This window comes from Vidua chalybeata, chromosome 6, assembly GCF_026979565.1.
Source record: "Vidua chalybeata isolate OUT-0048 chromosome 6, bVidCha1 merged haplotype, whole genome shotgun sequence".
Lineage (NCBI taxonomy): Eukaryota > Metazoa > Chordata > Aves > Passeriformes > Viduidae > Vidua > Vidua chalybeata.
Genome location: NC_071535.1, coordinates 31,248,275 through 31,471,464, shown reverse-complemented (window position 1 = coordinate 31,471,464; position 223,190 = coordinate 31,248,275). Strand labels below are relative to the sequence as shown.

General features: G+C 36.2%; 2 protein-coding genes across 5 annotated transcripts; one reads left to right on the top strand and one right to left on the bottom strand.

Annotated features, from left to right (window-relative positions):
- Positions 1-7,270: 7,270 nt before the first annotated feature.
- Positions 7,271-177,779, top strand: FMN1 (formin 1). Of its 4 annotated transcripts, none has more exons than XM_053945798.1 (19): positions 7,271-7,430; positions 19,442-21,452; positions 47,895-48,070; positions 59,539-59,656; positions 78,078-78,139; positions 93,716-94,479; positions 97,478-97,628; positions 107,031-107,118; positions 115,904-115,965; positions 118,125-118,213; positions 122,860-122,989; positions 124,435-124,581; positions 127,619-127,678; positions 129,584-129,704; positions 142,918-143,010; positions 164,985-165,036; positions 168,159-168,308; positions 170,482-170,509; positions 176,447-176,531. In XM_053945798.1, the coding sequence occupies exons 2-18, from the start codon at positions 19,541-19,543 to the stop codon at positions 170,489-170,491; spliced, it is 4,185 nt and encodes a 1,394-aa protein (XP_053801773.1). In that variant the 5' UTR covers positions 7,271-7,430; positions 19,442-19,540; the 3' UTR covers positions 170,492-170,509; positions 176,447-176,531. The 4 variants fall into 4 exon arrangements, with proteins under 4 accessions (XP_053801773.1, XP_053801772.1, XP_053801771.1 ...); XM_053945796.1 differs by lacking the exon at positions 170,482-170,509 and adding an exon at positions 177,585-177,779 and having other exon boundaries at positions 7,273-7,430; positions 47,898-48,070; XM_053945795.1 differs by lacking the exon at positions 170,482-170,509 and adding an exon at positions 177,585-177,779 and having other exon boundaries at positions 7,273-7,430.
- Positions 177,780-197,257: 19,478 nt separating this feature from the next.
- GREM1 (gremlin 1, DAN family BMP antagonist) lies at positions 197,258-207,429 on the bottom strand. The gene is made up of 2 exons (XM_053945624.1): positions 207,332-207,429; positions 197,258-200,712 (listed from the first exon to the last, which is right to left on the bottom strand). The coding sequence occupies exon 2, from the start codon at positions 200,709-200,711 to the stop codon at positions 200,157-200,159; it is 555 nt and encodes a 184-aa protein (XP_053801599.1). The 5' UTR covers position 200,712; positions 207,332-207,429; the 3' UTR covers positions 197,258-200,156.
- Between the last annotated feature and the right edge of the window lie 15,761 nt (positions 207,430-223,190).

Here is a 223,190-nt window from a genome sequence, read left to right as displayed (position 1 = left end):
GTCCCAGGGAAAACTTTTAGAATTTTCTAGCATATCGAATTGCAGCTATGCAATTAATGTATGAAATTATTCTGAAAAATGCATGAAAAAGAGAAGAAAAATACATTTCAATACCTTATTGTAGCCTTCTAAAAGCTTCTTGCACATTTAGGCAGCAGGGGGGCATATTTCAATTTTTTTGTTAATCTAGGAAGACCCTTGCATTTCTTGTCAAGTAGACTTTAGGGAAAACAAGTTACTATGTGGCAGTTTTTAATAACGGAAGATGTGTTTTGTATCTCTGTAACTACAATAGGATCTGTCTTCCAGTGATTTTATGACATATATACTTTTGATGTGTTTATGCTTTATGCTGGAAAGTGCCTTTGGATAAAAAAGGTTAGATTGCTGTTATTATATATACTGGTTTTAAATCCTATGTGCAGGTGACAAGTTGGATATTGGGACTATTAAGTTGAATGTCTTTGCCCAAAATTTTGCTATAATAATATTTTTACATTATTAAACTACTGCTGAGTACATATACCTAATGGCCAGTCCCTCACTGTCATCTGTTTTTCAATACATAAATATTACACCACGAACTTTGAGGAAATAACTGGCTTGTACCAGTAGAATAGGTTATATTTCCCCTTTCAGTATATGCCTTTTATCAATGTTATCTTTTTAAATCCTTAACAAAGAGCAGCTATCAGGAATGTTTCTGAACAAGAGACCATTTGCCCATGACAACTAATTTCAAGAAATTGCAGTTTATTCTTTCATTTTACTTGCTCGTAAACTATGTATACTGTTACCAGCCATATACAGACAGCTTACCTCAAAGCTCAATGATTCAGAGGCTGAATTCTATGCTGTCTTTGCCCAGTCATCAAAGCAAGGCTTCTTAGTTTGTTTTTTTTCCCCTGTGCAAATATGATGTAAATAAACCTTTCAGCTTCTTAACATTTTTTAAATCTATTGGTCACTGAGCCTATTTCAAGATATGGCAGTATCTTATTTTATATTGTATGTTGAAGTATATAGATGTAATAGTGCTTAAAAGACTATATTTTTAATGTAAAAAATGCAGAAGCTTTTTTCAAAATAAGAATTTTACTTAAATCACTGGAACTATACACTTTCATACCTCCTACATCCAATGATTAATATTACTTCAGAAGGATACAAAATTTATCCAAGTGTATAGCTGGGGAAATGGGGAATTCCATGGCATTCAAGGCCATGGAAATATCATGCAAAAGCTAAACTAAAATTTTTAACGCAGTCAGACTGATGACTGTCAGCTGATTATCCTATTTAACATTGTAATCACTGCATTCAAATCTGTTGGACTTGCAAAGCTTCCAACTACTTGGACTCTGAAGGTAAATTAAGCAGCATTTGAAAGACTAGCACACTCCTACATGAGTCCTCTTCCTGGAATAATTGGGAGTATAAATTGTGTTGCTCTCTGCTGCCTTAGACTTGGCATGCACACTGTCTACAAAAAAGCAGAGCATGCCAAGTCTGGTCAGCATCAGACAGTTATAAAAAGTTCAAATTAGAGACACAATTTCAAGAGATGCCGTCATTAAAAGTCTGAAGCCTTTTAACTTTGGGATTTATTTTGGTGGGATTACATAATGATGGTAGTAAATAAAATATTTCTTGCTTTCATCCAGAAAAAAACTACTTCTGTTCTAAGCTAGACATTCTTATGAGAAATGTCTAACTCACATCATCAATTTATGAAGTAGCTCATGTGATTAAACCATGCAAGGTTATCTGTTTTTCTCCTTCCAAATATGAGTTGTGCTGGCAGAGCAGTTGAATGTGTGATTTTCTTTTTCTTTAGAATAAATTGAGGAAAAAAAAAAAACTCACAGACATAGAGAAAATTGTTTGAAATAAATGTTTTTTCATAAAGACTGTATCTAAGGTTAGTAGCTAATTGTGATCTGACAGTATTATATCATGGTCTACTCCTGTCACTGTTTGGAATAACAGATATTTTTCTGCATTATATAGGAAGAAGTAATAGTCCATCTTTGCAAAATATGCAGGGAAATGGGTTTTTTCATGTCAGTTCCTTATTTGTTGTGACTTTAGGCATTTCCTTAGAATGTTCTTTGACTTAAAGTGTGAAACTGAGATTCTCAGAAGGTAATAGCATAATTAAATTTTTCAAAACACCTTCACATTTCCAAAAACAGTTGGAGTAAGTTCAGAGAGGTTGTAAGAGCCATTGTATGGTTCTGAACTTATTTTGCAAATATTTTCAGAAAATGATGCTGCACATTCACATCTTAGAGAAGGTGTGAGTTTTTAAACAGATTGCTTTTTTTCTCCTCCACCTTTTCCTTCAGTCTACTAGGCCTGAGGAATTATAATTTTGCATCTAATTAATTCTGCTGTTGCTTGACTGCATCTGGTTGAAATGTGTATAAAACCTCTGAGAGATATATATATATAAGAGCATTGTTTTCCTATGTTTCTATTTATTGTTCAGAACTGCCAGATATTTTATATTAAAAACATTGGATCATTGAGTGTTGCTGTGTTTTTTTTTTATTAAGCTGGAATTTAAGATATGTTGTATCTGTTAAGTAAGCTTTTGTTATTATTTTGGCCTTTTTGTTTCTCTCCTGAGTTTTTAAATATTAAACTGTAGCATATATATAATGTATAAAAATGTTAAAGTGAATACTGGAGACAGAAGTCTGAATTGCTGTTATCAGCATATAGATTAGTGTGCTGGGACAGACATGGAGACCAAGAGGGTCTCCACTTGTGCTCTGCAGTTTTCCATGAATCCTGCATTATGAATGTAACCTTTCAGCATACTGAAACTGGGATCTTAGTTACAGCTTTTAACACCTCTGCATCATCTTCAGTTAACAAACTGAATCCATTCTGTTTAGGGAAATGTACCTGTATTGTTATGTTTGAGTCTAGGCTTTCTAATGACTGTAAAATAGAAGATGTACCAGAGAGAGAAAGAGAGAGGAGTGATAATGATTTTCTGCTGTTCCAAGATTCTTTTATTCTTAAGACCATTTCTGAGGGCAGTTTGTCTCCACAATCTTTCAACCAGTACAACTGATATATATATATCTGGTCATTATACACTACCTTCTTTTTCTTTTCCTATTTTTTTTTTTTTTGGACACAGAATTTCATTAGTGACCTAAATAAATGGATGTATCTACAGCTGTTGATCTTTCCCAGAAGGTATTTAATACCACACATATGCACACATTTTTTTCATAATCTTAGTGTTTAGTTTGCATGAGAAGTCATGCCAATTTTATTGATTTTTATAAGGATTTGATGGTGTAATAGCTTAATGTAAATCTGTTACTATGCAGTATATGCCAAACAGTCAATGCCTCCTCTTTCAAATAACAGGCAAGTAGTTGGTGTTTATAATCTTTGGAGAATGTTTGATATTTCCATGTATTTGTTTACAGAATACAAAATGCAAACAAAGAGAGCTTTTTCTTGGTATAATTTAATTTTGAAATTGTCACCAGTTCCGTTAATTTTCTTCTTGCTTGTAAGACTGGCAGAGAACACCTCAGTTTCAATGTACTGATGAAATTGATCCTGCCACTTCACCTTTAGCAGTGTTTTAGCCACTTAAATGTGTACTCATTTCCAGAGATATCTTCCACATTGTTTTCTGAAACACTGTCTGCTTTCTGTAACAATCCTGATTATGGTTCTTTCCCCATAAAAATAAGCCATTCTTCACCCTGCCTTCAAAATTTTGCATACTCATACTTGTATTTGTTTTAAGATTGGCTTCCTCCCTGTCCAAAATCAGGTCATTTAATAACAAGAGTTGGCAGAACTTCAAAGTCACACATCCAGGATTTTAAAAATTACAAAGATTGTCTACTGCTGTCTTTTGAAGTTCCATTTTATTAATCAGAGAAAAAGCCATTTTGGCCAAAGTTACTTAATACTTTGGGTGATTTGGTATAATTTGAAACAGCCAAATCTGTATTTCTCATTAGGATAAAATCTTTTATATTGATGTATGTAATGGATTACTAATGTAAACTATAATATTTCTGTATGAGACAGTTTTGGGCCAAGAATTTGTGAATAAACCAAATTAACACAATGCAGTATATGTTGCAGAGACAAAAAAGCACTGCTCAAAACCCCTCCATCCAATCAGTTTTAAACATGCATTTCAATATATTTCCATTTGTTGTTCATGAAAAATTGTTATTGCTTTTTTTCCTATATGAAGATGCAAACTAATCAAGGTCCTACAATTCCAATTATCTTTATTTTAATAAATTTTAAGAAAACAAATGGTTTCTTACACTGAACTAGATGGAGTGTTTTGTGGTTTTTTTTTTCTATGTCAGACAATAATACTAGAATTGTAATAGGTCCTGCTAATGATTCTATAAAATTTCAGTTTGTTCTCATTATTATTAAGCAGAGTCTCTTCTGAGTTTTAGATATAAGAATAAAACTGGTAGCTGGGAGAGAGGGGATAAGAATCTGAAGTAGTAGTTAGTACATGGTATTCCTGGAATGACTACTTATGTTGCTGTTCCAAGGCATAGGATGTTTTGGTTTGAAGAATATGGGATGATGACACGTGGGAGATTTGAGAGGGTGCAGGAGGAGGAAATGAAGACTAAAGAGTTCTGGGTGTATTTGCTATGACATAAATATATTCAATTCATGTGTCTAAACAAGTCAGGAATAGATTTGAATCTTTTTGGTGCAAAAGTGGCCATGTAAATTTAAGTAGACAAAGAATTGTTGCATTATGGAGCTGCATTTATTGGGAATTCAAAGCATTAATTTTTAGGTTAAAATATGAAATCTTATATCCCTTGTTATATGGAAGCATCAGGTCTGATGTACAATTTTAAGACAAAAAACCAAACATGTTAACAGACCGAAATAGCTCTTCAGGAATGAGAATTTGCTGCAGGTATTGTGAAAAAAGGGGAAAATAAAGTTGTCTTATGCATGATAGCTCTTTGCTTTTTAGAACTTCAAGTGCAAATTTACTGGTAACAATTGTTTTGGCAGCAAACTGATATATTTCCTACTCCCTTTTTTGCATTATGCAGTTCATGTTTTCTTCATGTACCTGTAGATTACCCATACGTCTTCATGTTTAGATTACCATAGATCTACATGAACATGTTTCTGACAATAATATAGAAGAATATTCATCCTTTGAGAGAAGAGCACAAAGAATTATAAATATGAACTTGGCCAGCCTGTATCCTCATTATTAGTCCTTAGAACTTGGTTTAGAATTAGGCTGTCAGACATCAAAGCCAATCAGACATCACGTCTGAGAACACTGTTGGTAAAGTGATTGTTAGGTATGATTTCTGCTGATTTTCCAGCCTTCCCAAATAAAGAAGCAGCCTGAACAGGAGGCTGTTACTCCTTATTTCTTTGCTTCATGAAGGTCTTCACTTGTATGAGCCTTCCACACCCAGATGAACTGAGACTGTGATAATAACACTAGTTCCACTCAACAAGTTGGGTTGTTCACTGCAATTCAGCAGTTTGTAAAAGCTCCTGAAACAACAGCCATTGCTTATTACCATACACAAAGTCACAGATTCAGAAATGAAGTGGTAGCTGAAAGTAAAGGTTGTTTCATCTAAAGCAGGGTCAGTTTGCATACTAGATCTAGTGAATAGTTTTCAGTTCTAATTAGTGTATTAACTTAGCAAATAGATGACTGCCAACCTTTAATTTCCTTAAAAAATGGAATGGTTTCGAGTTCCTTTCAGAATACATTTCCACACAAGCTCTTACCAGTTGCTTCATACAAATCTATACGAGTGTTCTATATGGGGTAAATGAAGCAGAAGGCAGGTTGCATTTATCCTATGACAAGATGAAAAGCTGATTACGCAGATGAGTGCAGATGAAGTGGAAGCCTCTCAGAGATTAGGTTTTGCTCTCACTGTGCCCTACATTGCAGCCCAGCCTGACATAATCATTTCATGTTGGTTGCTTTCTGTGAACTCTTGTTTCCACATAAATCGTGTGTTTGCAAAATGAAGTTACTAAGAAAGTAATTGTTAATCTTTGTTTTAAAGTACTAGACATTAGAAGACTAAGACTTACTTTCAGCCAGGGTTTTTTTCCATTCCCCAGTCTGCAGACATGTCTCAATGGGCAGAGTATGAGCTATATGTATATAGTTGACCAGCTGATGGTCAAAAAATTTCAGGTAAAAAGTAGGAAAACTAATGTTAATTTTTCAAAAGGAAAGGAAGATGTGAGTAGTCTAAAGTGATAAGAATCTGATAATCTCTAGTGTTTCAAATAGAGGTGGATGTTTTCTGTTTAAGTTCAGTAAGATCATAATTATTTATGAAAGATCTGCACAATGAGATAACAAAGAATTAAAAAACTAATTCATGAAGCAAAGTGAAATGTGACATTTTCAGGAAGCTACAAGTTACAGTGAGAAAAAGCATCTTGTTTCAATATTTGACTACACAGGCAAGGGTCTTCAATGCCTATGGAAATTACAAGATTATTTCTTCTAGTTGTGTCTGTTATTAAAATATTTTAACCCTAACTCTGTTACTTCTGAATTGTCACTGTTATTTTTAACTAAATCAGTTATTCCAAAAGCCTTTTTCTTTCTTTATGGTGCCTTTCAGAATGGAGAACTTCTAGGGAAGAGCAGCAGGGAGATTACTCGTAGAAAAGTGAGATTCAGACTAGGTCCTTGCTCTGCCTAAAATTCTGTCCCTTGAAATAGAAAGGTATTTCATTAGGTGGTTTAGGACTGCAGCTTGTATTCTGATTTTCCTCTTCTAGCAGTGTTAGGAGTGGAGGAGAGGATTTCTTGTCCTCTAATGTTGCAGTTCAGAGTTAAGTCTGGCTCGCTTGAGGGCTGTATTGCAATTACTGTGGTGAGCGGTAGCGGCATGATTGGCAGCGATGCTCATCCGGGAGGAGAACAGATTTGACGGATTATGCAACGGCAGTTAACGACGAAAGCAAGCAGGCTGCCGCCGCGCTGCGTTAGCTCCCCTCAGCCCCGCGCTTTACCGGAGACTGTTTCTGGCGCTTCCAGGGGCAGGGATCCCGGCCCCGGGAGCGGCGCGGCCCCGCGCGCGCGGGAGGGACCCGCGGCCGCCGCCGGACCGCGCGCGGAGCCGGCGCGCGCCAGCCGCGCGGCCCGCCGATTGGTCAGTGCCCGGCCGCGCGGCCCGCCCATTGGCCAGCCGCGCCGTCAGTCCCGCCCCGCGGCGGGGAGCGGTGCGGCGCGCGCCCCGCCACGGGAGCGCCCCGGGAGGCGGCGGCGGCCCCGGGGGAGGAGGCGGGGGCGGCCCGGAATAGAGCGGGGCCCCGGCAGCCCGGCACCCCGCGTCCTTCCCCGCACCCGACACTGCAGCCGGAGCATCGCCTCCCGGCGCGCTGCTTCTCGCAAGGTAATGTCCTTTCGTTCACTTGCCCACCGATCTGCCCATCTGCTCGGGTCCCCGCAGTGGCTCTGTCGCAATCGAGTGGATTACAAAATAAAACCACTAACTCGGGGCTGCAGGGAAGGGATCTGTTTGGTCGTCATTAGCATCTCGTCTTCTCTCTGGCTGCTTATTTATACATAGCTTCTAGGGGATCACGAGAGCTGGGATCTCTTAGTTTCTCTTGCGGTCCGAAGAAAGTCCGTAGATTTCCTCCCTCCCCCTTTCTTGACAGCGCTATTAAAGTCAATTTAACTGGATTACTTCCCCCCGCCCCAAAATGACTCTTGAAATTATCCTCGATTTCTTCTAGTCTGGTGTGCGAGATAAGCGCAGTGAAGCGGGGAATGCGGATTGTTGTAATTTTGTAGCATTTGATGTGTGCAAATACCGTCGGGCACTCGGGAGGGCAGATGAGTGGGAAACACGTGATAAATATTTACAGCGTTCAGACAATCTGTTCTTCTGGGTTGTGAAGCTTATCGGGGTCACCATTGCAGATGAGGGTGATGAACTCTTACCCTGAGTTAGAATGCATTTGTACGCTGACACTTGCTAATGTCTTTTGCATGTAGGAAAAAGACACATACTGGCATTCTGGAGAAACCCTTCTCTTGCTGCTTTTGCACAGTCTCCTTTCTTCAGCTGCAATACTAAATTGCATCATGATACTACAGACAGAGAGTTGGTCTGAGAACTGAATATATTTAGTCCTTCTGGCTGTCCTACAGTCTTGTCTTGTGATACTTGTTTTCTCAAGTGTGTAGCAGGAATCATAATGAGTTCTTTTCTTGTAGCTTCACAGAAAATCAACCAATTTAAAAAAAATGCTGAGAAACTACAGAGGAAGGAATTTTGAATATGTTCCTAATTTTAGTTATTTTTTACACCCATCCTTTGAATCATTCATGATGGCTTTAATGATCACTTTACTTGTAGAAATATCTTGTGTAGGCATTGTCATTAAACTAATATGTACACATTTAAAGATATTTCTACAAGTATATTAGTAGTATTCCTGTGAAGTTTAGGTAAATGTTTCAGGTAGCGTGGACTGTGCTTGCAGGTGGATAGGCTTGTTTTTGTAAGTTTCAGCAGAAGCAGTTCAGCAACGTTGGGTTAAATGGAGAGTGAAAGAAAGAACTGTTTTTTTGTGTTACTATAAAAAAAGAAACTGTCAATGCATAACATCAACATAATTTGAAGGACTGTAGACAAAAAGTTGCAGTTTGGTATGAAATCAAACATGTGAGCAATGGAAATAAGTTTTTACTTGAGTTGAACATATCTCTCTAAAAGTCAAGTGGCATGGACATGCATGTTCCTGCATGGTTTTTTAATGGGTGTATGTGTAGGGAGTACAGCTCCCTACACTATTGGCATAGGTGACTTAATCATGTAGTGAGTAGTAAATAACAGGACAATGTTTCTCTAATATTTTGCATCTTGTGAAGGTGAGATTGAAATAGAGACATGGCTAAAAGATTATTTATTATCTCTGTAAAGATTTTCTTGCATAGGCAGGTATTTCTAAGAAATAGGAGCTTTTCCTTTCAGTTTCTGTTTTCAGATTTTTGTATCTATAAAGTGAAAGCTGTAGGCAAATACGAAGTAGAAAAAGGGGAAATGGCTGGGTTTCAAAATAAACGCCAAGGTAATGAATGTCAACTTTATACTGACATTTCTCAGGATATAAAAAGGTGGTGAAGAGACAATGCTGCCTGATATGAAGGACCACTTGGCAGGGGGTGGAGATTGGGGGGTTTGTGTTTTTGGTCTTTTGCTGGGGGCTTTGGGTTTGGTTTTCTTTTTGTTGTGTTTGTTTGTTTAGTGTTTTATGTTTACCCAGGACAAGGCCTAAGGCCTTCACACTATCATTTAACAAGGTCATCCTTTCTGAGTCTTTGATCCTGCTTTAACTTGCACACATAAAATGTTTGAAAATGGAGCCAAAAGTCAAAAGCAGCCTTTACAATTAAATCCAAATAATACTTCTCAGACAGTGGTCAAGAGTATGAAAAAAAGCAAGAACAATCACAGAGGTCTTCATTAAGGCTCGAGGGTTGGATGGCTTTTTGCTCCTCGAGTATAGTATTTAAGAACTGAATGAGTTCTGGTCTTAAAAAAACCCAACTTTTCTATGTGCCTTTATGATGCTGTTTCCAAAACTTAGTTTGCGTTCCTTTCTCCACCCAATCTTCCTGGAATCTAAGTCTGTCAGCTTTTAATTTTTCTTTAGCTATTTTGGCATGAAATTACTTCCTCTTTTAGCTTGGATCTCATATGACTTAAAAATATATATAACCTGAATATATATTCCATTAGGGTTTAGGTATCAGGAGGAGTACCAAAATGCAGGAAACTGGCCATTATGGAGTAATCAAAGAGATATAACTCAATGGAATCTGAGCCTTAACAAAGTGTAAATTGTTTCTACTATTTCAGCATGTTTTAAATATTTATACATTATTGCTTGATGACAACCCCTCATTTTTTAGTTCATAATCATGTCACTGCTATAGTTGCTAGTTGTGACCATTAATGTTTTTTCCCCATAGTTAGAGACAGTAGGAGCAAAGACTGCAGTAATATATTAATGACAAAGCTCAAGTTGGTTCTTGATTTTTTTAAAAAAAATCTGGTTTTATGTCTAATGGCCAGAGTAGTTCAAACCTCCTCTGAGACAGTGGAGCCTATAGAGCTTAGATCTGCCTGTAACGAGAAACCCAAGGGAAGGGTTCTTTTTGCCATGATCATTTAGTCTTATGCAATTTCATTACATGTTTCTAGATTAATATTTGTCACTTTTCCTTCCTGTAAGTGTTGCCAGACTGGAGATACATTCTGTATAGCTAAATATGCAGTATGTATATCAGCACTTCTGGCTGAGAAGTTGGAAAGAAAGCACGCGAAATGTGATGCGCGAGTTCTTATCCAAGTCACTGTCTCCTAGCCAGGCAGGTACTACAATTTCTTCTCTTTCTGTGGAAGATTGAACCTCCAGTCATTACTTTGGATGTTCAGTTTGACTTTAAACACAGTTCTATGGGGTGATAATTGAGAGCTGATTATCTCCACAAGACCCTATACATTTTGTTGAGTTGGGCCCTTAGAAAATTACAATAGACCTTTAAATTCTTTATATTGAATTGCTACTGTCCTCCATTTAAAGAGTCATCAAGTCTTGTAGTTTAATTTAAATGGCACTACTCGAAGTAAAATGGGCATTTCTTATGTCAAGATTTAAGTTGACATTTTTCTTGGTCATTTTCTTGATCCTGTGGTATTTTAAGCTTATTATATTGAAATACTGTGTTCTTCATATTTTAATCTTATTGCTTCTTTTCCCAGTGAGAGTTGTATTGTTCATAAGTTAGAACTTCCATGAGGGATTTATGTAACCTGTTTAATCTTAAACTAATTTGGGGTTTATAATTATTTTAAAATATTTTTATTGGTAAAAATGCATTTGCTGTTGACAGACTTGCTGAACTTAATACAATTCTGTGTTCAATCTTCCATGATAGGGAGCAGACCAAGAAAATGACAATGACATATAAGCAATTAACCATTTTCAAGACTTTTGAAAATATTAATGATATGCACTTGGGACTGATAGAATAAATATTTATCTAAAAACCATTGCTTATTTCTTTACCAGGCCTTTTGAAAACCTATTATCTCTCCTAGTAATTTGGTTTATAATTTTTTGTTAGTTGTAGTCATATTTTGAAACCATTTAGCTGTGTATGAAATGCCACTAGGAAAAAGTTGGAATGAAGAAAGCAAAGGCGACCATAGTTCTATGATCTAATACTTTCTGCTTTGAAGTGTTAATATTATCATCCCAAGTCATTACATCCCATTTTATCTTGTACAGCCAAGGTTTTCAAAACTTGAATTATTGTTAGGATTTTTGAAACAACCCAACATTCCTTAAGGCTAAATTAATTTCAAGACCACTAAAATTTTGAAGGGAGAAAAGTTAAAAGTACTACTGAGTTTATTCTCAACCATTGCATAATTTTTGAAAAAATATGCATACTTAAAAATAGGTTTGCTAACATGTCAAATACATGATTTTAGAAAATTGTTCTTGATTCTTAAGAGCTTAATGTGGGACAGAGTCTTTGGCCTTTAACTACAGAAATATATAATCAAAACCTGCTGTATTTTGTGAAGGAGTCCTTCTGTAGGTATAAAATGTTGTTATGGGAGAGGTTTTAATTGCTGTTATTATTCTTCATATTCAATTTCTCTCTTGTTTTCACCACTGAAGTGTCCTTATGATTTGCACCTCCTTTTGTGATTAGTCCAAACTTTTTGCAGCTGTATTTTCTTCCCTCGCTGATGAAATAGCTCAAACATTTACTGCAGTGTAGCCTTTTTGTTACTTTCTTTGCTTTCCCTGAATACTGTATTGGGTTTAAAGGTCAGAATATATGGCCAGATAAGTCTCTGAAGTGATGTTTGGTGAAAGTCTTCTGATCTAAAAGGCAGTAAAGTAAATGCCTCATTTAAATAGCACCATGAAAGGAACAAGCATGGGCATTCAATAATTAAATTAAAATGTACTTTCTTGGTTTGGGGAAATTAAAGGTGTTATTTATACAATACAGAACAAGATGCAGCTCTTGCTGAAGAGTTGGCTACTTGAACGAGCAAGATTAAAGCTTTTGGACAAAGATTAACAAGAAGATAATCCTTTTTTTAGAAAACACTTATTTAAGTTAATGTTATTTTCCTGTAGAAATATCCTATAGTTGCTGCCAGAAGTGGAAACAAGTTACTGTGTATCCTGTAAAACTTACCCATTGATAAAGTATTGAGAAAAAATGTTTTCTTGCAAAAGGGGTATTATCTATCTGGGTTAAAACTGGAAAAAGTCATGTGTGCGGTTTATGACCCAAGTCGGGTATGTACAAATATGATATTGCAAGTTTGCTTCTTTTTGTTCACTGTAAATGTAATTTTAAATCTTACTTTTCCTGATAATACATTTTATCAGGATATTTATTTATCAACAATATTTTTGTGCTGAAATATGTAAAAATTATGTTTTTGACAATGTGAATAGTTTGTCTGTAGTAGCTGTTCTGGTCTAGTATGGCTTTTTGTTTGTTTCTTTGTTGTTTGAAAATCAGCTGACAGTGAGTGCAGCTTTTCATTAGGACATCTGTAACCTGAGGCAAAAGATATTTTCCTCTTGCCTCTGATTACTTTTTACATTACTATGTGGGTTCAGCTGAATATTAGCCACTATCCCCTGTACACATATCAAGGAGTAGTTTTCTATTATAAGTTATAAGGTTTCATTGTGAGTGTTCAAATGAGGTACAAAGGATATAGGGAAGGTGTTAGGGATGTAGGGATGTTGTAGGGGGAAGAGTTATTTGTCTGAATGAGATATATATATATTGATGTAAAATTAGTAAAGCAGAGTATACCATGTGATTGTTGTTGAGGAATGAACCCTGTCTTTATTTTAAAATAGATAAAATAATTTTAATATTTATTTTAATTTCCAGATTTGGCAAAATATTCTTTTAACAGACATTTCTGAACTATAAGAGACCCACAATGATGGCTGAGTCCAACTCTTAAGTGAATGGCACATATAGGGGTAGAACTCACAATTTGGTCATTATTAGCACCATGCTCTAACCAACTGAGCTAATTACAGGTTTTCTTACCATCAAAGAGAGTTTGGGGCAATGTTTGTTTGCTTGTTCATAAGCATCTTTTGCATCCCTTTGAATCATAAGTTTGAGTTTCTACATATGGTGAGACTATGAGGAATGTTTTAGTGGTACTTACTTTTCAGTTTGCCTCTTCGGCAGTCCGAAAACTCTGTTCTAGTAAAAAAAACAACAACCTAGAAGCAAGATGATTGACTCATCTGCTCTCTTGGTTCATGGCAAATGTCTAAGAGCAAGGTGGAGAGTGTAAAAACCTGACTGAAGTGCAGAAGGAACTTGTTTGTTTAAATGCTGTACTTCTTGAAATAGTCTATTTCAAACAGGCTGTTACTGTGTTATTTCTTTGGGATATGTGTACAGATTGCCTTTGCTTGTTCTCTGCTTTAATGTCTGCTGGTTTGCTTCTTTATGTGCTTCCTACATTAAAGACTTTTCATATTTGTAATATCCATTGCAGACTTTTTTATAAGCAACCTATTAAACAGTCAGATGGGTGAGTTTGTGATGGAAATCTCATTTGGTAACTAATTCTTGCAAATTAGTCACCTTTGACAAACAGATTTTGGACATTTTTGTGGTATGGTTGACTCCAAAAACAGTTTCATGAGGACATGTGTGACAACTTTTATTTTTTTAACTTGCTGATGCAGTTGTGCCAGAAAAAGATAGCTATTGCTTTGCTAAACTGAAGTAGGCTACAGAGGGATGGGAACTTTCTTGTTAGACTCCTTCTGGGAACATTTTTTTGAGACCTGGTGGTGCAAATAATACATGTATTATTTTATATTTGACTAGTCAAACCTAATATACATTTTTTTGTGTAAATGGTGAATATTAGTTCCAAACCTCAAATTTCATCATTAACTTTACATGCCTTGTGTAAATTATCTTTTTGTTAAATTATGGTTCTTGGTTTCAAGAACTTTACATTTCCTCATCTTCGGATCACAAGGATGATGTATTCAGAGATATGGGTTTCAGATTTTTTTGTTTCATGGACTCTGTCCTGGATTTCCTAGTTCTTGGTGTTGGATTAGGTTGAACAGAATGACACAGCCAAAGGCTGTATTTATGGTTAGAAGTTGGTTTTGGTATACAAAGCTCTGCACTGTGGATTAACTTAATGACTTTCCACCCTATATTTTGGATTATTTCTGTTTCATCTGAATTTGTATGCAGGACTCTAATATGCTGCAATACTTCCCTTGTGCCATTGGATGAGATCTGAAATTTAATAAAGCAGCTTCCTGTCTGGCATAGACTCTGTTTTATATTCCTTAATGCTCTCTTTGCTGATGTAATTCAGTACTTGTGAAGTTGAAAAGATTTTAAATGATTATTGCTAACAATATCACTATCATTCAAATGATTATACAAATAATTAAATACTCTAAATTTGGTTGGTATTTTTGTGTGCGGTGTTTGGTTTTGTTTTTTTTTTTTTGTTGTTGGTTTTGCCACAATCCAGTAAACACAGTGTAGACTTAGAGTTCGAAAGTTCTTTATGGAATTTTTATTTATGTGAAAGCTGCTGGATGAAGCTGTAATATTTTGTCTTCACTAAGATATTATAACCTTTATCTTTCTAAAGACAATATTTTTAAGTATAATGAAAATTTGAAAGAACTGCAGAGAAACTTGAAATTTTAGGCAAGAGAAGAAAATGGTGTTTGTCTCTATCAAACCAGTTGTGCTCAGTAAACAAATATTACGGTAATTTCATTTCGTTGTCTTCAAGCTTGTGATGTGAAGCCTTGATCTGTTCACATTTTTACTACCTTTCCTCTACTGTGCTTTTGCTGTTGTGATGTGTTAATTAGCTACATAGCTCAGAAAGTTAGTCATAGTGTGCTCAGAAACAGGTTGTCACCTAGTAACAATCAGATATTAGGAAGAGCTGGGAAAGTAAGGAATTTCAATTCTGGCTTACTTAAGTATCAGAGAAAGGAGGAAGACCATCTGTCATGCTGAGAAGTGAATGATGTGTCCTGCTAGAGAAAAAGAGCTGTAGGAATGGGGTCCTGGGTTTTTAAGACCACGTTTTGAACAGCATAATGAATGGATGTGTTGGCATTAGACTTTGAAGATCGCTGTGACATATTTTGTTGTTGTTAAACTGAAAGAAAATCCATCAGCAGAGCAGGTTTGCTTCTCAGCTGCCTGTTTAACAATTTCAGCTGTCCTTTCCAGTTACAAGCTTTCTCTAAGTAGATGGTTTTTTCCTTGAAGCAGTATTCCTCACAACCTGAATCCCACTGCTCTGCTATTATGCATTGAAAAGCTGTGTAGAGAAACTTAGCAATGGTGCTGAAGGTTGTTTTCACCACTCCATGTTATATATTTTGTAGCTAAAATTTTAAGTTTTCTTGGAATAATGGGCCTTTACTTGACATAATTCTGATAGTTTCTTATAATGCTTCTGTTCATAGAGCAGGGAGTTCACTTCTTTTTTTGTTTTCTGATGGAAGATTATAAAAAAGGTAGAATAAGATGCTGAAGGCAATGAGGTTAAAATGTTTTCTTGGTCATAAACATATCTACTAGTAGAAATAAGCGTCAAAATACCAGTAAATAGTGCTGTGCATGGTATTACATTATCTTTTAAATCCATGGAAGTTTTGATGCAGAATATGACATTGGCCTAATAGTAACAAGTGTCCTTTCTGTTACTGCTGTTGTTACTATTGTTTTTTTTTTTCTAATAACTGAATTTTAATACTTAATTTCAAAGCCTGTGTAAATTTTTTCCTTACAAGGAGTTATGTTCTACTCACAGTGATTCTACATTTTAATGTGTCAATGTGTTTGTACCAAACCCATTGTTTTATTTGGTGTAACTAAGAAGATAACTAATAGGATGTAGCCTTTATACTGGGTTCAAACTGGCATAAGTTTGTTATTCAAAGACAATACCATAAAAAGAAAGCTCAATAGATTTGTCTATTTCTAAGTAAAAAAGAGCTTTTAATTTTAATATCTTTTGCAATATGATTCAAGGAGAGCTGTAGGTCTTGTTTCAGTAATGTAATGATTCAGAACTCAGATTACAGGAGCTGCTTGGTTTTTAGGAGGGGTATAGCAAATCTGTGCAGCTGAGACAAGGGCTAGCTAGCTCTCTTATTTGCACATATCATCTTTTGCCACAGAAAGAACCCCAAACCAAAACCATGCATGTTACCAAAAGTAATGTGCTCTACAGAATAGGGCTGACTTGAACCTGGCGGTATCATAGATGGCATTTAAGGGTAGTAAATTTGATCATAATGTCTGTGTCTATAGCTACTGGATCTATAGTTTCCATGATGCTGTTTCCTAAGGGGTGTTCACTACTGCTTGACTGAAGAATGAGTAGGGCTAAGAGAACTCCTAATGTTTCTGTATGCAGAACCACTCTTGACTGCATCAGCTGGTGGCACACATACCCTGTGAGGCACACCCAGCCCCTGTGACTGCATGGTCACTATGCTAGAGAGCAGCAGGCGTGCACAGCTGGAGACAAGGAAGACTAGTGAGGCAAGAGGTGAGGCTGCTCTTTTAGCTGGTCCTCAGCCTTGCCTGCGTCTCGAACTCCAGACTTGCACAAAGAGTTAAAACAGGAATAAAAGAGGAAACAGAGCAGCATATTTTTCTCAGAAGCTCTTACGAGTCTATGAAACAACGAGCCAGTCTTCAACAAAAGTACTGACTAAAGGTTTTCACCTTTCCTACCATTCCTATACTTGAACAGTATTCTGAATTGTGCCACTCAACTGTTAACTACTGGTGAACAGAATTAAGAAGCTCATGTGTCTCTAATGGAACATTGTTCTTACTGTAGTCTCTCTCCTTAGGATATCTCCTCTGAATTTAAGGATATTGTGTACATTTTAAGGATTTTCCTGGCACGAAGAATGATATTACTCAAAGTAAATGGAAAGTCTGAAACTGTTTAAAGAACATTATAAACAGATGCAATTAAATTACTACAATAAATGACTGCTTGTTGGTAAAATGTTTTGAGTAAATGCTGCTTGATTCTTACAGTTGGACTTCACTAATTACTTATAATAATTTATGGACATCATTATAAATTATGTCCATAAATTAATTATATATAAATGACATATAAATGATATCTAAGTCTGCATAATAAAAACTGATATAAAACTTGTAAGTTTTTGGACCTCAGCAAAGCTTTCAATACTGTGTCTTACAATATCCTTCTGGACAAAATGTCCAGCACACAGCTGGATAAAGACATTATAGGATGGGTGAGCAGCTGGCTCACAGGTCAGGTGCAAGGGGTTATAGTGAATCAGATGACATCAGACTGGTGGCTTGTCATTAGTGGTGTTTCACAGAGCTTCATCCTCGTCTCTGTGCTCTTCAACATCTTCATTAATGGCTTGGATGCAGAACTTGAAGGAATACTAAATGAGCTTGCTGATGACACTAAATTGGGAGGAGCTGTTGACTCCCTCAAAGGCAGGGAGGCCCTGCAGAAAAATCTTGACGTGTCAGAGGGCTGTGCAATCACCAACCACATGAACTGAAACAAGGGAAATGCTGGATTCTACACCTGGGATGGGCAGTCCTGGATGTATGGACAGACTGGGAATGAGAGGCTGGGAAGCAGTGCCACAGAAAGGAACCTGGGGGTCCTGGTTGGTGGAAAGTTGAACATGAGTCAGCAGTGCCCTGGCAGCCAGGAGGGCCACCTGTGTCCTGGGGTGCATCAGGCACAGCATCACAGCCGGGCAAGGGAGGGGATTGACCTGCTCTGCTCTGGGGCAGCCTCACCTCCAGTGCTGGGGATTCTCACCTCCAGTTCTGAGATCCACAGTGTAAGAAAGATATTAAGCTCTTGGAGAGTATTTGAAGGAAGGCTATGAGGATGATGAAGGTTCTGGAGGGGAAGCCTTAAGAACAGCTGAGGTCACTCATTTTGTTCCACTTGGAGGAGACACCTTCTTGCAGTCTTCATCATCCTCCTGAGGGGAAGCAGAGGGGCAGGTACTGATCTCTTCACTCTCCTGAACAGTGTCAGGACTTGAAGAAATGACATGAATCTGAGTCAGGGGAGATCTAGGTTGTATATCAGGACAAGGTTTTTCATCCTTTTCATCCTTGGGCACTGGAACAGGCTCCATGGGGCAGTGATCACAGCACCAGCCTGACAGAGTGCAAGAAGCTTTTGGACAATGCTCTCAAGCACATGGTGTGACCCTTGGGTTGTCCTGTGCAGGGCCAGGCTTTGATCTTGATGAGTCCCTTCCAAATCTGCTTTTTCTATGATACTATGAAATATGTTACATAGTAATATGACAGCTTCCTTTTAAATACTGTTGCCTAAGTTTGACTCTTAGCATAAATACAACGTAACTTTTCATAATTTTTTTCAGTTGAAAACTGAAATTCTTGCATTTTTCAGTGTAGGAGCAGGTGTTCTCCAGCTTTTTGTGCTCCTTGGCTTTAGGTCTTTTCCTGATGCTTATGCATTTCCTAATGACTTCAGACTTCTTCACTTTAATTGTGGTAGCGTAGTTCCTTCTGGATAAAAACAACTTAGTTCTCAAAAGGACCAAACAAACTTCCATTATGTATCTAAAGAATGTAAATATATCCAATCTGTAGGGACAAAATATATGATGAAAAGAATAGGAAATAAAAAAGTTCAATAAATCTGCCTATAAAAGTACTATTACACTATTTCATGTTGATCCAAAATAGATTTTAGTACTGCATGTTATCCAAGTAAACAGAATCTATATTTTTTTGTTATTCCAAGTTTTCTTGATGTCTTGGCAGTTGCACAAAAAGTACCAGAAGAAAATATTCAACCTTTTTTATTTTCTAAATGTTTTCTTGATAAATAAGGCAGCGAGACCTAATTACATTGTGATGTTATGCTGGTGGTTGTGCTGAGTGAAAAGGTAACAGGCATGCTTGAATGGTTTTTTTACTAAATGTTCAACAGCAAGTTTGACAGAGAGAGGGCAAGACATTCCACCATTCAAAAGTAAAGTCTCTTTGAAATGGGTGTTTTAGTGACCATCTTGTGACCTGATGGCACAGCATTGACTGAGAACCCTGGAGACGGAGGAGCGATGTATGAGAGAGAAAGATGATGACTCCAACTATGAGTGTTAGCAATGTCATTGTTTTTGTGTCAGATTTTCAAGGTAAAAGATTTGTATCAGAAAATACTGAGAGCAGATTGTGTTTCTGGAGGCTTGTTATTTGTCATATTAAATTTGCCATAATCAAGTTTGACAGGCTTCTCTTTATTTTTTCCAACAGACGATATTATTGAAGATTAGTCAGATGCCTTCCGTCCATTCCCTGCCTCACATGCTATGTCATGCAAGCTTTGGAACACTTAGAACACAATTTAAATGAATGACTAATTTGGCAAGCATAATGGAAGGCACGCATACCATCCTCCTGTTGCACAAACCCATTACGGAGCTTTGTTACATCAGCTTCTATCATCCAGATGGGAAAGTCTCAGGATTTACTTACATGGGCTCTGGAACTCTGGATAGAACCAGTAAGAATTTCTGTGGCTGCTGTCAAGTGAGGGAGAGGTTAGACATAGCCCTGAGAGAACGGCCTTATAAAGACCATGGAGTTATTATTTTCAAGCAAGCTACCACAAAAGATCTTCTCAATGAAATGTACAAACTAACTGCTGAAAAGGAAAAACTGTTATCCAGTGTTTTGAGATCCCATCATATTCCAGACCTTAAGGCAGGACATGAGGAGGAAAAGCGACAGGATGTTTCCGGAGTCCCGAAACTTAAAGGTGATAATTACTCCATTCTTATACATCAGCAGGAGTTATTGCTGGATTCTACAAAGAGAGACAATTTGAATCACAAAAAAATGGGGAAATACAGAAGGAAAGAGAGCTTTGAGGAGATCAGACATCGGAAAGAGGGAAAAAAGATACATGAACATCTCTTTTTACTGAGTACACAAGACATGCAACAGAAAAATAAGAAGATGGTCTCCACAAGACTTTCTACCAGCAGTTATCCCAGTTCCTTTTCTCCCTCCAGCTGGCTAACAGTAAAAGGTAAGGATAATTTACCAGTAGACAGCAGAATACAACCAGAAAAGTGGATAGAAGAGGAGTATTTTCTTAAAAGCAACAAAGCTGTGAAATTGGATGCTGACTTACCAAGTTCTAGCTCAAAAGACATCAATGATGTTGTTGCAGTTGAACGAGTGGAAAATGGAGAATGCATCCCTGAAATTACCAAGGTACAACAGAGGACTCCTTCGGTGAATTCATCTCACTACAGTCTGTTTAACAAACTCGAGACATTAAGTAAATCTGCAGCTGCTAAAATTTTGAAAAGTAGCAAGTATGCTGAGCCAGTATGCAAGGAGAAACCAGGAATTACAGTTCTTGCTGAAGTCCAGGATTTCGACACTTGCATTAAAAAAGTTACCACCCCCCCTGCAGAGTCTTTATCTGATTCTCACAGAGATAATGAAACCATTTCTCCTGTTCTCATAAGAGCACATAATGAGTTTATATCAAGAAGTGATGTATGCTCTGTAGATGAAACTGCTGGAGACTCTAATAACAGTGTGCTTCAGGAAAAGGAGGAAGATGGCTCTGGTTTGCAGTACAAAGCAGAGAGAGTGCACATTACTGATGAGTCATGCAACCTTGTGGGAGCAGTTAATAAAGCTCTTCTGAAAGTTATCCGGAGCGACAGTTTAGATGAAGCTGCAGAATGGAAGAGACTGCAACAAATTACAAGAGTAGAGAGAAACCTGCCAGGCTCACTGTATGAGAAAAGGACCACGGTATCCCGGGGAAACGGCAAGCATTTATTTTTGAACCTGCCTGTAAATGAAAGTCCTGATATTCCTCAGACAAGTAATAATCTTAAGCTGGAAGAGAAAAGGCTGCATTCACCCCCATTAGCAGCAGTGAGTAATGTTTTTAGTAATTCATATCCGTTATCTAATACACACAAACAAATGTCACCTATTCCTTCTCCGTTATCTTCGAGACTGCCCAGCCCGCAGCTGCATCACCGGATCCTCCCGTTACCAACACAGAACACCGAGGACGGATCCATGTTCAGTGACTATGGCCATGGAAGGCACGGTGCTATAAACTTCTCTTTCAGTGACTTGGAGCCACAGTTTTTTCGGAAGCTTTCTGATTCTGGAGAATTGGGATTTGCCAGCAGACAATGGGGCCTACATCAGAATGCAACTTCAGGACATTTTGAAAAGTGTGCTGTGCAAGAAAAATTAAGTACTCGGACACAACAGAATCTCTGTCCAGGTCAGTTCTATTTTATACATTTTTAAACTAAAAGAATCAATTGAGCATGCAAGTCTTGAAGCTCTTTCTGGGTTTGTTTGGTTTGGGTTTTTTTAACACCAGCTATCAATAATAAATATTATGTTAAATAAAAAAATATTTTTCACTACTTACAGATTGGGTGAAAAGTTGAAGTTTTTAAACAAAAGTTACAGCTATAAAAGGTTTCAAGGTACATTTTTGTCAGCTTATTTTCAGTCCTGTTTTTACTAAATGGCCCCTTAGCCAAATTAAGGAAAAATCTTTCTGTACAAAATGAAAAAAGCTCACATGCTTATTTTCCTGTGCTGTGTTCTAGTCTTTCAAAATGTTATGGTAGCATTTATTCTCTAAAGTATTATTGTTGCTTGTTTGGCTTAACTGATAGAATATTTTCTGAACAAGGTTATTTACTTTGTCCTTAAGTATATGACTAATGCTTTGCCTATTTAGCTACAAGAGGTACATGTGAATTCTGTAAGAAAAAGCTTGTTTTCAAAATGAATGCATGCAGGAGTCATGTTACAATGTATTTGACTACAGTGCATGGGTATATTTATAAAGATATACTATGTAAAAATGCACAATTATATGACATCTTGAATAGCTATTTTTGTTAGCTAGAACATCAACATCAATACCCTTCATTTTTAACTTAAGAAATGGGAAGGCTGAAGGACCTAATTCTGCAGTGGTCTAGGTGTGGCTCAGACTGGTCCCTCTGCTTATGGGGGGCTGGCAGTGACATGAAAGGGAGATTCCAAAAGGGGAGGTGTGTAGGGATGTGAAACCATTACCTTAGGCAGAGGGTGTTGAATACTGTCTATGAGGTTTGCATTTATGCCTGCTACTTCTAGAAGTTGTGCTAGTTCTACTGAAGACTAAATCAAATTTAAGGTGTTGTTTGGTGAGTTGACAAGGCTGAAAATAAGGGTGGTATGCTCTTCTTTCATTCCTTTCTTGGTTCCTGCTGTGCTGTCCCTACCCCTCTCATCTTGTACCCATCATACCTTTTGGTGAGCTGGTTTAGCTGACAAAACCAGCAATTTCACCCCTTTTAAAGAATAAAGTAGGACAGCAAATCTTTTTCTTTCTGTTTTACATTAGTATTTTTTAACTTAATGTATAATTTAGAATTGTTGGATGTGGGACTGTACCTATTGTGCTGTACTCTTGTACTGTCTTTGCCTGGGATAGGGTTAATTTTCTTTACAGTGGGGCAGTGTTTTGGATTTGTGATGAAAGTGGTCTCAACACCGGGATGTTCTGGCTTGTGCTGAGCAGTGTTTGCACAGCATCAATCCCTTCTGTTTCTCACTCTGCATACCCCCAGTGAATAGACATGGGGCTGCACAATAGGCTGGGAGGGGACACAACCAGACAGATGACCCAGACTAACTAAAGAGAAATTCTCTGCCACATAACGTCATGCTCAGGAATAAAAGCGCAAAGAGGGGGCTTTAGAGGGGTTAGCCATCTTTTCCTTGGGACCCAGCAGGGCGTCAGTCTACCCATGGGAGGCGGTGAGATCACTTGTTTCATTTTTTCTTCCCTCTTTTTCCACTTATGTTTCACTTACTAAACAAATTTTTTGTTTGTTATCTTGACCCCCAGTTGTTGGGGTTTTCTGTGCCTCTTCCTCCCATGTCACTTGGGGGAAGGAAGGAGGAAGGGAATGAGTCTTTGTGTGGTGCTTATTTTCCCACTGGGCTTAACCCACAATGGTTTTACAAGAAACAAAACAACACACATACATACTAATGGCATCTGCTGGCTGAAAATAATGGCTATTAAGCAGAAATGTCTTTGTGAAGAGAAGAAAAGCAGACAAGCCCAATTCTAGTTCTTGTTTGCATTTACCTGGCAACATTAATACAGACAGAAAATATCACAAGGTTTTTTTGGTGGGTTTATTTGGTTATTTTTTTTCATTTTCAAGTATGATTGCATGCCAGCATTATTACTGGTGTGTCAGAAAATCTGTGACTTTAAGGAAAGTCACAGTATATTTGCTGGTATATATAATACTCTAGATATGTCTCTGGATCTGGGATGACGACTTCCATTTCCATCTGAGCCAGGGGTGGAATCATTCATCTTGACAGAGCATTTGGATGGAATACCACTCTTCTGTAAATATATATGAATAATAACTAACTGACTATAGTTCAGAGACAAATTATGTACCTCCAATTTTAGTTAATGTAAATGATATTAAGATTTACAGTTATAAACCTGCACTCCTTTGATTCTTATCAGATTCCTCCCATGTGTGAAGAGCAGAGTTCAAGACTATTTTTCAGATTTGTCTTCAATGGGGTGTTATTGTGAAATATTTTCTTTCAATTCCAGTCAGTTATTAAATTATATAAGTATCTACAGTGACTCTAAGAATTATTGAGAATTTTGGTCAACTTTTTATCAGTCATGTTAATTGAAGGATTTGCTTCATGGCAAAAATGATGGCCTTCTGAATATCTTTTCAAAGTTTTGTTGATGTCACAGTATGCACTATTTCTTCCTGAAAAACTTTTGGAGCCTTTTGTTTCCCATGTAATTTTGTATTTAGAAAATTTCAGTAATTAACTAAATATTCTAATGTATTAGTTTCAATTACAAATTGGACTCATCATACAGCTCTACACATAATTTTAATTCTCTTTTCCTGTCATTTGTAATCATGATTCTACACAAACTTTCTCAATAATTGGAGAATATTCCTTTAGTCAAAACTGAAACAACTAAGGCAGAGTGCCTGACTTATGTATTTTCACTTTTTCTCAAATTCAGTTTCTTTATAGCTATATAGATACATATATGGCACATATATCATAGTGTCATTGCACAAAGTTCTATTAGTAGTTAATTTGAAAGTACAGTTTACTGGATCTTCTTGTTGAAGTGCAACTCTTGGCCATGGGAATAGGCCTCAGCTTTCATCTTAGTAAGTTAATAGTTAACTGGGAATAATTTATAGTCCAACAATAATTATTTGGCAATTTTCTCTGTAGGAGGGATGGGGAATCAAAATTCCTGTATTAGCATGCAATAGTTCTATTGCTTAGAATTATCAAAATTCTAAGAAAAAGCTTTAGAATAACTTAGGGCTTTCAAATTATAAACTGCTCAGTTACAAGCAGCAAAAGCACAAACACTAAAATTTCTCATAGAATGACATTTATTAAATCCTCAGAAACATACTTCCTGCATTTCTGTATGAAATTCTTTCTACTCTAATATGAAGTACATCATGCTTTTGTAGTCTTGGAGAAGCCTTTGAAAAGATCTTCAATGCATCTGAATATCAGATGCATGGGCTCAGGGAAAGATTTTCTGAGACCTTTTAGTTCCTGTCACTGCTTCTCTCTCAATTTTCTACAGCAGTAGAAAAAACTAGAGAGAAAATCTTTAGAGCTATTATATCAATTTAGTACTGAATGACATCAATATACTATTTTACTAAGTATTGCCTGTAAGAGAAAGAAGATATGGGGAATTTTAGCAGTTATGGAAATGAATTTGATTCAGAGCAGGAAATTTAAAAATAAAAATCACTAGTTATGACATAGCTTCCAGGACAGTGACTGGTAACTCTGCTTTGAGTCAGGATGAGACTGGCAAGGGTTATTCACCACACTTACTGATAAATATATTACTCCTAGTGTGGAAAAAAGAATAAAAGTCTCCCAAAGGGAATGGTGAAAGCAAGAAAGGGAACAAATGAGAAGGATGATGTTACCCTATTCCCAGCCAATGAATAATGCTCCTTTCTTGGTATCTAGTAGTTGTGAAGGAAGAAGATACCCAGAAAACACAGAAATCCAGAGTTAGTAGGACTGTAGAGAAACTAAACCAAACTTGGACTAGAACTGAATGATTAAGGTTTGTGTTAGGTAAAATGGCTGAGACTTATGGGACTGAAAAGACAGGCCCATTCTTTTCTTACTCTCTTCCTTCTTCCATTGAAGGCCTCCTCTCTTCACTTTTCCTCCCCTTCTGTGCAACAACTTGGGTGTTTTTTCTTGCTTTTTGGTAATTTGAATCAAATCACTAAGCAAGCTGAAAACTGAGCCAGCAAGGTGAGAGGTGAGTAGCTTTGGCTGATTGAGTGAACAGTTCACAGCTGGCTGACAAAAACTGCAGCTAGGATGAGGGAGGACATGCAAGTGTGGCAGAAAGGACAAGTGAGCAAGACTACTCCTCCTGCAGGGAATCCTTTGATCCCCAAAAATCTCAGTTGCAGCGAAAAATTGGAAGCCAGAAGGCTGGCTGGGACTGGCTAAAACAAAAGTTGTTAGGAGTGGTAAATGATATTAAACAAGTTGGATGAAGATATGGAGGGACTGTGATATTTTGAGTGGGTGCTTATTAATGCTGGAGGATAAATGAGAAAGGGGAACTCCAAGATTGAGTAGAGAGTGTTACCTTGGCTATGATAGAGAGCGTTTATGGAGTATCACAAAACAAGTAGAACATGGCTGATTAGAGACGAGATATTTTTTTATTTTTGTTTAGTTGGGAAAGTTTGCAAAAGGAACTTTAACCATTAGAATGTACATTATGGGTATAAACCTATCTGGCTTGCTGATGATTCATGAAGTCAGTGTGCAGTATCATGAAACTTTGGAGATGAAGAGAAGGGAGGAATAAAAAGAAAAGTGATGTAGAGTTCTGGTTTTAAGGTCTTCAAAATTATAATGTCATTATGTTGTAGGGAAGGCATTTTAACTGCTTGAAAAGGTTGGTGAATATAAGTTTTAAGGTTTTTTTAAAAATAATTTTCTTTAATTGACTAATTAAAGATGTTTACCCAAGAGTTCTTTGCAATATATTCTGGATGTAATTGTAGATGCATCTAACCCTATCCCTGCTGATTATTAGATGGAGAATGCTGTGTTTGCTTTTTCTGCCAATGAGAATTTTATGGCAGCAGTTCACTTTCCATTAGAAAGAATTGAAAACAAACATTCTGGTAGTTTTGCATGGTTGTCAAAAATTATGCAGCCATTTGGAATGCCAATTGCTAATGGCTATCCCTGGCAGATCAACTTTGCAGTCTTAAAATATAAAAGTACTTTAACCTCTAAAGAGCTGTTTACTATATAGATAAATACTTGAATAAGTATTATTATTAAATTGATATAAGATTGTATTTTAATCCTCAAAGATCTTGAAGGGAGTGAAAAGCAAAAATTATATTTTCAGTTTGATAGTTTACTCCTTGGTGGCTGGAGAAACAGTGTTCATGTCTGTTCTCTAAGAGCTGCCCTACTCCTTAGGTCTTTCAACTGCCTCCTAAAACTGGGTTATCCCAGTTTTCCTGCATTCATTTCTGTTTGCAGTGTAAACATAGCTTACTTCTATGTGAAGAACTCGGATTCTACAAATATGGCAGTTCTATAGTCTATAGTGCTACACATCTATTTAAATTTCCAGCATTTAAGTAGCAGGATGTGAGAAGCTTTGGTTGGATATATTATAATGAACTACATGATAATGAATCTATTGCAGTGCCAATGCCAGAAGACTTGTAATTGCGTGTATGCCATTTTTCAACATTTCCCCTCAGATATGTACTGAAAGTAGCAAAAAATAATTAATATCAAGGTACTATTTGAATATTATTTTGTCTTTTCCTAACTTAACTCACTCTTTAAGCTGAAAAGGGACAAATAGTCAGTTTAGAGAAATTCAATAACTAGACCTTATGATGTGTTCCTGAACCATGGTTTTGGAAAATGAAGTTTCATATAAACAAAACTCTGTTTGAAGGCTCTTATAACAGGAGACAGGTTATATTATAGTGTTTTTGATGTTCCTTTTATAGGGAAGGGAAAGGTTTATAAATATCTTCTCTATTTGAAGTGGTTCAGAAAATTGCTAATTAGCATTTTAAAAGCACTATAGCATTCTGTCCACAGAAAGTATGCACTTCATGAAGTTTGCATATGGATCACATGGAAAGATGATGCATAGTTTCTCACAGGTAATTCACATAAAAGTAATATACATGAGTGTGTTTCTTCACAAAACCCATCTTATCCACAACAAATGCTCTTTGAAGATGGTATAGAGGAGTTAAGAATTAAGAGACTGGTGTAAGAAAAGAATTAAAATACAAAAGAAGAGAGAATTAATCATAGAATCTCAGAATCATTTAGGCTGAAAGGACCTCTTGAAATCATCTAGTCCAACCCTCTGCTCAGGCAGGGTCACCAAGAGCAAATTGCATGGGCCTGTGTGCAGATTTTTTAATTTCTCCAAGCATGATGACTGAACAACCTGTCTATGCAACCTGTGTTAGTGTTTAGTCACTCTCACAGTCCAAGTGTGTATTCTTTAGTTCAGGTGGCATTATGTAAATTTTCAATTTACATCTCAGTGTTACAGACACCATTAGCTTCTACTCTAAACTTGCTTCTTTTAGCCCAGTGTGTCTCTAATATTCTATAGGAATTGTGTTACCTACAGGGTCAGTGTGGCTAAAACAGAGTTAATTATTTCTGAAGATCTTTCCAGCTATTGGCTTTCTGAGTCATAGTGGGTAGCACCACTATCCTGACTCTCACTTAGGTCTTTAAGATAGATATCCTCTTTGATAAGGATTTCTCTTGCTTCTTCTGGATACAGTTGCAAGCGTCTGGATACAGCTTCTTGAAATTTTTCCTGTTAAGTTTACATATTCTTTCCAAATATGTAATCTTGGAAAACTTCCTAATTGTATGTCCAAGTAAAATTACAGCCACTGCATGGCTGTTTAATGGATCTTTGTTTTCCTGTTATATTCAGTGCAGTTACTCATTGTACACTATATTGTGATTGCCTTTGAGAACATCATCCTGTATTCTCTATTGAGGCTTATTGCACATGGTAATGATAAAAGATCCTTCATAGTTCATCCCAGTGAAGCCAATATCTTTTTGTACCAGTATAAACAAACTAAGGCAATGCTGCATTGAAAGGCAGGCTTATGGCAGTTTGGAATGAATGTAGGCAGGACTGTAAGTCCAAGACATGGTCTCCGAGTTAAAAAGACCCTCTGAAGACTGGCTTTGATAGATTCTGTGAACAAATAACTCCTGTTTTACTTGAATGACTTCTCAGCATGACACATTTAAGCAACAGTTATATTTTCTTCTCTCTTTGAAACATGTGACTCTTCAGTCAAAGGCAATCAGTGGGGGGAAACCAAATGAATTAAATTGGAATGGAAAACCAGAGACAGCTTAATGTTTTATGCAGGTCATAGATTAACAATTTTCTGTTTCACGGAGGGAGGAAAGGACAAAACATTCCTTCTGGCTTACAGTTTGTGCACTCAGTTTAAGAAACTTACTGTAATGAAATGGACTTCTTTTCTCATCAGTATAAAAAGAATTTCTTGAAGTAAAGTACTGGGATAACGTGATAGTTGTCATTTCTTAAATCTGTTGACCACTATAAACAAGTTGATAGAAATGGCTGAGCTGAAATTTTCTTGATGGATCAGGATGATATATAAACTGAGATCAGTTTCAGGTATTTATTTCTGTAAGTATGATTTAATAATGTATTTAAGAATTTTTAAAATCTCTATTAGCTACCCTTTGGTATTTTGTCTGAAAAAGTGACATAGCACCAAAATCCAACCTTATAAAAGTGGTGAAAAATTCTGCATACTCCCTGCTAAAAATATTCTTTAAAATACTGAAAATTAATAAAGATGCAATTTGTGTTTGTGGTGTCCCATACCAGTAAATAATTTTTAATAATTTTGCATTATTTAGATGTGACATAAATCTATAATAATACATTTAAATAATACCTGTAAGTAGTGAATATTATTTATGAGTCATAGCATTAAAATAGTGCACCTAGTGGTTTAATGATTTATTTGTGTGTTAGAGTAATTTTCTTCAGGCTTAAATTACGAATACCCTTGCATTTAGATTATGGTGTCTTCTCAATTGCACTGTTTATGATTTTCTGGACCATATTCAAAGATCTCTTCAGGCTTGTCTGTTTTGTTGCTGGGATCTGCAATGTAAAAATAGGACAGAGAAAATAGAGATAAGATACTGAGAATTGTTGGATATGTTTTACATGAGGAATTTTAAAGGCTATGGGAAATGCATCTTTACCAGAACAAAAGGTGAGGAAAGAAGGAAATAGAAGTAATTCATCGTCCCTCACCTGAGTGACAGTTTCTATATACTGCTACTTGTAATGTCCTGTCTGATAAAGATTTCAATACTTTGTAATTTTCTGCATTTTTTTGGTCACATTTACATTTTGGAAGTGTCAAAATGGAAAGTGCTATATTTTTCTCTTATAATGTTTGCTTTTACAGTGAAGAGGCCTATGGGACATTTTTGCATTTTGGGTACAAAGAGCCTCTCTGAAATTGTCCTAAGCAGTCACTTAACATTTCTTTGCTATCAATATACATTTCAATGATTTTTTTACTTGGATAGTTCAAAACTACCAAAAGTAAGGGTATAACTGATGAATGGTTTTGCTAACCTGTTACCATGTTTGCTCTCACTTTCCTTGAATATGTTGTTATTAAGAGGGAAAACGTGTTCTAGAAAAATCTGACTTTATGGGAGAAGGTATTCTGAGTTTCTACTCCATAACATTTTCAGTCATTTCAGTATTTGTTTGCCTGTCTCATGAGTAGAACAGTTTATTGATTGTTAGCCCTGCAAATCTGAACCTGTTAAGTCACCAAAACCACCAAATATTTATGAATAGAAAATAATTCTTATTATGTGTACAAAATGAAGCAAATAGATTCTTGTTCTCTAAGCATCAGTGTTTCTATTACAGAAACATAAGTAAAACTAACAAAACTGTATTACAGGGGAGTTTGGCGAACAAAAAGTTATTACTTCTATGAGTGCATGAACTTATTTTTGAGTCATAAATTTCGAAAGGCTAAAACTGGTTGTTTCCATCCTTTTGCCCCCTAACACATCACATTTTTCAACAGCTAGGCTAGTAGCCCTGGGAGCTGCCAGGGCTGGAGGTCACACCCTCAGTTCCCAATCTGCTCCCAGCAGGTTTAATTGTTACTATTTGCAAAATACCAGGTGCTCTCTGTGACCTAAGATGTTAATCACGCTTACCTCACATACATAATTTGTGTATGGGATCTGATTCATATTGTCTGTGCACTTAGAACAAGTAGCTTGATTTCCATGCCCAGAGAAACTGAACACTACAGCTGCTAAGGCAGGCATATTTAAAAGCTGCAGAATTTTCTTAAGCATATTGTGGTAAATTTGGAGCATTAGTCAGCAGTAGTCATTCCAAGATCTTTGGAACAATTACTCAAAAAATGGCTTATTTTAATTTGTGCAGCACTGAAGTCAGTGGTTTTGTAGTCCCTCAACTAACATTTTTTAACATATACTTGAGTCTGATAGCTACTGTTGCATAAGTGAAATCTAAATATTTGTAAGGTTTGTTGGAGAAAGTAAAATTTTGGGGGTATTTTTAAGTAAATGCATATTACAATATAATTACAATTATACATAAGACCATGTTATATAATTTATATACAGTTACTTGTACATTTTCCAATAGGCATTACAGTTTAAACTTGAGCATGTATTTGACAGTTATACAAAGTCATGCCACTCAGATTTTTTCATCTTTTAGGAAAATGCCAGCTTTCATAGAAATAAAATTTTAAACAAAGAAAATCCCAAACAAACAATTTTTTCCAGAAGTAGCAGGCTTCTGAAAATTATTTTCCAGGTGAACAATAAACTCCAACAGCCAAGAACAGAAGATGGCAATACATCTTATTTCATAGGCCAAAAGAACAATCTTCTACAAAATCCAAGTACTTATCATGCTTTTCAAACCTAATTTCTTTTCATATGGTTCTTTCATGGGACCTAATAATTTTTTTACTAGTTTACTACAACAGATTATTCTTTAAATCTGGCACATAGTGAAACCATTGTTTTAAGTGTTATAAGATAAATAGCGCTGTATAAATTCCCAGGAATTGTTTACATGTTTTTTTCTTGTGATTAATTTGTATTCCACATTTATTTTTATTTATGCAAGTTATACTTAGGCAAAAAATGAAGGATGTTTTTCATCCAAAGATAAGAATAAAAATATTAGGACATACTTTTTCAGGTTTTAACTTTTTTCAAAAATCTCTTACCTTTTAGCCTTCAGGTTTCTATCTTGTCATCTTATGTTTAGTATGAATGGCAGTGTTCCATTTGAATGTTTTTGTAATATTATGGGGAAAAAAAAAATCCTAATTTTGTTGCTTGGTTTGTCAATCTTAATCCACATTGAGAGTTTTTCTCCAATCTATGGATTAGTAAAAGAGGCTGTACCTAATTAGTCCAAAGAGCCTATTTGTCATCTCATCAGGCTTTGAATATTTGTCAAGTCCTTTTCATCAAAGTGATTGGATAACATTTAAACTATTTCACCCTGTGACCAAAACAAAAGGTTTGTTTCCATTTTATTCAGATTTTGGTTTCCTGTAAGAGTTTTGAATTTAAAGGCTTTATTCAAAGGCTAGGAGAAAATGAGCTGTAGTTAGAAGCTATTTCAGATTTCCACGGTGACACTTTGGTAGAGATCTCTTTTCTGTTGAAGAGATACCTTTGGGATAGCTAAGTACAGTGAGAAGACTTTCTTTTCTAACTCCTCTAAAGTGAAATGTTTTTTAGTGAAAACAGGCAGAAGTTTGGGGTTTTTTTAAGCAAATTAAATAAGTGAGACTTTTTCCCCCATCATCCATGGTATTTCTAACCATACAAATTGACTTTCTAGTCCTATTTTTTCCCCCCTCTGTGTAATTGCAATTATTACCTACATTAATGGAAGTAATGTATTATCTAGATTACTTATAGTAATGTAGATGCTTTGTGTGAGAGGAGTCGCATAGAGTGTGCTTGCATGCCATGTCTAGCCCACACTAGCCATCCGCTGCTTTTCCAGTTTGGTCTATGAGGCTCACTGGGTGGATACTCAGGCAGTTCAAAGAGAAGCCTGAGCCTGAAGAATTCTTGCAGAGTTGCTGTTGCTAAGATATGTCTGCACAGACTTCATACATTTGTCAGAACCCCTGTGGCATGGCTGGTGGTACACAGCTTCTCTCACACCAGTGAATTGCAGTCATTCCACTCTTGTGGCACAGGGCAAGGATCTGAAGCTTTCCTTGTGTGGGTTAGGTGTGACTGTAGGCTCAAAGGGGATTCCAGGCTACCGGCAAGGCTGTGACATAGCCTGGGCTTGAGGCATTAATAATGTGGATGGCCAGTGAGACTGAGCATAAAAGCAGGTTCAATTAACTTTGTAAAGTAAGTTGCAGCTCTGTCATCAGAGGTACATCTCTTATATGTAATTCATTGAAATGGATGCTAAATGTGCAAATGGAGATGACAGCTGGATGTTCCAGTGGAACAAATTAAAGGTTTCTTGGAATTCAGGTCTGCTTTAGCAGCTTTGGCTGCTAAAAACAACATCTAATGATACTAATATTTAAATAGTCATGACTTTGAATAGTCATGGAAGTACTTCTACCCATCCTCTTGTATAGTAGCATGCTGCTTTGCTTTCTTACTCAGCAGTCATCCTTAAAACACTCCCACAACCCCTTCATCATGTCTCCTTCATTTCCATTACTTTTCTCCTTCATCTGACTTATGCTCTGCTATCTGCACCTTTTGAAACAAGCTCATACTTTGCTTGTTGACACGAAATGATCTCTGCCACCCTTTTCAATATGCTGGGCAATTACCTGTAAGATAATTTCACAAATGAAAGGAAGGAATGCTGAATGTTACCACCTTATTGCACAAGATCTTTGGAATGGATGCAAAATTGTGCAGAATGGAAAAAGCACAGTTTTAGGTGGCCTAGGGGTGTCTGAGGCACAGACACAGAGCTGGCAAATCTGACCTGGAATGATCCACACCTTTGTGGACTGGGTAAATTAATTTTGGTATCTAACATTCATTTAGGCAACCGAGTCCAAATAATTGTATTGGAAATGACATTTCAGCTTTTTATTGCAGTAATGTTGTTAGCTTCAACTAGCCAAACTATTAAAAAATGGCTTTATTCTGTCAGAAAAAGATATTTTTTTAAAAATGTTTTTGAATTTGGGTCTAGACTCTCATACATTTTGGTGCTTTATAGTCTATGTTCATTGTTCTAAAAATTGAACTCTAATTAACTCTGTGTTCTTTCTCCTGGGAACTACCTCTATTTCTGTATTACATTTCTACTTAAATATAATTCAGTCATTGTCTCTGTGTCAGTGCAGTAAGGCACTTCATTTGACTTTTAACCATAAAACTTAACAGACTATGTTGGGATTTTCTGGAAAATGATTTTTTGGTCCTCAGTCCACAGATACAACATCTCCTTTTTTTTTTAATCCTAGCAGGAAAATTGATGAAGTGAAACTAATTGTACTTCTTGGTGACACTAGTATAGGGTTCAGGAGGACAAACCTTAGAGGTCTTCAGCCAGTGTGCCGAATTTGCATAACAGGTTTACTGTTACAACAGAACTATGAGCACAGAAATAAAAGGAAGTTATGCTTTTCACTTTGTTCCTTTGGCATCTACATGTCAAAGATGAAAGAATTTTAAAATAGCAAGTATATTTTTCGTATGAATCAGAAATATGACCAATAGCATTTTGCTGTCACATTCCTATAGCGTGTTCTTCAGAATGGTGTATGTTATCAGTGTGCCTTGAAAGAGAGAACCACCCTTTTCAAGAACAGCACTGAATGCAGACTTAACTCAAAGCATGACAGAAAGAATATGCTTATGATTGATTTAAATAGGAATGCTTTCCAAAACAGAATTATATGCTAGGTGGCCCACACTTGCAAAGATGTAATTTTATATTTAAAGTAAATGTAATAATACTGGCAGCCTTGAGGTTGTTGGATTGCAGTAGTGACTGGTATTTATATCTGGTTCATTAGCAACCCAATGAAAAATTTCATGTGACAAAAATCCATTTGGCTAATGAGCCACCTTTTAATTAGGCTCTGAACTTTCAAAAGAATACAGCTTATTTTTTTTCCTCAGTAGTGCAATATAACTGCATAAAACACTTGCAAAAGTGAATTGAATGACAGAAATATGTTCTAGTGGATTAAGCAGACCACTTGTTGGGTTCTTAGACATCTAAGGCTTTGTTTTGCCTGACCAAACTGAGGCCAATCTAAAGGTCTAGGTTACATAATGAAGAGTGTTTTCTTTTGTTTTGTAATAGAACACTTTGAGTTCAAGAAAGCCTTGATAAAGCTGAGATGCTTGTGGCTTCTTTTGATTGTTTATACAGTTAGTTTGCCACAAAGTGTTATTGAACATGCACGTAGTATCTTGCCGACATTATGCAAACAGCATACACTGAAAACATACAGCATACACTTTCCCAAAAAAGTACTTTAAAGAAAATAAGACGCTGTCTCCAAATTTGACTAGTTTTAACATGTAGATGTGTCAGAGTTGAGACTGTGAAATGTTGCTTGTCATTTTTGGCAGATACTTGTTAAAATATGAATAAATACAGACTGTATTGAAAAGAAATGTAGGTGGTAACTAGTAAAGTTCTAGTTTTTTTTTTTTTTTTTTTTTTGCGTCATTTCTGCTCTGAAATTTTAAGATTGCTATAATTAGCCAGTCCTATACCAAATCACACTGTAAAATAAAGGAAATGAGCGATGTTGAGAGGTAGCTGTTCTAAAGTAGCACATATCCTCTTGACTTCTGAAACCTCCTCCACTGTGCTGTTTTCCTTTCATTCCCCTCTTTATCCCAAGAGTTAACCAAGTCCTGGTCAGTCTTCATCCACTAGCTGTAAAATCAATGTTTCTTTGCCTGGGGATGCATACCCTAAAATCCAGCCTGACCTCTCTGAGGGTCAGGCATACTGCTCTAGTCAATGACTATCATATCATGATATTTGGGGAGAAGTGCTGTGAAGACATGTAGAAAGCATTTACTGAGTAGAAAAAGGCACGTGAACTTAAAGGAAATAAATAGGAAGCCATGCACAAAAACTACCGACAATTTCACTTCAGATATAAAATGAAGCTGGCCATTTTCTTCCACCAATAAGAGCTTTGAATCTTGACAGATAGTCCCATGTAAATGTTTGTTGAAAACTCAACTTTCAAAAGAAGCAAATTAGGAATTTTTAGAGAAGAAGTAACCCCCAAAAATATTATTCCACTTCATGAGATCTGGTACTCTCACACTTCAAATATCTTGCAGTTCTTATTCTCTGTCTCAAAAAGTATTGGTAAAACTGGGTTTTGTTCAGGAAAGGACAACAGGATATTTTAAAGTACAAAAAAATTGTCTTTAGCCTGGGAGAAAAACACTAAAGATAACTGACAAGATGTATGATAGAGATTGTAAAACTGAGTGGGTGAAAAGATTGGATAGGGCTGGATTCTTTTCTCTCTTGTTCCTGTATACTAACTGAAGTGCACCAAAATGTTGACGGTGGAATGAAAATGCTAAATGTACACCATCTTCTTTGAATGCAGAATTTTCAGTTGGCAACAGTTTTTAACAGTTGAAGAGAAGTCATTCATGGATGCCAGTGTAATTTAATCTTGAGCTCACATGCTATTCATGTAGAATACATCTCAATACATGTTTACAAAAAAACCCAAGATGCCAGGAAAAGCATAAATGTAAAAGAGAAATATTTTAAACCTTTAATTTATTCAAAGAAAGTTTAAAATACTTTTGCAATCTATTACCACTTCCACACCCCCGTGTTTTCACAAGTAACAGTATCTATATAGGTGGCATACTTTATTTTCAGAAGTACTGTTCACCTCTCAATTCTTGTGAAATCTGTGGAAGGAAGGAATATTCAACAGCTTTGTAAATGGGAAAAACTGTCCAGTGGCTATGGACTAAATCTGACTTAAGATTTCCCAACTACCGAGGAAAAGGAATAAAGAATTTTTTTAAATTAAGAAAAAAAACTGATGGATTGTTTTTTGTTTTGACAAATTTCTTGTCCAATGTCTAATACTGTGAGCTTGTGATTAGCTGAGGCAAGTGAAGCTTTGGAATGTCATAAATAAAATAAAAGAGTGGATAATATTAAGGAAAAAAAAAGTAGGCCATTCAGTATTGCCAATTTAAGTTTAGAGGTAAGAAGAATACAAGGCAATGTCAGTGACACAGCTCAAATTCTTATATAAGTACTGACTGGAAATGTGAAAAAGACATCTCAGTGCCCCATGAATATGGTTATACTGCTTTCCTCAGGTTTTGGATGAATTGATGCCCATTTGTGGGTCATGGTATGCTAGAGCAAAGATAAAACCTATTTAATTGAGAGTTCGCTGTGAACATATACAAAAACTGTATCCTATCCAGAATCTTTTTCCTTGGCAATAGGACTTACTTTTGTGAAAACTCAGAAAATTTGCTGGATGCGTGATCAATTCCCTTTGCTCAGGCATCCAATTTTCCTAAGACTTTAAAAGTCAGTATATGTCTGCCTATGCTTATAAGATTACTTGATAGTGTTTAAATAGGAATGATAAATAATCACAAGGGTAGTATTTCATTAACAGAAGCATATCAGGGCTTTAGAGTTTCTGTAATCTCATGATGCACTAAAAGGCATTTAGAAATACTTGCAGTAGAAAAAGGTCAGCTGAATCTTTTGAAAATGCATGTGATGTTGACTGATTTAGGTTCAACGTGACCCTGTTAATAGTGATATGGGGTGTACTGATGCCAGACTTAGCAAGAGTGTGAACTAAGGTAATCTTTTTCTGTTTGCTACTGTCCTCATGCTGAGATGTTACCACTCAGAATCTGACCATTGCAGAAAGCTCTTCACTGCTTGTTTTCTTTTCCTATCTTAGTAAAGCAGGAAAAGTAGGTATCAGTTGCCACAGCACATGTAAAATAACATAGCTGTAGATCTTTGGAACATGAATTATCAAATAATTTTAGGTGTCAGACAGACTTGTTTATTTCTTTAATGATTGGATGTAAATATTAATGTGGATGCTTTTACAGAAGAGGATGGTGATTCCTTAATGACTCAGAACTGTGTGATCCTACAGTTGCAAAAATGCCTTTTACTTGTCCTGGATGCAATTTTTCACTTACTAATTTAGAATCACAGAATCAGTTAGGTTGAAAAAAACCACTAAGGTCATTGAGTCCGGCCATTAACCCAGCACTGCCAAGTCCACCACTAAACCATGTCTGTAAGTGCTACATCTACACATTTTTTAAACCCTCCAGGAATGATACTCAACCACTTTCTTGGGCAGCCTGTTCCACTGCTTAACAACCTTTTCAGTGAAGAATCTTTTCCTAATAACCAATCTAAATCTTCCCTGGTACAGCTTGTAGTAATTTCCTCTTGTCCTATTGCTTGTTATCTGTGAGAAGAGAACAAGCCCCACCCTGCTAGTACCACCTTTCAGGGAGAGGTGGAGAGGTCTCCCCTGAGCCTCCTTTTTCTCCAGGCTAAACAACCCCTCAGCCATGCAATTCTCTCAGCCACTCCTGCCAGGACTTGTATTCTAGACCCTTCATCAGCTCTGTTGCCCTTCTCTGGACTCCCTCCAGAGCCTCAATGTCCTTCTTGTAGCGAGGGGCCCAATTCTGAACACAGGACTTGAGGTGTGGCATCAATAATGTGGAGTACAGGGGGACAATCCCTGCCCTGCTGGCCACACTATTGCTGATACAGGCCAGGATGCCCTTGGCCTTCTTGGCCACCTGGGCACAGGCTGCATCATGTTCAGCTGGCTGTCAACCAGTAGGCCAAAATCCTTTTCTGCTGGGCAGCTTTCCAGGCTCTCTTCCCCCAGCATATAGAGCTGCCTGGGGTTGCTGTGACCCAAGTACAGGACCTGGCACTTGGCCGTGTTGAACCATTGGTCTCAGCCCATCGCTCCAGCCTGTCCAGATCCCTCTGCAGAGCCCTATTAGCCTTCAGCTGATCAACACTCCTGCCCTATTGCGGCCTGGGGTCCCAGGGGTCTGTCCGGCCCCCCGGGCAGCTGCCGCTGTAGGTATCCCCGATAGCGCTGTGCTGATGAGGCGCAGCCTGTCTGGGCCCTCGGGCTAGCTCCCACCCCAGGCAGCTTTAGCGAGCAATTCTGGAGTGATTCCAGCTCTGCTGAGTTCAGCTCTCAGTGATATCAGTTCTGTGCTCACGAAGTGCCTCGGCAGACGCAGGGATGGAGAGAGGAGAAGCCTGTATGGAATTCTGCAGCGGTGTCCTGCAGAGGGTTCCAGTGACAGCTCTTCTGCCAAACTGGACAGAGGTGAGGGTTTAAGTAGGCTACTGGGGGATTGGAAATTGTCCAATGGCCAGGGTTGAGGAGAATACGACCTATAGCCTTACAAAGAGATAACATGGGTCTGAGGGCGGAAAAGGGGAGCTCTGGTCCACTCATCATGACTCTGCATTTCTTATCTTAGGCGAGTGACCGCCATGGAGGCCTTTCAGGGTCTCTGCCTGCTACGCTGCCCAGCTTGGTGTTGCCTGTCATCTGAGAGTGCACTTTATGCCCTCATCCAGATTGTATTTAACAGGACTGGTCCCAGTACCGAGCCCTGAAGAATACCACTTGTCACTGGCCACCAGCTGGATGTACCTTCCTTCACGAAGGCCGCTCTAGGCCTGATCACACATCCTGTTATTCACCCAGTGAGTGCACCTGTCCAAGCCATGGGCTGCCAGCTTTTCCAGGAGAATGCTGTGGAATACAGTGCCAAAGGCTTTAGTATAGTCCAGGTTGATTCTGCACATTCATAGTATGTTATCATTCTCACTCAAGATAATGCATATGTTAAAGCAGTCTGAACAGCATTAGGAATGAGGTTAGAGAGAAAAGGAGATACTAGCTGTCAAATCCTGACTACATTTCTTAGGTTCTGCTAGACTGGTCATAAAACAGGTGATTCTTTTGCTGCAAATTCTTGTGTATTTTGTTTTTAATGAATGTTAAGCAAGGTTGCTGCCCGTTTTCCTGGTTTCCTGTTTTTCAGTACCTTTTGGGCTGTTGTGTGTCTTCCTGTTGGATAAAAGGCAGAAGACTGTCCCAGACAGTGCAATGTTATTCCAACAGGAGGAGAAGGAGGAGTGCAGGCTGTGTGCATTCTCCTATTATTGCAGTGCAGTCTTTCACTGATGAATCATAGTCTAGTTATAAATAACATGCTCAGTGTTAATTAATTTTGTTGCTGTCAATAATGTCCCTGGTTATACAGGCTGTTCTTTGATTATTGCTTCTGGCGCTTTTGCATATTTCTGTCCATACTTCATTCTAGCAAATCTTAATATTTCCACTAAAATATTTATATAATGGCGTTAATGCACTGTAGAGGTGGCTGGCCTAAGTGACCTCTACAAATTGATGCATTGATGTTAAAGCTTATTTTAGGCAACTTTCAAAATTTTGAAGTGTAAGGGAAAAGATGTAGATTATTTTAAATCAATCCTACTGTCATTAATTTTTTACTTACCTAATGCCTAAATCAAATCTTTTTGGTGGTGACTTTGCCTTTGTTATGGTTAAGAGTGAGAACCAGTATATAAGGAGAAATATTGTAAAAAGGGCATGAGAAAAAATGTGTTTCTATATAGTTCTTCATTTTCCTTATTGCACTAGCTACACATTTCTAATCTTTTCAAAAACTGTTGCTTGCAAGGTCAAATCTTGCTAAACAAAATAAGGAATAAAAAATTTAAACATCAGTCTTCTCCTCCACATTGTTTTAGCTAACTGGCTAATACCACAGATGAGAGAACTGGTTGTAAAAAGTCACAGTGAAACACTCCCCATAACAGCAATTTCAGGATTAGGAGTGCTACCATTTTTGGTAGTTGCTTTGAGTGTAATTTATGATAAATATGGTATGTGCTCTGATTGCATAGAAATTACTTCAGGTAATGAAGTTGTAAACAGTTGTAAGCTGGTTTTGGAAAATTATCATTATCTGTTTTATAGCCCCACAAGACACTTAGTATATGGTTACTAAGAAAAGCATATGTGAATTGTCAGATATTTTAAAGTTTTCTGTAGAATTTAATATTTGTATGTCCATAAAAGGCTCACTTGGGAAATGTTGCATAATTAATACATGCTGATTAGATATTTAACTAGATTTAACTGGATACTTTGGGTATTACCCCCATCTGGAAGTTACTGTGAGCACTGAAGATCTTTGGAATTAAAAATGAACCTTTCACTAAGAGTTCCTGGCATTGCAGCTTAGAGGCTTGGCCTGAGCATTGGTTGTGGCATTTGACTGTGGACATGTGAAGTTTGTTTGGGAATAGTAAAAGATGAAGAATGTGCTCTGAGGTGCCAATTGCTTCCTGTGTTATAACCTCTGGGGGTTTTTAGTATCTTTGGCTCTTTGTTTATTGTGCCAGTTGTGAACACTTGGAGGCCTCTTGCTTGCATCTGAAAGCAAGAGTGGGCTGGCAAGTGACAAGGCAGGTCTGGCTCCTTGTTTGCGCAGTGTAACTGAACTCGTTAAATTTCAGTATGTGCTAAAGCGGTAGGCTTGTATGGGGCCAAACTGGCTCAGCACCTTTCAGGTCCGTATCCTAATTCAGAAAATACATTCTGTACTTGTTACTAGAGTTTCTGTTCCTTGGGTTTCTCAAGTACATGTTGGATGATACAGCATTGAATCTTGAATAAGGTTCTCTCATCTTTCTGCTGACGATCTTGCCTTTTTCTTTATTTTTTTTACTTTTGTTTGTTGGGTTGTTTTTCCCTAATCTAAATTGTACTAGTTCTTTTACACTAAGTTAGTGATAAGTATTCTTATTTTTTTTATTAGCGTTTGCTCTCTTATGGATTGGAGATTTTTGTCTAGAATAAATAGATTGAGGTGAAGGAAAAAAAGTAGTATAAAGTATATAAATTACTGTAAATGTAAACCCTTAATAAATAAAAAAAAATATAAATCACATTCTGTGCCAACAGACTAAATTGAAAGTTACTTTAATACCGACCATTTAAATTTAGATAAGGTATTTATGGGATTTGATAGATATTGCTAATTTTATTAGATTTCTAATAATTCTGAAGTATTTTTGAAAAGCTTTAAGTTGTATCACGTGCTTTTGCAGTTGATATACTCTGCATTGAGAAGTTGCACAAATGTTTTTTACCAAAAAATAAGCATTTTGGATTTCCTTCATATCTCTATGTTTCATGGTTGCTCAGTCAAACTTTCTAGGCCAGAGAGCTTTATTTTCACTGTTTTTTGCTGTCCTTTTCTTTTAACAATAAACATTCATGTCAAGCTATGTACAGCTTTTCACCTCCTGCAGGAAAATATCCTTCTTCAAGTTCACACTTCAGAATAACATACTGATTTTTATTTGCTAGCAAAGGAGGGAGGTCTTAATTTTACTTGGCAATAAATTTTTCTGTTAGTAATTGTATGGATTTGAAGCCGCTTACACGTTTTTTCTTCATTATTAGTTGTACTTACAAGGAGAAAGAGGACCCAGACAAAAGACATTAAATGGTTGATTGTTTTGGATATTGGTACTTTAGGAGCTTCTAGCTTTCTGAGCATTACAAGGACCTTAAGTGCCACTGCAAGGTGTTGCTGCTCCAGGGCTTTGTTCCCACACTCACCACTTCAAGAGATTTGATTTGAGGACTGTGCCATTCAGGTTTCTTTGTTAGAGCAATATACCAAGTAGCGGGCTTAACATTTGCTTTTTAAAATCCACAATTTGTCATCATGCAAAAAGAATTTCTAAATGTACTGTGGAAATAGGCAACCTTCGTCAAGGATTTTGCTGAACTGCTTATAGTGTGAATTGCCCATGCTACAATACAGATTAAATAAAAACTGTATAAATTAGGGGGAAAGATGACATACGTCTTCATTCCCAGAGACAGCATTTAGTATAATTTTCAAGTTTCTCTAGCCTTGCACTATGAGTTTTCTTCATGTAAAAAAGATTTATTCATCTACCTAGTGCACAGTGTTCCCTTTTCTGCACAGACAGCTACATACTTCTTACTTTCTATCCAATAAAACAGAAAGATTGGTGCTCAGATTTCAGTCTTCTCTTGGGGTTCTACCAGAGCAAAGAGGTTTCTTCTATTTGCTTCTTTCCCATTAAAGAAATATGTAAAATTAAAAGGGAGGATGGAAGGCTTTCTCTAGGTTTTTAAATCCCCTTTCTACTTTCTTATTTTTCCCTACTTATTCATATTTCTTCAACTTCATAGTAGACTTTAACTCCAGAAAATCAAATCCTATTTTCCTCGGTGTCAGCTACATACAGAGAAACGCCAAATGCATAACTTACATGTTTATACAGAATTAATGTCTTTATATACTAACAGATATGAGATACCACAGATGGCATGTGGATGGAACTGTGCAATATCATCTAACCACAGAATCTGAAAGTGCTGAGACTACTTCCAATGCTGTTTTAATTTGAGATTTAATACATTTATGTATCTAATAAAAATAAAAGAGACGTTTTAAAGAGGAAAAATCAGAAAGCTATTACTGCTTAGAAAGGAAAAAGTCAGATCAGAGGAATGGATTGTGAAATTTGAAGTTCCCACTGCAAAACAGAAAAAATGGTCGTATCTGAATATTTTGTATTTTCATAATTTTAAAAAATATGTTGACTCAGTTTATCTTCAGGTTCCACCAATGCTTTCAATAACAATGGTCAAGTCTCATCTATTTGAATAAGGAAGTGTATCAAAGACTCTGTAACATGCTGTGATTTGCTAACTTAAGATCTTGTAAGAGCTAAATCCCTGCAGTAATAACATTCTCTTAAGTCAGTAATACTGTAAACCCTCTAAATGCAGCTCTGCTTCTTAGAGTGTTCATTTCTACTGTCAAAATGGTGCCTTTAAATAGGCAGCTTCTGAGCTAGACAGTTTCAGTTTTGTGATTCACTAGCTGAAAAACCTATTTGGTTATTTATTTTGTTTGTTAGGGTTTTCTTTTCCTAAAATGTAAAAAACACCCAAAACTTTAAGGTTCCACAAAACCTGGCATTCTGAGACTCATTCCCAAATGATGTACAAAGATTTGAATTTTATTTACCTTCTTTGCACTTCTTCCAAGAGACAAGCAGTGAATACATATAATTAGCACAATTTCTTTATTCATGCATATAAAAGTGCTTATAACATTCAATCAACTAGGCAACAGAATTACATTACAGAGGAATCAACATACAAAAGAGTAGGCATTTTATTTTTATCCTATGTGGTAAAGCAATCTAGAAAGAATGGAGTGTGATTGAAATATTAATATATAGTGGTCAGGAAACATAGCTAAAAGCAATCAGTGTAAACATTGGCCTGAGAGTTAAGTGAGTTGTGGTTAAGCAAACCATGTACTGAAGGAAATGGATATCATGGCATCCTAATTCCTTGAACTAGCCAAAATAAAAAAGAAAAAAAAGTTTAAGAAGCTGATATTTTTGCCCAAGTTCTTTTCCCCAGACAGCTGAGAAAGCACAAACAGGTTTCCTATGGAGAGAGTCTGCCCACAGAAACTGTTCCATGGAGTTGTGTATTCCACAATGGCGAACTAACAGAAGTGTACTACATGGTATCTAATGTGCCTGTTTGCTAATGTAACAATTTGTTTTTAAAAGACTTTGTATGACAAGAACGGCAATTTGTACAAAAAAAGTCAGATGCAATTACCTTATAATTATGTACATTCAGCATAGGAGTAGAGGGCTTAGGAAATCCTGGATGTACCATTTATTGTCAGAGTCTGATGATGAGACCCTGTCTGTACCCCTCAGGTTTGAGTGCCACATCTGTCTTACCTGTGACAACATAAAAAAGTTGTTTCCTTACACTCACAAAGTCTGCATGGTTAAAAGCCAAAAAAGCATTAAGTATTCAGTCTTCCCTTATTTACATTGCTCTGTCTTCCATTCCTTTGGGACAATAGATGGCAGCAGATCTGTATTTGGGCAGTCTTCTTTGTACATACAGTGCACATAGAAGGCACTCCTAAGTGGTATAAACTTTAAAACCTGAAAGACAGTTTCAATAGCAATTGAACTTTCTCGAAAGCCTTATTTTTTTTCAGTAGGAAAAAATGATGTCATTTAAGTTGGCTAGAGGATAAACATATGCATTTTAAAACTGCCTAAATTTAGCCCATGATTCAATGATATATACATGTGTTTGCAAATGCATGCATAAAGTATATATGACTTTTTTTTTTTTTAATGCACAATCAGATTGCAGTAAGTTGCTAGTTAAAAAAAAAAAGTTTCCTGGATAAGTGTAAGTAGCAGTAAAATCCATCTGTCAGAGCTGACAGAATGGTGAACTTCAGCGCAAAATATGGCCAAACATTTAAGAATTTGCTTAAAATAGAGTACTTAGAGACATGGCTCAAGTTCTTTCATATTCCACTGTCTGCTGGGTTGGATGGGTCCCTTTCCATAGAAGTGGTTGTATGCTAATGGTGTCCAGGTGAGGACTGGATCAGGGAGGAAAGCGATCATCAGCTACTGGCATAAGTGCATAGAGAACAGAACATTAAGTAATAATTACAAAGAGAGTGGAGAATAGAGGCTTGGTAACAGACTTGGGAGGAGTCTGCCAACAGCAAAAAATACCATAAATTAATATAATGGTGCATAAAATTACATCTGGACAAAAACTGAATCTCTGCAGCTGAGGGAGGTATTCGTTTTTCTAGAGGCCCAGAAAGCATTTGCCAGGCTGACTGTTCTTAGCTGGGCCATGGTTAATTATGGGAAATACCTGCTGCTGCGAGAAGAAATTCTGATTGTGGCCTCTTGCTACAGCTCTGTATCACTTAATGAATCAATGGAAATGATCAGAGTAAGCATATTTTGGGTAAAAATCACTGCTATAAAGGAATTTGCTCTTTAGCAGTAGCTGACACAGAACAGACACCTTGAACAACACAGCCAAAAATAATTGTTCCAAAATTACTGCAAACTGAAGTATTGGGGGGGATGGTGAGCAGGGTGGGCAACCAGTGAATTGGTAATTACAAAGATAAAATAAATTTCCAAAGAGCACTGACTAAAAATGGAAATATTTACTGGTTTTTACTATGTATATTTGCATTTTAATGCTGTTTTGATTTATTTTATGAAAGCTTATATGGTTTTTATAGGTTATATGACAGGATTCTGATTTTTTTTGTGATGAAAAGTTAGTAGATACCCACAAAAACTGTAGCACTGATCTGTGACAGAAATCAGGAGAAGCACCAAAACCTATCATCATAGGTTTGTTAACATGATACAAATCATGTCCAATTACCTTAAAAATGGTGATTTTCACTTTCTCCTCTCCACTCACCTGGAACTTCCTTTGTATTTTCCATGTCATAACCATGTAAAAGGGGATGGCTAGAGATAACTGGGCTGATTGTATGGTGCAACAGAAACAAGGTCAAAATTCAACCAATACATTTTATTCAGCTGATTATAGGTGAATATTGAATATTTTAATATTCAGTATTAAAATAATAATATTTGTATTTCTGATCTTAAAGCTTTCTAAATATCAAAATGACTTAATGAGTAGGTTGTAGCTGGGGTAAACTTAATTTTCTTGACAGTGACTGGTACAGCCAATGGCTGTGTTTTGGATACATGATTGCTGCATGGTATTTGGTTGCTGGCTGAGGTTAAACCATAACACTTACATAATGGCATAAGGGCCAAGAAAAGAAATATTTTATCAAGCGTGTAAAAATATACAGAAAACCAATGACTCAAAGTCAGAAAGCAATTCTCTCTTTAGATCCCTAATCTAAAAGATAGCACATCTGGACCAGAAAATGTCTTAAAATGTGCTGTCCTGTGTTTGACTATTTTGATACAGTTTAATATTATATGCAGTGCATAATTTCAAAATGTGTAAAGGTATATGTAATACTTTTTCTCTTCTGCAGAAATGCTGTATTTTGATAGGATCTCCCTCTGAGATTTCATCTGAATAAGATGAAAGATGAGATTATTCACACAATAATGACTGACATATTTTGGGTTACTGGCCATTTTATCAAGTATTATACTTTACTATGCTTATTGATACAGTGTGGCACCTAAATTATTTGGAACTGTAAGCTATCAGAAAGTTTGAAAATCAGCCTATATTTAAGCAAACATACTTACATATTCTGATCCTAGTGCCTCTTTTTTAATGTCTTTATGGTTAGGGAAAAAGAAAATAAAACTTTTAAAAATTACAAAATTGTAAATGCCATTATTAGAATCAGAGAAGGGCCTGGATTGAACAGGACCATAAAGATCATCTAGTTCCAGCCCCATGTTATGGACAGGGATATCTTTCAACAGGTTCTCAGAGCTCCATCAAATCTGGCCTTAAAGTCTTCCAGGGCTGCTTTTATAATGCTTCCTTTTATAATGCTATGTTACGATATTCAGCAGCCAGGAATTGTGCTAATATCTGAAGCTTCCAGTAAAATGTTCCAAGAAAGATGTGTCTGTGTATATGAAAGAGTATATATATATATATATATATATATATATAAAAGAGGATCTATATATATATCCTATCGAATATAAAAAGAGGTGTTATGTATGTCATGTCAGATACTACACTTGAGAGAATACACTAACTTCATGGAATTCATTGGTTTTCTCATTGCTGAAGTGGAGTTTATCATGCAGAAACAGACATTTCTGAGGGATCTAATAAACCAGCAATGCTGTGAACAGGAGGGACAGTGCTGAGTAGTTGCACAGCATGGCATACAGGAGTACAGCAATGGCTGACAGGTTTTGTTCTTACCTCTCCCAGTAAATCTGGCTGTTTGTACCTAAACCATTCCTAAATCAGGCTGACACTATGTTTTAAGCTTACTAGAGAAAGGTAAAATCTTATGTATCATTTCTGATTGAGAGACACTGCTTTTTATGCGCTTGGTGTAAGGCACTAAGGTGGATTGGCACCATCCCCACTAAGGCTGTGTTCAGCCAATGTCAAAAAGTTCATCAAATCAGTTTCATATCCACCTCTGAAATATGTGTGTGTAATGAGCACACGTAGGATGACCAGTAAGAGTGCCTTGGCAGAGGTAAAAACGCAAGCATCTTACACACAGTCTGTGTCTGTATATGGGCAAAAGACAAGTGGCCCATTTTTTTATGCTATCCACAAAATTTAAGGACAAAAAGATTTTTTTTCTAAGCCAAAACAGAGTTGGTACCCCCTTTATACCATTCTGTAGTGCTTTAAACAAACAGGAGAACTGAAATTGCACACATTGTGGTAGTGTATACCAGAGTTTCAAAAAGATACAGAACTTTCTGTATGCAGGGATTTTATGTAGATGCATAGAAAAATTTAATTTAATTTAATTTAATTTAATTTAATTTAATTTGGTCTCCCAGCAGAGTCTGCTTTAAAGGATGACTTCACTGATCGGCTGACTAGTTTGGATGTGGCAAACAGAGATGAAGATACATGGGTCCTGGATTGCAGACTGGGGCAATCAAACTCATGTCCTCAATCGAGTGAGAAGGAGAAGATCAATAGAAGTGTGTTGCATCTGAGCCTGGAAGTGAATGTGAGTCGGATGGTATTCATGCTATACTGGATTTCAACAAGCATTTATTATATACAGTTACATTTTTGGTATGCATTGATTTCGGGTCAGTCTAAAAGCATGTTCCAAAATATCTGACAAACAGCAAAGTTTTGGATGGGATACAGTTTTCCAGATGGTCTGTGAGCCCATATGTCTTTGTGCAGCTGAGAGCAATTTTTGGAGGAAAATTTTTGAAATTATATAAATAGATTAAGCTACATGATGTGCCATTTCTAAAATCTTGATGGGTGTTTAGTTTAAATTACTGGATTCCTGGAAAAGCATTGCAGGAGCAAGATGTGTGTGTGCACCTGTGCACAAGTGCATGTGTATGTGCTCATGTGCGTGTGTGCTCACATGCATGTGCACAGCCCAAGCACTGGGAGCCAGGCTGCTGCTTCTCCAAGTTTTGGAGAAGCTAAACTGGCACCGGAGCCAGACTGGCCATGATCTTGACAGGAAAAGTTTTGAAACTTCCTGGGGTATGAAACAATGAAGCTTCAGAGGGCAACCTGAGTTCATCATAAGGTCAGGCCAGCTTAATGTAACTGGAAATACTTACATGCTCCCAGGGTGAGCAGTGAGCAGCCTACAGAGACATGTTTTGGCAGAAGGAAAGGGAACAGAATGTAGAAGAAGAGGAAAGAATCATGGGATGGATTGAATGGTTGAAAGAAATTGCTTTAAAGACTAGATTGCGTAATACAGTTTGTGCAAAGAAAAACACTAAGAAAAATTTGTGTAAGAGTGACATCTATTGGTGGAAACACAAGAATTTACTTAGAAGTACATTTAAAATGCTTTTTAATGCTTACAATCACCGTTGGTATTCTCTTGAGCTTGTTATAAAATTGATTTTTTTTGTCCTTTCTTTTCTTAAAATAATTACTTACAATAGTCTTGTGTCAGTGTGAAGGTACAGGTTTATCCTTGTGATAAATTGTTGAGATGAAAACAAAGAACTGAACTGAGAGGAACAGTGACACAGCTGTTATCACTGCTAGAAATATATGTTACAACAGGAAGTATATAGTCCTTGAGGATTCTCTGACTGCATTTAAAAGTCCTTGTACAGAACAGGAGGAGTTCTTAAATGAAGGCCATTTAAGAACATTTTGAGTAAAATAAGAGATATCTGAGATTAGTAAACAGTTTGTTTCCATCTTTCTCACTATTTTTAAAGAAATATTTTACGTCTAAAAATCTAATTAATTGCATTATAAAAAATGGAATCGTTTTAGTTTCTTGTAGTTAAAAAGGAAGAATATTTAATCCATTATTTTTAAAATACTCAGAACAAAAGTCTTAATTTCTATTAAAAAAAGGGTGCTCAGCATGGGCTGATGGACTACTAGGGACCCACCAAGACACTTTATCCCTGTGACTCTCTTTCAGGACAGAATTCTGAGTTGAATTGTATCTCCAAGACTATTTTTCTTCTTCAGGATGAGTCCATGGGATTGAAGGAGGAGTAGCTAAAAGAACAATAATGAGAAGGCTGCTGCAGCAGCTGCTGCCATCAGAATCTGTCTGGACTGCAGCCCTGCTAGAAGTAGCCTGTAAGAAAGATAGTGGCCAAAACCAGGCTGCATGAGTTGCTCTGCTGACAGCAACCCTTGGGTGTTCCCTTCCTCTTCAGGGTGGGACGTTGCACCCAGATATTGTCTTCCCTGTGCAGTCATCAGACTGGACAGCAAGACAATTGTGGTAAATAAGGAACCAGTGTCTGGAGAGCAATTCTGAAGCTAAAATCATGTTCCCAGGAAATGGCATCTAAAATGGGCCAATTTATTTATTCACAGTCGCACTATACCCAGTCATGTTATTTATGGCCCTTTTCTGCTTTTAGAAGAAAACCTTTAGCCTGACTTATCAAACGTTTGTCACTATTGTTTTTAAATGCACTTTATATTCATAATAATAACAATCTGAAAAAGCTATTTATTGAAAAGCTGTGCTTGCTTTGGATGAGGAGCACCCTAACATTAATGTATCATATAATTGTGTATGTGCATATATAGATACACTAGTGTTTGCTTATGGAATTATAGAAGCATAGAATGGTTTGGCTTGGAACAGACATTATAAATCATCTAATTACAACTTCCCTGCCATGGGCAGGGACACCTGTCACTAGAACAGGTCGCACAGGGCCCCATCCAACTTCACCTTGAACACTTCCAGGGATGGGGCATCCAGATCTTCTCTGAGCAGCCTGTTCCAGTGCCTCACCACCATCATAAGCAAAGAATTTCTTCCTACATCTAATCTAAACCTACTCTCTTTGTTTGAAACCATTATCCCTTGTCCTAGAAATACAGGCCCTTGTAAAAGTCTCTCTCCAGCTTTCTTGTAGCTCCCTTCAGGTACTGAAAGGTGCTGTAACGTCTCCCCAGACCATTCTCTTCTCCAGGCTGAACAACTCCAACTCTCTCAGCCTGTCATCACAGGAGAGGTTCTCCATCCCTCTGATCATCTTCCTGGCCCTCATCTTGACTTACTCCAACAGGTCCATGTCCTTCCTGTGCTGACACCCCAGAGCTGATGCAGCACTGCAGGTGGGCTCTCACCAGAGCAGAGGGGCAGAATCCCCTCCCTGGCCCTGCTGCCCACGCTGCTTTGGATGCAGCCCAGGACATGTTTGGCTCTCTGGGCTGGGAGTGCCCATGGCTGGGTCATGTCCAGCCTCTCACCCACCAGCACCCCCACGTCCTTCTGCGCAGGGCTGCTCCTGACCTGTTCATCCCCAGCCTGTGGTGATAACAGGAATTGCCCTGAGCCAGGTGCAGCACCTTCTACTTGGTCATGTTTAACCCCTTAATGTCCCCATTGGCCCACTTCTCCAGGTTGTCCATTACGTTATTGAAAAGATGTTTCTATGTGTCTGTAAGTTGGAAGGCGATAGATAATGTAGATGAGAGAGAGTGAATGAATTCTACTCTGACAGGACTTTTAAATGCAGTCTACACCAGAAGCATGGAAAAAGATCTTGCATTTGATTTTAAAACTTAGGTGGGGAGAAGATACAGAGATATGGAAGGTAATGCAACTCCACCCTATTTTTTATACAGCATTTCATTTCAGATTAAAAAAAGCACATAAGTGAGATGCGAAAATGCAGTTAAAATTGCAATTAACAGTTAGTAATTACATAACAAATTATGGTAAATTAATGTAACTATGTGGATTTTATTTTATAAAGCTTTTTATTTAAGCTTTAAATACTATATCATATTGTAGATGGGGAGCAAAAGGCCTGCTGAAATGAAAAGAAGATGAAAAGAGAGTAACCTAGAAAAGGAAAAGGATTAAAAATTCATTTCCATTCTTTGTAACACTAAGTGCCAGCCTTTGTGCCTTAATGTACAAAGATCTCACTTAGCTTACTTACACAGTTTATAGCGATCTTCTGTTCCCTTTGTTACTTGTATGTCTGCTCATATTAACCAGATCTGTCAATACATCTTCCTAGAATTTCTGTCTCAGATCTACCACTTCTTTTTCATATAATAGGTTTTACAGGTTAATATTCCATACATGTATTGATACGGTGTGCACTCCTGCAAAATAGCAAACTGAGTTTCTTAATGTGCCTTCTGATTTTATAACTGTATAGCTATTACAGTGCTTTTTCAAATTCTCTAAAGTAGTTCATATCTCAATGTCAATCAGAATTTAGATGAAAATGTTAAAAAACACTTTGCATTTATACAGATGGATTTATACAGACCCCTACACCAAATGTGTCGGGTATTCACACATTCTGTTAACATCATGTATTGCTGAATTCTGATAAGAATTATCATGTCTATGTTTCTGTTGCTACATCTAAAATTAATTGCTTACATTTATAGCAGTTATGTTGGTGATACCCAATTCCGTCAAAACTCAGGAATGCTGCTCACATAATGGTCTAAGCGGGGTAACAAGGCCAGTAATAATGATGAAAATCAAGGCCTTATAATTTTTCTTCTGTCTTCCCTGCCTCTCCTCTTTTAGAGCATTTAATGGGTTAAAATTCTAAGTTTAAAATGAGGTAATCAGCAGGAGAGACAAACAGGAGAGCAGGGGAATGTTAAGACCATTATCAACCTGCACAGTAAAGGTTAGGCTGAGGACAGGGCAGAAGGCAGACTGTGGCAGTTGAACTTCAGATCAGTTCAGGCCTCCTGAGCTACAGAGCCTGCTGCTTCTTGGGCTCTTTGAAGCCTGACACAATTGGTCCATATTTGATTCCATTATTATTTTCAAGACCTTATGCAAATTTTTCTAGATATGGGGTTCTTTATTTTGAAACAACAATAGAATATTTGTTTTCCGTTTAGCAATCTTGCTGTTTTGTAGAATGTCTTTCTGTCCTGTTCATGTTTATCTAGTTTGTTATTACAGAGATCTGAAAAGGCAATCTGAATAGATATGGGGTCAGGAAGTGTTGAGCCCTGCCATATGATAGTGGTAGAAATTAGATGACCTTATTATGGCTTAATGTGTGTTTCCTTCAAAGCCAGTTTTAAAAACCTATTTCAGGTGAGCTTTTAAACACCTCAAGAACAGAACTAGAGTGGGTTGTGGGTGTGACTTCTGTCTGTGATGAAATGTAGGTCAAAAAGGGTGTGGATTGTTAAATGTGCTTTAAACTGTAAGGAATGGTTGTCCTTTTGTATAATTAGTGCATTGACTGCCTTGAAAGTCGCTATGACGGGTTTTAAGGGCTTTTCTGAGGCACCAGAGTTGTTAGTTTTATTAAGAGGCTTGTAACATAATCGTAACCGATTTTTTCTAAAGATTTTGAAGTTGTTCCTTTAGATGCAGTGTTACAGCCTGTTCAGAGAGACTTTCCTTATGAGATAGATCCACCCAGTATTAAAACACTCTGCCAACAAACTGACTCCATCTCATTTTACATTGCAACGATGACCTCTTTATTATATCAAAATATTAAGGGCACATACTGATGTATGTATTTTTCCCCAAAACACTCTTTTGAGTAAGTAACCAATATATATTTCATTATCAGCTATTCAGTCCCTCAAAGGACTCTCCACTGGGCTGATCATCAGAATGCGGGAAGCAGGTCTCTACAAAAGCCATATTTTAGGCTGGCAGTTTATGGACTGTGTGGTGAATTTCAGACACTGTCTGACTCATTCATCACAATGACTTTCAGTTGTTGAGTATTTCCCCAGGCATATATGTAGAGATGAGTGTCCCTGTTAATCCTAGAGCTCAAAAAGCTTGAAAGTTTCTCCACAGTTCCTAGAGTTTACTACAAAAAGAGGTACACATAAAGCAGAATTTTCTGCAGGCTTGTGAGATTACCTCTGGTTATATAGGGTGTATTTCTGCTTCTGGAATTTTAATTATTCACTGTTCAACTCTGGGATTTCTATCACATCAGTATATTGTATAACTTTAGCTTTACACTAAAAGCACCATCCTTTCCACTTCTAATTTGATCCTGGTCTGCTATATTTTGTTGGGATGTTGTTTAGACATAGAGTATGAGATTCTTGTTTTAAGTCCACTTTTAAATGAAACTTTTCCTAAGCCCATTAAAACCTAAAATAGTTAAATAGTGGCTGTAATCATTAACCTTCTATTAATAGGATTGTTACAGCTTGGTGACCCTTTTTTATTACAGGGAAGTTTTATTCTAAGTATGGGTTATTATTAATATAAACAGATGAATAAATATTTTGGCGTAATCTGAATTAGTATCTTTAGTTTAAAAAGCAGCATGAAGTTGTTCATAGAGGTATATATTTGTTAGTGACTAACAAAACTATTATTGAAAATATGATTTCATGTTTATCCATCAGAAGTGAATAAAATCCCAAATAAGTAGACATATAAATAAATAAGCAAGACATAACCATACAATTTATCAGAACAATGAATTATTAATCATGTAATTGAACATAAAGACAGACGTAAATGTGGAAAACTTTGGTTCAATATTGTCCCTTTGCCCCATTTATTTTGCCATAAAATGGAATTTAGAATTGCTTTAGATTTGCCTTCAAGAAATTATGTCTTGTGGGAGGTCCCCAGTGTTGTGGTAGCTTCCTTCCACCTATTTATAAGTCCTGGCATTTTAAGTATAATTTGGCATAGGGGATGGTAAGGACTCTGTGTCTCTTTCTTTACATAGAGCTTCCTTTTGTGATATTAAGCCGAGAAACCAGGGTAGCCATGACCCGTCAGTTGTTTCTGACCTTGGCACCTGATAATTAAGCATAGCGGAGAAGCAAGTCCAGAGCTTGCTATGGAAATGCCAGGCAGCAGGGCAGAAGACATTGCTCCTTGTGAAATCACAGATAAAGATGGGAACGATTCCAATGCCCTTTGTCTATAGGTTTGCACGCAACCCTGTAATTGAAAAGGTGTCTGTAAGCTTCATCTAAGCCCTTAGTATTACAATCTGATTTTCAGGAAACTTTGTTCCTGCAGGAGGTACTAATGGCTTTTGCTTTTGCTGTTGACAAATGGTTTTTGTACAGTCTATATTTTTAAACATTAAACCAAAAGCTAAATGTGTTGGGATCCTTTGTTGTTGCTTGTTGGCTGTAGTACTCAGCTTTTTAGTAAATGTTTTTCGGTATTCACATACAACAGTGTGATCTGCAGCCGATTTCCCTGTGAAAGACAGCTTTCTCCATGTTGCTTGCTTAAGAATACTTATCACAGCTAAATGGATGACTGTAGAATGACCCTTTAACTTGGATAAATAAAAAAAAAAGTAGTGAAAGTTGAGACTTATGATGGAAACCTGCTCCAAATGTTACTGACTTTCTGAATATCAATAGTGCTTAAGAGTATTTTGTACTTTCGCCATCTGTATTGATAAAAAGTACATAGTATCCTTGGTAGTTTCTGTTAACGTTGAGTTAGACAGTTTTGTAAGTTTCAAGCGTTCTTGTTAGTTTCAACTAAACAAATCTCACACATACAGCAGAAAAGTCTGTGAAAATCATCACAGAATATGTCAGCAGAGCTTGTTCTGGTTCGGAACCATCCAAGGCTGGTGCCGTGGATGGACAAGGCTGTCCGAATCCTAAACAGTTAATTTTGCCCTCCTGGGCGCTGGCCGCTCTCCCGCCGCCCAGCGCTCCCGGTCCCGGGGCGCGGCCGCAGTCTCTGATAAGTACCTGTGTGCACCTCTCAGCAGGAGCCGTGCAGGGCAAGGACAGTGGTAATATGAAACCAGTCTCGTTGGTTTTTGTTCATGGCCCTGGAGGCTGAAATCTGCATTCCAGATGAAACCTCCAGCAAATCGGAAGAGAGTCTCTTTTTCTCCTACTTTCCTTTGCTTCAAGGGCGCTCACCCGACTTGGCTCTGCCCGGACGGGCACTGGGGGCTCTCCAAAGGCTTCAGGAGGGGACACAGGAAGCTTCAGAATCGTTAGCTCGGGTTTCCATTTGACATTTTTTTGTGATTATGGATTTACAAAAGGAGTTCTTTATCCTAGTGGAGAGACTATGCAAAGGAATCCGTCAGGAATTTTCTGCTGAAAACCACCCAGCGCTGGCGCACCGGGACAAGGAAGTAGGGAGCAGCCGCGGCGCGCTCGGCCCGGCGGGACGGCTGCTGTAGCTGCCGGGCGCTGCGGGCTCGGCGCGCCGGGAGCCGGGGGCGCGCAGCCCGTCGGGGTGCGGAGCCCCGGGGGGACCATTGGCCGAGGCTTCAGCCGAGGTTAGTGCTGTGACAAACAAGTTCCAGACGCTGCCGAGAACTGCTTTTTACGGTGGGTCGTTTTGCTGCTCCCTCGGCGGAGCGGGAGCCCCGACGGCCGGGGCGGAAGGAGCGGCGGGGCGGCCCGGCCGGGAGCGCGGGAGGCCGGCGGCCTGCGCGGGCCGGGCCGGGCCGCCTGTTGCAGCGCCGGCAGCCGGCCCCGCCGGCAGCCTGAATGCGCGCAGTAAGTGTTGGCTCAGCAGTCAGCAGCACTACTGCGAGCGAACCTATTCTCTACTTCACGCAACATGGAAGAACATAATGGGATGCCTGACTGTAGTCAGCTTTTAGACCTGAAGAGCACAGCAGAAAGCGACCCTGACCCACTCACTACATTTTCTGTGAAATCACTGTTGGGATTTACAACTAAGTTTGAATCTACAGCTCCCAAAGAAGAAACAGTGCTTAAAGCATTTCAACCTTTGCCCAGCAATATAAACACTCACGCTAACACCTGGCATGAGAAGAATGATAATGGATGTAATGAGGACTCACAAAATCAGCACAGCGTGGATAGTACCAGTGGCCAAGCTGACCCAATGTCTGGCAGGCAAGCAGGCCTGGAGCTGGAGTTAGCTGACCAAAATGAATTACTTCTTCAGCATTTGAGGTTTGTTCAGACTTTGTCTGAATCTGACAATGATGACAAGGATGCCATTCTTGTGCAAGGTACTTTGGTTCATACAACAAGTGACACAGAATCGGACACGGAGAATAAGGACCTAGACACTGATGAGAACAATGCAAGCAAATCTGGGATAAAAGATGCTGCTTTGTCTGCTGAGGCCTTGGACAATAGCAATCAAAATAAGGAAGAGTCAGAATCAGAAGGGCACAGCAACAGTGATGACACTGTGGATACAGATGACATTGAGTTACACCCACCATTCTCTAAGCAGCTCCCAAAAGAGCTGGATGGTATTCTACAGTATGACTCCAGTGGAAAAGACAAAATGTTAATGGATGAGCAATTCACTCATTTGCTTGCTACAGGGGAATGCCCTCAAGAACTTTCAGGTGAAGAACAAAGACCTTCCGTTGATAATGTATCACTCCAAAAAACAGCACTGGCTGAAAAGACTTTCCAGCTGCCTGCTTTCTTCAGTGGACTACGTGTCAGGAAAAAGGGACAAACCACAGAAGATGGGGAAACTGTTACAGAAATTAAACCAAGGGAGAATGATTTAGCTCTGCTTAAATTACGACAGTCTGTTAAGAAATCTAGTATTGCATCAGGTTTGACCATTAAAAAAAAATCACCTGAACCTAAAGCAAATCCCACTTTCCTAGAACAACTCTCACACTTGTTAAACATAGACGTCTCTAAGAATGAAGATAGAACTGAGGACTCAGGTGAGGGATCCGGGGAGACTGAGGACAGTGATGAAGCTCAAGAGAACAAAGCCTCCAGCAAAAGAGAACCACGATTTCCCTCTGAGGAGATAAAATCAAGCCCTGCTGAATCTGCACTGGATGCCTTTAAAGCCTTATTTACACGACCTCCCAAGAAAGAAACAACTGCAGATACTTCAGAGCTGGAAGCCCTAAAACGCAAAATGAGAAATGAAAAAGAGTCCTTGAAAGCTGTATTTGAAAGGTCAAAATCAAAACCTGGGGATGGACCACCAGACAAATCTGTAGGTTGAATTACTTTTTCTTCATAAGATCTGGAAGTAGAAGGACTAAAAAATTAATTTCTTGTTTAAATATTATTGGTGGGGACTTATGATCAAAGTGTCAGAATTGCTCCTCTTCTGGCAATCTCAAATTTTGGATTCCCAGCTGAGGAAATCTTGGGGGTAATTTGTCAGAATTTTTGATCATCTGCAGTTGAAGCAGATTTCAGCCCCAACTGATGGTGACAGTAAAAGCCTCTCAATTAGAAGTGAGGACTTAACAAAATTATCAGTTTCTGGTATTAAAAGATCTCTCCATAACAGTTCTCTGTATGTTAATTATGGCTTTAAGTCTGTTTGATGCTGCAGATATTTACTGTAATATTATTTAACAGTTTCTCAATCTTGTTCTGTTTTCTTTCACTGAGTATTTTATTTTTAAAAGTAGTATTTCATTTTACCTGTAAGAGTAATTTTATTATAAGAGTTGTTACAAGAGGTTGTGGGTGATTTTCAGCTTAGTTTGTTCCAGACATAGAACAGGAAGTATTTTTTTTCTTGTTTACATGCAAATATCTGGCTTTTCAAATATTGATAAGCATTTAACCTTGTCCAGGTGAATCTTAGTGATTTCAATTAGACCACTCAAATTTTTGATTAATATAAGTGTTTGCAAGGTTAATGCTCTTAGGCATATGGAGATGTAATTAGTATATTAAAAAAAGACCAACAATGCAAAGTTTTCATACAATCATAAATGACTTTGAATGTGATTTGGGCTCTTTAATTAAATGAGTAACCTTTGGGTTGGCATTCCCCCAACCCAAAATTCTTACAGCCACATCTTTGGCAGATGTAATCCGCCCAGGAGACTATTGTTGGCTGAAGGGGGAATTACCTGAAGGATTCCATTTTCAGAAGCTACTTAAGTTAATTTTCTGTGTTGGTTATACTCTCTTTAAAATTTTTATTCTTATATAATATTAAAAAAAACCATATGAAAAATCCTGGTCAACACTTGGGTAGACTGATAATACCAGTTTGTAGTAAATTACCTATGGGGAGGAGAAAACAGGTATTCATTGGCTGTGGAATGTACAGCAAGTGCAGTCTGTGTGTGCCCTTCCCATCCTGGCTTGCTCCTTCCTGCTTACACCAGTCGCTGTGCTAGCGTCAGCGTTCCTGTGGCTTTCAGCAAACCTATTTGGGAAGCTGTCATCACACACAGTGAGGGAGGAGGCACAGGAATCATCAGGAGTGACTTTTATAAATGTCTGCTTAATGTCTGCTCTAGTGCAAGTCTGTATTTTCTCAGGGCAAAGCCAGAGCCTAAGGATCTAGCCTTTCCTTTCCCTTGCTGCTGTGGGCCAGTTATGGGGCCATTTTCGTACGGGGTTTCACTGTTGTTGTAGTTGTGTCTATGCAATTACTTGTAGTAACATCTTGAAAATCAGATTACAGAAATACTGAAGTTATAAAAAAACCACCAAAAAAATCCCTCTAAAAGAATGCTTGTTTAGTGGGTCATTCCCCCTCCACCCCTTCCCCATTTAAAGAGTAATTTTAGCATTCTGGTTGACAGTGCAGTCCCATTAACAGCTGCAGCATTACTTTGATGTGGCAGTATTACCTGGTATGTGGACTGAGCAATCTGCAGGGGGTGGGGCAGGAATTTCATAAACTGGCTCTGCTTCCAGAAAATTATATTGTCAAATGATGTCTTAGGTGAATTGCTCTAATGTTTACTTGTAAGAGGAGCTCACTATGGAATATTTCACTCTGGAAGAAAGATACAGGAAAAAACCCTATCATCCGTGACCACCTCTGTGGTTCAGCAAAGGATAGACAGCTCTCCACAGTGATGTGAACAGTTTCAACAAATCAGTGCATGTCACATGCAATATACTACTTTCCTCCTCAAAAATACTTTTCTACACTGATTTATTTGTGTCCCTTCCAACCAACTGAGCACTGCTTCAATCAGTAGAATGAGACAGATAATCTTTCTGGAGCACATGTGTAGACCTGAGCATGGCAGTTGCTGTTTGGAATCAATTGATACTGCAGACTTTTAATTTTTTCTTGTGTAATTTTAACAGCCTGACCTGAGTCCCTCAGAGCAAGATGACAAGACTCCAGGGAGACTCCAGACTGTCTGGCCGCCACCAAAAGCCAATCATGAAGAAGTAAAAGTAGGATTAAAGTACACAGAAGCAGGTAAAACAAAGAGGTGAAGCATTTGCAGAAATTAGTTTCCGACATTTTTAATTTTGTTTGATACAGAGATAGTGATAAGTCACAGTATTTTCTTATCTGAAAAAACAGACCCTATGTTTCGTATGTGTGGTTTACTGCTACTTGTTAATTCTGCATCTGATTTTTAAATGTGAATGGCTAAATATTATGCAAAATTGCCTGTACAAATTTGTGAGGAAAGAAATGGTATTTCTTGATAAATTAGGTTATCCATTTCCAGTAGGATTTTGTTCAAACGAGTGACAGATTGGTGATAGTAGAGTGACTGCCTTTTCTGATGCCTGGGTGCAGGGGGCAGCCCCCTGCTGAACTCTGGTGCGGCTGCAGATTTTCTTCAGGTACTGTCCAGAGTGAAAACACCATTATTGCAACATGTGTATGAACAGAGGAGAGCTCATAACCAGTCAGGCCACTTCTATAGCTTGCCACATATATTGCCCTATGCAAGTGTATGAAATGGTATGTCCAAGGTTCAATGCTAATTATCAGATAAGCTTTGCACAAAAAATATTTATTGGATTTTTTCATTATTTAGATATGTATATAACATACTTAAAAGGGAGAAAGTGATTACTTTAGCCACCACAACTCTGGTTTAAATTTATATTCTTGAATGTAAAACAGGAAGTCCTTGATATTCAGAAATTAACCATGAACTGAAGAATACTCTGAAATATTAAAGTGAAAGACAATAGGCCATCTCTTCTTCACGTACCTGGAGATTTTAGAAAATACCACTTAGAAAGTATTAAGTGGAACTAAAAAAAAAAAAAAAAGCTTTTATACTACTTTGCTGTGAGAAATTGTTCAGGGGAGTGCTGTGTGGTTCTTTCTAATTCCAGTAGATATTCATCTGACCTTTTATTTGAGAAACAGTATTCCTATTTGTTCTATCTACTGCTTTTATTGTTTAGTTGTTCTCCTTATTTTTTCAGTTTTCTCTGCACCAATCATTCTTTTTTTGTAACATGGGAATAATACTGAAAGTGTAAAAGTTGTTGGAAGATTGAGAAAACTTGGCTTGATGGAAACAACATGGTTCTAATATATAGAATTGAATTTAATATGCTGAATTGAATTTATGGTTCATCAGATTGGTCTGAATTTGAGAGTCTATTACTTAGATGACCAGGACAGGTATTCAGCTGTTGGCAAGTTGATGTTACTCTTAGATTTTTATTATAGGCTATATGCTTGCTATATTTAATTTTACCCAAACAAATATTTTTCCTTCTAATGACTGTAATCATCTGTGGCAAAACATATGCTTAAAGAAAGAAAGAAAGAAAACTGAATTAACAAAAGCTCCAGATTCTACTACTTGTAGAGAAATTGGGTCATGCTTTCTTGAAATTTGAATAGGAAAGACAGACTGGCTTAGGGCCCATGTAAATTGTTACTCTTGTTGCTGTGATATTTTGGGTGGCAGTGTCATCAACATGTTGATGGTTTGTTTGCTAAGTCAAATTTTTCTAGACCAGATTCTGCAGTTCATTAGTTCCTCCAGCGTCTGGCAGAGGGATTTGAATGAAAACAAACCGCTGGTGATTCAGCTGGGATGAGACGTAAGCAGTGCTTTTAAAGGAAATAGGCAAAGGCTGTGTTTGCATGTTAAGGCTATGTTAAGACTGCAGTAAAGTTATAGGTGTGCTGCAGAGATTGGCAGGTTGGTTTCTTCCAGCTACTCAGGGATGCCCAGAAAGCAGTTGTAAGTTGCACATGATGGATCACTTAGATTGGCTGTTCTGAGGACTTGTGCCACTGTTCTAAAGCATTATGCACAGAAATGAAATTATAGTCTCCTACAAGTGAAGCAAGGTGCTGTTCATGAGTCATACAGTTAGAGGAATAGAGTTCTTTTCAATGTTGGTCTTATTGCTGGGGTTTGTGGGGTTTTTGATGAATATGAACGTGGCAATACAGCAGAACTTCTAAATTCACAATCTTCTCTCTGACAGTAGTAGGTACCTTCAAAGTGCATGTGTATACGGGCATTTCCCCTCATGCCCCGTTGCATCCAAAATTCCCTTCCAGCCACCAATTCTTTAGAAGTTTCTTGAGCCCCTTTTAAGAAGTGGGCTTCTTAAAAATAAGCTGTAATGCAGGTTAATCATCTGCATTGTTTAAATTAACTCTTCTAAACCAAAAAACCCATTTCTTACCTCAGTGTCTTGTCCTGACTACTAAGATCAAATGAAAATTCTTTATCTCAGAATAGAGTTCAAAAATTGTGTGTGGCAGGGATGTTTGTGATTCCAGTCTTCCTCTACTGATATTCCTGTATCCATATAATAAAAAATGCTGACGTGGTTTGTTTTATTAGCTTTCAGTCAATAATTTATGTTAGTGTTTTAATTTATGTGATTAAGGGTTTAATCTACCAAAACAATAGGCATGTATATAAAAACTATAATAAGAGGTTGAATTATTAGGTAAGTATTCATTTAGTACAGCTTTATTTTAGGCTTAGACAAAATATATGTTCATATCCAAAGATAAATTTGTCAACATTCATCTTTGTACTTCTAAAAGGGTACACAGATATATACATATATTATGAGGGAGCATGTTTGTCTTTTACATTTGTCATGATAAAATAGAATTTAAGTAAGACTGAAAACTTGAAAGTTGGAATACAGTAATCTTTTTTGCAATTCTACACTGTGTCTTTGATTTACTTTCTTCATCACCATGCACTATGACAACTATGACAGGAAGGTAGGGATGTTGAGGGAGAGTATTCCTGTCTTTTTGATCTTTTCTCACCTCTTTGTCATGTTTTTCCGTATGGTTCTTGTTGCCTAGTGGAAGCAAGAAATTCAGGCTTAATTTGGCCTATGCAGCAGACATCACAATGACTCATAGCAGCTTGGAGGAGTAGCTAACTCCCTCCTGAGGCTCATAGTCTGTCTTGATGTGTGGGAAACAAACTGAAAAGCAAATGGACATAACAAGGAACACGTGTGTGAGGCTGACTAGGTCTGTTAGGAATATTAGAAGTGAAAGAAGTTGGGGATACAACTGAGCACCAGGTTTTTTTCATGCATTTGATAAGTGGTTGTGCAGTCAGAATAGTCTCCTGCAGTATCTGAATCTTGAGTTGTTAATTTTGAATTGAATGGATGATGTTGTAATATTTTGGTTTAATTTATGTTTTCTTAATTCTTTAATGTATGTGTTTCCATAGAGCAAGTGACTGTGTTGTCAACTGGCTCTCTGTAATTAGCACATGCTGCTTGCATGATTCTCTAGAGAAAACTGGAACTTCTTTGAAGTGTGTCTAAAATAGCTGAAATCCAGAAAGTCTGTAGTACATTTATGTCCTGGAAGACTAGAAAAAGGGTACTTTAGTTTATAATTATTCCATGGAAATAATTTCCATGGAACCAAAGACATTTCTGTGCATATATTTTTGGTCCTAAATTTCTGTTCCTCTGCTTTCATTTTAAGTTTTTTGGTTTGTTTTTTTTTTTTTTTTGTTTTTCCTCCATAATTCTTGGAGAGACATACCACATTTTTAAGCATTAACTCTGACAGAAGGGTAGATATGTCAGCCATTATGTGTGGTGAAAATATCTAGCCAGATAGAGAAGACAAATTCATGTCTGTACTGAAGAAGTTCATCTGTGATACTACATCACATTGAATCCACATATAATGAATATCTCAACTACTGTATATGACTAGGTCAGCACTTGCAAACACATGTCCCAGAAAAGGAGTTCAGACATGGGTTCTGCAGCTCCTGAAAATAATGTTTGAAGAACAGTCTCCACATTAAGGTGGTATAGATGTACAGATTCTGTTATTCCTATTAACAATACCATTTTAGCCTTCAGGATGAAACTAATTCTCTTATATACAACAGAGGGAGTTTAATCTTTTGCTTAGCAAAACAGAAATGTAAAAAGTAATTAGAGAGAAGAATTTGACATTCCTGCGGGAGAAATGTTAAAAAAGCCACTTGGAAAATTCATTCAGTTAGTGAGGTTTTTTTCATTTTTTCATTCAGTGTTTTCTTTCAAATTCAAATTTAAAACATTTAAAAAACCTAATTTCCTCACAGTTTGTCTGTTAACCATCTTTAAATCTGCAGTGAGGTAATGCTGTCTCTATGGTGCTGCAATTTCTAGAACAGTCTGTGGGGATGTAAGCACAATTTCAGGGCAAATTAGAAAATCAGGAGGTGTCTGATAAAGGTCTTATTAGACAAAAAATACCTGGGTAAATGGTGAATGAAATACAAAATAGTGGCAGAGGTTTATTCCTAAGTCTGAAATAAATCAAATCCTTGATCCCCTATACTCTTAGTTCCCAGCAAGAAAATCACTTTATGGCCATGATGTAGGGCCATATGCCCCAAATGCAAGGAATAAACAGCTTACATGAGAGAAAGAGAGGCATAATGGTTGGAACAAAAGGATGAGAGATGAGAGCATGATTTCTTATCTTTCTTTAACATAAGCTTCCTTTGTGGCCTTGAATAGTTTGTCTTTAAAAGAAAGACAATGTCTGTTGTTAAGTGTCTTGAAGAAAGTTGTTGTAACAGTGGCTACCAGCAGTTTGTTTCATCCTAAGTAAAAAAAAAAAAAAAAAAAAAAATTTAGTAATTTTGGTTTATTTCATTTCAGTGTGGTGTTTGGGGTTTAGTTCTGGGATTCTGTTATAAATTTTACTGTAGGGAATTAAATCAAGCAGCAGTATACCAAACAGGATATTTTGCATTGCTTCAAGGTAGTGCTTTTGTGATTGAATCACTGATCAATTTGATGTGATAAAGTTTTTGTAAATTATTTTACTACATTTTACTGCATTTATTGTGGAGCGTGACAGGTGCATGTAATTCGGTGTTTCGTAGTCAGATTCACTAGTGTGCTTTTGAGAAGCTGAGGGTTTTATTACAAGCCAGATTTTGGTAACCATACTGTATTCTAGAGTATCAATGACATTTTCCTCCCTTACTTAGGATAGCTAAAGCTATGATTTGATGGATTCAGAAGGTATTGGGCTAAGATATACTTTGAAAATACTAACAAAAACCATGCTCCAAAACAATCAAGCAACAAAAATACCCTTTGCTTTTCCCTCCCCACCTCAGCTGACAGTCATTCATACTGTGCCTCTTGAGACAGGAACAAAAAGATAGGCACCTGTAGATGATTAATATTTGTTGTTAAGATGTTTGTGTTCAATTTTCAGTCCTTTTGCTACTTTCTAGAATGGCTTCAGTAAAGTTTTGGGAACCTTTCCAAGTTTCAGTTTATCCATCCGTAAAATTAGAATAAGAATTCTGACCTATTTTTCAAGCCAAATTAAATTCCTTTTCTGTTTATAGGCTCTTAGCATTAGATAGAGATGCAGAATAGGAAAGAATACTGATTTTTTTAAACTTAAGTATTAAAAAACAAAACCCAGACCAGCCTCATAGTTCCAGAATGGTAACTGGACCTAAGGCCATGGGATAAAATGTCCATGCCTTCCCATACACTGAGGATCATATTTTTACATGGTGAGAGGGAAGAAGAGTTATGCTCCAGTTTTTCAATAAAAATCATTGCTTTATTTTTGTTCTGCATACTCTCTATAGAAATGTAGTAATTTTAGGAGACCTATTGTTTTTGAGTCTGGGTGCATGTTTTGCAGCAGGTGCCTAACAAGAACAGGTTTTACAGTACCCAAAGCCATGTCTGGATACATACATATGTGTAGCCATAGATACCAGCATGCTTAAGATTCACATACAGAACAGCTTTAGTCCACTTGAAGTGGACTAAAAAGTGGAAAGCTGATTTCCAAGTTTAATAGTTTCCTAGTGAGAAGATTAATCTGTTGCCTGGATATAATAAAGGCAAATTGTGTGAAGTATTTCTTTTACTGTAGTTTTAATTTTGAAATATAGACTGCACTGTGCACCTGAGCAATCCAATTTCGCAAAGACCCAAAACAGTCACAGGGTTTTACGAGATGATTCTTGTTATATAATTGAAACACAGTGAAAGAGCCATTGTTTACACAAGAAGAATGACTTTGTATTTTATTTCCATGGTTCTTTTTGAAATATATGAAGCCCTTTGTGAACAGAAATGCCTCTGAGTTTTGCTGAATTCCCTTTCCTGTTCTTCAGTCTCACTGTTCACTTGTTGTGATGCTTTCTGAAAATTTGGACCTGCATTTAGAACTGCTTTTTGGATTTCTTTTTAGATAAATTCAATATCAACCCTGCCAAGTTTGCTCCCTCTGCTATGGCACAGACATGTACTCTGTCATAAATCTGTTCCTCATGTGTGCTGTTAAAAGAGTTACTTGTTTACTATATTGCATTGGTGAATGTGATCCTGTGATAGGTTGGTTTTGTAAATACAAAGTAGGACGTTTATTGAGAAAGAATTAGTGGTGAATGTCCCCAGCAGCAGTTCCTCTAGTGTTGCCTTTCTGGCAAGGTGAAATGGCAAGTGAAACTATTCATCTCTGCTATCAGGTAAATGAGCTGTAACTGTAACCCCTCACAGCTGAGGAATGGTCAGGCAGATAAGTTACTCAGGTGACTGCTTTTGAATAGTGCTTTATACTGCTTTGCAATCAGAAAGAGGAGTAACTATTTTACTCATTTCCATCAAAGACTGTCAAGGGGGTGCTGGTTTTTCCATAGGAAGCTGTTTTTTTGTGGCTACAGTTCTATTATTCTTGGGGAATTCAGTGGCTATTGTTAAGATACTTCATGTCCTGTTGTAGGTTTACTCTGATGTCCTCCGTGTTATTTAAATATCTGGACAGTGCTTGGATACTAGACTATTGGCATGTTTTGTGCTGTTTATTTTCCACAAGCCCCTCTTCATTTGTCTCCTTTTCTCACGTCTGCCGTATTTTCACCATACCTGAATCTTTAAGGTACTGAGAATTTTTGAAATTTTGGGTTTAGAGGGTTCTTCCTTGTCTTAGAAATGAAACAAAAAAAACCCCAAAACCGAAACAAAAGTTAAGCTCAAGTGAAGAATGTCTGCTCATTTCCCAGTCTGTGGATTCGGCATCCTTACATGTAAGGAATTTATGGGTCTGTAAAGAGTTGAAGTTCAGTGGGAAGTAAAGGAGAGAGGACAGGTAAGAGAAGATGGAATGGGGTTGAGGGAAGGAGGATTAGAATCATGTTTTCAAACAACATGCAGTATTATTTTATCCAATCCTCTATCCCTAAAAAATAGGTAATTTTGTGAATTTCTTTGAGCATGAATAATTTTTAATTTTCTAGTTATAGAAGGATGCTTAAATGCAGTTATGCTTTATAAAAACCAGTCCAAGACTGAACAATTTGGATTTTGAAAGTTGCTCATGTGTATTTTTATTGAAAGAAAAGCCTGAAAATTTGCTGTTGTTTTATGACTGTAGCCTGAGAAAGCCTGGAAGGTCACATCAATACATCTGTAAAAATAAATAAAAAGTAATTGAAAAGGTGTAGCTGTGGTGAGTACATTCCCTTCTGACACCCGGTGGTTAAAGATGAGAACTACATGGGGAAATAGAGGAGGAAACAAATGCTGTAGTAAAGGGGAATATTGAACATGGGACCAAGGGTTACCACGCAGGGAGAAAGCATTAAGAAACCCTCACCATTCTGAAATTTAATGAATCAGTACAATTATAAATTAATTATTTTCTTTATACTACAGGGTGTGGTACATCTCAAGAAAGGTAGATTGCACTCAAGTTTTCTATCTTTTGTGCTTTAATTACCTTTAAATTGTGTTAACATTATTTTGCATGTTTCCACACCAAGATTAATATGTATGGCTTTTTACAAAAATGAGTGTACTGACCAGAAGTGGCTATATAGGCCGATTACTTCAAAGCTTTTGCTTTCTACATGTTTCTGAAGTTTTGAGATTATGGCAGAGAAGTTTCCTAAATTGCTGTGTAAAGTTTGAGGAGTAACCCATCTACTTAAAATGTGAGTTATGGAGATTTCTGTGGGAAAGGTTTTCATGTAAGATTTTTTTTAAAGTTATTTAAGTAAGTTGTTTTATTACCAAAGAAGAAAAGGTGATTCTTGCATAGCACAGTTGTGAACACAATAGAATAATACTGAATAATTGAATCTGTGTATTTGCTTTTTGCAACAGTTTTAAAGAATGTAAATTTCTCTTCAAAACATTGTGACCCACCCTATCCAGTATTTCTGGGGTTGTAGGTTGAATTTTCAGGTCACCAGATTGACCAGTGAATGCTTGCATCTTTTCTTTTAGAAATGTTGGTGAAGAGTGCAGCATGCTCAGTATTACGAGATTTTCATGAGCATGTATTGGGTATATTTGTAAACATTGTTGTTGCTTTGTGTTCAGAAAAGTTCTGTGTGATGATAAAACTGAACATACATTAGACATTTTGATTATGTAGGTTGTCCAAAACATCCAAATTTTTTTTCATGTTCAGTTTTCTCTGCATTAGGAAAAGCACACATGCTTCAGTGTGTATTTTCTTTGCAAAACAGTGAAGCATGCCTCATACTTTACTAATCATGAGGCATATTTTTTGGTTTTGTGTTTTATTTCTGCCACCTGGTGGTGTATTTTGTCTGTCACATATGTCAGCAATATCAGTCACTGCTAATGCACAGTCTAAAACTTTCTTTTTTAAATGCATGTTTTGGAAATGAAAAGCAAAGTGAGGAATTCTTTAGTGTTCCCAACCCAAACTTCTGTCTTCTAATAAGATTGTATGGAATTGATCTCTCAGAAATGTCTAAGCTTTCTGATCTGCTTCGGTCTCCTTCCCTTTCCACACAACATGAAAATCCAATAATGAGTGAGCATGATTGTTATTTCTGATTGTAAGTCTTGAGGAGTGAATAAAATCAGCATGTGATATTCTGTGCATATATCAAGCTGGGAGCTTTATAGAAATATTTCTAAGTGTATTTGGTTTGTGTGGCCTGTTTTTGGTAGTGGAGGGTACTACAGAGGTGGCTTTGTTTTCGTAGTGTGTTTTCATAGCATGTGGCCCGTGGTTAACCAAGGAACATCCATGGGATATTTTTACATGGTAGAAATTTATTTAAGTACTTGCTATTTGATTTTGGTTTTATTTGATAGGCAGTGCTAGTGTTTAGCAACATTTCAGAAATTCGGCAGTTAACAAGCAATTCATAATTTTTTACAAGACTAAATAATATAAGGGAGAGCTGAAAATACTGACTCAGTTATATATTTTTAGTAATGAATGAAAAGCAGGGGGTGTGCAAGACTCCCTGCTAGAATACGTAGCTAATGAATGTAAAATACAAGTTCTCTGAGTGAAGCGTAAATACAATCTTACTTATGCTTTTGTCTCTAGCTCACCTAAATCTTTACATGGAGGGACCACCAGGTGGGTGGAACGGTGTAATGTTGTCTGTCTGTGTCTAGTCTTTGGTCTCTTTTGTTACCATAAAGGTAGTATTCAACTTTCCTTGATGGAATAGAAGCGGTTAAGGCTGAATCTGCTGTATCTACCACTGTTAATAACTAAAACTTTGGTAATACTACAGAAGTTCTCTAATAGATCAGGAACTGTTTTCAGAATTCTATCTTGTGGTACTTCAGTTTCATTGGTTGCCATCCCACTAAAATGAGTGGAATTTAGTTTAATTTCTTCTTAATATCACATTAGACATGTTTTAATTTGGCAGTGGATTTTTTGCTAAAGTCTTTGGAACACAGACAATAGTGAAAATTAACATGATCATAGATCTTAACATTAGAGTTATGGAAAACTGTTTGGACATACAGTGATCCTTATTCAGAGCAAGAGCACATGTAAGGCTGACAAAGATATACGGTAAAATCCCATTGACAACCGTGTAAGGGCTAATTAAATACTAACTGATAATGTCATTAGTAATCATAGAATCACAGAATATTAAGGGATTGGAATGGACCTTAAAGATCATCTAGTACCAACACCCCTGCCATGGGGTGTTGTCTGTTTTCTTGCTCAGTTTTATACCCACCAAGAGCAGGACACGCAGAGCGTTGGCTGTTTTTGGATTTTAAGTGAAGCTTAAGAAAGACATTTTGAACAAATGCTCGTGACTCAGAAGCTCCTTTTAAGCAGCGCTTTTGAATTATCAAGTTATAGAATCATAGAATAGTTTGGATTTGAAGGGGTCTTAAAGGTCATCTAGTTCCAGCTCCCCTGTCATGGCCAGGGACACTTCTCACCAAACCAGGTAGTTCAATGTCTCATTCAAACTGGCCTTGAACACTGCCAGTGATGGATGGGCAGTTACTGTCAAAATGGGTAATAACTAAATGAAACTGAGTTGGAACTAATTTTAAAAGAAGAGTTTCTGATAGTATTCCTCTTTTTTCTACAATAACTTACCACTTCTGCAATTGTTTGCTGAAGTAACTGACAATACTGAATAAGGCATGTTTCAAAGTATTTATGTGTATGTTTATTCATTAGTTAATTTCCTGTTGTCATGCTTTTCATAGAATTACAAAATAGCAATCTGCTGACTTAAAACTTTGTAAGGATTAAGATTTGTTTGGGGTTTTTTTTTCTTGATCCTTTTTTGTAATTGAGTTAGGAATACTAGATGTTGGTGAGGATTCAGTGTGATTATCTTATAAGATTTAAAAACAAAGCTTATGACCAGGATAAAGTCTTCTTACATTATGTCAGTGAAGAACTACTCCTTAATTCTACCATGAAACACCATTTAGATGATGATGTGAGTAGACATCGTATTAGAAGAAATAAATCCAAAGTACTTTGAAGTCCTCCTGATCCCTTTGAAGTTCCATAATGACGGTCCAATCATGTTTGTCCCAGCTGCATGGATACTTCATAGGAAATAAGACAGTGTTAAGACAATTTTGCATTAATTAAAGCAGCTTGTATTGGAACTTGTTAGAATTTCCCTGCACATGGCATTAGTGATCTTAGGTTAGGAAAGTTATGTTGTCTGTATAGACTGCCATTAAGTGGACTTCTGGGCAGTCTGGTCTGAGACACTTTTCTCCCTCACAATTCAATTGCAAGCATTTACTGTTTCCCTCATGTCCTAGTTTCACCCAGGATCCTAATGTTATTTGGTACCACCTTACATCATTGTTAGGGGCGGGGAGAAAGGGACTCTGGCTTCTGGTCAAAAAAGCATGGCAGGAGAAGGGAAACCATGCTCCATTGTTCGTTGTCTCAGGTCCAGGGTGAACATTTTTGCATGTGAATCACCCTCTGTCTTGTATACTTTGTTATTAATATTGTTGCCATTACTGTTCATTTTCTTATCTTATTGCTGTTTCCAGTAAACTGTTCATACCTCAGCCTGTAATCTTCATTTTTGACATCTCCAGTTCTCAACTCCATCCTGCTTCAGCGGGAAGTGAGAGGGAAAGGAGGAAGAAGAGAGCAGTGTGTCATTTGGAGGAGTCTTGGTGAGGGGCACCAAACTGGGGAGTACCATTCCTAGATCTCACTCAAAGTGGGCTCTTCCTCACAGGACTGTGGTGGTGGTGCAGAGTTTTGTAGCAACTGTTAGGTACTTAAAATTAGAGGCCACTTGTGTTATTTCCTGCCTGCTGGGAAACCAGGCAAGTGGGCAAATTGTATTTGCCTGTCCCATAAAAATCTCATGTTTTTCCTTTCATCCTAATGAAACAAATAAGTAAACAACATCTTATTCTTGTTTGTGGAACAGAAAAAGAAAATCCTACCACTCATCCCTTCCTATGTAACTTCTTGAACACAGTTAACAATGCTGATCATACAGATCATACAGATCCGTGGTTCACATTTTGAAGATCATCTGAATTTGTAACTAAAAGGATTAGAGGTGTACTTTTTGGGAATTTATTGTGTTTTAAAGAAATCAGCTGAAACTAAGCCATCCATTCAGTATCCTTAGCATTTCAGTATTGTAACTCATCTTTCCCTGTAGAAACCATAGTCCTAAATGACTTCACAGAAATTATGAGTATGTTGACTGGAGACTATGTTTATCCTAAAAGGTCAGGAAAAATATTAAAGCTGAGCAGTTGGGGCAATAAGTGTTGATGGACTTGTTCATATTCAGATATTAAAAGCCTATGAATAATAGAATATTTTGCTGGTTTAGATACTTGGTTTATATGGTTGTTAAGGGTAGATTCAAGCAGTCCTGTGTTATACATTTTATTTGCAAGATTAGCTTTCAGGGCCAAAATTTTAGAAAATGTACTGCTTTAAGAATTAGCCCAATATATTGAAAATATCTTCTTTTGTTTCAAGTTATTTTGTATTTAAATTTAAAACCCATGAAGAACAATAACTATTAAAGAGATTGTGTGCTTTGTATAATTTAATCGGGATAAGCAGCTTTTCTGTATTGCATTATTTTTTTCCCTATATGTAAGTTTTGGTATCTGTCAACTTCCTGGGTTCCAGGTCTTTTTAATTTAAAAATTTTTATACAAGAGAGCATGAATAAAACTTTGTGGTGTCATACCTATATACCCCTAAATGTTCTTTGTGTATTTGTACAGTTTTCACTCTAGTAGATGTTGATGTCTAAAAGGGTAAAGGCATTTGTCCACTGTTTCACAATGTGTGATACTCTGTTGTTTCACACAGTAGACATTTGTGATTCTATAACAAATTCCATGTCTGATTCTGTACACCACTTTAAGCTCTTTGTTCACATCGTGTCCATCTTCCTTATTCAACCATTTTGAACTGTTTGGAGTTGCTGCTTCAGTTTTTCCATTGTGCTTCAACAAAAATTCTTTTATCTGTTCGCATACTACGTTTGATGAAATTACAGGACACAGAGTTACTTCTGCCTTGCTCTTGATCGTTAGTTAAAACACAATTTTATTTCCTTCTTGCAGCCCATTACTTGGTTAATTCCAGGCTTTAACTGGACTATTTGAAATGTTGTAGTACCTAATGATAAAGAAAATAATGTATTTTCCTGATGGAGTGATACCATTTTAGTCAATGTTATCTTTATATGATCCATATTTATAAGATACTTTAAAATCATGAAGCAGACCGATAGCAAACATGACAGTTGGAGAAGGAAGGTTATCCTGTTTGTACTGGTTCTGTCTTTGCAATGTTCAATGCTAAAGTAATTTTTTTTTTAAATTAGATAAAATACTAATTAGCATTACTTCTTCCTGCAGTTGCACGTAGGCAGAACCAAATATAGCATGACTGGAAGTTATGATACCTTCTAATATTGACTGTGTCAATGGGTGGCAGAACAGGATCATGACAATTATGTAGTTCATCACTTCAAAAACTGTGGTGTTTTTTTTTCCCAAGCACCTTATAAGAACATACAGTTGAATAAGGAAATGTGAAATATATGTTACTATCAAAAACCATTTAGCAAGCTAAATTTTCATTAGGAAAAGAGTAAGGCAAAAAACTGTATTAAAATAAAAGTTTATGTTAAAAACTAATAAGATAACAAGTTCATACCTAGAATAAAACAATAGCATTGAACTGGAAAAGTAAGACTTAAGAATTTGCAGCTGATACAAAGTTAGTAGAAGTAGGGAAGACCTGAACACAAATTTAGCATTCTCTCATCAGAATGTTATCTGCTCTCTATGAAAAACATGAGTATAAATGGAAATATAAGTTTCACAGTAAGTAGATTTTTTTTTTTTGCAAAGAATAATTAATTTTTTTTCCAACAATGACATAGAAAAAGGAAATTTTGCACATTCATGTCATTGTATATCTAGTCTTCACTGAGGTCTCTATACAGATTCCTGGGTACTTTGCCAACTTTCAGATTACTTTCAAAAAATGTTGTAGTGAAGCATTTTACAATGACATTGGTAATATGTTGCTCGCTATCAGCAAATGTAACAAGTATTTGTTTATTTATTATAAGGCTTCTTAATCAATTTCTGCTCTATATCACTATCTTAGAAAAAATGTAAAAAAGTTTGTTTTAGCTTCAGTGGGTTATAATTATGGATTGCAGGTAGCATCAGGTTGCAAAAGTAAAGAATATGTCCAAGTGGGCAACAGCTTACATGATCTGTTACATTTTTCTTGGGATGGCATACTCTCAAAACAAAGGAAAAAGTAGTAAATGAGAAGGAGTAAATGAAAATTGAGACTCCAAGCTGTTTGGAGTGGAATCTGTGCAATGTGATTGTTTACTTTTTTGCTTGAATGCCCACTCCTGTAAAGGAGTGACTTTTAAAATTATTTTTTCAGTAACAAAATCCTAATTTGCATGTGGTAATTTTTTAGGATAGGTGCACTTAGCACTTGCAATCTGATTTTTATCTGCTTTGTCTCAAAAGTCCTTAAGAGTAATATCTGCTTAAGGAGAAGCTAAATTTATGCCCTACAGCCACTGTCTTCTTGCAGGCAGATTGGAGACTAGGCAAGGACAACAGGATATTTGTACAATCAGCCTTCTGTTATGTGTCATAATAAAAGAATTTAAAGCTTCAGCAAATTGACATTGAGGTGTTTGAGCGTGTCCAGGGCAGCAAAGCTGATGAGGGATCTGGAATGTAAGTCCTATGAGAAGCAGCCAGTGGAACTGGGGTTGTTTAGTCTGGGGAAAAGAAAGCTCAGGGGAGACGTTATTGCTCATTACCTGAAAGAAGGAAGTGGTCAGGGGTTGGTTTCTTCTCCCAGTCAACTAGCAATAGAATAAGGTGAAACGGCCTCAAGTTGCACCAGGGAAGGTTCAGTTTGGGTATAGGAAAGAGTGGTTGAGCACTGAAACAGGCCACCATCCCTGGAAATATTAAAAAAATAAGAATATGTGGCACTTCTTGATATGGTTTAATGGTCATGGAGATACTTGCTCAAAGGTTGGACTTGATTTTGGAGGTCTTTTCCAACCTTAATGATTCTTTGATTTTATGAAAATGCAACTCCCCTGACATTGCACAAACTAGGTAAAGAGTCACCTTATGACACAAGGATCAGCTTGGACTTAAAATGTATGGTGTAAAAATGAGAGAGCCAGGTGGTGCATGGTATCAGGATCAGTGTGAGCACACACTGAAACACAGAAAGGTCTGGCTAAACATGAGGAAATGATTTCTCACTGTGGAGGTGACTGAGAAACTAGCACAGATTGCCTAGAGAGGATGAGAAGGATGAAGATTCATGGAAGAATTCAAAAGCTGTTTGGACGTGGTCCTGGGCAACCAGCTCTGGGAGAGGTGGAGTTGCAGAGGCCTCCAGAGGTCCCTTCCAACCTCAGCCATTCTGTGGTTTGTGATTAGAACGTTTTCTTCCTGTCGCAGCTGCAGCCTTGTATCCTGGCTGGCTCTGAGACCTGCCCTCAGGTGTTCATGTGACTTTACTGACAGGGCTGAAGGAGTTACAGTGGTAATGTGAGAACCAGGCTGGCTACAGAGCCGTATCAGATTTCTTCAACTCTGGCGTGATTAATTTTTAACCTAGACAAATCACTCAGTGATGCATTGGTATTTCTGGATTTTTTGTGTAGGCTATGTGAATTATTTTTAGAGATAAATGGAATTTAGGAATTCAATAGTTTATAAAGCCTGGCTTATATTTTGTTCCCCGTATAGTTCCTTCTGTTAAAATGTCATGACTGTTTACTTTGCTGTTTTGATTTTTACCACTCTAAGTAGCATCCCAACACCACTACATAATTAAAGTTTATTATTCTGTTGCCAGTATGTTAAGGAACTGATTTTTGGAATTACATGAATGAAATTATTTTTTTCTAGTCAAATTCTTCAGCATTTTAATGATTCTGATTGCCATCTCAGGCATATACAGGTTATTTTCTTAAAATGTTAACTATCTGTGTACAACTGTACTAAATTTTGGTGACCTCACAAAACATAGAAAAGGAATGGATATGAGTTACTTTATATTGTGCAAGACAATATAATTGCGAGTGATTTTCATTATAATATCTTGTACAGAAAAATAAACATTTGCTTGAGAACTAAAGGACTTTGCTGGGTGTCAGCTTCTGTCCAATAGATAGTTTCTTCTAGTTAAAAATAATAAAATTAGAAGCTTATGCTGTTGCATGTCAGTTTATATTATACTGGATAATCTGTTAAATCTGTTACAGTATATCAGTTTATGATGCAGTGGCAGTGTTTTAAGAAATTAGTTTTCATTATTAATTCTTATAGCTTAGTACTTTCTAAGTGTATTTTTAAGGAATACATAAATGGTAAACTAATTGCTACTCTCTGTCTTACTTCTTCTTTAGAACAAAGCTTAAAAAAACAATCTCTAGAACTTGTTTCAGAGCTTTCAGCTAGAAGCAATGAAAAACACGTGCCAACAATGACATATTCTTAATTGTTAAATTTTTTTTTAAATTCTTGTGCTGTGTTAGATGTCATTCATAGGGGTTCTTCCATCATTCTCTAATTGCACAAACATTTGTGCCAAGATAAAAAAATAGGCGACAGAGGGTTGGGAATGGATAGACGTGGTGAAAAACCTGCTTCTGGTGCAGGTCTATGTCATCATAGGTGAATTATGACTCTCTTACCCAAATCTCAAAGAATTTTAATCATTGGGCAATCCCGCATAGAAAGTAGATCATTTGTTAAGATAGATCTGTATCCTTCTATTAGCCAAACTGAGAACTGATTGTTAGAAGCATTTTCAAAGCCTGTTATTTGCTTCAGTTGTCATGTGACCTTAAAGAGCTAACCTTCAAGTTAGGACATTCATAATGTTCATGCCCTGCAAACTGAGTGCTTAAGGCAGCTGAGGTGCCAGAAGGTCACAACTTTTTCTGGGGACCTGAGGCAACTGTTTTAAGTCGTGTTTAAGTGAATGGATATGCAGAGCCTGTATCCAGAGGGAATATCAACTAGTCAAAGGAATTAAAAGCAGAAAATATAAAAGTTTGTAGATCTAACTACTTAAGATTCTAGCAGGGCAGTCAGGCAATTTTCTTATGCCTGCAAGCTCTAAATAGAGACCTGTTAGAGGGCAAGGAGAAGTTTAGATAGATACTATAGCTAGCTGGAACCAAGGTTTTTATTTTATTTTATCGCTTTTCCTTTTGATTTTATGTATCAATTCAGCTGCTTGATTATAACTTCACCTGTATTTGGAAAAAATAGCTTTACATTAAAGGCTTCCATGTCATGTAGAATTCAGGGTGATGATAAAGTTACCTTTTCTTTCCTCTTTCCTTCATGTGCTCTGAAGAGAAAAAGGAAAAAAAAAAAATAAAGAGCAGCTAAGCACTGGAATATTTTATTGATATGGTACTTTGGTCCATACTTTGATACTTTAATGCTATTTTGTTAGTTCTTCTGTTGAATGGATCATGGAGACTCCTTAGTCTTAGAGACCATTGACCAGTAAAATTTAAATTCTTTGGGCTATTTTCAAACCTTGTTTAAATTAGGATTTAGTTGAGGAGGCAGAAGCCAAGCCAGGAAACTGGAAACACACTTTTGGATAAATTTTGATTTGAAAGCAGATGGAAGTGGGACTTTGATCATTTAACAACAAACTCCAGTTGCTTGTTTAGGAGGGCTGTAGCTTCTGGGCCAGTGTCTTACAAAAGACTCTCTTAAGGTCTCTTAAAGCCTTACACCAGTGTTTTGAAGGGGTTTCTGTTTCTTCATCTGGCCAAATGCAGTCATGGTACAGACTGCAGGGGAGCAGTAGTATTCGTGGTCCTAGAGGTATATTTGGTACTTCTATGCCATCACTAACTCTGTGTGATCAATGCCTGGCCTCGTCATTTTTTCACTGCTGAAATTTCTCTGGCTTTCAGTTTCATGCTTCCAGCCTTTGGATTTTGCTATATTCTTGCTAAATGGCAGAGCTATCCTCTATCTCATTCACAGTATTCTGTACTTAAACTCTGTAATCAGTCTTTGTATGATAGAATTAAAAGAAAGAATTCTTTGTATCTTGCTGTTTGGTACTTTCTGAGGTCTTAATTTGTATTTGTAATTGCTATTTTATCCAGTTTGACTGTATGTAGTGATTGTATGTTTGTCCATTTAAATCACTGTATTTGATGCATGTTGTTTTAGAATTCAGGTGAGGGTGTGTGTATGCATGCATGTCATAATATCCTATCAGTTCCACATTTACCTGTAAAATTAAGCAAAACTGTAGTTTCCTTTTGTTATTTCAGTCTGTCATATCTTTTCCCCCATTTTCCCTTCTCAGCATGGAAGACCTCTGCTTTATCCTCTTCTCTCAGAAACACCATAGAAAATCTGGTCATGTGTTCTTTGAAGAAAATGCTAATTACTGTGATGAGATTTTCTTTTCCATCACCACTGCAAAAGGTCATTTATTTGAGAGCCTACACCTGCATTCTGGACCCAGTGGTGTTGTATGAAATATTCTATGCTGAAGATGGCACATTGTTTTCTGACTCTAAGGGAATGTACTTTTTTTATTTCTACAGAGTACCAAGCTGCCATTCTGCATTTAAAGAGGGAACACAAAGAAGAAATTGAAACATTAAAGGTATAGTTTTGTAATTATTTATTTCCCTGTCTAGTGCATTTTACAGATTTAAGTGGTGCAAGCATACACTTTCTATCAAATGTTAAGAATTTAATTCTTTCTTTCTAGAAGTTGTTTTCAGTTGACTGCCAGCTCAGCTAAAATTAATTTGGTTAAAATTTATACCTGCACTCATAAATGGTGTCCAAAAGCAGTTTTATTTGTTTCCTCTTTGTAGTTCTCCTTATTGTTGTTCCGTTAAATTCTTCCCGCTAACACAGCAGTGCAGTATTTTTGCATTGGCACTGGTGTTTACTTACTTGCTCTTTCTCAGTGAAAGCAGTTTTCTCAGAAGCTTTCTCAGAAGCAGTTTTCTGTAATTTTAACAGGAAAATAAGCTGTGTGAGACTTTCTGAAGTTTAGTATTGAGCACTCTGTATTGATGTCTCCTCTTTTAAAGTGTAAACTTGACCAACTAGTTATCAAAATAAGAAATAACACAGTTTAGTATTAGAATTCACTTTTCCTTGGCCGTGGTAAGTAAAGTGAAATATTACAATAAAGTGTTTTTATCATAAAAGCAGAAACTTAAATGGCAGTATAACTGAATTTGGTTATCACCTCTGGTTAAAATTAACAGCATCTTCCTTTTCTCACCAGTTATGATATATTCTTAAGTATAGCTGTTCTGTGTTCTAATACAGGTTCATATGCTAGACCGTTAGTACACAGGTCGTCAATTACAAAACATTCAGAATTTCCTTTGTCATCATTAAAGCAAATAGAATGGAAAATAAACAGATTTACTAACTCAGGAATTCTGATTATGTAATAACATTGATAACTGTGTCATTAGGCAGATCACATTGTGATAAATTAATTTTTACAAAATACTGAATAATACAGTTTAAAGACATGGAGCGATTTCTGTTCTGTACTGTTAAGTGCTTTGCTTTCCCTGCTGTTGCCACTAGATGTCATCTGAGTCTTTCAGAAAAAGTTCCCAAAAACGTGTGCACATTTCATACTTCCTTCTAAACTGAGTGTGGTGCCATCCTGCCCACTGTTTGTGTATCTGTTTTAGTTTTAGGTCAGAAATTATCTTGCACATCATGAAATTAAAATTGAAGTTGCTCAATCAATAAGTCATAGCTGTCAACACCTTCATAGTGTTTGTCCAGCAGAACCAAATCTTGAGAATCTCATAACCAACTAAGTAGATAACAACAACATAAATCAAAATAATGTAAATGGACTCCTGACTTCTGAAAGAAAGTAATTTACTTGTAAGCAATATTCTGTCTGCAGTGCTTAATATTTAACCCAACACATAGCTGCACAAGGGTGCGCTGTACTTTTTTTCCCTTAAGTTAAATTGATAAAATTAGCAAAAACTTTAGAACAAAGCTACCGAATATCCCTTCATCTTTAGTTACATGGGAGTTTAAGGCTGCTTGTTGAAGATGGAAGTCCTTAGCTGTCCTGTAACCCTGTACCCTATGCATGGGTGTTTTTCTCTGACACAGGTTGTTAGGCTTCCACCAGCTCGCTAGATCTTTTTTATATTTCCAAACTGAGAATATTAGTATCTTCAGGTATTTATATTACATAATAGTATTACATAATGCATGTCATATAGTGTAAGAAATATTAATAGGTATTTGATAAAAAATTAACTATAGGTAGCTTATAAATTATTCAGTAAATATCATATAATAAAATTATGTTTTTACATCTCTTAAAATATCTCATGGCAAATTTTAGAAAGAAATACCTGTATAGTTGCATCTATCACATTTATGAACATGTTACTGAAAGTTAAGAAATAGTGAATGGTAATGCAGTTGGTATAAAGCTGCCTCTGACATTACGAAAGAGCAAGCTGGCCTCATTTAGGGAAGAATGTATCATGAGGTGTTCATAGTGACCTTTCTGGCCTCCATGGTAATGTTTGCGTTTTTGCTTTTTTTGTGAAGGTTCCAGGAGCTGAAATGTAGAAGTGGGTAGAAAGTAATTTCCTTTTCACAGAACAACTTCCTTAACTTTGAAAACTTATTTCATATCATAAATTGAGGTTAAAGACCAGTGCCTCAAAGTGCCCCAGAAAACACTGAAAAATGTGGAAGCGAAAGGAAAAATCATAGCACCAGTCAAAATTATCTGATAATTTAAAGATAATTTATTTTTATTTTGTAGTGAGACCACAAAGTCATAAAAGCATTTAAGGTTTTATTAAGTAATAAAGCTCTAGCTCTATTATGACCATTTCATTCTTTTGTAAATCTGTTTTTTCATGTCTAATACTTCCTAAGTCCTTTCTTGTTTCTTTGTCTTTTCACCTTCCATTTGTTTTCCCTCATGGTCAGTATGCTTCCATTTTTGAATGCTTCCATTGCTCTTCAGTTTTAACATGAGTATAACAAAAGGTGCTGCTTCTCTCTGCAACATTTTAGAATTTTTAATTCTGCTGTGGAAGGCAATGGTGAATAGTGTTGAAAGCTCTTGTACGCCAGAATGAGTATCAAAATACCTTTTTATAGAAGTGGGTGATTTCAGTTTTATTTTGGCAAATTAAAATGTCTTTTAGTTAGATGTAAAAGTAAAATTTAATTTCAGCTTCAGAGCGTACATCACAAATTGGATGTTTTAAGACCAAATCAAAACATTTTACACTATTTTAATTTGCCTAAATCTTCTTTTTCTATAGGTAGACTATTACAACAAACTGGAATACTTTTGAGCAGATTAAATTGAAAGAAATCTGACCTGGATGCTCTTAAGGATTTTTATTATTCCTTCTGGAAAATAAGTTTTTTTCTCCTCAGTTTTGTTTGTGCATATGTGAATTCTTGCACAGGATAGGGATACCATGATTTTTCAAAAGTCACTATGTTTTGAAAACTGCTATTACGAAATGGGGTCCAATGATGAATAGTGTTGGAAGCTTTGATATGCCACAGTACTTATAAAACCCAAAACTTTTTAATATATGTGGATATATGCTGACTTTTGGTAACAAGATTTTGCTTCAGGATGCTGAGATTGTTGTTTTAACTTCTACAAGATGAAATGCATCCATAAGGTGGCTGGCTGCTTTGAGTGTTCTCTGTTGTATTTTTGTATTCCAGCATACACATACAGAAGAAAATCTGTATCATGTATGCTGCTCTCTCTGGTGGAGCTGCAGCTCAAAGGAGCAGCCAAGGTCAGCAAGGGTTTATTAGTCAGTCTTTCCTAATGAGCTGTTCAGGCTTTTCAGCATTTCCATGTGGTGAACTGATGAAGGTCTCCCAGCTTGTGGTTAATTATTGATACTAATCTTGCCTAACTTGAAATGCTTCAGTCTTTCAGCTGCTAAATGTATGGTTACACCACTGTGTGTATACTGTGTGCCTTTATGAATCTTCTTGGTTACTTTGTCCTCTTGGAGGAATTCTCCCTGTTTACTGCAGAGCCTCTGCAATGCAAGAAAGCAAAAAACGTAAAGACTGAAAAAAGCATAAAACTGAACTACTATGAAATTGTATTAAAATACCAATTTCAGAGCCTTAGGAGGCAGACAATGGCAGCAACATTATCTTTAAAGTTTGCATTTCCTAAAATAGTAAAATCCCAGCAGGAAAAAAGAATCTTCCTGTACTGAAAAATTTGCATAGCCAGTGCTAGAGAAGGTAAAGGAGCAGACTAGGGAACAAAGGACGGGAGCAATAAGACAGTAACTTTCTACAGCAAACAGCACTTAATTTCTTTGGAACCACTTGACAATTTCATCTTCATTCAGAAATGAAGCTTGGAATGATTCTTCATGTTGTGTGAAGATATTCCCCTTAGTTATATTTTAAAAATTTGCACATTACAATTTCTATATTCAAATCATACTCTATAATAAAATTCTTGATGATATTTTAAGCATCCCTGCTATGCGCTGATACTTACAGTAAACAAAATTTTCCCATTCTTCTCCTCCATTGACTTCCTATTTGTCATATTTTTTTATGCCATCTATGCTTTTTATCCTTATTTTCCTTTAACAGTATGTTTACATTGTTAATATTTTCTTATCAGATAGTTTGCATATCCCAGAAGATTCTTCTTTCATTGTGTTGTGGGTTTCTTTCAATATGGCCACTTGCCATATTGCCATTCTGTTATTTTCAGTGCAATTTCACTGTGAGACTTGGATTGTTTAAACTTCATGTCAGTTGCAGAATGCTGTTAATTCCACATGTTGATCCAAGGATTCTCCTGTTTATTTAAGAAGTTACCACAGACCATATTCCCTATATTGAAAACAGTGAAAATCTCTTTAACTCTATTTCAGCACATGGGCATGGTAGTACATAGTTAAAATGTGCATAGAGCAGGATATAGCATTCAAACTTCAGCAAGACTGAGTTCCTTCTCAAATTTAGAGACATTACAAAAAATTCTGCTCAGTTAGGGTGAAAACAAAACTCTTAAGTTCCTTATAGCCTGCTGCATTTTTCATAGTTTATGAAAGTTAATTTATCCCATCACCTTGCCTTGAATAAACATGTTATGTACTCAGGAAAATAAAGTAGAGCACACACTTTGAACAAAAGGACATTTTATTTTCACAGATACTGAAGATCTCTATAACATAGGAAACAATTGTATATAAGAGAAATTAATTGAAGTGTCATCATGGAATTATAAAAGCCACTAAAAATTAAGTAGTATCAAAGATACAATTTTAATTTTGTAAACATGTACCCCATGCTTTCTTGACAAAATTGTCTGCACTTTGAAATTTACTACACCAGATATTTGTTTAAATCTAGTAGTTGTAAGGCATTTTTTCTGAATTAAATGTGTAGTATTCTGTTGTTGAAAAATTCTGACTCTAATATTCCTAATTTTAACAGGAACAGGGACAAATTTGTCAAGGATGAGCATTTTGCCGATACGGGAAAATCTGTCTGAAATTGGAGGTTAAAATTGTTAAAATAAAACTATTTTTTCTCATGTTCAGTAAAGACTTGATTTTAGCAGCTTTTGACTTTGCAAATCTAATGATCACTGATTACATGTTGAGCAAACTTTCAATTGTCATTTCCACAAAGCCACCAAAGTTGCTATAAAGCAACGCTGTGTCAAAACTAAGTTCCACTGATGAATGGTTGACACAAGTAACTCTTAATTATGTGGGGATCACCCTTCAGAGGACGCTTTCCAAATGAAAGTCTGTCTCCTGACCCCCTTATTGATGGTTAGGCAATGAAAGAAGATCCACTGGAAAGCAAAGCAGACAACAAGAGTGGGACATGTGAATGGAGATGGGAAAGGTACAATTTCAGGAAAAAATTGTGAGCAGAGATACTAGGACTGTCCTTATAGCATACACTATACTTGAGACACTACATTGGCAAGATGAAGGGCAAAAGAGGTAGCCTGGAAATTAGGACAGAAAATGGTAGGAGATAGATTGTAAAGACTTGGGTCTGGACATCACAATACAAGTTTTACTTATATGTGGGCAATATTCTCCAGAATATGTGTCCTGGAATGAATACAGTCCATTCAGTATTTGATTTTATTTTTGTTGGTCAATGAGCAATACTCTCCCTTGCTTTATTAGTCAAGATTTGATCTGAATATATGTCGTTTCATTACAGTTTTTTCTACTGTCATAAGTTTTAACTGAAGGATGTTTAAGTATAAACTGGACTTTACATTATGTGTTAGGATAGGCATGTGATGATATTATTCATAGACCTAAGGTTTAACAGATTTATTGGGATGCTTGCATATGCATAAATGTTCAGTCACAGTTCATTTATAACTTACTTTGCAACTATACATTGAGTCCCAGAATCTCAAGACAATTTTTTGTAAAAGAAGGTGTATCATTGGTGACTACTTGAGGAAAAGTGACTAAAATTACCTGTGACTCATCTTGCAGGAATTTTGCAGTTTAAGCAAGTGTAGAATCTGTTTTTCCAGGTCAGCATTATCATGCCTTTACTATACTGTGCTGTGTCTCTTTCTGAGGGTCCACACTTTGTTCTTATGTACCTTTCAACTTCAGCACACACAATGCAGAAGTCTTAAAAGCTTGCTGCTTTTTCATTATTGAATTTTTAACTTCTGTCTGGAATATCTCCCAACATGTTCACTGAATGAGGTGCTAGTTCTGTCAAAGTTTCTGCATAGCTGCACAACATGGAAGCATTGATGGGAAGGGATAAAATTAAGATTGTTCTGATTGCTCCCTTTTGAGTATTGCAGTATTTTCTTCAAATTCTATAATGGGAATGACTAGAGTAGTGTGGTGATGCATAATTATTGTGCAGTATATGTTTGTTTAAAGTAGACATGTCTTTTCCGCAGAGTCGTTTCCATAATTGATGTTATACTTCTCTTTATCCATGTAGAATCTCTTTTTGTTGTGTTGATTGCACATGAGAACACTATTTTGGTGGAGAGGCTAATCATCTCTAAAAATTCTCAAAACTTTTAGGCAAAAGTTATGCTCATTATTAAGAATGAAAATTGTTAGTTTGTAAAACTGTAGAGGTTTTTTTTTTTTTTCATTCTCATGGCAGTATTTGGCTGAATAATTCCTGTTGAGAAGTATTCATTGCTGCTCATTTTCTTTCTATAGATACATAGCTTTATCTTTGATTGCTGTTTTTCCATGTGCTTTACTAATAATGCTTTTTGCTTCAGCTTTTACTTAATTCAAATAATTGGTTGCAATTTAGCAACATATATCTTTGCTTTCCTATATAGTTACAAAGCTTTGTTAAAATGGCTCGTTTTGTAGCCTGGTTGCCAAAGAAATTAGTTCTTTATATGGTGAAGCGATGTTGACAGTAAACTCTCCTTTCCATCCCCTCCCCGAAAGAAAAGGAAGAAAAGTGAAGAAAAACAAGGTTGCATTACAATTCTGGCAACATCAGCCACACTAATAAAATCAAATTCAATGTTGGTTTACGACTTTGAATTTATGTGACTGCACAGGATCAAAGGATTTGTATCCCACTGGACTGCAAGGTCTATAGTTCATGGCAAAAAACCTCATCAAAAAGAGCATTTTAGTAGTAGGGCTTTTCATTTTAATCAGCCGCAGTAATAAAAAAGCTGTTAGGTGTCCAAAAACATTCTCCCAAGATCAGAGACAACTTGCTCTCTACTACAATCAGTTTTCTTATTGGATCCATACTGCCTCTGTAGTTTTTGTCACTGAAACTTCATCTTCAACTTGTTTTCAGCCATTTTTTGCATTGTTTTCACATTTTACATGCCAGATGTAAAATATGCCACATCATCATGTAATTTCCCTGGCAATTGAGAAATACTGTAACCTATCTCAAGTAAATTATAATCAAAACAAATAATTTATATAGAATTTTGATTATCAGTCTATATTTCTACATATAGTATTTTAAAGTATTTTATTAGCAATGTTCAGAGTATTTTTTTTCCTTGTTGCATGTTATCTTCTGAACACTAGCACAGAGAATAGGTATTAGTATTTTTGTGAGCATAATAACTGAGGCTGTCCTAAGACTATGGTAAAAGCTGCAAGTGAGAAGCAGAGTAAGATAGTAACTACAAAATTTGTGATAGGAAAGGAATGTTTGGATTTTGCATGTTAACTGGTCATGGTCCTAGTTCAACAAAAGTTTGAAATTAATTTTTAGGTTATGGTGTGGTTTCATACTTTGATTAGCTTCGCCTCAGAGAAATTGCATGCAATATATCATTTACATTTATTGGTGTGTTGCATGCTGAGTCACCTAATTCCATTCTGCAGAATTTAAATGTTTAGCAGATTTTAACAATATTTCGAGATTTTGCCAATTGAATTGTCCACAAAATTAAGTTTTCCTAGAAATTCATAGGTTGGTCTCAATTTAACTGGGTACCCATTTTTTACATATTATGTAGGATTTATTTTTCCTAGCATAAGCTATCTTCTATTTAGGAAGAATCAACACATAGTCACTTTCTGTAAGGATTGTTAGCTTTTGAATGGCATGACAGGTAGCTGCTACTTTTGGCAAATTCTAGTGGGTGTGGTATTCCATTGTCTGGGAATTCACTGCTGCCTGAGATACGTGCAGGCTTAAAGTGGTTTTTGTCAGTTGAATATTTTCATGGGTTTATTATTTTTAAAAACATTCATTCAAATGAGAAACTTTAGTGTTGGTGGGAATTTTATAGATTAGCTAGTGAACATTTAAAATCTATCTAAAATGTTAAATTATCTATTATTAATATTTATTTATTAATAAACTGAAATTTACCCCTTTAAGCATATGTTGTTAACAATTGGCTGTATTAAGTATTATTTCATCTAGTTTTTTAGAGTTTTTTATCATTTGCCTCCAGGAATTGCATTGTTTAGTAAATGTGCCTGTGGTAAGAAGTTAGTAAATCCAAGGCATTAACAATTTTGTGTTTGATAGAGATCAAGAAGAATTTAGATTCCAGTGAGGTTTCTCTGTAGGCACCAGAGATTCCACAGTAGAGTACATCACCTACTGGGTGGTGAAGTGGACATAATAGGAGCCTTAAATGTGGAGTGTGCTGTGGAATACAATGAATGTCATTAGAGATATTTTTCCATATATTTGGATTCATAATGTTTGCAGGATCTTGAAAGATTACCAAGAAATTTCAGGGGCACATCAAGGGCTCTATCTGATTATTTCATTAGAAGTTATGGAGAAGTTATTTACCCTTTTTAAGTGGATTGACCTGAGTAAAGTGATATGTATGTAAGACCGCTGTAGAAAAAGAACTGGAGATGAGCTGTTGTGAGCTATGTATTGTATAACAAAGTTCTCCAAGTGATTTAATTTGTGTAATCTTAAATGGTTAGATGGTAGTTCTTAATCATGAAGGGACTGAAGGAAGGATGTGTATATGTGCAGAAAGCAATACCTAGATTAATGTTATTTGACAGAAACATTTACAGAGCAGACACAAGGTAATAAGGATGAGGAACACAAACTTCATGGCAACCTGGAGATCACTCTGTGAAGACCATGGAAAAGAGCACAAAACATTAAGAGATAATGGAAGGTCCACAATGAGCAGCAAGAGAAGATGCTGGAGCTTAACAGAATATAGGACTTTCTGCAGATCATAATGAAGGGGGCAGTTTGTATCTTGTACAGAATGGTCTCTTAAAATACATAGTCCTGATCAGAAAGCATCTTGAGTGTCCTGTCTCATAGATCTGCTTTGCATGGCTGTTCATGCTCTTTGGAGAGGATAAAAATGGAAGTGTGTTTGTTACCTTATACTTAGGAGGTCACTGGAAACTTATCACTAGTGAGAAAGAATCAGAATCCCTGAGTCATAGAATATGCTGAGTTGTAGAGACCCATGAGGGTCATCAGATCCAACTCCTGGCCCTGCCTAGGACACCCAAGGATCACTCCATGTGCCTCATTCAATTCCTGTTCCCACTGTATTCTACCAGTTTATTTGTACATATTGAGTCTAGTGGATCTACAAGGACAATGAATAGGAAATAGCCAGGGGATTTGTTTGTTTGTTGTCCCAAGTATTTTTGCTACATTTCCTCTATAAAGCTATGTATTTATTATTTTTAAATTCTAGAGAAAATTGGACTCTGTATGCATTGGCTACATTAATATTTAGAGATCTGAGATTGTTTGAGAGTGTTCAGTCATTACTTTTTTATTGTGAGGTGTAGGAACAATTCTTACTGTGTGCCCTTGACAGTGGTGATATACCATATGTAACTGTTATGTTTATTGAGGTATTTGTTAGAGAGGAATTTTGATTTTTATGTAAACTGGCATGGGTTTAACTTTTTTTTCCCTGTGGAGAAATCCTTTGCTAAATCTCTGATTGTTGTTAAAATTTGAAACAAATGTATGTTTTTTCAAGGACAGAGATTCAACAAAAAAGAGCTTCTTTTCTTTTGTAAACACAATAGAAGAATAAAAAAGTGTGAACTCTTCCAAAAACTGAAGATTAAATTACTTAGAATGAACAAAACCAAGCTAGAGGCTCTCTGAAAAATTTGCTTTTCCTCTCTTTTCTGTGCACACTACTTTGATGGCCAAAATACTATTAAGAAAAAAAGGCTGTAAAGTATATTAAAAAAACTTTTACTTGGCAACTCAGTAATTCTTGTTTTTTTGGTTTTTTTTTTTGGTTTTTTTTCTTTTTCCTTTTTTTAATATCTTCCTCTCTAGAACATATCCACATCTCCTAACTGTATCCCTGGATACATTGTGTCTTCTTTGTTCCCTCTTTTTTTTTTATTTTCATGGCTTGGCATACGTAACTAATTAGATGTAACAATCACTGTATAAAAGTCAGAGAAGAGAATAAAATTGAGCTCACTTTCTCCCTAATATGTTATTTTTTCACTCTAATTAGAGTAAAAACTTGTAAATGTGTGTGTTTCTCAGTTAAAGAAGAAGTCTGTCTCTGATATACCTAGAACAGCTTTGTTCAATAAATATGTGTCATTTTTACACAGTCACTTTTCAGAGTAGAATTACATTATAAACACTAGTGAAAAAGTATTAAGCTTTGACAGTGGAGCATGAACTTATTAGTTTCAAAGCAAAAGTTCTGCATATTGCTTGCTCTGAACAGTGTTTTAGAGAACCTTTTTTTATATTTTACTGTTAAAATTCTCATGATTTTTAGACATTTATGGTGCAAATAAGTCTTGTCTAATTAGTTAGCTACTGTTTTTTTGAATATAGATTGCTGTAGAAGTTTATACTTTCCTTGTGTTCAAACATACAAATTGTTCTACAGCTTCTCATATCAGAGCAGTTCTGTGTCATGGTTAAAAGTCTTTGTTCACATAAAATCACATTATATAAAGCAGTGAAACAACAACAAATATACTTCAGTTGATTGCATTTAATTGACTGTAACTTAGTATATTGACTGTATTAAATGAGACTGTAATTTGTCTCTCACGGAGAAAAGCTGTCACAATGGTATTGAGATTTTTCCATGTTAATCCACATTATCATTTCAAAGACATTTAGACAACCTATTGGTTACATGAATGAGAGGATTTAGTCTTTTTTTTTATTAATTTCTGATTTATCATCTGCTACTGTAATGGTTAATGACAGTATTGTACACTGATTCAATATTTGGAATTTTTATTCCTTGAGGATATGCCTCATCATTTCCTGGGTCCCATGGGACCAAGGATGAGTTGCTGGCATTGTCAGAAAATATAATCTGCCTTTTTTCTCTGTGTTGCATCAAGTCACTTAGCAGGTGCCAAAAGGAGGTCACTGGAGACATACACCAGAAGGATGGGTGTCAAGGGAGAAAACAGGAAGAAACTAGAAAGCCAATCCAAGCACTCCTGTTGTTTTCCAGGTTACAGTGTATTAGTATTTTTGGATATTTACATAATCCTCTTATACCATGTATTTTAGTAAAGAGGGGTCTTTTTTTTTTTTAGGGATGGCTTTTTTTTTACCCATTAACAGAAGTAAGATTTTAGGAAGCGGATAACACAGGCCTTCTAAGCTTAAATATAAATGTCTGTGTTCAAGGGATCTGAGAGTCAGCTGGGATCACTTGTTTGGTGAATTGGTTTTACCCAAAGAAAATGGATCCTGTCCATTTCATGGCAGATACCAGACAAATCTTGACAAATTAAAGAAACTGATTTGTAAGTACAACCGCACTAGTGAGGCTTGAAAAGCAAAATAGGCAAGAATCTTCTTTAGTCAGAATCAGAGGTGGAAAAATGCAGCTATGCGTTACAAAAAAGCCTGCATTCCAAGCAAGAGCAGATTTGGAAGCAAAAGACATTTTATCAAGAAGGATAGACAGAACTGCCTGTTTATTCAACCTCTTCAATATGGGTATTGGGTGGAAGCAGAGAGCTGTGGAAGAAAGGAAGAGGTACATTAGCCAGGAAAGCTAGTTTTAGAATTCAGAATAGAAAAGGGCATTTGACAATACTCAAGCTGAATCACATCTTGCAAAGGAAATTTAAGGGTTCACTGAAAGTATTTTTTAGCAATGGAAACAGAAAGAAACTAGGGAAACAAGGGGAGCATTATCCGGTAAGGGAGAGGTGGAGACAAAAGGCATTGTTGATTTAACCTAGAAAATTAAGACCAAATGAGCTGCCCCGAATTTCAATAGCAGTGGTCATGAACACAGGGACAGAATTTCTCTTAAACTGAAAAAATCCACAGCTTTTAGTACTGAATAAAGCACAAAGATTACTTTTTTTGCATATGACAATTCTTTTTATCCTAATACAGGGTTCACTTGATCAGTCTGTGATGTGATCAGTCCCTTCTGTGGCTATGTACACTGCAGCCCTCTTTCTTGAATTGCAGCATGTATTTTCAGACTGTTTCCTTGTCTGATAAAATTATTGTGAATTCTGAATTTTAATAGTGTACTTCAGCTTAATAGCATAGTATTGTTTGCCTATTTAATATTGACAATTAATGCAAGAAAGATTGTGCCAAAGGAAGGCAACTTTTTTCAGTAGCACATTGCTGTGTGGGTTAGGCTTAAAATACTCAAGAGGTACTTTCAAACTGATGATCAAAATCTGATTTCAGCACATTAGGGCTTTTTCTTCTAAGCTAGCAGTGTGAAGAAATAATAGTAATAAGGCTTTAATGAAACATTCATGCTTCAAATGTGGTATTTATAGAAGTAACATGAAAAAATATATATCTACTGTCATGGAAATTTAGGCAGCTGTATCAATTCTGTGTGTGTATATGTACAGGAGAGGGAGTAATATGTCAATGGCTGACTGGCAAGAGTCACTGATACAATGGAAAGCCAGAGAACCTTAACAGACTGAGGCTTGAGGGCTTAATTTGATACTCTCTGAAAAAGCAGATTATTGCTGCAAGAAAATGAAATGGTCAGGGGAATAGAAATATGTTCCTTGCAATAGTTTATTTGGTATTGAATGTAGCTATACAATCCAGATTTCTTAAATGAGTGTTGCTGGGAACCAAGCAACCAGGCTTCTATACCAGTCAGCAAAGTGGCAAATACAGTTTTCAAATGAAAAAAAATATATCTAAAGCTTGCTGATGAACATCTCCCACGTTGTTCTTTGTAGTGTCTTACTTTCATTTTATACAGTAATTTTTACAGAAATTTTCTTTAATAGGTTTCAAAATCCTCTACCCTTCTTCAGAAATAAATCGTGTTCATTCATGTGTATGATGGCTTTCTAAGCTTTAGTTTCAGCTGACTTCTAATACCTTCTGCTCCTCCAGCCTTCCTCCCATACCTTCCCTCCATCAAATATCTTGTTTCCTGCTGAAATATTTTTCCATTTTATCTTGTCTCAAATAGTTGTGACCAAACTATTAAATTTTGATGATGTTTGCTCTTCATTTGATTTATCATATGACTTTAGAGCATTTTATCTCATTTTAAGAAATATTTTCCAGGGAGCAGACCTTTATTAAGAATATGTATGTATTGTTTATGCATATATATAAAAAATAATACATATTAATATTCATATTCTTGACACTTTTGTTGAAGGTATTAGCGGAGGTATAAAAGGTAATCTTACTTTGGTGAATAAAACTTTATTTGAGATGAAATGTAATTAAAATAAAATTGGTTTACTACTTATTACTAAATAGAAGAATTACTCTTTTTTTGTAATTACTAATGCTTGGTAATTTTAGCTTTAATTCTTGTTTATAGCATTCTTTCAAGTTACAGAAAATAATTCTGAAAACGTGCAAGTTTTATGCTTTTTCTTCTTTTCATTCTTTCACCTCAAATATAATTTTGACTTTACCAATTTTGTATTGTAAATTAAAACTGGAGATGTGTATTTGGAAAGGCTTATAACACTAACACAGTTGCTTTTATGCCCATTTAAAGGTAATAAATAGTTTTGTTAGATACTGTGCTTCTTTTACAGTGTGTTTTTAAGGTGGCTTCAGATTTACTGCTGGGAAAATCTTTAATGTTCAAAGTAAATTGTTCTGTGAGGGAGTTTTTGATGTCCAATAGGAGCAAAGTACTATGATAAAAAAAACTCAGTTAAATTCCTCAAGGCAAACTTACTTCATTACCTCATTTATGGATCAGTATGCCAAGTTAAAAAGAAAGGCAGTTTCTTTGGAGCAGAAAAGCTTGTGATAGTTGAATTGAACTAATAATAAAAATGAGTGCCAATAGACTAATAGTAGGAAAAGGAAAAAAGCTAAGAAATGTATTGTTATACATATATGTTCTGAGTTGTCTATAAAATTAACAGAAATTGGGTTGTTTCCAATGCAAATCTGTTTGATTCTTTCTGTAAGACTTCAAACTTGATTTCCCATCTTTACACATGCCAGTGTAAAGGAGGATTTAGAATCCAAGCTGATCATACCCCTATGAGTATCTTGTTTACATATCTAGTCAGTCATCATTTTACAATATAAAACCACAACTATTACATTATATTTGCCATGTTGAGCTACACATATATGACTTGGATGCATATTAATTAATTCTTTAAAGTTGTAGCTCTGTCCTAATACTCAAGTTGGAATGGTAAGTAGGGAGTGCTGTGTTGCCACTTCTGACAAGCACTGCATGGGCATTTTAACTGTAAATTTCTATGCCTTTAGGAATTTGGGAAAATCACAGCTCATTAGCTGTTTCTGTTAAAAGGTTGGCTTCCCTATTGTAGAGGGATCCTGAAAGAACTATGAAAAACTCTTCCAGGAGTCATTGCCTTGCAAAGAATCGTGGTAATATCAGCCAGCTGCCTGATAGTATCATGGCATAACAGAAAATAACTTATAGGGACCTAATAACCTGGAATAGCAGTATTGGATTGTATTAGATTTTTTAAAGGACATATTTCTGTGCCAAATGTTTTGTATCTTTCTGACATATTGTAAGAAAAATGGTTTTTTTTTGGTTACTTACTTAGTTATCCAGTGAAATTCTCTTGATTCTCTTGGTTCTGTTTATTTTCCTGAATTGTAGATTAAAATATATATGGAAGAAATGAAATTTTAATCTAATAGCAGAGATAAACTTGAAGAATTTATGTGTACCTCTTTGAATTTTATTGATGATAACACTGAATAGATTGAGATACTTCTTTATTTAATGTTTTATCTTGAATGAATTTCAACCTCCATTATGTTTAATCTATTTTTTACTTCCTAATATGTTATCTCTCTATATAAGTATATATGACATATATATGAAATGAAATAAGCAATACTCATGCCATTAAATAGAAAAACATTTGAAAAAGGTACCTTTTTTCCATAATATACCATTAATTACTGCATCCAATTTAAAACTGGTAAATCTGCTTAAAGATAATGTATAGCTTAAAATTTGCCGAAATTGATGTTTTGGATTTTTACTTACAAAATATATTTTGTTGAAACACACCCTGCTTACATGTCTTTAAAGATTAGTAATTGTCCAATTATATAATAGCTTCCAATAAAACCATACAGAACTGGGAAAGAGAAGTGTTTTCCACTTTGATTAAGAATGTGGTTTAAATGTGAAGATTTTTAACAGACTACAAAATAAACACTTCAAAAAACATTTGCACTAAGGGTTTTTTTTCTTGTTGCTCTGCAGTCTCAGTTTGAACTCAGGGTATTCCATATTCGTGGAGAACATGCTGTCTCAACTGCTCAGCTTGAGGAAACCATTGCACATCTGAAGAATGAACTTGATAATAAATTAAACAGAAGAAATGAAAAAGCAAAGGATATTGGTGTTTCTACTGAAGATGATAACCCACCAAAGGCATACCGAAATGTATGTATACAGACTGACAGAGAAACTTTCATAAAGCCTAGTGAAGAAGAAAACAGAGCTGTGAAAAATAACCAAATAGTACCCAAAAAGCTTAATATTTCTTCTTTGACACATAGTATATCTGTCCAAAGTGAAAATAAGGACAATTACAATGTACAGTCATCAGAAAGTGTCTTGTCTTGTCAACCAAAACAAACGCTGACTCCTCCACCACCACCTCCTCCCCTTCCTGATTCTTCACTGTCCGCTGTAGTTCCTCCACCACCACCTTTGCCAATGGGTCCAGCTTCACTGACATCTCAGTTTGGATCTGGTCCACCACTGCCACCCCCACTTTCTGAAGGCTGTAGGAATTTTCAAGCACCACCGCCGCCACCACCACCACCGCTTCCAGGGCTGGGACCTCCTGTTCCTCCTCCACTGCCTGGATCTGGGTTACCTCCACCCCCTCCACCTCCTGGACCTGGGTTCTTTTTTAATAGCACTTTATCCTCAAACCAAGGTCCTCGAAAACCTGCCATTGAACCTGGCCGTCCCATGAAGCCTTTGTACTGGACACGAATACAATTGCAAGATAACAGGTAAAAGTATATTTACTTGGACTTAGAGTTGCTACAGGTCAGTGTAGAGACGTGAAATTTATGTAATTCTAGAAAAAAAAAACTGAATCAGTTCTAGAAGTCTGAAAAAATAAGTTGTTTTAAAATATCATATTTAAATTAAAATTATATGTATTATAAATGAAAACTTTTTGCATTATAGCAAAAACATGTTTTATTTGGGCATTGTTCCCCAATAATTCAAGCACTGCTTGGATAACCATGGTGACAGGGTGCTTCCCAGATTTAGCACTAAAATGTAAAAGGGTAGCCAAGAGATTAGAAATATTTTTTTTCTTAAAATTAAGTCTGCATTAGAATTAGAATTGAAATGTTAAAGTTTGGTCAGGTAAGAATTTAATTTCATTTTTGCTTTCCAGTCACTTCATGTGATCCTTTCTCCAGAGAACTATGTTGTGTCATCCTCTATGATTCCAGTTCTAGAAACTGTTTTATCAATTAGTTTGTAAGTGTTCATTTGGCAAACAGGCATAAATAAAAAATTTTTGGCCAGGTTTTTTTGAAATGATCCTACAGTCTTTGTTTATGCTACCTGTTTATTTAGCTAATGGGAGAAAAGCAGTTTTCCCAGTCACACTTTCTGGACCAGCATTAATACCTTACTGCCACAGTTACTCAGCTGCTCTTTTAGATTTGACCGATTCTGACTTTCCTTCTTGTATTTATTACTGTAATATAGAGCTCATTAGGAGGGATGGATCAAAAAGGATTTTTGGGTGATGCTTAAGTGACACAGACTATTTTATTTTAATGAAGAGTTGTTCCTTAATTCAGGTCTTGTATTAATGCAAGTAATGAAATTACATTATTATTTGGATCTTAAAGTACAAACCATTATTATCTGTGTTTAAAATTATGTTAGACTAGCAGCAATTACCAAGATGCTAAATTTAAACATTTTAATAAGCTAAATTATATTACTGTATATGGCTCACAGCCATAATGCATCATAGTATTATATATGCTATACAATATATGCATACAGTATATTACTTACTATTATATTATAATATACAGTTAATTTTTAGAAATTATTTTAGTTTATTTATCCTGTAATAATGATTTTTATAAATTATGTATTTATTTAAATTATTTAATATTATAATAATATTTTATTTTCAGCTTTCTCTATTATATTTAAACCTGTTTGAAGTAAATATCTACAATTAAGTGGATTTAAATATGAGTTTTATTTTACTTTATAGCTCTGAATTTATTTTTATGAGAAAGTACCATTATTCTGATGTAATAAAACATTGTAAGGTGTTAATATTTTATATAAAATATTGGGCCAGAACAAAGAAATTACTAAAATGTCCATTGTATATTCTTAGTTTTTCAGAATTAAAAAGAACTAAAATTTTCTGAAAATTGAAATTTTTCAGAATTGAAATATTTTGGAGCAGGAGGCTTGAACATTTTGGTTTTACTTTCCCAGTATTTCTTTAGCATAATTGTTTCATAGTGTTGGTCCATAGATAAACTTTATTGAAATTCTTCCCATTGAATCAATTAAGCAAAAGTTTTCTTTCTGAGACAGTGCTGGTTCACCAAGCTTTTGCAAGGTGAAGGATAATTCATTGCATTCTGATGAACTGCTGGTCACCAGGTGTAATGGTGCAGCATTTTCATGGTCTGTGTTAGAACTGGAAATTTCTTCAAGGATTTGCTGCTCAGATGAGAAGCTGTCCAGGACTTATTGTTGCAGAGCCAGAAAGAATCCTTCATTCTTCAGTATTGCTAACACAACTGTCCTGATTCAGGGACAGCAACTAATATCAGGAAGAGCGAAGCTGTGGAACTCTAAGCATGTGCTGTGACACGGAATATGCTGCATCAGCAGATGCTAATAGAAAAAAAATGAAAAGTTCCTTAAACATTCATGATAGTAGACAGTTAAGTAGAAAAAAAAATCCTAAATTTGAAAAAAAAAAAAAATTGGTTCCTTTTGAATTGGTAGGTATTCCGTTTTGTTTCATATTAGATCTATGTTTAGTGACATCAGCCATTCGTATTTTATAGTGATTTTCATCACTTTTTTTGTAATTGCAAATAATTTCACTGCCTTTTAGTGACATCTGCTGGAAGACGTGGTCCCACCTTCTACTGATAAACAGACAAGAACACTCAGAAGTTTTGTCCCACATATTTTCCTGAAACATTGAAATTTTTGAAATAAAGCCCTTTTAGAATTGATGTACAATGTTTGTAGCACTACATATTATTTTTCCCCTAATCTAGATAAAACTAGAGGACTGTGTAAACAAGCTCCCAACTGATCCAAAACTAAATCTGGTCTTGGAAGGCAAAAAAAGAAGGAAAGATAATCCGCATTTAAAATTTGCAGTTGGTTGAATGGAGAAGAATACTGGCTAATCTCCCAAAATATAAGCCACATAATTACTCTAGTTTCTCAGAACTACAGCAAGGATAAATATGAGGATACAACATCTGTGGATAACATGAAGTAATTAAGGTCCTATACAAATTTCCCCAAACACTCTTAAAATATGCTTGAATAAAGTTTGTTCACTATTTGTTGATATTGTTTATTTTTATAGGTCTAAATAGATTACTGGGAATTTCTCAAAAAAGCTGACATTGGAGTACTTCTAATCGTATTTGAAGTGGCAGAAATCTCTTGACGTATATTTGCACAAGCTGCCGTTGTTGCGCAAAGAACAGTACAATACGAATGATGCATAGTCTAGCAGGCATGGACTAAATAGCTGAAATTAGTAACTTAAACTAATAGAAAAACTTTTGACTCCTTACAAGAGCAAGATATAGGAAAGGAATGCTCTTTGTGTTGCTTTGAGTTTAAATATATCATGGATTTTCATTTATTCTGGTTAGATCTACTACGGTTTTAATAATAATATTAATATATATATTGATATATATAATTATATATATTTAATAATATTTAAAAATTTTATTATTACCTTTCCCTTTATAGGAAAACTGCTATGCCAACATTATGGGAATCACTGGAAGAACCTGATATACTTGACACTACTGAGTTTGAATATTTATTCTCCAAAGACACCACTCAGGAAAAAAGAAAACCATTATCAGAGACTTACGAAAAGAAAACCAAGGCCAAAAAGGTATTTATTGTTTCTTTGTTTGTCTTTTTTTTTTGTGTGTGTGTGTGATACTGTTCAGTCTTTCATTTTGAGAAAACTCCCTTTTAATTTTTGGATTTTTTGTGAATGAGCAAGAAAGAAAACTATGGATTGCTGATTCAGTTTTCTTGCTTGAGAATGCAGTGCCATTATTTACCTTGGAATTTTTTTGCCTTTGATAATGAAAGTTCCGCATCCCAGTGAGGTAGAAAAAATGCTGTATAGGAGAATAGAATTAAAGTTCTAATTAATATATGATAGTGCCAGTATTTCAGGACATTATTTGCCCTAGAGCTGATGTATAATTAATGCCTGTCATTCGTTACTCTAGCAAACGTCTCTTCCACTGAGATTAATTTTATTGGAAAAATAAAATTAAAAGCAACATTTTGAATAAAGAATGCCAGTTTTTTTTTCCAGTGTAGCTAAGGAGTTGTGTCAGGAAAGAGCAGGACAATCATGTCTTTAAAGGCCAAAGCTACGTGCAGTAGCTGTGTCATTGCCGTAGCGCAGATACAGTCGGCTTTAGATATGATCCATTACAGAGGCAGCTAGCACTTGCTAATTGCGATGTGCAGATAGGAAAAACAAATGCCATTAGTAGTATTTGCTGCCAGAAAAATTCTTGATTGAATAATAATCAATACTGTTTTTCTAAAACAATATGATTACACATCAGAAACTACTGAAACATTTATTGTGTTTTAAATCTCTTTGAGTTTACCTGCATGGAACCACAAGAGGGCACTTTGCATGTGAGCTGAGCTTGCTACCTTCAATTTTATAATACACAGAACGTGAAACATGTATACATGTTTTAGATGTTTCAGAACATCTTTGGTCATAAATTCCCTGTATTGTGTCTTAATGCAACAGCTAATGAGAAGTATCAGTAAGGCTGTAGAATTTATAGAACTCAAATTAATGCAATGCAAAAAGTAAATAATTAAAAATGGGGCCTGGATGGGGACATGCTGTCATTTGTAAATGCACACCAAATAAATAATTGTTACAGTCCTTCATATGGTAGACTGAAGTTGGGCATGAACATCTCTGTGAAAAATATTTTGAGATATTTTACTTGAAAAATACTTGAAGTGAATGTGACATGTAGCAGCAGCTGTATCCATAAATTCAATTAAGTCACCTACCTTATGCCTTCTTTCTAATATTTATTTTTACATTTCATTAATTTACCTTTTTCAGAAAGCATTATGTAATAGGAAATACAGCTTTCTAAAGAACTTTGAGGAATTTAATCACTGTAACTTTAATGGGGAATTAATATGTGCAAATAGTTGCTTTTTTATTTCAAAATCTCAGTAATTAAGGGAGTACTTCTCCAAGAGGGTGACAGCAAACCAGGTACAGAATTAGGCCTGTATACTGAAAGATGAAATTACTTTTTTCTTTTTCCTTCCTGCTTTGTAAACTAACTTATTTGAGTAACGTGATTTTTTAGAGATTGCTTTTGGCTTGTGCAAAATTTAATTGGGTAATACTTACAGAACATATTGTTATAATAATATGCATTATTTCTTGTGAGCAACCAGTGTATTTTCATTCAAAGACATCTTTTTTTATTTCTACCAACATTTTAAATATTCTGCTTTGTTATTAAAGGTAAAGTTACTATTTTAAGGCAATGGATATTTTACTAAAATTAATGAAATGGAAAGGTTCCTTTCAAGTACTGTGGAATAATAGAAAAATTAATTTCCTTAGAAATAAATTCAGAATTATATCTATTACCATGTCTTTAGTTTGGAAAACTGATGGGATTGTGATCATGGCGTTACAAACCATGGGAATTGTAGGGTTTTCCATGAGAATTTACAAAATTCGTGGTCAGTAGTGTGAAACATTCCATCATTTGGTCAAACTAAATATTAAAAATAAGTCCACTTTAAGAATTCAAGGAAAATTTTAATTGAGTACAGAAACATTTTCTTTTAGTGTATCCTGTCTTTTAACCTTTCTCAGTTAAATGACTCAGTAGCAGCTGAATGTTTCTACAGACAGTTGGCCCTCTTCGATGGTCCTGTGTTTTTCTCTGAAAGCCCAGATATGTGCAGGCCGGCTCCAGTGGATCAGTCTTGGTGGGCTGCAAATGATACAGTAGTAGAGAGGCATTTTATTTACTTACGGGAGGATTTATTAGTAGATAATAACAGAGAGCTCCTGTAGATCAATATAAAGCTGTCAGTTCGGCTGGTTTCATTTCTGGTTTCTCATGCTTCTTTTGGCTCTCAAAGTTTCTTGCCTTTTTCCTAACAATTATATCTACTAGGGTTTTAGCAAGAATCTTTGTCTTTGCTTCAGTACATAAATTTCTGCTTGTCTGGTTTTAAAAATGGTACCAGTGTCACATTATAGGGAATTGTATAGTCTGGTTAAAGATGCTTTCTACAGACATTAAGAAACACGAATCTTATGAAGCTCATAGTATATTACAGATTTAGCTGATGCTGTGTCATTATGTACGTACTTACAAATTCCTTTTTCATGTTCACTAGAAGAACCTTCCAGAGCAAGATACAGATACAGCAATGAGGTTGTAGCTTGTGTTTGAAATAGTTAAACTGTTTTATTTAATGATACCTGTAAGACTGACCCATTCCCTGCACTAAACCTTTTCTCTGCACAAACTATGACTTATTTCATAGCATCTTATACAAACTAAGTTCAGCTTCTTTGGTATTTAGGGAAATGACAGACCAATAGATGGTGCAGGTCTGCTTATTAAAACATGATTATTCAGTACTTTATTCCTTGAGTGGGAATTACATCAGTACCTCACACTCAAGTTCATTTTTCAGTTGGAAGTAAGATTTTATCTTTTAAATTAGAGGGTAATTGTTTCTCATTTAACTCTTTTACAATTCCAAATAAAACCATATTATTCAGTTTATTCTCAGAATTGTTAGTTTTGTGGAACCAGTTGGAATAATCTGTATGCTTAGGCTGTGAAATGAATGGTTCTGTGGAAAGCCTATAGAAATTTCAGTTTGTTCTGTTCTTACCCGTTTTTCCAGGTAGTAGACACTGTATGGTAACACAGATTAAAAAATTCACTGTGTCCTGTGCTTTTTTTTTTACTTACAGCTGATAGACACCTGCCATTTTCAACCAGAAATGTCTCAATGTCTTACGTAAGCTGCAGCAGGGGAGGTTTAGGTTGGACTTTAGGAAGAATTTCTTCACAGAAAGGGTGATTAGCCTTAGGAATGGACTCTCCAGGGAGGTGGCAGAGTCACCATCCCTTCACAAGGCTTTCATGTATCTGAGATCTGGTCTGACAAACAAAGATATGCACAAAGGTAATGCAATTAACCACAAGGTTAATATCATTAAGAATATTCAGCTACCTAAAAAATAAGATGGGGTACAGCTGGCTGACTGCTAATAGTTCAGCAGAAAGAGTCTTGCATTATAGTAGCTCACAAGAGAAACATGAATTGTCAAATCATGGTAGTACTAAAAATGAAAAGCAGAACTCTGATAGATCAAGAAGTATTGCTTGTAAGACACTACTCAACCATGTCTCAGTTGAACTGCATCTAGATTTAGGCACTACAACCCTTCATTAAGAATTTGCTAACAGTAAAGAGTCAAGAAAAGGGAGAATGATGAAAAGTGAAGTAGTCTCTAAGGAAAAAAATCTAATTATTATGATTGTTTAGTCTAGAAAGGAGAAGGTTGATGGGGACACACAGTATAAGTGTAATCAAATGCATGCAGCTGCTGCAAAGAAAAATTATGAAAAGCTTTCTAAGAGCAAGGATACCGAAGGAATGCAGAAAAAATTTGGCTAGGGAAATTGTGTTTCTGTATTTGGAGATCTTTAGGAAAGTTTGTTTAGAATGGTACACATATAATTGATAACTGTCTTGAAGTGCAGAAATACTGTGGATGACATCTTGAGTGCCTTTTTAACATCTTGACACTGTTAATCAATTAAAAGACATAAAGTCCACCTTCTGTCCATTGTCCTATGGATTGAAACAGCTGGATATACTTTTTTCAAAAACATTTTCATAATTCCCAAATTTGTTGTATTCATGCCAGACAGAAATGGCTTATTGGGTTACACTGATTTCTGGAGGCTTCTGACAAGTATGTGGGGGAAGAAAGGAAGGGAAATTAAGCATGTAAGCAGCAATGGTAATACAACTTAAAGGACTGCATAGAAGGTGATTTTACTTATTTTTAGGAATATAACAATTTATTTTGGAAAAATATAGTGCATTCACTTGATGCAATGTAAACCCAATATAAGTTAAATGAAGGTCAGGTGTAACTTTCTAGTACACAAATACATATACTTGAAGACTTGAAATATTATGGTAATGCTTATCTGGGTTTAGAAGCTCTGTAAACTGTGTGACTGCTCATGCTTCTTTGATCATGCAGCCCTTTGGAAAATGTAGCACCTTTGGAAGAACCTTTAAGGTTTTTTTCCAACTGTACACCCTCTGAAATAATTCAGGAAACTCCTGTTTTTGTGCATTTATCTTCTCTGCATGTATGCAATCTTTTATTTAGTGTTCTACTGTATTATGTAGATAATGATAAAAACTGGTGTTCTGAGGTTTTGACATTATGTCTTGAGAATAGAATTTGTTTTTTTCTGCTTGGGACAATTTACTGGCTAGATGAATATATTAGTTATGTCCCAATATTAAAGCAAAATACCATGCAATATATTTAAACATTAAAAACATAATTCTTCACTCATAAAAATGTTTTTGAATTAAGACTAGAAGCATTATAATCTTATATGAATTAATGTAATGCAGTAAATGCTTGGAGTTGATGTCCATGAAATGGAGAAGAGAGGACTGATGCCTTTTCCAGAGACTCTAGGTGGATAAATAACATACAGAACGAGTGGGATTTATTTCATATTTATTTTATAGTTCTGAAGTGGTTGAATCTGCCTTAGGAAAAGTTCAAATTATTGGAGGAAAAGTAAAGTCCATTAACACCTGAATATGAATCAAATAAATAGAAGACATTATTTGTTATGTATTAAGCTATGATACTCTATAATCTTGAAAAAGAAATATTTTAAAAAGATTTCTTTGCTACAATTTTTTCCATGTGGATTTTGTAGCTCCATTGCTAGATTTAACATGTATTTTGACATTGTGTTATTTTTACAATATATTTGAGCATTTGTTAGTAATTTATCCTCAAAAACTCAAGTGTATCTATAGTTTTTCAAGAAGCAGGATAGTTGGATATTTTTGATGCCACTCTGTCTTCATCTTACCAAAAAAAATGAGTATATGTCAAGTAATTTGTGTCAGGTGTATGCTCCAAATGAAAGTCCATCAATCATTTTTGGCCCTTTAGTGCAATGATTGTAATTTCAAAGACACAGGAGGACATTAAAGATAATGGCTTTTCTGTTGTCTATTATCTCTAAAAGACTTCACATAATTATTAACATGTGTTCTCATTTACGAAGAGTGTCAATATTTTGAGTGAATTGCATTTTTTTAACTGAAAGGGATATGCCTGTCAGCAAGTTTTTTGTCCATCTAACTAAATGACGAATTACAATTAATACATTTCGTGTTTCTGCAAGAAGGGCAGATATTGCAGAAAATGTTGGAAGCTTTGCGGAGTTGAAACACAATGACTGTCTTCAGCTGTCTGTATAAGATAATAAACAGTGTTCAAACTTAAGCAGAAGTAGTAAAATGCTAGTGTATGCTTGTCCAATGCACTCTCACTTTCTTTTTATATTTTAGGCTGTGCTGAGAAAAATAACTGGCATTCCTTGTTTATCACAAAGCCCTGAAGTCATGTAGAATATAGAATTATCCACATGGTGAATATGTTTTGTAGTTTGTCTTATTTTTGCAGTTCTGATAGGAGTAATGATATTGAGATAAGTTTCTTACTGGCTCATTCATACCTCCTATTTGAACCTAATAAATTGCCTTTTGTGTGTAATTTAGAAAAAGACTAAAAGTTAAGTTTTTAAGCCAATAAAATTGTAAATAGACTTTAAAAAATATAAAGCTATGGTTCATCCATGTTGAGGAAAACATAGTTAAATTTGGCTCTCCCTTGAGTAGGAATATGAGAGATAATGTCTAGTCTTAAGCTTCTGAAATTTCATTGGTAGCTCTTGGAGTGTTTATGCAGAGTGGCTTGAGGGACATACTTTGGCTTCTTGTGCAGGATATTCTTCCTGTGTTTGAACAGGGTTTCAGCAATCCAAACATGGGTCCAGGCTGTTGATTTGTAAAAGTTGACGAGTGGGAATGGAGGGGAAACACTGTAATATGCAGGACAGCTTTTTAGCTTATGGCTTTTCTCAATAAATTTAAATATTATGGAAGGAATTTATGCATCACCAGGGGGAAGGATTTGGCTTTTAATCACTTAAGTAAACTGAATCTCTTCAGATTTCAGCACCAGTAAGTGTCCTGGACAGAATATAGACATTTCAGTTTGACAAAACTAAACTGGTATATAGTATTTAATGAAATACGTTTCTGGCTACATTAGAGAAACCCCTTCTAATGGGAATGACAGAATAACTTATTAGTGTATTCAAGCTTTGGTATATCTTCACTTTTTAATTATATTATAAATATTTGAAAGATGTAAATGAGACACTTGTGTACAGCAAATCAGCTAACTTAACATTAAAAAATAGGGGAAAAACCCACAAAAATCAAATAATGCTATAGATCAGTGAGGTAAATTAATTATGACCAGCAGTCACAATTTCATCACTAAGCCAGAAGATGCTGCATCCATTACAACAATACATTCATAGTCTGGAGAAGCAACAGGCAGCTGGCAAACCCCACCAGCTGGCACAACAGCATCAGCTGGCGTCATCTGGCTTGTAGCTGCTTACCTGTCACTGCCAGCTACAAACAAGCCCCAATATGCTGAGAGGCGATCGGTGATTTGTCTTTTAAAAGCATAGACTAAATAGTTCAACACAGTCTTTACAAACTTTCATTTTATTTGCCTTATGTTTTTACTGAACTGAAAAAGTGCTGATTTTTTTGGTGTCTCCTTTCTATTTGGAATTCACACACATATGTAATTCCCCCTTAGTGACAGAATAACCATCATTTGGGACAAAGTTAGTGTCTTTGAAAATTAATTCTCTGTTTTACTACTGATTATATATTTTAACTGCAAAATCTTTCAAGTTCCACATTGATTCTAAAAATCGATGACAAAATTACAATATAATACTTAGAATTCTAACTATGGGTTTCAAGTAGTTTTATGCTCAATGTAAGCTGTTCTGCTGCCATGGTCCTCCATTTTTGCTCTCTAATGAATTAATTATTAGCCTTCAGTTACTTGGCTGAAGCTATTTCAGTTAGTCTGCATCTAGCTCAATGCCTGGTATTGTGACCATGTGTAAATTTGTCAAAAATGCATGTGAACATGCAGTCAGTTGCCCTTTAAAATCATTAATCTCTGGTTGAACTTTTAAAATTATATAGGACTTTCTTTAAGGGGTTTTCTCGGAAATTGTTTAGGAGGGAGGTTTTGCTTAGTGATGTGAGCTAGTTTGATCATATCTGGAGGGATATAGTAGCACTTACAAATACTTCAGTGGAATGATTTCAAATATCTTATTATCTACAACAGCTATAGCTGGAAAGGTTTTGCCTCAAACTAGGCATGTCTAATGGGGTTTATGACAACCTGTGAATTTGCCGTGAACAAGGTCAGCTTGGAGGTCAGTGAATGCTGTACAAATTGCGTACTGCTCAAACCTGTAATTATCCCTGTAAGAAGTTAATGTGCTGTGGAGTTCAGCAAATTCATGTAAAGCTTCAGAAATGACCATGATAAACCAAGCAGTTATTTATATTTGCTCAGAAGAATCAGTCAATAGGATGTGATGCTTCCACAGTGTTCATTTAAGGTAACTTGGAGCAAAATCATCTTGTCTGCATGTGTACTCAGGAGATAAAGAGCCTGAATTCTTTGCCATTTGAACAAAACACTTTCCACAGTATTAATTTCTTAATATCCATCATATGTGCTGTACATAGGCAGAAAAAATTCTCAGGATAGATTTTTTTCAAATTTTGGCAGAAAATATGCACTATCTACTTTAAGATAAGTTTATTATTGAGTACCTACAAGAGGGACCTAAAATATCTGTCAGATCTTTGTTGAAGAGAGTGTTTGTTCCAACTCATGCATGTATGATCCAATTTCAGTACTCTAAATAAGCAAGCACTAATTTCACATTTTCATGTGAAAATATCAGTATCATTTCTCTTTTTCCTTTATTTGTCAAAAAAATTAGTTTTGTATAGATAAGTGACTAAGTGTTTTCATAGAAGTATAGATTAAATATTGTTCAAATACTAAGAATATAAATTTAGGGAAAACACAGCTATTCGTTTTAATCTTGCATAGGAGTTAGTATTTTAATAGCTTTTGTACATCAACACTATGAAGTAAACCATCTGCTTGGATCGGAACATTTTGTATTTTTGAAGAACTTGTGTCTGTATTGCATTTTGTGATGTGCCCCTGTCATATCTTCCATACAAAATAAATCAAAATCACAAATACCAATAGCCCAGACATTGTGGGAAATTAGTTTTTTACATTTCTAACATCTGAGCTACACTTATTCTCTTCTTTATAACTAATGTCAACCAACCAAAATAACATTAGGGTTTCCCTTCCTCCTCTTTCTTCTTCTCCCCCTAAACTGACATTAGAAAGTATTACATCAGAAATCTGAATGTCAGTATATTATACTATCAAATATCTATACCCAAATGTGAAAAAAAATCCTGAAATCCCTGTGGAGTGTCAACAGTGTGGAATAAGCACATTCAGACGTGAGCAAAAGAAATGCTTTGAGTAGTGCCCAGTGTTCCAGAAGTAGTGTTGAGAGGGCATAAAAAGACAATTCTTCAATTCTGCTTGGTCAAGAATTGATTCTTTGCTGAAAAAAGAGACATAAGCCTGTTCACACTGAAATGTAAACTACCAGACAAACTAAGGAACTTGTGATGTACCCAGTGTCTTTAATAGTTCTTAAATATCATTTAAAGAAAAAGAGGGGGAAAACTATATTCCAGAATAAGTATTTGATGTGCCTTTTTCTTTTCCTGCATAATAGCATCCTACAAGAAGGAGGTGATGTTCTTTAGCAGACCTGGTGAGAATTCAGTCTTATAATTCATTTGTTAAGGTGCAGAGCACAAAGATGAGATGAAGGTCTTACTATCACATTTAGTTAATAAAAGGGTTTGATATTTGGAGAAACACTGAATTCAATTCACAAATTAGCTTCTGTTATAAAAGTGATTGAATCCTTTCTAGAGTGTTCCCTTGATCTCAGGTAATTTTTCATCACCTTTCTAGATCATCAAATTGCTGGATGGAAAACGATCTCAAACTGTAGGAATTTTAATATCGAGTTTGCACTTGGAGATGAAGGATATTCAACAAGGTAAGTATTTCTTACACTTAATGTATTGTACTTGCATGGATATTTTATCATAACCCTCAGAAAATTTCTGAAAATGTAGAATGTGTTTTGGAAAGTCCCTAAACTACCAGAAGAATAATTCTTCCAATATATTCTAGTATATGTAAAAGTTTCACCTAAAAACTAGAATTGAATTTAGGTACAACTCTTTCTGTTCTTTACAGTTAGCATAACACTTTCAGTACAGTGTTTTCATATTCCTCCCCTGTAGTTCCCTACTTTCTAAAGCAAGTTGTCCACCAACAGGAATTAAATGGTGGGCTTATGTGTAAATATTTTGGGCTTCAAACATGCAGTCAGTATGTTTTAATATTTACATTTTGCTTCATCAACAGTATAAGAAGTACATCCCAAACTGATGTTACCGTGTAAGAATCAGAAGGAGAATTACTGGATGGCATTTTTCAAAGCATGGGGCTAGTCAGTTATAAATTCCATTACTGGTAGAAATTATTTGAGTTTGCCAATGCAACTGTAGAGAAATACAGATTTTTCAGAACACTGGGGTGATTGAGAGTCTGCTTATGTTCTGTATTTAAAAAGATATTGTTTAAGGATATTGTTTATTTCTTTTTCACATTAAGAAAAGGAAAATATTCACCATTTAAAACAACTGCTGGAACAACTCAAGTTGATGTCTTCTTTTTTGCTATTGTTTTCCCTCCATCACATGCAAATACTGGGTAGGGTGTTGAGATGCTGCTGGCATTGATTATTATTAATTTCAAAAGAGCCTTTGAGCATCTAGCACTTTAAAAGCACAAGGGCTTACAGATGTCTCTTGGGATGCAGAGGAATAAGGAAAAGAAGGAATAACTTTGTGCCTGCCAGTATTGTGTGAAAGGTATCAGAATGAGATGGAAAAAAACCACTATTACTAAAGGTCTGAATAATTTGCTGGCAGAAGTGTCAGCAGCATAGGGATAGGATAGAAGCTTTATTACAAAAACTGGGTAATATTCTTAAGGATCTTCAGAGATTGGTTTTCTTTTTATTTTCCATGCCATGATGTTCTACTAAAATAGAGTATGTCTGGCTCTCTCATTTGTTTGCTGTACTTGTGTAGCTTTTGAAATCTTCTGGCCAATTTATTCCAAATATAAGAGAACATAGTGACCCAAATATTTGGGTATATATCCAATAGCATTTTTAGCTTGAGTCAGCAGTACACTTTTGAATCACATGTACCAGTTGTCCCCTTGGCTGTATTTGCATTACAGAGCAATGCAAAAACATGCTTCAGAATCAAATTAAATGAGAAGGTTTGCTTAAGGAGCATGTTATCAGTCTCCATGTATAGCAGTCTCTAAATATTCCCCAGGATCAGATCAGAGATAGTTAAAACTCCCTGAAACATATATAGTGTGAACTGTTGCTGTCTACAAATCTAAAAATAAGACTACACTACTTGCAGTTGTAGACATAGCTAATGTAGACCTACAAGTTTAATGAAAATTAGAGTGTTGTAGAAGAAAGACACCAAAACAAGTGCTGTCACTGAAGAAAAGTTTAGAACTCATCGCCCATTCTTGTCTGAGGTAGCAAATGATTGGCCCGTCACCACATGTGTTGCTCAAGGCAGCAATAGGATATGCTGCCTCTTGCTTATGGAAACAGCTAGGACCTGCCATCAGGATTTGGGAATACCATTAGTGAAACTTGTTAAAAAATATACTAACAAAGCAGTCTGACTGATTCTAATCAAAATATGTGTTCAGAAACTATCTAGGGTGAAAAACCAGTTCACAAAACTCAGGGCAAACATTGTTCTGTAGAGAGGACCTTTAGAAATGTGTATTACTCTGAAGACAACAGTAGAATTATGCTTGTTTCTGTTTTAATGTCTGTTAATTCCATAGTATTTTGTGTAATTTAAATCTGTGGGCTGTCCCACCTCTCAGCAGACAAATTATTTGAAGACTGCTGTAATCAATGCACTGGATGAAAAAAATTCATAATAGCCTAAATGGTGCATGACAACACCTAGCCAAAAAAAGCATGTAATCGTTGGGTCATGAATGTCAACTTTTTTTTTTTTTTTTAAGTGGAGTTGCAAAGAGCTATCTCTAACATACAAATTAAGCACTCATCTCTTTTTTCGTGCCAATTTCCATGGCATAATTCAGTACATGAAAAACAGGGAAAAGTTAATAGCCTTCGACCACTTAAAATGGAGAATGTAGAAATTTGAAGCAAAAGAAAGTCAGAAGTGAAAAGAAAAATCTAATTTTTATTTTAAGCTTTTATTACCATGTTTGTTGTAAAGTCATGTACACATGAATGTATGATCTATGTGTGGTATACTGATTAGTCTACCTTAGGTAGCAGTTGCAGAATACAGGTAGAGAAATTCTCAGATGAACTGCCCTGTGCATACAGATGCATGCAGAATTGTAGAGAAGACAAAAGTAACCACAAGAAAAATTGCATCTTCCTTTAGAATAGTGTGAAATTCCTGCATCCATAGGATTATCCTCTCAAATCAAAGTACATAGCTTCACAGCATATTCTGTAGATAACTCAACAGTGCAAAACAAGCAAGTGGCCATATCTGGCATCCAGATGTTTGAGTTTGCATTTGATAATGTGCCAGCCAGCACACTTCAGGAGGGGGATCTCCCACACATGTTTGTTTAAGAGAATGAAGTTCATCCCTTTGCAGATAAGTTTATATCCATACTGCTTCTGAGTACATTCTAAGGAGAAGACAGCGTAAAACTAAATAATTATTTTGGGTAGTGTTGGTGGTGTATGATGCTCAGGGAAAGTTAACACTGTCATGCTGCACCTGTCCTAATACTCGGCTTTTTTGTTCAGTGTGAGAGAACAAATCCTGGTACTTCAGTGTTCCGAGCACTGATGAATCTGGTACTGGTGAGGGCAGTAAAGTCTTTTGTTAGACCACTATTAATATTACTCATTTCCTGAGCAGAAGAACCAGGCAGAAAATCTGTCTGACGCACTTTGCTATATAGGATCTATATATTGAAAAGACAAATAGCAGTAATCAAATTGTGCATAGGTTTGAGATTATTTTTAAGGCTGCTTCTCTGCATTTTTTAAAAACCTTTATAAAAAGAGATGAGGAATAGCAGAGATCACTTGTTAGGTACACTTTAAGTGTCCACACTTAGAGAAGTAATTTCCATTTCATACCAATCCATTTCTGTCTTATATCATTGTTCAGCTGAAATACTACAACTTGAGAGACAAACTTGTGGATCGCGGTTTTGGTGTTGAAATACTACAACTCCCTCTACAGCGAGGTGTTCCAGTTTTGTTTGTAATGGGAAATGCTGATTATAGCTGTATGTGAAAATACTGTGTGAGTCCTTGTCCCAACCTTTTACAGGACAATATTCCTCTCACTGAGACAGTTCCAAAATAGTAGCTGGCAATAGCAGTGCACTGGAAAACACATAGTAATACTCCTTTCTACAGCGTATATCATCTGTACTGACTTTCCATGAGCTACTGAGATCTTTGTTCAGGAATTAACTGGCAAAATCGTGGGGCAGCCCAGATGAAAAACCTTTAGTTACAGAAAATGGGATGTAGATAAAATGTAGGTGTCTTATGTTCAAAAGAGTCATTCTCCCAAATCCCTCCCTACATTCACAGTACCTGTATTTTGCCACTAAAATTGTAGAGCACCAGAAGTTCTGCTTCTTTACATTGGGGAAATATTTCACTGTCAAATATTGCTGGTTGCTGTCAGAGCCCATTAACTAGATGGTCTGCTGGTATACATGCTGGTATATTTTCCATGGGACTAAATCTTTGAGATGTGGTAGATCACATCAGATGCACAGTTAATAGCTTTTTGTACCCTTTGTGGTGGTAAAGTGCAGTATATTCCCCTCAGAACAGCTGCAGACTTTGCTGCTACCTTTACCAAAACCATGGTAGCTGTGCTGTAGCACTACCATGCTGACAGAATATAGCCTGTATGAAAAGGGGAGAACTTAACATTTATCCTTAGCATAGAGATTATTTCTAATGCTTGAAGTGAAGCATCTGACTGGTTTCCTTCAACTTTGTGATTTCCCCTTCATTTCAGCATACAGGAGTAAAAAACTGGAAGAATGTGTACTATAGATTACCCCAACCAGACTGATCAGTCTAATAACCATTCTGATTCAGTATTATATTTCTAATCATCCTGGGATTGCTCTAAAAGAGCCCATAGAAGATTTATAAATAGGTTTGCATTGTCTTAGTGCAAGTTATGTCTTATGGCACATCTAAACTGTTGCTCCAAAGTTTTGTGACTTTCCCACCAACCCAAAATATTACAGATATGTATTCTATATATTCTGTATACTATGCATGAAGTATAAAGATAGCTGCATACCCATCTCAGAAGTTGGAAAATAATTTTATTTAAAATGAAATGTTTTTCTCTTTTTTGGGATAATTTACAATGTACATTTTTATGAAGCTGTTTTGGACATCCATTGCATGTGGATAGGTTAACATTAGTGCCAGAATCTTTTGTTCATGACTTCTTGCAGGATTCGAGCTTTCTTAGTTCCCTAAACCTCCATTGTGCCCATGGTGCTTCTTTATTATGTATATTTTTTTTTGTGTTGCATGGCAATTAATACTGGAGAAAACCTTTAAATAAGTTGATAGCATATCAGTTTGTCAGAAGTAAACCAGAGGGATTTGGATATTACAGGAAATTTTGCCAAGTATTTAACAATCATTATCTAATTGACTAAGTCAGTCACAATTTTATTTAAATTTCCTAATGACGGGCTGCATGTTCCTATGAAATCAAGCCTTACTCAACAGAACGCAGAATGCTAAAACAACGAAGTACTTCCACGTCAAATAAATGGAGCTTTGGCAAGCTCCTTTTATTTAATTAACATACTTTTGTTTTATAATTTGGGAGCAGTTAAGGTGATTCCTTCATTTTTCATAGTCTAATTGTTGCATTAAATGTTTTGATACTGTTGAGTATATGTAAGCTCTGTCAGCAGGACTTAAATCCTGATTTAGCCAAAATGTGTTTAATAGGAGTGAGGCTATATATGATTCAGCCTTAAGAATGTTGGTATTTAAGCTTATTTAGAGAAGGTAAGTATATTTTTCATATTAAAAATGTGAAAATATTAAACTCTAAGTTCTAAAGTTGTATGTACACTGCACACAGTATGCTTTAAATTCTAAGGTTTTTTTCGCTTTACATTTTTTAATTGATCAGAATATGTGGAAAGTCTATGCAGCAGAGAATCTGTTAGATTCATTTTTTAGAAGTTAGTATGTTAAAATCTTTGGTATAAGTTTATATTTGAAAAAATGCTCTTAGTATGTGAAATGTAGCTGGCAAGTATTTTTATGTGTGCCTGTTAGTTTGAATGCATGATGCTGATCTGTTTTTTGTCCTAGCTGACGGTTATTATATCCTAATGGTTGCAACCCTGCACTAATGATCCTTGTGTATATAAATTCTTCTTCTTGTGAGCAGACACCATAGGCAACATAAAAATGTTTGCCTCAATTTCCCTGCAAAAAAGGATCTCAGAAACCAGACTTGGCCAAGTAACAGATTTTTTAAAGGTAGAGGAACCCAATAAAATTACCAGCTTTTCACAGCATGAGTCTACTTCCTTCTGACATATTGTGAGGTGTAGGTGAAATATTCTAACTGAACTGACAGTGTAAGGAAGACAGCTAACTAGAAAGCAAGATGAAAGTAAAAACCACCGATGATGATTGATATTGTAATAGCTATTAATTGTTTTGGAGCCTCTTTTGTGGATTTATGATACTTCACCTATATTACTTACACTTACGTAAGCCAGATATAATGAGATTTAATGCAGTAAAGTATCATGGTTAAATTCACTGTATCAGAAAGAGCTTTTTGGAAAACATACCAAGGTTAGTATTAATTTTGATGAAGTTAATATACATGTGATTAAAAGTGGGTTTTGTTTTTCATAGAAAAATTAAAAAGCTTTTGTTACTTTAAGTGAAAATCAAAACAATTACTTTCTTTGATCTAGTGCAGTGGGTTTTTTTAAGCTGCCCCAATTCAAGCTAATTTACACAAAATACTGTGAATGTATTTGCACATGCCATATTTTAATAATAATAAGAAGATGAAGACATCTGTAAATTTTGGGATTTCTTCCAGCTTTTCAAAATTAATGCTTTTTTTCAAAAAATGGGCCAATCTTCATAAATTTGCATGTTTTCATTTTTGTCTTCTGCTCAAAATGTGCATGGCATTCAGTTCAATCAGTTTGAATTGAAAAAAAAAGGGCTAAGACATTAAAATGTATAAAGATTAAATAAAGGAGGTTATGTGGATTTTGGCAATACTTCTGACTTACTGGGAATATGTCTCTACATACATTGACATCCTAAGGTGTCTGGCTGTATGGCTTGATTTTTAACTGCAATTGTCTGTCTGTGCATTCATTGCTAATAATAGCAGTACAGGTTGTATAGCAAGTAAATCAGAAAATATTTTCTGAGTACTTTTATACAATCTCATGCTCTCTCCAAGAGAGAAAATAACTTATGTCAATATCTAATTGATTGTTATTAATTCTATTAAAAATGTGGTTTAGCAGATTGTATTTCATTAGTTTTATTGTAAACACTTTTTGTTTTATCATGTCACTTCAAAACAATGCTGATTTGTTAGATCTGATGTTGAGTACAGAAATGTGGATAACATAATAGAGCATTAAAAACCACTTTGTGATTCTGGGGCCATTTTGGTGACAAATATCTGGTTAAAATATTCAGCTAGGTGTATAACACTTGATAGTCTTATTACAGTGGGTTTTTAACCAACTAGTTCCTGTCATCATAATAGATCTGTACATAAAAATTTGACTATCAATTACATGCTTTGCATTTCTTATACAAGTTTAAATTGCCTCCAATAAGTTGCTTTTTCTAGATAGCTCTGGACTAGTAGATTTCTCCTTGTAAGCAGATTTCAGAATATGCTAAAATAGGATAAAAGTTAAACCACAAGGGGAAGTTTCTGAACTCAATATGCATATTGCAAATAAATATATTGGACTGTGAAACCAGTTTTCCAAGAGATTTTCCATCTCTTAGGTTCTTTTGAAATTTTATTGGATGATGCAGAAGATAGTGCAACTCTTGGAACTGTCTTGCAGGAGATAAGAGAGAATCTCGTAAATTCAAATCCTAAGGAGTTTTCTTTAAACAAAGATTTTTGTCAATGTCAGTGGTTCAGGCTTTACAGTTGGTTGTAGTCTTGAGGGTTTTGAATCTTTCCAGTAAGACAAAAATGGTTGAAAATACTGCTTTTTTCATTGATACTGTCTTCTGTGTAATTCTTTACTTCTAACCTAGGTGTAATGTCAACAGATGGAATAATAATTGACAGGCAGGATTTTAAAGCATTCTAAATGTCGCTGGACCTTTTAATAAAATTAATTAGCCTGCCACAAAGAAAATTTACTAGCCTGCTGGTTAATTTCACAATGTAAAATCATGGGGTAGGTGGTAGAGCAGGCGAAAGCTTATTACTTTTAAATAATTATTTAAAGATGTGTGCAATGCCCCTTTCAAACATGGATTACAAATGCAGCAAGAGCATTTAAAATCCTCTAAGTTCATAAGCAGTCAAGGATCATTTGAGGAAATACAATGCAGTTGAATTGTATGAATCACATAGTAGCTAATAACAGCTCACTGGTTATACTCTTGATTTTTTCGGAATTAATGTTCTCAGTAATATATAAGCATAAGTCCTGAGTTCAAAAATTGTGCCTAGTCCCCTTATGAATCTTGAGGAAAATTTAAACATCCAGAATTACTTCCATTCCACTGTGCATCTCTCAGCTTACTGGAATTTAACATTAGAGTGTGTTAGAAAGCACCACGAAGCAATCCCATTTAGTTTTCAGAAGAGTTACAACGCCAATTTTCCAATACCAAGGGTTTCCAATACCAATAGCCTAAATTGTATGGGATTTGCAAATGTTGGAAGCACCTATGTCATATATTCCAAATGCAGTTATATTTGGAACTAAGATAGGAAACATTTTGAGAGTTCTCAGTTTTAGTAATGAAGCATAATTAATCACTGAAGAGTATACTGCATGTGTGTCTGTGTGGTGTTGGAAAGGATTTATCTGTAAATTGTCATGTGGATAGTTTTCTATTGGATAAAGCTAACTTAAATGTGAACTCGTAGAAGATAACTTAAAAACTGTAGCACAATCTTTTCTGCTTGCAAATTTATAGCTTGCAAACTTTGAAAGTTTGTCTGCTTGTCTACTTAGCAACATTGCTAGCTCCTAGACAAGCATATCTCACTGATTTCCCGTGTGCACAGGGAGACTTAAATGCCCTCACTCTCAATTCCTTCCTATCCAGCCTTCTAAGCTAACATGAAATCTGTGCTGTTCCTTGTCTGGTATCAGTTGTTCTCATGTTCTCCTTCCTGGTCAGCTGCACAATCAACTGGCTGCTTGACTGGTCACATCTTTGACTGCTGATTATATTGGAGAGAAAAATTAGAACTCTACTCTCCTGAGACAGAGTTTATAGAACATTCTTGTAGGAGTACTGTGATTTGACATCAGAACAAAAATGAAAATGAAATGCTGAAAAAAAAAATATCAACTGGAAACATGTATGTCCTGTATCTAGGTTAGAACCCTGTGGTACATTTTTCAGGAAGAAGAACTAAGTCTTAATTTTTTGTTTTCCAGTGTCTAATTTGTGTTTGTATTCTATACAGCTATATTGTGTGTTGATGACTCTGTAGTAGATCTGGAGACACTGGAAGCCCTATATGAAAATGTAAGTAAAGGTGGGGTAAAAATGTGGTTCATCGCCAGAGTATTTTGGATACAGACTTCAGGCTGCTCAGGGAACTAGTGAGTAAGGTCCCTTGAGAAAATGCTTATGAAGGTTCTGGGGTCCATCAGTGCAGATTATTTTTCAAATACCACCTTAGGAAGGGCGGGCATAGGAGCAGGCAATTCCTAAATTTAAGAGTTCAAGCAGATGAAGCAGAAGGTTGTTTTGTCCGAGCTGGGATCTTTTTTTGGAGCCAAGGCAAAAAAGAATGCTGTATGCCCAGTGAAGGCAAGGTCAGCTGATGTGGGAGGAATACAGAGATAATACAGAGATGGTGCTTGCCACTCTAAGGAGAAAATTTGTGCAGCCAACGCTCAGTTGGAGTTGAAGCTGAACAGAACTGTGGAGGACAATAAAAAGAGGTTTTTTAAAATATGTTAATGGCAAAAGGCAGTATAAAAATAGCATCAGCTGGTTACAGGATGAGGATGGCCACTTCACAAACACGGATATAGACAAAAAGATGTCTTAATGCTTTCTTTGCCTCTGTCTTCAACACTGATGATGGGCTGAAGGGCTCCCAGTGCCCTGGGCTGGATGACCATGACTGTGAGATTGATCAACTCCCAGTCAATTCTGAACTTGTGGGATGTACTGCTCCAGCTGGATCCCTATATATCTATGGGGCCTGGTGGAATTCATCCAAGAATATTCAAAGAGCTAGGTCGTGTCATTATAAGGCCTTTTCTTGATGATACTTGAATGCTTTTGGGAATCTGGAGAGGTCCCAGTCAACTGGAAGTGTTTGGACAATGCTCTCAGGCACATGGTGTGATTCTTAGGGTGTCCTGTGCAGGGCCAGGAGTTGTACTCAACGATCCTGATGGGTCCCTTTCAACTCAACATATTTGGTGATTCTATGACCAAAGGAAGCCAGCTGATGTAATCTTTTTGGATTTCAGTAAAGATGTCAATGCTATCTCCCACAATATCCTCTTGGATAAAATATCCAGCACACAGTTGGATAAAGACATCATGTGATGGGTGAACAACTGGTTCATGGGTTAGATGTAAAGAGTTATAATTAATGGGGTGACATCAGACTGGTGACCTGTCACTAGTGACATTCTGCAGGGCTCTATCCTAAGCCCTTTGCTCTTCAACATCTTCTTTAACAACTTGGATGCAGGACTGGAATGTGTATTGGTATAGGTAAGTTTGATGATGATCCTAAATTGGGAGGAGCCATTGACTCCCTTGAAGGCAGAGAGGCCCTGACAAATCAGAGGGTTGTGCAATTACTAACTGCATGAAATTAAAAAAAAAGCAAGTGACAGATTCTGCACCTGGGATGGGGCAACTCTGGGGAGTGAAACAGTGGAGTGAAGCTCTGTGGAAAGGGACATGGGGCTTCTGGTTGATGGCAAGCTGAACATGAGTCAGCAGTGTCCTGGCAGTCAGGAGGGCCACCTGTGTCCTGGGGTGCATCAGGCACAGCATCATTAGCCAGGCAAGGGAGGGGATTGTCCCCTCTGCTCTGGGGTGGCCTCACCTCCAGTGCTGGGGGCAATTCTGAGAGCCACAGTGTAACAAAGTGTTAGAGAGCATCCAAAGGAGGGCTATGAAGATGGGGAAGGGTCTAGAGGGGAAGCTGTATGTGGAGCAGCTGAGGTCACTTGGCCTGTCAACCTGGAGGAGACTGAGGGAGGGCCCTCATGGCTGGCTGCAGCTTCTTCACAAGGGGAAGAGGGAAAGATCTTCTATTTGCAGTGATAGTCATAGGACCTGAGGGAATGGCCTGAAGTTATGTCAGGGGACATTAGGTTAGGTATTAGGAAAAGGGTCGTCACCCTGAGGGTGTTTGGGCACTGGAAGAGCTCCCCAGAGAAGTGGTCACAGAATCAACCTGACAGAGTTCAAGAAGTATTTGGAAAATATTCTTGGGCACATGGTGTGACTCTTGGGGATGGTCCTGTGTAGTAAATGGCATATAAGGCACTGAAGGAATTTATCATAGATATTTAAGCATCACTCTTTTGCATAGTCTAAATGTTTCTCAGTGAAAAAAACATAATTGCTGCCTGCTAACAACAGGCAAAGTAGCAATTTATTAATTTCTTATTAATTAGTAACTAATTAGTTTATATTAATTCACTCAGAGAGCACAAAAGGATGAACTGGAGAAAATCAAGCAATATTATCAGACTTCAAAAGAGGAGGAACTGAAGCTTTTGGATAAACCAGAACAGTAAGATTATTTTTTAATAGTTTGTCATTATATAATGTAGTCCTTTGATTATATGTTGAAAACCGTTTTGATACATAATTCTTGGTAATTATGAGCTTTTCTAAAATTATAAGCTTTGTGTATTTCAAGACATGATGAAAAATTTGCCCTTATCACAAAACTTTTTTCAGACATGACAGAGTGATGACAAAGTCACATCAACTTTGACCACCACAACTGATAAAATACGTAACCTTGAATCAGTAAGGATTTTTGTTCCCATTCTCACATTTGTAAAAGGCTTATCCTTCCTTTAGAGCATTTATTACTAAATTAACATTACATAAAGCAGGGAAAGACTGATTTTGGTTGTTAATTATTTGAAAAAGCTGCATGAACAGAGGGTTTGAGTTGATCCTATGGCCAAAGACACCTCGTACACTCTGGTCAATTTCACTGAAGACCTAAAAGACTGATGCCACAGTTCTTCTCCTGCCACTGTTGTGGCCAGTGACAGCTGTTAGGATGAAAAACTTAAGTGTTGCTCCTTGTGTTGTAATACACCTTAGACAGATGTGAAAGAATCCTAAGAATTTATGAACAGAACGGTAATTCTGAATTTTATATTTGTGTAGGCATTTGATTTCAGATGTTGGCCTACCTGTGTTTTTTGTCGTCTGCTACTTCACTGCTTTTTTCTTTTGTACTCTTATCCTCTTCAATTCTTCCTTCCCAGAGGCCTCTCTGTCATCTTGTTTCCTGCTCCATCTTCTCTGTTTTTGTCTTTTCTGCTGTCTCTGGTGTAAGAAAGGGTAGGGGGAGGAAGAATTGAAATAGAGATGGTATATGATTCATTAATGTCAGAATTACTGTATTTTCATACCTTTTTTTCCCATTAAAATGTTAGTGCTGAAGAACAGATTATTTTTTTTCTTTTTCTCCTTACATAAGACAGCTAGACACTCATTTGTGACTGCACGCTAAGGAGTAGGCAAATATTAGGAGATAAGGCTATTATCTTACTCTTGATGAAGAGAGGCTATTGTTCTTTAGTAGGTCTGAAAAAGACAAATATCTGTAAAGTTTATATACTAGCTTACTTTTGCATCCTATATCCATGGCTTTCATTGCCTTGGCTTGAGGCATAAGGATACATTGTGTGTCTAGCTGATGTTTTCCAGAGCTTGAATCTTTGGCAGTCTGTTCACTGTATGTCCAAGTTAAATATGAATGCATTTTGTCTTCTGGAGAATACAAATCTTGTAGACCTCTAGGATTATAGGAGGTTGTCTTTTTTGTAATTTATAGTAGAGAGAGGTTAATCTTAATTAAATACAAAGTTGGATTTATACTATCATTGTTCCATAATTAAGAACTGTAAATGAAGCAGTTATGCCTGGTGGTTCAGAGTGAAATAGTAGTATCAAAGACAAAAGCTATTTTTTCATCAATTATTACTCAGTGCTCTTTCTGCAAGTTTTAAGTATCCCATTTTTACCCTATTATTAAACTACATAGGTTAAGAAAACTAGCTTTTTAAAAGGTAGCTTAAGGGGCTATTTTTACAACTATCTTTATGCACTTCTCTAAATTTTGTTGGACCTTCAAAATAATGTGCTTTCTGAAAACTCTGTAGATCATGTGCCCCGGTCTCAGTCAGCCTCTAAGTCAACCTAACTGCAGTACTGGAGATTTGTTGGAGCTGTGCTTTACTTATTAGCCCCATAAAAGGTTAAAGACAGAAAAGTGCTAAATTTGTATGTATGATTAAAAATATTTGCTGTGGGGCATAAGCCTCATGTATTGTCTTTAATGAGGATCAGAACAAAAGTGTAAATGAAATAATTTATCAAATAGTTGCACATACTAACAATAGTCATTCATATAGTGAAACCTTTGATTTGAGTTCACTGAAGTCTAAAGGAAACTCTTACGTGCTTGGATTACCAGACAAATAAAAAGCTTCGGTGGTATCACTGACGTTCTTCTGCACACATGATTTTTATTTGTCTTGCTTGTATGTTAAATTTGGCACATACTGGAAGTATGACAGCAGCATAACAATACCCCTCCTAAATTATGCTTCGTGATAGTAGCTGTTAAAATGCTAATATTAATTGCCATGATAAAGATTTATATGCAAAATTTGCCACAGTTTAGGGCTTTGCTAGCAGGATACAGATGCTATAGCTCGTTTCCAAGACACCCCATTTAGTTGTAGTATATTGTCTGTGTAGGCGTCTCCACTGTGAAATAAGTACTAATAAAGGAAATAGTAACAAAATATGGTACTGGTTTGAATGTAGTTTGATTCAGGAGTTAGGGAGTGATTTATAATCCCTGTCCCAGTAATGCCACTTGCTTCTCTTTCAAGACAGTTCTGCTTGGACTTCAGTTTAAATCCTGCTGTTGTACTTAGAAGCTTGCAGGATTAGATACACCTTTTTCCCAAAAAATTGCTTCTAAATTTTGTATTCTTCAAATGCAGATCAATGTGATATGAAAATTAGTTTACCTCCTTAGAATCAGCCTTCCTTGTCCATGTTCTGCAAGAATGCTCTCTTATACTAACACCATAACAATATCCCTGGCTTGAAAATTCTCTCAAGTCCTTAACTACAAGATTCTGGTAGGCTAAAGGAGTTTTCAAGTAAGTGCATTTTTTATTTACAGATTCTGAAAGAGAGGAGTACAATGTACCTCATGAAGATGTGCAGCATATTTTCTATGTTTATTTTAAGCCATCAGTCTTGTAGTGATGAGAAACCCATCCAAAAGCTATGTCACAGCTACTTCATCATTATTTTAAGTTGAAATAACTCTTTTCTCAGAGTAAAATTGGAATAAAAATGTTTCTTTCTCTTTGAAGTTTTGTCTATCTGATTTGGTGGTTTAGCTGTGACAGCTGTAGTTTCATGCTATGACTTTTTGATTAGTTGCTACATTTGTAGTCACTGAGATTGTTTTTGTGACAGATTTCAGTCATAAGTGTTCTGTCTGGATATTTACTTTGGATACTCTAAATTTTAGAATATGGAGACATCTTTTTACACTGATGCTCTTCTAACTCTTAGCACAATGACATTGTATTGGATGGTCAGCCATGTGGGAAATAGTTCTCTTTTCACAGGAAGGCAAGAATATGTGTCATTTGACTTTATAAATTTAAACTTTTTAATTGTATGTATGTTAGAACTTTAATGAAGCAGTTTGGTTTTTCTTTCCTTTGTTTCTCTCACACAAAGTGCAAAATACCCTCTTTTTTTTTTCCTGGCAATACCATTCATTCCCAATAGGAAGCATTTTTATTAATACCAGCTTGGCATTTCTTTTTTCCCACTTCTTAAGTGTGAAAGCTGGGCCTCCCTGATCCTTCTCTCACAAATAGGTTTTTTCATCAGCCAAGAAAGAAAAAGAAACAAAAAAATGGTATTCCAATTAAAACATAGTATTTCACACCAGTCACAGGTGAATTCTGCTGATTTTTTAAACAGTCACTATGTACTCAGCAAAGCCTAGCATGCATGAGAAATGTATAAAGCAGATTTAAACATACTGGTATTATTTATTGTGAAAAATAAATTATTTGGAAAAATTTGGTCTATTGGCTAAATAATTAAAATTAAGTTAAGAAGAATTCAAGATAATAAACTGAATACTGAATTTCCTATAATTCTATGAGGTAGAAAAAAATCTTTACGGCATTGCATTAAGGGGAATTGAAGGATATCTGTAGACAGGAGATGAGAAGAATGATGCTAAATTGATATTGGAGCAAAAGACAACTTTGCTTCTGGATTTCAAGAAAGCTTGTGTATCTCTGAAATCTTAAATTCAAAACATAAGAGCAAATTATTGTTACTATATACTGTTACTATACTAAATGCTAGAGTTTCTTGTATTATTAGCCAAACTCGTATATATTAAATTGATGAAAAGGAGGGAATTACTCATGCCTTTGGGATGCTTTCATTTTTTGAGGTCTGAACTACGGCTGTTGAATATGCCTCCATTTATTTTTATTTACCAAAAGTTAACAGACGGAAAGCTACAACAGAGTCATGAGGAATATACACCTGTGAGGACAGATATAGAGGAGATGAAGACTTAATAACTTTGCTGAACAGTGACTGAGGGCAGATATGCCCTTCAAGTATTTTAGAGCTAAATACGCAGCTAGGTGTATTCCCATAAAACATGCTGCTATATGATTAAAAGTATGGTGCAAATTAGAAAAAGAAAATTGATGCTAAGAATCAGAAGAAAGCTGGTGGCAGAAATTTTATATTATGAAATTAATTTGTAGGAATATATTGAGTTCTGTATTTCTGAGCACATTTTTAAGGGATACAAGACTGCATAAGTAGTTATGTAGGTAGTGCTATGTAGATTTTCCCTTAAGTTTGACATACTTCTGTTTATTACTGTGCAGCTGTGATAGTCAGTGGGTTGATATGATAATAATTAATGTCTTGCCTTTTTCTTGACATTAATAGGATTTTTTATGCATTCTTAGCATAGGGAATATAACAATTATAAATTCTGACAGATTTGATTGAAATAGGAAAAAATGCATGTATATTTCATGATACTGCAGGCTTTGATCCATTATGTACCCCACCGAGAAGAATTATAAAGATTCATTAATAGTCCTTTTTTCTCCCCAGATTTCTGTATGAGCTGTCTCAAATCCCCAACTTTGCAGAACGAGCTCAGTGTATTATCTTCCAGTCGGTTTTCTCTGAAGGGATAACATCAGTGCACCGCAAAGTAGATATCGTGACTCGTGTTTCCAAGGTAAGTCCTAGTGAAAGCTAAATTAAAATTTAAATATATTTTAGAGTATTTATGCTTCTTTTATACCATAAGTGAGGAACCTGGATCTTACTTACTGGCATTTTAGGAAATAAAACTGTAGTAAATTTTTAACAGCTTAAAAGAACAAAAGGAAGAGGGAAGCAGGAAAGTGAATTGTGTATGATGCCCCATGGAGTACATAGATATTTATCTGTATTTAAATGGTAGATTTTTATTACTTTGCATATTAAGTTAGATAATAGATAATCTCCATTAACTAAGAATCAAATATAAGACAAGCTTAGTACAATTCCTTGTAAACTGCCTTTTATTTGCATACAGCTGTTACTGCCAATAGATGCTTGTCATGTTCATTATCTTATTACTTTCCCTTGGCATCTCTTAATTTCTGGTAACCCTGATAAAGCATAATTTTTAGTATAGGACAAAGCTCTACCTAATATTTCCACACTATTTAAGACTAAGGACAAGATTTTTAAATTATAACAAATAAATTATGAAAAGTAGAACAAGGTGCAAATCAGAAGAGAAATTAAATAGTGGCCTAAAGGTCTAACATCCTAATCAGAAAAGTAATTACATTTTTTTTTCTAATTTGAAGAGTAGTTTTTGATTAGCTTTGCTTTCACAGAGTACCCATGCTCTACCCCTTTGGATTTCTGTGCAATAGAAATAGTTACTTGTGCTTTTCCTTTCTAAAGGAGGTATAAATAAAGAATCAGTGCTGTATGAGATAGGGAAAGCCGTATTGCCTTCAGTTCAATTATGAGGAGTTGACATTGAAACTGATTTATCCAGGGTATAAGGCTACATGGTTAAGAATTATGCCTGTGGCCTCTGATTGTCAACTGACGGATGTCTTTATATGTAGCTGACAATAATTTACTAGTTCTACACTGTGTTCCTAGAACTGTTTTCTGTTCTGAGGCATGTAATTAGTTAGTCCTTAGCTCTGTTATATCTGGATTAAGTATGGATCCAGGAATGTGAATTTTCAGATCCATGACAAGCAGACTCAGTGACAGGCTGAGTCTAACCTGGTGGCAGCAAAAATAGCACATCTCCATTTGACTGTGCATGATGCAAACTAATGATAAATCACCTCCTTGTCTGTAAGATTTTTGAAGTGTTCTGAGAACGTTTAGAAATCTTCCATTAATCTTTTTGTCATTGACATATTATTTGATGCCATATAATTTGCTTCATATGGATTACATTAAACATATGATCTTACAGAGATACAGCCTAAAAAACGGTTCTCTTAAAGTTTTGATTATTGCACCAGCTTCAGCTTCCCTTACCTACCAAGGTAAAAACAAGAAAAAAACTTCAGCAAAAATAAAATGAAAATAATATTTTATATTAGCAATTAAAATTTTTATATCAACCGAATTTACAGACCATTTACAGTATCCATTTTCCAGGCATTGCTGAGCATGAAAAGTGTAAAGGAAATTTTGGGCTTGATTCTGGCTTTTGGAAATTATATGAATGGAGGGAATAGGACCCGAGGTCAAGCTGATGGGTTTGGTTTGGAAATACTCCCCAAACTAAAGGATGTCAAAAGCAGAGTAAGTACAAATGTTTGGTTAAAGATAATTTTTCTGAAGTGATTTTTTTAAATTGTTCCTTAATCTGTGAGAAGTTAATCTTTTATTTCTTACTATTCTTGCTTGAAAAAGCAAGGTGCTTTGTACAGTTTTCATTCTTTTTTTCTCTTAGCTTTTCACCTCCTTCTCTGGCACATGTATATGTTTCCTGAATATCTAATTTCTCCTTCAAAGAAAGGAGTTCAATACTACTAGGATAATTACCTTATCTGAGAACTTCTTTGTGTCTCTTTTATTTGCAGGAACTTAGTAACAGTAGGATAGAGAGAAGTGAGAGAGCACAGACTGCTCAAGTCTTCTCCAGTAAATGTCCCCATTCTTTTTTCATGCTCTTAAATGAAGGTTTCTCTGTGTAAATAAAAACTCTTTAAAAATTAGATTTAAAAACAAAATATCAGCAATTGTTCATTGTAGTGTATACACTAACAAGTTATGTGTAAGGATCAAAGAGATGTCGCACCCAACAAGATACTTTCAGTCTTTGTTTTAATAGTCAGTTAAATGGATGTAGGACATGAAGTTTGAGTGGCATGCATGAGAAAATGCTCATAGATGGCAGTAAATTATTTTGTAAAAAATTGAGAAGCACTAGCTGGTTTTTGATTAGTCATGCTAGGATCAAAGTCAGGCTGAAAGGCTAGACACCTTCTCAGATGAGATTACTTTGTTTCTTATTTCAGTAGGGCAGAGCAGGAGGTGTTAGATAATATAGGCAATGGAAACACCGCTCCAAGTCATTCTTTGCAAAACATACCTAGAGACCACATGGATGTAGGAAGCAGCAAAGGAGTTAATTTTCTGCTGATGTTGTATAGACTCAGAGTGTGAGGAAAAAAATCTTTCATGCTCTTCTACTTTTCTTATGTGAAGTGCTTTCTTGACTACAAGAGGTGGAGATTTTAAGATTTTGTTCCCTATTACGCTTCATGTACACAGGAATGCATTTGTGAGACAGGCAATGTCAGCAAAAGAAGCATTTTGTTTTACTTGTTTTACTTTTATCATGATTAACAAAGTGTAGAAACACATTTAATAAATTGTTCAGTGTTTTAATGAAAGCTTCTTCCAAAGGATTTGAGTCCTTTCTCTCCTAAAGACATTGAGGTGCTGGAGCATATCCAAAGATCAACAAAACTGGAGCACAACTCTTACAAGGAGCAGCTGAGGAAGTTGGAGTAGTTTAGCACAAGGAAAGGAGGGTCAGGTGAAACCTTGTCACTCTCTACAACTCCCTGAAAAGAGGCTGTAACCAGGTGGGGGTTGGTGTCTTCTCCCAAGTAACAAACAATAGGATGAGAGGAAACAGCCTCAAGTTCTTTCAAAGGTAGTTTAGCTTGGATATTAGGAAAAATTTCTTCACTGAAAGGGTTATAAGGCATTGGAACACCAGGGAGGTGTCCGGGGAGCTGTCCAGGGATGTGGTGGAATCAACAACCCTGGCGGTGGCACTTAGGAATGTAGTTTAGTGAAAGACTTGAAAGTGCTGGATTTTCAGTTGAACTCAATGATGTTAAAGGTATTTTTCAGCTGAAATGATTCCATGATTCTAATTCTTACTTTTATCTTCACTGTGATGGTTCAGCTGTTCCATATAACCACTCTTTTTCCTGGTCCTACTGCATGGATAAGACATAGTACAAACAGCAGCTTAACTAGAACCAGGCCAAGTTTCCCATTACTCAGGCGTTTGTTGGCTGGCTAGCTGCCTTGAAGAAAAATGTAAAACTCAGCTTTGCCTGACTTTTCTCAGTAGAACTGCTAGCTTTAGTGTCACCCTTTTATCTACCTATAAACTTCATAGAATTTAATAATCTCTGGGACTTTCCAATGTGGCTGAATTTAGCAAGCTTGTTCCAAAATTATGCATTATGAAAAGGAGTAACTGATATAAAATATAACTATGTAAGACTTTTTCCTTAGTGAAATAAGCTAAAAAATTAAATTATTTACCGTTTCCTGGTAGCCAGAATAATTTAGCCACTGCTAAATACCTCTTATTTTACATAAAAGTAATTTATTGTCATATGAACTTAGAAAATTACTTTTTATAGAGATTTTTTGACCTGCCAGTAATGGCTTCTAATACTCTTAAACATGCAGGGTGGCTTTTTCTGCATGACAGCAGTGACTTACTTAGTTAAGAATTTTGCTGGTGTATGATACTAATAAAATATAATGTGCAGCAGACTCTCATATAGACAAGGCAGCTCTGTACAGGAAGTCAGACATTGTTCACATACAAATGTTTGTTCTGATACCTGTCAATATAAAATATGAAAACACATCCAAAAAACTTCAAAGGCATTCCAGATATAATTCCCTTTATCATAGTTCTTTTATATTGCTGAATGTAATATATAACTTTTCCTTAGTTCATCTGGCCCATTCTGACCCAATGACATGTAACAAAATAAAATACTGTTTACAGTTGTGTGCAGGAACATTCCATAAAGTGAGAATTAAAATCCATATTTGTATGGTAACAGGGCATGAAATATACTTCTTGGTTGAATGCTATCTGATTTCATATTTAAAATAAAATATGTAAAGTATCTATGCCTTTTTCAGATCTTCCTTATAGATTATTGAGATTATAGGAATCAAGAAATTCTGTTCACATTAATGTATCTGAGGTGACTGGAATCTTTAGTTGATACTATTTTTAGGAGTAGTATTATTGAATAATATTGTTATTTGACTTAATGTTATTTTTCTGTAATTCCCTCTATTATTACATTAAAAACTTATCCCATGTATTCTTCTCTGCATGTATTTTTGCCTGGTATTTAAAACCAAAATAAACTCTGAATCTAGTAGTGGTACGATGAAGTCGATGTTGTAAAAGATTAAATTTTTTTGGTCAGTAATGCTAAGACTAAAAAGTATTGTGAATCCTGTTTCTCACAGCAATATAAAATAATAATTCATTTAATTTTAAATAGAGTATATTTTCACACATTGAATGAGTGTTAATCACACATTCTTGAATTTTTCCTAGGATAATGGTATTAATCTTGTGGATTATGTCGTCATATATTACCTACGCCATTGTGATAAGGTAAAGAATTTGCTCTATCAGCCTCTCCAAAACTGGGTTTCTTTAAGAGATGGTAAAAAGGTTTGTAGCAGCTTTATATAAATCTGAACATAGTACGTCTGATGGGAAAATAAAATCCATTTCTTTTGCTTTCTTATAATAGTTGTATACCTCAATAGGCATGAAACTTGCTGTAAGTTTCAAGATAGGACTTGGGAAATTTTTACATTGGTTGTTGAGGGAACCACTGCAGGCAGTTAGCTGTGTCTGTTGCAGACTGGACATGTGGTCACTCCACCCCTGCCTTATTACATCTGAGTGGCTGTAACATTGTAGAATTTCTTCTGATGTCACGATTGGAAGGCAGAAGCATGAATTCTGTCTTAGGACAAAAAATGCAAGGACAGGGTGATATTTTAAAATAGATGAGTCAGCTGATGGGGGTGAAGTTAGGGGTTGAAATGCTGGTGTGAGTTACATTCTATTGGGTGTGATACTCCTCTGTATATGCATTTATATGTGTTATATACATTCATATATTAAATATATATATTTTTGTATTAACTATATATATATTTTGTATTTGCAATAGTCAAACTTATTGAGTGTAAAATTTGAACTATTGAATTTTAAATGAAAATGTTGCTATTAAATGATTTTAACAATGATAGTCAACTATTTTATTTTCTTATTTTTTCTTCTTTTTTTTAATTCTCAAATAAGTTTGTTGAATTGATGAGTTATAAGCCCTCAGATATGCAGATCTCTATCAGTATTCTTTCTTTAAGGTTTTTGGGTTTGTTTGTTTCTCTTCCTTTTTTCTTGTGTTTTCTCTTGATGGTTCTGTTGGTTTGGGGTTTTTGGGGGAATTGGGATTTTTATGCTAATTAATTTATTAAAATATTTAATTAAATTATTGAAATATTTCTGCAAAATTCCTACTATACTATAATTTTACTTCAGAGAGTTTTGTGAAACAAAACAGTGTATCTTCCTTGGGAGGAAATAAACACAGTGTAATTATCATCCATTACACTTTCTCCACCAATATGTTTATACTTTATAATAATAAAATTATTCTTTCCCTAGTCACTAAACAATTAGCTCTCCAACCTATGAATTTTTCTTTATTACCGACTGATATCCATGCATATTTCAAACTCAGTAAATATATGCTTATACACAACAATGTCATATTAATACCATTTATACATACTTTACTTCCTAAAATTCCACTGGAGCTATTGCTTTGAACCTTGTAAAAGTTGTTTGTTAGTTGGCTGCTGTGGGTTTTCTTTTGGTTTTTTTTTTGTGGAGGGCTTCTGTTGGCTTTGCTTGTTTATTTGTTTTACTTCTGATTATTTTTTCTTACTGTGCTAAAAATAAGGTATGTACTTAGGGGTCCCATACAGGCTTTAACCCCTGTTATTTATTTTGCCACATAAGCATTCAACTGTGTATTTTATCTGTGTAAATTGCTTCAGGAAATATATTCATAGGGTTTTCAATTTATGCTTATAAAGTCTGTATGTTTTTAATGAATTGTGAGAGAGTGAAACCACAAACGTTTGGCATAAGATCCCTTCTTGCATTAAAAAGGGCCTTCCTGTTATCTTTTTCTAAGAAACTTCTAATCCCTTATCTAAACCTTTATTGACATAAAATTAACTGAAATGTTATGTGTTTAATGGTGTTTCAAAGTTTAAATTGAGCACAGTTTGTTTTACAACATCTAAAAGGAAGTTTCAATATTCAGAATGGTCAGTATTTAATCTTGAATAGGATGTTATTTTGGCAAGAATTATTTAAAATATGTTCTTTTTAATTTTATAACACTGTTTCATAGATTTTTTTTTTAAAGCTACTTATTTCACTGGAAATGCATTCAGTTTTCATAGTGGCCTATTTGTTTGTTTGTTTGTTTAGGAAGCAGGAACAGACAAGAGTATTTTTCCTTTACCAGAACCACAGGATTTTTTCCAGGCCTCCCAAGTTAAATTTGAAGACCTAATAAAAGACTTAAGGAAACTGAAGAGGGATCTAGAAGGTAACTGGGAACTTTCACATTTGTTCTGCTAACAACAAAGTGCCATTTAAAATGTGACCTTTATGAGGTTTTCTTATTGCTAATTAGGTTTATAGTGTTGATTCATTTAGAGTTTTTACACTGTGGCACAAATTACTCACATAAATTAGAAAGAAAAAAAATTTGACTCAAGACTTAATAAAAATGAAAGTAGAGATCCTGAAAAGCAATTTTCCCTTTTACAATCTAAATGCCCCTGAAGAAATCTTTCTGAATATTCCTTCAGTTATGTGTGAATTTTTCTCTGGCTTCTCCAGAACTATGTGTTTAACTGTAGATATCTGTTGGCTCCATAACATAAATACTTTCTTCAGTACTTGTATAACAACAATTTAAAAGCTACAAGAAAGAGTTGAATACTATTAATGTAGAAATAAAACACAGCTTGCCAAGGCAGAGCAAAGGGAAATGAAAAGCTCCAGTCCAAAATATTTTCACCCTGGGACATAAAATAAACATTTAAAAATGTTTATTATAAAGAGGGGCTCAGAAACCCAACTCATCTATCAATCAAGGTACTGAGTGGAAATAAAGTAGGAAGGGTTGTTCTCTTAAGTATTGCAAGCCGTTTCTTTTTTATTTTGTGCTACATGCAATTTTCTAAAATAAATTCAGCAAATGATCACTGAATATTTTAAGCCTTTTTCTTGTTACAGAAAAGTTTGTATTTTACTAAGGGAGTTCTGTGTAGAAGATGGAGATTAGGGTGAGAATCTGCATAAAAATGTGTAAAAACTTTTACATTTAGATTTACACGTTTGCACCAGACTAGAAAATTCCTTTTATAATCAGAGTTGAACAAGATAATTGTTTTGAAATTTTTTCAATGCAAGGCGCTGAAAACCGTTACAAAGTAGTTTATCCTTACAGCTAGGAATTGCTGGATTAGGTCACTACCATCCTTAGGATAATTTCAAAGGTTAATAGTGGTAGGAAAGTATCAGTTGTTGTTTGTTCGACCCAGGCATAAGTGAGTGCTCTATCTCCTCTCATCGCTTGGCCCTGTAAGCCCCTTGGCCTGCCCTCTTTTGGGCTAGTTTTTGCAGAAACATGATCTTTGTTTGATCTTGTACTTTTTCAGCATGTAGTCCTGCTGTCATACATCTTAGTCGTGCAGGAGCTGCACCGAGGCTGGGGCATTCACATCGTATTTGTTCTGCATTGCAAAGGCACAAACAGCGAGTAGGAAAAGATGAACTCTTTTAAAATAAAAACTTCTGCTTTCTTGTAATCACTGATTTCTGTTTTCTAAATCAAAGTTTTGTAGGTATCTTTAGCAAATATAGAAAAATTGTTATCTTGAGGTTGTTTCTGTAATTCTTTGTAAAGGTGTATGTTAAAGCCAGCCAAAACAATTAAGATACAAAGTTAATGACAGCAAAGATGTGAAACCAAAAAGGTTGTGGAAATGTTTTCAGATGTTGGTATTTTATCACTTAGAAATATGCAACAGATTCTAAAAAGCATTCCTGTGATTATTTCTCTTACATTTAAACAAAGAAACAATCTTTCAAAGATTCACTTTCCAATTTTTTTTCTTCGGTTAATGCTCTAGTTAATTTTTAAATCAGAATTTTAATTGAAGAGGTTATAATTTTAACACGTACAACAAAGATTTGATGAGTCTCTGTAGTTTATTGTAGCCATTAAAAAGTTGTGGCTGCTGGCAGAATACCAGTGAAAGTCTAAAGCTGAAACAGATGTGAGTAGCAGAAACCAAGTCCAGAGAATCGTCGGGCCCAGCTATCCAGACAGGCGCGGCCCTTCAGATGTAAATAATTTGAACAATATTAACTGGGGCTGCCTGTGTTATAGGGTACATTGGATTTGTTTCACAGTTTGTTGGCTAAGGTAGTCTCGAGCAGATTACCTTGGAAGTGGGATGAGACAAAGGTAATAAATGGAAAAGAGGTTTTCATTGTGTCATTAGGTAATGAACTAATGTTCCTGTTAGTGTCTTCCCTTTTTTCTGAGATTTGTATGGAATGATAAAAAAAAAAAGCAGCATATAATTTCTTGCAACTGAAATGGCAATTTTGATAGTTGCTTTTCGTATTAGTTGTCATTTAATATTTAAAAATATATTTGACTAGTTTATCAAGGCATTAATTTATGTTTCTAACATGGATATTAACATAGGAAAGATGGAATTATCATAAGTGTCATGTCTTATAAACCTCATGGTATAAACCTCTGGTTTGAAATACCGAGACACTGTGGAACCAAAATTTCAGATCTAGATGGAGTACAAACCCTTTCATCCTTTTCAGATAAACAGATTGAGTTCCATGTAATTTGCTATTTTTAAATCTTTCAGATTAGACTTTAAAGGTACAGGCTAACTTTACTCTGAAGGGATTAGACTGAAGTTAGACTCAAGAATTCAAAAAGGTTTTTGGAGAACCTTAATCCAACAGCTTTTTAAAACATATTCCAGAACAAACTTTTTAATCATGAGTGTTTTAGGTTAAAAAAAACCCAAAAATATGGATTTAATACAAGATTTTAAGGGGAAAGAAGTGAATATTAGATGGTAAGATGAAAATTTTAGGGTGAAATCTGGATCCACTCTAACATCCAACTAGAAAGAAATTTCTGTAAACTCAGGTTTTCACTCCAGGTCTGTTGGTATATTTCCAAGGCTTTCAAATATTGCATAGTATAAGCAGATACATTTATTCATTTAACACATGATAGCTTTCCAGTTAATCTGTAGAGTTATGGAAAGAAAAAGCTTTACTTTGCTTAAAGACTGTAAGACATCTTATTCCTTGTCTGGGGCAATGAATGATTCCCACATTTTTCTTTTCCTGTGACCAAACATAATTTACCTTCTAATTTGGACAATGCCACTTGGTATTCTTGAAATTGGTATTCTTCTGGAATAAACACAGAATGTTTTAAATACATAATCATAAGAAGATATTCAGAAAGAAAGCCACTTTACCAAAGTTTGATAGACTAGTATAAGTTTTACCATGAGTCCTTTTATTAAAGTTGAACAATTTTAATTAAATTAGTTGCCCTGTAGATTGTTTCCATCTGTCATACTCATTCATTCCTCTTCTTTGCAATACAGTACATAAAATTTTAAAATTCTGTGCTGCTCTGTTCCTCAAAAGAAAGCAATATTAGATGCCTCATGTAGTATTCTGTGATGTTCATTATAACTTTTTTGTATTCTTGACCTTAACAAATGAAACAGCAAAGATATTTATTGAATTGTTAAAAATGGAAACCAAGGTAGGTCCATACTAAAGGTTTTCAAGAGTCACTTCTGTTTCTCATAATTAATTAAATTTACTATGAGAGAGACTGTAACATTCTGATTCCACTGAAAATCCACATACCCTTTACTTTCCTTTACTTTCATGGCCTCCCATAGAAATATAGGTTGCAATTTTCATACTAATATTTTTTTCAGTACTGTATGTAAGTTTTGCATTTTTATGAACTTAACTGTTTGTGTGAGTATATATGTAGGTGTTCAAAAGCACATGTGTGACAGAAAAAAGAAATAATCTAAAATAAAAAGACTTTAGTGATCTGCTATACAGTTGTCAGTTGGCGACAGAAGACATGGTTTCATATTGGGCACCTCTTAACCTAGTTGTTGACAGATCAGTAGCTTGCATAAGTATGTAACCCAAATTTTTCTTCATTTAAATGGGAGAACTTCACCAAAAGTTTTTGACAACTCCATTTTGTAAAATTGCATAATCTTTATGAAAAGCTTAAAAGGGAAGTAAGTAAATCTGTGCATGAAAAGTTGAGAAATTAGTGTTGTATTGGCCATTTTCACACTGGTTTTTATGCAGAAGCATTACAAATACCTCAAAATGATAGAGAAGTGCAGTTTGTTAGGTTGGAATGTACATCTGGCTCTGTGGTCCAGAGCCTTTGAGCAAGAGTAACTTCATATTTAGATCAGGCTGTACAGGCCAAAGTCATCTCAGTTTTGAATCTAAGGATGGAAATGGCAGCACCTCTCTAAGCACCTGTTCCAGTGCTTAATTGCCATCTTGAATATTTTTCTTTATCCCAAGTGAGAGTTTCCTGTGCTGCAATTTGTGACTATTACTCAATTTTCTTTAGATGTGCATTCCTGAAAATGTCTAGCTCTGCCTTCTCTCTAGTTATTCATTAGATAGTGGACACGAAAATCCAGATCCCCAGCCCACTTTCTCTAAACAGGGCTGAACATACCTGGCTTCTCCTGCCTCTTCTTCAGGTGCTTCATTTAATTTTCATTCCTAAGGGTCATGACAATATAAATAGGGTCTTTTCAGATATTAATATATATTTATATACTGTAAAATATATCCTTGTTCATAGAAACAGATCCAGTGGACTGGATGTGACTAACAAACACCATGCCAGTCATGTCACTATTAGCACTGTCCCTCAGCATGGCTGATTAGACCAGACTAAACTATTGCATCTACCCTGCTCTCATTCAGTGCTTCTTCAGGTAGCTATGTATCACATTCTATTGCAAAGCATGGAAGAGAATTTAGAAATAAGAAATAGATGGAAGTTGAAAAGGGTCACTCATTCTCGATGCTTTCAGCAACTATTACTTTAAATAGAGTCAAGGAGGAAACTGCAAAAAGAAGAAATAATCAGTTCATGCAGACTAAAACTCTGATTTTCCAAATTTAAAGTACTGAAAAACATCTGGATTTATTAAGGATTAGGAGGGAATATATTTATCAATAGGAAAACATACAAAGGCAGAAAAGTTTGATTGGTATTATTCCAAGAAATTAATGTAAAATTCCTAAATGTCTTTTCCCATCAGAGTCTTCAAACTGTGTGAAAGAGTTTTGCAATGTCCCCTAATTAACTATAGCCTGGTTTTGTTCTAGAGATTAATTAATTTGATGGGTTATCATTTATTCAGGTGGAATTATAGATTTAGTTCATACATAATAGAGCCTATGGTAAAGTCTGTTCTGTGGACTCGGGTTTAATGAAATCATGATACTGTAATAATCCATAGTGCAAGGATTACAGTGTTGAGGGGTTTTGTCTATTGTTTGATTTGCTTGAGAGACAGTAAATTTACTGGATGACATCAAGAAAATTCTAAGTATTATATCAATTTTGAGTATTAACTTTCTAAATAATTTGTAGGATCAATAGTTATGTCTTGATAAAAGATTACTGATATTCATTAGGAGGATAGTATTCCAAAAAGTATCAAACATAATATTCTAAAATATTTTCAACCAATTGAAGCCTTAGGTTAATTCAAATTAAATGTTTTAAGTCAATTTAAAAGAAAGGCTTTTCGTCAGACAAATGCCTGTCTAGCGTACATGTCAAAAAATCTTCCCAACAGGAGCAGAGAAGTTGTATGATAATTTACAGCACATATTTACTTTAATTCTCATTGTTGGTTATATGTTCTTTAAAATTTTGGAAGTGCAAACAAATAGAAATTTGAACTGGGTGGTGGAACATGAGGAGCCAAATACATGCATGTGTTATTTCTCTAGGTAATAGCATAAAACAAGCATATTGTTTTGTATGTGGCTTCACTGTTCTTGCACAGTCCAATATTTACATTATCTATTTTGAGGCAATGCAAAATGGTGTAAGTCAAAGAGCAAAGGATAACTCTGTACAGGAAAAGGTTGTTTTTTGTTATTTTTGCAAGAGTTGGAACTCTTCATTCACAGAGTTTTCTGACCACTTTTTGAGCAGTCTCATGCCTCAGCAGGATGAGATGTATTTCAGTTTGTTTTGATTTAGAAAGATCTAACACAGGCATTTAAAATGCATTTCCTATATGTGCATAGGATTTTATATTATAATAAAACTAACTTTTTGACAGTGTTCCACTGGTAATGTTCATATGTGAATACATTTAGTATAAATTTTTCTAAGTGGATCATTTCTTAAAATTTAATTAGATTTTTAAGGTTTTGTTAAAAAAGGATAGTATAGAATGGTTTAAGTGGTTTAAACATTCAAATATATAATAGAGAAGAAAAGCAATTATGTTTTTGAAGACTTTATTCCCTGAAAGCAGATGTCTGCATGTGTGCACAAAGGCACAGGGAGAAAGCTTTCAGTTGGTTAAACAATGGCATGCTGTTAATTATTTTAATATATTTTTTTCCTTTGAAAAGAATTCTCGGAAATTTCTTGTTAAAAATCATTCTGCAAATGTTAAGATTCTAAAATGAATCTGGGAATTACCACACTTAGGATTTTCTGTGCCCTTTTTTTGCGTGCCCTTTTATATAAATAAATAATTAAATAAATGTGTGTATGTTAAGCATTAGTACGTAGCTATGAAGGATACATCTGGGAGCAGGTAGTGTACATCTGGGAACAGGAGGAATACTGTCCCTATCAATGGCTATGATGGATAATGAATTATGTTGTTTGGGGAGTGTTGAATACTGGTGTTGGGAGGAATGGTGACTTCATATTTATGGACCTCATCAGCTTTTCCTCTTTGTGGAGGTATGCAGTAAGAGACAGGACAGATTTTTGCTAGAATTGAGACAGTCATGTATCAAAGATTGAAAGTGCATTACTTCAGACTGTAGGGTACAAATTAGTAATAGTGGGGCTAATTAGCACCTTGTGAAGTGTTCCTGTTAATCTTGCTGGTAGTTTTCAAATTTGCATGATTTTAAATCCAAGCTCCAGTTGAACCATACTTCTACCAACTTGCTGGAAGAATTAATTAGCTCCAACTTTATGATCTGTCTTGCACATAAAATCAGAGATCCAGCAATAGAGAGAAAAACAGATCACTTCTCTGGCTTCTACAGTTTCAGCTCATAAACTGTTTCAGCCATTGCCCAATTCTCTTATGTCTGATCCCTTCTTCAGTACAATAAGTGATAAAAATGTTTGAAAGGTCTTTTTTTTGCTTAGCACAGTAAAAATCTTAGCTCATCTGATGAAAATATTATTCTTGCTTCTTAAAAATATTGTGTCCTTCTCAATTACTCAGACAGGACTCTTCACTTTCAAAATATTATTTTTTTTGTACTGTTCAGGGCAAAGGGAAAGGTTTCATTTTCTCAGCAGATTCTGCTAGCGCAGTTTTACACTCTTGACAGATCTTAACGATATGTGGAGCTCTGTATGTTTGGATTTTGACACTTAACAAAAATTTTCTACTAATCATGTGTGCTGGAATCACTTAAAGGAATCTTTCAAAGAGTTGACTGGAAAATTACAAGGCTTTAGTCATTACAATCATTTATATGTACTGTACAGTCACTTCCAGTGTGCTTCTCTGCAGAAGGGTGCTCTGAATGTAAACTACCATTTCAGAAGGAGTACATTAAGCAGAGGCTCAGATGTGTTGCTATGGTGTGAAAAATATTTAATTTTACTAGCAGTCTTTTTCATTTTGCTAAATGTATTCTTGGGAAACAATTTTAGCAGAAAGGTTTTTAAATTATTTGTATAATATGTTGATAACCTTTCACCAAACAAGGAGCTAAAAAAATTTTAGGTTAGTTGAAACTAATATAGTCCTGACAATTCCTCTGTATGCCATCACAAACCCTAAAAGTTAAAAAATGTTGTTGAACTTATAATAAACAAACAAAGTCCCCTCAAAAGAACAAAGGTAGAAGAATATCTGATCAAACTTGTGGGAATCGTCAAGATGTCTGACTCATTCAGGACAGGTGAACTTTGCAAACTGCTTTGTATGCCACTAATTCAATTATTTCACTTTCCACATCTTAGGACGTATCACTGAAATGTTTTTTCTGTCTCATTTATATACATATATATTCTGTCTTATATATATACAGCTAGAGCACCTAAACAGATACTTGTTTCTGTGTGTCATGAGGAAATGTGTTTCAGACAAAGACTGACTTTTTACTTTTTATCTTCTATCCTCTGGATTATTTTTTTAAGAAAAAGGAATTATTAATGTGTGAAGAAAATAACTTTATATAGAAACACATTTCTTCTTTTAGATAAGCTGAAAATATCTTCACAGAAGAGTAGCTATACAAGCAATTAGTAGGTTAGAATGGTGTATTTAGTTTTACATGTGCTAACACTTTTTTACATTAAATTGTTGTCTTTCAAATAAGGCAATAAAGACTGAGCTTGACAACTGAGTGCTACTGCAGTCTGATGCCCTTTTATGCTTTTCTCAGATAGTTTTATCTCGGAGAACTTCCCACCCCATTTCACGGCATTTCCATCTCTGCTTTGTTCAGAAGCTTCCATATTAGTCAGCTCCACTCTAGCTTTGATGGTAGTGCTTGAACGTTTGTATGCTTCTATTATTGATGTGTACTGATTATCAATATGTGTCCACAAGGGCAAATAAAATACTGTCTCTGAAACTTTTCTGAGTTGGTAGCAGTGTAACCTCTTGCAGTTGGAAGTTGTTAAAATTCTTACCACAGAATCAAGATGAATCTCTTCCCTTCTGTACATTATTTAAAATTCTGTCTGAAAAGAAAATTTACGTGCAAGTTTGTACAGAAGTGCAAAAGCTGTAGATAGTTCAAAAAGCATTCAATTAATACCATGTGAACAGCTCCAGTGAGTAGGTACCTAAGTGCATGTAATCACAGGAGACTGTAACCAGATCCTGCAGCAGTGTCCAATGGGTAAACATGCATCTCCACCAGTAACTATTTGTTTAGCTTGCAAAGTTGTTTCCAAGCAAGAAAATCATTAGAGTGATACCAAAGAAACTAAATCATGAGAAAATGATATAGCACTTGCTGAATAATACAAATTTATGAAATTTATCCGAGGTTTATTAGGGTTTTATTTGGGCGTATAGATCCAAGTAGCATAACAGGTTTGTGCACTGTAAAAGATTCTCTCATACAGAAATTTGGGGTTATTTAGCACTACATTGAATTCATTTGCAGTATTATTTCAAATGCTCTTTGAAGCAGAAAAGGTAAGAACTCTAAAAAAGAATTGTCAAATAGTAATCCTTCTATCTAAGATATGCTTGCGTTGTAACTGAGTAAAAGAGCAAGCCTGGCAGTGTAACCTGCCAACCTGCCATGCTCTGAACAGACAGGAGCAGGGAGCTTTAGCAGCTTTCACAGAGGCATAACTCATAGGGGATAGTGTCAGTGACAGGTTTATAGGAATTCATGGTGTTGATACTTGGTTTTGCTGTCAGGCTGATTCCTGTAAATGCTACTGGTGCATTCTGGTGAGTAAATAGTTAGTAATTTGCTGTTATCAACTTTAAACTATTTCTGGTTTTGCGTTTACTTTAAAAATGGTGCTTAAAAATTCCAAATTGTGTCTGATTGACACAGAAATGCTCTTTATGTGAAAGTTTGTTTATGGGCCATGATTCTTTTGACAGATTTACAAGTGTCTGTGGAGTTTTAAGACTATTGCCCAATAGGCATTAAGTGAGAGACATTCTATTTTGTAAATATTTTCACTTATATTGGGGATTTTTAAAGAACTTTTTGAGCCAAGTACTGCATTAAATCTGAAGACAGTGGCAAACTGATAATCAGCAGTTTCCAGCTTTGTTTTAATGTTTTGCTAATGCTTTCCATTTCTGTGGCCAAGATTTGTAGTGGGTGAAGCATGATGTACATCCAACAATTTGTAAGGGCTTTCAAATACTTTTGCACACTTGTATTTTCCTTTTTTTTTTCTGCAATAGCTCATTTAGAAATAAACAATTTTCAAAATAGCATATTACATTCAATTTCACTAACATACAGCTCATACCCAGGAAAAGAATCAAAAGTTATTACATTAGTGGAGAATTTGCATCTGTTTGAACTCAGTAATGCTGAAACAGGTTTTTCATTTTCCCAGATTATTATTTTGGAATGAGATGGTGAGAGGAGAATTGTATGTGTGGTGTGATAGCTGTCAGCTTCCTCAGAATTCCCTCAGATTCCTCAGAATTTCAGAAAGACATTTTTTCAGAAAGCAGCTTTTCAGCATGTATTTAAAAGAAGGAATGCATAATGGGATCCTTTACTTCTAAATCATTCTAATAAAAACTTTGCTGAAGTAATTTTCTTTCAGAGAGGAAAAGTTTTGTATTGTAGTGAATATGAGAATGAAGTATAAAGAATACATACAAGATTCATGTTATAGTAGTTTTAGCAAGGAAGATCAAAGCAATTTATGGAACTAAACTATCCAGTTTTAGAGGTTTTTTATATGATGTTTGGCATGACATTTTTAACATCATGTTTTAAGTAAATAAAAAAACAGCTAAACAAAACCTTATATACACTGAACAGGAAATTCAGTGAATGCTAGTTACCAGAAACTTTTTTAATATGTTGTGTAGAAGTGAGGTAGGTCACACAGTTGTATGGTAGACTTCCACCATTATTACTAAAGCAGCTTGACAAAGACCACCTGACTTTAATATGTATCATCACAACTGCCATTTTAATAAAAAACTTCACATTAATTTTGTCATTAAATGCTTTTTACGTATTCAAAATATGTATTTTTGTGTATCTGATTTGTGATTCCTTTGAACACACTTCCATCATTCCTTGCTATATCTATCCCCAAGCAAATTTGGTCATGTTCTTAGGCCTAAAAGATCTATTTTTCAGGCTTTACAATAGTGTAAATTATTAGAATTTGCCAGTGTTTACTTGACTTCTTCTGTCTCTTTCAATTTCATGGTTTCAAGATCACTTTGAGCATTTGAAACTGGTATCTCATCTCATTCCACTTAATCTCAAACTTTTAGAGTTTTAATCAGCATCCTGATTCACGTATCCTATGTCATCTGTCCCATTTTTCTTCATTTCTGTGCCTTTCTTCTTACTGTTCCTCTCCCCTCATTCCAAATATTGATCATCTTGTTAGGGGTGTTAGGATTCTTCTTAAGAATTCACTATCCAAGTCAATTTTTTTCCTATATGTGTTGGTACTTCTTGTCCACATTTTCCTGACGTTTTTGTCATTTAATTAAGGTTAATTTTAGTAATCTCAATTTTTAAAAAATTACCAAAGGTGGTGTATATGTGCTTTCTTTTTTCTTTAGGAACAGTTCATCCTAGTCTTGGACACTTAAATACATGGGACCTACCTGAGTAACTTTTCTAAATCTTGTGTTATTAAAGCTTGTAGGAAGCATCCAGGAAGCTTTCAATGCTTCAGAGGATGCATTAGCAACACCATGTGTTTGGGAAAATGCCTTTCTAGAGTGTATTTTGAGTGTTTTTAGATACTACTGTACCTACAAGCATATTAGTCTAATACATATTCATAGAAATTTAATTCTGTACAGATTAATATGAATTTATGTGAGAGTATTCTAAAATAAATTCTCGTTTGCAGTTTTTGCAACCTTAAATGACTGTAATTTACTGTGTTTCAAATGTCTGAACACACTGTGTGTACTATAAGACTTCTACAGTTTCATCATTTTATATTTATCTAAAATAATTTCTAATGATTTCTAATAATTTCTAATAACTTCTCATGATTTTCTGTAGATATGTTGAAATGGTAAAAAAGATCACAAACCTGTGTATTATTGTTCAAACTTACAGTCAGAAACTTAAAGTACTGTCTCCATTATTTTGCTTGATTTTTTCCACTTATAAAATTCTAATGTCTGTTGTCTTCCACAGTAGTGTTACAATTTGGTTGATTGAAATATCTTTCTAATTCTGCAAACATAAATGTTAGGCATACACACATTTCAATCAGTGTATTGTGACAGTCACAGAAAGGTCAAATTTTTAATGGTAAGCAGCATGTATCATTAGAAAATAATCTTAAGATGTCCTATAAATGTCCCTAATTTTGGATTTGTTTTTTGCTTAATTTAAATTATTAAAGACACATAACTGAGCAGCTAATAAAATACTTTCTTTCCCCATTTAATATGTTTAAATCACCACTCTATTCTGCCTACTATCTGGTATACAAACAAATATCCATTAACTTTACTCTGAATCATTTGAAAGGTTTGTCATATGCTACCGGATACAAGACTAGATTAAAGATAAACGTAGACTGTAGCCCAGGCCATTTTATACAACCTACACTTTGAGTTGTGGAGGGTTGCTAAATTAAAATATAGTCTTGGGTGGGAATGGGTATTTTTCTATAAGAATTGACCAAATGTATTTCTGCTCTCAATCAGTTGAAAAGCTGTGGTTGTTTTCAGTATGTCCTGATGGTCCAAGGGTATTATAAGCATAATACTACTTGCACAGTAAAATGCATGCATCTATTTTCAACCTTCCCTTGACTTTTTACACTACATTCCAAATTTAAATAATGGCACATTTTAATTATACAGGCTCAACTTCCATTTCCAGAGTTTTACATTAATTTTTGTTTAATGGTGGTAGCAATATGGTATGAATACAGTTCATGCAGTCAAACTGTAACTCTTAGGTTTAACTCCAAAATAAGTTTCCATCTAAATGTAGCTTCTTGGGAATGAAAAGTTGTGGAAGAAAAATCTTGTAGTGGTTCATAAATTCAGTTGCTAAATGGAAAGTAATTTCATTTTGATTTCTGCCTCCTGTCATCTTTAATGTGGAACACTGGAATGCACTAAGTTTACTAGAAGTTCTAGGCATGTTAAAATTTGTTGGCAAATGAAATTAAGTTTTTCAGAAATTGGCATGGCATTGGTTCTTAAAATAGCAGATAGATTAAATAGTAAACAAATTGCACTTAAATATAAGTTAACTTTCGTACGTACTTCAACTGTTTCATATCGTGGTCTGGGGATGGAATACTTAAGTAATGCTGAATTGCTGCATCTGTTTCAGGAAAAATGTTTGAGTATGGGATGCCTGGCACTGATTGATTAAAATCAATCCAGATACAAAGGATCCTTCACTCACCACAGAAACAGACTTTAGAGCTTTAAAGATACCATCTAGAATTAGTGTGTGAGGCAAGCTGTGTTAGTAGCAAGCCCTAGCACGCTGCAGGAGTTTGAGAACAAATTCCTTACTAAAGACAAATTCTACTCTTTAAACACATATAGAATTTTTTATTTAGTATGCTTGACTCGTACTTCTTATTTGTATTTCTTATTTTAGTGTAATTGATGGGTTCCTTAGTGCTTATTTACAACCTCTGAAGTCAGTTCAGGTGACTAATTTAGATGTAGGCTCCTATGGTGCTGAAATCTACTTCTGGTACATTTCTTCTGTCATAAATGTGTCTCATCTTTTTATAGCCTCTGAAAAGCAGATGAAGTTAGTTTGCAAAGAGTCTTCTGAAGAACATCTCCAGCCTTTCAAGGAGAAATTAGAGGAATTCTTCCAGAAAGGTAACCACATCTGAAAAAAAAAGCTTATTGCCAAATAGTGTAGGGGTTTATAAAGTTATGTGGAATGTAAGCTGCATTAAATATCTTTTTCCTCTGAAAATTCCTGTGGATTATGTTCCTAATGGACCTAATATATGTTCATAGATGTTATACAGATCTTAGACATCACTTGTCAAAGCTAATCACTTCCTTGATCTCACCCATTTCCTACTGGTTATTTTGTGCTTTGTTCTTTATTATTATTTGTAGGCAAAATAAAAAATTTATTAATCACAGACGAAATTTATCAGAGGGAATATGAAGCTTCAAAGACTTAAAGACAAGAGTGAAAGACACTCTTTTAGAGAAAGTCCACATATATACATGTCACCTTTTCTCCCTAGTGTGAGCTTATGAACTGACTTATTCATATTTAAAGATTTTTGTCTTGTGTGAGACAGAAATAAGCATTAATAAAAGTGATTTACCAGAATCTGGAGACAGTGGGTGAAAACCAAGGTGCAATTTGGTGGTCAGCTGAAGACAATGTAAATGCAGATTGCTGTTGAAAACAACAGTCCTGCTCCTTCTCATACTGTGTTCCCCATCACCTGCTTCTACCAGCACCATTGTTTCTGGAGTCATGGAAAATATATGCAGGAAGACATTTTCCCCTCTCTCCTTGTAGGAGTACAATCTTTTTGGGTAAACAAAAAAAAAACCTGTATTTTTGACAGAGATATTAACATTGTTAAGAATGTAATTGTATTTCTCATAGAAATGGTGAACAGTTTAACAATTTACTGAGAAGTTAGTTGAACTATTTGAATCGGCTCATCCAGACAGAATATTAGTGATCATTCAGATTATTGTAGTAATTTATTAAGAGCTTAATCCTTTTTCTAAAGATTGTCTTAATGTCTTTTTAATAACTTTGTTTCATGAGGCTGTCTTGTGTAAATACTTTGACAAATGAAAACAGGCTGTTTCAAAAGTAGCAGTTAAATTGTACTGGTAAATAAGCTAATATTCTCCTTTACCCTTCTCCTAGGCCATGGAGTTCAGTGGATATACTTATCTGATATAATTTTTTTTAGGTGCAAGTGTATTTGGACAGTATTTAAACAGCAAATTCCTTGCCACAGATTTTTTAAAACAAAAAATGTAATGGAAATCTTGATGGCAAGACAGTTTCATTGTCTTTCTAATGTATTTAATTGGAAATTTTCACTTACAGTTTAACAATAACATCAAGATTGAATTAGTACTATATGTTTGTATTTCTACAGAACCATTATAATCTCTAGCTTGCCACAGTATTGTAATAATCAGTTTTGCCCAGATCTTGCCAGTCCCTAACCAAATGGTATCTTCCACAATTGTGTCACGGATTGTATAGTGTGTACTGCACCCTGGATCTCACGAGGACTGTTGCGGTTCGTGCAGTTGGCAGCTTAGCACCACTCAGTTGTTTGCTTGCTGCTCCTCCATTGGGAGGCAAGGAGAGGGTGGAAGGGTGAATGAAAGAAAACTAGTGAATTGAAATACAGACAATTCAATAGGGAAAGCAAAAGCTGTGTGAACAAGCAATGCAAAATACGGAATTCCATCAACTCCTTCCCATCAGTGAACAGGTGTTCAGCCATTTCTTAGAATCATTAAGGCTGGAAAAGACTTCTTAAAAATTATCAAGTCCAGCCATTAACCTAACATTGCCAGTACTACCACTAAACCATGTCCCTAAGCACAACATCTACACTCTTTCTGAACTCTTCCAGGGATGGTTATTCCACTACTCTCCTGTGTAGCCTGTTTCAATACTTGATAACGCTTCCAGTGAAGACGTTTTTTCCAACATCCAATCTGAACCTCCCCTGACACATCTGTCCTGTCACTTGTTACCTGAGAGAAGATACTGACCCCCCCAAGCTCTCTGGGAGTTGTAGAGGGTGATGAGGCCTCTCCTGAGCTTCCCTTTCCCCAGGCTAAACACCCCCAGCTCCCTCAGCCGCTGCTCTCAGTCTTGTCCTCCAGACCCTTCCCCATGTCCACTGCCGTTCTCTGGACACTCTCCATCACCTCAAGGTCGTTCTTGTGTGAGGGGCCTAAAACTGAACACAGGATTCAAGGTGTGGCCTCACCAGTGCCAAGTACAGTGTGTTTTATCACTTCCCTAATCCTGCCGGCCACAGTATTTCTGAGTTCCATTTAGAAATCACATTTCTAAATTTCACATTACCAAGAAAGCAGGATTTCATCACACTTAACCTCTACTTGGGAAGACAAGCATCAAAACTCTGAATTTCTCCCCTGCCTCCTCCTTCTTTTCCCAGATTTATTTCTGAGCATGATGTCATGTGGTATGAGTTACCCCTTTGATTGATTCAGCTTGGCCACTCCCAGCTTCTTGTTCATCCCCAGCCTACCTTCTGAACGTCAGCATTAAAAATAGAGAAGGCCTGAATGCTGTGCAGGACTGTTCAGCAATAGCTAAAGCATGGATGTGTTATCAACAGTCTTTTGGTCACAAATCCAATCTACAGCACCATAGGAGTTCTGTGAAGAAAGTTAACTCCACACCAGCTAAAACCAGCAGAAGGGATGGTAAATCATATCAACAAAGTCTTAAAAAATAAAGACAACCCAGTACCTGCTTTCTCCTGCAATGCTGACTTACCCTTTTTCTCATACTCCACTTTCTTATGTGTGGAATATTACAAAAATACCCAGTTGGAAGAGGACTAGTTCTTCTCTAGATAAAGTTGCAATTCAATTGTGCATTATCATTTCAAATAGAAAAACATATTCTAAGTATTTTCCCTGTTTATGCCTATTGATGTGAAAATCAAGATATATTTCTCTTTGTCAGTGTGACATAAAATTTTATCCCTATGTGTGGGAATAATGTATATATTTTTTTTAAAAGAGAGAGAGAGAGAATACATTCATACATTCCTGCAACTGTCCTGGGACAGTAAGTTCTATATATTATATTTATTTGGACACTTTTTTGTGAGTTCTTTTGTATATTAGAAAGAGTAAAACCACCTGGATTACTCACCTGTCCACTTTTTCTCCTGTTCCCTTGTTCTTCTTTTGCTTTATAATGTTATGCTTTATGGTATCTATTCAGACACACTTAATTTTGTATAATTTAACTTCTCATCTTTTGACATCTTATTCTACCTTATTCTTTGATGACTTTTGAGTAAGTTGTCTATTTTTCAGTTGGTCACCTGATTCATTTGTATCTTCCTAATGGTGGATGGTACTTTCTGGGGCATTAGAATGGAAATCCTATAGAATTCCACTCCAAAGATAGGGGAAAATAACACATAAACCCATCTTGATTTATGGCACTAGAATAGGTGTTGGACAAATGTGAAGGTCAGAGGTGTCTGCAAACTCAGCTGCTTCTCTGAAATTAGGAGTTAACTGATAATACTGAGCATCCAATATGCATCTGTTTTCAGTTTTGTTTGTTTCAAAAAGAGTTGTGGCTGGTTTAAGCAAATGTAAGAAAAAATTTTGTTATCTTTCTGCCAGCTCACAGCAAGTATCCAAAACTCAGATGCTTTTCTGAAACTTCTGGCTTGAAAATAGGGCTGGAACTCATAGATACTCATAGAACTCATAGATATTTTTCCCACATGTGCAATTCACATCAATTCTTCAATGTGAAGTTGGAAATACTGTAAGGAAAAAAATCCTGGTTTGCCTTTACTGAAGTGTTTACAATTCCTAATTATAATTAATACCAATTAAATCTAATACTTGCTGTGTTGTAACAAAAAACACTGAGAGTGTTATGGAGACTGACATTCTAAAATGCTAAAGGGGATAAACTGTACTTCTGCTGATGTCAGTGCTGGTTTGTATAACTGGAGGTAATGTAGCCCAGTGCCTTCAGCAGGGAATTAAGTGCCAGAAGCTTTGGGTTCTATTCCCAGTTTAGCTACTTTATATGCAATGATAGCAGTTGGTTAATATCTTTTTCAGAGAGTGCCCCTCTTTCCTGGTACATAGAATGTTAAATAATGATTCTTGCTAGTTTTTGTAGCAAAAGATAATTTATGTCAAGTACTTTGTGAATCCCACATTAAAGACATCATGTGTAAACTGTCTTAATGCTTCACTAGCTGTATTTGATATGCCTATGCTTTTTGGAAAAGGCTTAGATTATTCTCAAAGTTGAAATAATCTTTAGTAAATCTAATTATATAATGTGTAACAAATTATATTAGTTTTCCTACAGTATGGAGACCTACTAATTATTATAAATTAGTATTCACTTACTGTATTTCCATTGAAATTACTGTATGGGGTGGTTAAAAATATGTTCAGAATTATTTTCCATTTAAATTGCCATGATATGCAAGAAAGCCTTTGAAAGTATGAAATTAATGTGTGGTCTGGAATGGTCTTTGATTCATTAAATTCTTGCTCAAAATTTCTTAGAAGAAAACTACTCTTTTGATATGAAACTATCTCCCACAAAAAAAAAAAATCAGAATACTTAGATGACTATGAGAAAGATGCAAAATACTCTATTTTGAAAAGGAGAAAAAAAGATTTTTGTTATTGCAACTGTGCAGCTCATTAGAAGGACCATTTACCATTGGTCTTTTCCATAGTGTTTCTTACTCTCCTTGTGCATTCCCTCAAGAATAACACAAACCAGAAAGTAAATGGCATACAGGAGTAGGTGACTAACATTAATTAAATTTATTTCTTATTTTGCCACCTGACTATTTCATATTGTTTGTCCATTTTAGTAAATGTAGAAATGAATAGCACACATTCATGCAGGATCTTGCAAAATACATTTCCAAATTCTTCTTCATTGGGTCCAGGTCAGAAAGCATGTAAAAACTTTAATCTGGGTTCCTCCCTCATGAACTGGAATGTGAAAATGAAAAAGTCTTTATGCTTCATAGCACTTAGCATAGGAAAAGCATATCCGCTTCTCTTAATTTCTCTAAGAATAAAGCATCTTGGTGATGAAGACTCTGCTACTACAGGAATTAATTTAATTTAGAACAGAGTCAGGGAAGCAAGTAGACTGATGTCAAGACAAAACAGTTTTTTAATTTCATTAGTAGTGGAAAGTAAAGCTATTTGGGAAAGGTGCATGATACACTGAAGTGACCAAGGTAACAAGCAAGATGGAGAGGGAGTGATTTGTCAAATAGAGTAATCTATTGAGATTAATCCCAAAGAAAAAGAAATTGTCCTATGTTTAGAATTCTAGCCTAACATTTGGTTAGATTAATTGCTTTGCTACAACTTCTGGGTGTTGTATACTACATAAAAGGTCAACACTGTGCTATCTATGGGACTGTGCAATAGAAAAACAGTCATAGACCAAACTAGTCACTGCAGCATTACGTCAGGAGCTAGTCAGACAAGCTTAGCAACCATATGGAAACAGTCCACAAATCCACTTTTAACTGCTGAGTGATTTCTTAATAATTTTAGCCAGGCTGCAGTAACTACCTGGGCATGCAACCAGTCCAGCCAGTGCATTTTCAAATGCATTTCTGGTATAGCACAGGAGTTTTGATCCACATTTCCTTATCTGTCTGTTGAAATACACCACAGAGGATTGTTGAGGTAGTCCATTGGGAAAGAAAATAAGAAATAAATTCTATTAAGAAGGCCATGAAGGCTGGAGCTGAGTTGGGGCTGTTCAGCCTGGAGAAGAGAAAGCTCTGGGGAGACCTTACAGCAGCCTTCCAGTATCTAAAGCAGGCTGCTAGAGCTGGAAAGGGACTTTTCGCGAGGATCTGCAGAGATAGGACAAAGGGGAATGGCTTTAAACTGAGAAAGTGTAGGTTTAGATTAGATAATAAGAGAGAAATTCTTCACAGTAAGTTTGGTGAGGCACAGGAACAATTTGCCCAGAGAAACTGTGGTTTGCCCCATTCAAGGGGCAGGTGTTCAAGGCCAGGTTGGATGGGGCACTGAACCAGTTGGTTTACATGTTCCAACCGGTCCCTGGCAGCAGAATTGGAACTAGATGGCCTCTAGGTCCCATCCAACCCAAAGCATTCTATGATTCTATGATAAAAGCTAGCAGCTGGCCAACTTTGAATTTCTTGTTCATCATTTCCTACTTGTTCCTCAGTATGTAAATATTCTCTCCAAGATGTTGTTCTTGTGCTATATATGCTCATCCATGGTGATTTATGCTTCTCATCTAGTAGCATCTATTGTATTAACCCTAGAAAAGCAACCTTTTATCAGTTTATAGCCCCGTACATATTTTGAGTGTAGGAGGATGATAGCATAGTTTATTATATTACAAGAAAAAAAATATTTTCACTCCAAATTGCTGCTTTTCTCTCAAAGCAGTCTATGAGGTATAAAGCAATGTTAATGCCATTTAGCAGTAGTGAATCAGAAGTTAAGAGCACTCCAAGGCACCATTTTTCCAAAATACAATAATACTGATTAAAAAATCAGTATTATTCTCTCTTATTATCAACAGGACATACCTTTATACATCTTACTACGGTCAAAGATAAGGAAGAAAATTACACTGGCACTTACTTCCTTTCATACTGTGACAATATTATGTTGTTTTGAAGACAGATACAGAGATTATATTTTAAGTTGCTACTCAAAGCAGTTACCTAGAAAAGCTTGTCTGTAATGACGTCCCAAAATATCAGAAATCTCTGGGAACTATTTAAAATTCTTACTTCTCTGCAATAAAATTATGGCTTTTCTCCCCAAGAAGAATATTAACAGAGAGAAAGAGAAGTATTCTAAAATTTTATATGGAATTAAGTCACATACTTGTCTTCCCACTTGTGTTGTACTCCTCTGCTTTAAAATACCTACCATATTATGGTACTTGTGTTGCATTTTATTTGTAAAGCTCTTGAATGTTTTAATGCTGAACAAGTGAATTAAGAAAATCAAGAATCATTTTTAATAACATTGTTAAATTTCAGTAACAGCTGTCTGTTAAAATACCATGTGTAAACAATAGCAGAAGAGCAATAGCACTTAGAAGGATCTTACAATTGACCAGATTTTTCTTACCTGCAATTATGTAGCTGCTTCTGTCAGCTAAAAATTTATCTCTGAACAGACAACCATTCCTACAAAGCATGAGATTCTTCCAGATTATGTGGCTATCCAGTGTGCATATCAAATACTGATTCTTCCTCTTGTGAATAAAATGTACAGATAGGAAGACTTTTAACTTCAAAGCTTTATTTCTGTTCTACTTATCGTAACTTCTTTTTCATTTCATTTGTTTTCACTGAGATGTTTTATTATCTCTGCCACACATATGCAGTTCTCACATTAAACAGTGTGGGAGGATATTTATGTTCAGTGTCAAACATGAAAAATATGTCATACTTCCTTGCAGTGATAATGTTTGCTTAAAACTTTTTATGCTTCCCAGCAATGACATTACAGACCAGGCAAAGTTTGTGTTCAGATCTGGAACGCTGTTTTATATGCCAGGAGCAGAATTACTTTAATCTTTCAAACTTTGTGATAGACATAACTGTTTTCATCACTCAAAAGATTGTCATATTTAAACAGATGAAAGAGTGATTTACATAAATTGGCACGAGTCTGCAAAGCACAGAACCTTACTGCTGTGGTACTCTGAGATTATATAGTTAGACAATAGCCCCAGTCCATAAGACACCAAATAAGTTGTCCTGGAATGTGATTGCATCCATATGCCTCCTAAGTAATGCAATATTGACAATGAACTGATTCAAAGAACAAGAATTTGCTCTGAAGTGAGTATTTTGTCCCACCAGAAGAACTATAAACATCGAAGTCCTGAAAATTGGTGTTAATTACAGCTATGACTTTTCAGGAAACTTTCAATTTATTATTTTTCAAGCAGATGTACATCAAATTACTATAGCCAGCACTACTTACTATAGAAATTGGAAGATTACACTCTATTATAATGTGTATTATGAATGTAATTTAGAAGCGCTGGTAATTGAAAGTGCAATGTCATCTCCTCTTAGAAAACAAGGAGGGAATCTCCCATAGAAAACAGTTCCTTCCAATTTCCTTTCAATTTGATTGTGGTATACTGAATTACCATGGCTGGTACAAAGTCACTGGCATGTCATGATAGAGAAGGATTTCCTATTAATAGCAGCTAAGTGATATAATAAATGTTAGTGTTAATACCCTTGATTTAATACAAAATTATTATGTATATGATAGTTATATAGAATCTATTCCTAGAATTACTGATGCCTTTACTATAACTACTATCAGCTATCTGGAGTTCAACATCCTCTTTAAATTCTGATTGTAACCTCTATTTTCTGTTAAAATCCACTGTATTTCTTCCATTTTCTTAATCATAGACTTAGAGGTAAACAGAACTGTAGGTTATATATGTTGGCTTTTCATAAAGATCCTATTAGGCTTTTCTTTTTGTCCAGCTGTTTTTTTTTTCACTATACTCTTAGGAATCTCCTTCATGATCTCCTTTTTGTCTTTTTCTCCATTTGTGTCTTCATGTTCTGATATTCAGTCAGTGAACAAATAGAATTTAAATCTGTGTCAAAGCTTCGTTGAAGGAAATAAAGATACTCACTGATTCATTGCTTTAGATTATATAACTTATGAGCAGTTGTTTACATATATGGAGGATACAACTGCAAGGAAAAAGCAGAGCCAAGAATTGGAAAGGATTGGATAGAAGAGGTTCATGCACTTAAATATTGAAAGACCCAAACACACTTGGTCTCCAAAGACCCCAGTACCTAACCTCACACTGGTCACTCTTACCTTGTGTTTGTCCCCTGTGCTCTGTAATTTCACACCATTAAGCCTGGAAATGCCCTTCAGTGCATCAGATAATACAAACTGATTGTGACAATAGCGTGCTTCATCTGGTATGCAATTACGTGGAATTTCTCTGTAGACTTCTGTCATTTTGGTATGTTAATACTTTTTCTCAATTATTTTTTTGGACCTGTGCAAGCACGTAAATATCCTGTTTTAATGTTTTTGAGCATGAAAAATACTAGATACTGAAAATTTCATCAAGAAATTTGAGCTCTCTGGGTTAGATTCTTTTATGGTGTGAACTCTGATTTCTTCTTTAAGCAATAAGAACAGGTAAAACCTGCAGTCTTGTTGAACAGGATGGACCATTGCTTTGAGAACAAAAATATTAACCGCAATGTTCGTAGGGCAGTTATGAGAAATTTCAAGCTAGTTAAAGGACATAGTACCAGGTTGCTACAAAGCTCTCAAAATTGAGGAATGACAGAGTAAAACCATATGGATACTACAGTATTATGAGATTACAGCTGTGATTAAAGACAGACTTCAGTGAAATGTAAAAAAAGAGTCTGATTTCAAGTCATCATTCAAGGTTTCCTGTAATTTCTCTGATACTTCTGTGCCTAAATGATTCAGATGCCAGGGAAAGATTTAAAAATTTACCTTTGTCCTGTGAAGAGCCTTTACCATGCTTTTGAACACCTTGAGGTGGAGAAATCAGTAGTTTTATTTCTCTTAAGAGGTGTATGTATGAAATATATTGGACCAGTACTTCTTTCATGGCATAAAAATAAATTCATACTTGTTAGCATCAGAATTTTTCAGCTATCTAAATGTTGTCCCAAGTCAACCATTTTGAAAGTGTCAAAAATACTTTTTAAGGCCTTCAGCTTCTGAATTGACTTCAGGATATAACTGTTTGTACAAAGCATGTGTATGAAGTCTTTAATCTTGGGAATGTCTTGCAGTCTGAAAGTTCCCTCCACAAAGTGTTGCCATCTCTGGAACAGAATGTGGTATTACAGAGGTTGCTGGTGCCCTAGGACAGGCAGGGATACCTGATGATACAGAGCAGTGTATCTTCTCTGACCAAGCAGAAATCTTCAAACATTTAAAGAGTATCATGCTAAAAGGAAAAACTGCTCTATAAAATGTGTTTAGTTTGATTATCTCTGGAGTTATCAGTACAGTTTATCAGTAAATGTTTAGAGTGTGTTTCCTTAACTTCAATTTTACACCAAGGGCTTGACCCACCATTGACTTAAAGTGGAATTGGATAGGGCATATGTCAAATATTATTAAGCTTCACACTTCAGAAATTCTTTCCTTACATGTAATTGGGCAATACCTAGAAGAGAGAATCCCCAGGTTTCATTAGGAGAACTAATTCTATGATGTCTATTTGAAATAATGGTAGGGGAACTTTGGCTGTTCGCCTTTGACTGTTCTTCCTTTTAAATTCCAGTCATTTTTCATAGTAATGTAATTTGATACTGGTTTGGTTTTGTCGTGAATGAAGTAAATTGTCTCAGGATTTAAAATTTCTTTCCAAACTTCTGAAATTTTTTTAAAGTTGCCCTTTTAAATACTTGATATAAAGAATATTCTGTGGTTATAGATGCAGATGAACCAAATTCCAAAGTATTACTTTCACCTGCATATGACTTATTAACTTTTTTTTTTTAAATTTAAGATTCAAGACTTTCTTGTTCTAATAGAGAAAAAAAAATTAAGATTAATTAAGCTTATTATGACTGTTTTATTACAACATAAGAATTTAGATGTAAATTATTTGTGTTAATTATCTTTCTCAGAAATAGTGTTTGTGTGGTTCAGTAGACAATATCAAATCAAAATGGTAGTCAAATAAAGCTTTAACTATGACTACAATTATATTTAACTCTTCTACTGATGGGAAAGTTGGGACTGCCTTTTGCAGAGATCAACTGCTATTATTGAGTAAAAACCATTTCCAAGAGATAGGAGGTATCTCATAAACACAAAGGTATTAATATTAATAAAGGCCTAGAGGTACAGCAAGCACAAAGTCTGCAGTGATGTGCTGAGCTCACATTCCTTGGTCTTGTTATCCAATACTTATATCCTCTTCTTTCCTTTTATATGAGAATAAACATAAACATTTAAAAATGTTTACGTACACTGCAGGGAAAAAATTCTATGCTCTCAACATAAAGTCAATAGAAAATAAGCAAGCTGTAAAACACCAAAATAGATCAGGTAGATGAAGTAATAACTCTTGTTATTTTCCCAGTCTTAAATTAGGCTAATATGATTTTTTTTAATACACTCTCATTTTTCTCATCATGATTGTATCTGAGTACTTTCAAGGAATGAATTAAATGACCTGACTAATGTGTCACACATGCTTTACTTTTCCCAAGATCTCCCCATAAGGAGAATAGTAGGTTTGTAGGCTTTTATTTAGAAATTGAGAGATCCTACTTTCAAATACAGTCTTCTGTGTGTTTATCACAAAGAAGACAAGCTCAGAAAAATATCAGTGCCTCATATTTGAATGCAGTTTGGTTTTTCTTTTAGAAATATCATTAGAAAGAATTATAACACAATATTTTTTAATGTTAGTATCCTGTATTTTATTTGTGGTAAGAAGAGGAAATACTCCAGGTCCAAGTTCACCTCTTTTTTGCACTTTATTTTAAATTACAAGCTAGTAGCTAGATAAATTTTCCTACATAAATTGAATTTCTAGAAAATCTTTCAGTTAAAAACAAGAATTAATGCATTGGAAGTATGAGATAATTTGACAAATATTTGTTATTTTGTAGAGGAAATGACAATATTTTTGTTTAAAAAAGTATTGTGCCTAAAAGTATTTTTAACTATTTATTTAAAATTTATTTATATCAACAGAAGGGATTTTTCTATTGTTGTTCTCTTTAATTAGAAGTAATAAGACACCCGTGCCGTTTCATAAAAGTATATGTGATTTTAAAGAAATGTATTTTCTTTCTTTTTGTTCTTGTTTAATTCTACCTATTTAAACTTCATGTTTCTCACGCTGAATCTTAGGGTTTTATACTAAATATGAATCTTTATAAACAGTACTACTGTTGGTTAAAAATTTAGAATTTTATTGGAAGATTTTTACTTTCTTGTTTAATGCATACAAATTTTTTTCTTAAACAAGATCCTGCTAGGTGTTCTTCAAATTCAGTTTTATTCAGGTGTTAAAAAGACTAAATTAAACTTCAGAGGCCAAACTATATCAGATTTAGTGATATTAATAGATAAATGTGGGTAAGTTTGCTGTATATCTTCTTACAATTGATCTATAGTTTAAGACGTTTTCAGCAAAAGGGGTGTTTATTTAACACATTTCATATCATTAAAATGCAGCTACAGGTTCTAAAAAAATAGGCAAAATCTACCTTAATATTTCACCTTTCTTTTAAATGTCAATATCCAGTATCAATACTTAGATTTAATTTGATTTTTATTTTATTTACCCTTAAATATGGGTAGCTGTGTGCTTGAAAATCTATAGTCTATAGGGCTGAGCAAAAAGGGAAAAGTGATTGTCGTACTTCTAAGCGACACATTTTTAGAAGGTCAAAATTATTAAATTCATTCTCAATAATGTAGTTTTTCTGTTCATGCTTTTTATTGACAGCCTTTGTTTCTTAAAGAAACTTCATTGCTATTTTTCTGTTTAAAGAGAAACATAGCAAAGAAACAGATGTGTCCCATATAAAATATGCAATAAATCTTGTCTCACAAATTCTTTGCTCTGAACTTTCTGACAGAAACTGTCAAATATCCACTTTAATTCTAGTATAAAATGTTCACTTTGTGTCATGGCGCCAACCACCATATGCTGGAATAAAATCAGTAACCAGCAATAAAAAAAGGCAACGTATGCACCTTTGAAACAGTACAAGCAATCAACAGTGAGAAAGGTCTATATAAATCTATGGAGAATTAATCTCAGCTTTGCCACTATCCTGCTGTGCATTTACAATGAGACTTTGCTCCCGACCACCAGAAGTGGCTAACTTTGCAGAGGAGTGTATCCTAATGAGGGGAAAATGTAGGGAAAACAAAGCAGCAGCTTTTAACCCCCCGCCCCCAATGTTTGGATCACCTAGAAGAGCATGTCCTAGTGTGTTCAAACGTGTGGGGCCACTACACATCACGGATTTCTGTACTCTAGCTGATCATGTGAAACCAATCTTGACTGAGCTCAATCAGCAGAAATAACTTGAGCTTTATAAATCATTGTTATCATTCCACAGAAGGAGGCATTGCTATAGATTTTCTCTCCTCAAACTTTTCAGTCTGCAAATTTCACACAGCTTTTCTGAAATTAGTTTAATTATATTTGTATAATTATTCATTCTTTACCCAACAGATTAGCAGTTGGTTCACCATCAAATTAATTTTTTTCCTCAATAGTACTCTTTTTTTTTTTTTTTTTTGAGATGACCTGCTTCTTACTGGATTTCAATAATCATTCAACTATTTTAAAATATTGTTCTTGTTATAAGAATGGGCCAATCTTCAAAATTTTTACTTCTGCTTACAAAAAGAGATTGTAGTTACAGATAATCTGGATAGTTAGTCTTCCCAGACACAGAACAGATTGGATTTAACCATGTTCTGTTTGAAAGGATTAGAACTAATTTTTCAGTTCTGTAAACTGTTTAGATACATTTAGTCAGAGATTATTCTTGGAATTAAAACACAGCATTATAGGAGTTTCTTAGAAAGAAAGTGGAATTAGAAAATGTGTCTCTCTAGTGCTAGGTACTAACATGCTTTAAAAAATAGTCATTATCTGGAGCACCAAAGTGTGGGAGAATGTGAGATTAATGTCTTGGTTACATTTTAACAGTATGGAGTTTCAAATAATTTAATTAAATGAATAAAATTGAAAAATGTAATGCTAACTCTTGTTTTCTAAAGAATGCCTCAAGAATACAGGAAAATAAGACTAGTGTTCTAGTTTTAATTAAAGAATTACTCTGTTGTATGGAAGCTAATTTAGTTTAAAAATCTTCTTTCACAAAATACAATAGAAGCATCATACTAAGAAACATACCTTTTAAGAAATAAAAGAATTTATGAAAATAAATACAACTTTTTTTTCTTCATGGTTAGTTTTAATGTTCTGGTAAAGTGACCTTCAACACTTTGTTCTGGCACATTTATAGACAGCATTATCACTTTTAAAAGAAAACATAATTTCCTAGGTTTTTTATTACCTATGATAATAAACACTTTCTTGAATGTGTTGCTTGAGCATGTTCTGCTGGTATTGTATGTCTCTCTGTGTGTGCAAGTGTCTGTAATTCGTTATGTTTTCATAGCATTAAAAATACTAAATCTAATATTTAACAATTTCTATATGGTAAACATTAATTTTTTTCTGGACACATACCTAAGATACAGGTTGACAACTTATATTCCTGATAACCTGTGAGATAATTGTTTTTTAAGAAACTTTCCAAGACTGCACAGAGACTCTTTGTGCTTTAGGAGCATTTATACATTCACATCATTGAATGTGGGTTTCTTAGTTAAAAAAAACTTTTGCACCACTGCAGAGGAAAATAAACTTGTGAGAACTGTTTCAGGGAAGGGTGATTAAGACCTCATGGCAGCAAGTGTTCTGAAGATTGTTTTGAAAGGATTTAAGATGTCTATACCAGCATTTAAACTGTCTAAAAAAATGGCATAGCCAAATTCCATGTTAAAAATGTGATATATTTTAATTTAAAGAAGAGATAAAAGAAACAAGGCTCATGTGATCACACTGCTTGTTGATTATTCCCCTGCCAATAATTTTTAATGCATTGTCCAATTTTGACCAAATGTGACAAGGTTAGAGATCCTGAGATACTAAGCTCTTAAAATCTCAATAAAAATACGTGGCTAAATAGACAAGAGTGTGACCCTGTTAGCCTTCCAGGGAGAGCAAGGCTGTATCATGAACTCACCCCTTAATTAAACATTAATGAATCCATCTGGGAACTAACTAAAGTACAGACCCACAGTAGACCCAAGTTTCATTGATTCCATTCTCCCAGACCTTCTTGTTTAACTGACAGCATAGGAGAAAAATCTCCTCATGGGCATGGGACTGTTTTATGTGGGGATTTTTTGCATTGTTATAGAAAACTATATTAGTCATACAGTCAAATGCTTACATAATATTCCCAGGCTGTCTGTTGAATTCCATGAGTTCATAAAGCCTACCAATTAGAAGTTAGTAACTGGCTAAAGACAGTTTATCAAGTAATACATATTAGAAAATTATTTGCTAGGAAGTTGTGTATAGAACATATAAGTTTTTTTCACTATTTCTGAAATGCAACATTTTTATAAGGCAAAAAAGCACCAGCATGAGAATGGTGGACTGCAGCCATGTGAAATAACTTGCACTCATATTCAAATTTGAAATGTAATACAGTACAACAACAAAAAAAAAACAGAAAATGTTTTACACTCGATGTATTCTCTCATGTTTGCTTTGGTTATATATGAAATCAACTAAGTAATAAGAATTCTTTTGTTTAGAACTAAATTAAAAGTAATACTGTTTCTCAAAATACAGGGTTATATTAGAAGTAACTAAATATAAAAATGTAGAAGTAGGAGAAAATTCAGGTTTTATGTATAGCTCTAGACAGATAGATAGATGTTTCTTGAGAATATATTTTACTAGATCAGGATACAACTCATTTAGAATTTTTAAAACATCATAATTTGTGAAAATTTTAAGATTATTGAGAAAACTTGCTCAGTAATTAGAATTGAAAGTATAAATATCTGAAACTGCAAAATTCTTTTTTACTGTGACGACCTAATTTCTGAGGACTTATATACTCTCTGCTGCTAAATTCTTTATTATATAATGTTTTCAAAAAATAAAACAGTTCTAAAATTATATTCAATCTGTATGAAATTAAAAACTTCATCCTAGTAGCATATAACACTAGATTAGAAAATTATTTTCCATGTCTTTAACAATTCCAAGGCCCCAGTTTTCATACTGAGCACCCAGACTCACCCTTGTTAGTCAAACCATGTTTTTAAAAAACAATATATTCCATGGTGATAATGAAAAAAAATTTTAAAAAATTAAGGCAATCCATTTTCTGATTCTACATTCTTTTGCATTCATATGTGGATTTTTGTTAATAATTGTTTATGTTCATTTGACATTTTTTAATTTGCTGAAAAGATGCTATTAATTTTATTTCCATTCCTTTAAAATTGACATTTCAAGAAAGCAGATTCTGGCAGTGTCAGGTATTAAAATACAATTTAACATGTTATATAATATAAATTATTTTATAACATTTGCAATGTGTTCTATTCATGGCCTTTTATGTAGAGCCCAGTCTTTTCCTAGACAATGCAATTATACTAAGAATAAAAATATTAAAGGGTTGTTGATGATGCTTATGAAAACTTTTATGAATTGTTAGCTACATGCTGTTGGCTTTGCTATCATCAGCAAGAACAATAAAGCTTCATACTGCATTGAAAACTACAGATAGTTTAACATTCTGGATCAAGTTCTTGGACACCTTTACTATTACTTAAAAAAATAGCTATAGTTTTGATTATTATGTATTTAAACAGCCAAATTATCCAATTTGTCTAAATCTTAGGATTCATCTCCATGGCTATATGATTACTCTGTATGGCTGTGTGCCGTTGTACTGGGTCCAGCTGGGATGGAGTTAATATTCTTCATAGCAGCTGGTGTGGGATGTAGTTTGGATTTGTGGCTGAAATAGTGTTGATAGTACAGAAGTGTTTTGGCTATTGTTGAGCAGCACTTGCACATTGTCAGGGTGTTCTCTTTGTCCCACTCTGTCCCCTCAGTGATAGGCCAGGGTGGGCAAGAATTGGAAGGGGTCACAGCCTGGATAGCTAACTCAAACTCAGCATTCCATGCATGTGATGTCATGCTCAGCAATGAAGAAGGAGAGGAAAGGATTTTGGGAGGGGTAATACTGCTCCAAAAATGGCGAGGCATCACTCTGCCCTTGCATCACTTCAGTTTTTTCTTCTTTTCTTCATGTATTGAACTGTGTTTATCTTGACCCATAAGTTTTTCTCACATTTGCTCTTCCTATTGTCTCCTCTATCTGACTGAGGGGGAAGGGGGAAAAGTGAGTGAGTGGTTGTGGGGTGCATAGCTACTGGCCACAGCTAACCCATAATGGTTCTAAAATAGCAGCCCTTGGGAAGGGGTTTAGATTGCTCATGGTAGTTCTTTTCAGCTCAAAAAAATGCCATGTGCTAGCAAGTGCATCCTTATGAAAATGTTGTTTTCCATGATGCTACTTTTAGGCCAATATGGTTTGAGTCAAGGATTTCCTAAAAATTAAATATATTCAAAAGTTTTCAGTGTTAACAGATCTACTGAAATCAAAACCAAAGAAGGCTTATTTTATCCCACTCTAATCCTGCTGGTTGTAGTACTATTATAGTGTAGTATGCTAGTAGTTCGAACATGTCAAGAATTCTGTTCAGAAACTGTATAACTGTAGAGCTTTTGATGGTCCTCTGTAGTCATTTTGCCCACCTAGGACACCTTTGAGGTTTTTCTTCCACTCTCCAAAGCCCCTGATTAAACAGGGTTATTAAACAATTAAGTAATTGTTTAATTTAATATTAAACAATCTCTTGCATGACAATTGTACTTGAGGGTGGAAATAGATTGACTGCGCTTCTAGCCTGGGAGCCTTCTGGGTTCAACTTCTGATACCCACCAATGATGATAACTAAGAGATTTGGATCTCTGTTTTCAAATGGTGATAATGCTTTCAAAGCATGGTTCATGCTTTACAAAGACAGAAAATATGGTCAGTTGTCACTTGTTCTTCTAACTTGATAATGTCACAGAATGTGGCTTCCCTCACTTTGGGAAAAGATAACCCAGCTGAACCTCTTGGGGGGTATACTTTTCTTCCTCAGCCTCTAAATCAAGGGTTAGTATGTATCTAGGATGGGGTCCATGTTTTGGCTACATTTCAACATGCCTACCTAAGAGGTTTTAGTTTTGACTAATGAGGAATATGGGTTCCCATAAGACTAAAAATGTCATAATAACCTTTTGCCACTGTTTTAACAGTCTCTGTCCAGGCTTTATAAAGTTCTGAGAGGAATGTCAGTAGGGGTTTTGTTGTTTACTTTTAAGGTTGAGTTTTGGTTTTTTTTTTTTTTTTTTTTTTTTTTTTTTTGTGTATGTGTTATTATAGATTCTGTCTTAGTCTTAACTGTGGTTGAGTGGAAGACATGAGTCAGAAAAGACATATGTCCCTCCTCAAGGGAAAAAAAAAATCAAATACCTTATTTTAGGGTGGTGTTTTTCCTATGCAGAAAACACTACAATTTACAAAGCAGTCTCTTAAAGTTCTTGAAGCATATGTTTTTGAATCACAGGAACTTGGTCTTGGAATATAAAATTAAGAGTTCTGGTATCTCCATCCTGATGGCTAGTTGTTGCAATTTTCTTGTAATTGTGGAAGTTGTCACTGCTCCAAAAAGCTTAGAAAATTTGTAAAAACTTTATGCATCAGATCTTTCAATTATGAAAGTAGTAAAATACTAAAAAATAAAAGAAAAGTTGTAATGTGCTAAATCAATACACTTCACAGAATTATCCTTCATATATTTAAGGTCTGAGAGAAGTAACAGAAAATGTATCCAGTCAGACGCAATGAGTGTTAAAATTTTCACTAGAGGGGCAGAATAATTGAGATTTTTGTGTAGTTGTGGCTACCCATTTTTCTTTCTTTGTCTTTCTCTCCACTTTTCTTAGTGCATCATCATTCTCTGCTTGCTTCTGTTAGTTACTGACCTTCTCAATTTTCAGTCTGTGCTGGTATCCAGTATTTTCTTTCCTTTGTTCTTTGGAGATCTATTTCATAGTAGCCTGATGCATGAAGAGGTATTGGTTCTGTTGTAACTGGAAGTTGCTGTGCATACATTAGACTTGTTAAAAATAAATATTTTCTGGTAATTTCTCATTTTCAGTATAGTGTTTCATGTACTCTTCCATCCTCAAAAAGTAGACAATGTAGAAAGAATAAGTTGGAGGATTTTGTTACCATTTCACTCTAATACTACTTCACTTTTTAAACTGATAGAGGATCGTGAATCTTCATGCTGACTTCTGCATTTCATTAAAAGGAAATCATCACAAATATCTGATTCGTGAGGCAAATTCATAAGATCATCTAGCTCATGTGTTCAAAGATGTCTGAAGGCCCAAATGTTACTTTGGTCCTTTTGTCCCTATTAAATATTGCAGTACATTTGCTGTGGAGCTTCCTTTTCAGTTTCCTCCTAATGGAAATCAGTTTACAAACACAAAACCTACCTGCAAACCAAATCAATTCTCAATAAATCTGGAATACTGAGGAAATTTGCTTCAAAACCATCCTAATCAAAAAAGCTCATGCCAATAGACACCGTATTTCAGTGTTCACTGGAGTCAGGTTTTCTCTGATACAAGAGTGATACCAGGTGTCCATTTAAAAATAAACAAAATGTGCTGCTTATATTTGGGCTATAGAACACTTGCCAGAGCAGGTTGTGGAAGTTAAAGAGCTTATAAAAGCTTGAGCAAAGAATGAGCAAGTTCTTGAAGGAGAATCCATTGAAGATTACATTACAATGCTGTTCAATGCAGGAAATGTTTTGTATGAGCTACAGAATCTCAGAGGCAGAGAGTTCACTTGGGGGAAGTGTGTTTGTCCTGGTCCATAATTCTAACTGAGCACCTGTTTCAGTGCCTGCCCAGGGCAGGATATTGGGCTGGATGAATCCCTGTGTCAGTCTGATATGATTGTTAATGTATTCTTAACTTGATGAAACTGAAATCAAACGCGTGATCTAAGGGTGAAAGGATTGCCTCATTCCACTTCTGCCAAAAGCAAATCCTATGCAAGCAAGTATGGTGTTGCTAGAGAAATAAATAAGTTCTTTCACTTACGAAATTCATTTGAATTGCCTTCAGTAATTCCACAAATTAAGACAAGATTGATAGCTTGACTGTGGGGCTTTGAAGACTCTGCTGAGGAAATTACATTGTTTCATGGAAACATATATCTGACAGCATTGATTGTGCTAGTCATTGCAGGTTGTGGAGGGGGAGAAAAAGGGCAGGATATTTCAGATTTTGAGTGGAAAATTAGTTAGAAGTTGTATGAAACATAAGAGAATTGCTCTAGTTTCTTGTCATACACATTATAGAATTTGTTATATGGAGTTGTTCATTTATTTTCTTAACAAGTCTGAACATCTAAATTTCAAATAAATGCTTTTAAACAATTCCTGGGTGGACATGTTTACAGTTAAAAATACAGAAAATACTGTTTGCCATATAATACAGATATTTTCCTCCTCATGTTTTCCCTTTTATTGGTACACAAATACAATCACTGTTACATTAATGTAAACTCTTGTGTGTTTCTTCCTAAAAGTCACACCGTTTTTTTACTTTGTATAAAAAATTAAAACTTCTTTCCACTATCTTTCCTTCTCCTATTCTTGCAAGATTAAAAGCAGTAAATCAGCTCTTGCCACCTAACGATAAATGTATAAATATGTTGTCCTTGTTAGTAGTTATTGTGTTTCATGTGTAGGGACCTAAAGATACTGTTTCTGTTGTAGCTGGGAATGTAGCTATGTTGGGAAATTTGCCTGACTTAATTTTGCATCTCCTTGAAAACCAGAAATAAATTATTAATGTAATAATGAATTGTACAATTTTATACATAGTTCAGCTTGTGTAGTTAGTTTTATATCATTATGAATCAGTAGAATTCCAAACTATGTTTTCTACTTTTAATGCTATAAAATTAAAATAAGGAATTAAGTATATTTGGTTAACTTTAGGCAAATTTTTGGGACCCTGAGATGAATGCAATAAATCAGACCTGCCCTATATATTTTACTTGCAACTGTCTTGCCACTAAGATTTGAGGTGGAGAACCTAATCATATAGAAGTAATTGCTTTCCTTGCAAAGGACACACAACATTGTTTCTGTCTATTGGCCACATTAAATAATAGGAATAAATATCTCCAACACACTTGCCCAATGTAGGGAAACGTATGAGTTGAAATTAACTTTTTTTGTTAACAGCAAATGTGCTGAATTTTTATTTTCATTTTTCAATTTTTATTTTCATTTTAAACTATCATAGTACAAACCTCTTTGTCAGTAGCATTATAATGAAATGGAGTCATTCAGGACCAGTTTCTCAATGGCCTTGTCTGTGAACTCAGTTTGTAACTGTATTTCAACCAGGCACTCCTATAGACTCAGATGCAAAAAGATAAAGTTCTTTATCATTGTATAAAAAAAGTGTCTGAATTCTGTTTATGTTAACATTACCACTTGCAGGATTATTTTAATATGGAGTAGGAATAACTTTTCCACAGTGGTATTATTATATATATATATGTGGTATTCTGCTGGAGCTGAAGTTGTTCTTCTGTATGAAGAAGACTTGATGAACAAAAACTTGTTTTACTTTGAGTATCCATGTCAGGAAACATTTTCAGTAGTGGAGAATGCCTATCTTTTGAAAATCAAATCCTTTTCAGTAGTTCATGTGAGCATTCTGTAATAGAGGGGCTCAGATTCACTAACCATATTTCAAACTCTTGGCTGATTTTTCAGAAAAAAGCATGTACATGCCATGCATTTAAAACCTACTACATGTGTTTTCACTTTCCAGCTTCCAGAACAAAATGTGATAGCTCTATGGAGCAGTTGGTGTTAACTATGTTTGGTACCTGTTCAATTCCAATTGAACTTCCAATCGTTTATGCTGCAGAAACACATTTAAATTTGTAAGTTCTGGCCTACAACAATAAAGAAACAAACAAATTATTTTCTTTTTAAAACATCTGAAAGTGAAGTTTAATTATTTATGTTTTATTTAATTAATGCCTAACACTATATATTATAATATGGATTTTAAATTACTTTTCAAATCCAATAAATTTTAGTGGTACAGTAGAAACATTCATTGTATACAAAAAATAAGTAAAAATTGAAAATTAGCAAGTGTTTCTCATTTTTATTATACTTAGTATACAAACTGTGCAGTATTGAAAATAAGATATATTTAATCTGTGAGGTTTCTAAAACAGTAAGACAATAATTTATACCTTTAAAATGTTTCTCATTGGCAGCTAAAGAAGAACGGAAAAAAGAAGAGAACAGTTTGGAAAATGCTCAAAAATGGTAAGATTTTTGCTAGTGTTTTTTAAGTTTATTTTGATCGAAGCTATTACTGAACTTAAGAATTACATTAAGTAGCATAAAGGATCTGTATTTCAAAGAAGTAATAAGTTTCCTGAAAAACTCTTATGTAAAATCTTCCAAGAAAAACTTCATTTGCGCTTTTATCCAAACAGTGTACTGTGTTTGAGGTTTTAATAATTATCTGCATTGAACTGAATGACAGTTTTACAGAAAAGATAAATAACTGATTAACTACTTTGACATAAAAATGTATTTCATCATCACTGAACATTTTCAGCACTTACATACAGCACTCGGTTGCCTAAGAAGTCATTGAAATCCCAATGTTTTTATTGCTTGAATATTTGTGCCTCACTTAGGCCAAAGGAGTCAAACTATGGGAAAAGTGAGATTAATTGATTTATAGTTGGATAGTAAAATATTCAGTAAGTTGATTTTACTAATACATTTTGTTTACCAAATTGTAGTTTTGGGAAACATCCATCTTAACTATGGACCTGCTATAAATAAACTGGGGTAAATTAATTTTTAACTTCCTATCAATATTTTTTCTTCCTGGTCACTGAAGGCAGATCTGTGGTAATTTGGATTTTAATTGTACTTTTCTCAGACCATACTTGCTCCACCTGAGGCACCTCAGTTTTCCTAGTCAGTCAAGAAGAGGGAGATAAGGGGCACTTCCTAAATGCAGTTCAAATCTTAGGTGAACTGCTCCCATCTGCTTGCAGAAGATGCCTAAATATTGGCTGAACAACTGGCTGATGGCAGCTGGGGCTTTGCCTCCTCATTTCAAGTCTCTGACTGGCTCTACTTAGCTACAAACCTAACTTCCTTGGCACAAGGCTCCTTCATATCCTACCTGCTTTGTAGCCTTTCTAGAGTAGAATGGACTCTCCAGGGTGTGGAGTTACACCCCATTTGCAGTTGACTTAGGGAATTAGTTGTTCAACACAGAGTTTTGGTTTTTAATTGCTAGCTGAATATTCAGTATTTTAAATGACTACTTTAGAAGGGCAGAAGGTAGCCCAGGAAGCCAGATTAAGGTGGTTGAAAGCAAAGGAGTGCTACTGATGAAGAAAGGAAGAGAGGATGCAAAGAGTCAGGATGAAGTCAGAGAAAGACAGTGCAGGATTTCAGGATCCCACCTCTGTATGCTGCAGCTGGGATGGTGAAGGGTTTTGTTGGGTGGAAGAGTGCACAATGTACCTGGGGCTGTGTTACATGAAGCAAACCTGAGAAGAGTCTCTGTTCTTGCTGCTCTTGGCTAAGCTATCCCAGTGAAAGTGCTATGAACAGCTGAGGTGTATGTGGCCCACCCAAATGAATGTAATCCAAATTACATTGCCCAGTAAATATAAATGGTTTTAACCATGTAATTATGACTAAGGTATTTTAGTATTTTTAGAGTTTGAAAACCAAAATGTTTTACACAGATATTTAAAGCTGTATTTGATTTGTTTGTTTGTTTATTTAATTATTTATTTTTCTCCTCCTAGTGTCATGGCAAGACCCATTAACTCTGAATGTTATAGCCTTATATACACGTATTTCATTCTGATTCTTTAAATATGGAACATCAGTTAACTTGAAGTATAGTTAAATGTTTCATGCAAAACCTAGTAAGAAATGTAAAAGGTTATCACACATGAGGATTAAAAAATCCTATTATTTTAATAGCTTACCTTGAACAATATGGGATATTGTACATGGTTTCTATCTTTAAAGTGTCAAAAAAAAACCCCAGAGCATATTGGCTCATGTGGCTAAAATCCAAGCTTTGTTGTGAAGTAGCTGGAGTATATATTGCTTTATTTTGGATGGATAACTTCTCTATCCATTTATTCTGTATCTATTTCTTTTAGATGGATAACTTCTGTAGTTTTTGATGGATATTTTATATTCTTCAAGCCTAGCTAAAGAGCTTTAATGACAAACTAAGTCAAAAAACCTTGAGCCTAACCTTGGTATTTCTGTATGAAAACATGCAAAGTGAACTATGCAAATATAAATGAAGAAAGATGCCAAAGCTGCATCCATAGTTCATGTAACAAGTGTTGAATGGCTGGAGACTCCTTACAGGTCTTCAAAATGATTTATTTTATTTTCAAGATTTACACCTCCTGTGTTTAGGTTTAGAACCTATTTGCAGCTCTAAAGAAGAATATAGCTTTCTTCTGACTAAGTAAAATTATTATTCCAAGAAATATTACTTATTTTAAAATATGTTGTTACCTTTGCTTTTAAATGATGGCATTATTTTTAATAAATTTCACCAAATGTTTCAGGATTGTTGCATCTACTTTGCAGAGAAAAGTGGTTCAACTTTAACAAAAGGGAACATACTTTTATTCTTATAAGTACCTAGCCATGTGGGTTGTTCCATTTTATGTATACAAAGCAATGTCATAAAGGTTAATGCACAATAAGCTAAAATTCTCTTGGAAGTATTGTCTGTACTAAAAGAATACTTTGGAAGTATCCAGCTGTATAGCAATTCAGTAACAGCCACATTATAAAATGTTTTTCAAAGCATTAAAATACTGGCAATGTATTTTTGTAAAATTAATTGTTTATTGACACATGTGGAAGGAGATTATTTTCAGTAAAACTTTTGCAAAATTACTATTGGCACTGTCTGTTGTTGCTTGGTTGTTGCTACTCCCAATTCTTCCTAAATACTAGAAGATTATTTTCAACCAAACCTAGAGATTTTTATTGACTTGGTGTGTGACTCTGCCAGAGTCCTTCAGTAAAGATAAATGGGAGAATAGGATCTTCATGGAGTGCAGCAGAACAAAATAAATAAATATATTACAGCATTTCCTGTAAGGCAAGAAGTTAAGATTTTCTCATTATTATTGGACACTCATGATTTGCCAGCATGACAGATCTCTGTGGTGGCTTGTGCATCTGCAAGTTATCCTCCTGGAAGAGAGGTGGGTGTTGGAAGCTTTGTTATACTTAGCATGAATTGCTGCTGTAATTTCCAAGGGTAAGGAGAAGTTATAGTAATTACCAGCCTTGACTACTGAATCAGAGAAACTGTTTCCCCAGTGGGCTTATGCATTGACTGGTTTCTTTTCTTTCCCCCTCCCTTGCAGCTTTGAAGAAACAGTGGGATACTTTGGGATAAAACCAAAGCCTGGCGAGAAGGAGATCACACCAAACTACGTTTTCACGGTATGGTATGAATTCTGCAGTGACTTCAAGACCATTTGGAAACGAGAGAGCAAAAACATTTCCAAGGAACGGTAAGGTTCTAATAAAGTCATTAATACCATTTTAGATGTCTGGGAAACTGCTGCTTCTCAAACCCAACAAATTATACTCCTATATTTCACAGACGTCATTGTTTTCTTTCAGATCTAATGGACATCAAGGAAAGATTATTCCCTCAGGGTGTGTAGGAAAATTCACCAAAGGCATGCTGTCCCCACAAAAAGATAAACACATATAATCTGATAAATTACACTTTTGTAACCCCTTCCAATTACTAGCTAGTAAAATGAAAGGAGAGCTGTGCTAATTTATAACAGATTGCTTCTCTGTGCATTTTCATGTTGAACTAGCCTAAATGAGGCGATATTGCTGTCGCAGACAGTACAGACAAATAAAAGTGAATGCTTTTCCAGTTAATATACTGCACTTGCATCAAAGGGAAGCCCCAGAGATTCAGGCCACACTTAGCATAGTGTCGAAGCCCCACACTGAATTTACAGCACTACTTCTGAGTTTTGGTGTCCTGCTGTGGACATCAAACTGCTTGCCGCTAGATCTCACAACAGTCTCCTGATTTTATTAGTTAGAGTAAAAGAACCCAAAAACCTAAAACCTTCAATTATTTTCTTGATTTTCTTAAAGAAACTTAAAGTCTTTTACACACAAAAAGCAATTCTACTACAAGCTCATCATGCTCAGCATGTTACAATTCATTTGAAAAGACCTAGAGTGGTAATGTAGTCATTCTTTGGAAAAGAATGGAGCAATTACTTTCAGCATAAAATTTAAATCCAGGTGCTTATTCCAAATTGACAGAGAGTTAGACTAAAATGTCTTTAAAAGAACAAGCAAAAGTAGAACACTCATTTGCACTTATATTTTCCATTTTGCTTCAAATCAGTGGGGCTTTCAGGTTCGTATAATGTAGATTTTTTGAAGGACTAGATGTAGAAGTTATGAATTCTCAATTATCAACCATATCAGCATTGTTTTATAGATCTTACAGTTTTAAAACACTAAAAAGTTGTGGCTTTTTGTATCATTTATTGATTGATTTTTGGAAGATGACAACTGCAAATGTTTACAAAGAATCTTTTATTTCCTTGTATCTAAATCAATCCACAAATTTGGTTTACATGTTAAAAACTGTATAAAATAAAAAAGTCCCAAGCATCTTGCTATGGTCATGATAGAGATCATCTCAGGGATATATTTTCTGCTGAATCGCAACTTATCTTTATTCCAAAAGCAGTTAGGAGGAATAGAAGTTAACTGCCCAAGAAAAAAAAATCCAGACCATACATCCTTTCATTTTTATGTAATTAGCCCCTTGCTAATGGTACACAATGATCCTTTAAATTCAGTTTGAAATGCCTGATGTTTCAACAGTACATGGCTTCTTAACTATCTTAATTCAATAATTAAGAAATATTTGTAAGTAGACTGCTATATTGTGTGCTTTCATACTTAAGTGAGGTGAGAATTTCTTGTGCTTTAATGGGTGTATCGATCAAATCTACAAATAAAAACACAGAACAAATATATCATCAATTCCTCTGACAGATGCCTTTATTCCTGTTCCTTGTAAAGCAATACCAGTAGAATGCAGAGCAGCAATTACTATAATACTTCTAAGTGCTGACACTTTCTGGGTCATATAATCTGTTCTTCAAAGCTCACTTCAATTTTAACAAAGTTTCATTAGTTACAAAAGGACAATTCATTGTTCTTTACATTCAAATTTGGATGATTCATCAAGGTGATGAGCTGTTAAAATGCGGAGCCTTGTGTAAATAGTAAATTCGAATGACAGAAGAGCTGTTTTCATCATTCTAAATTGTTCTGTAGTGTGCTACTGAAAAGAAGGATACAGTGAAATCAATAGATTCCAATGGAGGGAAAGCTTTTTCATTCACCTGAAAATGTCTTGTAAAGTCTTGATCATTTAAGGGTCCTTTTTAACAAAGTATGAAACTAACAATTGATGAACTGCTGTCCAAAAAAGTTTGAAAGCAAGGGAAGAGTCATTGTACACACTGGTAACTAAAAACCTTAGAATGACAGGAATGGACAGCTGTCTTCCTTAACTGGCTAATTAATTGGATGCACTATTTGTTGTGCATTTTTAAAGATTGCAATTTAATTTAAAAAAAAAAAAAAAGGAAAGAGAACATTTTTATCATGAACCCTTATTTTGTTTTGAAGGAAATTTTAAAGAGGAAGAAACATCAATGTAAGTGAGTAATTGAAAATGTATAGGAATTAGCTAATTATTTACATAGGAACGTTAATATAATGGATTGTAATTTGTCTCTCAAGAAATATAACACATAAAAGTTTAATTATAATATACAGAATTATCATTAATCAAAGGAATAATTAAAATGTATTAGGTTAAACTTAATAGTAGTAAAAATAGGTCAAAAGAGCTATTATTCCAAAATTAAAATTTTATATCCCAAACTAACTACATTGCATTGTATAACAGACAACTTTAAAATCTCTGAGTTTCAGGAAAAAAGAGTGCTGTCTTTAACTAAATGACAGTCTCAGCTGCAAAGAACCTGTTTCGTCTAAAGCTACTTGGCTCCCAAATGTAACACAACTGTAGGAATCCAATGAGATTGCAGTGAGACTTTTTCTTAAAGTAGAGGAAACACTTCAACTGAGCTGCCCTGCATTTAACCTCACCATGAAAATAAATTAGCTGCCTGCAAAATATAATTGAGTCATTGTCTCTTTCCTGGACAAAATTCGCACATAATTTAGGAATGCCAGACGGCGTTACAGATAAATAAGAAACTATGATATGATGATATGATATGATATATGATATATAAATGACAATAGGGCCAAAATGAAAATGATTTTCCAAACCATGTGCCTGATAGGAATATGATGACAGTTTACTTTCCCTTCAATACCAGAATTTAAGTACAATGAAATAAAATTTGCTTTGACAATCACATCATCTGTGAGAAGCAGCTTAATACAAGTGCACCAAATGTTGGAAACATTTTTTTTCGGTGCTGTTTTGATTCAAAATCCGGTTTTGCTGTTGACAGCTTTATAATTTACCATGTGTATGCGTTCAGGTACATCAACAGCTTTTATGTTTTTTTTCTGTTTATGAAATTTTGAGATGATAACTGAAGACTAAAAAGTTGGAGGTTTTGGCAATAAAGCACTTACAGCAAGGTGGATTGCAGATATTTCCACTGTCACTTCCTTTTCTTAAACTACTAATTTTATTTGCAGTGGGCATGTCTATGAATTCAGAACCAAAACAAATACATATTTATTACAACTTAAATCCATTATATATACATATAATGAATACCCATCCATAAATCGATTAAAGCATTCATGGTGTGTTAAATTATATTTTAAGAGGATGTCCTAGGCAAGTCTGAAATAAGGAAAAAGTATAAATACAGAAGAAATACTAGTAGTTTGCAGTGAGTTTCATCACAAACTGTGGTTATATTTTGCAAAAGAAATGTGGCAAAGATTATAATAATGTGTTTATGCCTGTTGCCCTTCAAATATGAAATCATTAAAATAGGAAAGAATTGTTGCTCTTAATTTAACTCACTGCTGACTCTTGCAAGGATAAGATTGTTACAATGGTTACTGTACTGGATGAAGTAATCTCTTTCAGATTGAATATGCATACAAATAGGCTAGAATTCAGAAATCAAAAATAGAACCAAAATTTGTCTCAATAGCTGGAGAGGACACGATCATTATTTAATGAACAGAATTATATATTTCATCTTGAAAACAGAAACACTTTGTCACAAGATGTCGCATATGGTAAAAGCTTGCATTGCTTCTAAATGGTGACAATACAAAATCATATTAGAAAGATCTACAAAGGACTTACACATTAAGAGAGTTTCCAGCTGCAAAAGCATTCTGGGGATTATCACTAGGCTTTGGCTGTCTTTATACACTCCTAAATATCTGCCAGTGGCCATGTGAGACGGACTGAAGTATATTTTTTTCTGTAGCCCTTGTCTTCCTATTGGTTTTTCTTATGCACCAACTTTCCTAAAATATTTTTTTTTTTTAAAATCTTATTCCTTATGACTACAGAGATAAAATTTCTCACTTACTTTGTGGATAACTTTGTAGATAAACCACTCTCAGTACACCCAGAAAAAAAAGAAACCTATCAAACATATTGGCAATTTGAGGTTTGATGACAAAATCCACTGACAACATACATTTTACTGTATTTTACTAATTTAGTTAGTGCACATTTATTTTAAATGCAATCGAAAGATTTGATCAGTAATGAACAAGTCCTTTCCAGAAGATCTAGGCCCGAAGGCTTGATAAGCAGTTGTATTGTATTGTACAACACAGTAATAGAAGTGGCAACGTTCAAACTTCATAATGTGGTATAAGGCTTCTAATTTTAAAGCTAGCCAAGTACTCTGTAAAATCATCTGCCAGGCCAGGTAATACACAAACATCTGATACTGAAATCTAACCTGTTTTATTCCATGGCCTAACAGTTTTCAGGAAATGGAGCTGTGACTTGAGGTTTCGTTTATGAGCTGCATACAGAAATAGGACTGAAAGGCATTTAACACATGAAAGGAATTTGAGCTCTGGGGATTTCTCATAGTCCTAAGAGAAGTCACTGTTCAGCTGTGTTAAGGGTCTGGACTGGGTATGCAGCTTGGCTCTAGATTGAACAGTTGATGTTGACTGTAGCTACCTCCACTTGTTCATTTCCACCCATATCTGAAATTTTGTTTGCACAACATTTCCTTATGCCAAAACAGTTTTATGGGAGAAGTTTAAAGTTCTAGTCATGGGAAGCTCAGGTGACACAGAACTGTCATTCCAAGTTATTTCCTAACCCACAGCTATCCACATAACCCACTAGCTGCATGAAAGGAGCTGTAGAAGCGAAAAGAATGGATTTTCCCGATTATTGAGAAGCTGAGAGAGAACCAGATAATATGGTCTCTGTTGTTGCACAATAACAGAGCCAGAACATGAGTGTGTGAATAGCAATTGGTTCATTTACAAGCGATTCTGGTTTTCCTAACCGGGGAACTTCAGAGGGTGGAGTGTGCCAGTTCACTCTGCCTGCTGTCAGACTTGAGTGGAAAGCAGAGGTGAAAATGATAATCAGTTTACCTACTTAATCCCTGGCTTGGTAATACCTTTTCCTGTAAGGGAAAAACATATTTTCTTTATTTCCCTTACAAAGGAAACTTTTTCATAATAAACACAGGCTTATGTTTAGATTAGGTTTCTACATCCCTAGGTACAAAATAAAAATAATTTTGAATAAAAATAATGTCTTTATTTTTCACTAATATCTTCTAATTTGAAGCTTGGCTTTTATCCTATTTACAGGGGAAGATACCACCTGCCACATAGAGGCAGGAGAAAGCTGATTACATTCCCATTGATTATAGTAAGGATACATATGCAGTATTGGAGTCATGGTTCTGACATTTAAAAATGCATAGTTTTGTTAGTTTAATTCAATATTTTTCCATATTGTGTGCTAATGTGCAGTACTTCTTAGTTTGACACCATATCTTCTTTATTCATTAAGGTGCATTGACTTCTTCTGATCTCATTCACAGTTGAAAGAGAATAACATTTCTTTTGAGCACATCCATGTTGCAGCTCATCAGGTTTGAAGGCTTAAGTGACCTGCATTCCATAATGTTTTGACCTCATGACTGCTTGCTAAGTTAGCCCATTGGTCAGGTTGGAAGGGACCACAGTGGCTCACCTGGTCCAATCTCCCTGCTGAAGCAGGGTCATCCTGGAGCACATGGCACAGCATTGTGTCCAGACAGCTCTCGAGTATGTCCACTGAGGGAGACTCCGCAGCCTTTCTGGACAACCTGTTCCAGTGTGCAGTCACCCTTGTCCCTTGTGCTATGGTTCAGCTACTCTTATCATCCCTTCTGGTCTCTTTGTCCTCTCCAGTGCTCTCTGTCCAAAACTGTCCTTGTCACTGTGAGCTGTAGATTGTGGCCCTCAATCTCAGGGCTTGATTCTGTTTCAGCATCCTCATTGTAAAAACCTTCTTCCTTATACCTAATCTAAATTGACTTTTTAATTTAAAACCATTACCCGTTTTCCTTTTGCAATAGGCCCTGCTTAAATTTGTTCCCATCTTTCATTCTGTTTTTTCTATCCAGGTTTCCTAGAAATAGTGAAAATATGCCGTAAAATACACAGAGCTAGGCCTATATCAGTGACAGACATAATTTTCTTTTTAAGTCTAAAAGTTTGTAGTCCCTGTAATTCTCCCTTTGGATGAAAGTGTGCACTCGAGACATTTAAAAACTATTTGAAAACACTTCTAGGACCAAGGAGAATGTGATCAGATAGAAAATGTGTTCAAAATAGGGAAGAGTTTAGAAGCTGATCACTTGGTATGATTCTGCTAAGAAAACTGTCTTGAAATCCATCATCATCTTCGCATAAACATTGTAGCTGTGCTGTCCGGTGGGTGCAGTCATCCTGCCTTAAGTAAACTGTCCAGATTAACAAAAATAAAGGGATGGACTGATGTGTTGTCATGCAGTTGTTTACATGAACATGGGAACACTAATTAAGTTCTAAAAATATGCCAGCTGTATATAAAAAATGTACAGAATAATAATTTCATACATGTATATTTGAGGCTGTAGTTACAGCTTGAATCAACACTGTAGCTAAACAGTGTTGAAATGAAGTTTAGTTGAAAGTAGTGTAACTGTTTTCTCCTCTTCTTAAGCACTGGGAAGTGAGACAACACCAGGAACTTTCTCATACATACTTCTAAAATACATAGAGAAGAAATTTTTTGTTTCCAACACTGATAACATTTCCAACACTGATAGAGACAGTAATGGAATTATGAATGTGTTCTGTGTTTTAAAAAGAATCCAGCTTGCTGCTAGTGTTACAGCAAGGAAGTACACATCAGTAATTGCAGCTATAATCCACTTTTCTTCTTGCTTTTCTTCCAAAATTCCTCAAAAATTGAGTGTGTCGAAAGTGGATTGAACTGGACATGGTATTTTAAATACTTTTTGACTGGCCATAGCAATTATTTCTGCCAGTGGAAAAAGTTAAATAGGAAAAGAAAGTAGAATTTTTCAGTTCAAGAGTGCCAAGAAATGTGTTGCTTCTAGTAAAAGACTGACTTGGTGTACATTACTGAAAATTGATTTGCTGAGTTCTCCTTTCTTGTAAAAATTCACTCCCAACCTCCTTCCTTTTGCATTTTCCATATAGAATATAAAGTAGCTTAATGTACCATCAGTATTATAGAGGCACTTAGCACTGGGCAGATCCTCTATTAGGAGTGCCAAGAATTTTCTTTCCTTTTTATCACTATTTAGCACATAATTTCCTATGGACTTTCCAGTCTGTACAAGGAGAGTCAAGTCCCTTTTTCTTTAATTCTGTTTCTCCTCTTCTTCCTGATTAAACTCCTCATTGGGTTCTTCTTGTTAAATCCCCACAGAAAGATGGGTTCTGTATGCAAGACCCTTAGAGCAAAAGGCAAGAAGCAGAGGAATCAGATGTGTTCTTCTTTCCCCTTATCTCTACAGTACTCCTGGCAGAGTAGTCTGTAGCTGTACAGGAGACAGCTTTAACTACCCTGAGACAAGACCCTCTTGTACCTCCTATTGCCACATTAGTGAGGCTGGTCAGTCAATTCCATCTAAAGCAACACAAAATATTAACAAAAAACTGGCAGATGCTTTCATGTCAAGGTTTTCAGAGGAAATGTAATGTATAGCCTGGCAGATGGCCTGCTAAAATAGCATATTCTGTGTGTAGAACTGATTAAGCCAGCTAGCTCTTTTTTTTTTCAGAGGAGGATCTTTTTGCCTTGATAGCACAGCTTTTTTGGTGGGAAAGATACTCCATAAAATCCAGATCCTGCAAAACAGAGAAATCATTTTCCTGATGACATTTTCAAGGAGCAATACAGACAGGCTTTTGATTTTCTCCATTTGAAAATGTACTTTGATCTACTTTTGGTAGTTTATTTTAAGTGCCTTTAAATAGAAATAGCAGTTTGTTGGGCTAATGTGCCTAAAAAAAACTGGTACTGGTGAGGCTTCTTACAAAGTATAGCCAGAATACCTTTCATTTCATCAAATCTAATGACTCTTTTTCTGTGTTTCAGAATTAAAGTGGCTCAGCAATCAGTGAGCAAGTTAACTGCAGAGAAGAAAATTGAAACGAAGAAAATCAATCCTACAGCTAGCCTGGTATGATCTGGTTTTCAGGATGACATTCCAAAGGGGTTTTGTGACACCATTCTTGTCATTCAGAATGATGGCTGGTTTCTACTGTTGTTGGAGAGAGTAGTATTTTTAGTTTGAATGCAGCAGAGTGCTTTTCTTCCTGAGGAGAAATGTTAAAGCTTATGTCCTTTGGTAGTCAACAGTTATGTTTAACATTTGGTTCAATTGTGCCCAAGCATGGCTCTGCTATTTTAGATAACAAAAAGAGCTGCTTTTGTAGCTCTTCCCTTCTGCTGTAGTCTCTTGTATTTTCTTCCATGCTTCAAAGTGCAGAAGCTCACTGCATATATTTGTCCAATGGCTGGAGTGTCTGATTTTTTCAAAACCTTAAAAATCTTGTTTTATTTGTGGAATAGTGGTAGAAGGGATTAAATCCCCATTTTATTCCTTGTTGTACCACCAGTGTTTTCGATACAACACAGTAAGAGGTCTAATAATTTGCATTGTATATAAATCCTTTTTTTGTCTGTGTGCAAGGCACATAGGTTAGACAAGCATTTCTCAGACTCTAGAAGGCAAGAGCCCAAGGGAAGGAAATGTACATGGAGGCACCAGGGTATTATTTCCATTCCCAGCAGAGCATATCAGTTGCAGATCAGGCAGCAGAGATATGAATGACTACACTTGCTTGGAAAGAGGTCATTAAGCAAGATCATCTAGCTAATGCTAAATTAGAGCCCTTATGTCAGCAGAGGCCATTCCAGACATGAGAAGGTATTAGTCACATGAATTTGAAATGTATCTGGTTTTCTCTAGCTGCAGTGGTCTTCACAGATGTGTATTTTTAAAGGTAGGCAGTATTTGACAAGTATGTAGTAAAAGCAAACTCAACTTTTCCACCGTTAAGTAATGTGTTTCAAAGTTTTAAACCTTCTTTGAGTGCTCCAAGCATTTCTTAAAGAAAACTGAAACTGTGACTTATTTCTCCATCTTCTAGACCAAGTGCTCATGGGAACATGAGCAGAGATGGAAAATTATAGATGAGAATTATAATAAAACTCTTTTTTTCTTTAACAGAAAGAGAGACTACGTCAGAAGGAAGCCAGTGTGACTGCCAACTGAAAGAAGATGAATGAAAATGGTGGAGTGATTTCATACTTTGCCTGATGCTTTACTACACCAGTGGACCAGGAAGCACCTTATGTTAGATACTGAATTCTGCTTTGCTGATCTGTCCCAAGACAATCCATTAAAGACTTTTAAGTTCCTTCAGAGGGGTTTGTATGTTCAGTGGAGGGAGTTCTAAGAAGGTTTTTACGTGGGAAGTAATTTTTTTTTTCTGTAACTCTTCCTTACATTGCTTAAAATGCATCTTGTTGTCAATGGTTAATTAAAATATTCTGTGTATAATGTATTAATATGGAAGAGCGAAAATGAGCATTTTGGATACTGAGTTAAGTAATGACTAACAACCTGTAGGTTATTTACAGGGCTTTATGTAGGTGAGAGCAAATATGCCATTCAGTTCACAAAGGTCTATTGCAGCATACTTTTTATTACTTCAGCAGTAACTGAGGTAAAATTGACTCATTCTAAATAATTTTTCAGTGTCTAAATGTTGGACACATCTTTCTAAAACTTACTAAATGTAATTATAGATTCATGCTGTATTTTACTATAAATATTTTTATAGAAGCTTCAGCTTATGCCATTCATTAAAATCGGAGTAATATTTTGCACATAAAAAGGAATATTCAAATTCTTTAGTTTTATGATTGATGGCATAACAGATTTATTATTTTTATGGTTTTAATCTAACATTTCCTAAATTTTGAGCTTCAAAAGAAAAAATGATAAAATGTATCTTTTTATTTCGGTATGTATTGCAAATATCAATTCCATGAAGTGATGTGTTTAGAGGTCATTATTCATTAAGATACAATAATATCTCTCCATGAAGTTACGCATTTGCCATTAAATATTTGACTTTTAATTCAATTTAAAGATTTCTTTTTAATAGCAATTATCTCACTCTAAAATCCATTATGCAGCCTGCTCTTGTCCCCCTATATTTGTATGAAGAAGGTGTCAAGCACACCTATATATTTATATGGTTTTTAATACATATATACATAATATAATAAGTAAAACTTCAGAAGGAATTAGCAAGATCTTGCTGTCCTCCTGTAACATTATAACCATTGCTATAAAGTGGCAGAGCCTGAAAATAACCCTACTGAATATCCAGCATTACTTGAAGATTTTTACTGCTTTTTAAGGATTTGGATTCTTAGTAGGAGAAATCTGGAAGCAGAAGTTAATTTAAGGTAAAACAGAAAAGTAATTCTGCTTGCTGTCCACAGGAGAGAAACTGGCTTTATGATAGTGGTGTATGAAGTTGATTACAAAGAGAAATTAGGTGAAGCAAAAAGCTAGTGAGGGAAAAACATCTGTCCTTTGCTTTGAAACTAGAAAGAATATACATGAGACAGACACCAGTTATCATACAGCAAATTCAATAGAGAGACCAAGATGAAACCTAGGCAAAGTCACCCCTAGCAGTGTACATTTATATTAAGGAAAATAGCAGTTTTGGAGACCCGTTCATAAATTAACTTAGGATTTCAGTGCAGGTTTCTTAAATTAGTATCTCTCTCATTCTTGCATAAATAAAAACAAAGGACTCAAGAGTCTCTTGTATGTTTGGGAGTTTCTACCTGCTACAGATATACTCAAGATGTGTAAGTATAATTCTTATGAAAGCAGTCAACAGTATGTCAGCAAAAATAATCTGATTTGTAGTTTTACTAGTCCCATTGCAGAGAAGAAGAAAATTTCAAAGATTTAAATTTCCTGTCTTCCACTAACTAGGTGAAGTACATGTCTTTCCAAAACTATTATTGGTAAATAATAGGAGCAATAATACCTATAAAAGCCAAAGAACAATAGCAAGAAAGGCAATTCTGATGAGTGTTTAAGCAAACAGTGTTTATTTTTTATATCATTTTCTATATATCATGAAGATAGTGTATTTTGCCATTTGACCTGACTGAAAGTTTTTCAATGAAATGTATTACTTGAAGTATTATTCAGCAAGAGCAACACTGTTTGTGAAAATGGATGGTCTTGAAAATTCCCATTAGAAGTATATTGTGGAAAAAAGGTTTTAACTTATTGAAATATCCTGTTTCAAAATTTCTAAATGTGAATTTTCATTTTTCAGTTCACATTGATTTCATTTTGAAATGTTGAAAAATGTATATAAAAAGGGATTAAAATTAAAATTATTCATTTAAAGCATTCCTTGATCAGATTTATAATTCTTTTATCAGATTAGCAATTTGCCAAGGTATTGAGAATTAAGGCTATTTTTTAGAAGATTCAAAAACTTATATAGCACAGGGACCTTGTTTCTTCCTAAGTTTCAATTGTATTGATTTTCCTCTCAGGTCAGAGTTTCTGATTCCAGCTTAACCCATGACTTAAAGCCTCTACTACTAATTGAACTATTTTTAAATGAAAAGAAGAATTCACCAAGATTATTGGATTCGTTGTCTTAATCAAGACTTTAAGACTCCTGGATGGCAATCATCAGCTAAATATCACACTTTCCCCCCAGTGATACCCACAAGTGTCTTCAGCCTGTGGTTGAAGCCACGGTGCTGCACCTGCTGGCTTTAACTAAAATTGTGTACTGGAGAGGAGATATTTACAGATATGTCCGCATAAGCTGTTTATTTATGAAATATTCAGGCACTTCGGGCATAACAAATATGCATCAACCAGCACTCATCTTTGGGGTCACCAAGTGTCACCAAACATTATGTTTTAAGCTTTAGCTTGAAGCCTCACTTTACCTTGAGCTTTCTAGTTTGGGGAGAATAAAAGGACAGAAGGAGAAAAGAAAGAAACTAAGAAGATGGAATAGAACAGAAGGCTCTTGTACATGTCTGCATTGCTGTCAAGGAAGTAAAATTGTGGACTCAAGCCAAGCAGCAATAGCTAGACAGTTATCATTTTCTGGTCTATTTAACTTAAAATACCTCAACACTTCACAGAAGTCACTTCTGTGACTGTAAAGTAGATGTGGCTTAAGAGGGGGAATTTCCTGTTGTGTTTTGGTTTAATTTCTCCTGTTACTGCCAAACTTCTCAAAGACTGTAAAGCAAAGGACTATTACAACCCATTTTACTCATTAGGTGTTTATTACCCACAATAATAATATACAATACTGCTTTATAAATCAAATTATTAGGAAGAATTCAGTGTAGATGAGTAGATAATAATCTGCAAAGTGCTCTTTACATGATTTACATTACCACTTGTTGATTTTTAAATGGAAGACCTTTTAGTGTCTTTGAGATTTGACAATAGAAATCATTTTTTCGTTATATTTTTACTAAACTATGAGAACTACCCAGGTGTTTTGCCATCACTAAGCCATGCAATTGTTTTGCCTTGTGTTTTATCATAGGGTTGTAAATGTATGGATTGAATATTAAACTTTTCTATTTAACTTACAATTTTTTGCATCAAAACAGAAACTATGACCTTCCATTTCTGTATATAAATATTTATATTTCAAATTATTAATAAATAGCATTTCTTGGATGCATCTTACGGTATTAAGGTAGAAAATTAATCTGCTCTGAAATTCAACACTGTTTTGGAGATTCCCAAGCTAGGTCTGAGAAAACTGGCATTTTGGATTGCACAGTGAGAAATCCCAGAATCATAGAAACCCTAGTTCCTTAGTAGTCAAAGGTTTGAGCATATGCAAGAGACTTTACCTTGGGTGCCGTAGGCATGGTGCCAGATTTAAATAACTGTCTTTCCTTTTAGATATGACCTGCTAATATCATTACCAAAGATTTCCACTGCTCAGTAGGGTTTAAATGGGTTTAGAATTTAATGCAACTACTTCAGAGATCTGAAGTTCAGAAGTTGTGCAAGCAAAATTGGTAGAACTCTTCAAAAATAATTGACTTCACAAGTTTTTTTTTTTCAAAATGCGTGCAAGACCTGTTCTTCTGTGTTCTTTTAAACAATTTTCTCAATTTAAAAATATTCCAAGCAATGTTACTAATTTTTTTTTCAGTTATTGAAGATGAGGTGATGAGGTACACCTAAGTGGTACTATCTTAGGAAATTTTGCAAGCTTCAACTGTATATAAATTTTTATTTGATACCTCATAGAATTCAGTCTTTTAAATTAGGACCTGTTAGTAAAATTTAAGCACTGGATATAAGAGATTATATATTTAAGAACCAATGAAGTAAAACTGCTGAACTGATAAATAGCTTAGAGGCAGAGTGCTCCACCTTCCTGGGAGGACATTAAGTGACATAAGCTTTTCCCTAATGTGGGACAGCATTGCATTTCCTGTGATTTCCTTCTGTCAGGTGTCATCTCAGACTAAATTAAAGGTTGCACTTTTTTTTTTCATTAACTGTTTCTGGTTAATTTCATTTCATACTTTTTCACCTCAATTTCACCTTCAATAAGCTAATATTGAGTTAATAAAGAAGCCTTTTTATACAGGCTGATAGTGCTTATATATGCATGCAGGTTTACTTATGTATGTATTCCTCTGGCCCACATGGTAAAAAAAAATCCATAGAGAACACTATGGGGTCATGGGACTGGATAAAATATTTTAGAATCCTGTTAGGAAAACTGTACTGAACTGTCCCAGTGTGGGACATGATTTCTTTTCTGTGGTACGATCTGCCTGCAAAGGTTTTGGAGTCCTGGGAGCTTTTGGAGGATGGAGAAAGCTGTTGGCATGGCATCTTTGCTTTATCCATCAGTTTCTGACAGTGTGTTTCTCAGGAGTTACACTGCAGAATTCCCTGAGCGTAGATTGCCCTGGCTACTCCTGGAAGGGAGACTGGAAAATAATGTCAATGGTTGATTTTCAAAAGGGAGAGAGATCATACCTATATTTCCAGATTAAGGTAAAAGCTAGAACACTCTTCCAAAATAGCAAAAGTTTTGTAGAGTTGTCTGTATCCGCTCATTAGGTTCTACAGTTTTCAGAAATGCTGCATTCATGTATATGAACATCATTCTGTGCCTGTTACTGATCATATGATTATTTGATATGATCAGTAACACTTATATTACCCTACTCTTTGTGCTCTGACCAGTAGAAGATTGACTACAAAAACTGTTGAAAGAGCCATCCTTCATCAGAGTCCTGACAGACAGCTGTATTTCAGGTTTCCCAGTGTTGTCCTGGCAGGAACATTCATATTTTCCTAGAGGTAAGATGAGATCAGCTGCCATGACATCTGCCTTCTCAGCCTTTCTTAATCATAATCTAGTACTTGTATCATAGGGCCAAATGATGGGACCAAATTCTGTCATTGCTGGTAACTACAATCTTCACTGCAATTAGAAGTTAACTGTGGCACAAAATAATACTAAGAATGTTAGGATGTTTTTCTTATAGACATTGAGCCATAATGTATTTGGTCAAGTGAAAGACCTAAAGAGTACTGACAGACTGAGATTTATGTACTATATTGGTACTCACAAATGGCAGCCTTATAGAAGTTCCAGTGACTGAAGAAAGAGGACCTGTTACATCTGTTCACTGGTTGATAATTTTCTTTAATTTTTTTTTAGTCTTCTACAAGATTATTTTTCAGTCTCTGAACTATGCATTTGAGTACTTTAAATAGTACATTTTCTCTCTAGACTTCTCCCAGAGGGGCCAAGCTTGTAGTTCAATACTTTTACTGTCTCATTTGCCATGCCCTAAACACAATCCATTGTTGCTGAACAATTGCTCATCCTGAGCAACCATCCACAAACAGTATGTTATAGAAACTGCAAAAACTGGGTAGCAATGTAAGATTATAGCACTATTTCCTACAGCTTGGAGCATCAGTTGTCAGCATAGATACTGTACAACTCCTGATACTTCTTAGGTGTAAAGTAGTTTTGGGGGTGTATTGCCAATAGCAGCTAATCACTATAAGCTGGATAAAAGCCATGTTCTTCTTACAATTATTTTTTTCTATTTATTAGGATGTTTTTTCATGGTGTGGGTATCTTCTAGATTTTACATGGGAGGATACCGTTTTGTAATTAATCAGAACAAGCTCACAGTTCTATTCTAGACTTCTTTCATATCTGACAGGAAGGTGAATAAATAAAACTGATTTCATTCCACATAAAAATAATACTTTTTTCTCCTTCTATTATTTTTTTTTGTTTTGTGTTACAGTCCAGTGGGTTTTAGAAGGGCTGTAAAGAATGAAAACATTGCAGTGCCATTGAAACAACAATATAAACCTCACTATATTTTCCTTGTGGATTTTCTTTTGAAGTCAAGTTTGCTTGGGTTTGTTTGGGCTTTGTTTAATTAAAAGATTATATTATATCAGACAATCAAGCCAGCTTTTCTTGGACAAGTTTCTAAGGGGGCCTGAGTGCTACTGTAGTCAAGTGAAATAATCTGTGTGTATGCTCATCAGGCATGTAGCCTGAACAACACACTTTCATCTCCATATAGCTCAGAAAAGGGAGAGACTTGAGAGGGAAATGGAACAGATTTTTAGGGGTCGAGTTCAGAAAAACTATGTCAAATGAAAGTGGTTGTCATATTGCATCGGTTTTGAAACCAGTGATACCTGTTACAAAGGAAGACTCATGCTCTGTGTCAGATGGGACTGGATAAGGACTTCGCACAGAGAGTTGATAAAAGCACCGTTTCTTCTAGGTGTTTTCAGCAAAGCTGTGAATGCCCAGATGATGACTGACTGTATGTTCCCCAGGAATAACAGAACTATATACTTTAAGAAATACAGATATATAATGGCACTATTTTTGGTGGGGGCTATATCAGCCTCAAGAACAAAAGTTCACTGTATTGAAAGTTTTGCCACATTTGGAAGTTGCAGGAAGCAAAAATGGAGAAATAATATTACGTGAAAAATCAAGGCCTGACCTTGATTGGAAAAGTGCTTTTAGTAGAATTATAGTATGATTTTCAACCTTTATTTAGCTATTTGCGTTCTTTTTCCTTTCCAATCATTCTGAGTTAAATATTTGCACCGTTGAACGTTATTATTGTTGGTATGCTTCCCTCTTTTCTCTCCATATGATACAAAATCATCAAAAGAGAGGCCTCTTTGACTGTTTAACTTCTCTTTGAAGATGTAGCAAAATGGTAAATTCTCTCGCAATGCTGTTAGTGTTCTATGTGTACCTAGCAAGTTTCACAGACATAACAGCATTTAGGCCTCTGATGGCCATGTTGGATTTGCTTTAATAAAATCATAGCTTTGCTTGAATGTGTGCAAATACACTCAGCAATTATATATTTGCTGTCCTTTGAATTGAAATCAACTTTGCACTTTGCATCCTACAATATCATCCTACAATATGTAAAGCAAAAATAATGGAATATTAATATGGTTTAGCTTTTTTTGGTTTTCAGAATTAAACTCCTTGGAATAGTTCCTGATTAAATATGTTACAAATGTCTTAAAAGAATAAGTTAAATAGATTCAGGTGCTTTTTCCCTGCTCCACGTTGTAATTATGTATGTGTGTGTGTGTGTGTTTCTACTGTGTATCTGAAAGTTTAATTTTCTCAAAAACCAAGATGTGCTATGACTGACTTTGTAAAAGTTATTGTAGTGGGATGGAGTATTTATTTTTAAACTAAAGTCTTAAGGAGACATTGATTGTAAATAAAAGACTATATTTTCCTCCTCAGTATTTTTTTAATTTTTTCAATTGTCTTTTTTGTATGCAAAATATATTATTGGGATACTGTAGGTTTCTCTGTTTGAAAAATTCTATCTAAATAACTTATTTTATTTACACTGTTTTACTGATACAGTTAATATCCCAGGTTCAGTGTGCTTGTTAAAAAAACCCCTTATTTCTCAGATCTGCAAGGAATTTGAATATCTATCTTACTGAAGTCAATGTTCTTGAAGGTGTTTTTGTGGGGGGTGAATCTGAAACAATTTGCACACGTCTGAAGATGTAGATTTCCTTTAGTTCTCATCCCACTTTTGGCAACTCGTCACATTTCCAGATGCATACTATTGAAGAGCTTTTCAATAACTCAGACCATACTAACCAAAAAATCATAATAAAATAGAATCTCAGTGGTTTCTATCATCCATGTCTCCAGACATGAATATTTGTATTCTGTTTTCTAGCGGAAGAAAAAAATTATGAATTGAATTATTATTTTGTCTAGATTCTACTGTTACTTGTGTAACTATATTGATAGTGTAGGAAACTGTACTGTCATTAGTGTATTTTTTTCCAGTTTCCCTCTAGCCAGAATAGAAAACAGTTACAGTTTCAGTAGAAAACTATGCTGTGATTTCATTCAGCAACTGACCATTTTGAGGTCTACAGGAGCTGGAAGCATCTTCAGCGGGATGCTCAGCGGGAGCTCTCCAAAGACAGATGTATTTTAGGCAGTTTTGAGTGGGATTTTAGCTTCACACATCATGTAAATTTAAAACCAGAAGACTATGATTTGGTTTTAGATGTTTCTGGAAACATTATTAATGTATTTGTTTGAAAATCCTTATCCTTTGCCAAGCAGAGCTTGGAGTGATTATGTTAAGAGAGATTAAGAGCAAATATAATCTATGACAGACCCTGAAAATCACAACAGGTTAAAAGAGAGAGTGGAGAAACTCAGCAAATCTGCAGCAGCATGATTTTGAGTTGAAAATCTGCATTTTTCATCATGGAAAAGAAAAGTATCTAAGCCATGGTTTCAGCTACATATATGAATTGGAGTTATATTGCGAAAAAAAAAATCACCAAGGTGCAGACATTAACCAAATATGAAGAACCGTTTGCAATCAATTTTCTGTAGAAGGGGACACATAGGAATTGTGACCAACCTGGTCTAGTGCAAGGTGTCCCTGCCTGTGGCAGCGGAGCTGGAATGAGATCATCTTTAAGGTCCCTTCCAACCCAAACCATTCTGTGAGTCCATAAAGACATACTACATGCCACAATGATGAGCATGTTAGAAATACCAAGATAAACACTGAACAGTTAAGCAGTGTGTAATTAGTTACATCATCTTAATTAAAAGTAACTGGCAAAGCAATCCAGCTTATTAGACGGTTGTTCTCTGTTCCTTCTTATATTATTTACTGTCTAGTTTCATGATCCTCTAAGACAAAAAAATGGTGTGCTGCTGAAAAGATGGACTTCATAAGCATTTTTGTTCTGATACACCAGGATGTCAGATGGTTTATTCATGTTAACAACAAACTTGTTCATTAAGAACCTGAATTTAATCCTTGGGTCCAAAAGAAGTGCTGGAGCCTGAAGTTCTTGAGCTTTCTTTATGCTTCTTTGAATGCAGGATGTTTTTAGCAACACACAACATCTAGCCAAAGAGCAGTATTTGCCATAGAGTTGTGCCTGTGTTATTCTGAGATAAAAATACCACATGCAGGGAAGAAAATACATCAGACAAAGTGAATTTATTTCCAAGAATAATAACATACATGTTGAACAGAAGTCCAAATTTGTGAGACCAGTCCTGAAGGTCTAAAATAAAAGCTACTCTTCTGAACACACAAAGCTCTCATCAGACATAAATCTTATTTTCTATGATGTTGTATTATTTATTATTTGTTAATGTATTTCAGCTCTGGGGCTGTTGAAAATGTTACTTCATAAATACAGAATTAATTTGTGATACACTGATTTAAAATACTATAAGGCAAGCTTCTGCCTCTTATTAAATGGCAGTTTAGATCTATACAATTAAATAATTTCAGAGATTAATTGTTTCATGTCTGTAAGTATCACAGCCATTTATCCAGGAGTTAAATCTGGAAATAAAACCAGGGAAATTTTAAATTACTTTATATAAATATGCAGATACATATATATGCATATGCATATATATGTATTATTTTTTTTAAATATGTATACATATATATCTCTAAGAGAAGCTATTCTGTTGATATGGCAAAAGAAATTGATCCAGTCGTAGATCTAATATCTGTATTTCAGCAATCTATAATGAAACGTTCATATATTCATAGTTCAGGAAATTACAGCTAGTGCAAAATCAGCCATAAAAGCTGGATAACTGTAGTTATTGAAATAATTTAAAAGCAAATGAGCATTTGAGATGTATTGGTCAGAAAACTTTAATCAAAGCAGACTGGGGATTTCTGTGTGTAACCTCTTTCATGAGACAAATCCCAAGGTCCTTTACAAAATAATGAAATTAGCAATGCAAATATTGATGAATACGGTAGGTCAAACAAAGCAGTCCTTGCTCTTGAGAATGCCGCTACTGTTAAGTCAACAAACCAAGGGATTCCAGATGCAAAAAAAAAATTGCAAGCCTCAAAGCCAGGCATGCTAGGTTTTTGGTAAGGATCAAAAAAAGTGTTGAAAACAGTTTGTAAGTCTTGATTTTGCTTTCTATGTAACTGTTACATTTCATTGTGTCTATTTGCTCTAGGGCTTTTTGCTTCTTAGGGACAATCTTTGACACATTTGTGAATGTGCCAGATCTTTCCTGTAGGATGGTGGATGAACAGGTGTATGGACTTCAGTTCCTGGGTTGCTTATAGGTCATTTACTGTACAGACTAGTGCTTGAAGAAATGCTGTTCTTATACAGGCAATTCCCACACACTTGGGAAAAGTTAGGGGTTTTCAAGTTTGGTCTTACAGTACTGTTTTATTTACGCCTGAAAAGAGAAACTAAAGCTCCACAGATCACAGCTGAAGACAGGCTCAAAAGGAATGAGTGGTGATTTAACTTTTACAACTTATTCTTTCTGAGTGAAACTTGTTTAGGCATGCTGGGCCTTCATGAAAACCCTCTGCAGCTTCTTAAAAAGAATGTGAGGGGTGAGTGAGGAATAATATTTTCAGTCACAGTGTGTTATAAGACTTCTAAGACTTCTTTCTTTTTTTCCCTTTTGCATTGTTTCCTCTTTGTAAATTTTTCTTCCTCTTTCTCCCTCCCTGTTTAAGAAACCATTGCTAGATTCATGTGCATTTCTCCAGTTCCAATATTTGTTCATTTCTAATTATAACATTTATTCAAACTGCAAATTTCAAGACTGAAATGATTAAGCCATTTGAAATTGCTCCAATAATTGATCTCTAAATTTCTCAGCCATATTTTTGGTCATACTTGTAAGTATTTATGTTAGTTTTCATTTCAGATTCAGTTAGTCACAGAGTCAGGCACAAAACTCCACCGCATGATTCATAACTAATCAAGACGGTGTAAATCAGCTATTGAGAATTCTACAAATATATGTAAGTAGCTGAGCAGTAAAACTTGAAATCAACTTGTTACAAAAAGCTTAACCCAGAAATGGCCATAAACAGTTGAGCTCCAAAGGATCATGTGTGTGAATCAAGGAAAACGTTTCTAAATTCTGAGGTCGATATTTTTTATCTGTTGCTACTCTTATTAACCTCAAAAATGGGAATATCGTGATGTTTTGAGTTTTCTTTGCCAGTCTCCCTTGCAGCATCTGTAGCAGTACTTTTGGCTGTTGATTGACTGTGAATCAGACAAGTGTGTTATGCCCCTTTGTTTTTTACTTTGAGAATCTTTGATTTCCATTGAAGGGTTTATGAAGGCTGACAGTGCTCATTTTATATGTGATTCATAGCAGCCATAGCAGTCCTGTCTTTGAGAAGTACAGTGGTGCAATGCAATTGTTCTGAAAAAGCTATGCATTCATGATAGGGTTTTAATTATAGGTCACATTACTACCCTTCAGACCCCTTAGGGTCTGCAGTTCAGTGATATTAAAGATTTGAAAGATTTTTAAATTGCTCAGAATTTTAAAGGAAAGCACAGTATGGGATATATTCTTTGATTACAAAAATTATTTCCTAAGAATGAGTAAGAAACAAGGCCAAGGCCAGAATTTTGTCCTCTCTTCCAGATTTAAAGTCATCATCAGAAACTCTCATATGATGATCTTCCCCAGCATACCCTTGGATAATACATTCCAACACTCCAAAATGGTGGTGCAATTCCAAGATGGGTTTCTGAGACTGCTTCATGCGCACACTTCTGAAGTTGTCTTTATTGCTTACATACAGTAGTATCTTTTTGGAGGTTTTCACAATATCACAAGAGTACTTCTTTCTCTTCATTGCTGTCTGTTTGCTGACACTGCCACAGATAGCAAGCTATAGGACCATATGCTATGTCCCTGCAACAAAAACACCTTGAGATTTTAAAAGAAGTTTCCCATCTCTTCTGGTCTTAAGTGTCTTCTAAAATAGCAAACCAAGTCCACTTGCAAGCCTGTTGAGAAACTATTACATTAAGAAAAACATGAAGGGAAAACAGTTTCCGAGTTCACATACTTAAAAAAAGAACAAGTTGCATGTGAATCTAAAGATCCTATTCAAAGTTGGAAAGTTGATTGGGATCTTTTCCAAAAGTAAGAATCAGTGTAAACTTGGATGACATGGAGATGTATGTTCTTTCCTTGAAACAGCATTAAACAACTGAGAATCAGTCACCTTACTTCAGCAGAATTTTTGAGAAAATGGGGGTGAAGACAATATTAATTTTTAAATAATGTGAGCAGAAGAAATCTGATGCCAAACTGCCTTTTTGCTCCTGGGATTATTTTGACCTAATTCCCAAGGCATCTTTCTGAAAATGTATCCTTCAGACTAAAAAAACAAAAAGGTAAGACCCACTCTCTTGGACCCTACTGTTTTAGTTCCCTGTATGAATCTTCTGGTTTGATTTAGGAATGTGCTGCTTGGTTCCCACGTGCATTGTTGTTGTAGTATTTACTTTGGAAGGAAAAGTGAGTATACGGTTCACGCCTTAACCTTGTCAAGCTTTCCCCTTACCAACTTGAACTGACACCATACAAATTCTGAAAGGAAAGGCCACAGCCAAAATTAATCATAAACATTAACCATAAAATATTACTCTTGACCCTACCAAGGGGCAGACCTCTAGGAATAACATCCTGCTCCTTAAGAAAATAACATCCCTCTCCAACCGAGAGGTGCAGACGATCTCGTCTGTGCATGGCGGACATGCTGACCTGTGCCTCGGGGTGTAACATCCGATCCCAGCTCAGAGCGTAATGTGCACTCCAGGCCTTACCTTATGGATGTCAAACAGTGCCCTACACAAAGGCTTTGGCACTTGTGTCCTCTGCATGAAACCAGTCCTGTCTGAAGTTGTGCAGTAAGGTTAGGATTTTATGCAAAGACGAACAGACTAAGGCTGAAGCTGGAAAATTTAAAGCTGCCACCCCAACTTCCAGGCTGTTTTGACCTAAATATGAATACTGTAGGTGTGCATTTCTCATCATTGCACCAACAATGAGCCCTGAGGGAAGGTTATGGTCTGTAGCTCCTTTGTAGCATTTCATTTGAATAGACCCAATGATTAGTTTATTCCTAGAGGCACAATCCATAGGTTATTGGACAACCTATTTCTGTAGGTATCAGGCAGTATGTTGTTCGTCAGCAAACTGAATTATTGAAGCCTCTGAAATCTCAAAACTCAAGAACCAAAACTAATTAGTATTGCCAAATACTGATTTTATTTGGAAAAGAAATAATAAATCAAAGAAAAACTTACTTATTGCAAGTCACTGGAGATGAAACATAGGTGCCTAAATCAAGCAAGACCTGCAACATTGAATGAAGCATTCCCTAAATATCATTAAAATATCTGGCATGTAATAATAAATTAGGTTACTTCCCAGGATATGCTGGTTGTACTGACATTGATAGGGAGAGATTTCAGCAGCAAGCTGTTGAACTTGTCAATGCACTTCTGGTCTTGCAGGCCTCCCTTAATTTAATCCTTTGCCAGCAAGAATAAGATTTAAGTACCCCACTTTCCAGGGGTTCCCCTTAACATAAACTCTTCAGTGTCACCTCAACAAGTGATTTTGGTCTTCCTTTTCCCAGCATGTCAGCCCCTGATGGAAATGGAGCTGCTCTTGGAATTGACAGGTTAAACAGGCATAGAACTGGTGAGGCAAAATGACATCATCCTAAATTGGTGCACTTAGAATTGTTACAGAAGATTAAAAGATTTCCTTGGTAACCCTCATTTTTCCCTGTGGGAGAAAGTGGGGTTTGTTTCACCCATTGACTAATATTAATCAAAGAATGAATTTCAAGCATTTGCAATTAAATTATTACTTGTAACAAGTTCATGAGGTTAAAACTTCTCTGGGATTTTTATGCCACACTGAAGTGCAGCTATGCTCCCTGTGAGTGAATTTGAGATTCGATAGAGATGGTGGAGATTGTTGCTGTGTTATCTGCTGGATAAATGCCTTGAAGTAAATGAATATTTTCACAGGAATTGATCTGTGCTTGATTTGTTCTTGTGTAGTCTATTTATAGCTAACAAATATAAACTCTATGCAGATGGCTCACTTCTGACAATGCAGTACAAACTGAGTACACTCCTCCTTTCGCACTAATGCCAGTACATCTCTCCTGTTATTAATAAGCTATTTAGACACATTCTGACAGCAGACTAGACCTCATCTTTGAGATCAGTACCTGACGCTCATATTTCTTCGCTCTTGCCCTCTGTTTCTTTTCACCATCCATCACACTGACTCTTACTTCCTATCCTCTCCTGTGAAATAGACACTACCTTCGTTTTTCATCAACAGTAAAACAGATCAAGGTGGTTCTATGTGTTGGTAAAGATAAATGTCGAAGCTAAAATCTTTCCTTGTGTGTCTTCCATTAAATTTCACTGTGTAGTATTTGTACACTTTTCAGCTATGATGCACAAAAGCCAGTGCTGCAAAAGATTTTCAGTCTCATAACATCATGCCTTTATAGAAAACTAGTGTCCTTTTAGGAAATCAGTGCTTCTGCATTGAAATCAATTACCATTAAAACCTCCCTGTGTTTTGTGACATACTTGTCCAGTCGTTTCAAATGGCCCCTTCTCAAATGGCACAGGTTGTATATCATGTCAATAAGGGGACTGGCAAAATGTGCCTTGGAATTATGCAAACACTATTTCAATGTAATAGTGATAAATAAAGATGTTTTTTCCTCTGTAGTTACAGCAATGGTAAGGAAGAAAAGATGTGAAGATGCATTCAAACAATTCCCATTGGAAGAGTCTTTTGTTTTACCCAGCTTCTCTCTTGAGGTGAGTTAATTGCAAGTCTTCTCACTTTGCTTATGTGATAGAAAGAGATGCACTTTTTTGTGTATCTGTTTATAATGTTTTGTCCCTTGTAATTAACTAAAATATTTGGTACTGAAGGAAGGAATTTGTTGCAAGAACTGAACTTAGTTGTACCAGAGTAGGGAGCCTGCTGACTTCTGATCAAGGCTGACAGCTTAAGAAAACCTGCCTGGGTAGCTGTTCTCTCAGTTAGCTGAGCAATGGCATTTTCATCACCAGACAAAGTTCAGAATATCTTTCAGAGAAAAACTGACTCTGACTTTTTGAACTTTCAGACTACTGAGCTGAGCAGAGTGAAACCAATTGTTGAGACATCATGCATAGATCTAAGGGAGAAATGGGTACAAACTATTCCAGACAATCATGATAAGACATTCTGCCTGGTTTGTTGTTTTTTTTTTTTTTTCTATTTCCTTTTAACCATTGTTCTTGCTCTACTGTTTGTCCTGAGTCTTACTTGCTTTTCACCATTTCTCAGCAGTAGTGAATATACAAGATATCCTGGGAGAAACCTGAGACCACTTAAAAAGCATTTCTAAGATGAGTTCAACTCACATTGACAGAGCAATGTTCTCCTTGAATGGGAAGATCCAGATCAAAGGCAAGTTGAACACCTCTTGGATGTTATGGTTCCTCAGAATTTTTCACTGGTGCAGCAGCTCTCCTTTTAGAAAGTGTATTCTGTACAAAAAGAACACTAAAAGCAACTAAATGGTGAATTTAGAGATCTGCATAGATTATACTCCCAATGCAAAGGAATGGATTAGCTTAACTTTCAACTCCTGCTGCTTAATGTTGATTTAATATATTGTCTTGACTTTTAATAAGGTTATTGAAAGATAAAAGCATATAAGGAGCTGTGCCACAGATGCGACAGTCAGAACTTCATATGCAAAATAAAAAGAGACATTATAATAAAATGAAAATTGAATGTTGCTTGTATAAAATCTGGCTTTGTTTTGATGCATAAAAAAGCAAACACTGCTCCATACTGAGGTTTTCAAGAATGTCTTAAGTACACAATACTTCTGATGCCACCCCAGTTGCCTATATATAGATCTGTCTTGTGTAAAGAATTTAAAAAGCATTAGAATAGAGAAATCAAAGAGACAATAAATTTTAAACCAATCTTATTGTCTGCAGCCTAAAGTGTTATTAAGATCAAAGTGGAGCAAACATCTGGCATTTGCCTTTCTGCAAAAATTAGATCAAATTACCTACCATAGCATTTAGATCCATTCAATAAGTTCTTGCCATTGTACACATAGTTTTCTTTCTCCTTTTTATTTGCTAAATCTAACTTAACACCCAAATTCTAGCCTCCTCATTCATTTGAAGATGAAACAAATTAACAACAAAAATGGAAATCATGTCCCTCAAGAACATCTGTTTCTGAAGGAACATTCAAGGTCCTTCAGATCCTAAAGACAGAAGTTCAGCAAGACTTCATCCATTAAGTGTAATTGTCTAGAAATAAACTTAACTGAATACACAAAACCCTGTCCCCAACCTTAAAAAATAAATTTTTCATGACTACTCTTGTAACTAGTGTTATTGCTGACTTTATTCCATACTAGTCACTCCTAAAGTGTGTTATTAAAAAGCTTGGCACAGTACCTAATAGTTTTATGTATAATCTTATCCAATATACGTTTTCCAGACTTTTACATATACCTAGTGCATGGCTTGGCGTTTATACCTTTGTTTAGAGAAATAAATACATTTTTGTTACATCTATATAGCATGATTTTTTAATTCTCTGTATAGAACAGTGGACTAATACAAAGCAAAGCTTGAGAGTACATTTCTTCTCTTAAATACAGAATATTAATGTGTCCTTACACCTCAAAAACTGAATTACAAAAATTGAAATAAAAGAAAGACAATATTGTCTGCAAATTCATCATTATAAGAATCAAAAATCTAAACAGTGCTCAGTTGTGATGTCATATGATAAAATTATGATTAATGAATTTGAGAATTCTATCCCATATGAGATGTAAATTACACATTCATTCTTTCAAATTGCTTCAGCCAGAAACCTTATTGATATTACTAGGCAGAAAGGCAAGACATAGCTCTCAAATATTCTAGAGAGAGAGATTTTTTTAACCTCTATTCCTTTTTGCTCTTGTAATATGAACTGGAATATTACTTTTTTCCACAAGGCATTCTTTAAAAAAGAAATGCAAATGTAGCAAGTTCAAATTTTCTTTGCAGAACTTTTATTGTGAGTCAGTGAAATTTTTCTATTTGATCCATCCCCAAGCTATGTGAGCTACATCTCACATAGCAAGGAGGAGTTATTGCTTATCACAGCCTAGAAATTTGGGGGGTTTTAATGCAATCCCAAATAATCTTTTTTTACATCAGTATAGACTTTCTCATATCTTGTTCCTTGTTTATTCAAAAAAAAAAAAGTGGATTGCAAATTTTATTTTTAAAACTTTTAGAAAATAATAGGAAAAGGAGCAAGTGACAGTTAAAATTTCTGTACTTCTCAATCCAGACCCATGAAAGCTAGAGGAAGAATTCAGGCAGCCAGAAGCCACACATTGAGACAAGGCACTTTAAAGTCACCAGCTACATTCCCAGGCAGGCAGTGCACATAGGCTTCAGATGTTTTTATGTAGATGCATTACAAGGTAGCATCAAAAATCTGCACTGGGATTCTTTGTGACACTTGTGCGTTGCTAGGAATTTCTGGTTTCAGTCTCAGCTGATTAAAAAAATGAATCTGATGGTTATTAAAAACATGAACCAGTGATAGCTCAATTGTTTTGGCTAAGGATAAATGCACATTAAATTTTCACTCCCTTAAAATTTAAATGATGCAGCTCTCCCCTTTGGTTAGTGCATTGCAACCATCCAAGTAAGCAGGACAGCTCAGAAAAAAATTTGGACGTTCTTCTGCCAAAATTGACTGTTGGATTTCAGTAACTAATGAAGTGTTTTTTAGGGCAGGTTTGAGTTATTTGGAGTGAATATGATCTAAGTTTTTTTCACTTGGTTGTTCTCCTTCAGGAAACCTATTGGAACTAAAACCTGTAAGTTTACATCTATGGTGGAAAAAGAACATCAGCCGCAAGAATGCACTTCTAATTCTCCTTTCTGCTTTTTTTATTTGGGTTGGGTTTTTTGCTTTGTTTTGGTGGTGGGTTTTTTATTTGGTTTGGGGTTTTTTTCACTCAGGAGAAGGTAAATGACAAGGTGAAGTTACCCCATCACTTTTGCAAAGGCAAGGTCCCTGTTCCCAGGCAGGCACCGCCAGGCAGCTGGAGCAGAGGCGTGGTGCTGTCTGTCCAGCTGACCCAAGGGTACCCACTGTGCACATCTGCTGCTCAGATGGGAGCACATGCTCGACAAACCCAGTGTTCTCTCAGTGCCTCAGTCTCACAAGGCGGGTGCGCGTTATCGGCGCAGCACGTGGCTGACAGAGCACACGCAGAAACCCCGACACAGACCCAGCCTGTCCCACCGGGACATTTCTGTCTGCATCCCTGACAGCACAGTAAGGTGTGTGAGTTCTCTCTCTCTTACCTTCTTTTCATCAGTGTAACTAACTATAAAGCACATGGGAGGTTATCTTCAATTCAAAGCTGGTATGTAGGACAAATACAAACTATAATGAAGTTATATGTTACTATATAAATAGTAAGACCATGGTACCATGGAGTACTAGAAAGCCAAGCCAAGGAGGTTTTTCTCTGGTATAAATATTCAAATAAAGATACATATGCACAACTTCTCAAGGAAACTTATTCTGCTCAACTCTGTCCATATCTCAGACCAGAAGAAATCAATTACCTTCCAAAAAAAAAGATTCTTAGCTAATTTTATTATTTTTTCAATAAGTTTTAGAAGCACAACAAAGCTAGATGTGAAGGAAGACTAAACCAAAAGGGGTGGAAAGTTTGAAGAAATCTGTTATCTCTGGTTGCAGTCTCTCTGGTTGGCTCTCTCTCTCCTGCCTCAGCCCTGGCCTTGCACATGTGCTGCCAGCAGTGACAAATCTTCCCGTTCTTTTTTTATAATTGTTTTCCATCTTCTCTGTCCCTGTTTGCAGCTTGTAATATGCTGTATTGTAAAGGTGTTCCTTACTCTTTTTTTTCTAGAAGTGGGACTAAACTGCCAGCTAGACATTAAACTGAGATAAGGCATAAGGCAGGCAGGCCAACTCCAACTTTAACTCTACAACAATTCCAGGCTGATTTATATTTTGAACTGTCACTCTATGTTTTACAAGGGGAAAAGTGTGAGCAAAGATTGAGATTTTCCTTCTATAAATTGTGGAAGGGTGAGGGGGAAGTGACAGATCTCATTTAAAAGCCTTATTGAAGTAGCCGTGTTGAATGATGGTGCCATTGCTTGTCTCTATGTCTTATTGTCATAATGTAAAGCCTTTTATAATTAGAAGAAACCACAGAAGTCAGGATAAAGTACAACAGATCCAGAAAGAGCTGGAAACTTGAGGAAGGGGGGGGAAAAACTAAACCAAAAAAAACCACAAAAAACCAAAAAACGAACAACAATAGACACAGGCTGGAGAAGATATTTTATTTATTTGTTACTAGTAGTTAAAATGACGTACAAAATGCTGGGAAGAAAAAACTCCAATTCTATTCAGTTACAAAATAATTAAAACTTCATTTTAAATCAAGTTTTGCTTTGTGAGACTGAGCATGAAAATACTGCAGCCTTAGGTTATATAGTCCATTGTTTTTAGAATAAAGCAGACATTTAAATACATATTGTGGTTGATATTAAATATCTCATATAATTGTAAGTTAGCAGAACTTTCTTACTCTCAGGCAATAACTAGCAATTCATAGAAGTTCTTTGTATAAAATTCACATGGGTGAGGGGGATCTGCCTCAAGGGGAGTTCCATCATAATCTATGCACAGGCAGTTTTAGAACATAAAGATTTGGAATACTTTTATCAATTTTCCTTGAGAATTCTAGACAAAACTTAAAGGAGTCACTAATGTTTGAAGCTTTGCTTAACAACTAAGGGGTTAGGTACCTAGCAGTCTCTGTCAAAGAAAATGTGAATTTTGCTGTCAACTTTATATGAAGAAAAAAATCATAAGGTGTTCCCACTTCTTGAATAAAAACCCGACCTAGTACAAAATTTCCAGCAATGACTGGCCCTTTCCCCTGGGAAAAAAATCAAAAAAGTAATTTAAAGGAAAATATTCCCTGCCTATTATCAGTGAATTTGTATTAATAATAACATTAAATATCCATATCTTTCTGTTTAACTATTCACATTCCACACAGTGGAAACCTACCTCCTATAATTCCAGATTTTAAAACTGGATTTTAAAATCCATGAAGACGTGTCAAACTGCTGAGTGAGAGCACACATTAAAATGAAATGCATTTTAATAATACCATTTAATAAATGAGTTGTAATCACTTAATTTTACAAAGACAAACCTCACAGCAGTTGATTTTAGAGCAAAAATAGATGAGTTGTAGAGATGCAGGATATCACCAATAAATGTATGATGCATTATATAACAGGTGGGACAATTGATAAAATGAGGCCACATAGGATGCACCTGTGACATGCCATTCATCATATATCTCTTTCCCTTTGGGCAATTTACTATGGGCAGAATTGTCCTCCTTAACATTCTATGGCAAGAAACGATAACAAAATAATCACCTTGTGTCTGAGAGAGGCATCTGGTGGGAGAGAGCACAGTTATACTGATAGTGGATGCTACAGAATATTGCTGCGGAGTGGGGAAACGGAGTCCTGGACCCTCCAAGACTCATCATACAGTAAACGTGGACCATCAAGTGCTCAGGATAGCAAGGACAATGTGCATGGATGGGCTGCCTCTCTGGTCCAATCCCCAGGACACATCCTATTAAACCAATTTTTTGTAGGGCCTTCTATGCTCTTGCCAAACTTTACAGCCCTGATCAATTTTAAACTCCTAAGCCTGAAGGAAAGAAAAGACAAGACAACCTTACAGGTGAGAGTCATCGAGCTGTTGGAAGTAGTGTGTCCCCTTTTGTGAATTTTCCCCCCAAATGAGAGGGGCATTCAACCCTAAGTGTTCAGGAAATTCTCTTTACTTACTCCAAACCCAGTTTAAATGCAAGTCTGTGGTAAAAGATATAAAAAGAGGATCATTGCTGGCAAAGGTCTGCATCTCTGTTTCAACAAACTGCATGCCTGTGGCAAAGCTAAAATAACAATAACAATGCAATGTTTACTAGTCATGAATGTCGTGTCTTTTGTCTCTGGTGTGGTTATTGCATTTTCAGTCACATGATGCTTGTTTTAATTTTTGCTCTACTCTTTATGTACTAAATTACTGCCATTCTGTACTTGATCTTGGTTAGCAAGATTTTTGTGCTGTGGTTATGTATGTGTGTGAAAAAGAGGAGTTTGGATACACACAATGAAGTAGGCACACTCATTGCATGTATGTATAGATACCACTGCCTAAAAGATACTGCATATACATATATATGTAGATATGAAGAATAACTGATATCAGAAATACAAGACATCAAATGGATCTGGTGGCATAAGAATGGGTTCTGTTTGGTTTGGAGAGCCATCAGAATTCAGATGTATATTTATAGCCTTGTATCTAGTTTCTTTTTAATTTATGTAATATATGACTAGGTATATAAATTAAAGCAAAACGTAAACAGAAAACAATATCTCTTCCTCTGTGTTTTCCTATTTAAGTATCTTTCCCTTTTCTACTCCCTTTTGTATTCTCCCTGTCTACTTGCTTTGACCTTTTGCTTTCTAAGTTGCTGTAGATCTGTTTCCCATCCACCTATACTGACTTTTCAGCACTCCAACATCCCCCCATTGTTCTCCAGACATGGCTTTTGGATTACAGCTATTTTTTTGAAGAAGTGTGTTACAAACTCTCAACACAGCTTCTATTTTCAGTGATGGCTGTGCTACACTTTAAACTGCTCTTTGTCTATTTCTTATGTAAGAATAGATTCATGCTTTGAAATACATTGTCCTCTCGCTTTGATGTTTCATGTAATACAGTAAAAGCAAATAGCACAAAGGTGAACATTCGCAAAAGCCACAGCTCCACTTTCCCAGCAAGCAGCAAAAATATGAATATGCACATGAATTAGGAAACCTAATTCATTACTATGGGTAATTAGTGTTTTTTTAATGTCTCCTACCCCGTTACTTTTTTTTTTTTTTTGTAGTGAACATTCATGTGTTTGCTCATCCATATCAATTTTCTCCCTTACACATATACACACATGCATGGCCTTTCCTTACATGAATTTCTTCTTTTTTAGGGGGGGGGGAGTTTGCTTGTTTTAGGTAATTCACTAGGTCCCTTTCAGTTTTGCCCAGCCTTGAAGGTAGGCTAGTTCATGCCACTCACTCTCACGCTGGCAGCGATTGCATACAGTCAGAGTGCAATTGCTCCTTTTTCTCAGTTTAGTCCAAGTCAATAGATATACACCGGCACTCCTTAACTCTTGTGATTCTTTTTTTCTTTCTTGGGGGCTGAAGCTCGGGGCAATTGAGTGTAACAGTCATGGTGGTGAATTTCTTGGGCTTGCAGAAGGAACAGGACTGGAAGGAGCCTTCTTCTTTACGGACGTGCCTGGGGATATAGAAGGAATTGCACTGGCCATAGCAGAACCTGTTGATAATGGTACGACTGTTGCAGCCTTCTTCGTGGATAGTTTGTTTGAGGGGCTGGGTTTTACACCAATCCCGCTTTAGGTACTTGCGCTCAGTGATGTGCAGTGCCTCCTGACTGGACTCCAGCACCTCTTCAGCAGGCATCGAGGTGCCTTTTCCTCGCTCTCGATGCCTGGAGCCTGACTGCTGCTGTGTCTGCATTTGCTCCGAATCATTGGGCTGATCCTTGACAGGAGGAGGGATAGCACCTTGAGATCCACGATTCCGCTTTCTCCCTTCAGCTGCTGGCAGCTGAAATCCGATCAGAAGAAACAAGGCACCGATGGCATACAGTGTGCGGACCATCCTGTATGAAGGAAATTGAGGAAATAAAGCAGAGTTGTGAATTTCAGATATCAACAGAAGCCAGGTATGCACTAAATTTTCAGCTCCATAAAAGAAATGTGTGCACACACACTTATAAAACATAAGCATTCAAGCCTGTACCAGCTGGAAAGCTGTTCCCAAATTGCCAAGTGATAAAAGGTTTCAAATAAAGTGATTGAAAGTAAACCCAAACAGAATTTTGTTTGTGTGTCCTCCATCTTTTTCCAGCTCTTTTCTCCATGTGCATTACCCTAATTCTCATTCCCTTCTTAAAGCTCACTGACATATTCAGTGAGCATATGCTCCTGACTTACAGCAGTGGAAGAACAAATTTTACACTACACAAGGATTCATTTACAGGACACAGCTACCTACAATACCAGAGGGCTAAAGTCTTTGTCTCAGCAGATGTAGTCTAGATTTGTGTTCCTTAATCAGAATCAGAACCTTTATACAGCTCCTTGTATAATGCACATCCAGTATATAATGTATATGTTGTATACACCTGCAGCCTGTTTTACAGCTTCCCAACCTCTGCCACACTGCACCTCTAAAGGGGTCCAATGTATCTGAGTGTAATGATGCTTAAGCTGAGAGATGTGCAACAAGTCAGGCAGCAAACATGAAAGAATAGCTAGGTACAGGTTAAAAGAGATGTGTCTTACCATTTCAAACTACGTCCTCTCACACATTACTCGGAATCCTTGACAGAAGTAATACAGATGCAATCACAGTGCTAAGAATTTTTCAGATCCCTAAATTTTATTCATTTTACACAGAATGATGTTGCCAGAGGACAGCAGAATTTTGTAAATGACATTAAATATCACAGAGCTTATGCACACAAAAGAAGACCACTTCAGGAAGTGCAGTTAAGTAGCGATGATCAGGTCCTTCAAAACCGTATGGCTGCTCCAAACCTAATTATTGCGTAGGAATAATTTTCCTACTTATTCTTATACTTTCCTCCCTTATGCCATCATTTCTGCTGCTTCCCAAATCTGAGTTCTTGACGCTGTTCAGTCAGCTTAAAACACCAACCAGCATGGAAGAAACTCATCAGCGTCACACTTCCCCCTTCCAGAAGCACCATGGTCTGTCTCCAAGTTTTCCTGAAAGGAGCTTTGTGGTAGCAAGACAGACAGATGAGCGAATAAGTCTCTGAGAGACCCTCCCCGTGGAAGCTTGGAAGAAGGCACCAGAAATGAGCAACTAATTGCAAAAAAAAATCACTGTAAAACACTAAAATTGTGAAGAGACACAGGCATTAAGAAGGGAAAGGACTGTGAAAAAAAATGCTGAGGAAGTAATTGTTTTCTACCTGCTTGGAGTGCTGCAGATGTATCCCTTGCTTTATCAGTATGGAAAAAAATAGCATTTGAATTGAAGAGTCCTTCTTGTGTTACTGCCCGAGAAACATGTGAAACCATGGACACTGTCCTGGACGGCTTCATCCGCTCTGCCTGAGACCACACAACTAGCCAGGAAAGCATCCAAATGCCAATGCTGTGAGGGCCACCTAGAGACTCAGCAGAGGCTCAGGGTAAGTACTCTTTGCTGTAAAAAATAACTGCTAATTTCTCAGTTATTAGGTCTTTCCAGTCACACGGAGAAAAGAAATGTTTTGCTGTTCAAACAGCCTTTCTCATCAAATGGACTGGGAGAGGAATTCCCAAAGTAGAAAAGTGTCATAGGGGGTTCTACTACATTCAAGGAGTTGCTTGTGGATCTAATATTTTTGTGTTTGTCAGCAGATTGTTAGAGCACCTAGAGGTCCTGATATATCATAGATGTATGCATTCATTTCAGTAATCTATGTACCAGCATGTCCTGTGTTTGGCAGTCAAGGAAGGAGTGTAAGAATGAGACAATCAGTGACTCCAAAAGACAATTTGGAAGGGCTGCTGTTAGTATCTAAATTCTAAATGAAATATGGTATGGGACACATAATTTTAGGCTTAAGGCTTTGATACAGACAAAAATAAGTTGGGAATTCCAATTAAGGAATAATGTAGCATAATTTCAAGTGTCAACCTGGACTTCACATTTGCTGGTTTTTCCTCATCTCTATAACAACCTGAATATTATTTAAACGTGTTTCATTTTAATTTCATCTTAAAAGTAAGTTTTCAAAGAATTATTAACTATTGCTGATTCCCTCAAGAGATCAGAATGATTTCTTTCAAAACTATTCTTATTCTTATCTACTGTCTAGTCACCACAATTTTAATATGCACTTTATTTACTCAACATGGGGCCAGAGTCTTAAAAGAAGAAAAAGTGATTGCATGAAGTTGAAAATAAATTGCTAGGTTGTAAGCAGTGCCAGAAAACCTCAGGTGTTTATTTTATTTAGTGTCCTACAACTTGGATGAGGTTCCACCAACATACATATTCCTGGACTACTTTTATTTTTAAAAATTATTAGCCACACATTGTTTTCTTCCTTTTTTTTTCCTCCAGAGATGTGCAATCGGTGGCACAGCAAGATCTAGTCCTACAAAACTGAGGTGTACTCTAGGATGGGAATCTGGGGAAAATTTCACAGTAATATATACTATTGTAAGGTCTGTGGCCCAGATTCATGCAACTTTATTAAGCGCATGCTTATCCCTAAGGAAATGCAAGCATGTGTTTCAGTGTAATCCTAAACTGGGAGGAAGGTAATTTTTCACTGGGTTGATTTCCAGCCTTAAAGGTGAAGCTGCATTACATGCTCATAAAAGAAATTGTAACTCAAATGAAAATTAGACACTCATCAGAAATATTTGTTATGGTCCAAAACACAATTCCAAAACACACATCTAAAAGTAATCCAGAAATGTAGGGATAAATACAGAAGGGGCTGTGTGAACTCAAGATCCCCACAGCAGCTAAGCAGGATCTTTTTTTAATAACCAATTAAAATTCATTTTAGAATAAGGATTTCAATTTTTAAAATGCAAAAGAAAATGAGGTGGTATGCCTCAGGAAGGAAAACTGTCAAAATGCAGTATGGGCACCCTGCAGCACCTCTGGTCCCAGGGCAATCAATGCTTTTGCTTATAAGAGAAGATGACACCTTTGCTTACATTAGGAAGTGAAGTGGTTCATCTACCTATGAGTTAGCAGTTGTGAATGTTTCTTTAACAGGTTTTTTTTTTTTTTTTACCAAAAGAAATAGAACATGAAGAGGACAGTAGAAATAACTAAAATCAGCGTTACCATACCCAAAGTTTTACTGAAGAGAAACCTCTCCTGAAGTAAATGCTTTTTCTCCTCATTACAGTCATAATTCTGCAGAAGTTATAGCTCTGCAGCTGTGAGAATCAGGCTGTAAAAGCTTGATTCTCCATGTTTCTGTAAAATTTTCATTACTTGATACTAACTGGCTGTTACACTGGCACAACCAGAAATCCTTTGGAGAATTCATTTGAGAATCCTTTGAACAAACAGATGACCATAACCAAAATGATCAATTCCCTCATTTCATTCAGATCCAGAGAGATATGACAGGACTAATTTTTAGTTTTTAAAAGTAACACAATACTCCAAAACTCTATTCTTTCCATATTTCACCGCAGAGTTCCACTTTTCATCATCTGTAAGCTCTTAGTCCTAAAGCCAAAAGGAGTTTTATTGCTAACTTCAAACAGGAGCAGAATTGGGCTCTAACATTCATATCACTTCATATGTGGTTTATCTAGAGCCTGAGATCTCATCATCTAAAACAGATTAAGAAATGTGTGGATTAATACTAGCAACTATTGAGAGAGAAATGTAAATGCTTTCAGGTTCACTATTTCATACAATTAGGCTGTAATTTTTTTCATTTATACATTTTCTGCTATGAATTAAGGATCTCCACATGTCAGTTCATAGACAGAATTTCTCTATGAGTTCCTAGGCAGAGTCAGAAAGGTACTGACATTTTTAGCTCAACACAACTTGTTTAAAAGATCTGGATGGAAACCTGGTTGAAATATACAGCAAAATTGTCACAGATCTTAAAAGGCCTGTAACTTCATCTGTAAACCCCTTTTACTAGGAAAATATTATGAAGAGCCATGGACTCCTGTGCTTCACAAGAAACATGAAAAATAATCTGATGAAGAACTAAAAAAAAAAAAAAAAAACCAACAATTATTTGGTGGACTTCAAATACAAGCCAAAGAAAGATACAAAACACAATCCCTTTAACTACTGTGAAAATAGAAGTGGTTTATGTCCCGAAGGATCAGAATAATGTTATGCCTCACATATTACATCTGAATTACAGAAACACTCTTATGTAATATTTTCATAGTTCATAGATCTGTATTTTTAAATATTAAAAAAGCATAGTAATGGCAGTTCCCAGAAAACTGCATTTTTTTTTCTGAAATCAAGACAGAAAAACTAACATCTGTGTTTCATAGAATTTGGATATATTTACATTTCAGAAAATTTCTTCTTGCCAGTCATAGAGATGGGGGGTTTTGAGACATATAAGGAGTGTAGGCAGCAATTTTAAAACATACAAACCAACCCTTGAAACCTTGAGAATTCCCCATTTAAGAAACTATTTTTCTGTAGGATATCCTATGGGACTCCCGGGAAGCTGAACATCATGGTGGCCATGGCTGGTACCAAACCCGAGTTTGCCTTGCCTGAAGATGCCCACGCAGCCTGACAGCTCCCAGCTTCCTAGCGCCAAACTCCCTTCAGACACATTTCCTCATGGAGCCCTAAAACAAACAGAATTGCTTTGCTCCTCTCACTGCACTGCCGTGCGTGCTGAATAGGAGGGTCTGCAGCAGAAGCTACGCATTTCTGGGTAGCGCTGCCGAAAGGAAAAAAATAAATGCTTTAGCACAGCTTGGCACTGAACGCTAAAGAGGAGCAGAGAGCTACGGTCATCGGTGCCTTTTGTCACTTACACACAGACCCCGCGCACGCTGGTTGGTTATTCCCGGGTTTGCTGGACTCAGAGAAGAGCGGGTCAGGAGCAAAGCGATTCTGCAGCTCACGGGTCGCCGGGCTGGGCTCAGAGGCAGCTGAGGTTGGGGGGGGCCACTGGCCACCCAAAAGTCGCCGCTCGCAAAACGCCTGACTAAACCCCGCGTCCTGTCAGCAGCAGGGAGAGCCAAACGCGCGCTGGTGCCTCAGAGCCCCATCTACGCAAAAGGAGGATTGTGTCTCAGCCCTGGTGACCGAAACGGGCTTCGCTTGCCATTCTTTCGCCGAGAGGAGCCACGAGTGGGACACCAGGAGCGAGGCCGCAGCTGATGGCCGGGGAGGGACCCTGCGGCTCAGCACAGCGGGCTGGGGGCCGCGCTCCTTGCCAGCCCCGCACGGCCGCGGGGCAGGAGGGCCCCGCCGCACCGCCCAAGCCGACGAGGTAACACGGGCTAGCCTGGCTGCGCCGCGGGGATGGCCGGCTGCCGTCAGGGCGGGGAGACCGCAGGCTTGGTTTGGCTTGGCATGGCCGGGAGCGACTCGGGCCGACTCCCCGCGAGCGTGGACGCTCCTGGCGGCGGCTGGCGACACCGACCGGCTCTTCCCACGGGGCACGGCCGCCGTCTAGGTTAACCCAGCGGAGGACGAACTCGCTGAAGGGACTGCCAAGCCCCCGGGGAATCGTATTGAAACGGACGGGGCAAGCAGGCAGGCGTCCTCCAGAAGGAAAAAGCCCTGCACCAAGCCGTGCCGCTGGCCCCGGGCCGGGAGGAGCGCGGCCCATCCGCGCCCGCGGAGCCGCACGGCCGGCGCTCCTGCGGCCGGGCCGAGGGGCCTGTCTGCGCGGATAAGGGGAGCGGTGACCGACGGACGCACGGAGCCGTCGGCTCGACAAAACTCCCGCGGCTCCGAGTCAGGTGGGTGGAGAGGCGGCGGAGGTCGCCGAGCACAGCGGTGGAGCCGCGTTCCGTCCGCTCCGGTCCCGCCCCGCCCGACGCCGCGCGGTGAAGGACGCGCGGTGCTGCCCACGGGGCGCGCTGCCGGTGCGGAGCCTCCGCTCCGCGGCACCCGACCCCGCCGGCACACACCGAGTCTCCCGGACGGCACGCACCCCACTCCGAGAGCTCCTGAGGTACCAGGAGCACGCTCCTCCGAGGAGCAAAGGCGAGCCAGGACAGAGCCGGGGGCTGAGCGGCCTCGTAGAGGGCAGCTCGGCGGGACGGGACGAGAGGGGATGGGGCTGGCACCTGGGGATCTGCCCCCGCCCCGCTCCGTGCAGAGGCCGGGCCGGGATTTTTCCGTATCTCGGGTGGGCGCCGAATCCAATTTGTCGGGAGTGATGCTGTAGGCGGAGATGAGAGGCAGAGCTAACGGAGCTTTTGCAGTCCCCGTGCTTGTGAGGGGAAAGAGATGTAACGGTGCCCTAATCCCCAGCGCTGCGGCGGAAAGGTCGGCGCGCCTCACTCCCGAGGACGGGAGGGACGGGCGTCACCCCCTGCAAAACCGAGACGCCCTGGAGTTTTGCTAGACACTGGCGAACGGCTCCTTCCCTTGCCCCTCTCTGAAGGTAGGATAGAGAGCTTAAAATTTTACCTCCCACAGAGACTGGCCGAATTCCGCAGCTGCCGGACCTGTCCGCGCCCCCGCTGAAAGTGCGCGCAGCGCGGCGCGTCCCAGCTCACCTGCGCGGCGGCGGCTCCGCGGCGGGGCTCGGCTCGGTCGCGGTGGTTCCTTGGCGTGGCCTGGGGCTCTGTGGGGCTCTGACCGGTGGGTCACTCGCTGGAGCGGGTGGCGTGGGAGCCCGGATCTGGCCGGGAGTCCATAGAGAGAGAGAATGTCGGGTCCTGCCTACAAATTGCAGCAGCGCCGAGCTGTCTCCCATTTAAATGTCTGCCAGCTGAGATCTGCTCTCCAAGCCCCTCCAGATCATTGGACAAGCGCCTCCGAAGCCCGTGTTATCCGCCCCTTTTAACACTTCCATAAACTTCCACCAGGGAAAGCTTTCAGTCATCCAGATAAACACTCGACTACTTTCCTGTCTTCAGAGAATCGGTGCTAAAGGTCACCACCCCAAGGAATTGTTCCTGGAATGCACAGAAAATTCACATTTTCCATCCCCATTAAAGTATGACAGTTTAGAAGAATTAAATCCTACCCCCCTCCCACCGCCTCCGCAGCCCTTCCGTGCACGCTGGGCGCTTCCCTGCCCATGAGCCGGCCGGGCGAGTGGGCCCGCTGCGGGGAGGCAGCCACCTTTGCGGCTCTCCCTCTTGGAAATTGGCTTTCTGAGGTTCTGCAGTATGCGGGGAATTTCGCAGCTTTGGAGAAAAAAGCCTTTGTGGCAATGTCAGTGTGCCGGGGGTGTTAAACCGTGGCTCCCGATCCGCAGCCCCGCGCTCATGGCTCTGTATCACTGAGGGTTTGTTTTTTGGGGGGGAAGTGGGGAGGGGGGGGGGGTGTCTTTTTTCTTCTTTTTTTTTTATTTTGTCCCGCAAGAGGCGAGACACCTCGGGTGTCCCGTCACTGTGTCTCTCGGGGGCCGGAGGGGCTCCTCAAGCCTCCCACGACGGGCAAGGACGGCGAAGGAGCGGCGCGTCCCGCCGAGGCTGAGCGCCGAGCCGGCCGGAGCAGCGGGGCGGCCGCGGGGGCAGCGAACCGCACCGAGCCAGCCCCCGCGGGGGCCCAGGAGTCGCTCGAAAGCAGGCAGAAACCGGCGGGGGCTGAGCGTCTTGCGGACCCAGCCTGTCCCAGCAGTAACCGGGAACATCTCTGTGCGCTGCAGCTGCCCGAAGGCGTACGCCGAATCTGCAGACAGCGTCGGGCTGGGTGCATCGAGGGGCGGCAGAGCCCTGGAGGGCGGACGGACTCCGCAACGAAGCCTGCACTTCCTCCAGTGCTAGCCGGTCCCCGTCCTCCAAGCGCTCAGTGCCGGCGCTCGTCTCTTGCGGGGCTACCCACAGTCCTTACGGGCAGGAGCAGCCTCTGAACCGCGGGCTGACTTTTGGGCTTGCTAAGTAAACGGAGACGTTTGTCAGCTGCCGCGTCCAGCTGCGGGCATCACGCAGCGGAAAGCAGCGCTGAGGAAAGCCCTGCCACGGACGCGAGCGCTGCAGGTGGTGCCGATAGATCTGTGCTCTCCTTGCTGTTGGGTACAAGTTACTGCCCGCGAATCAAAGCCCTGCTCCTCGGTCACCAGCAGTCAGCACCCACCAGGCCCTCTCTCACCTAAGAGGTTGTTTTACTTGCAGATGGGAAAGAGGAATTAAAATGAAAGGATTTTGCTACATTAGGGATGCCAGAGCTAGGCAAAATGCCAAGTTTCTGACTTTCACAGTATTTAGCGGTAGCTTGCTCTTTGTTGAGACCGATGATTGGTTTCTTTTAGAGCCTGAGTGCTTAGCAAGGTAGTGAATTAGGCCCATTACAATAATTCACACACATTTAGCGACAACTTTTTAAAAAAAGAAAAAAATCACTTCAGTCACAGGACAAGTCACCATAGCGCAGTGGTAGGTGGCAGCATGAGAGAGAAAATGAGTTGGTGCGCAGGAGCCACTGAAATTCAAAGACAGTTAATGGAGGAAGGAATACTGGCAAGGAATTACAGTAAATGACATCTATATGATAGAAGAAGAGGCCTAGGGAATTTGTAGGATTTTGTTTGATTGGGTTTTTTTACTCATGAAAGTGCTATTGTTTTTATTTTATTTGTTTTTAAGTAATTGGTGTCCTTCCTTCGTGATTCCAAAGAAAAGGTCACAATTCCCACTTCTCAGTATGTTGACAGACTTTGTGCTCTTTTCCATTTCCTTCTGTGAAGCGGTTCTATTGAATTGAAAGGGTCTATTCAGGTCTCTTCTGCTCTCTGTCTCTCACTCTGATTACCAGCCCCAGAGAGGCTGGGGCGCTGCTCTGCACTGCCCCTCCCCAGGGCCGCAGCCCAAGCCCTTGAGCCGTGCTGCGGGAAGCACCGCTGCTTTCTGCACTTTGATCGGAACTCCTCTTAGTGCCCACGATGGCACTGCCACTGAAGGCTCTTCCAGGCACTGCTGCTGGCAAGCTGCCTCTCTGCTGTATTTTTCTGGGGTGTCATTGACATGCCACTCTGGCATTGCCTTTCCTAGATGATATTTCTGGGCAGCAATTGCAGAGCAGGTATGCCCACTCAATGCCTTACTGCATTCAGGCACCTAGCCAGAATTGGTGATCTGGAGTAGCTCCCACTGGCTTAAAGCACACTAGGAAACACTTTAGGAAACAGGTCCTGGTATAGAAGTTGTGTTCCCTCCTCAAGATCCATCTTCCTTTTCTTGCAGCTGAATATCCTATACCATATCTTCTCATCTGGTTTCTTCCTCTAAGCTTAATCCGCAGTGTTCCAAGTATGCACTAGCACCTTGGGTCAAGCGAGACAAGTGTTCAGATTTCTCTGACAATTGGAAAGTAGAATTATTTTGCAAGTATTTGCTTGCTCATTCACAAAAATACAAAAATTAAATTTGGGTACCAACAAGATAAATAGTTGCAGCTGCATCTGGACTGAATGAAGGCAGAAATTTTTAAAAAATATTTTTAAAAGGACATTAAAAAAAATGTTATGTCTCTTTTTATTTATTTGAGATTGAGGGAGGCAGGGGGAAAGATGTCTTTTCCCCCCATCATTCTTTCAGGTATCTGGAATAATTTCCAGCTTGGGAGAGTTCTTTATTTCTGCTGGAATCCTTAAAAAAACATTCCATGGGTTTGCTCCAAAGCTTCAGCTGTGCTGGTTAGCTCTCAACCAAAGACTGGTTAAAAAAGCACCCAGTGCTGAAAGGGAAGTACTTCTTCCTCCTACCATACCCAGACTTGAAATTCTGTCGATTCTCCTCAGGGCTTCTAATTGGAGCTGGAATACCCATGGGGAAATGTTTAATTATTTAGTATTAAGGAGGAAGGAGGCCTATGGAAATGTACATGGTTTTGTGGTATAGGTATAGGTTTGAGATGAAGAGCTTTAATGCCATTGGATGGTAGTGGTGTGTACTGTGAACCTGCCAACTACAACTACCTGCTTGCTCTTGTTTCACTTGGCTTTTTTTTTTTTTTTTTTTTCTGTTTCCTCTCCCATTTCTTGCTGGTATTCACTGTGTGAGTTGTTCTTTGTTTTAATGGAACAGTAAGAATTGTGTAAGCTTAAAAGAAGTGCTGTACTTAATTCTTGCAGAGAAGAATGTTATTGGGCTGAGCTCCTGCATGCCACTGCTAACTTTGAGTGCTACTCAAAGTATCCTCACTGCCAGGACAGCTGGCACCTTATTAAAAGCCTTTGCAGAGAAGCCAAAATTCACAGGGGCCAGAGCTCTTCTTGAGTAAATTGGAATAGTTTTTAATGACTCAGGGAGATGTAAGTGATCTATGACAGCTGAGAACCTGGCCCTAATACACCTAGAAAGCCAGTATCTCTCATGCCTATACGCGCTCCTCCGGGTCAGAAGTAAGGCAAGCTGTCCAACAGAGACAGGGCACATCTGAACTGCTTTGCCTGGTCTTTTGAAATCCTCTGTTAAGGAGAGAAAGGAGCTTGATTTGTCTCACCAACACAACAGTAACTTTTCTAGTTGAGCTGTAACAAATCTAGAACAAGCACTGACTAAACTCTTGCTGAGTTTCTGGTGGTGTACATTGCTGTCTTCCTGACTTGATGAGTAAGATGAGCAGTGTCTCAGAAGTGATTCATGACTTGGGGCCAAAGCAAGGTCTTGGTAATGTGTGTTGTGTGGGCCATGCGTGGAAGTGTCCATCATTACATTCCTGCTGAGGTGTGTGAGCATCTTTGCTATATATGGGAAGAACACTCCTTGTTTTGTCTTAGAAAAGAACTGACACTCAAATAATTCAGTTTCCTGTGGATTTTAAACATATCCAAAAGTAATGGATAAAAACCTTCATCGTAAACCAGCAAGGAAAATGGGGTTTTTGCTTGTTATTTCAAACCTAAGTAGGCAAACAATAATAGCTGGCATTAGGTGAGGGAAAGAGATGTGCATGTTGGTTTCAAGACAGTATACTAACATACCAAGCCTGTTATTCTTGTGCAGGTACTCTACTGTTTATTCTATGGCAGATGATTATATGAAAAAAACCTCTAATTTAAGTAGCATTGTGCTTCATATCAAGCCTTATAAATATAGTATCAGAAAAAGCGGAGGTTATTCTGAATTGAGATAAATTTCTCTTAAAATGTACTGGAAAATCAAGTTTAAGACTATGCTTCACGTTGGCAAAATTCTGTTTAATTAAGGAATTTTAATATTTCTCTTATTTGAGTTTTAGAATTAATGTCTGTATGATGGAGGTTGGAAAATATTGTACTTATTGAAAAAGCGGTATTTTAGATTTATATTGACAGAACATCAACTTTTTAATATATAAATTTCCATCATCTGAATGTGAGAAAATTAATTAGGAAAAAGTGTTTATTTGGGGGCCATTTTAATATTGCTTGATCTAGGAATAGTTTGAAAATTCTCATAAATGGGATATTAGAAATTAAAAGAATAAATTACTTCAAGAGAGAAGCTTTAAGCATCTAAATAATTTAAAAGTCTTGGGTTTTGCTCTGAAAAGTATGGTGTCTGGTATGCTTGAAAAGCTTTCTTGTTCAGCATATACTGCATGTAGAGTCAGGTTGTGGGCTTGTAATGATGTCCACGCCTAGGAGCCATGGTCACCCACCAGCATTCCACTCAGCTATGTGATGCAGGCAGAGAACAAAAAATACGTTTTCTGTCCTCAAAACACCTACATACATAATACAATCCATATGTGACTATTTTTCAAAAGCTATTTAGAAAAGCTTATTTTATTAGGATGAAGTTTGATTGCTGAACAAATATAAACTTTTATGCCAAATGAAGAAATATCATATGTCAAGCTAAACTTTTTAAACTCTCTTTCACAATTTTTTGATGCATCTTATGTACTTGATGACTATAAAAGAATTTGCCAAGAAAATGAAAGTCATAAAATTCCTCTGCCCTCGTGCATTTGCTTTTCTTTTTCTTTTGTCTCCTGAAGCTGTAGGAGGTGTTTGCTGACATGTTTTGCTTTCAGTGCATTTCTGGAGGAACGTGATGCGAGAAGTGACTCAGCTAAGCAAACTGAGTTTGTATGAACATCAGAAGCCCTTATAGTATGAAGCTGTATCTGGGAATTATGAAAAGAGGCATCTAAGGAGATCAGTGTGTTATTTACATACACATTTCACTATATGACAGCAATGAAATATAATTTCCAGTTATGCTGCAAAAATGAAAAACTCCTTTCCTGAGCCTTACTGTGTCCCAAAATCTTAGACAGATTTCATATACTTTTAAGACATGAACAGATATCTCGTGCACAGTTCTGGCAAAATAGTCCCTTTTACTTTTTTCTTGCTGTGATGCAAGGCAGCTTGTTGTGTGACCACCTGTGTTTTAGGGTGTTACCTGTGGGGGATTCTGTGCAACACCCGTGGAGCACGCAGTGTCAGTCTGAAAACTAAGGTAGGTAGTGGGAAGACAAGAGATCTATCCAGGCTTTTTTCCTGACTCTGCCACTAATGTCTGTAGTGAAACAAAAAAAGAGTAAGAGAGGCAGGAAAGCTACTTTATTATGTAAGGAGATTTGCAAGGCATTTATTTTGGTTTTGTTTTGTTGTGGGTTGGTTTGGTTTTGGCTTTTTATTCCATTGCCCTCCTTTCAAAATTGAAATCTTATCTGTTCTTTTTTGCTTTTCCTGGCAATAGCCATGTAAAAACAGAATACCGGATTTTAAAAAAAAAAAAAAAAAAAAAAAAAAAAAGTAGCTTTGCAGGAATGAAAGAGCTGAAGCTTTTTTTCCTTTGTCTGAGACAACTTAGAATTTCTGCATTTTGTAGCTGAAATCCAATGTCACAAAAAATGGCTGCTATATTACAGTAAGGAAAGAACTCTGTTTCAAACTGTTGTACTGCTGCAGCATCAGTTGCTCCACTTCTCAGAGAGTATACTAATCGAGGTGGGAAGAAACAAAACTCTTCCTCACTGCCATTTTTATTTAGACTATCTCTCTGTCAAGAGCAGGTATGAGGGACAAGTTCAACCCCCCACCTTCATTCTTTACTTTGTTTCAATCACACCAATTTTCTCTTGACTCCATTTCCCCACCTATAAAACTGCCGTAGGGAACAGAGTTTTCGAAGGAATCATTTTGGCCTGAGTCCTTAAAGTTGATTGGGTACCAAACTTGTGAAATAAGTAATTTATAAGAGGAGTTGAGAGTACAACATAATCTGGAAAGATGAAACATACCTTTTACAACTTTCACATACTTTGTGTCTTGAATGTGCTTGAATACATCAATTTTGAAATTTCTAAATGCTTTCAATAGGGAAGAAGGCTTTTTAACTTCTGTAATTCTCCCCAGTGAAAAAAAAAAAAAAAAAGGGATATTTCCAGTGAATAAGCCAAGTTTTCACTGTCGTGGACAAAAAAAATGTTTAAAGCCAGACAAAGAATTGTTTAACCAGTTGTCTTTTCCTAAAAGAACTGCTGGTTGACTTATATTTTTACTATACACATAAATGCAAACTGATAGTTAAGTGCTTTGGTAAGAAAGGTGAATTTGTGCACATACTTCATTTTTTTGCTGAAATTAGATTTGAACCTAAATCCTGCAGGGGCTTGCCAGATGCTTGACTTTGTTTTCAGTGGAACTGTTCAGAGTGTATTATGTGAAGCACATACAACAATCCAAAAGACTTGAGTCAGGTGAGCCTTGCTCAAAGAAATAATTTATATATAGCTCTTTCCCCTGTTAAAGAACTTTTTGTTAAGGTGCATATTAAAATGCTAAACTTTATGGCCTTCAGGATTAGAAATACAATAATAATAACATACAAAAATAGTATATTTTTTTCATCTGTATGGTTACCAAAAATTTACTCTTTCAAAAATTGCCAAAAAAAAAGAAAAAAATCACTTCTGGGAAACTACACACATGAGCCTAAGGCCAAATCTTTTTTTTTTTTTTTTTTTAATATTTCCAACAACTGCTCTGTTTTGCTTTTTCTGTTTCTTTGTCAGAAGGATCCTGTTTAGCTTGTTTGGCTAAGGGCAGTTGGCTATTTATTCACTGATCTCTCCTTTCTTACATTATCTTGAATTCTAATTAGAGTTTTTTCAAGTCCTATTACTTAACTCTCCAAACATAGCTCCAACAGACATCACTCTTCCTTTCTGTCGAGCTTTTCAGAACCATGAAAGAGCTGTAATCTTACATTCTGGGACTAACCACACTGCCCAGCAGTTCTCCACTAGCTGCTTTCATTGGCAGTTTGATTGAATGATTTTTTTTTCCCCCTCACAACATGTGATTCAAAGTGCCTGAAAAAGTATTAAGTCACTTGATGTTAGGAGAGATTCTGTAAATAGGACTGGGAGCAGTCCTCTAGGTGTTTGTAATTAATCAGGCCCCAAACACTTGGAGCTTTTGGATGCACTTATAAAAAGTCTAAAAATGTAAACAGTTTTTTTCCCCTCCCCAGGAAGTCTTAACGCACTAAAGACGTAAGCGAAGAAGTTAAATTGCCAGTGATCATATCTATTACACTTCAGATCAGACTTTTTGCAGGGCTTTTTGGTTCTCAACCAGATGGAACTAGACTTCTTGTGAAGGAGGTATTATTATTTCTAGTCAGGGTTTCAAAATGAGTGTAGGAATTCACAGTAAAAAAATTACTTCTTTTTTTTTTAAAATATACTAGAACACTTAAAGGAAAGACTCCTTGGGAGCTGATGTCACTAAAAGTTATCAGACACACTAAAAAAAATCATCTTAGACATTTCTTAGTCACCTGATCTGACAAAAGACAGAACATAAATGAACAGGATATTCTCCTCTGCTGCAAGGCAAAGAAGAAACCCTCATTTTTAATATAGTAAATTCTTGGATTCAGAGTTTATGGGTTCTTTTGACTGTGCCTTTCTTACAGGCTGAAGTTTTTCCATTAAGAAAGCTATGATGTAAAAACTTACAAGAGACAAAGTACAGTGGTTTTTACCTTGATGCAGTCAGTAATTGAGATGATTCCAGATGAAGGCACAGGCTATCTGGATGCAGAAAGCATTTTTTTATCTTGTGGAGATCGGACAGCTTATTTAGAAAGCCTCTGTGCATTAGGAGGGGAGGTGACTGCTGTAATCACCTTCCCAGGTGAAAAAAAACCCACCATAACCAAAGGTGATTTGTTTGTTTCTAATTTAGAGAAGTATTTTGTAAAACCAAGTACTTATATGGCTTAGTCTTTGCAATCAAATTATTTGTTTGATTTGGAGTCCAGATCCCTCTTGCTTTGAGTACACTGCCACCAGCTTATGTAAAAGCTTTGAAAAACCCTTCAATACTTGGATGTGTGTATTTTAATAGGGCAAATTCCACCTGAAATCACCTTGAAGGGAATTAGTCATGCTGGTGTGGATAAAAAGATTGTGCCTTAACTTCAGTGCTGAAAATGCTTATAATATGGCACATCTTGCTAAAAAGAGATGTCATGTTAGGAGCACTAACAGGGTCCCATAGGCTCCTTGGAGCTCTTGGTCAGCAAATCCCATACATTGTAATTATTGCAAGATTAAATTTGTCACTGGAATGCTAGTAGTGAGTAAGGAAGTGGAGTTTTTAAATGCTTCCTTTTCAATAGATGCAAAATGATCTAAGGATATTTTTGAAGTTACTAGAATAAAGAATGCACAGTCCAGCAAATGAACTCTTGCTAGTTTCCAAGTCTTGCTAAATGTAACATTCTTCCAAGAACTTGGGTAGCAGCTAAATACATCTTTCCTGAAGGAAAAAAAAAAACAATACATAAAAAGTAGTTAAAGGAGGCTGGTAGTGTTTACGGAATCAGAAAAGAGAAGGTGATGGTGGTGTCTGTCTACTCACTGGAGGCATTCAAACCAGCACCTTCAGAGATGCAGCCTCTTAGCCATGAGGCTGCAGCCTGTTTGTGTGAAACCTGCACTTCCCCTGGGGAAGCTGTGCAACAATTCAGAAAATAATTAAATCAAGACAAGGAGCTAAAATTAGCCATCTACTCAGGAAGGTGGGGGTGGGTGGTTGGCTTGGTTTTGCCATCTCTTGGACTACTCTTGTATTTTTATCAGGTGTCTGCCTAGCTACCCAAACAGTCCTTGAGGACTAGCTAGAGCCCAGTTACTCTGTTCTTCCTTATATTCAGCCTGTCATATGAAGCACTAGGTGACAAATTTGTGTTCATTCTTGATTGCCTTCTCTGGTGTCATTAGAGCTTTGATTCTTTTGCCATAATTCTTACAGACACTTTTTGTTTTTTTTCATTAACTGTCTATGTCTGCTGTGGTATTTCGTGCAATGTCTGGTCCTGTAGACATGTGTGAGATGAGCAGTTGCCAGGCTTGTTCCCTCAGGGAGTATAGGGGAAGAATTGCCAAGTCTGTGGATTCAGGCTGGGTTTAGGACTGAGATAGGTGTAGAGCTGTGCAGGTTCACCGAGTCTCAAACAGTCCTAGGCATGTACAGAAGTAAGAGTTCAGGCACCTGAGGTACATCATTACAGGAAAGCACAGCTGTGTGTACCCTTTAGCTGCCTGAGGAATCAGGAAAGAGAGGCAAGGTTTGAGGAGCATGTGCTTGGGCTTTGGTATTTGCTTTGGACACAAGTCAAACTGTGGGTACTTTAGGCCTTTATTGGAGCCAGCACTTACCTTTTTTGCAACTGTTCATCCATCTTTTAATTGGAAATTATTCCCAGTTTTGAAAACCTCCAGATCAAGAACCTCCAGATGCACAACAAAATAGACACAAAGTATTTTTTATAAGCAGCTTATATTTTGGGATAGGTTTATAAGGGTCTTATCTTCAATTTTGTGGATAGTTCTTTTCTTTTAAAGGCTTAAAAGTTGCTGCTGAGAATGTAAAAACACAGCAGAAAATAGTCAATGTGGTTAGAAATTAGAAAATAGCCTCAACTACTAATTGATGTATTTTAAATTGAAAGAAATGTGTATCACTATGGCACATATTTCTTGCCTGATGGATAACTTCACACTCAAGAGAGTCCCTGCAAGTTCTTCCAAGACACCATAACTTCAGCGCAGTAGGCACCAGAAAGGCTGCAGCAAAGCTAGAGACACTGTGGGATTAGCAGGATGAAGCTATAAAGCATCAGAAGCAGGACATACTTTTCTGCTTTTTTACCTGTGCACACATACATTACCCAGGCATGCACAGAGTCCTGTGTCAGCTCAGTCATAGGCTCTGGGAATTCAGCAATAGCCAGGGTCTATGCATGAACTACAACAGCCGTGCTTATCTGTTATAACATCGACTTTTAAAGAATTTAACTAATTTCTTCTTTTTTTTCTTTTTTTTTTTTTTTTAATTTGATCAATGGTTTATGCAGCATTAAAAATAGGTTTCCTCAAGTGCCATAACACAGCTTTCAAGTACATAAATCTTACAGACATTGCATTACTTGTTGGAATCAAAGTTTTGCAATTCTCTTACTCACTGCTGCAGCGTTAAGAAAGGGAAAAAATAACCAATGGTGAATTATGAGTGCTCCTCTGGATGGCCTAACCTGCTCTTTCATGAGTCTGTTTTGTCCATTTAGAAATATAAAATGTCACAGTGTGGTATTTTATATTTCCAGTGTAGAAAGGTGTTCTCTATTGAGTTGAGGAATCAAATCAGAACTGCATTTCCCCTACAGGCTATCCCACTTGAATTTCAGCCACTTTTAGAGAACTTTGGAGCATTAGAATATATATATTGCACTGAAATAACTGCTAGGGTTTGGGGTTTTTTTGTGTTTCTCAAAATAAAGGATTAGTTAAAAGATGTCTGAATTCAGCATCAAAGCGACATGCATCTTCTGTGATCTAGCAAATATGCCCAGACTCAAAAATCCTTATCATCTGTAATGGAGATCTTCAGTGATTCCCAAGAAAGTAACACTGTCATATGGTGGTTAGGTTCAGAACAAAGATCTGGAGTAAAAGGAGACAGTGTTTATACATTTAATGGTCTCTAGCTGAATGACACTGGCTATGGAAGGAGGGAAAGTTTGAGACTAGTAACAAGTAGCACATATTTTTTTTCTGTGCTTCCTCCTTTGCCTCACTCAGTTTGCCATGAAATTTAGCCACTGACTTGCACCACTGTTTTTCTTGGAGAACAGAGTAGGATGAAGAAACACAGTGATTAAATGTAAAAGACAACAATGCATTGGATTAGGAGCTGCATTCTGTGTCTTTTAGTAACAGGAACTACAGAATAAAATGAAATGAGGTGATTCAGGTCTACCTAATCTTTAAAGCCTGAAACAATTTTCAGTTCCTACCATGGCTACCTTTGTATGTGGCAGCCCCACATACAAATACAGACCTCATTAATAAAATGGGATTTTTTAAAGCTCTTTAAGTTCCATTTGATAATGCTACTGCTATGACACTCGTTTTTGATGTTGAACATGTGGTTAGCAGCTCTCGCAACCATCAGGACTCACGTAATCACAGCAAAGCAGTCGTCATCATAAATAAAGCAAACATGACAACTGAAACTACATACTTCCTTCTCATGGTAAACTAGGATGGTAAACTGGTGCTCAATGCCACTCTTCACCTAACAGCAAAAGGCTTGAGCTTGGTAGACCTAGGCCATGAGTGTACTTGGAAAATGGTTCATTTGACCTTTTCATTCTCTTCTATTTGAAAATCTTGGCTTAGTTCCCAATCCTATGGTAGTCAGCCACATTCGTGAGTGACAGGGACCTTAATGATGGCAATTCCACATCCTTTGCCTGCAATTGTTCTTAATTTTTATTTAGTTTGCATGTAAGCAGATCACTGTCAGTGGCTGAGCCCTTCAAGGGAACTTGTTCTTTGCTCATGGTTGGAATCTGCCATTGACCCTAGGCAGGACAGACATTTTAAGGGACACAGTAATTCTTTATTTAAAAAGTACACTTCTTCTTGGAGATAATTCCTGAATATGATTCTTTTTAAAGAGTATTGAAGGTAGTTGCATGCCTTCAAACAAAACTGAATTTTTAAGTGTATGCATATGTCAGTGGAGTCAACATTTTCTGTTGGTTTTTGTTGTTGCTGTCTTCTCTTTAGGGCATATCACACTGGCATCCTATTTGCATCAAGCATGGCAGAAATATAATTCAATCTAATTGTCAGTTCCATTAGCCTGAAATATTGGATTCAGGTGTCTAAAGCTGGAGATAATGTCCTCTCCCTGACAGCCTTGATAGTTTCTGGCTTGGATGGAGAAGTAACAATTCCTGTAGATAGTGACACTTGGGTAATAAAATAGTGAATATACTCATCTCCTTTGTGGATCATGTGGAACTGTCCTTTCCTTAGACATCTTAAATTTTTGTGGTATTGTGGTAGCATCCTCTGAATCTCTCTACCTTGCCCGTCTCTTTCCAAAAATCTGAATGTGTGACTTCATAAAACTGAAAAGTTGTCTTTAAGGTCTCTGTCCTACAGATCCAGGCATTGTCTATTTGCATCAAAAAAAAGAAGTAATTGCATAAAAATTGTATCACATTAAAAGTTGAGGTAAGAACTGGTTTAGTGAGCTTACCAGCAGGCCAGAAGATTCCAAGTTTGTTTTGGGTTGATGTGGTTATATGGGCTTTTCCCAAAAAAATTAAATGTTCAGAAATTAGTTTTTTGTACACCATGAAAATGAAAGCAAAGCCTTTTCAACACTTCCACAGAGCTACTGTTTAGAGGCCTGATTTGAAGGCAAGTCTCCTCTTCATCATGAAAAAGCTATTGTCTTCTTCCCCAGCGACGGACATTTGGAAACGAAGGGGCTTAAGTGTTACTCTGTTGGCAACAAAGTGAAAAACCTAATGGACTTGGTAGTCATCTTTCTGCCTGTGCCCTTCCTTAGTTTAACAGATAAGGTGGGCTTCATCACATTTTGATAAAATAAGCTTCAGGTCAGCTTTACTTGCAATCCTGGAAGTGACTCTCAGAACTCCGACATCAGGGAATTAGTACCCATCTTCCTTGGATTGCCCCTGGGCTGCTGCATCATGGTTTTATTGCATTTGGTGAATGCAAATGTGCCAGTAATTAGAAGTACATCATTATTTCACCTCCTTAGCAATTCATAAGCATATTTATATTATTTTCTTCTGTGAGTTAACACCATTATATTCTTTACTAATGAGTTTATTATCAGATTGTACTATGTTTTCAAAAGTGTATTAATGTGTGTGTTTGTACACACCAGAATAAGTTTTGTGTAACAAATCAAATACTTTCATCAGTTGCACAGTGCTTTTTTTTAAGAGTAATAAATACTTCTTTACCAGACAAAACCAATGTTTCAGGGCAATACACTTTATTTTGTATAGCTTCCTTCAAGCACATTGTGTCTCTAATGCTTTAGAGGTAATTAACACACTTGCAAATTTTAAAATACTCTAAAAGGTTTTAATTTGATGAAAATTCTAAACAACGGTATCAATATACATGCTCCTTAATTCACATGCATCATAAAGGTAAAAGGGCAATTACACCTGTGCAGCTCTTTACATTCTTGTAAATATTGGTTTGGTGAACTCTGAGTGAGGTGGGCTAGGTGGTATCTTTATTCATTGATTCTGAAAGACGGGCACTGTGATTATTCTGTTTAAAAAAACTACATATAGATGTTTGGACTGTTGTTGGAACAGTAGGAGGGACAAGGATTTTTGCTTGTTTTTTTTTCTTTTTTTTTTTTTAATCTATATGGGACTAGCCAATTCCAGTACCAAATGACAGCTCTGCCATGAAACTGAAATTAGAATAATTAATCTTATTATCATGGTGCAATATCTATATTTTATTAAAATTTCACAATAGTACTGCTAAGTCTTCCTGGTGAAACACTCAAGCTGCCCGATTAACTCAGCAGACAGCTGCTCACCACCACACACTTGACTTGCTCCAGCAGACGGTTCCTGTAAGACACATCATTGTTTTGTGCAGTGTAAAGATTTTTTTTTTCCTTTGCTTGTATTTAAGGATAAACCAGGTCTGAATTGTGATCTTTTTCCTTTGCCTGCACTGTGTAGATCTATCATACACAAGAGGGCAGCTTCTCTGGTGGCAGGCAGTCCGCAGGCAGCCTGCCAGGTATCCCTGTTCTGGCCAGTCTGCAGTGCTGGATTTCACATCCCCACACAGGGTTGGAGTGACCTGGAGTGCTTCACAAAATTACATGTGGGATTATTGATACTATTAAGCAAGCAATGCTTCTTTGCCCTTCCCTTTTCAAGCCCCCTATTTACTGTACAGACCTTTTATTTTGCACTTGTCCTTAAAAAAGAGCTTAAAAAATGAAATAAATTGCCATCATGGTTGTTTCATTTTTGTGATTCAAATGGATTTTACTGGAGCTATAAGGACAGAATGTAAGCAACTCAGATTACTCAGATACTTTAGAAGTATCAATGGAACAGTCAAGGATCTGAAGAAACAGCAATTTCTTAGGAATGGCAGTCTGGAAGCCTTGTAGCTCCACCAGTGGCTGGCAGCAGGGTTAGCTGGAAGGAATGACCATTTCACACACTCTGGGCCACTGGGCATCAGTATGTTTTAATATCAGATTTAATGCCATGATATTTATGCCATGATACTAACTCTTTGTTAGCTTTGGAGCAACCTTTGTCGCTTTGAAGCTTTCAATACCTATGTGAAGACTAAGCAGGAGTGCAGATGAAAAGAGTAAGCTTAAGACGCAGAGAATACAAGTTCTGTCACATGAACAGCTAGATTGCTCCCATCCTGTTCCAGCCACTGGAAGCCAAAGGACCTCTGTGAGTCATCGAAATTCCTCATTTTTGTGTCTTGTGTAAGTATAAACTCCACTTTATGACATACTATTCATTTTTCTCTTCAAGATTTTTTTTTAAATGGAAATATGATGACAGACATGATAGTCCATTCCAAAATGTTAGAATTTTGCAATCCACCCATATATGGCATGAGAGGGCCAATTCTCTACATACATAATTTATTACAAATAACTAAGTGACAGGACAAAAAAAGCAAATGCCAACATCAGTTGTATTTGTGCCACCCTGTTAACTTTATATAGCTAGGAACCTTAATTTCTTATTTGCTTTCTTTTTACTAAGGGGTCATCATTATTTCCCTGTATCTTTCTATAGGATGGGAAAAGAAACTACTTTTTTTCCCCCCCACAATTTCCCTGATATTATTTGTAATGTCAGCTGTAAGCTAATGCTGTTTTCCATAATTCCAGCGGTCCATTCACATGGTTTGAAATATTCAGGTGTGTTCTCATCTTTCAGAAAGGGAGAACCCTGGAATATAATGTTCTTCAATCCATCCTAGGGGCAAAAAGGCAATTTAAGCTTCCCAGAACAACTTCAAGAGCAATGATAGCTATGAGTGGTATTAGAATAGCATATTCTTTCAGAAGATCAACTGTAATGACCTTCACATCCTGGATTTAGATTCAGAGGT

Bases quoted from the DNA above. Each gene is read 5' to 3' on its own strand.
- GREM1 (XM_053945624.1), bottom strand. From the start codon at position 200,711: ATGGTCCGCACACTGTATGCCATCGGTGCCTTGTTTCTTCTGATCGGA.
- FMN1 (XM_053945795.1), top strand. From the start codon at position 19,541: ATGACTAATTTGGCAAGCATAATGGAAGGCACGCATACCATCCTCCTG. The intron at 59,657-78,077 runs GTAAAACAAAGA...TTATTTCTACAG, and splicing joins ATTAAAGTACACAGAAGCAG to AGTACCAAGCTGCCATTCTG. The intron at 118,214-122,859 runs GTAAGATTATTT...TTTTCTCCCCAG, and splicing joins CTTTTGGATAAACCAGAACA to ATTTCTGTATGAGCTGTCTC.